General features: G+C 42.2%; 11 protein-coding genes and 2 long non-coding RNA genes across 23 annotated transcripts; 4 read left to right on the top strand and 9 right to left on the bottom strand.

Moving 5' to 3' along the window:
• Positions 1-9,162: 9,162 nt before the first annotated feature.
• ryr2b (ryanodine receptor 2b (cardiac)) lies at positions 9,163-66,463 on the bottom strand. The gene is made up of 104 exons (XM_034608814.1): positions 66,350-66,463; positions 63,760-63,879; positions 63,171-63,275; positions 62,697-62,771; positions 62,471-62,549; positions 62,241-62,353; positions 61,760-61,883; positions 61,386-61,482; positions 61,225-61,299; positions 60,643-60,799; positions 60,323-60,487; positions 60,055-60,176; positions 59,269-59,449; positions 59,048-59,183; positions 58,674-58,769; positions 58,035-58,153; positions 57,615-57,760; positions 55,288-55,529; positions 54,205-54,397; positions 53,807-54,026; positions 53,529-53,633; positions 53,302-53,405; positions 53,091-53,174; positions 52,822-52,981; positions 52,413-52,560; positions 51,950-52,158; positions 51,250-51,424; positions 50,857-51,065; positions 50,542-50,728; positions 50,103-50,235; positions 49,675-49,789; positions 49,214-49,374; positions 48,887-49,046; positions 48,677-48,763; positions 48,250-48,476; positions 47,900-48,113; positions 47,180-47,800; positions 46,866-47,066; positions 46,671-46,782; positions 45,918-46,055; positions 45,541-45,817; positions 45,280-45,394; positions 44,910-45,042; positions 44,319-44,422; positions 43,890-44,025; positions 43,136-43,322; positions 42,378-42,486; positions 41,868-41,988; positions 41,506-41,675; positions 40,908-41,128; positions 40,307-40,397; positions 40,062-40,202; positions 38,941-39,104; positions 38,661-38,739; positions 38,183-38,272; positions 37,725-37,862; positions 37,526-37,603; positions 37,166-37,241; positions 36,944-37,067; positions 36,505-36,620; positions 36,081-36,157; positions 35,094-35,215; positions 34,845-34,894; positions 34,619-34,679; positions 34,019-34,266; positions 33,499-33,580; positions 33,042-33,172; positions 32,639-32,959; positions 32,309-32,546; positions 31,840-31,927; positions 31,650-31,736; positions 31,388-31,549; positions 31,180-31,242; positions 30,140-30,268; positions 29,915-30,027; positions 28,993-29,089; positions 28,212-28,342; positions 27,265-27,316; positions 26,826-26,879; positions 26,535-26,634; positions 26,276-26,355; positions 25,690-25,766; positions 25,442-25,515; positions 25,053-25,133; positions 24,678-24,766; positions 24,085-24,213; positions 23,815-23,919; positions 23,613-23,694; positions 22,240-23,528; positions 22,002-22,063; positions 21,634-21,778; positions 21,385-21,471; positions 20,914-21,126; positions 20,612-20,742; positions 20,368-20,410; positions 18,527-18,663; positions 17,685-17,745; positions 17,057-17,203; positions 16,706-16,840; positions 15,585-15,741; positions 15,197-15,261; positions 12,127-12,227; positions 10,388-10,439; positions 9,163-9,410 (listed from the first exon to the last, which is right to left on the bottom strand). Exons 1-104 carry the CDS (start codon positions 66,461-66,463, stop codon positions 9,315-9,317), a joined length of 14,943 nt encoding a protein of 4,980 aa, XP_034464705.1. The 3' UTR covers positions 9,163-9,314.
• Positions 66,464-68,758: 2,295 nt separating this feature from the next.
• actn2b (actinin, alpha 2b) lies at positions 68,759-87,424 on the bottom strand. 2 transcript variants are annotated; one of them, XM_034608800.1, is made up of 22 exons: positions 87,118-87,424; positions 82,949-83,063; positions 82,671-82,790; positions 82,473-82,559; positions 82,196-82,283; positions 81,759-81,837; positions 79,079-79,160; positions 78,402-78,487; positions 78,086-78,178; positions 77,599-77,829; positions 77,257-77,404; positions 76,786-76,936; positions 74,033-74,141; positions 73,205-73,345; positions 72,674-72,856; positions 72,247-72,381; positions 71,759-71,938; positions 71,497-71,643; positions 70,146-70,211; positions 69,887-70,045; positions 69,528-69,694; positions 68,759-69,347 (listed from the first exon to the last, which is right to left on the bottom strand). In XM_034608800.1, exons 1-21 carry the CDS (start codon positions 87,244-87,246, stop codon positions 69,536-69,538), a joined length of 2,688 nt encoding a protein of 895 aa, XP_034464691.1. In that variant the 5' UTR covers positions 87,247-87,424; the 3' UTR covers positions 68,759-69,347; positions 69,528-69,535. The 2 variants fall into 2 exon arrangements, with proteins under 2 accessions (XP_034464691.1, XP_034464689.1); XM_034608798.1 differs by having other exon boundaries at positions 68,759-69,694.
• Positions 74,485-76,006, bottom strand: LOC117775540. The gene is made up of 3 exons (XM_034608812.1): positions 75,902-76,006; positions 75,749-75,807; positions 74,485-75,650 (listed from the first exon to the last, which is right to left on the bottom strand). Exons 1-3 carry the CDS (start codon positions 75,922-75,924, stop codon positions 74,863-74,865), a joined length of 870 nt encoding a protein of 289 aa, XP_034464703.1. The 5' UTR covers positions 75,925-76,006; the 3' UTR covers positions 74,485-74,862.
• Positions 87,425-89,105: 1,681 nt separating the features above from the next.
• Positions 89,106-99,616, bottom strand: p4ha1b (prolyl 4-hydroxylase, alpha polypeptide I b). 2 transcript variants are annotated; one of them, XM_034608807.1, is made up of 15 exons: positions 99,292-99,616; positions 95,579-95,661; positions 95,314-95,410; positions 94,999-95,150; positions 94,429-94,566; positions 94,048-94,287; positions 93,678-93,892; positions 93,420-93,596; positions 92,332-92,402; positions 90,605-90,704; positions 90,365-90,418; positions 90,204-90,269; positions 89,562-89,630; positions 89,289-89,385; positions 89,106-89,179 (listed from the first exon to the last, which is right to left on the bottom strand). In XM_034608807.1, exons 1-15 carry the CDS (start codon positions 99,303-99,305, stop codon positions 89,109-89,111), a joined length of 1,644 nt encoding a protein of 547 aa, XP_034464698.1. In that variant the 5' UTR covers positions 99,306-99,616; the 3' UTR covers positions 89,106-89,108. The 2 variants fall into 2 exon arrangements, with proteins under 2 accessions (XP_034464698.1, XP_034464697.1); XM_034608806.1 differs by lacking the exon at positions 92,332-92,402 and adding an exon at positions 93,165-93,235 and having other exon boundaries at positions 99,292-99,614.
• A 5,297-nt stretch (positions 99,617-104,913) lies between these two features.
• Positions 104,914-110,417, top strand: si:ch211-248a14.8. 3 transcript variants are annotated; one of them, XM_034608810.1, is made up of 7 exons: positions 104,914-104,993; positions 105,089-105,174; positions 105,553-105,589; positions 105,849-106,050; positions 108,064-108,364; positions 108,469-109,419; positions 109,609-110,417. In XM_034608810.1, exons 3-6 carry the CDS (start codon positions 105,576-105,578, stop codon positions 108,870-108,872), a joined length of 921 nt encoding a protein of 306 aa, XP_034464701.1. In that variant the 5' UTR covers positions 104,914-104,993; positions 105,089-105,174; positions 105,553-105,575; the 3' UTR covers positions 108,873-109,419; positions 109,609-110,417. The 3 variants fall into 3 exon arrangements, with proteins under 3 accessions (XP_034464701.1, XP_034464700.1, XP_034464702.1); XM_034608809.1 differs by lacking the exon at positions 104,914-104,993 and having other exon boundaries at positions 105,011-105,174; XM_034608811.1 differs by lacking the exons at positions 104,914-104,993; positions 105,089-105,174 and having other exon boundaries at positions 105,534-105,589.
• A 331-nt stretch (positions 110,418-110,748) lies between these two features.
• On the bottom strand, positions 110,749-115,514 carry ecd (ecdysoneless homolog (Drosophila)). 2 transcript variants are annotated; one of them, XM_034608805.1, is made up of 15 exons: positions 115,064-115,514; positions 114,675-114,892; positions 114,437-114,554; positions 114,217-114,304; positions 113,825-114,003; positions 113,322-113,514; positions 113,010-113,138; positions 112,760-112,885; positions 112,554-112,639; positions 112,344-112,447; positions 111,669-111,927; positions 111,426-111,493; positions 111,119-111,333; positions 110,950-110,974; positions 110,749-110,913 (listed from the first exon to the last, which is right to left on the bottom strand). In XM_034608805.1, exons 2-15 carry the CDS (start codon positions 114,877-114,879, stop codon positions 110,759-110,761), a joined length of 1,950 nt encoding a protein of 649 aa, XP_034464696.1. In that variant the 5' UTR covers positions 114,880-114,892; positions 115,064-115,514; the 3' UTR covers positions 110,749-110,758. The 2 variants fall into 2 exon arrangements, with proteins under 2 accessions (XP_034464696.1, XP_034464695.1); XM_034608804.1 differs by having other exon boundaries at positions 110,749-110,974.
• A 10-nt stretch (positions 115,515-115,524) lies between these two features.
• On the top strand, positions 115,525-124,795 carry fam149b1 (family with sequence similarity 149 member B1). 3 transcript variants are annotated; one of them, XM_034608802.1, is made up of 16 exons: positions 115,525-115,944; positions 116,964-117,080; positions 117,594-117,738; positions 118,480-118,628; positions 118,776-118,922; positions 119,750-119,911; positions 120,039-120,220; positions 120,328-120,467; positions 121,034-121,102; positions 121,584-121,696; positions 122,015-122,239; positions 123,160-123,283; positions 123,413-123,538; positions 123,692-123,773; positions 123,927-124,064; positions 124,222-124,795. In XM_034608802.1, exons 1-16 carry the CDS (start codon positions 115,898-115,900, stop codon positions 124,302-124,304), a joined length of 2,049 nt encoding a protein of 682 aa, XP_034464693.1. In that variant the 5' UTR covers positions 115,525-115,897; the 3' UTR covers positions 124,305-124,795. The 3 variants fall into 3 exon arrangements, with proteins under 3 accessions (XP_034464693.1, XP_034464692.1, XP_034464694.1); XM_034608801.1 differs by having other exon boundaries at positions 120,325-120,467; XM_034608803.1 differs by lacking the exon at positions 121,034-121,102 and having other exon boundaries at positions 120,325-120,467.
• Positions 124,796-125,288: 493 nt separating this feature from the next.
• On the bottom strand, positions 125,289-127,822 carry dnajc9 (DnaJ (Hsp40) homolog, subfamily C, member 9). Its single transcript, XM_034608813.1, has 5 exons — positions 127,424-127,822; positions 126,546-126,686; positions 125,975-126,229; positions 125,718-125,804; positions 125,289-125,626 (listed from the first exon to the last, which is right to left on the bottom strand). Exons 1-5 carry the CDS (start codon positions 127,595-127,597, stop codon positions 125,516-125,518), a joined length of 768 nt encoding a protein of 255 aa, XP_034464704.1. The 5' UTR covers positions 127,598-127,822; the 3' UTR covers positions 125,289-125,515.
• A 640-nt stretch (positions 127,823-128,462) lies between these two features.
• On the bottom strand, positions 128,463-138,473 carry ndnfl (neuron-derived neurotrophic factor, like). Its single transcript, XM_034609156.1, has 4 exons — positions 137,950-138,473; positions 135,171-135,428; positions 133,065-133,189; positions 128,463-130,603 (listed from the first exon to the last, which is right to left on the bottom strand). The coding sequence occupies exons 2-4, from the start codon at positions 135,347-135,349 to the stop codon at positions 129,171-129,173; spliced, it is 1,737 nt and encodes a 578-aa protein (XP_034465047.1). The 5' UTR covers positions 135,350-135,428; positions 137,950-138,473; the 3' UTR covers positions 128,463-129,170.
• Positions 138,474-144,046: 5,573 nt separating this feature from the next.
• LOC117775193 (SPARC-like protein 1) lies at positions 144,047-152,015 on the bottom strand. 4 transcript variants are annotated; one of them, XM_034608121.1, is made up of 9 exons: positions 151,914-152,015; positions 149,330-149,428; positions 148,091-148,163; positions 147,751-147,862; positions 147,413-147,531; positions 147,169-147,323; positions 145,900-146,012; positions 144,754-144,848; positions 144,047-144,301 (listed from the first exon to the last, which is right to left on the bottom strand). In XM_034608121.1, exons 2-9 carry the CDS (start codon positions 149,381-149,383, stop codon positions 144,246-144,248), a joined length of 777 nt encoding a protein of 258 aa, XP_034464012.1. In that variant the 5' UTR covers positions 149,384-149,428; positions 151,914-152,015; the 3' UTR covers positions 144,047-144,245. The 4 variants fall into 4 exon arrangements, with proteins under 4 accessions (XP_034464012.1, XP_034464009.1, XP_034464010.1 ...); XM_034608118.1 differs by lacking the exon at positions 151,914-152,015 and adding an exon at positions 149,656-150,187; XM_034608119.1 differs by lacking the exon at positions 151,914-152,015 and adding an exon at positions 149,874-150,187.
• An 88-nt stretch (positions 152,016-152,103) lies between these two features.
• On the top strand, positions 152,104-204,774 carry ccser2a (coiled-coil serine-rich protein 2a). The gene is given in 11 exon segments (XM_034608117.1): positions 152,104-152,220; positions 167,279-168,735; positions 168,825-169,036; positions 181,345-181,438; positions 184,793-184,901; positions 185,012-185,066; positions 185,068-185,193; positions 186,526-186,591; positions 186,721-186,843; positions 190,938-191,084; positions 202,788-204,774. Coding segments are annotated over 10 exon segments (3,075 nt in total). The 5' UTR covers positions 152,104-152,220; positions 167,279-167,321; the 3' UTR covers positions 203,517-204,774.
• Positions 204,775-206,821: 2,047 nt separating this feature from the next.
• LOC117775196 lies at positions 206,822-207,725 on the bottom strand. Its single transcript, XR_004616213.1, has 2 exons — positions 207,055-207,725; positions 206,822-206,988 (listed from the first exon to the last, which is right to left on the bottom strand). It is a non-coding gene; the product is annotated as an uncharacterized LOC117775196 (long non-coding RNA).
• Positions 207,583-208,679, top strand: LOC117775195. Its single transcript, XR_004616212.1, has 2 exons — positions 207,583-207,733; positions 207,787-208,679. It is a non-coding gene; the product is annotated as an uncharacterized LOC117775195 (long non-coding RNA).
• Positions 208,680-217,256: the final 8,577 nt, after the last annotated feature.

The raw sequence follows: 217,256 nt of genomic DNA, 5'->3' as shown, positions 1-217,256 counted from the left end.
ACACACACACACACACACACACACACACACACACACACACACACACACACACACACACCACATTTGCTCTCATTCAGCTGCGCTGCCATCAAAGCCAACTGACGCCATCTGCCACCCTGCACCCTGCCGTGCACAGGTAGGGCAGAATGGGTGTGAGCTTATCATTTATTCCCAGACTGAGAGGGACCCTCTGTTTTAAAATGTCCATTTCAGCAGTGTGCAAAAAATATATATACAAAATATTGATTCTATGCACAATGATTGGCAAACAGCAGCATGTTTAGTGAGGGAGCAGAGCAGGGCTAGTGTGAATGTGAGCAGAATATGTTTCCATGCAAAACTAAACCTCAGGACATAATGAACAAGACGACTCCTGCATCCATGCGTGTTATCAGGCAGGAGCCCGTTATCAAGATTAACAGATTGGACCTTGATACTTTAAGATGGGTATAATTTGCTCTGTGATTGGTATCAGTCAAAGATCCTTTCTAGGTGAGAGGAGGGATTTTGCAGAAGCCAAACTTTATTGGCCACATTATTAGTGAATGTGCTGTGAGGATCTGCAGGTAAGTACCAGACAGAAATGAGAGATTGATTTGTACATAGATCCTGGGCACTGGAGACTATTTTTAGTCTTTGCTTTAAAAGGGTGATTGATTTTTATTGTGGAGACAGAAAATGAATCAGCAACAATTTTGAGGCAGATCGTTGATTACCAAGTGCTTAATGGCTGAATGTCCTCAAATGAGAGTATTTACTGGTTTTCAACAGGTTGAATTAAAGTGAGAAGAATAACTTTGGAAGAAGAAAACATTTGGTGTGAGCTTGGCTCAACTGTAGAAAGCATTTATCACATTTCAAAGGCCGAACCATCGATTCATCTAAAATAGGATTATTTGGTTAAACAATCACGAGCAAGCTAGTTTCTGCTTTATTATACTGCTCGGACTTTCTTATTTATTTGAAACTAGAATGTGACTCAGTAGAGCACGGATCTCCAGTAAGGCCCGACAGTCCCCTTACATTTAAAGGTTCAGTGTGTAGAATAAAGTGACATCTAGTGGTGAAGTTGCATGTTGCAGCTGAATACCCCTCACCTCACCCTCCCCTTCCAAACATGAAGGAGAACCTGTGGAAACCTTCAGTTGTCATAAAAACTCAAAAGGTGTTTAGTTTGTCCAGTCTGGGCCACTGTAAAAAACATGGTGGCCTCCGCAGAGAGGAACCGTTCCTGATGTAAATATAAAGTATTTAAATGTAAAGGGACGATTCTAGGGTAAAGAAAACAACAATTTGTGCAATTTAGATGAAACACACTAGAGAAAACATCACAAGGATTATTTTATATTCAATTTCTGCCTCTAGATCCTTTTCACCTACATCTCACATACTGGACCTTTAATTAAGTTGTGACCAAATTGAATGTTCTCTTTTGGCCCAGGTCCCATCCTTCCACCAGGTTTTGCGGAAATCTGTTCAGTAGTTTTTTGCAGAAACCTGCTGACAAACAAATGATCCAACAAACAAACAAACAAACAAACAAACAAACAAACAAACAAACAGGGGTGAAAACACAACCTCCTTGGCTGAAACACCGTCACACTATATTTAAAGTAGAATCCAGAACTATCTGTTTCATCCAAAACCGTGTTACCTTTGTAAAGAGAAAAACAACACTAGGAGATTAGCTGTGGTAGAAAGTTAGGCATGGGCGATTTTTGCGCTGAGTGAATCAAATCCTGTGGAGAAGAACAAAAGGATATAGAGTAGAGGAAGAACAATAGCTGAACAAAGAGGAAAACAAAAAGAATATTATGGAGACACACACACACACGTCGCATGCAGCACAACAAAACATGCACGTCTAATCTCTCTGTCTCCTTTGTCGTTATCTGGGAAAACAAATATTTTTAAGCTGCATGTCAACCTGAAACATGAGGCACACATTTTAAATCTCTATATTGGTTGAATTAAAAGTTAACAAATGAACATTTTACAGATATATTGTAACACTTACAAAACAGTCAGTACATGTTGGTCCATGGACTATTGGTGGTTGAGCATTTTACTGCATTTTAGAGCAATAATAACATACACTAACGTTTCTTATCTGAGCTAAACCTTCTACGTATTTCTATAAAATGTCTTTATTATTTATAAAAGTTGGTTTGTTGAGTTGTTAAACTTATTAAAAGCATTTATTAACCCCTGGATTCCTTAAACAAGACAAAGGTACTGAAGGCTTTCACCCTCAAGGTTTTTTTTTCGCTCTCAGGGGGAACTTGATTTGTGGAAAATGAGTTACTACAATGGTGCTGTGTAAACTGTGCACACACCCACACACACACACACACACACACACACACACACACACACACACACACACACACACACAGAGGCAAAGGATAACAGCTGAGCAGGCAGATGTCCAGACAGCTGTGGACAGACACTGTCTTTTCCTTAAACCCAGTCAGGACTCCAGATTAAAGTCTTTGTAAATTGAATAAAATGATGATTCAGAATAATATTGATATTCATCTCACTTGGCTTCAGGTTCCTCTTCCTATTCCTGTTAAACGCTAAAAATCAAAGCCAAACAAGTCCTGCCAATAAACAAGTGCTACTCAAACTGGACCTTTTTTGTAATGCACATAATTCCACTTGGCTGAAAATGGGTCATTTCCCCGGCTGCCGGTTCTTACCTTTGAGTGAGCCAATTTGCCAGTTTCAATTATTAACGGCAGCACCTGTCTCCTTTCAAATTTCAGCGGCTCAGATCGGTGCACGTGTCGCCCCGCAGGCACCGAATCTCCTCCGTCTGCAGATTTTCAAGTAACCGCCTCTGAAATGAAACAAGATGTTGGTGCGTTACCGGATTCAAAGAGGAATGATGCAAACAGAGCTCGTCTGCCGGCGCAGCCACTCACTCTCCAGCCGTCCTCCATCCCGTTTCCTTACCCAACCCTCATTGAGAAATTGGCTTTCTCTTGGCAAGGAGGTGTCCAATCTAAATGGTAATTTGGAAGGCCCCGGCTCTCGTCACCGGTGGTGATGCTTGATTACTGAAGGACAGTTACTCTATAAGAAAATTAGAGTTGTAATGAGAAGACAGGGGCCTGTCTGACTGTCGTGAGACAATACATGTCAAAACGGAGAATCTAGTCAAGGGCACTTCATGTGATAAACTACATATTGCCTCTCAGAACGAGAAAACACAGTCGAGATGAAAATACCTACTTGTTTTTTCATTAAGTGAAAAGTGTGTGTGCTCACTCCTTGTTTACTTGAGTTTTCCCGAAGGTCCTTTGGTGTCGTCCCGCACATTCAGGGTGTATTGGAGTCTCTAAAGTGTCCGTGGGTATAAATTCCTGTTGTCTTTGTGTTAACTCTGCTGGATGTGACGTGTCCAATGTGCTTCACTGCCTTCCACTGAAATAGATGCAGGTATAGTCAAGACTAAATCTTAAAGAGAACTAACGGAGTAAAGACAGACACTAAATGTGCAGGAAAAGAGACGAAGGTGAACATAGAACAAGAGGAAGAAGATCTCTTCTCAGACTTTACAATAGTTTGGGTATTTTAGTTTAACGAAAACTGTGCATAGACATATATCTAATGTAGTTTTAATCATGTAAATATTTGATTGCCTCTTGCCTTTCTTTCTGAGTGACACTCCAACATAGTGAGTTTTACCATTCTGTGGTATTATTGGCCAAAAAGGGGTAAAAGATAAATTTGATTCATCATTCTCTTCCTCAACTATATTGTGATAAAAGTCATATTTCATTCATCCGAGATAATCATTTTATTTAATTTCAATATGCAGCCAATTTGTGCAACTTCTTCCTCCCTGCAGACACTGACGTACGTGTCAGACGTGCTTCAAATACACAGCAGGTTTGTATTTCATTTTAATAAGTCATTTTTATATCCAAGCATTGGCGTCAAAGTCTCAGGCCTTTGGTAAACAAATATTCTCGTATTCCTTGTTTTTCTGACCTTGAGAGATCTGCGCTCTTTGTCTCCCTTCCCCTTCATTTTTTATTTTTGGCTGACAGAGTATCTGGGCTGAAAGTTGTGAAATAGGGCAACAGTGTAGAAACAGTGTTTTCACGGGTTATTTTAACGGGACAATTTAAAAACCTAACTCTACGAGTAAATGGCAGATCAATTCTGTTCATTTGCATGTGTAGTGGAGGAAATCCCATGATCGTATACAAAATGGTTGTCACGGCTATTTAATCTGTACAAGCAGGATTTTATGGCGTCAATCTCATGGGATTGGTAACGCATGAATTCACTTGTGACAATAAAACGACTGAAGCTAAAAGCGTGAGTGAATTGTTTTATGAAGAGTGACACCGCGGTTAAATAAACTGACACTCTGCCCACACACACACACACACACACACACACACACACACACACACACACACACACACACACACACACACACACACACACACACACACACACACACACTTATCCAATTCACATGCCGACATCCAGTCAGTGTTGAGGATTTCTCACGTTAATTTAACCAAAACCTTACAATAGTTTACATAAACTGGCAGGATATATTTGACCATTTCACCCACAGGTTATTGTTCAGCAGACGATGGTTTAGTCACATCAGATAAACACGTGCATCACTGTGCAGCACTTTTCAATGAGTGTCCTGATGGTTTCAAATGGCTGCTGGGGTTTAATCACCCAAAAGGGACGGAGTCAGCATGTGACAGATCTGGGAATAATGAACACTGCTGACTGGCATGAGGAATAATGTTATGGAGGAAATGTTATTTTCTCAGCCAGTGCATTAAGAAGATTTGTGTTCTTCTGCAAATACCAGCAACAGCAGAAAGCTCAGGTTATTTCCTTATTTCTAAGTCCCTGTCCTGAAAACAACTGGCCGACTTTAAACTGAAGATTTTAGCCTCATTGTGAAACTGTGACCGAGACTCAACCTGTGTTTCTCCTTAAGAAGCTTTGATAGAACACACAGACACACAAGTGATTCCCTGACAGGTGATGAGACAAAGAAGAAAGATGGTAATGACTTTTGTCTGGGGCTGATGGCACGGATGAGAAATAAACCAGTGATAAAGTTAAATCATAAAGGGACAAATGCCCATAAACACACATACACTCTCAACCAGACATGAAAGAAATCCATTGTTCATATCATCAAATATATCTTTTATTGCAAACTTAGTCCTAGAGCTCCAACACAATCTTTACAAAGCAAGAAAGAACTGTTTAACAATGACAGGTATCAAAACAAAGTAAATACATGACTTTTACAGATTAATAAAGTATCATTGCATTATTATGTGTTAAACAGTCACAGCTTGAGGCGGAAACAAGCTCCCGAACTGAAATCAGAAGCCGTAACTACAGAGTCGCTGCTCATATTTAATTCAGGATTCTTGGCCTCAGGCTTATGAGTAAATTCACAGCTGCACCCTCTCCTCCACTGTCTTTCCTCTTGTCTTCACTTATTGATTTACAATTCAGATCACATTTCCACGATGGTGCAGAGGCATTGTCGTCCCAGACAACTGCCAAAGTGTGGGGCGACATTCAGGATGACGCAGCCACATGCCCTCACATCCATAATCAGTTTTACAATGCCCTCTGTGCAGACCCAGCTGCCGCGTGCCGACCTGAAGCCATCTGCCAATGCATAACTCCTGGATTCCTTGTTGTTGGCCACACATACATTAGAACGGCTCTGAATAATGCAGAGCCGGAGGCGATGCATGACGGATCCATCTCATTGATTTACTGTTGAAATACAGTTGGACTCATATATAAAGTCCCCCTCTCATCCCCACCCGGGGGGGATCTTCCTCGAGATCTCGTCCTAAATTTGACACCAATTCTCTGGACAGAGATTCTGTACCTGGAATCTACTGGAGCCGGCCCTCCCAGGAATTAGTTTGGACCTGTCAGCGGAGAATTCCACACCCATCACTTCTGTCCTCTTCTGCTGCTTGTTTGGTTGTTTGTCAGCTGCCAAAGGATCTTATAGCTCTGTTGTGGTATGTCCCATTAACATTTGGCTAATCCTAATCCACACTTGGCCCAGGTGCTCCTCCACTGTCCCAGGATCTGTGCTGGACTGTCTCAGACGTATCTTTGCACAGTCTGCACCTCCCTGGGGTCTGTTAACGTCCCTCCAGGTTTTCTTTATCCCTCATCTTACATTCTTGATAGTTTCCCCAAGTATCAGGATTACTGTTGCTGGTTCATTAGTTTCAGTGATGGTTGTAATGGGGATTGTGTGTAGTGTTGATTCCAGTGACTTGTCTGTATTTAGTCTCAGCTCAGTAGACGCATCAGTGGCGGTGGAATATTGTCTCGATCATGCAGCGTCGCATTGTGTCTGACAAAGACAAAGGGGCTCCATCGTTGTTCATGGCTGAACAACTGAGATTCTGCATATTCTGCATATTCTTTAAATCAAATGCTGAAAGCTAGTGTGGAAGATAAAAGTAGAACCAGCAGCAGCAACCACCGTCCATCCATCTATACATTATACATAACACTTATCTTCTGAGTGTCGCTGGAGAGTGGGAGCAAATCCCCACCAACATTAGGTAAAAGTGCGAGTATAAGCAGGACATTCAGAATCTCCATCTAACCCCAATGTGGACTGTGGGAGAAAGATCATGCAAACTCCACACAGACAGACCCAAGCAGAACCTGGATTTGAACCGAGAACCTTCTTCCAGTGAGGCCACAGTGCCAAATTAACATTTCAATATAATTTTAGCAGGTTGTCAGGCTTCGTACATTACACCTGCAGGTAGAATTTTTTTTAATATTCTAGTGTTAGGAATGAAAATAAAAAAAGAAACTTGCAAATGGTCTCACTTTCTGCTGCCACACTAACACAACAGTATAGTCATTGTTCGGAATACACACAAAAAAAAAAGGAATTGAGGTTACTACACACTATTTGCTGGGCCTGGATTTTGTTTGATGTTGGCACTTTAAAGTAGGCACCTACCGTTGTGGAGAGGAAATGGCTTTTTACCTTGTGCAGGTGAAAGAAATCATAGAAAAGAACAGTCATGTGTTTACTGTCAGAATTCCTGGCAGTTGGAGATCGGTGTTACTAAGGGAAGTTAATAACCACAGCGATGAGGTGGCACCATTGTTCGCCAGGAATCGTAGAAGATTGAAGACTAGAAGATTCCCAGTTCAAACTAAGTTTTATCCTCTGCTCCCCACAGAGCAAACCCAGATCCATGTGAAATGACTACTTAAACAGCACCGAGCTGATCTGTGTCATGTTCCGTTGTTCTGTTACTGTTCACATGCAGCAGACGGTGTAAGTTCCACCTCTGAGTTATGGTCCAGGGCTGAAACCATATCCAGACTTTCCAGGCCCAGAATCACTAAACCGCTCAGAGGAAAAGATCATGAAAACCAAAGGGAAGCTTGGCGGCGACAAACCAACATCCATCTTCTCCACAGCATCTTTTGATCCGGTGGATGTGTCATTTATCCCATGAACAGTCAGTTTATTTAACTTGGCTGTTTTGGTGGAGTTAGGTGACCTGCTTCAAATTCCTGGTGAATCAGCTTCCCCGTCTCTCCTGCGGACGAGAACTGTGGTTTTTAGAAGTTTGTGGGTATAACATTATGATGCTCTGATTGATTTTTAAACACTGGAAGGGGATAAATTGACAGATGGAATGGGCCTTTTTAATTAGAGGTTTCTACTAATTCCTCAACCGTTGGACTAAAGCCAACCTGGCACATGATCAGCGATGTTCTGCAGCTCCGGCGGCTCGGGAGCTGGCAGCGAGGATCCTCATTAATCTCCTGCAAAATGTGGGCTTCAAATAAAAAGTGTAGGTAAGTATGTAAGATTTATGTAAGGCAGGTTACACATTATTACTTTCAACAATAACTTAAAGTTTAACTCAAAATGAAACATACAACGATATTGTTTATGATTTTGGTGGTTTCTCTTGATTTGCACTTATAATTTTAATATTCATTTCTAAATGATCTGTTAAAAGGAACATTCCCTGAGTGTCATTGATTCATTGAGAGCGTAAGACTCAAAGACTCAGCTAATGTGCTTCGTTGGCGCAGTGTGGGAGAAGTTTCGATCAGCATTGATCCAGGAAACATGAGAAGAGGCCACGGCCACAGTACAAGGACGTGTGACATCACTATTTTCAAACTGAGCCTGTATCAGTTTGAACCGGTGAGAAGAGACACAGACAGAATCACCAGCAGAAACATTTCTCACATGGAATGAAACTGATTCAAAATGTGTTCATGTAGATTCTCTTCACCCACATGAGAAGAAAGACTTTCAGGACTTTTAAATCATATGAATTCTACATTATTAATTATAGTTACAACAATATGAATGTGTTCGACCTTTGCATAAAGAGGACGGTCATCTGTCGGTGGCCCCCCCACACTCACCATCCCGCTGCTGAGCTCCGTGCAAGTTTCTAACAGTTGAACTGAACCTGCCCCGCTCCTTTAGTAGAGTTATGTGCCGGGATTCCCCCGGAGACTGTCTCCGCTCTCAGTGACGGCACTGAGTCGTGTCACTGAGCTCAGTGATCCACTTCCATGACAACTTTGTCACCTGAGCACTGGGAGACATGCTTTTCATGTTCCATAGTAGCTTATAATGAGAAAGGAAAAGAGCGACAGATGAGGGAAGAGAGAAGTAAATAAAGAAAAGATCCAAGAACAGGAGGAGGAGGAGGAGGAGGAGGAGAAGGATCCTGAAGAGATCAGCACAACAGAAGAAGAGGGAGTCTGAAGAAGCCGAGCAGAGGAGGGTAAAAAGAACAAATGCCAGAGGGAGAGCGTTTATCTGGATGTCACACAGGGAAAAAGGGATGGGAGGCCGTGTTTAGAAAGACAAATCACTTCATTCACAAAACATGAGCTACACAGAGACACATTTCCTGCCAGCAAAGTGCCATGGAGCTGAATTTTGGATTGCCAGCTATGAGATAACGATGTGTAAAACAGTATCCTGTCCCATTACTCTGAATATTTGATTTGCAGCCTGAGGAGAAACATCTTGCCCCCAAAACCAACAGCACATTAACTCTGCATCGAATCATAAACGAGTGATCGTCATCCTTCAGTACCCAAATGCTTTATTAAGGAAACCGTGTGCATAAATATTAAGTATGTGCACTCACTCCAAAGTTCAAAATCAATGCAGTGCAAACACATAAAATTCAAGGCACTTAAATGAGTCCAAGGGCATCAATAAAGATGTCCTCTGTGTGATGACATCATCGAGGGAGGCTTGTTTCCTGTCATCCCAGTTGATCCTCGTATTGCTTCCGGAAACAGTCTCCCACAGGAAAGAATTCCCAGCATCGCTCCTGGTACATTTTCCACACATAGGATTCCTGGCAAAGTCAACAGAGCGGGAACACGTCTTTAGCTCATCTATTCTTTTGGATGAGTGAAAATAACAATCTAAACAGCGTCCACAGAGGATACCGATTTTTAGAGTTCATCTAACGTTCATCAGGCCCCCGAAGGGAGACACATTTTCTGGATTCCACCGAGCCGCGCTCTCATTAATCCACACCTCAGTTAAAAATACCGTGCAGAAAGATTAAATGCGGTACATGTGGATAAGACCTAGGACCCGACTCAATTTAGAAACTGCACCAAATTGTCTAAAATGTTTCAGGCTGGAAAAAAAAAATGGAAATACTTCCTCACTTCATTAATCCTGCAGCGGCACAGTGAGATAAATCAAAAAAATAAATCCAAATGACCCCTGAATAAGAACGGATTTATTCCTCTTAATGTGACACCGTGGAGCGTTTAGAAACACGTCCTCCTCCATTGTGATAAACTTCCATTTCACAGATTTAGGCACAATAAGTGCGAGACACAGGAGGATGAAGATGCAGCGTTTTACACAGTAAGGAGGAAAAGGTTTTCACTGATTCTTTGCTCCGTGCAACAAGTCAGGTAAAATATTTTACAGTGAAAATATAAGAGGACAAGTGAATTACAACATTCGCCCATTTGAAATCTGAAGCACCCATTTTAAATGTATCTCAGAAGTACAATGAAAGTATGAGGGGCATCCCTGGCATGTATATTATCATAAAATGTGTGTGCCAGGACTGATACGGCCTTTGAAGGACAATGTGAATGCAGACTCTGTCTCCACTGAAAAGGTTACTCCACAGCTTTGTCACTTCCATAGCAAACGCTGGAATTAATAGGTCACTGCGACATGGAGGGACCATTGTGGGGGGATATATTTAGGAAATGTGAGATTTGGCCATTACAGTAGAATTGCTGCACATCCTGTGCTCACTTTGACTGGATCATGAGAGTGAAACAGAGCAGAGGACTGTTATACCTGCCCCGTGTGTTCCGTTTCATCCTTGTTAATGAGGTACATCAGAAAGAACCTGTAAAAAACAGAGAAGACAAATTCATGTAGCAGCTTAAACTCCCACAAATACTTGGATTAAGATAAACGCTCGGGTAAGAAGTTATTTAATTAAGAACCAGTGCACAAATCCCAGGATTGTGGTGATTATGGAAGCAGTTGTTAGGTTTTTTTAAATCAAAAACAACTAGAGATAAAAAGCTGCATTTTGACTGACATTGAAATCAGGTTTAAATGTATTTTAATGATTAAAACCTTTTGATGATTGACAATAGGCGATTGATACTGTTGATCACTAATTTCATGAAATTATGAATCATATTGCAGGTGTAGATCTCTGTCAGGGAAACCTAAATGTCACATGAAGCGCCACCACACTTGCATATAAATGAGCGTGAGAGTCCATCAGTGAGTGGATGCAAATGCATCTAGTGGGATCCATACTATTGATGCTTATATAAGCTTATTGCCGATGGCAATTATTGACGTGGCAACAGCTTTTAAGTGCCAAGTATGACAACGTCTTCCAAATAAATGTCTGTCACAGTGAGAAAAGATCTGCGGCTTCTCTCTGAGCGTGAACAAAGACTCTAGAGGCTCAGCATGGATTGTGAATGAAGGTCAGAGTAAGAGCTAAAGGTTTAGAGGAATCACTGGAGATCGGTGACATCACTGTTTGTTAGTCTGCCACATGTGATCTAAGGTACACTGCTGCATGGAGCATGTTCTTCTCTGGCAGGACACCACAGAGGAAGTGTCAAAAAACATCACTGCAAAAGTGTTTTCAAGAGCAACACGAGATTGACCTTGAACAGTTTGCAAGGATCAGACTTCATGACAAACTAACAGGATATTTTAAAGTGTTGCATAGTTTACTATTCACTGTATTTGTATTAGGGTTGATACCCAACCTGAGCCTGTTGGGACAAAACGGGTCCTGATGGGTCAGGCTGGAAATTGTTAATTATATTTGGGTTCGGTCACGTTGGCTTCGCTACCTACTTGATTTATTTTTACAATGCATGTGCCAATAATTGGGCTCAAGTCAGGTTCAGACGATGGGTTCAGATAGAAGATTGCGGCCCGAGCTGCACTCTGGTGTTGTGGTGGAGCTCCTTGACATTTTAAGCAAACAGACCAATATTCTGGACGACCTGCTCAGACGACAGTTTTCGATCCTAGGTCCTGTTGTCAAAACAGTGAGATGTGCAGCTTTTTATCTGATTGTTATCACAAACCTCAGAGCGAGATTCTTTTAACTGATGCACGTATTAGTAAAAAAAAAGAAATTACACAACACTAAAAACAAGAAAGAGTGTGAATCTAAACTATAAATGCAAGTGCTGAGGTGAAGATAAGACAACAGGTCTTGAAATAAACAGAACAACACAGACTGAATCAAAGTTTGGCAGAAATGTTTCGAAGGGACATTGTGTTAAACATTCAAGTGGGTTAATTATAACTAAAAGCAGAGATAGAAGTGTTATAGGGTTTTTTAATGTTCTCCTTTTTGTTTGCAAGTTTTAGTGACGGTGCTGCATGCATGATATTTACACGTCTCTATATCTGTGAAATGTGACATAACAAATGCCTGTTTTTATTTTAGTAACAAGACATCAAGCTGCGGGGTTCAGCCTTTGCAAAAATGATTAGACTCAGACGACGGCAACACGAGGCCTCGAAGTAGTGAGCATGAGTCAACTCACAGATAGTTGGCCAAGTTGTGCTCCTGCAGAGTGTGAGTCTCAAAGCCATGAGGGACCGTATCAAAGTATTCACTTCCTATTCCACATATAAAACATTTGGTCTGCAGGAAGAGAGATATGAGACACCTAATGATTCAGTAAACAGGCTCAGACAAACATGCTCTCTGGAGTGTATGTTAAATAAACAACATCATAATAAAATCAAAACCTCGAGAGCAGAGGCCTTTTGTTTTCATGCTCATTCTGCTCGCACAACAACATGACGCCTTTAAATTAGCTTCTTCTTAAAAACCCATTCAAAAGACGGCCACAAAAGGCAAAAGACTAAATACATCCAGGATTACTGGCTGCCAGCTCTTCAGGACGTTGTCAGAGTAACAGTTCTCTCTCATGGGAGCAAAATGAAGCCGTGTCTCAGTCTCACGTTGTAATTATACAGTTTAAAGAGTCATAAAATAAATTATAACTTCACACATATAAACCCCAAACAACCATTCACACATACAGACAATTAAGAGTCTCCAGTTAAATTAATCTGTCTTTGGACGGTAGGAGGAAGCCAATGTACCCAGAGACAACCGCCCCCCCCATGTTTTTCCAAATCATATATTTGATCCGTGGTTTACATTTACAGTTTCATGTCATTGACTATTCTTCTCTTTGTGTGGAACAGAGCAAAAGCCTTTAGTACACATACTGCAGGTGTGGAGAATATCGATGGAGGAGAAATACCACAAAAAAAGAGAGGGAGTGGAAATCAACTGAATCTGACATTAAAACACAGGTCAGTAGAACATGAACATTAGAATGAATTCCTAAGTATTAAGTTTTAATATGTTTATTTCAGGAAAGTCAAGATATTGGACACAAAACAATGATGAAATAAGGTAACAGAAAATAAACAAAGAAAAACAACTGTAAATCTTGTAAAATTTAGAAGCGATGCCATGTAAAACTGTTGTTTAGGTATTTTACTGATTCAGTACGTGGTTTAGTTTTAGATCCCCAACATGAATTAGGTAATTGTGTCTTTGATTCATCAAACAGGTAAATCAACCCGGCAACATCAGATCCATTGGGTGAGCAGTTAAATGTTAACGGCTATTAATAGATTGTGGGGGCGACACGTGAACCCTTTAAATTGAGAGGGCAGCTCACCGCTCTTTTTCATATCATCAGTGCTGCCTTGTTTCCTCAGTGACTCAGCCTTTGATTACCTGTCTGCCTCTCTTTGGACACGTCTGTGTGTTCCTACCACGGCCCTGTTGTCGATCGTCAGCCTGTCTGACCACACGCGTCTCTTTTAACCTCCCGCCAGCAGAGACACATTTCACAGTGTTCTGGTCACACCTGTTGTAGCCTGTATACCACCCGGGGATACAGGCACTGTAGCTCCCTGATCAATAAACTCTGCAGGCTGCAACAAAACAAGCGTTCCATTTAACTGTGGCTCACCACCTCTGAGCAATGTAATCTGTGGAGTTGTAATTAAGAGTAAAATGCAGCTTCATTTGCATTCTACGGCGTCGAGCCTCCGCTTAATAAGTTCCAAATGAACATTTTCTAACAACACCAACACGTGCAAACACGAGGCAAAGGCTCGGGAAGTGGAGAGCAAATAACAACTGAAACTCTAATAAATAAATAATGTGTATTATAAATATAAATTGTATGTGTGCTAATTATACTGTCAAATGATTTTTAGATACCAGAGATTTGTTTTTCTCAGATTGCACTTCATGCAACTATTACCCACTAATGAAGCTTAGCGTAAGTTCAGTCAGGAAGACCTAACCTGCATACTGATCAGCTGATTGTGGGAATTCCTAAATATCCAATCAGGTCTGGCGCGGTCTCTTTCAGCCAGTCATTCAGCAGTTGTCAAACTTTTAAAATCCCTTCTCCTCTCTTCTGCAGTCAGCTGTCATTCAGTGACTCGCACAACCCCTCCTCCACCCCAATCTCCTCCAGTCTTGAGAAGAATACTCATCACCTCTTCCGGATCCCGACCTCAACTGATCGTATGTACTGTATAATGCCACATCGTGTTGGCAGCGATCATGGACCATGATGATGTATCCAAATAGTATCAGTGGATCATGACAATGGATCGTGGATTATGGCGGCACCCGGTCATGTTGGCAGCTGATCGCGGACCAAAAAATCTACAAGACTGCCTGACAATATACCTATTACTCGTGGCATCCATTGCACTTCTGTCCATCCTGGAAGAGGGATCCCTCGCATGCGGCTCTTCCTGAGGTTTCTACATTTTTCCTTGTCAAAAGGTTTTCGTAGTTTTTCCTTGCTCTTGTGAGGGTTGAGGGCAGAGGATGTCACACTTAGCGAAGTCCAATAGGACAATGCTCATAATATGGGCCATCCAAACAAACGATTGACTGATGAACCACCACCAGTGTCTAGACCCCGGGGGGGGTATTCCTGTTCGATGCTCTGCTCCACCCCCTTCTAATCCTGATGACATCTCACAGGGGTCTAAAATGCCAAAGACTGTAAACATTCACAATACTTCTGTGCGTTTGCCAAAATAAACATTGTTAAATTGGGAATCAAGTCTCTCCTGATTGAAATTATCCAGTCGAAGCAATTAAGGGTGTTCTCTGATTAAGGCCAGTGGTCTGATCCTTTCTTGTGACGAGAGCTTGCACAACAACTGCCAGGTGGACACACTTTGAGCAAAACATTACACAAAGAAGCTCAACCACCTGACCATCATTGTTTTTATTCTTGTCACATTTGATCACACGTGTTTCTGTGAGTTCCCAAGTCTCTGGGATCCCCACTAAGAAATAGTGAAGAGTGTGGTACCACGTCTCAACTGGATCGTCGAGATGCCGTTAACCTGCCGTTATGACTGTGGTTCCTGAGCTGCTGACCTCAAATGAACCTGCTGCCGAATCATCACAGTATAATTGGTCTAGAGAGGCTCATCAGATAGTAACAGGATATATAACCTTCAATAGATTTTGTATCTAGATTTTGAAACACTACAAAATCCAGGGTACCAGAGAGTTTGTGTGAGTGTGAGACGAATTTAGTTAAATCTTACCTCCATATCCTCTTTCACCTGTTCCTGCTGGTCACGAAGCTCCCCAAAGGCATCAATTATCAAGCCTGAGAAAAGGGGCACAATTGTATCTGTCTGTATCTGTTTGAGCTCAGCTATGCATGTGTGTGTGTGTGTGTGTGTGTGTGTGTGTGTGTGTGTGTGTGTGTGTGTGTGTGTGTGTGTGTGCATGGCAGCGCTAGTGTGTGAACGAGAGGAATCAGGGAAACCAGATGAAACGAACAGACACTGTATTTTTTCAACTTCTCATTAAAAATGTATCAAGTGTATTCCAGTCAAAAAATTGAGACTAAAACGTGTTGATGTGTCTCGATGAAAGTTTTTTCAGAGGAGCTGTCCTTGTAAAACAAACACAGCGTGTGGGACGCACCTTGGATGATGGCCAGGAGGATGATGATGACGAAGAAGAAAAACGTGATGTCAAAGACGATGCGCTCCACCTCAAACTCGTCTCCGGCAGGGTCCTCAATCTCGTCGCCGATGCCTCCGCCTGCACGCACCCCCACGTACATGTGAAACATGTAGCACTGGAAGAAGATGTTTTTTTTTATTGTCTCGTACATCGAAGAGGGACAAAAGTGTTGTTTCTCCAAGTGTCAAAGAAAAAGCTGCATGTGAAATACTACAGAATCGCCGTCTGGGGACAAATAAAGTTGTTTTGAAATTGAATTAAAGCTGTATAAGAAGATGAGAATAATTTTGACACCTGTCTCCTTGTTGACCACTTTTGGGTTTGGGTTTTGTATGTATGAGACTGGAAGGATTACCAGGTCGTGTAGCAGAGACTGAGCTGTGCTTTCAAGTGTCAAGGATGATGGAGCAAACTCGAACAAAGGCAGAATTAAAACCAACTGCAAACCTTTCGAAGAACATTTACAGTTTGATCGTTGTGACTTCTTTTGTGAAAGTTCAAAAGGAGACGAAACAGCAGAGAGTGAGATGTTGTCTGATGGATTCATTTTTAATCGTGTCGCAATCCACTGGTCTGAAAAGCGTTCTCGCGATGGTGCTACAGCAACTGAAAATTACTGTCGCTAAAGTGCTTCTAAAGGTGCGACTGGGGATTTGATGTAATATCCACTGCCTCGTTTGACAGAGTTTTATTCAGATGCTTTCACTGCCTGTTCGCCTGCTTACATGAGTGACAGTGAAGTCCACATTAGAATAGGGCAGGTGAAGGGGTGTTAATGTTGCGAATAGACAAACAAAGAGCTGAGCATTGAGGGGCTGCGTTCTATCCATGTGTCTATCATTTTATGGAAAAACAGCGGGAGGACTAAGACAAGAGGCTGTTCTCGCTTCAACAACGGGGGATCACTGTCAGACTCCTGCTCTACCACTCTCCATCCTTGCAGGTAGAAAATGGTGTGTGTGGCTGTGTTAGGTAAGATGAACAGAGAGAGACAGAGGAGTGGGTGGATAGATGTGGAGCGACATAAGACTACATGTATGTACGAGTGCGTGCGAGTCTCGATATGCACTTGAACTCACAGTGAGCATGTCATTGCACTTCATGTCCCGGGCGTCCTTGTCCTCGCTTTTGTCGTAAAATTTCCGGAAGAAGTTAAAGGCCACGACGGTGTAGAGATAGACCACCACCGCCAACAGGCCGACAGTCAGGACCAACTGACACACGCACACAAACACACACAAAATTATAGACAGGACAGACAGAGGCAGATGGTCTCTAATAAACGCTTCTTCATCTTAGAAAAGCCCCAATATAACCCTACGGCCAGAAAGTAAACATCACATGCATGAGACCTATGAACACACATCGAGACAGATGGAAAGAGAATTGAAGACAGACTCCCCCCCCCACACACACACACACGCACGCACCTGTTTGCCATTGTGTGTGACGGAGGAGAGGATGGTACGGAGCGTCTTAAAGCCCATGGCGATGTCCAAAAGGTGGGCGGCGAAGAAGAAGTTGTTATAATGACCCAGGACCGACATAGCCATGTACCAAGCCAAGTACAAGAAGGACTGTGAAAACACACACACACACACACACACACACACACACACACACACACACACACACACACACACACACACACACACACACACACACACACACACACACACACACACACAAGCACACACACACACACACGCACACACACACACACACAAGCACATAAGCACAGTAAAACAGGCAATTTAGATTACCAGGCCTGAAGGAGAGACAAATGTGTATTTAAGATAAGGCCGAATCACAGGATATTACCACCGTCACTCCTGCAGCATGTGTGTGATTGTATTAGACATCATGGTATTAGCTCAGAAGAACACAGGATTAAACAAATTAGAAATAAGCCATAAAACATCACATGTGCATATCACATTATCTGTTAGCATGAACGTCAGGATGTGACACCTTTCTCATTGCTTTTGTAGGAACGAGAACGCACACAAAAACAAAAACGCACAAAAGCTTGACAATATTAGACACAAGTGAACTTACGTGATCGGTGAACATAACTCCCAGCTTCCAGACCTGGTACTTCATGTCAATGGAGTTAAATCTGAAGTAAACAGAACCATCACGGACACATGATGGTAAAAAAGCATTAGGTCAAAATGTCCGAGGCTTGAATCAGTGCCCGGACGCGACAGTGTCTTTTCTAAAAGAGTACATCTGTTAGGTGGCTTCAGAATACCCTGTTCTTCCTCAAGTACAACATAATGTTCCAGGACCGTCTTTTGTCACCGCTCTTAGGTAACACACACACATCTTCCCAAAGGTAATATAAGTGCAATGGCTATTAATAGTGGCAAAGGCCATCAAAAAGCAATCGTCTGAAATTGTACTTCAAGGTGTGACTAACAAGAGCTGGTGTTAATGTTCATCATCATCATCAGGAGTCACATTCACCTCTACAGTAGAAATGCATTAGAGAGAGAGCTGGATGGATCGATTTCCTTATTCCACATTTTTCTTTTGATATCAATATCAGGTCGCTTGTATGTAAACACACTCGGAGATTTCCCTCCAGAGAAGGATGCCACATGGCTATCATCACTGCACGCTGCCTAAAGAGCAGCCAAATACTCAACTGCCATCTGCACGAGCTGTCTAAGTCGAGGATCATCTCTTATTCATAACACAATTGCTTGAACAATTATTTGAAGATCTCACGCTTTGATGCAGTATGCGTCAGTGTATGCAAAACATAAACAAGGGGGAAAAAGACTTACATGCCATCCTGTGAAACTCTATACAATGCAAAACAAATGACAGACTAGATAGCTGCTTTTTTCATGTGGATCTCGTCAAGAAGGCAGAAGTGCGAGGAGTCTACTCACACAGCCCCCCAGGCAGTATCTCTCCTGAGCCACTTCCTCTCTTTCCTCTCACAGCTGAAGTCTAAAGCGGCTTGGTCCAGGCCGAGGAGTTCGCTGATCTTCTCGTGGCCGTAAAACTCACCGTACTTGTCCATCACCTGACAGGGCGAGAAGATGGGTTTATATGGTGCCTGAAACAACAGCTTCTTATGTGTCTTTTTAACTAAATACAGAATGACAAGCTGAATCCTTCTGCAGTCTGTGCCATAGTATCTGTACAGCTTGGCTCTGCTGACAGGAGGATGGTGCTGCTTGCAAGGCGTGATTTCTAAGGGCTGTAGTGGTTGTGGCCCCAAAGCGCTTTGAGTGGTCATCAAGACTAGAAAAGCGCTATATAAATACAAACCATTCACCATAGTTGCATGCAGATATGTGTAAAGGACTGATAAGAACACATAAATAAAAATAATGCGGTAAATATATAATAAGTATTGATTCATGTGTGTGAATATGTAAATTGAACCATGGCTGGTATATGTTTATTTAACTACATCATAAGACGGATGCAGAGTTTCTCCTGATTGTGCTGTGAGACTTCAGTCATTTGATTTATTAATATAAAACAAGAGCCAACAAAAGTCTAATTTCATTGCGGAGCCCATTTTGTAATTACAAACATAAGCACTTCAGCATATGGGAAGTAATATCCACAGCCTCCAAACTCAAAATTGGATTAGCAGAAACACTTGAAGGCATTATAGCATTTATTGTAGTGCAGGCTCTTAAAATGATGCAATACGGAGTTTTAAATGCAATGTGGCAGCGCTAGACGTGCTTTATATAGGACGAGTCCCCCACTCCCCCGGTAAAGAAGAAGAAGCGGCCGTGTATTAAAATGCAAAGTCACTGCCGGCTGCTAGATGCTGGCTCTAAAAAATCTCTAACTCCATGGAGGTGAATTGAAAAATGTGCCAACTTGGCTCAATGACAATGAAAAAAGTCAATATATTTCTTTCCTAGGACAATGTGGGACTTTCTTTTAATGTGGGTGCTTGTATATATAGATGGGCGACGAGACAGCCCCCGAAAAGTGAGGCCAAAATGCATCAATCATCCCCTGGTGGCTGGTTGCAGTATTAGGTCATGAATCCCACCTCCTCCCTGTCAGTAGATGGGACATGGACCCAACTAAAGTCAGAATATGGATCAAACAAACGGTTTTCAAAGATGGTTTAATCATTTTTAGAAAGCTGAGACTGACTTGCGACTGGTAAAATCTCTGTTTCTTGGAGACTGATAAATATCATTCCACAAATTAAGAGCGTTTTTTTTCTTGTTCACTTTAAGTCAAGTCTGGAACAATATGCAACAGAATGTAATAAAAGTGCTCTTTTTTTAAACAATATAATTCAAAAGCGGTAGGATTTGGCTCTGACATCTGTATTTGGTTTGTAAGACACAACGACAATGTGTCAACTTCAGGATTTTAAATTAACTTGTTCTCCTACACTTTTAATTAAATTTATTTGAGAATCCGCCAAGTCAATTAAAATGTTCTTACAAAATAAAAGATGGAGAAGTTTCTTAAAAACAAAGACTAATTTAATCTGCCTTCATAACACCGGAGACAATCTGAACGAGGAAGCTCAAAATGCTGCTCTGTCTCTGGAGACAATAAAATCATTATGTCACCTGATGAGGGAATAATTACCCCTGCCATTAAATGCTTCATTAAATCTCAGTTAGCTTCTTAATGTAGTGTCAGCAGGTGAAATATGCACACAATTCGATACAGTATATGCATAAGCACATCTAGGATTGCATGTATATTGTTGCCGTGTGCACAGCCTTGAAGATCTTACCTTTCTTTTTACAAATTTATCCCAGTAATTACTTGGAAATGATCTGAAAAGACAGGAAATATAGTATCAAAAACATTATTAATGAAAATAAATTGATTAAAATGATATTGACAGCTGCACCATCACTGTGAGTCATTCATCCAATGTGTAACATGATGATAAAAAGGTGCTGGGAACTTTAAGATAGAAACATGTTTTCATTTGAGTGACATTTGTGCAGTGGATCATGTGACTGTGAACATACGGCGTGTTAATGACCAGTCGGTCCCATTGCCCTTTGATGTCCTCCTCGGGGGGCTGCTCTGTCACATACAGTCCATCAAACTCCAGCCTTCGCGCCACTTCCTTCTCACGTTTGAAGATCACCAATGGAACCTGTCGTTTAAAATCCCTGGATTAATCTCGGCTCTTTTATTATACACAAAAAAACTCAAGCTACCTGGGTTCAAGCCTATTAAAATAAATCAATATGATATAAATCAATATCAATTAATTTAAATAGTAGAAATTACTAATCTGAAAAAGTTTGTGCTTCAGCCGACATACCTTGAGGCAGTAATAACCGATAATGCAACAGAAGGAAATGATTGTGTGAACGACAGCAAGGAAGCAGCGAGACGGCTCCATGAATCCACTGCTCTCCTCCAGCACAAAATAATCTCTGCCCTCATTATTGTCTTCAGCAGCAGCGTCCGCGCCTTCGCTGTGGACAAATGTGACCGCTCCTTCCTCTTCTGGTGGCGCAGGCAAGGACGCTACCTGAGAAGACAGCAAGAGACGGAAAGTAGAGGGATTTCACCAAGGACAAATATTTATCTATTTTTCAAATGTTCAAAATATTGTTTCATGTCAAAAGTAAATATTCACTCATTTTTATTTGTCCAAAACATTCACAGACCCTAAAGAAGTATGAACCCCTCTGTACATTCAACTACATGTCATTGAATACGTTATATTTTTCCAAACTTGATAAGACAAAAAATATTTATCTTCGAATTTCTCTCACAAGAGCATCACCTTGTAGAAGAGGAGGATGAAGTTGATTGCAAAGGCCACAAAGAGAGCCAGTAAACGCATGTTATAGAAATTCCTTGCAAAGTAGTTCTGGGGGGGGGGAAAAAGGGAAAAACATTCAAGTGGTCATGTTACTTTATATGTTTGTTTCTGTGCATAAAGGATAAAGGGGATGTAAGAGTGCATCCGTCTCTGAGTTCGTCTCTGAGTGCAAAAGAGCACAAGCATGTATGAGTGTATTTGTATTATCACCAGCAGGCTCTTGTTACAAGTGCTCATCATCTCCCAAAAGGCTGAATGTTGCCTCTCTGGTTCCTCGCAGCTATTAGGGCATCTCTTGTCCCTCCATCCCAGCTCCACTCTCTCCTCCTCAGTTTTCTTCTCAGATTCCATCCCTCTGCAAAGAGCCCAGACAAAATACATGTTCATTGTATTTTGACAAGGGAGAGATGAAGTCAGACTTTATTTCTCAATAAAAGAATAAAAAAAAGTTATTTTTTAGTGTGACACCAACACTTAAATTGACAATATATTTTTTATTGGTTTTAAACCATTCATGTGCTATCATCAATACCAAGTGTTAATTAAAAATCCCTCTCTTTGAACAGCCAGAGACTCACTTCTCTAATTCAGGCATTTTCTCATCTTCTGCTTTTTCCTCTGTGGCAGCGTGGGCCTGAAACTGCTGTCAATAAAATCATTATGAGAAATGAAAAACTAATAGGAATCAGTTCAATATCAAAGCAATACAATTAAGAAAATGAGGCTGAACAAAACAAAACATGAGATATAAAACCCATTGAGCACCATAGATACTCATTAGGGTAATCTGATATACAAGATACAAATGATTCCTACCTTCCTCTGATGCTTCTCAGAAGAATCAGCCGCTGCTCTGGAGGTTGCGTTGAACAGGTCAGTCAGACTGGCAGTGAGATCCGGTGTCATGAGTCTGTATTGACCTCCCTCCCTCTTCACTTTGAGGCCGAATATGTCTGACATTACATCCACCTCCCTGGAAGAGGTCGCAACTGCCCCCTGCCCAATCTCCCTCAGTTCCCTCTGAGACGGGACGCAGGCAGAGTACTTCCTGTGCCGATTCACACCACTTGGTGCCTCCATGACCTCATCAAGAGTCGGCTCAAGGATGCCAGCGAACAAATCAGATACTCTCATCCGTTTGGCTCCCTCAATGATCCCACCACTGACGAAGGCTATGTACAGCATATATGTGATGCAGCGAATAACAACACAAATGCATCGGACATGAGCCATGAAAATGAATCTCAGGAAGGAAACAGCTGACACGACGATATCCTTCAGAGTCATCTTCATCAGTGTCTTCAGGGTTTTTAAAGAAAGTAGACATGTCAGCAGTAGCCACCAGCGATATATGAAAAATGCTCCTCTATTGTCCAAGTCTTCTTCTTCATTCCTGCTCTTTTCGTCTTCTTCTTTCCCAGCATGCCTCTCTCCGATGTCTGAGCCAGATATCTGGGCAGCGAGCTGCATCTCAAAGATGGTGTCCTCACAGAAATTGACAAACATCTCCATTTTCTCCTTTTCTCCCCCTCCGTTGATCACATCAAAAATGAACTGCCTCTTGGACTCTTTGACCTGTGGCTTCTCCCACTGTCTGCGGCTGGACTCACTGATCTCAAAGTAGACACGTTCAATCCGCTTTCCGCCGCCAAGGATCTCAATTCGTCCTAGATAAGGCTGAAAGTACGTCAAGACACACTTGGCCAGTTCCAAAAATGTCCTCAATCGTGAATCGTTGGGCATGTGCTCGGACAAATTGGTGAGGAGAACAGCGATGCTGAAGCCGATGTCTTTGGCCGGCTCGTGGAAGCGATCCACAAAGGCCTCGTAATCCACAATCTCACCTTTGTCTGTGTCCGTGCAGGAGAGGAGGAAATTAGTCTCAGCTTGGGAGAAACGTCTGCAATTTTCCATGGCTTTCTGAAACTCCTTCCTGGATATGCAGCCCTTACGATCGGGGTCGTACTCTCTGAAGGCATCTGAAGAGGTGAAGTCTTTGAGTTTGAGGAACATGTCAAAAAACCGGAGGATCATCTCCACATTGCCTGACGACTCCACCAACATGTCCACCATCTGCTTTCCAATAGTTCCATTGACAACATTACCTGCAGGGAGGAGAAATTAAATACCGGATAAAATAAAAAACTTTTAACACAAAGTATAAAAAGCTGGATATTTGGAAATCTTACCTTCTAACATGGACAGCAAAAACACAACCATATCCTTGTGTAAATCCATCAGTTCCTTCAGAAGCTCTATTTGCCTTGAATCCTGTAAGTAATAAAACACTTTTGACATTGGCTAATTATACTATCTATTCACTCTTACTTTATTATGGAGAATATTGATGAATTTTAGAGTGAAATATGCAGAATGCATGTGAGTCGATACCTGTGAGAGCTTCATCTGCATGTGGGCAAAGACGTGGAGGAATCCCACCACAGCGTCCCACAGACGACTGTGAGCCAGACTCTGCTGGTTCCCGGTACACGGGCCCTGGATGAACACATTGATATTTTTGAGCTGCTTCATTAAAAAAACATCTCAGCTCATAAAAAGACACGACATAAATATGTATTCAAAAGAGCCAGAAGGCAGCTGTAGTCACGCTTAAGAGCCAATATGCTGTGACACTGTAACATGTGATGAAAACCGACTGACCTGGATGTACTCTGTGAGCGTGTTGAAGACCTGCTTGGACACTTCGATGGCTTTGGAGAAGTTGTGTTGGCCGTGTGTATCAATCACAGGTTTCCCTGAGTAGTACCAGTAGAAATCACTGATCGATTCCTAGTGTGGCAAAGAAAAACGTTATCACAATATTTTGATCGTTAAAAAGACGACGACGACTATGAAGAATATGAAAAGATTACAGAAATAAATACCTCATTGGCGGAGGTAATAATTACATTATTACCTCCGCCAATGAGGTATTTATTTCTGTTGTGTAAGCAGAAAGACTACTGGACCGATTTTATTGTAACTTAGTGGAAGAGTGGGGATCGGGCCAAGGAAGAAACCATTGTGAAGTGAATTCGATTACGGGGTCAGATCAACTATTTTTGAACTTCTAGTAATGAATTTAAAATTAGAAGGTATTTTAACCCACAATCACACAGTAGCTCAGTAAAAGCTTACAGGGATGATCATTCCAATAGAAACATCTCTGGACAATAACTGGAGCAGCTGTTTAAAAGCTCTGTTCGGTTCGTTAGTCCAGCGCCACAAAGGAAAACCTGTCTCTGCAGGCTTACCTGTACTCTCAGTAAATAGTCCACGGTGGATATGATGATGTTGACCGTGGTGTTGTTGCCTGATTGTGTTCTCAAGTAATTCTGGAAATCTATCATGTGAAGAAATGAAGAAAAGTCCTGATTACAATGTGAAAACAACATTTCATCCTGTGTGGACAATGTGATCAGACAATAGAGCAAAGCCAGTGTGTTGCACAGGAATATAAAGCAGTGCTCAGCTCTTATTTCCATCTTTTAAAAGTGCAGTCGAGGTGAAAAACCAAATTCTTCCCTTCAAATATCTGTTACATCATCGTCCTTTATTCCACAGAGATTCATTTAATTCACATGCACCTTGTGACAGTGGGCAAATGGAAACCATGTGGGGCAAATCACCTGAGTTGTGTCCTTCACAGAGCAGTTGTAGAAACCGGAACAGGTCACAGGTTAGCTCTTTGTCAGGCATTACCTTCTCCCCTGGGAAAAGAGATTTGCATAAAAGGCCGAGATATAAAAGGATAACGTGCGAGGAATGGAACAATACTGTCGGAAAAGGTAAGACAAGACTGAATGAGAGATGGAGGGAAACTGGGTCACGATGGAGTGAAGGGAGACAGCTGTTGATAATATTCAACACGGTGAAAGGCCGAGGAAAGAATAGGAATTTAGAGTGGGAATTTAGAGAAGGTTCAAGGCCATGGATCTCACAGCTGGCTCTTCTCCTGTGACATGGCTTCACAGAAATGGATTTTCATTTTATTTAAATTTCCATATGAATACAGTACCTGAGCTCTCGTCCATGGCCATGCCTAATCCTTCTGCTTTGTTCTGCCTCTCAAATGCATTTAGATCCAGAACACTGGATAGGGGAAAACCAAACACACACACACACACGCACACACACACACACACAGAGAAAGGATAAGCAACGCTGGTGCATTTTTACCATTTTGATCAATCAGTATCTGTAACCTGTCAGCCTTCGATGACATGTGACAGACCTTGTCAGAGGCTTTTTCCTACATTCACTCACCTACACGACCGCATGAGTCCAGCCGTGCTCTGAAAGAAGCCGACGTCTCGCTTCTCTCGGAGATAATCCAGCATTTTCTGTCAAACAAAGGCATCAAAGACAAGGTCTGACAAATGTGGAGAGATCTCACCTGAAGGTAAGATTAGGTGGAGATTATTCTTTTTCATTACTGCAAGAAGCTTTGCTGCAGTGTCTGTGAGTCACGGCACCGTGTTTATAGTGAGATGCAGAAGTGATTAGTCCTTAATGAGGAAGAATTCAACATGCTGAGGAAAAGGAGCTTAATTTAGACAAAAACATAATTGCAGGAAAAGACAATGATAATTTAATATTCATTTAAAACAGACTTCAACAGTCAACAACAAATTTTACTAATAAACATGATTCTAACACAGAGAATTATTCTGTTTATATTTTAGACCTTTTCTCCTGCACGCAATTTACATGGCAGTCTAATCGAGCTTCTGGAATGACCATATTTTCATGTCATCTCATCTAATCTTTAATCTTATTTATGTTCATTCTAATCATCTTGGGGGATTACTCTATTACTACAGTAATAGGGATAAAAACTGCAGTATTGTACCTGTTGAACTGTGGCATTCCCTCCGTTGAGAACAGCAATACCCAGCTTCAGAGTCGGGGCAATGGTGGAGCCCATGGCCCCTGATGGGATGCGAAACAAATACTAACAATGACTCAAAAGAATAATGCCCAGATCACGTTACCTACTTGTAGGATGGGGGGTTCATTAAAGGAGACAGAAACTTCAACAAATACAGAAATTCCTCTCACCCAAACTACAGACTAGACTCAATATGAGTAATTTACACCATCCTTCCTACCTTTGCTGGCACTGATAGTTTGGAGAACCATCTCTGAAGCTCCACGAAGATGCAGCCGGGCCTGCTGGTACAGCAGCTGTTGTTTCTCCATCTCCTTCTCCTGAGCCGTAGAATGATCAGTTCATGTACATCAGTATTTTCACACTGCTACGAATATATTTTTAATAAACTGACTGAATAAATGTTCAATCGTTTTAAGTTATTATTATCACACTATAGAGAAAATAATACGATGAAAACATTGTGCCACATCAAACAGGTATTTTTCTCAGTGAGAGACCATTCACTCACTTCAAAGCTTTCCACCTCCTGGTTTCCACTGTCGTCATCCTCTCTGTGGCAGCTCTGCAGCCGACGGACAAAGCAAGGTTGAGATGAAAAAAAGACGAAAGAAAATACAGTAAATCAATATAGAAAAAGATGTAACATTTACAAATGCACTTTGGGTCATGTGGTTACTGTACTGGTATCTGACCTTTGACCCAGTACAAGCAACCTTTGTAGTAGCGACTGGAAAATTGAAGATCTTTTAAATTATGAATCTTGTGAACACTTGTACCGAGTGTTTTTCTAGCCTCGTAAACCACGAAATTAATAAATATAATATAACCACTCATTTCTCAGACAGTAAAACCAATCAAATAATAGTATCATATATATTATTTAGTGCAGGTATTTGAAAATAACAGCGTTTATAGACTCATTTAGATCATTCTCCATGTTCTTTTACCTTGGCCATAATAGCAGCGTAGGACATGTAAAGACTGTCATTTCCAAGCTTACTGTGGACAGAGAAGACAAATGAGATAATATCAGGACAGATGCAAGCAGGATTCTTGAACTGGCTCGTCAGTGACAGGGTCCAAGCAAATGTGCGGCTGATCATCTATGGATCCAATCATACGGCTTAAACATCGTCCTCTTGATTGCATAACTGAAAGGACAACCGTCTCGAAGCAGCGTGTCTTTCCTCCATGTGAACATTTTACCCGGTGGCATTGAACATTTTTATCGATCGCCACCAGTTCACCTGGAATGTGGCTGATTACATCTGAGGTGGGAGTGGGAGTGCTCACCCACCGCTACTGTCTTTAGAGTGACTTGGAGCAGTTAATTTAATGTCGCGGCCTCAGAAATATGAGCGTATCTGGTGTGAATGAGTGGAATGTGTGGGACTCTGAAGGGATCAAATTGAAATATCACAGCGACACCTCAATGGGATGGCTGGATCTAAACATGCATAAATAAAAGAACACTGCAGGGATACTAGAAAAATATTTAGTTACATGTTTGTTCGACAAGCAGCATGTGGAGAAAACAAAACGCCAATGAAGATTTCATAATCTGCAGTTTCAATTAATAACCTGAATACAAAAACAACACAATTAGAAAACTAAACTGCTAATACTCTATTTTAAAAGTAAGTAAGAGAAAAATCCACATGAATAGAACCTGTAAACATTTCTGCAGGGTGAACTTTGAAAGAAACTGAACAAAGATATCGCCGATTTCAGGCTTTTCAGAAAACAATGGCCACAGATGTTGGACACAAAAAATAAATTACCCTTCTGACCAATTTGATATGGATTTTCAGTAAGACCAGTACCAGTGATGAAAGTGGAATGGGGTTTTTACTGCATGTGATCTTTTATAATGAACACACACACACACACACACCTCCTTTCCATCAGCGCGCTTCGACTGAAGAGTGTAATGAGTTGTAGGAGGGGATCGATTGGTTTGGCACCTTCTTCTACATCCCTTTCTTCTCCTCTGTCGCCCCCACACAGCTCCATCACTCCTTCCTTCTGCAGTCCAGAGAGAGAGAGAGAGAGTGAAGCTACTAATGCGTGCTCTTAAATAATGCCACACACTGACCATCCACAACCCCCTGGTGGCTGACTGCTACACACAAACACAAAAGCACAAACGTAACAGGATCGTGGTTAAGTGCACACAGAGGACAATAACATAGGGAGATTTAAGCCTCAGTGCATCGGCGACCTGGTGAAATACCGGGCATCACAAGACGTTTTAACTTTTGTGTGGAGATACGCCTGCTTGAATACAGTTACACATTTAGTGCCAGGAAGCATGTCGATGCTTTAATGGCTCTGATATTCTGACAATCCTGTCTAAATTCTACACAACAATACTACTAGTTAATAAAAAATGTATGCAGTATTTCCACACTGAAAACACAAAGAACATAAGTATACCCAAGGATGTCAGTATACATTTTTAATTAGCTTAGTTGTTATTAGTATATATGCGGCAAAGTAGGCGAGATTTATATTCAACCTGGAGGATAAAGCTGCCTAATCAGGGCAATAAATTAGCTGCTAGTTCGTTATCACAGAAAGGCACAGTGAATAAAAGCCTATAAAGATTTTGCTCTTTTATGTAGACGTTAATGCAGACATGTAGTGATGTCAATATGGCCTCCTTTTCCACTCACGGCTAAATCCTCCACCAGCTTCTCCTCAAAGCTGTGGTCTTCAGCTGAAATCCAGGATTTATTGTAGCCTTGGAGGAACAGGTTGACAGCTCTGTGCCTGGAGAGGAGAAGAGGACGAGGAAAGAGTGAGAGACATCCAGAGATTTATATTGTCCCCCATTCGCATCTGACAAATGCAAATAAATAACATTGAAAAACAGGCGGCATAGAAGGAAACTATTAAACCACAAAAAAAAAGCTCTGATTAGACTCATTATTACTAATTCGTCAAGGACTCCTATGCCTGTCCGGGGTAATTATACATCCAGAGTGAGGGAGTTAAGAGTCCTGCGCTACCATAAGCTATAGCTATTATTCACAACATGCAAATATGCCAAAATAATATGAATCTATCACCTGTGATCCACAAACAGCCACAGGGTTTTAATATGCTAATGTGTTTGTTCCCTTTGCATCTGACACAACTGTGACTGATACCCTAAATAAGTTTCACATTACCTCTCCATCACACGCGTGTCTCCTGAACCACGTAGAGCTGCCGTTTTACGTGCCTGAATAGGTTTGTGGTTCTATTGTGCTTCTGTACAATCTAATTCAGCTTCCTCAGCGTTTATTGTTCAGAAGAGTTTTTTTCAAGGCCAAAGAAAACTAATGTTAACAAAATGTGATGACATGATGGTTTTTCCCTGACTCATATTGACTCATATATCAGTGGGTCAAAGTAAAGCTGTCACTGACAGGCTAAACAAAGTTATTGATTTAAAAACTCTGTCAAAGACTAGTGGATTACCCTTAATCAAAAATGTTCATTCACTTCTGTGACAGGCTCAGTTAGTTTTCTCTCACTCTCAGACAATCAGACAGGAAATTGGCCTGAGCCGCACGATAGTCTGAATTATGTAAATGCTTGATGTTTCTGTACCTGGGCAGGTTGTAGAGAGGAGCCATCCTCAGGCAGGCGACCACTGCTCGTTTCCTCTGCTTGGATAGGACCTGCTGCCATGCTGGTTTCTTACCTCTCTGCGGGTGTTCAACCTGAACCCAAAACCAAAGAGAGATCACAGGGCGATGTACGAAACTTCCACTATCCAAAGAGGCTTTGATTTGTCTTATATTTATCATACATCATTATATATAATAAGCTCACCTGGTCCAGGTAATAAAGGACACGAGCTATTCCCACAATCCTGTCTACATTCCTCTGGGTGCCAGTGACGGCCTCTGACTGGTTCGGGTGTTCAGTCTGAATGGTCTCCTGCTTCAAGCTGCTCGATGCCTGTAAAGATAACAGTATTTATTTCTATTTTTCTAAGGTGCTTATATTTCAACCATTCAAATAAAAACATTTTCAGAAAAGCTGTCTGGACACAAGTCATTTCTTTTGAGGCAATAAGTGGCAAAAGATTGATTAAAGACCTTTAACAGGAAGGAGTTTGTTTGGAAATGGGCAGACTAACAGTCATCATTAGGGGATATTGTCCTTGATCTTGCTTTTCTCATTTATTTTAATTTGTTTGCTTGAACAACGAATAAGACTCACTGTTGATTATTAATTCCTAACAACCAACAAATGATGACAGGAGGGGCTGTCCTAAGATACACAACTTTCTGTTTAAAAAGTTTGTTTATGCGAATGAGAAAGCAGAATTTAAGTAATTTTCATCCCTGACGTATGAATAAACAGATTTATCAGCGAGTGATGAATAAACAAACACTGCGTGCATATATTGTGCAGTGTGGTGAGTAAATCACATGGATGTCTCTGGTGAAGAATGAGTCATTGATTTAGATCATTGAAAAAAGCAGCCTTGGATGTTACCGGCTACGAGAGCATTCTTCAATCTCATTTCCCTCACACTTGTTGCCTTCCACAAATTAAAAGTCACATGCACTCAGGCATGTCAATGAATATTCAGAGTGTCTGCAGAATGTAGAAAATATATGCACTTCGTTTATTATCTGAGCATAGTGCAAACAGGAATTCATATAATCAATGTTATCAGATTGTTCTTGTTATTTACACTCTGACTTAGCATAGACTGATGCCACTAAGATCAGTCAACATATCCTTTAGGATTGTTTTTAATTTTGTGCAAAGACATAAAACCTCCCAAAATGAGTTCAAACACATACTCAGTCATATTGTACAAAAGGTCTTTGACACAAAAAGGTGTTTTTCGGTTTTACCTGATTCTGAAAGTGTACAAGTCCGTGGAAAACATGCTCTCGAATCTCATCTTCAGTGTTCTTCTATGGAAAGACAACAATTACCCAGCATTAGATATACAATAAATACCAAAAATATAAAAAAACAAACTCATTGCACTGTGATTTTAAAGTTTTTTTCATCGTGGCAACTACATTAATTCTAGAATTGTTCACATTTCCAACCGACCTGAGAGAAGCCGCTCTTAGCCAAAGTGATGAGGCTCTGGTCGTTAGGAAAACAAACCCTCAGCCCCACAGGGAGCAGTCTCTTCACAGACGCCACAATGAGAGAGGTTTGCGCTGAATACCGATCCCCCTTCCTCTTCATCCTCCTCTTCTCGTGGTCGAACTGAGTGTTTAAAGGCCATTTAGTGATTTCCTACAAGATGCATTTCTTACATATCAGTGTCTGCTTAACATTATAGCGTTAAATAATAAATATGTCTGACCTTGGACATTGTGTCGTTATTGACCAAGAAAGCCAAGTTGTTGATTTCGTTTTGGACCACGTAGTTCTGTTCCTCCCATTTGAAATTCTGTTGCAGCAAAGACAGGGGGGGGGAGTTTACATGATCTGTAGGTTTGAGTATTTATGGCATTTAATAAATAAAAAAAAACACTGTGATGTGTCATCCTCACATGAGATTTGGCCCAGAATATAAAGACCTCTGCCACCATGCTGAACAGCTGCTCAGCCTCAAGGTTTGACTCTTTCAACCAGTTGGCTCTGAGACATGACACAAACAGAACACATCATATTATCGCCACTGAATTTATTCCTGTTAAGATATTCATGCGGCTGAAACAATAATGGATATAACCACCTCAAAATCCTCCTTTGTATCTACAGAAACTGTGTGTGCTCTGTTTTCAGTACAGTTGTTTAATTCCACCTCCGAAATCTCCAAGAGACATGTGTGCTCAAAAGTTTCTAAAGGTATTTAAAGACCGGATGATAGTTCTTAGGGGGATGAGGTCAAAATAAAATACAATAAAGTAAGTCAGTAATTTTCTTTCAGTCATTGGGTCTATAAATACTTCAGATTACTCCTGGAGCTATTGGCCGAAAATAAACTTGATTCTCCACAGCTAAGCTCCGTGGCCTTACCGATTGGAGTCCACAAATGGGATGAGGAGGGGATAGAAGGCATAGAGGTCTCGCACCAGTACAGTGAACTTCTCCTGAATCTGCAACTCTGCTTCAGAGGCACAACAGCCCTCTGCTTTCATCTGCTCCTCCTCCAGCAGCACACACTCCGCCTTCTTCCTCAACTTCTCCATCAGTGGCAGGAAGTGGCTCTTTAGCAGCTCCGTGCGAGCTCTGAATATAATTGGCTGAGAAAATACTGAAGCATATGACAACTGTTAAACATGAGGGAAAAGGGGGGAATAAGAAGCATGATTGACACGGAATCCAGATAAGCCAGCAGCACAATACCTGCCAGCTGTTTCATCCAGTCACCCTGGCTCGCGCCCACATGGTTATGGATGATATGGAGGATGTGGCCAAGTAGGTCACTCGCATGATGAGGAGTGACAGAGGTGCAGAGTGGGAAGCCCAGCTCACCCTCAGGGCCCCAGTGCCACCAGCGAGACATATAGCTACACAGCATGGGCAAGGTGACCTCAGTGACATGGATGTAGTGGGCCTGGCGAGCTCCAGCACCAGCACCTGCCAACTCCTCCACCACCCCGAGAGCCTGCTCCAGAGAAGGCAGGAGGGGACACGTGTCCACCAGCTGATCCGGCAGCCCCAGGTCTAAGGGAAACGGATTTGGAAAATAAATCTGAGGGAACAGGGGGGATGTAGGATTTGGATGTGCGTGGTGTTTATTTATTACCTTCTCTCTCAGTAGCACTCAGGGTGTTGTAAATGGAGTAAGGGTTGTTTTGATTGAAGTCTGGCTCCAGGAAACAAACAGGAAAAGCAGCAGTCAGAGCCGCCAGACAAGCACCTGCGGCCGGTCTTTGCCTGAACAGATATGCATCATTAGTTTGAGACTGACTCATCTCCACATTTTATCAAGCTCTTCAGAGCAGGATTGCTAATTATTGCATTAGGCTAAATCATTTCTCTCTTTCCCCCAATTTCAGCCTGACAATAACTTGTAATAGACACAATCATGTAAAATCAATCAATTGACATAAATCTGCTTTCCATTAATTCCAAATATTTTATGTTTGGATGAAACAATGAAAAAATATCTAAGTAAGCAGGAGAAGACAACAGTATAGAAAACATTAGACATTTTCATCAGCAGCCCCAACTCTGAAATCCCATTTGAATGTAGACAGTACCCCTCCATGTAGATGCTGCTACTGATGCCCAGAGAGTAGACGCTGTTGAGGATCCTGTAACAGGACACCTGGATACCCCCCACTGGAAAGACAAGAGGACGCTTAAAGCTGACATCGTTGTGAAGTTTCGTTCAGTAGGGGACAGAGGGTGAGAAAGCTGACAGCACACGATCACAGGGAGATGGACAAGCTGAACAGCTGCTGATTCAGGAAATTGATAGTTACTGTAAGATTGGATTATTAGTGAGAGGGACAATGTGCTCCAGCTGCTCTGGGGCCACGACTGAGATATTTAATGAGAGCTGATTTCAAAGAGGTAGAAGGTAGGAAGTTGAAGGACGGGCAGCCCTGAGTGATTTCAGCAGTGTGGAAGCCAGATGTTCCTGCAGCCCATCAGCACAGTGGTTGGGTATCTACCAGTGAGATGATACAATATGTAACTGTGTGTTTTAGGATGTAACACTACTATTATTTAAGACTTTCTTCTGTCGCAAAGATCAACAACAAGGTCAGCACTTACCCAGGAGATCCACCCCACAGTTCTGGTTCCCAAGATGCTGGAAGAGAGAGGTGAGGGTGGGCAGAAGAACAGAGGTTGTGTAGCTGAGAACCTTAGCCACTCCTCTAGCTTGTTGAATCCGACTCGGAGGTAAAGAGACCAATGTCGTGGAGAGGTTTTCCACAGTCATCTCCAGATCAGCTGCAGCTGCCTCAAAGAATGAGTGCAGAGATGCTTGGATTGGCCCCGGGGATGATTTCACCAATGTACTGAAGTGAAAGGATAAGATAAGTTTAAATTTAGAGGAAAGAACAATGACACTTTAAATGTTAAAGGTTTCTTTTGAATGACTGTAAGTGGACTAATCAGCTGATAATCCATCTTCCAATTCTATCAATCTCTGCCGAGCGGAGAGTCTGCTTCTATGCTTCATGCTTCAGAGGCTTTGTCCTCGGGGAATAAAAGTGATATCCACCACAATTAGATAGCATCAGTGTATCAGTGGCTCAATTACACCAGTCATGTCATCCTCAGACACGGTGGAGTGACACTGACTTAGCTGTCAGCAGAGCAAGGACATCGATCCAGGCAGAGTGTGACTGTCGTGCCATCTATAGCTACCTGGCATCCAGAGCCTGAGCCAAAACGTGGAGGCAGCTCGCAACTGGCGAGGCTTCGTTTCCTAAGAAGAAACACACATGAATTCAAAACGGCAATATGCAATTATAAAATATGCATTTGCACAAGTTGTGGAAAAACGAAAGAGGAAAACTCAGGAAGAAACAAATAAAAGAACAATTACAATAAATTTGCATCTGCATAAGCTTCATTTCCCCATCGTCCTTACCGAAGAGTGAGATTCTGTGTCTTACGAGGGCTGCAAGCTTGCAAAAGAGGCTGGATGTGACAAGAAGAGACAAGTAAAATAATGACAGAAGAGGAGTGGAAGAGTAATGACAGGGAATTAAAATCAGAGAAAAGACCGAACAGAAAAATCCAACTTCAATAAAACTCTTATTATGCAAAACATGTCCGAGGAATTCTCGCACAAAAATATCATCTTCAAGAGCAGGATAAAAAAACAAAAAACACATACCATGCAATCATCTCCTTTTCTTTTTTTGAGGCATGGGTTCTGTTCCCACTTGAGCAGACTGACGTGGACAGGAAATACAGGTGGTGGCTTTTCACATATTCTTCCAAAAGAGGAAGGACGACCTGGTGAATGGAACAATGGCCAATGGTCACTTCATAAATCAACATTCACCTTAAATTAATCTAATGAGCTTTAATATTTACATTTAAAAAATAACTTCAAGCTGTTTGACAACAACACACGGTTTCTGTGCCTGCTTGTGCCAGTGCTTCATTTAGGCTACGTCACACTCACTGACTGAACCATTACATTGAATAGAAAACAGAAAGAAGCCTCATAATTCAGCATGAAATTTTTCAAAGGTAATAAAAAATAGTTCTCAGGAGTGGCTGCAAGGTTAACACGAGTTCATAATGATGGACCATACAAGGAGCTGAGGGGAAGAGAGGTTAAACATTTTGCACTCCATTAGTTCTTCTTATTAAGCACTGGAAATTCACAGACAGACTGATGGAACGGCTGATGGACACACAGAGACGTGCATGGTTGTGTGACTGTGTGGTTGAGTGGGGGGGGCGGCGGGGTATTGAGCTCTGAGGCATGGCTGACTGGTCTTGTCTTCTGACTGGGTCTGACTCAGGGGTCCCATCAATGAAAAATAAACCCTTTTCATTCGCTGCCCCCTCAGAGGCAGAAGTGTGTGGGAAGCTTTAATCAATGTCCCGATGGCAATTGACACGCCCACATGGATTTCCAAAATGGTTAAATAAATTACACAGCCACAAAGGGTCTTACTTAGAGGGGTTGCCCATGGCAACATCTAATTAGATTATGCAAATTAAATAAGAAAAATGGCTAAGCAGCAGAAGAAAGAAAATATCATTGGAAAAATGAGGAGGGTGGGGCACTGAGAATCAATGTAAGAGACTCCGAATCAAACAGGCGATTTCGACTGTGTTTGGATATAATGTTTGATCTGAGTCAAACCTTGGAAAAAAAATCCATTTGTTCCTGATGTGAAACTTTGTCCCCTTTGGTCGTCTGTCCTCTCGCTTGCATCACCTCTGGAAAGAAAAACAATGAAACATTAAGTCCTTTAATATCGAGACTGAACCTAAAACTATGGACAAACTATCACACAAGTCCGGGTGACACACTGTGGCCTTGTCTGAACTATTTTTGTGATGATTCAAAGCAAAACCTGAGGCACGATTTATGAATGTGGACTCAAGAGACTGATTCTCACTATTCACAAAACTAAAGTGTGAAGATTGAAGGCTTAAAACTTTACAGTGTCAGGGAGGTGGTGCACTCATATCTTTGGGATGTATAATGTAAAAGTTAATCAAAGTGTTTTATCTTCTTATATTCTTTGGTCTTTAAAATACTTTCATGATCACTATAAAGTTACCCAGCTCCAACATGTGCTCTTGGGCCTCCTCAGTGCGAGACAGGATCTGCTGAAGGAGAATGTAGCTGAGGCAGTTGGCTACAGCTGGAAAGTCCATGTCCACCGTCTTCCGATCCCTGTGGATGAGAGTGAAACACTAACCTTGAACGCTGTACAATAATGTATTTACGTATTTTATTCCCACAGTTTTATAGAAAGTATTTCAAGACACTGATGTGCAGTGGGAAGACAAAGAGGCAATACAATTATGTGATTCACTGGCTGTGGTGCACTTCAGGTCATGACCTGTACTGGTAATTATTTAAAAAAATACTGGGGTCTGATAGACATCCATGAGTAACACCACTAGGACCTGAGCATGGAACACCTCATTGCTCCCCACTTCATACATAGTGTATCACATCACCTTTCTGCTTAGTAAAGCTCATTCTGCACTCACCTCCACACAGTGTAGCCATTGAGCTTAAGGAACTTAAGGACGTCACGGGCTCTTTCTCTGAATTTGGTCTTCTCCTTGGCAGTCAGGGTATCATAGGGTACAAGCATCGAAGGTTTAACTCCTCCTGAGAACAGATATGAGTTGAATGTATTACAACTAAGGAGAGGAGAGGAGAGGAGAGGAGGGGAGAGGAAAGGAGGGGAGGGGAGAGGAGAGGAATACCTTTACTCTCAAGTTCTGATTTCTTCTTCTTAGCCCAGGTATTGTGATTGTTTTCAGCTAACTGTTCCGCCATAGCCTGAAGAAAATAGAAGAAAAGAGTCAAATCTATTTTCAAACGTTTGGCACATGAACCGGGCTGACTTCTTTTTCTTTCCTAACTTTTCTTATTAGATGAGAGCAGGCAAATATCTCCCAGCTGCCTGTTATTGTTAATAAAGTTTGGTTAGGTGATTAGTTATTTTTCTAATTCACAACCAAACCAAAGAGAGGACATTGTCGCCTCTGTGCCAAACTTAAAGTAGAACCAAAGTTCAACCGACTTGAATGATGTGTAAAGTAGTAAAAGGTGTAGGTACGTACACACTGCTCCCACGATAAGATGATGCTGCTCACATCCATTGGTTTGGGGCTGAAAGTTGACGCTCCCTCAAAAGAAAGCTACGACAGACAAACATGTAAAACTCAGTATTGGAGAAGTTTAATGACATTAGTTTTATTATGCAAAGACTTGTCAGGTCCCCAAGTGGCTGATTAAATGTGGACTGTGGAGTACACATACCTGTCCAGACTGAGAAACTCTTTGTGCACATGTATGGCTGCCTGATGCATCTCCTTCTTTAGTCCTCTCTATGGTCCATCCAAAGGCCAGCATGCTCTTTATTGTCTCTTTAATGGCCCAGCGGTATCCCTCCTTCTCCTGCAAAACTCAGAAATATAAATAAACGCTCATGTCGAACTGAAACTTGGGTCATAAAAGGAAAGGAGAGGAGCAGAACATGCTTGAAATATTTGGATATTTTCAAAAGCATGTGTTTTTCACCCCACACATCAGGATTTTGGCAACAGGGTAAAAATTCAAAGACCACGAACTGAGGCTATTTCATCTTTTATATTACGTACACCACATTTGGTATGTACGTGCCTCTGGGATTTGTCAGTTCGCTGCTTCCTTTGACAAAGTACACTCACAGACACACACACACACACACACACATAAAAACTGATTTCTCGGTGTACCTTCTCAGCCAGAGCCCTGTATGGCTTGAGGAGAGGGTGAACCTTGCTGTTCTCACACAGCTGCTCCCCATGAACCCAGCCATTTGCAAACTGACAAAAGATGACACACAGATACATACGGTGGTTCAGATGTGATCATACATACTTTTTACACATAGAGCTTATGAACATACATGTATTTGTGTATTTATATATTTGTATATGACAGTCTGCACTATCAACTCTCACATGTGCAATACTCCAACTGGAATAATTCAGTTCCTATTGTGTTTCCTACGTCTTTGTCTCATAGGTTTTTATTTATATTGTTGCACTTAAATTAGTAAAGTTTGTACTTATTTAATAATTGTCTGTTATATGTGAGTACTGATTTTGTTGTACTCTGCAATGACAATAAAACTATCTATCTATCTATCTATCCATCATCTCTACTTTGCAACTTCAGCAGCCTGAAGAATTATTATTATTATGATATTACCTTGTCAAGTGACCACTTCTCATGAGTGTGCTCTGCATACTTGTTCACTACAAACTCCAGTCTCTCTGGAACTGATATGCTAGAGCAGAAAAGGAAATAACATATCAATTTCTGTTGCTCTATCTCAGTTGAATATGCTCCTTTGCCCAAAAGTGAATTCTGTCCAACACATTAGTTTGAGTCATTATTGGAACAGAAAAGCTAATTTCCACAAAACCCAGAATCAAATTGCAATTTTTTTTTACTGTAATCAGTAAAAAATTGCTGCTCATTATCTTACTTGGAAGTATCTACAGGCCGTGGATCAAAGTGTCCATCTGTGTCCGTGGAGGATTTTTTCTCCATCTGAGACACACGGCTCGAGTCCACGTGGTCAGGAGGCAGCGCCTTGGCCACTGCAGCCAGACATTGGACGCAAAGCCTGAATAACTGAGGCTCATAGGGCTGTGGAGTTGGATAAGGAGAGAGTGTGGGAGAGAGAGCCCAGGACAGGGTGAGAGAGAGATACTGGCTAAGCCTGATTTTGGGTGCTCTGCCACAGTAACGATGCGTGTCCTTGGTTTTCATTACTTTGGACATATGTGTGAATTTTACAAATAGAACCACTCAGCTGAGGAAAAACAGCTTATTCAATTCAAATTTAATAACACATCGGATTTAATTGTTTTGGATAGAAAGACATACAAAGGGATCCCAAAGTCTGAGACTAGTAGACACTGTTCTCATGCACACCAAATAAATTCCATGTAAGAAACCTGCTTCAGAGGCCAAGTAAGTTAGGTCTAAAGTTTGTTTTTGTAGTTGTGTGATTTTTTTATAAGTCAAGTTAAAAAAGAAAAGGCAACAATATTACACTTATTTAAGAGGATGTTAAAAGTGTGTGATACTGTAGCTTCAACTTTAGTTTCAACTATACGACAATACTGTAAAACTTGGATACAGTATAAAAGATACTGAATTCTTGGCAATGAGAGCTGTGGAATCAATTTCTAAGGTTGTTTGATATGTGCCACCCATGGGCCTGAAAGGAAGCCATGAGCTCATTTCTTTGATACTTTCATTTTCGGAATCAGTCGAGTAAGTGTCAGGCAGGAATATTTTGAGAAAGAAGATTCAGTTATTGATCACGTCTCTCATTCTGTGTCTCTCTCTACCAAGGCTGGTTTAAGGATGAGTTACCTCCAGCATATGAAAAATAAACTCTTCATCTCAAGTGTGTACTAATGTGTGCTGTTTCTCCTGAAATTGACTTTTTTAGGAGAATGGGAAAAGAAATGAAGCGAGAAATCAATGGTTATCAATTATTCATTTTCTAAAACTTTGTTCTCCTTCGGCAAATATTTTTCTTTGCTCCAGGAAAGTAGGACTGTAATTTTAAATCACTTTCATTCAGTACTTTACCTTCTTGGCCAAGGCCTTAAACACTCCCCAGAACAACGTTGTAGACAAGTGCAGCTCCTCTTCGGAAGCCAAATTCTGGTCTCCCTGCCCGCCACTTAGCAAGTAGTACTTCCACCTCTGCTTATAGTGACTGGTTAAGAGCTAACAGATAAAAGTATTAATTGAAATCGATAAAACACACAATGTTTGGATGGTTTATTATTATATTCCATCATTGTAGCAATCTGCAAAATGTGTGTGTTCACCTTTAGCGGCATTTTGCTATGGTCCGTGAGATGAGGAACATCGAAGATGAGACGCCGGAGAAGAGGCTGCATCACGGATGGTTGGAGTTTGCTGAGGACGCCGATGAGTGCGGGATTAGTCACATGCACAAATGCACAGTGACTGGTTTTTATGACTGATTACTAAGTCGCAGAAGAATGACACATAATTAAGAAGATGCCACAGGAAAGACGTTGATCAGATCATTAACATTCAGACTGAATTTGGTAAATTATATCTGGATTAGGCAAAAAAAAATGGATTTACAGTGATTCATTAAATATAATGAGTGGGAATGAGAAAGCGCTAACGAGTGCGCATCAGCTAACAATTATTTGTTGTTTCTCATTTCTCGTCTCAACATTTTATTTGGACAAACAGCAAAGAGGCAGTGAGGTGAATGGGAATAAGAAGCTAATAGTGCAATTAAACAATTTAAAAATAAAAAAGAACAGACCACTGAAGTTACAGCTACTGAAAATAACACTGCATCACATATGATCTATTAGTAACGCGCTGGAAAATGAATACCCTACCTGCAGACAGCAAAAGCAACAACTCACAATAACAACCTTGTCCTACCTGCACAAGACCAACAAACAATCTTCTATAGTGTCTCTCTGTGCCTTGGTCAAACTAAGAGCTCTGGAGAGGCTGTAGACGGCTTGGATGACGGAATCAACCAGCACAGTATGGTCCTCTAATCCACAGAAAAGAGCGGAACACTTGATGAGCAGGGGGAGAACAGCTGTACACAAGTATCTGTTGAGGGCCAGAGCCATGTCCGTGGATCCTAAATCAGCCTGCAATGGTAGAAAAGGAGGTTAGGCTCGCACAGAGTCTAATTACCTGAGTGGCACTTGACAAGAAGAAGGCAGCAAGAAGAAATACCACGGTCAAGTAAATAATGATTCCTTATATAGAACATAAAGACTGAAAATATACTGCATGTATAATTGTGTAATTGGAATCAAACACAGAGACAGACGAGTCGTTTGTGAGTCAGTGCATGAAGTCATGTTTAAAAGGACTATTCAACAATCATAGAGATGTTATGAGCTGTGATGCTCAAGACAGGGGGGCAGAGAAGTAGCTATTTTTCATTGGTGACACAAAACAACTTGGATCAATATGAAGTCAGGGGGTCAGGGGTGAGGAAACTTAAGTTATCACTGCTCACGGTGTCAAGCCAGACGGCTGCCTGAAGGTCTGGCAGAAAACCAATTTCCAGGAGGTGGAGGAAAAAGCTCTGGTTCTCGATGCCATAAACTCGGTCGAGGAACAGAACCACAGCTGCTTTGTGGTCTGGGCAGAAAACCATGGACAGGTCAGGCTCAACCACCACAGCATCTGGAGGAACAAATACAAGGTGGAGATTAGATACAAAGGTCATGTTGACATAATGTGTACAGTACATTTATCTATACACATACACAATGGGGACATGGGTGACTATAAAAAAGTGTGGGTTTAATGTCTCATAATTTAGCACACCAGGTTGTACTATAGTGATGTTAACATTGACGGATAGATTCTTTAAACCTTTAGACACTGAAGGGATTTGAAAGGAGATACTGACGACTCCCTCCAGATCCTGGACGGGGATGAGCGACCTCAGAATGGCCCGGATGCGGATGGCTTCTCCTTTGCCCCCTTGAATTAACTAGACCAAGAATTCAGAAGAAAAAAAGTCAGTTACAACTGATGGGAAATTTACTGATGGGCACATCCCGTAATTTTTTTCAATTGCAGTTGCTGTTCCTGATATTCTCAAAGGTTTCACTACATTTCTATGACCTTTGATAAGTATTCTGAACACATTGCTTTCTAGTGCAGGCGGAGCACATTCAGACAGGATCTGTCAGCGTCTAGTAAATATCACCAAAGAGCTTTTTGTTTTGATGGATATCATAAAGCACCAGGTAAAACTGGGCATCATTGTGACTCAATCTTCAAAAAGCAGTTTGCAGACTTTCTCCATTAGGCTTTATTGTTGAGGCCATCACTGGATATTGATGAGAAATGGCTGCTGAAGGTTGGGAAAACACTCACATGCATCTCTGGAGCACAGCGCCCCAGTAAGTCAATAAGCGCTGAGTAGAAGCTCATGATGGCGTGCCCCATGTGAACAAGGTCATCGTCCGGGTCCTGGACAACATCTCTGTTCCGGGAAATAACCACAATGGTCAGAATGGCTTGTCGTGAAACAATATAATCAATGAGGATTGTTATAGATACAATATTTCAAAATATAGCAAACCATTAGCCATCAATATAAGAGCTTTACTAAAGACTTTACATTTTGAATCGAAATGCAGACAGACCAGAGGCTCCCAGCTCACATTCATTTAACAAAATAATCAGTGTTTTTAAACTTGAAATTTTGTTTTTAGGTTAACTTCTACACGGACACAAATGAGCAGGCTGAATACAGTGATTACATTTCGATAACCTCACATTGCCTATTTAAAATTCTAACATTTAGATTTTATACTTGATGAATGACTGTTACAGAAACCATGTAATTCCAGATCCAAAAAACTCTCGACTCTGATTAAGATTAATGATGTTGAAATTGGATCTTATTCGCCGGTGAACTCAAAACCAGTAAGATTACACATTTCTGTGAGAAAAAGTGATACGGTAGAAATGGAGATAAAGAAAAATAATTAAAGAAAGTAATTTTATGAGTATCTTTCTACATGATCTACATGATTCACTGCAGCTGCAGTCTTTTTTATGAATATGACTTTGTTTGATTTGATTGTTTGTATAATAATAAAGCTTTTATGCACACACTTAATACCTACAGTGTTCTGTTGGACTGGTATGCGGTGCAAGGTCCATCCATAGAGGGGTCCTCCGAGATCCTGATAGCTTCCTCCATGGCTGCTAGGAGACCATTTCCCCCGTCACCACGCAGGGCGGGGCCAAAACACTCGGGCCTACGAATCAGCAACCTCAAAACCACGTAAGCATTTTCCTCGACACTCTCACCTGTCGACAAATGATGAAATAACAAAGAAAATGAAGACTAACTACTGGTGAACTCTATGATTGTGTGCGAGAAATAACTGAACTGCTTAGAGCAACATTTTTGACTCAGACTCATGAGTGAATTTTTAGGACTGGAAATTGATATATCAAAATCACATAAATAATGATGCCACTTAAGTTAATTTATATACAGCTAAAAGACGGGCTGGAAAAAAGGTTAAAGCTGATATCAGTGATGGATACGTGGTGTGAAATTCAATGCCCTTTGGCTGAACTGTCAATACCCTCAAGGGCAATTTGAACTGATGCCTTCTGGGCACCGCATCAGAGTGAAGAAGATCGATAGAACACGAACCAGAAAATTAATTACCTCTATGGCAAATAGCTTACTTAAATGGCAGCATGAAATCACACAGCTTCATTTTGCTCTTACTGTTCTTGAACTGACACAAATAGTCTCACTGACTTGTCCCAGATACGATGGATGACTTGTTTAAAGACGAATGACAACAATAGGGATAAAATAAACAACCACAGACTAAACAAATTGCTAAAAAAAAACATTACCATTGCAGAAGACAGCAAAACGTAGAAAGTCCAGGTAACGCTCGCCCTCCACCGGGTTCCAGCCAACATCAGGGTAGCCTTTCTCCACCAGCAGCTGGCAGCTCTGGAGACCACAGCCAGCCAGGTACTGCACCACCTTAGATCAGATTATTAGTATTTATTAGATTAGATTGTATTTATGCAAGTGGTAACAGTTGTGTAATGTGTTGCTCATTATTACTGCTGGCATCATCAAATCAACAGCAGGAAAGTGGTGGGGGGGTGAACACAGCAGACAATCAGCAGACAATCAATAACATGAGTGAAATGACAGTGACACTGAAAAATGATAAGCAAGGGCAGCCCTTGTTCAATATAGAGCAGAGCACTTATATATGTCTACATAATGGATACGGTTGAGATCGGGATCGTAGAGGAATATGAATTCACCTTCTCTAGGTCAGGTTCCGTCAGCGCTAAGGCCAGTTCGTTATTATCCATCACGGAGGCCGCTGCCACATCCAGAGGAGTGGCTCCACGCATGGACGGAGAAGCTGAGGGACAAAAAGGCATTAGACAATTAGAGCACCAGCTCATAAACTATATGTCAGGACGTTGGAGGTTCTTATCAAAGGATAAAGATACTGTGGCCATCACAAGGGTATCGCAGCCCAACTCTACCAAGAGCAACTTAGAAAATAACTTTTTTCTTCATTTCATTGTTTGCAAGGGAGTGTCCAGCAAAAAGTACAAAAGGTTCAGACGCAATGCAACACTCCCTCAATACATTTTTACTCAGCAAACTGCCTTTGTGAAGCGCTCTAAGTTAGACACTTAAAATGTAATGACATCCTCACAACAACCCTACAAACCGAAATGGTAGCTTACACCTTAAGAGTTGAAACACTTCTGTTAAAACTGTGAGTTACAGGCGAAAACAAATAAAGTTGTGTTGCGCAATGAAGGGTTATTTGTGTTTTAATTGTATTGAGTTTCTGTTACTTAAACACTGACGCAGCCAAGTGTGAGAGGAGGATTTACCAAGTCCAACACTGCTGTTTTCCAGAAGGTAGCTGAGATGGTCAAACAGGGCTCCCTGGTTGTGACGGCTGATGCGGCAAAAGTAACAAAGGAATCGACAGCAGCTGGCCACCATCTTTGGAAACGTTATCTCCTAATAAAACAAAATGAAATCATAGACATAAAGAAAAAAGCTAAATGTGACATGACGGCAGATGTTACAAACAACAAACTCGACTGCATGGAGTATTGCCCAGTTAATCAGCCAGAGCCCATTACATTAGCTTTGGCTGTTTTCATTTTTGGAATATACCCCATGGAACAACAATGCTGCTCGGTTACACACTTTTTTCCAAATATCACCACAAATTCATTTTATTTTTTCTCTCACCTTTGATTCCCCTTCTCCTAAAACATTCACCATCACCTCCATCACAGTCTCATGCATCCCCAGTGCCCTCATTAAGTTGGGATGTTGGTAGAAAACTTTATTATTCATGATGTCTCTGTATGTAAAAACACAAAATATTCACAAAAACTGTAAAGAATATATTCCACACTTCGGAGGATATGACGTTACCAGTATGTTTAACAATGTCCACAGAAGATGAGAATAATTGAGAGGTCACAGATGATGCAACCCTCCTCCTACCCAAGTCTCCTGATCATCATCTTCTCCTCTTCTTTCCCCATGCGGACGCTGAGGAGGGAGCGGATTTGGCCGAGGGAGGAGAGGAGAGTCATCGTGTCCTCCACCGAGGCCTGGCTGATTGTGTAGGTTCTGCTGAGGGGTCCCGCCATTTGACCCCAGAGCCCCTGATACTGGCGGTGGAGCAATGAGAAGACAGCTCTGACCAGTTCAGGGTCCTCCATCTCACTCTCTTGGGTCCAGCGCACCATCGTCTCAGAAATGAGCTTTTTGAGGGACTCTGGAGAAGAACCAGCGGGAGAAAAAATGACCCTTGTGTTTGAAAGCAGGGTGAGTTGTGATTGTGATGTAGATTGAGATTGAGAAACAGATACACTTACTGCCACTCTGCGGTTTACACTCTTCTTCTACAGGCGACTTCCTCACTCCCAAGCCTCTCGCCACTAGACTGAGAAGCCAATCTTTCACAGACATCTCAGCATCCCCCTCAACCTCTGAGTCAACGTCCAGTTCAATGCCTGCAGGACAACAGCAAAACAAGCCGTGACTTCTTCAGTGGTAATTGTGGTGAGCACCCTCCTCGGAGCGTATTAATAGTTTTCTGACTAAATATAGATTCATTTCATTTTTTTAATCAATTTAAAGAGGACAGTGTGCAGTTCAAACATACATGTCCCTGTATGATTCACAGTAACAGATTATAGCTACCATCTTATTTGCACTTCTAGTCCCTTGGCAGGTAACACACAAGCTATGCAATATAACCCTACTCACAACAGCACAAATGTATGCTTGTCAGATAAAAGCAAGTCCTCAAAACCACGAGAAGAAGGAGAATATTAAATTCAGTAAGTGCAAAGCTGAGCAACTTTAAGACATCTTTTAAAGTTGGTTTCAAAAGTGCTGATTGAGCTGCAGCCCCTCACATCGTCAGACAGGCTGATTCGATCTGATTGATTTATGGCTGTTACAGAATAAAGGCAGCAAAGAGTGCTGACATGAGACAGTACGACATCGTATAGAAGATATTCTTGAAGAATTCAGAGAGTTTATTGAGCGAGTGTACACAAAGAAAAGTAGTGGAGAAGGGGCTCTTTCATAAATCAGACTCAAAGATAATACAGTGTTCCAACCACAGTGCGTGTTCAGGAGCTGATGGAAGTCCAGCAGGAGCTGTTGGGTTTCCACAGGACACGGACAAGTCTCCTGCTGCTCCTCCTCTCTGAAGCTCAGCAGCATGTTGATCTGAACACAGATAAACAGATGACACAAACATCTCCGGGGTTCTAATCCTCTGACACTTCCGATCTGATTTCAGCTTATCCGACCTGCTCCTGTGGAGGTGAGCGGAACTCCTTGGTCTTGCGGGCAGTGAGAGCGGCCGACATGTTGAGCGCCTGCATGACCTGGTTGTAGCGAAAGCGCTGGTTCTCCTGAAGCCGCCCCGCAAAGTTGTCAGAGAAGGCGACCGCAGCTTCTACCCTGTGACGCACCTGGCTGTCACACAGGTAGGACAGAAGATGGCAGAGCTGGGGAGAGAAACGCTTTATGCTTTATTTTAAACCACTTGAATGACAGTGATAACACAACTGAAGCTCAGCCAAAATTATATCCAATGTGAGAAATCTTCTAATTTGTTCACCTCAAGTTTGACAGCTTCTGGAAGCTTCATCTGAAGAAGTCCTTGTGTGGGAGTGTCGTTCTCCTTCTCGCTGCCCCCTTTCCATTCCTTTTCATTATCATCACTCACATCTTCTTCCTCTTTCCCTTCAGTGGATTCAACATCTAGGGAGAAGACTCCCGGCTCTATCAGTCTCAGAACTTTACAGAGATCCTCATCCCCAAATACACCCATTACCAGCAGGGTATAGAAGAGTCTAATTAGGGGAACCAGCAGAAGCTCAATGCTGCCTCCTACAGGATCCCTCACACCCTGACCCACAGCCCACACCCCCGCAGTCAGCATCTCCCCAGTTAGACTCTTTAATATGTCCAGGGGGATTTCTGGGCTGTCTGCGCAGACGCTTTCAACTGCATCATCTGTTTCTATCCCGTCACTCCTCACGAAACAAGGACTTGAGAAGTGCATCTGTGGTTTAAGGGATGTGCTAAGACGAGAGCATGGAATTCGTTCTGGAGGTGGACGGCCCCCCCTGTTCACACTGCTGGGATAAAGAGTGATTTGTCTGGTCTGGTCCGTCATAGGCACAATGTATTCACGGTTCATCATGAGAAATGCTGTGCTGTGGCTGCTGAGGTGGACCTAAACAACAAGCAAATGTATATTTATGTATTTATACTAAGAAGATTTCTTATCCTGTAGTCACTGATCAAATTAACATGAACTCCAATAAGCAATCACCTGAATAAGGAGCTGGTAGAATGCAGAGCGGAGTGGCCCCGGGAGTTGGGGATTCTGAATGGCATGAAGGACCTGGGACTGGTCCACGTGACTGCAGAGGACGTGGCAAACTCTGGTGTTTCCCAGGGTGCATAAAGAGCAGTAGAGGAGCAGGGTGTGGCGGTGAAAGGTCAAGAGATCATCAAGCTCGGACAACTCCAAAATGTCGACACACCTAAATGTATATATCATTAAAAAAAAAAAAATGGTATTGTCAATGTCAGTGTTGTTGCTCAATCAAGAACAAATTAAAACTCCAGTTAACAAAAGACAGATTATAGCATTAACAACGTATATATCTGCTCTTTGACCTGTTTTCATCAGGGATCTGAAGGGTCATGACTTGCTGAGGCTCAGAGCACTGGACTCTCCAGCCGTGGTGCTCATCTGGCCGATCTACCAACACCTGTAATGTGTGCTCTGGGACTCTGGTCCATGAAACCGGGCTGAGATGCTGGACCTGAAACCGTGGAGGACACTGAGGAGTGGAATTTCTTCTTTGGCTGCGAAGCAAACCTGCCGACAGGGGCATTACATTCTGGACCAAGAGAAAGACAAATAAAAGTAATGTTATATCAGACCATCAAAAGTTTTGTAAAAGAAGAAACTGTTCTGTTCACTGATTTGAGCTACAGCCTAATAAACTACGGATCCATTCTTTCCACAATGTTGCTTTTTTATGTATCACAATGTTCCTCTGACATATTTGACATGATTGATAATGAAAACTTCCTTTACCTTGACACGTCCCAATTCAAACTGAAACATGTTGCCCGTGGTTGGTTTGACAAAAACAGCAGGAAACAGCTTTGCACGGGCTTCCACCTGATTAACAGTGAAACAATCGTACCAAAGTTTAGTAATAAAATGAAAAAAATAAATACATTATTTCCTTTAGATAATGAGGTAAGTTATTCTGCCAATCAGAAAGTTTCCTGTGTGACCTACTTGGTAGAACGCTGCCATCTCCACTCCACTGGAGGTGAAGGTGAGCAGCCCAGTGGCTGTGTCAATCAAACAGCCAATTTCTAACCCTGTACTTCTTCGACTCTGAGACAAGCCCGTAGCTTCTCCAGCGCACAGCATGTAACAATTACAGCGCTTCACACTGTGGACAAGGAGAGGGACACTATCATTAGTTTGTTTATACAATATGGCGTACAAAGGATATCATGGCAACTATCATCAATATCTCTAAATGCATTTAATTTAAGTATTTAAATTCTTGGTAAAAAGCATCCATACTAAAAATGTAAATGATTGGGGCACACTGACCTTTCCTGGACTTTGCCGCTGTCGTCTCCGAGGGTGACAGTCACGGTGTGGACATAGTCGGTGTCAAATGTCATGTCATGTTGATGAAAGTCAGAGGTCACCCAGCCTACCCACACGTTGAACGGCTCCTGGCCAGGAAGAACCCTCACTGAGTAGTAATACTGAAACCCAGAGGTCAGCTGGTGTCATTGTTTGGTATTTGCATTTTGTATTCTACATTATCATAATGTGGCAGGTGATTATCTACCAGCGCTGCACAAGCCCTGCAGCACAATTTGTATAACTTCACTGGATTCTAAGGCAGCAGGGCGCCCAAATCACATTTAGTCTTTATCGTCATTATCTCTTGGTAATTATAGGTCATTTAAATATTACAGTTGAAAAACATTGGTTTTCTTTTTAGTGCTGATTTCATTTTATATGGTTATCTGGTTCAGATGGGATGAAATAATGACCCTTACTCTGGAGCTCTGGATGAGGTGATCATGGTCATCTTTGTCAACAACCACATCTTCGAGGAGCCGTGCAGACGAGTTGCTGCTGACTAGGCCTGGTTTCGTTTTCTTCAACATGAACCTTGCAAAGCAGAAACACACATTAATGAGCAGCACAATGAACTTTGCAGATTAATGATGACTGTACTGAGACAAGAGCCTGTTTGCATCTTTGCTTCTTTTCACAATTTGAATTTCTTATTTAATTTTGAGAAACTTATTTTGCAATCATAGAAAAACAAAGAATACACAATCCACTAAAAATCATACATCTCTACCAAAACTAACAATTCAAACCAAGGTTTGTGCTTCAATGCTAATTCTACTATATATTCCAAATTATACACATCTCTTTACATATAGTATGTTCCTAATTTTAGCTTTCGACAATCTACCGTTGTTTCAGTCTTGATGTTTTCTCCTGGCTGTGATCCTTATGGTTGAGCTCATCTCTCGAGCCGGCGAAATTGTGAGCTGACTTCATCAGCACTTCAAAGTCAGAGTCCACTTCCTCCTGTTCTTTCCGTCCTAAAAAAGAACAATGAACAGTAATTACAGCGAGGCCTGGGGGAGCTTAAACGGCACAGCTCAGCAAGGTCATAATGTAAGAATATCAGCAATCTGGATAAATGGAAGCAACGGCTATCTAGATCGAACACATTCATAATTTTGTTAAATTTTCATCTTGTAACAGGTCTGTAATTTGTACAAGCTGCAGCACTAATAATGTCATTTGTTTGCTGTGTGTTTTGGCAAAACCGAGCACGTCTTCTATGAAGTCTTGTGGCGCTCTCTGCGGCCACACTGTATATGATGCTGTAATACCATCTTAACCTGGAGAGAGAGAGTTGGAGGCCAAGGGAAGCACGCCCGCTGCAGGGCTGGTGAGGATATCAGCACATTCAACAGACATGCTGAGCCGGTAAAAGCCCATCTCACTGCCTCCACTGTGGTGAGCAAACAACCGCTGAGCGACCCTCAGGCTGGACAAGGACTCCGTTGAGCCACTGATTTTAGTGACCTCGAGTTAGATTTGAACAAGATTTTCAGGATCAGTGTGAGTTGACCAGTTCTATAAGCAGCCATGCAAAGGACAAAATACTTGTCAATATATAAAGGAGAGAAAATGTATAAACTGCATAAACTAACCTGGAAATTGTGATCATCAGGTAGTATGGAGGTAAACTGAGGCTGTTTCCAACTCATCCACAGAGCTGGATCTCTGGCCATGTTGACAGCAAAGGGCTCAAAGCCTTCCTGCTGACCACACACTGTAAAGTACTGCAGAGAGGCCACGTGGCGGCCCAGGTTCAACCTCCCCACCTGGTTCACCCCAACACTGACCACGGGCAACAGGCCTAGGAAATATGTGGAGAGACTAAATGAAAATCTTTAATATACTGTATGTTGAACTTAAAAAAAAAAAAGAAGGAACAGTACTGCGAAAATAAAAATCTGTGTTGTGATTTATTATCTTTCAGTCAATAGAAAGTATCAAATCTGTGCAATACACAGTATAAAAAGTCAAAAACTCCTCCAGACCGTCTCTGAAATCGAAGTCCTTGGCAGCCAGCTCTGATCCTCTGTCATTAAACAGCACCTCTCCGTTGAGCGTGACCACCATGGTGCGTTCAGCCATGTCCACCAAACAACCAACCACATCGCCCCTCTGCCACGGACGTCCCAGGGGTTCACCACCCTGGTGGTACCACTGAGCCTGAAAGCAACAGGAGGAGAATTTAGTCTGAAATAGGAATCATCACAGCTCGGAATGAGGTAAAACGAGAAGGAAGCAGGAGGATCAGAGTCAGCCCGGCAGATTAATGAGAGCTGCAGTGCTCCACTTTTTCCTATATCCCTCATACTTTATTTCATAATGGTGAATGGCTTTGATCACAACCATTGTTAAATCAGGGTTGGATTAATTACAGGTGTGATGTAAGTCCGTTCTGTCTGCTCTCCCAAAATCCTCCTCCAGCTTTACCAATGATCACATAACCAGTATGTGAACAGATTAAGACTTTTTTTTATTACATCCAGATCCAGACATAATTTATTTCTGTAGACTATGAGAGTAAATCAAGAAATGTCTTGTGGTAACATAAAGACATGTTTTTCAACATATCTGAGTTCATTATGCCAGAAAAAACAGACATTTGAAGTCTAACTGTGATCTGTGTTGTTTCAACAAGTTCCCTGGTCTTATTGCTGTGTTCAGAGCTGTAAACCTTAAGTATCTCACCTCATATCCATCAAAGACGTATGCCTGGTCATCTGAGCCGAGCTCTTTATCAGGGATACAGCCTGGTCTGGCCCAGCCCACTCTCATACTCCCTGGTGTCAGTATTTCAAATTCATAATACCACTTCCCACGAGTCACGGCGTATGATTTATCTGGTCTGAACACTGTGCACTTCTCAGCAGAGGAGAGACAAGCGTTTGATAATGTGGCTGTAGACGCAACAACAGAGAAAATATGGTGATGTGCAAAATAAGTGATTTGCATTCAAGCCCCATTAAACAGAACTTTTACTTTGCATGACAATGTTCACAGAAGTTGCAGAATTGTCAATAGCTATACAAAGTTTTACTCAATAAAAAAAGACAGCTGTGTTGCAACTTGAATTGTATTGTCTTAAGCTGGTTACAATAAATAAAGGGGGTATTGACTGAGCTATAACTAGTAACAGGACTTTGTGACATACCCCGTTCTTGGTTGAGGGGCTCCAGGCTGTAACCGTAGGCCAGCAGAGTACACACTGCCTCTCTGACACTCTCTCTGCCCATTCTCCTGCTCCTTTCATCAAGCAGGCTGCAAGGCACCAGGTACGGGCTCCGCTTGGCTTTGACATCCTGGTAACACACATACATGTCAGCAAATAGTATCAGTGTTTGTGTTGACAGAACAAACTGTTAGTACAAACAGTGGAGTTGGTTGCTGGTGATATGAGAGGATACAGATTTTAGACACTTCTGCAAGTAGCTTCAATTTCCTGACCCGGAGTCTATGTCCATTTTCATTCAGGGTCTATAGGCAACATGCAATATTATGAATGAAAAAATATTGTTCCTCTTCAGCAGTGTCTGGTCAATGCAGTAATACAGAACAGAAACCTGCTGGGCTCCGTAGGTCCATCCCTGTTTGATCCGCTCTCTGGCCCAGACATTGTGATCGTTCTCTGCCAGCAGGTTAGCCACTTCCTGGTGGGCTGGACTCAGAGAAACCTGTCTCAAGTCTACTGGGGCAGGTCGATATCCACTGGGCTGTTCATATCTGAGAAAGACAAAATAAAAGAATGACCAAATGGCTCTGATGTAGTTGTCCTTTTACAGTATTTGTGGCTACAAACAAAATGCAATTAAACATAATAATATTTACATACTTGGTGGCTAGTCTCATGTATTTGACTCTGTCTGCCGCACGGTCATCAGTCAAACCAACGTGAAATCCGAGAGCAAGCAGAGTCCTTCAGTACGGAAATATACAGAAACACTGATTACTCAACCGGTAAGTTATTTTTAATTTTGTTCAACAAATTAATTAAAGTAGACGTCAGGTTTTTTCTATTGTAGGATAAAGGTCATAGATTTCACCTGAGGGTGTCCTGAGCCACCTGAACGTTCTGGTTCCTCTCCTGCTCCGGCAGCTTGGAGAACTCCACCAAACACGGATCATGCCTCTTACTCTCATCTCTCACCTGTTTGACAAAAGCTCATAGTTTTCAAACTGCAAGAAACACTGTAAATAGGGGATTTAAATAATTATTAATTTGATGCATGCAATGATTAAATAATGCCAGCATATGCTTCTCTTTTCTCACAGGTCCATTTGTCCATCCAAGGTCAATCTTGTCGATTACCCAGAGCTCATGGATGTTCTCAGCCATTTTTTCTCGAATATCCTCAAGTTGTGAGGGCAGTGCCACCTATGAGAGTAATATCATTGGAAAGATGCATTTAAAATTGTATGTAAATATTTTAAATATTTTTATCAGAATTTTTTTTTATCTGAAATCTCGAAATAAAAAAATTAATTTGCAATTTATCTTTGCAAAATATGGGGAAATCTAATCGGTTTGATTTAATTGCTTTCTTTTACCTTGCTAATGTCTACTGGTGTGGGAGTGAAGGTAACTGGAGTGACAGGTACTAATGGGCCGATGAGCTCTTGTTTTCCTTCTCCGAGATCCAAGATGTATTTCTGACATGGCTCTACCTTCAGCTTGACTCTCGGGAGTAGAGCCTCCGAGCATGGAGCAAAACCTGGTGGCGGCAAGAAGCGAAACTCTCCATGTCTTCCCCCTAAAAGAAAACGAACCCTGGTGTCGAGAAAAAAGAACATGGCATGCATTTAAAAAGATTAAACTTCAACAAAAAATAATTCAGCCTCCTTAAAGAAATTACAAATGGTATTAAATACAGCATATGACTTAAAATTTACTTGAGATAAACCAGAAGCCAACTGTGTAGAACAGTTATCGTGTCTCCTCTACTCACTTGATTCCAGCAGAGAAGCTGACCACAGGGTGAAGGAGGCCGTCGACACTGAAGTTCTCCAACATGCCCTGCACAGGCAGCCCGTTGACCCGGAAAGAGATGCAGCGAGTGCTGAGGTCCAGACAGCAGCTGACCACATCATCGTTTCTCAGCAAGTGGGGGAAAGGTGAGCTCACTTTGCGGCCCACGCAGCCTAAAATTCAGAAGACACAACTGCTTAAGTCATCCATGTTTTATTAAATTAAATCTCCCAGTACTTTAAAAATACAAGAATGTGAATACAATGCATGAATGCACCCATAGATGTTAACATCGGAGGCTCATATTCATTCTGGCAGAATCTGACATAAATCATCCTGACAGAACACTTCTAAATTGCCAATATGGAATCAGTCTACTTTGTATTCATTGTTGTTTACCCCGACTAGACACATCTAAAAAGGCAGCAAGTCTGTTCATCGTCAATTTACACGGACACATCTTTATCGTAATCAAAAGTTTGGCAGCCGCAGCAAACTCAAGATTTACTGCGGCTGAGGATGATTTATTATAGTCTCTGTTCAGGCTCAAGGAACAAACAGTACCATGTCACTGGCTCCCTCTGAATAATGACGTGTTGCTCAACAATGGGGGTCACTGAAATGTCAAGTTGTTTCTACAAGATAATTAAGAAGCATCGATTTTATTGAATTTCTTTTTTGTTCCTTTTAATCAGACATGGTAAAATCCCATATAATCCTTTTATGGCACTAAATAAAAAGCAATGATAGGAATTTTAATTTGAATCATCTCTAAAAATGGATGTTTGGAAAAATATACAGTCTTCATATTTTCTTGACTTGGCTGTAAATCAATTTTAGATCAGAGATTACGAATTAAAAACTTTAAAATAGGTCGTGTTTCATTTTCTGTCTTTCTTTTTAATCTCCCTGTGGAGGTGATGTCACCAACCTACATTTCAATCATCATCTTTATTGTGATAAAAACTCAAGATTGAAATATGGTTATTCATGCATTCATTCAGTGAGCAGCATCCCCAGAAGTACTTCTACTGTACTACTGACTCCTGTGTCTCATCCTCACCCGACCAGAGTTGAAGCCCATCAAAGCCATACGAGCAGAGGTCATCCCCCACCCCGTTGCCCCCCCAGCCTTCTCCTCCAGTGGGCCTGGGGTGGTAGCCCTCCGAGCAAGCCCAGCCCACACGCAGATGAGTGGGCTCAGATGTGAGGAAGGGGTCGACATGGTCCACAGCCAGCTCGTAGTACCACCTTCGATGCTGCGCTGAATCATCCCCCATGGCCAGGAAGATGTTCGGTCTCATGCTGTGGCGATAGAAGTCCAGAGGAGGTAGAGAGAAATGGAAGAAAACTCAAAAGATGGTGCCTTTCATAGTTAGAAGTTATAGTATATAGTTTTAATTAGTTTGTTATTAAGTTATGTCATTGCAGACCCACTCTCTGGGATTCTCTACCACTTCCCTAAGGTTTGCTGCAAGTAATGTCAGCAGATTAAAAACACCAATTATTGCAAGCTTTTGATGAGTCTGTAATTAAAGAGTACCCATCCATTTAATGTACTGCTCTCCTCCATTTAATGTATTGCTGAATCAATCACTTTATTTTTTTAATAACTATTCTATATGTTTTACCATTCTCCACTTTTAATGTTTGTTATCCTTTCCGTTTTAATTTTAATTTAAATGTCTCACTGCTCAGACACTTAACATAGGATGATAAAAGAAAATATCCATAAATATAAGACACACATCATAATCATCACAGTCATGCATGAATATTGAATTAAATTGTACAGCAATATAATACTAGTAGCTTATTTTTACCGTACTGCTCTGTGTAGGATCACACACTGCTATTCCTTTATTCGGGGAATTTGGTGCAGCCCACAGAGACCATAACATAACACTTTCATGAGCACATCACATTTCATTGTTATAAATATATAAACCAAACACAGAGCAGGCATTTTGTTGGAGGTTGACCTTCCACTGCTGGTGCTGAAACTAAATTACCAGAGAAGATTTAGAATCAGAGCATGAGAAGCAATAACACGAAAAGGTTTGTGGACGGGAAAATCGGCAATATGTTGCTCGAATTTAATCAGGACCAAGACGACATCTGGAGAATAAATGCTAGTTCATGTAGTGACTTTAACCTTGCCCTTGACAGAGCTCTCAGGACAGTGAAGACATTAGGATGGAAGGGCGGGGGGGGGGGGGGTTGAGCGAAAGGGAAAAGGACACGGAGCGAAAAATATGACTTGGTTAAGATGATGTAAGAGATTGGATAATAATAGATAAGAAGACTGGATACAGACAAGGAAAAATATGTAAGAGGGCATCTGGAAGAACTGGCAAAATGTGGTAGGGTAAGGAGGAGAAGACGGAAAAGAGAGGGAAAACCGATGAGATGAATGAAAGCAGATGTACTAATGAGACATTTAGTTGGACAAGAAGTAAAAGTGATAGAATGAGTAATGGCTAGAGGAGGAAGAGAGAGCTGGGGATTGGACAGAGCAGGTGTTTGGAATATGAAACAAAATAAGCTATAAGGCCTGAGGAGCAAAATGGGCTGTTGATAAAGCGTGATAAAAGAAGGCAGCTGCTGTGGACGACAGGGCAGATTGAGTGCAGAAAAAACACAAGCTCAAAGGAAAAGGAAAAATGGAAACTGCTTCACACAGTGGGCCCAAATATTGAGAGACAGAGCAAGAAGATCAAATATGATAAAAAATGACAAAAGAATGTCCAAAGATGTGTCACATCACCTTAGGAAGCCCCTAACCTTTCCACAGTCTCATTGGATACGGCTGAGATAAAGACATGTGAGCTCTGACATCAACATTATTGGTTTGATCTCTTCAGACAACAATCATTTGTGCAGCTAATTAAGAGGCGACACTAAAAGGAGACAAGTAATTCTTCAATTAACTTGAGTCCAGCAGAGAAAGAGCCGAGTGCTCTACTGTGGAGAAAGATAAAGTGTATCTCGTATCAAGGATGTGTACAGCAGAGCAGAATGAAAGACTTCAAGGACACAAAGGCCTGCAGCAGTGCGATCTCTACAGTTAACTAAACAAATCGAATAGAAAGCTCAAGAGGGGACAAGAGGGAAAAAAAACACTCATTAAATGATTCTCCAAGAGTGAATACAAAATGTAAGGTGGATTATGGGAAGATATTCTCCTTGCAACACTTGATTTTTGAGCTTGGACGTTATTGTTTTTAATTTGTACACATAGTTTGTGTAACGTTTGTGTGTCTGAAATGCAAAAGAGACAAACAGCAGAGGAAAAAGACCAAAAACACTGAATAAGAAAAGAATGAGACAGAATGGAAGAGAGAAGAATAACTTAAAGACAAAAGAAAGAGAAAGCATTCTCGATCGTACCTGATGACCTGATTAACCAGACGTGTTTGGAGCAGCGAGTCTCTGTCTGGCAGCAGGCTGTCGCAGATGTGGTTCTGATTGGACCGCACCGCCACGCCGTTGCACACACACAGAGAGCGTAGCACCTCTAGAACCTGGAAAGCAACCTGTCAACACCCCATCAAGCAGCGGCTCGATAAACACATGGAAATGATTTCACATTAGGGGAAAAGTTCAACAACCACGACTGAGGCTGCAATCGGCTTTTCTGTGCTTTTGTATTTCCTCGCACAAAAAACGTATTTGGACGAGCTGCAGCTTTTCAGCCAATGAACCCAGATGTAGCATGAACATATTGACAATATTTGGTCATTTTGCTGCCAGTATGGATAAAGCTTATACTATTTTAAAATCAAATAGACAAAATACTAAATATATTACCTTATGGTTGCATCCATGCTTGTCAAGAAAAGAGATGATGGAATGAATGTGTCCTTCTTTGACGACATTGAGTGCTTCAGGACTTTCCACGAGGATACAGTGCAGAACCTCCAAGACTCCTGTACATGACAGTATGTAATTGTTCATTAATATGCGGAAGATACTTTGTAGTGCAGCCTTTAATATCACGAGTGCCTGCTATGATGCTGAGATAAGATAAATTCAGACTTAATATGCAGCAGATAACATTAAACACCGGGAATATCTCACCATTTAATCACAAATGTAAAACGGGGCCTTAACCGTTGACCACCAATATGTAATAGGTTAATCTGCGAGTCTACGTGAAAATGTGTTCTTAAAATAAGGCAAAAAAAGGGTTTTGTGAGGTCACGAGACCTATGACCTCCAAATTTTAATCAGGTCATCCTTAAGTCCAAGTAAATGTTTGTGTCAGGTGTAATAAAATTCCCAGCAGGTGTCACTAGTATGTCACATTCACATTCAAGGGACAGACAGATGGACCACAGACAAACCAGAAAACACTGGCTGTTGCATGGAGATATAACGATACCCAAGGATGTGGTAATTTTTGAATATTTTGCAAGTGAAAATAGAATAAGTACAAGTTCAACCAACCAGAGGAGGCCTCCAGTCGGTCTAGTCGGCTAATCAGCCAGTCAAGAGAACCTGAGAAATGTGCACAGTTTACACGGTTTCCCCGGATCAAAGCAGCTGGAGAGGGACAGAGAAGTGTTAGGAGGAGGCTCAGGACTCATCGATGCATGTATTTTATGCAAAATGACAGAGTGTAAACCACATTTCAACAATTTATCACTTTAAATTATTGATATTTTTAGCAAAATGCATATGATTGTGTTGTGATCAGCTCAGTAGATATTACAGAGAAAACATTTGTACCTGTTTGGTGTCTGCGTCAGTAGATAATAAATGTTGTGGGGTCAGTTTTGCAAATGAAAAGGTGTCTATACTAGATGTGTGTTCATTCTCACCCAGTAGCTCATAGAAGCGGTTGAGGATGGTTTCCCATTCTTCTCCCATCTCACCCTGAGCAGACTCAGCAAAATCAGAAGCGCTGCTGTACTGGTGTAGACGATCAATACAATCTAGGACCAGAGCTATCACACCCTTAGAAGAAATAGGGGTACACTTGTGAAACATTGTCAAACGTATAACATGTAGGACAAGTTTAAACTATCACACATGCAGTTACCTCTTCTTGAAACATGTTTTGCCGATTCTTTAGAGCTGCCATGCTGTTCTGTTTAGCTTCATGGCCAAGCCCCTCCAGAGGTTGAAAGTACTTTATTAGATCCTGCAGACTGCACATCACCATCTCTGTCGGCACGCTGACGGAGGACAGGTGTCCTTGCTGACTGAAGCCATCCACTTTCCTACAGCAGATGTGTATGAGAAATACAACAATACTATATTTCACAGACATGATTAGTTTCCAGCCTGGACTCAAACTACCAGACCTTTAAATCTTCTCGTGGTAAAGCAGGCCTGGATTTGAAAACCAACAACTATGACTATGCTCTGGGCTGCTTATCTGAATCAACGGTGGAGAGTGATGCATGTTACACAGACTGTAAAGTCCTGGGAGGCAAATGAATGATTCTGATGTATTCTAGTTTTTTACAGCGAGAAAATAGAAAGTTTGAGAAATGTTCAGAGCCTCAAGTGATTCCATATCTCAGAGTTTTCTCTCAGTTAATTATGCACCAGTCACTTTTTAAAAGCGTGGTAGGAGTCCCATGGTATTTTTTCAAAATTTCTTAGTTTATCACTGCGGTTCTGTGTACCACAAGAAAATCCTTAAGGCATTCCAAGACAGCTGAAGTCTGCAGTTGTGTGTGTGTGTTATTGTTCTTATTACACATCAGCCTATACAATATAAACCTTTACCAATGTATCTTTAATAAGCCAATATTGGTCTGGCTGATATGTCACGGTCGCTGTACCAAATATCTGAGGGTGTAAATACACGGACCATCACCTGCTAAAGCGGCTGAAGAGGAGAGTAGCACTCCGGACGAGTCTGGCCGAGTGAGATTCTTCCCTCTGAGAACGAGACAGCGTCAGCCCGTCGTCCATGTGACCCTCGCTGTGCAAAATGGCCTGGAAGCACAACATTTGCAATTATTTTCCCCATATAAAAAGTGTGATTCAGTACATTTTCACATTCAATATTCATTATAGACGGAATATAGAATGAGCCTCAGGCCTTTGTTTAATCAATAAAATTTACACATTTACATGTTTACCTTTCGCTGAGTTCCTCCCATGCGAGACGACTTTGCATCAGTGGTTTGGTAGGTGAGCCAGAGCCCAGAGTCGACATGCTGAACGTAACATATGGAATCTCCATACTTGATCTCCGGGGTCCCCATGCCGTCGACATTAGTCCTTACACCAGTGTCGAGCTTCTCCTACAGGCAAAAATCTATTATCACATGTATCCCAAACAAATGTGTCCCCTTGAAATAAATAGGAACACTGCATACTAATGACCTTCAGTAATCCAGCCATTTCACAATTGATTCAGATAATGAATTGATCTTAACAGTCTCATGTGACCCCTGACCTTTGAGGAACGGAAGCAGAAGGAGGTCGTGTTGATGTCGGCCTTGTCCCGATCAACCAGGTACAGCCCCCTTTCCTCTGTCAGACCCAGATACCTCCCGGTGGTCACATGGCACAGTCTGAAAGGCTGCCCCCAGCATGTATGCCTCCCGCTCCACCTGAGGAATATCAAGGACTTTGTGTGGCGCTGTTGTTGTTGTTGTATTCTTTTCCAGAAAATTGAACTGTCTGCTACAATTACGCTGTCTGCTGAATTGAATTGTCTGCTACATTTAGTTTTTTCCCTCTTTAGTGTTGACATGGCAGGGGAGCAAGCAGGGGACACACAACCCTAATTCTGTTCTGGGCCAGACAAACATGGTTTCTCTGCTCAGCTATTATAGGCAAAAACAGAAGAAACAAAAACTCCAGACCTTGAACTGGCAGTGACCATCAGCGGCTTGATATTAACTCCCTCTATGCTCTTAGCAATAATTTACAATTTTCTCTTCTTCTGCAATTACAAAAATCAGATCTTTTTTATACAATCAAAAGCTAAAAATTACTGCACGTGAGCAGATCATCAAATCCCATTTATACTTACACTACACGCAGAATCTCCAGCCTCCAGAGCGAGCAGGCTTGGCTGGAGACGGATCCAACCTCATAATGCATCATCCTGCATTGAGAAAACGGACATGACTAGGGAACAAAAGGATGTTTATGGTGGGCACGAGAGGTGATTAGTATTTTCAGGTAACCGACCTTTGCAGCTCCTCTCCCTGCCCTGTGGAGGGAACTGTCAGACAGGCGTCACTGTGGCTGTGGAGTAGCCGCAACGTGTCGCCCCCCTTCAGGTACCCTAGTGTTAGCAGAAGAGACATGGGAAGAGTTTTCTACAGAAACAGGCCAGATTTTGGTTGATTTTCTAATAAAAAAATAGCAGACTGAGTATTGTTCACTTTCATGGTTGGCAAAGCTCTTTCAGTGACCATCGCCAACATCAGTTTGAAAAACAGAGGGACACGCCAATCACATTTCTTGGACACAGGTATAATTTGGATTATACTGTTTTAGACATTGATCATGTTATCCAGTATGCCTAGAGAACAAAAGGAAAGATGATAAAAGTAACTTGCCTTGAGCAACTCCACCTCCAGAGCAGATGGGAGCCACACTCCAGAGAGTCTGCTGGAAGGCTGCATCAACAATCAGGCTGTCACTCAAGCTTCTGTTGTCAAAAACAGTGCCAAAGGACATGTGCTGGTAGGAAACAAAACGTTCAGGGAAAAAGAAAAATCAGCTCATCAACATTAAATAGAGCTTGATTTTTCTACAATGATAGGTGCTATCACAAACAGTTATGCTAATCTACTCATCAGAGAACACAGATGGCAAACTACGGAGTGAAGTCAGAGGAAATGATAATTTCTTGATCCTACAAAGCTCAAAAGAAAGATAGAGGGGGCAGACAAGTGGAAAATGAAACACACATTCAATTTATCAACTTCAAATGCCAAATAAGTGATCTTTTATTATTTCTTTAAGCAGATCTGAGATATTCTTATCTGATTTTCTGTCAACTCACAATGAAAGAACGTCACTCCTTTACCGACTCACCAGATACCTCTCTGAGGACACATTGACCAGTATGAGGTCATCTCCAACACGCACCTTCTCACCCTCTGACCTCTGCCTAGATGCTGGGTGGACGGTCCACCAACACGCCTCACCTGATCCACACACACAGGAAATATACATGAAGTACTTAAAAAATAAATGCATATCTGAAATCTTTACTTGCATACAGATTCATTTTTATCCTGTTACAAAGATCTGACATCAAATACCTGCTTTATCCTCCTGCAGACCCACATCAAAAGCCAGCTTGTCACTTGAAGACTGAGATGAAGACAAGCAGCTGAGATACTGGGAGTAAAAAAAACACATATATTTTTCAGCAATCATGTGAAGAAATATTTGGAAAAATCTAATAAAACTTTTGGGAGTAAGACTGAGACCATGGAAGTAAAACTGAATCCTGATTAATATGTGCATTACGTCAGGATGACTTACCATTCCACTGTAAAAGTGTAGGAACAACACTGCCTGGCCATAAAGAAGGGTGCGATGGTTTCCTCCGGCTCCCACCTGTAAAGTACAAGTAAATTATGTCCACTTGTTACTTTACGTAAATACTAGCTGTTCCAGTTTTATGTTGGCTCATTTGTCATTGTTATGTGTGTTATACGACTAACTCTGTAGCTTAAGATGAATAAATACAGGTCAAATCCTTCTCAAATATATGCTCAGTTAAAATTGTACTCTATATTGTAGTCAATAATGTACAGAATACTTCATCTACTTCACTTAAACTACTATAACTATACTATTTAAGTAGCTGATATGAGGTCAGTTTAGTACCCTGAAATCCCAGTAAATCATTCTGCACACACATTCAGCACCATGACACTGACAGAGTAGAAATCAATCCAATGTTTCAGGGAATATTAGGATCCATTAACCGAGAGAAGAGAAGGAGAGACTCACCTCTGCAGCCAAGTGCTCGCTGTGGGCCAGCGTCTCCTGCAGGGCTCGGACAGACAGACACTGGGCGAGGACAAAGCCACAGACAGACAAATCTGGGGGAACATTCTGAAAGAAAAAAGACGGTAGAGTTTGTGTCACTGAAGCAGCTTTGTATCTGGTTACTTGGGAATTGTTGTTTAGATATTATAGACACTGAAAACACAAGTAAGAAACATATTAAACATGGAACATATATAAAATGTTAATTGTGATAAGATTCATTTAGAGGTGAATTAGTAAGAAATTTTAAGAAAACTATTTTATACATTTCTGAATGATATACTAGGCACAGGCCAGACACGGTAAGCATTAAAACTTAATGTCATTTATGTTTCCAATATCGTAATCTGAATATTTGATCAGTCAGCCGTATATCTTGGTGTTAAACTTATATCTAGAAAGGGCAGTTTTTTCTGATTCTTATTGAATTATTTGCATTATCTCACAGGTCTCTCTCTTCTTATTCAAGAATAATAAAGTTTGATGACTAATGATGAATAAAACGTGGTACAAAGGAAAAGTGCACAGTCATTGAGGTGGAGCCCTTTACCTTGCAGTTAGACGTGGACTCAAGTCTGCAAAGTCTGCTGCCAAATCCCTCCGCAGCCAGACAGAGCTTCACATGTTCCTCCTGGGAGGTGAAGGTGCTCTGCAGAACCAACTCATCTCCCTGAGAAAACACACACACAAGAGTTACAGATTCCTGTGTATTAAAAAAAAAGCTAATTTCTATAGTGAGAATCGATGTAGTTGTCTTTGAAGGATAAGGCTGTGGGGATCAACTATAAGCCTCCATCTTGTAAAAAAAAAGGCAAAAAACCCTGATGCTGACTTGCTGCTCCCTCTGAAGTATACTCTAGTCAGCATTAATCTCAAGGTACACAGCAATATTAAATCTGCATTTTCCCGCATGGTGATGCAATAAATACAGGCCTTGATCCTGTATACCAACCCACAAATATCTAAAGACATAAAAGAGAGAAACGCTACATGAAATGACATGAAAAACAGTATACTGTATATAAAACAAAGTTTTTAAATCTTGTTTAAATTAAAGTATACTCAGGAAAGAGTGGCATGGTGTAGATATCAGAAAACATGCTCTATCTCTACTGTAAAAGTATGCACTGTAAATCACTCTTATCTAAACTTTATCATATCTTCATTTAAATGCCAATGGACCAAGACAACATAATTAGGCTTTTAACATCTATTTAAAGAGCTGTAGAGAGGGACAACAGACAACTTGTCTCCGACGTCCAGCCAGGACTACCGACACCTCTCTCTACCCAGGCTGCATATCTCCATATTGGGAAGATATGGCACTGTCTGACCCCTGATTCACCCTTCTTTCCACTCTTCATATCAGCAGTACTCTGCAGTCAGTCAAAAACACTGCCCGACACAGCAGAGCAATCAGATGGCTACAGGACTCAGCTCCTCTCCCAGGTACAAGTGAAAATTCTCTACACCACGAGACTTAATCCAAATGTCAAAAGCTCTGGCAACGTGGAGATGCATGTTCATTCGTCCGGAACAGTCTTTCAAAAAGCTTGTTTGGAATTTGAAACTGACGCTGGTGTGTAGTCCACTCAAGAGTTTCCCCCATTGTGTTTTAAAGTGGAGGTGGATAAACTTGCCTCGAACAAAGACCACTTTCACTTTTGTGATATTAAACACGGGCCTTCATTCACAAACACAAGTGTGGCTATAATGCTACTCCTACCTTCTACTAACTAAACTGATCAAGGGATGAGATTCGACAGGATCACTGTGGCTTCCCGCCTCCACTGAACAATTTCCTCGGGGATACCTTGCATTAGATGTAATAATGTATGACACAGATATCTGCAGTGTAATTTTATATTGTGGATCGACCTTTCAAAAATGACTTCACCCTGGGCACTGGGTCTGCAACACTGCATGTTTGTGGTATGTGTGTGTGTGTGTGTGTGTGTGTGTGTGTGTGTGTGTGTGTGTGTGTGTGTGTGTGTGTGTGTGTGTGTGTGTCTTGTATCCGCACCAGACACTTGTGACATGCCCTCGTCAGCGGACGAAGATAAGAAGCTGTGAGAGGACAACTAACAACTACAGAACAATGATATCATCCTCCAGTGAAGATGGAAAAAGCCATTTGTGGTTATCCTTTACTGTCAGTGACTAAAAAAGAACAAAGCTGTGCACTGAAAGTAAAGCAGATTTGTAAATTAAATATTACTGTATCATTCATGTTGCAAAGTAAAAATGTTTTGAGTGTGTGCCATAGGATCACATTTTATTTTGATAGATCCATGCTTACTGATATTGAACTAGCTGTGATAAGTTGAATATACTACAGTAGAAAATCTGTTGATACATAAATATAATAGAAAATACCTCATAAAAAAAGGCAGTTACACAGAAAACAAACTACTTCTATTTCTTCAGACATTACTGGTGGTGGGAAGTAACTAAGTACATTTACTCCACTGAAGTATTCATGTGCACTTTTGATGAACTCCACTACAGTTCAAAGGGAAATATTATATGTTTTACTCCACCACATTTTGCAGCTTTAGTTTTTTATATAGCAGACATTACGATGTTGTAAATTGTGTGGCTTCATAAGATATGAACAGTGGGAGCTGAAGCAATTAGTTGTCTGACATAAAATGTATTGTTAACCATTATTAAAGTCCTTAAATTAATCTATCGTGTAAAGATTAAAAAACAATAGCTTTTCATTTGTTGACAGTTTCGGGCTCTGACCAACTCTGATCGGCATTTCTCACTGTATTTTACAAATTAAACCATTAATTGATTAACAAATAAACCTCAACCAACTTAAACATTAAATTGCTGCTTACACATGAATGCATGTTAATATAATTATCTAAAGTATATAAACTACAGGGGTCATTTTCCTACAAAGTACATTTTGTATATTTTAGGTTTTGTAAATGACCTTTGCATGTAATGTGGTATTTTTAGCGAAAGTAAAAAATATGTGTAAGTCTTCCACCACTAATGTTTACTGTTGACACCTCTGCAGCTAGTTTTTAGCTTAGGTAAGTACAAAAACATGTAGTTTTCTAGTGTGACCTATTTACATATATTTCTTTCTTTATATCCAGAGCTAGTTTGAAAAGTGTGTGACTCACCGTTCGTAGAAAGTGGAATTCATCATCTCCAGAGTCGGACATTATTCGAACCAGAGCTAACAACACGAGAGCAGCTGTGGTGACGCAGGTGAAGCTGGGGGAGGCGGAGAGCATGACGGGACACGTCACTGTGTGGGCGGAGTCTGCCGATAACTTCCGATGTCGTCTCCTGGCGCCATTTTCTTCCAAGTGAAGGAGTCAAAGATGCTAGCATCCAGTGTTAGCGACAACGGCTCATGGAAATCATGCTAACGTCCCCTGTTAGCGTCAACAGCTCACGGTAACCCCCCATCTACTTGCATTACTATCCTCCATTATGTTTCCAGGGTTTTAGTGTAGCTAAAAAGTATAAAGGTCCAGGCCCGTCATTTATTAGTTAACTTTTGAGTCAATTTCTAAATTAGCATTAACTAGCAATGTTAGAAAACCAGTGAAGGTTTTGTCAGACAACCCCTAAGTGTTTTGCTATGTCACCTAGAGCTCTTCCAAAAAGGTTTTTAACAAACTTTAGTTCTCTGTACAACAAAAAGAAGTGTTTTTACCTCTTTCCCAAGTTGCCGCTCCATTTTCCCTTGTGTGTCCCTTTCCGAAAGTAAACAAACACGGCAGCTCCATGTTTTTTAGTTTCAGAAACATTTTATATCTTCAAATTTGTTTTTCATTCAGGTTGTTAAAAGAGAGGATTGTAGAGAAAAGTACCTCTGCAATTTTCATACGTTAATGTAGCTTCCGATTTGGCAGAGGAGCACTGAGTGATCGTTTCTTTCTCTGCTATTCACCTGCAATGTTGTGATTGTATGACACAGCCAAATTGCTGTATTCTAGTTGTGAAAACAGCTATTTGAATACTTTGTATTTTGTTTGGGAAAATTGGAGGGGCTGTTAAAAACATCTCCATTCCAACTTTATCATCCTTGCCGTAGTCTTAATACATACTGTGCATGTAAAGTTCCCTTTCTGCACGTTTAGCTGACCCGCTGTGACTAAAAGACGGTGGGATTACACTAGAAATCGATAGTCTAAGAATTGGATGTGGACCAATTTTTCCCATTATGACCAAATTACACAGTTACACCTGGGACACATCTTGGACATTGTTCAAAAAGTCCAGCATTCTGTAATTCACCAAAACGTTCCACTTGTAAACAAAATATATAAAACTCTGAGCTAAGTACTTTCATTTTCCTCAGAGGAGGATCCCTGTCCATTTTGATTAGATGACCTTTTCTGTGTAACACCCTCTTAACGTAATGGGCTGATAGCGCTGACATTTGCTGACCACATCCATTCCCCTCAAAGAAAGAAGTATTTTGAGTTTTACCATCCGAGAATTAGGTTTTTTAGCCCTGAGAGACAAATACAGTGCAAAAGCTAAATCATTTACACATTTCTCTTCCCGTCCTACAATTGAAAATGACAGAGTGAAGGAATAATTGTAGCTTCTGAGGAACATTGCAGAAATCACTCTACTTTCCCAAGTATCGAAAAATACATTTTTCATTAGTTTCGCTTGGCTCTCTGGCCCAGCATACTAAAGTACTTCTTAAGTTTGTAAAATTAAACACAAGCACCTCTGGCACTACCAATGCAACTCACATAACCTATTTCACTAGTATCTTCCAGTCAAAGTATGTAGGCTAGTGTTTTATTGAACTGGTACCTGTTCGAGCCCCAACCTTAACTTACTGTATATGTTACTGTATATTTGTCCAATATGATGATACATTGCAATCAAAGACGCACTTCAAGCATTGATTCAACAGATTAAAACACATTTTTCAGTGGAGTTGTTTAAAATAAGTGTGAATTGGACACAAAGTACAACTGATTGAATTGTTTTAACAGAACCAGTAAATCCCTCAAGGTGTCTGAGTATCTTTATTTTTCTGCCAAAATAGAACAAACCAATGCCTTCACCAAAAAACCTCTTGGACCCATAGAGCTCAGTGGGTTTCTGCCGCAACAGTCATAATAGTAAAAATAAACTTTTCTTCTAAAGGGGGTTGTTTGCATCCAAATGGGATATTAAATTATTAGTGTGCTCCAGTGCCTTGGGTTCAAGGTTGTGTGAAATAGCCAATGATTCTCTTTGCAGAAAATTCCCATTACTTTGACAATATTTATCTCTCTTGCATGGTGGGTGTGAAATCACAAACAAAAGGTTTGATTTATCGTTATTTTCATTAAGCACCTCACAGAAAGTATGTTTTAACAGTAGGTAATTTGTATTGTTAGTATAAAGTGTTATGAATATGAACACCGGCACATTTTGGTTAAATCATTATCAATATTTGCATTTAAATACTGTTATATACTGTATGTATGACATGGAAGTAGAAGTATGTAAATTCTAATTTAAATACAATTTATTGTTATTTTCAAATGGCAAATAACATGAGTACAGTGAAGTGGAGCCAAAAAGTTTTTAAAATGTGGATAAATCAATATACTTTTCTACTGACAAAGTCTTTCAACTGTGTCAATAAAAGAAAGTTGGGAAATCACTTGACATTTTATTTATTTATTTTTTATTATACTTATTTCTATGCATATGCAAGCCTTCACATCTTTGCTGCCTTCAAAAAAAGTTATCTTCAAAACACTCATTTTTTAGTCTCATGTTCTCTGCCAAAACATTTACTTTTGCATTCAAGTGGTTTCCCACTTTTCCCTTTGTTAGTACCATATATTTTAAGCCTTTTGGGAAATCCGTTTTCTAATATTTATTGTTGGAAATTGCTTTTGCAAACTTAAATTCACTTTAAGCATCGGCTTTCACGGGGAGATTGTATTTCCAAAACAAAGTCACTGCGAGGAAACATGAAAAGAATACATGACAGGGTGACTTTTACATCTTATTTCCTCAAGTGATAAACTACCGAAACACCATGATCATAAGTATTACCAAGTGATCTGCTTTTTTATGCCTCTGCACTGGCGACAGCATTGTTTCTCACAATATAATTTTAACATAGCAATTTCTATTGATTTGGGAGGCCGTCTTTTATCCAAGAGGATTTCAGAGTACCATGACACTTGACAGAAAATCCATCAACAAAAACTCAGTATTGTCACAAACACATTTCATTCAACATATTTGATCCAACTTTCTTCTAGATTTCTAGATTTTCGGGCCGGGGGCAGTTAGGTAAACGGTCAGCGGGGTTAAAGGTTTAGTAGTTGGGGTTAAAGATCGCTCTCTCCATAGAGCGCAGTGGAGAAGGCAGTGTAGTCCAGTGCCCCTGGTGGCACTCCATGGCCGGTGTAAGGCGGCATCCTCATGATGCAGTACTCTGCTTGCTCAGGGGGAAGCTCTCTCCTCAGCTCCTCCACTAGTATGTAGGGCTGCGTAGTGGAAGGAAAATGTGTTTCAGGCATGTTTTGCATAAAGTATAATGCTATAATGCCTTTTATCCCTTAAGGTCATGATCAAAATTGTCGCTCATAAATCAGCTTGGCACGATCAGTTCTTGGAAATAATGACTTGAATAGAATAGATTAGTGTCAGCTAAGAATATCATGCCAGCACGCGCATACCTTGTCAGTTGCCAGGATCCGGAAGGATGCCACAACCTGCTCAGCAGTGTCTGTGTCAGCGGTCTCTCTGGTCATAAAGTCAATGAAAGACTGGAAGGACACGAGTCCAGTACCACTGGGATCCACAAGTATCATTATACGGGCAAACTCAACCTCTCCCTGGCAAAGGAGGACAGAATACAAGGAGTGTTTGTACAAAACATGTGTAGAATACAGAAAACAGCCCCCCCTCCATCAAACCACATGTGAAATACCATACCAGGTCATATCCCATAGAGATGAGGCAAGCTCTGAAGTCATCGGTTTCCATCGCTCCATTCTTTTTCTACAGTTGGAGGACAAATTTCAGGTTCACAACACAGGAGATAAGAAAAATAGAGTCGGGGAAGATAGAGTCAAAACAGAGACACACGATAATAAGATCAACAGCATTAAACATCACAGCAATATTGTAAAACTAAATGCTGAATTTATGTATTATTCAGAGTCTTTACGTTTTTTTTCTCTAAATTTATCAGTAACTGTTGGATGAACCATACTGTGATAAAAATAAATATAATTTAGCAGTAAGGATTTAAACTGTAAGCACATAATCTTTAAGCTTTTCTGATAAAGCATTAAAGATGCTGGAGATTGTGAAATATGTCTGAGAACATAAAACCGGAAAGAAGAAATTTTACTATCACACAGACGCTTGCCTGCGCACAAATACAACACAAAATACACACAAACACAAAATATTCCTTATCTGAGATATCACTAAACGGTAATAGTTTGCCAATGTTGTGCCGCATGTTTGTATATGTTGGGCATGTAATCCATGCATTATTCTGTTAGTCTGGAAGGGTGAGGGAGTCTGTGGAAAGAGTACAGATATAGCTTGAATAAATGAAAACGGCATAATTGAAGTCATCAGTTGTTACACTTCAAGTCAAAACGGCAAAGGATCTTACTCCTAACGAAACGTTCCACAATAGTGGCTCTTTTTAATGGATTATTTATGGCAATTTGTGATGGCCAAGGGAGAAATGTAAAATCTTTCATCCTCAACCTCTCCTCCAGAGATCAGTTCAGGTCAGATGTAGTATCAAAGGCTGAATGCTGCTCGTGGGTCTGGCAAGAATTTTGAGTGAGATTTGGGGTCAACGTGGTCATAGTTATAAGATCATCTCTAAATACTATGTGATTTGCTTTAAGGTCGGGTTGGTAATTTGTTTTTACTATTTGTTGAAATCCTCTTCACGTCCCAATAGCCAATAATACATTCTAAAGTTATAATAAAGTCTTCTGAGATACAGAAAGGAAATAAGCCGTTGTCTGTGGCCCCCGCAGGACTGGGTAAAAACATGATTCCCTGGCGTACCTGCGTGCATCCTGCCCGTGCTCTCACTGTGCCTGACTGAAGACTTCAGCCATGCACCGCTGAAGCAGAGATGGAAAAGTTGGCCTCTAGCAGTTGTCAGGCGGCGCGCGTTCATGTGTTATCTGGCCATAGTCTTTTGACAAGAGGGCTGGGATGTATCGGTAGCCTGCTGTTGCTAACTTTAAGATGAGTCACTGAAATGGTAAAAAAAAAAAACTGCAGTGGTGTGAACTGTGAAGAGCGTTACCCGGTCAAAGTGGCTAAAAGAGGATCTGAACTCGTTCATCTGCTGCTGGCTGATGCCCTTGGCGTCGCGGGTCAGGATCTGGGTCTCTATCTCATTGATGGTTCGGGCGATGGTCGTGAGGAGCAGCTCCCACCCGACACGGATGTGCTGGTAATAAAGAGACGAGTTTATAAATAATGATTGTTAATAAAGAATACACCTACAGTACATCTATGCATCTACTGTGCATATATTTGTGAGACTGCCTGCCACGGCCCTGTACCTCCATAGTGTAGTTGGTGTGCTTGTTATCAAACACCAGGGACTCTTGGATCAGCTGGTGGTCTCCCTCCAACTTGTCGATGTTGGGCTTATAAGCGACGATGACGTGCTCGCACTGCTTCAGCTGAGTCATCTGGTCCTCCAGCGCACCTCCGATCTCCATCGCGCAGCGTGCAATTTCCTGTCAGGATAACCACATGCAGCAAGGTTAACTTCATTTTTTGGACAAATTTTGATCTGCAGGGAGTCGTTTACCTGGGGCGAAGACTAAATTATGTCGGGACATGCCGCATTTGATGAAGAAGAATTGCATGTGCATAATAATATCCAGTCATTTTACTCTTATTTCATTATTGTTATCATCATCATCAGGAAAGTCACTATCATTGTACGTACAGTGCATTTGAATATAATTATCTTCCATTCTAGGCCTATATTTGATTAGATGGAGATAACTGTCTAATTGCGTATGAAGCCTGCATGTCTAACCTCCATCCTGGTCTGTGCCCAGGGTCCAATGAGATTAGCCTGTGCAGCAAACTGTCGTCTCAGCCTCTCGTGGGCATGCTGGTGGGCCATCTCCTCCTGGAGGGCACTATCCCTCTGAGGAACCAGCTTCTTCACCTAGAGAACACGCACACGCACAGACACAGTCACAGCCTTACGTGGTATTGTGAAAAGTCACTTCCCTGTGAAAAGAGCCATTAATATCAAACAGAATAATTCTAATATATTTGGATTAAGTGCTTTAGATCCAAAACATTAGAGCTGCACTTCTTTACTTTATCAGTGGAACACAGGCTCGGCTCTCTTTGCTCCTCTTTCATAATGACTGCTTTTATTAGGCCAGACAGCCGCTATTGAAATAACGACTTCATTCATTGAGTCTGTGAGTGAGTTTTAAAGCTGCAGCTACCTTTTCCCACTTGTTAAGAAGCTCCTCTGTTGTAATGGTGCTGTAGGGGTTCACAATGTTGGCCTTGATCCCGTAGCTCTGGGAAATTTTCTGCACCTCATTGTGGATTCCCAGGATGGCTTGTCTCTCTGCATCAGCCTCAGGTAGAGTAGCTTTGAACTGCTCGTGAGCTGCGATTAGACTCTGACAGGGGAAAAGGGAAGTACCTGAAATGTTATTACCTTTTCAAATTTGTCAAAAGTGATAATAGGTGTTTTTTTTTGTGGGTGGAATAACTCTACAAACATTACACGCTATATAACATTAAATACCTCATAGATATTTAGAGTAAAAAGCAGATGTATGACCCTGTTCAGACCTGGTGTTAACATCCATACTGAGAGATCCGATCACAAATGGTCTGCTCCAGGTTTGTCTATTCACTTCTGGTATTATAATGCATCCTGAATGGGGACACATTTGGGTCTGAACAGGGTCTATATCTAAATTCTACAGTCTAATGAATCTGTATGTTTACTGCTGTAATCCTACCTGGACTTCTTCAATAGTATGCACTATGAACATGTCCTGCAGATCCTCCATGGCTCCTTCCATCCAGTTGTTGAAAGGAGCAGACCTCTTGGCAAACTCCAGGAACAACTGATCAATAGTCTCCAGGAGTTTCTCAGTGCGCTGAAAGCATCAACACATACAGCATTCAGTTATCGTCTATTTTTAAATCCTACAAATCTGACAGACACTTGCCTGAAGTAATTCATCATCTTCGTGTCTCCCATAAAAATCCCCAAACAAATATTCCGTCACGCCTTTGATGACTAATCCCTGGGTATACAACACTGGCATGGACTTGTTAACAGACCCCTGTCCCTGTCATTCAGACTTAATCCCTGGCCCTCTTCCCGCGCCCTCACACATTCACAGGTCTGGAATGGTCAGCACGGATCAGAGGAAGTGGCTGGTGAGCTTCGAGCCAGTCACTTCCCTGGACAGACTCTTACATCCATTTCACCTTCATCCACCTCCACCCTCTGACTTTTGCCCTCCTCTCTGGGTCAGGGGTTTTAGCGGGGATCCAATTATCTCTCCTCATCAATCAGTTGTGTCTTCACTGTAACTAAATATGCCTATACCTACATTTTGATTAAACTGGTCTCAGACCCAACTTCATTCTATTGTAGTCAATGTGGAACATTAGCGCACTCTTGTGGGGACTTGGTCGTCCTAACACTTGAAAAGAAATCAACCCTTCCAAGTTTAGGGACCTTAAATGACTGAGTATATGAGGAAGATTGAAATCTTTTCATGTGCTTTCAGTCAAATATTCTGATATATTGACATTGAATTGTCAGCAGCCCTCACCTCCAGTGCCTCTCTTCGTTTCTGAGTCAGGGTTCCCAGCTTGTCCCACAAGTCACAGATGCTTTGGCAGCGCAGGTTCACAGCTGCCACGTCATGGTAGTCCAGCTCACTGGAAAAACAAAGCACATACTTTGTTTCAGCTGTGGGAGAGAGCTTCACAGCATCATTTAGTTATTTAGGTGCATTTTTCAGAAAAGGCCACTGGGTAAAAAAAAAAAAAAAAAGTAAAAAAAGCAATCATGATGTAGTAAATGTTTGTGATAAGATTAACCCCAATTACAAAAAGGCACAAGTGTAGGAGTCATATTAAAAGCATGTGTAGTCTTAATGCCAATTATAGATTATATGTAGAATATGCATTAAAGTTTATATATTGACAATGTAGGTAATAATTATGTACATTGTGGAGCATTTTATAAAGTAATCTAACCCCATGTCTACATTTAAGGGACCACTCATTATAAGGATGTGTCCCACTTCACCTGTCTCCTTGCTATGGTTTATTAGAGATGGGACATTTAAGTCATCCAAGCGTTTGTATGTTCAAGTTTACTCGCTTGTTTAAAGTTGGTGCAACATGCTGACTTGTTTTAAATTATGTAGGGGCCCCACATATGTACAACATTTCAGAGGATTGTGTGTTTGGCTCGTCAGAACAAACGAGATTCCCTCTGAAACCTGTCCCGAGTAAAATAATTAATATTTAGTCAGGCAATACAGAGTGATAATTTTTCCATTTTATTAGAAAGATAAACAGAACATATTTGGATAAACTGCAGGAACCAGTAGAGTGGTCTTTCCCCCTGGTCTTGTTCGTTCTAAAGTCCTCTTTAGTATTCCGGCCAGACTTCTTCCCTGGGATCTTCTTTTGTCTCAGGGCCTGAGGTTGGACTTTGAGCGATGGGAAACTGGTATCTCTCATAGAGGACATCATTCCAGTGGTCTCCTCCATGCTCATATTCTGACTGGAAGTGGGAGAGCGCGCCAGGAGGAAGCCGACCAGTCAAGAATAGGTAAAGCTGGCTTGGTCGAAGTGGTTCCTCTTCTGGTGGAGCTGGCTGCAAGTTCTCCTCAGATGTGGAAGCAGCAGATGTGGATGACAGCTCATAGAGGGGCGGTGGCCCAAAACCTTGTTCCTCCGCTTCCCGCTCTTCATTTCCATGCTCGTAGGTGGACTCAAAGTGACTCAACTCACCAGCCTGGTATTCAGACTCAGGAAGTGGTGGAGGAGGCACATTAAAATCCTCTTCCCCCTCATAGTTTCCATCCTCAAAATTCTCTTCATAGTGCTTGAGCTCACCTGCCTGAAACGGAGGAGGAGGAAGAACATTGATGTCCATGATGGGCGGAGATGTTCTGGACACGCTGAGGTCAGTTGTAGACTCCTCCTCAGCGTCCAAAAAAGGAGCCTGACTGGGGGGGTCTGTAGCAGGTCGAGTGCTCGCTGGATAGTAACTGGAATATTCTCCCCCCTTCATAGGGTCATAGTAGTAAGAGACAGCAGGATCATTCATATTGGCAGACTGAGCAGGAGGACCTTGGGATAAGCTACGATAGCTTCCAGGACGCGTCTCCACAGTTGAGAAACTGCCTCCATAAGGATTATACTGGCGCCAGCCTAGAGTGGAAAAATGTTAGTATTAAAACATTTTAAATGGAAGTTTAATATTTAACTTTGGAGGCAGCTTATAACATTAGTCAGGTTATTGCATTTACCTTTTTTAGCAGGAAAACAATAGACATTGCAGCTGAAGAGTGAAATGAGGAGCAGCAGACTGTAAAAGAAAATAGCATGGTGAAAAACTTCAGTAAAATTATATACAAGGCATAAAACAAACACACAAACATAATCATTAAACTGTCACATACCTTGCAGAACTCCAGGCAGCCATTCTCCTTCCCAGCTGAAATGTGATCTTCTCCTCAGCTCAGAGCGCCGGTTAAATGTGAAACAGGAAGTGTTCTGTGGCCAATCCCGGACGGAGAAGGTAACGATGTACAGGTGCACATTGCTGAGTGCTGATTGGAAATGTCAGTGAAGCTCACCCTTCGCCTTTGTCCCCTGCAGTCACACTGTGCATTCACAATGACACTGTGCATTCACAATGACACTGTGCATTCACAATGACACTGTGCAGTCACAATGACACTGTGCATTCACAATGACACTGTGCAGTCACAATGACACTGTGCAGTCACAATGACACTGCATCGCGAGTTGTAAAGTGGATGTTCTGACTTTGGTGCGTTCGTGTGCTTTGAAGTCGGAATGTGGAAAAAAAACACAGATGCTGTAAACAAAATGTGTTGTTTTCATGTGTTTGGAGTGTTTAAGATCAAACTGAATAATATTCTAATATCTGCATAGTAACGAAGTGCAAGGAAAAAAGGCCAGTAATGACATATAGATCATTTTAAACGTACACATGTTATCATAAAAAAACGTCTGGATAGTGTCTGTGTAGAGCTATACCAAAATATTTGTTGACTCTGCAAGTATTTGTCCCGATTATTCCGGCACCACATGAACTCACTATTTTCATCAGTACACTTTACCAAAGTGGTTCAAAAGAGTTCAACGCCTCAAGGTGAACGAGTAGAATAGTATTTCCTTCTATGCAAGAGCAGTGCTAATGGTATTAGAATAATATTTACACAATGTTTTCCCTGGCACCCCCATCGTTGCCCACCCGCCACCCACTGCCCCGGGCCTCATGACACGACTGCAAACATCTGCTCTAGGGAGTGCGTACTTCAGCTCCTGTGCGATGGCGGCAATCTGCTCCACTCTGTCCTGGTGGGCTGCCAAGTCGCTCTCGAAGGCCTCGTGTTTCCTCAGCAGCGCTCGGATTTCTACGAGGGTGGCTGTTTCATAGTCCTTCTGGGAGAGGATCAGTTCCTTACCTGAATATTAAAAATAGGCAAAGAGAGAGGGAAGCATGAGGCAAGAGAACAGAAAAACAAGATCATTTAGATCCAAACACAGACCTAATTTGGCCTTTGCTGATGGAGAAACCGAACTGTTGCCCTCCACTAGAGGCTGATTGCTTTAAACAGACTAACACCTTCAATCAAATCTCATTAGGAACAAGTATAAACAACTGCAAGGTTAATTACGACATTGAAAACATGCAGAAAAGCAGGAATACAGATGCTTGTAGATGAGTTAGTTACACAGAAAAACATTCAGACGTGTAGTTTAAAAAGCACAGTGACAAACTGACCACTGGCCCAGTTCTCGTGATTGGTGGCTTTTTGGCGGAACTTTTCTGCCAGGTGATCCAGTCTCTCGAGCCGACGGATCTCAGTGAGGAGCCACTCCTCGTAGCCTTTCTCTGCCTGCTCCAGGCCCTGCCATGCACTGGCTATGTCCTGGAAACAAAATGAAAATAAAAAAGGATGGAAGTGTAAAACAAACCACCCACTGCTGGTACAATTCCAGTGCCTGTTTCTCTTAAATCCTTTGTGAGACTCCAGCATTAGCTATAAGGCAAATAGACATGATGTGGTATAAGACCCATTGATAGCTGTTCACTCAGTCTCGACTGAATTGAGTTGTGACTTACGGATACCATCTTCCCCTCAGAGGGCATGAAGGCAGGGCGATTGCTTATGCGCAGCTTGGTCTGCAGGGTGTTGAAGTTAATTTCCAGCTGGCACTTCTCCTGCACCTTCGGGGGCTTGTGTTGGCGTCTGTAGTCCCTGAAATCCTCCAGCTTCCTCTGCATCTCTGCCATGGTCTTCTCCGGGGTCTTGTTCTCCAGCCAGGGAGTGGTGCGGCGGATCCACTCCAGCAGCTGAGAGACACGAGGAAAATGTGGGAAAAGTCGAGACACAAAATAACTGCATGTTAACATACAACAAACATCTGGACATTTTCTAGAGTTACATATGAAGAGTGCAAAAGGAGATTTTCAGAATAAGACGCCTACACAACAACAAGAAAATGTCAGGAACATTCAGGTGAGGGTTTGGGAAAATGTCCGGACCACAGCGCACGTCTGAAAGCATCATACGAGAAGATATTCTGTGATTACATGTCGACTGTTTTACCTCACTGGCCAGTCGCTCATATTCCTCCATCATTTTCTCATTTTCCTGGTTGACACCAAGCACCTTAGAGATCCTGTTCGCAGCCGTCTCTGCCTGCAAGCACAGGACACAAGAACAATGTACCACATCGGCAAAGTAACACAGAACGGGCCATGCTCCCATTCTTCTTTCCAATACAACTACATTTATTATGGAACGTCAAAATCTAAGCTCTGCACGTGACTCTGTTCTCAAAATACAGATGAACTGTAGAGAAGAGACAAAGTCAAAATATAAAATGCAAATTGGTGAAGCGGGACAGCTTCAACCTCTGTACCTGCTCAGCTCCAGCGAAGGCGTGGTAAAAGCAGGACACGTAGGTCATGATAGCTCTTTCATCAGGCTTGGGGGTGTTGATGATATCTATGGCATTGACAGGGAGGGAAAGTCAAAGGTGTGGAAAAGAGAAGTATCAGTGGGAAAGTATTTCAGACAATGGGAGGAGACAGAGAGTTTACTTTGAATGCACTTGTAGTTACCTCCACCAAGAAGGTTTTATTCCCCTGTCGGTTTTTTGCTTGTTTGTAAGCAAGATTACACAAAAAACACCAAACGGATTTAAACAAAACTTGGTGGAAGGACAACATTTTCACCACTAACCCAAGGAGACACATTTAGAGAACAAGGAATGTGTGAAATCTGTTGCAGCTTGATGTAATTAAAAGGGACTGTTGGGCCTTGGTGGAGGAATGCGCTCTATTTAGTGTCATTCTTGTTTGTTATGGTTTATGTTCCATACAGGTATGTAATTATGGTATAGAAATGAAAACAATCACATATTCAACTTGTGATTGGATCGATGTGAAGGAGACAAGAACGAAACTAGACCTCCAATAGAGAAAACGTCTACGTACACACAGACACAATCATATTTCAAAAACAGAACATGAGAAGGTTTAAAATTTTAATATGAAGTAAAGAACATTTGGCTCCTGCTATTTCATAAAACATTACCTTCTGCGTCCAGCATTTTGGGAATGTCCAGGTGTTTCTCAGCTAAGTCGAAAGCCAGGTTCAGGTTCCCCATAGGATCATCCTAAATAAAGAAACACAATTCGGCATCACTGGGCAGCAATGTCGGACTTAAAATGCCACCACACTGACCCCTGTGCTATGATGACCACATTATTCTCCCCTGGCCACCCACTGCCCATGCACATTAATCTAATCGCACTTGTTTTTACATTTATATTCAATACAGCTTCTGTACAAAACCCAGTACAGACAAAGTACTGATCCTTTAGTCTGTAACATGAGGAAGATTCAAGAATCTTATCTTAACTGATTTAATGACTTTATTGACAAATCTATTCTGATAAGTTGTCATTAATTAATCAAATAGAAAATAAATCAATCAACCAATACATTACTCTATGGGGCGCAGATTGTTAATATTTAGATTTACACTTAGATTTAAATTTGACATTTAGATTTAAGTTTTTTAAGAATTCTTAGATTTAAATTCAACATTTAGGTTTAATACTTATATTCAACATTAACATTTAGATCTAATAGATTTAGATTTACCATTTAGGTTTGACATTTCACATTTAGGATTAAGATTTACAAAGTTCACAAATATTGCTGTAAATCTGGAAAACAAAATTACTTATTTTTAACGTTGTGGCGCTAAATATGGTGAAATGTCGCTGTTATTTTTAAGCATGCAACCCTTTGCAATCGGCACCCCACATTACTCACGTAAAAAGTTCACAACAATAAACATCATACATTTCTTGAGGTGACAAATACATTTTCTCTTTTGTGACAAACAGGAGAAGAGTTATAACAGAGTGGGGAGTGGTGCATTAAGCGAACAGCTGATGGTGAACAGTCAGTGAGAGTGCACTGGGGTAAAGGGATCATGCTATCATGCTGCTGCTATTGTCCCCATTTCTGTACCACTGTTCCATAAAGGCAGAGGGTGGGGGGGTGAGGATTGGCACAGTACATGACAGGACCAGCTGCTCACAGATCCACTGCAGGACAGACAGATAGATGGATAGGATAGTCATGGTAGTAATGGGATGGAGGGATGGATGGAAGGAAGGATGGATAGAAGGATACCCCGCAAGGCCTCTGTGTGTGTGTGTGTGTGCGCGCCCCCGACCAGAGCTGGTTCAGCGGGCTGGAACACAGCGAGCTTAACAAACACACTCACCTGGAGCCAGACTCAACAGCTGCCTGGCACAGCTGCCTGTCTCCTGGTAAAACCCAGGTGCGACTGAGTGAGTGAATATGTTTGTGAGATGGAGACAGTGAGGAAAAGCAATAGATAGAGAACATCGGGTTTGTTTGTTCCTCATCACTTACATTCACCAAGAGCATTTTAATCCTCATTATGAAACACCATCCTCACAACGATACTTAATATTTGACTGTGAAATATCATCTCATAAACATCTTCCTGACTTTTCCCAGCCTCTAACTGGGGGAGCGCTACGTGACACTGCAGACAATAGCAGAGGAAAAGCTAAGCCCGAGCTCTGCGGGGACTAGGCTCATGTTTCTGTGACTATTCTAGGTCAACTCCAAGTCAGGCCGGTGAGTTGTGGCCTGAAAATGAGCGCTTCTGTTTCCACAGCAAATGAAAACGTCACTCTCCCTAACCGGCCGTGCAATGGAAGAGCGAAGCCTCAAATATTCCAAAAGCAGAGCCATGGCGGCACAGCACCTTCCGTTCAGGAGGGAAAGCGTTGGTTACTTGTGCGCTGCTTTTTCCCGAGGGGGCTGTCAGCTGTGCAGAATGGCTCAATAAGCCCCTCGACTGTCTGCACACAAACACTGTGAGAGAGAGTCGTGGCCATCCATCAAATCCAAAACATTTAAATGAGCTGCGGATTTGTTGCCCTGAAAAAAACACTGGAGCTCAAGTGGAATGCGCTCCCTGATACACCCCACATTGTGAAGGGGGTTTTTAAATGGACAGGAAATGTCAAACTCTGCATTAATTGAAGGCAGACAAGCCTCGGCTCGCATATTTATCACTTTGTGTGATACACACGGGGCCACAAGTCACCACCATTAAACTAAACATTGTGCTGGGCACAGTGGGGAGCACAAAATGGACCGAAAAATTCAAGCAACGGGTTGTTTTTTAATGCAAATTATCCTGAAATTAAGTAAATTAATGAATATTGAAGCAATGACGCATGAGGGGACACTGAATGAATGCACTTGCAAAAGAATGCTCTGCATGTCTATTAGCCCAATAACACACAGTTTATCTACAGCATGTGTTACTGCTCAGTGGACCTCTCATAGACACCTTACCTTAAATTATCGACCCTCAAAGGATAAGCTCTATAGATAAATATTGGACAGAACCATAAACAATACCAGCAATCTCATTAAATTACTTCAAGTTTAAACTATACTATAGTTAGGATCAACAGTGCCATCAATCCAGATATCGCAATCAACACCTCCTGCTCTAGTATAGACTAGTTTTCCTTAGTGTTCCACAACATGATGTAAAAAAAAAAAATCATAAAAAGTGCCCCAAGAAATGTCATTATCCTGAGTTCAGTGTGTGTTCGTTTTCAACAGGTGGTGTTAATTTCAGTGGAAACCACTCTGTTAGTGTTTGGGGCTGAGACACAGCATCCTGGTTACAGGTGAAACCACACGACACCTTGTTGAGCTTAGAGTAGTCGAGGAGGTCAGGTCTGTGTCTATGAATCAGGGCGCAGAAGGCCAGGCCATCCTTCCAGCTGCACCGGCCGACGAGCAGAGAGAACACGTTAAGTTAGAGCTCGACTCAGACAGGAAGCTGCCGTTAGTCCAGTTCCAGGTGGAGGTGCAACGGCACAAAGCTGTTGTCATAGCTTAGTTCTGACATGATGCTATAAGATTCACTTAGTTATTGTGCAAACCAAAAATACGCAGTTCCCACTTGTATGTCCAAGTGAAATTAAAAACAATATTTTGGAAAAGGTGCCGGCATTTATCATCTCTGTCCTTAGAATATGACAACACGGAATAAGAGGACAACCTAGAGTAACTATTAATGGCATCAGCTATCAGTAAAATCAAACAGCTCAGTTAACAGAGTGTGTGTGAAACACTGACCTGACATGGAAGTTTTGGACATTGACATTCCTGTAGGGGGCAGTCTTTCTTTGACACCACAGGAGAAGACCTTCCTTGGCAGATGTTTCTGAGGAGAAAGTGAATTCACAGGTTAATATGTTCACTATGTAGCAGAGATAATAAGACTCCCATACAAGGTAGACAATATTCAGAGGACCCCCTCATGTATGTCCCTTGGAATAATTGTCTACACTCAGTTGACCTGGTGTTATAGAAAAGGATCTCGATCTTATTTCTTTGGGTTTCACCGTCTCACCTTCCACAGAAATGTCCTGGATGGCGAAGCGGAGGATGATAGTCCAGATCATTCCCAGAGTCATCTTTACATTACCGTCCACAATCTCTGAAAGGCCAACAACACGTTAAAATCAATTTGCACAACACTGATGATAAAAAAAATCTGATTATCACCCAGATCCATATATGTTCACGTATACAGGAAAGCTGCGGTAACCTTCAGCTCCGATGGAGACCAGTTTCACTCCTTTGCTCGTGATGTAGTCCAGAGCTTTGTTGACATTAGCAATCTTGTGAAACCGCATCTTCCCTCTGTCTGGCTTGGGTAACCTCTCTCCTGTGAACAGAGTATTATGTAATAGTCAGATATATATATGTAACTGAATGTGATCATTATTTTAATAGATTGTTTAATTGACTCAAAAACAAAGGAATTGAAAAGGAACTGAGAAGACAGGAAGTTGTGACAGACATGTTTTCGTTTCGTGGGCTGACCTGAGATAACTTCCAGCAGCAGCATTAGTTTCAGCCCATTCCTGAAGTCTTCCTCGATGTTTTCAATCTGAGTTCCAGCTTTCCTCAGGTGGGAGTTACACCAGGCCGTGAAGGTCTGACAGGAAAAGGGATAAAAAAAACGTGGGTGACCGTGAAAACTGCAGCTGTCTCTTCACTTCCTGTGAAGCTACTACTGATGCAACACACTACAGGCGTGAAATTCCCCTCCGCAGAGGACCCAAACAAACTGAAGCAGCTCGCAGCTTAACAAGTCCTCACTTCAAGACTGCATTTCAAATCAATCTTCACCCCTTTGACCAGTGCTACATTTGCAGATTAACCCTCAGTGACCTTTCAGTGGCTGGTTTCCTGCTTTTTCCTGCTGTGGCTCCATCGCTAACAACAATCAGGAGAAACGTGGGCTCCTGAAATACTGTGAATCACGTTAAGACGGGCTCATTGTCTTTCTCCTCCTATTTTTACAAAGTTTCCCTCAACAGCCCCAGCAGCAGAGTTTACAGGCGCTCAGCACGTTCACGAATGAAAGCTGGGAGCCGACCACAGAGCACATTCCGACCGATATAAGGTGTTAAATTTAGACGGCTCTGCTGTGGCTCACGATAAGAGGGCGGGAGGGGGGAAAAAATGTCGAAACGTCTCGCCGTGTCAACGTAAGTGAAAATGTCACGTGGATGCAGAGCTAGTTCCCCCCCCCCCCTCACGTCCCTTTCTGTCACTGTGATTGGTTACAGCTGCACGGAGATAACTTTATCACATGTATGCTGTTCTTCCTGGTCGCACTCATCACTGTGTTGACGTATGAGGACGGGCAGGAGTGGAAAAAGAATGGAAGCATAGTTGAAATTTCATGTTTAGAATCAGGTTCAGGATCAACCACAAGGACGAATATGTTGTCTTCCATAACAAAAAAATATTTAAAGAAGCTTGATTTTGTTTTATATGAGCTTGAATCAATGAGGTGATCAGTTCTTGTAAAAATAAAACAATAATAATCTGTAAAGTACGCTAAGCAAATATTTGTTTCTCTTTTATTTTAGAAATATTCCGATACCAGCATCAGAAACGCCTCCAATTCTGCCGAATATGCAGAGTCGGTTAACGGCGAGCATGTAATCTGTGTACCGATGCGATACCACATCTGTAAAGTTTGTTAGTTTAACCCTGTCTAAACTTTATTTTCCGAGGAAAATCCCTTTTCGTTCATTGCTTCTAAACAGCAGTTGTGCCTTTTTAGAGCAGTTAGGAGGATTTCTGGTTGAATAATGTTACTGTTATAATGATATTTCACAGTGGAAAGTTCCAAACATTATGGACAAACTCCCGCACACTGTCTTACTTGCAGTGATTTATTTGTGACGTTTCGGTGCTGGACCCTCATCAGGCCACTTGAAAATAAATCACTGCAAGTAAGACAGGGGGGTGGCATTAGTGCTGTCTATTAAAACAATAGCAATCTAATAAAGCATTTTCTGCATGTATATTTATGTGTCTTCAAAGGATTTAGACTGAGTAGCATACAGCTGATAAATATATTAGGCCTATATATATATATGTTGTTATTTAATGCACTGGTATCGAATCGATATCAGGAAGGGAAAAATGGTGTTGGATAATCTCTCGTTTATTTTGGGACATTTTTGTGGCTTTATTTGACAAACAGGAAACTCAGGGAAACAGAGCAGGGGAAAGACGTGCAGCAAACGGGGGAGTCCCATGTGACATGATCCCATGTGACATGATCACTAAACGTCCGTCAATCATTTCATCCATCAACTGGAGGTTTTTGATGACATGTTGTTCTTTGACTTTACAACCTTCACTCATACAAATAGACGTGATCACTTTTTAGGCCGTTTTAAAGTCAGGGGTCAAAGTGTGACCCTGACGGTAAGTAAGAGATTCATTAGCTGTTAGCAGTGAAGTAACTCATTAATTTTTACTTTTATACTTTTTTATATTTGTTTATTTTCACATATGTAGCTTTATTGTCAAAGTGACATCAACTGAGAAATATATCTGAGCACTTTTTCCAACCCTTTATTCTGAAACAGCCTTTCACCAATAGGACTGGACTGGGTGCCCTTCCAGCCGCTCAGGTTTCTCCTCTGGGTGCTGGTTCAAAAACGGAGCATTACCAGCTTCAGACTAAATCACATTCCACTCTGAGTGGGTCCCCAAGCTCGATGTGACATTGAACTGCCGCCCTCCTCCATGAATTAAAAAAAAAAAAAAAAGAGAAAAGAACGTGGCATGCTTCTCCTCCAAATTTGACTCGGCCACAATTGCAAAACCCATCTGCCCACTTTCCGAGCCCCCCCCCCCCCCCCCCCCCCCCCCCCCCTCCCTCCTCCCTCCGCAGCACAACTGACCAGTGACGATTGCAGCTAAAAATATTCATGAATCACATCCAGCGAGGACCAACCCTGTCACTGCCTGTGGGGCCTCGCTGGCTCAGAGGATGACCGCTCGTGTCCAGGAGGATGGAAAAGTAGAAAAACTGAATGTTGAAACACGTTGAAATATTCCTCTTCCCTTTTTAACTCTTTATAACTCAGATGAGCAGATTCACTTTTTACCCATAACACTTTTGCACTTTCACTTTCTTTGCTGTAACTTGGTTTAAGATTTAGATTAACACGACCGAGCACTGATGACTTTTATCGATCTCCTTAATAAACCTTCTGAGTCACATAATAGATATTTTTTAAAGTCCACATAAGCACAGTCCCATTAATACCCAGTGAAGGAAAGCTACCACAGCTGCTGGTGGGATTTGAAATAAGCCGACTGCACCACGACATGAGCTGGACAAAAGGCGACTGGACAGAAATTATTTTTGAAAAAGCAGCTAAAAGTGTCCCCTGACGAAGGAAACAAAAAAACCACCCTGCATGGCAACACTCATATACTGTGAATGTAGAGGCTGTGGTATATAACAAGCTGCTCAGGCACAGCTTCATCACCTTCCTCAGTTGTTTCATCAGCTCTGATCACTGTGAACAGCTGCTGGCAGGGCCGCACCTCTCTCCAATGAGCACTTGTCAACTCCAAATTACAATCAGTAAGAAAGATAAACACTGGAAACATGGTGCATACGGACCAGGGACCTGACTATCACACTGTGGCCCAAAATACACAGTTTGGTCATCTCTGCAGGGGCCACGCGTGGAGGTCATGGGGTCTGGAGCTGTCTGGCCTCCAGTTGTGCAGAGAAGCAGCAAATCTAAGGCCTGGGGCAACTTTGAAAAAGGCCTAAAAAAGGGTGTGTGAGGCCGGGGGCATATTTGAGAAGACCTGGTGCTGGTTCAATATTTCTGCGTGGTTTCTATAAACAAAAGAATCCCGCACCAAGGACACTGGATTAACCCGCTGTAATGCCTTTTGGTCCCGGGGTCTAAAATTAGACGCAGCGTCCATTCTTATCCCGAGAGCGTCATCATGTGTTGGGAGCATCTGTTGACAGCTCGCATTCCGCGCGTATCAGCGGGGGAGAGAGGCGGCGCTGCGCGGAGCCGCTGGAAGCTGGAGCGGCTATTGTTAGCTGGTACCCGCCGCATCCCTCCGCCAGGGCCCCACCCCCCCCCTCCCCCTCCCCGCATTTTTATTGTAGTTTTACACTTGGGTGGAGAACTTTGTAGCTTTGTTAAGAAAAGCGTCATTTAAATAAAGCTTTTAATCATTATTAGTATTACTACACTGCAAGTTGGGTTGGTTCATAATATTTGGGTTCGTTATGGTTATTTACTCCAAGTCAAGGTATTTATTGAACATCTCTCAATAACCTCCAAGCACAGACTTAGTTACACGAAAACTCAAATGGATTTACTTGATTAAAAAGACAAATTCATGACTCCTATGAAATAAGAAGTGTTATAAAAGCAGTTTAAATGCTCCTGAATTGTATTTTATTTTGAAAATCTCAACCGGTAGTCCAACCTTCTACTACGGTTAACTTCACGACAGTCTCAACAGATTCGTGTAAAACTATGTTATAAAAAACAGATTCCTACATATTATATATACGAAACACATGAAATAAACTTTTTAAACTTTGAACTTTCATTACAATGCTGAGTCACAGCAGCTTTGCACCAATCACAAAGCAGCTCCAGTAGTTTTGATGCAGGTTTCATTTATTTGATTCTTACTTTCCTCTGCTGCTGCTCCCAGGCCGGATCCAGCAGCATGTCCCGGTCCCACTCATCCTCCTGAGTCATGTACACCTCCTCGAAGCCGTTGTCGTAGTGGACCGTGGTCTCCACCTGGGTCATCATCATGGTGCCGATCACTTCTCTGTTTCCCCCACAAACAAACTCAAACCCTGGTTATTCCTGTGACTGTGATGTAGAGGACAGGATAAGTTTCCTGACTTCTTCTTCTTCTTCTTCTCTTTCTCTTCTCTGTCTCTCTCACGCTTGCCCTTGTCCTCCCGTCCTGACACACGTCTGGCCCTGGTGCCACAGAGGGACAAGTGGCCGTGTCATTAGTACTGGGTGGTCACATGACACCTTCATACCTAACATCTCCCACTCAACCCCCCCCCCACACAAAGAGCAGCAGGAGACAGGTCAATAGAACAGTCTTTAATGTAGAAAAAAATCAGACTTTCATTTCAAACAAAACCACAACAAAAAATAACATGGGACATATAAATAAAATGCTTCTTCCTTGAAAAACCATTATATTCTCACACTCACACAAAAAAAAGCGTTGGTTACCGACACTGTTACAAACCGAGATCAGAATCAGTCGCGCTATAAAGAAAAACAAGGGTTTAAACTTGTTATGGCACAATGTGGTGTGATCCAGTCCGCTCCACCGTTTCCTAATGTTCGTGTTCTGTGGTTTTCAGGCTCGTACAAAACACTGGAGCAAACGTCGCAATTTAAAATTGAAAACTAAAAACACTTGATTTTAACGCAGCATATTGGGTGAATGTAACTGTTGGTATGTTCAAGTACAACCAATCTAACAAGTGTGGACATTCAGACCAGTTAAAAACACTGAAGCTTTGAGGCAGACCAACAACAGATGTGATGTTTGGCATAGATTCTCCTTCTCTGACCACTTATGTGCTGAGTCCTTTCTTTCCTTCCACAGAGAACTTTCTTTATCTTTTATTGCCAAGTTATTGAAAAGGAGAGTTTGCTAAAAACATGTAAAATAAGAGGAAAAATCAGTAAACCTGCTACATGACAGTTTGTGTAAATTATTTAGTCATTTTACAGAGAAATAATTTACAGCAACCATGTTTCATTGTTTGCCAAGGAGGTCACGGTCCATTGGTTTGTTTGTATCTCAGCAGGACTATGCAGAAACTACTGAAGGGATTACCATGAAACTTGGTGGAAGGATGGGCCAAAAAAAGAATCCATTAAATTTTGGCACGGATCCGGACCAAGGAACAGATCCAGGAATTTTCTATTTCGTTCACATTGTGAGATCGGGCCTTTTTGAGAATAATTCATGGATCCTGATGGACAAAAACAAACTGACATATTTAGGGTACTGATATGGTATCGGATGTAGCTGTAGTTTTTCCTTACTCTTGTTGAGGGTTAAGGGCAGAGGAAGTCACACCTTGTTAAGCCCTTTGAGACAAACTGTGATTTGTTAATATGGGCTGTTCAAATACAACTTGATTTGATTGAAATGTGGGATTGTTTTTTGAAACTGTTTTCATTCTCTCACAAACCACGGCTCCATGTGCATGAGTATAATGCATCAGTCTGGCCTGTATGTAAAAAATGTGAACTGTCCCCTTTAAAGTTCAAAATGGAGGGGTAGAGGCTGGTCCTGACAGACGCCACCTCACCACAGAGCTAGAGTTCATACAGAGTGCAGAGAAAGAACTCGGGAGGGAAAAAAGGACACGTGTGTTTCTCAAAACCAGCCAACAACCTCAAGAACATGTCTGTCACAGCAATGCTAACACTGTCCAGGGGCTCCACGCTAACCCAAACAATCTGTGGGCTCGGAGCGTAACAGCTGGGAATAACAGGAGTGTTTTGAAGAGAGGGAGTGAGCCCCATGTTTCCACATGTGTCATCTGTGATCTGCGGCAGTGTCCTCTGGTCACAAGGAAGGGGAGGGGGAGGGGGGGAGGGGCAGAGAGGTGACGAGGAGATTTATTTTGTCATCATTCGGTTTCATTTAGGCCACAAGGTCGCCGCCACTCCTGGCCTCGCTCGTGGATCCATTTGTTTGATACTAAAGATGGAATACAGAAAATAATCAGAACTTGAGACACAGTACAAATGTCCACCCATCTTTTAAACGCTATGACACTCGATTGAATTGCTTTCAAATTCCAGCTCACCCCACTTGTTGCCCACCAACACTGGGCAAGCTGCATGTCGGGTGCTGTAGTCACCCTCGCCGCTAGCAAACAAATTGTACCAGAACACTGCAGTACCCTGGAACACACACAGACAACAGGCAGGAGAGGTCAGCAGCAGAGAAAAGCCTCCAGGAACAGACAGGAATCTCACAGTGTCAATATCCTAAATTGACTTCTACTAAAATTAACTATTTTGACAAACAATTGAGACAGTAATAGTTATTAAGTGGTGAAGTATGAGCACTTATTTACCTTTTGGGGCCAAACTGCTGCACCAACATCTGGGAAAACTGTGGCTCCACCTGCTGAGACGTCACTCATCTACAACAGAGGCAGAGTTCAGGGGTCAAATGACTTCAGTAGGAGGATTTAATTTAATATATAAAACTAAATGTATGTTTGTCTTGAATCTAGGTTGAATGGTTATGATCCCATGTGATATTTTGCGTCGTCTCTTTCTCACTTCCATCAAATACAGCTTCCTCCTTATTGCATAATAATGTATTAGGACCCACTTTAACTTAGATGTTACTTTGGTGACAGCAAAGACTTTGCTCACTGGAAAAGTCCATAATCAGAGATGAGGCACAGTCCTTGATGTATAATAGCAGGGTGTCACACTGAACAAAACCAATGAAAAGATTTATAGCAAACTTCACTGTTTCACCAGTGAGAATGGGACTGCTCAGTTTCTATTGATGTACTTTATTCTCCCGTCATCCTATTCATGTCCTACCTGTACATAAATGTAAATAAAGAGTGAGTGTTACCTGTATAATATTGAGACTGTCGCATGTGTCATGATGGACACACAAGAGTCTGAGAAAATTTGGCCATAATATAAATTTAATTCAACAACAATGTTCTTGGAGTGTAATTATCAGGTTCACTCACGTAGAAAAGCCATGTTGCAATGCGGTTCCCAGTGCCGAGCTCTTTAAAAGCATCAGGCTCATCTTTCTGTGGAGAAGAGTAAACATCAGATTTAACATCCTGACATGTTACCACTACTGTAAATTTAGAGAAAATAACTTGTCAATCACAAAGAGTCTTACCCTTCCAAAGTCAAAGTGAGGTTCGTATTGACCTCCGACACCATAATTCGCAACCTGCAGAGATCAGTAAAACATCATTTAAGTCTCACAACTGTACAAAACAGGTTTTCCAACATAAGGACATTTCCAAACCAAGGTTTCCCAAAGACAAGGGAGATTGTTAGAATTTATTTTACATGCAAATAAGAACCATGTAGGTTCAATAGAAACAAGGTCTGGATTTAATTAAAAGCTTTTTACCTGCAACTCTTCTGCAGTGTCCATTTCCAGCCCTGTGAGATCTTCAATTCTCTGGTTGATCTTTTCAATCAAGGGGTCTTCATAGCCAGTGAGCCATGCACTGGAATACAGGATGGAAAACAGACCAGTTGAGACATAAGGACTATTCGTCCACTAGGTGGTGGTAAAGATTTCTTTTAAAACAGGCGACAGAGATCTCATGCTGCAAACTTGCCATGACAAGCTCAAACTGTAAGTGAAGCTCTGCATTACAATCAGATGACAGGAAAAAGAAGTGAGGAGGAAAATGTGAAATTAAAAAGAAAGGCCCAAGATTCAGGTTCTCCAATCAGCTCAGGGTACAGGGTTGTTGTGATTTCAGACTGAGTCTGGTGGACATTTTGCACACGAGTCTGGTTGAGGAGTGAAAGTATTTTCATGGTTTAACCCCGACACTACCTGCCTTTCATACTCACTCCCACAACCCAGTGTGAGTGAAGGCTCCTTTGGAATGAGCTCTTGACTGAGCCCAGCAACAAACTGTTTCTGGTGAACGATTAAAACATGACTCGAGTTCTCCAAACCACAATATAGAGTTTAAATTGGCCCTTTTTATCAACTATCCACATATAAAAAAACTTCCAACCACACAGAGTATTATGAACCATAAACTTACAATAAAGTCAGCATCACAGGAGACAAATACAAAATAAATTCCAGCTTATAACACTCAAATTTGGTTGTTTAAAGCATCTGACACAATTCCCCCACAACGAGGCATTTTCTCAGAATTTCTACTTGGAGAGATGTGTGTGGGAGAAACAGTGAGATGACTCAACTTTATTTATTAAGAGTTTGAGTTGATAATAAGTTATATCTTAGATGGAAGGCTGGACAAAACGTGAGCCAACAGATTCTTTCCTTGTGTGAGACGGGTCAACCTCGTCTGAGTTCATCCATCTGTCAAAGCTATCACTAGATGTTCAGTGAGTTTGGAAATACATGCTGGCCAGCACGTACACACACAGAACATGAAAGGGACACCACACCCTTACGGCCACATATACACACTCACATTTATTACCAGGACGAGTAAAACCAAAGAAACTTGGGGGTTTTGGTTGGACGCCAAACCTGCTATTTTTAGGGTGGGGTGTACGTTTAACCAACAATCACAAATATATCTGTGAAATAAACTGTCATTTAAAGTACATTTGCAGTTTACATCTGTATATTTGTGCATCCAGACTCGAGTTTTGGAAGTTTCTTGCTGATATGGAAGTTAAAGAAGCATAGCAGAGTCACAGCAGCTGTGAGAATGTGATACAGCCTCATTCCTGGAAAGTGCAAATGGGAATAGAGATTTTCTGGACATCTCATACTGTTGAACCTGAGGTAAAGAAAACAGCCTGTCAATTGTGCAGTTCTATGAAAATACCAAACTTGTTTAGACAAAAGAATGTTCAGCCACACCAAGAAACCACAGAGGAATGTTTAACTTGGTTGAAATGATGTTTTAGCAGTCTGGTGTCCTGGTAGAGAAGTGCTAAAGTTTTCACTGAAACCAAATTAAAACCTCATCTGTCAAGTTTTCATGGTGAAACTTAACATTTTCATTGTTGTTCCGTAGAGTTTGCTTGGTGCAGGGCTGAATTAGTGTTTCAGCCCGGGCGCAGAGATAAAGATGGAGTTAAATAAGGAGGAGGAGGAGGGGAAGGTGGCCCTCCCTGTAGACCTGTGCCCCTTACCTCTTGGAGACTCTGTACTGGGCTGTAGTGAGTTTCCCAGTTTGGGGGTCATGCACCGTGGCTCGCCTTAACTACAGTAGTTCCAGCAGCACAAGGACACGGAGGTTGAGGGGAAAGAAAAGATTGAAAGAGTTCGATTCACACAGGAGGATGAGTGGAGAGCAAGGAAAGCAACAAGAGAGAAAGAAAGAGAGAGAGAGAGAGAGAAAAGACAGATGTGGTCACTAGTTGTCAATGTTTATCTTCAGAAAGACCAGAGTGTTTCTGAGGCAATGCTAGAAACCAAATCTCCATTTCAGAAAACGTATCAGGAATTGACGCCTCTGATGCACCTCCTGGCTCACAAAAATAAACTATGTTAGTATCGACTAGGAGAAGAAGTAACACACTTTCCTCCTCCTCTAACTTCTTGTGTTACCTTTCTATAGCAGACTCCTGAGCAGAAACATATCCACACAAGTTCCACAAGAACAGCAGCAGAATCCAAACTATTTTCCTCCCAAGAACAGTTGTTCCAAGGATAAATTTCTCAAATTTTTTCTTTCATTTTTGAGTAATTTGTACGCACCATAAGATAATGTATTTGAAAATTTAAAAACATGACCTATAAAACAAAGTTTCTATGCTCTGATGATTCTCATTTGGATCCTGTGCTTCAGCTCAAGAGCCTTTAAGCTTTGGAAGGGGCGGAGAAATGGCGATATGAACAGACAGGAATACACAGGAGAGATGGAATGACACGCTGAGGGGGAAAAAGGAGAAATCCTCACTTTCCCCCCTCAGCTCTCTCCTACATCCTCCTCTGTTCTTGGCGGCTCCTGGCTCTGCCTTACCTTTTGCTGATCCGGTATGGAGCAGTCTCCAGCACTCCTGTGATGGGGTTGGAGATGGTGGCCCTGCGCAGCTGTGAAGCCAGGGACACGATTTACCCACACACAGACGCACACATACAAAGATGTGTGTGTCTGTGTGCTCGTCCAACATATGAACCAGCCTCACAGCTTTGACTCCACAACAGAAATCAACAAAACAAAAATCCTAACGACCATTCTGTGTTTATGTTTGTGTAGTATGGAAGCAACACTTACTCTTGGCTTTGCCAGCTGCTTGACCGTACTCATTTCTTTGTCTGAAATAATGTCCAGGTAGCGGACAATGTAGGGGCGGTCCCACTCATCTTGCTGTTTGACAGGTGCCAGCACATATTTGGGGTTGCGTTTGTTGTCATAGTAACGACAGAACAGTCGGCTCTGCCTTCGGGGGGTCTAACAAGAGAAAGGGAAAGAGGTTATAAAAGGAGGTCGAAATTGAAAGTAGGAAATTGTGTGTCTCTTTGTCTTCCTCACCATTCTGATGCCCTCCCCACGACAAAGCATCTCATACTTCTTCCTCTCAGGAAGCAGCTGATTGGTGATGTTCTTTCTGGACTTCTTCTTTTCACCCGTTTCTCTTGTGCCTCGCTCCTTCTTTACTAGACTTTCACTCGCCGCAGCCTTCTTCTGCTTCTCCAACTGGAACTCAAAGTACTTCCGGTTGCCCTTGGCCCGCTGATGCTCTGGGTCTACACAGGAAAATTCCAAACCCAACAGTATAGTTATAGTGGTCATCACAAATAGCCATATAGGCTATCGGCTATACTTGGATGGTGTTTAGCACTGTCCAGATTCTACTTAATGAAAGAAAATGTGAATCCAAAAACAGTGAATGGAGACTCACCCAGTTCAAGCAGCCTCATGGTGAGCACCAGGGCTCGATCTATATCCCCCTGCTGGTAGATTGAATAGCTGAGGTAGTCGAGCACCGTCACCGAATCTAAAGTGGACTCTTCTCCCTCATCGAGCTGCTTCAGGGCCTGGGCCATCCACAGCTCTGTGTGGTAGTAATCGACATCGGAGTAGGCGATTTTCCCCAACTCGTAACAGTCCTCTACCGTCATACGGATCTTGTGTGTCACTCCTAGTGTGTAGAGGGTACAAGATGGAAGCATTAACATAAAAACTAAATCACATTGTTTCTAATGCAAATCACACAGAAACCAAGAAAAACTAGGTCTTTGATCACAGATAGATGTGGTGCGCACTGATTTAAGACCCTTACCAGGTAGGTCTCCTATAGAGATTGTGTTGGCGTCCAATCTGTATGTGTCTTGTAACCGGAGGAGAGCTTTAGCAGCCCCAGTTTGGTCCTCATCTGTGGGGAAGTACTTTCTCTGGATGGTGAGGTTGGAAATAAATCCTGGGAGAGATAGAGAGAAAAGGACAGAAGAGATATAGGATGATTCTGTGTGGGATAAATAAAACCCAAGCAAGTGGAAGATAAATACTCGTTCCTAATGGTCAGGGAGACTGCTTGATGCAACTTTAATCTTTAAAGATATACTTCCATTAAGCCACATGTGGGGAAAATTAATGAGTCATGTTCTATTTGACCTCAGAAACTTCTACTGAAATACTGTTTATCTGGAACAAATATGCAGCACAACATAAATAAAGATCTTCCCTGGATTTGTGTATTTAAAGTCCTTTTCTTTAGCTTTTTGCTTTAATTTAATTATTAACGGATCTGGCCCTTTTTGTAGGATCTGGAAAAACAACAAACTACGCGGTCGTATCAGCATACATGGTTATTGCCGAGTTGTAATGTGAACCAGGTTTTCTTTATGCGTACCATCAGTGGTGTCACTGAGGACAAGGCTCTCCAGGTCCCCCCACTCTGTGTTCAGTCTCTTCATCAGTTTGAAGGCGTTCACGGGATGCCCCAGGTATTCCTCGGGGTCCTGCATGGCTGCGACTGTCAACAACTCCAACTTATCAGCCCACCTATCACAATGAAAGCAATCGAGTTAGATGCATTACTCACAGTTGTATCGCTAACCAATCATACATTTTAATAATACGTATTATGGATTGTTTATTAGCACCCTTTTTCTATGCTTGTGTACATGGATGCTTATATGTGTCTCATCCTTTTCCACAAACTCACCGTTTCACCTGTTCAAGCTTGTTCTCCTCTGCTATGATGTAGTCCTTTAGAGAGGTGACGAGGTCTTTCTCTGTGTATAACAGATCTGTCATCTGGCCTGAGGAATCAGACACATAATCAGTGCTGCAATGACCAATTACACATGGCTGCAACTTATAATTTCATGTTGTGAGATGACATTTGCTATGTCTAGTAAAACATTAAGATTCAGTGGAGAGACTAACTATTTAGAACACGAGCACCATATGTTGCTTGATGGTTTTACCTATGGAGGTGAAGAAGTCGTTGTTGGCTGAGAGCAACGGCAGGCAGCTCAGCAACAGTAAGCACCAACTTAACAGCTCCATCCTAAACAAAGGGTGAGAGAATTAAATGAGTTATTTAAAAAATTTACTTGAAAAATGAAAAATGAATATTAAAAACAATTATATCAGCAATGTTAATCATGGAGTGTCATGTGAGACCAAAGTTTTTAGCCACAAATGAATATTGCACATTGAAGCAGAAATATAAAAAATAGATCAAATGAAATAGAATAATATAAAATTAAATGATTAAAGTAGTCTGTAAGATCAGGGACGGTTTTAAAATGTTGAGGGTGAATTCAGATCTCAAGTCCTGAGAATACACACATATAAACATGTGTTTTTAGAGGGATTTAAACGAGCTAGTCAGATGGATCTGGTCATGAGAAAACAGCTATAAAATAGTCAAGCAAAATGAATAGTCAAAGCCTTGAACTAAAAAGACTTGGAGAATAAACTAAATCCTTTGGTAAGAGCAGTCTCCTACCCACCACACAAAGTCAAATATAAGTCTGTGGTTGATGTAAGTGTCCGGTTGGGCTTTGGAGTTGGCACAGCTGTAACTACCACTGTGATCTTTCAGCTCATACACACAGAAATCAGAGTACGACACAGACAGACGGGACAAGGCAAGGTATGTCCAGGAATGTCTGTGTACGCACAGTATCTCAAGAGTATGTGCAAGGACTGTAACATTTTCACTGTATGAATAGAAAAGTGAACTAATAGATCTGGAGCTACGTCAACAGAGAGAGAAATGGAAAATCATAGGATACATGTGCACGTTTATTTTTCATCCAAGTGCAGTTATACCTTCAACAGGTCTAAATATTTATTCTCTCTCAGACAAATATTGTGGGGATACTGGGTTTGTCACCATGTCAGCAGAGAGGACCTTGGCTGTTTTCTTGGATTATGTAGTTTATACAACATATGATAACATGCTGAGAACAAATCGTCTCTTGCTTCTCGAAAACTCGGCCTTAAACAGTATTGTGACCCTTGGAATGTGTATTTCTAGGTCACATATAACAGAGACAAGGGGCCCATGTGATTAAGTCATTAACAGGCAAACTCTAGAGGGCACAGAGAATGTAAAAGTTGTGAAGGTCATTTAACTATAAATGGCTAAATAATGATTTTTCCAACCTCTAATTTAAGGACAAGAACCTCCAGGTTGTTTCTGATTGATGTATCATATTGGTTCTGTTGTTATACATATGGACTGGACTCCATAAAGTACTTGACGTGTAATATATGTATAATACAATATAGTGTATCAAAAAAGAGAGGAAAAAAACTAGAATAAAGTTATTGTAATACAAATATCTGTAAAGATTCCTTAAATTCACACATGCAAACACCCACATCTACTCTTATCTCCACACGAACCGTGCATCTACGTAGATACGCATGTGAAGCCTTCTACTGGAAGCAGACAACAGGCTCAGGCAGGTTCAGAATTTGCCACAACGACAAGCCTTCGGTGAAAATGAAGGAATGACCTCACACAGGATTTTAATTCAAGTCAGCAGCAGGCATCTTAGAGGAAAGAAAATATATCTGACAGAACTTATTAAAATAAAACACGATTAAAGTACAAACAAGTGCAATTTACCATTATCCTTTGCCACTGCTGCCATAGTACTTCCAGTATATGTGGTGCCACCCAGTCCAGAATACCATAAATAAGCATTTGCCACTTAGATTTCCAGCAGGATAAAAGAAAACAGTAGAATGTAATTACTGTAATGACAGGGTGACAGCCACTGTGCTGTAGAAGTGTAGTGTCAAGAGTAAAGCTGGGAGAACAGCAGTTGTAATTTAGATCCATGATTCATGCCCAACATGAGAGTGAGTTGTAGTGAAAGTGCCTGTGAGGATAAATGCTGTTCCGTGACATGTGAAAAACATTCCTGATGGAGCAAAAACCATTAAACATTTAACCTGCGGAGCCACTTGTTTAGACAGAACACCGAAAATTCTTCAGCATAATTTGCCTGCAGTTTTTTTTCCAGACCTCAAAAATTATAAGTAAACTAGGTTTGCCTGTTCATTATATGTAATGTTGACTGAGGGAAAACAGGTTATATCCCAATGCTCCTTGTGCTCACTGGCTTATGGATCATAAATGTAAGAGAATGAGAGTATGTCATACTAAATGATTTGTAATCATGTGTATAAAGAGATTATAAATTAACTTACAATATAGCTGTAAGTTATATTTTAAAACCTCTCAGCAAATTGGCAAATGCCTGAGGAAACTGTGCTCGTTGAATAAGGAATGAACAAGTTGATGCCATGTAATTAATATCAATCTTAACTATTACTGCAGGAAAACTGATCTTTTTTTTTTTCTTTTTTAAAACATCTTAGGAATCACTGTCAGTTTGTATATTTATATCATACACATGTTTTACTCTCTAATATCGGTGTCGGCATCAGCTCCAAATCAAATCCAAACCATTCTGGCTTTATGGTTTGCACCAACTTTGGGATTTTACCTCACTATAGTGTACGGATATTATTTCCTAGAAAAAATTACTCTCCTATATTAAAAAAGGAACAAGTCTATAAAACTGACTCCTTGAGGAAACTTTGCAGTTTTTCACAGATATCATCATTACATGAGAATCTCTGAATGCATCTCATCAGCTGTTGAATGAATGAATCCTTTGCACACACAAAAAAAGTCCAGTGCTACAGATTCAGGGGCTTTTAAAGTTCACAACCTGACGAGACAGATTCACTTCCACATTAGCTGAGCTTCTGATCCTAATGACAGACGTCTCCTCTCATCGTGCACTGAGCTGTGTGTGTGGGGGGGGGTCTTTCCTTCGCCTCCACCTCGACCATCTCCCCCGGGTTCCACAGGGACCGAGGCGGTGGAATCAGGTTGCACCGAGGCTTCCACAGGATGTGGATGGAGGAGGACTGCCACGTCCTCGCCCCTCCCCGCCGGAGGAAGCTCACGAGAGGGCTGCAGGACTGCTCCGTGGAGCCGGGCTGAAATACTTGAACCTGCAGTAACCTGTCGATAACCCCATCCTAACTGGCTCCCAGCGGGGGAGGCGACTAATACCTGGAAGGTTACTCGTAAACTAGTGGGGAGGGAGAAGTTGGATTTGTTTGGCTGCAGATATTTCATGAATATATTAGCTCCCAGTTGCGATGTGCGACACAGACTGTGTGAAGTCAAAACGTAGTGACTGCTATGAAATAAAATCAGTATATTGTTGGTTTAATTCCCCCAACACAGGGCTGAGTGGAGGCGGCTGCAGTGCGTCGGTATTCCTCCAACAATTAACGTGCAAAATCCTCAGTTTTCATCCCGTTTCCTCGCCTTTCTGTCACTGACTTCGCTCCTTGCACCCCCTCACACATCTGCCCGCCGGGGTGACATCGTCTCCCGCACGCGAGAAACCACCACAAAACAGCCGAAGTTCCCCCAAACTAAAGTTAAGCTAGTTCTCATGCTAGCTAGCATCAAGCTAACTTAACTTTGGGAAACAACGGGAATTTGGCGTCGTTTAACGGGCTCGAAATAAAAAAAAAACAAAGACACTGCGTATAGTCACAGCTGACACGAAAACTACCAGACGAGACTTTAAAGTTGTGCATGTGTCAAGCGTTTGTTGTTTTTTCTATCCGCCCCAGGAGAGGTTTTATTTACCTTGACGGGAGCATCCAGGGGGGGAGTTAGCAGGAATGCGTCGGGTTCCCTCAGCTGCTGCAGCCGGACTCGGTCGCACTGGGTTCGGTCGGAGAGATGAGCACGGACCCGGGCTGTTCCTATCGGTGGTGTTCCGGCGATGCACTGTTGGCCATCTGGTGGTAAAGGGCTGGATCTCGGGGAGTACGTGCAGATCCTCACATTCGCCCGGTCCTCCTCTTACTATGAAGGGGGCTGTCGTCTGTGGCAGCCGGGGGAGGTGTCTGCAGACGTCTTGACCCGCGGAGAGGCGCGGATCACTTTTTACGATTTTCACGTAAAAAAAAAAGTAAAAGGACTGTGTCGTCACTCGTTTGCCACGTGTTGAGAAAGTAGTGCAAGAAGAAGAAAGAGCAGATTTTCAACCATGTAACAAACTGTTGATTTGTGGGGTTGTGCAGTGTTTACCGTGACTTTAGCATTGCACATTTTTATTGATCTTAAGTTTTCTTTTCGCTATCCTCACTTTTCACAGTCTTTCCATTTTCTCCCCCTTTTCCAGAAAATTCCTTCCCCCTCCCAAACCCAAAGCTGTGACTGGAGGGAGGGAATTCCTGATGCATGCATCTGAGGTCAGCAGGGTGGAGCTAAGAGTGTGTGTGTGTGTGTGTGTGTGTGTGTGTGTGTGTGTGTGTGCTCGCGCATGTGTGCATTGCAGGCTGTTAAAACTGACTGCACCACTTCCAGATGCGCAAATGTGTGCGTAATGTAAACAGTATGTATGTGAATGTGCTGAACCCTGGGTATTTGCAGGCCCGTCCTGGAGCATGAGAGTACCAGAGCACCATATCTGTGGTCCCTGGTTTGAATCCCAGTTCAGCTGGGGTCTGTCTGAGTGGAGATTGCATGCTCTCCCCATGTGTGAGTGGGTTACCTCCACCTACTCTGAGGTGGAGGTTAATTGGAGACTCTAAATTGACGGTACTGTGAATGGTAGTTTGATTCTGTCTAGGGCGTATCCTACGTCTCGCCCGTCGTCAGGTGGGACTGGCTCCAGTTTCCACCGCGGACCATCCAAAGGACAAGCAGTACAGATAATGGAGGGACGATAATCATATAAATCACTTTTCAGTCTGAGAAACTGTGATGGAAAGAATAATGAAAAAATAATTTCTAATGTAAAATTTTATAAATTTGGAATGAACACCAGCATCCTCACAAACTACTGGTGTACCATCGAGAGCTCGCTGACAGGCTTCATCCCAGTCTGGTATGGGAACTGTTCTGCTCACAGCCACTGCAGAGAGCGGTAGAGTCACTGGTAACAGTCTCCCAGCCATCCAGGACATCTACCACCAGTAGTGTCTACGGAGGAAGGCACACAACATCATTAAGGACCACAGCCATTCAACTCTCTGGCAGATGATACAGGAGCAGGGCTGCAAGATTTAAAACCAGTTTCTACCAACAGGCCCATAGGTTTCTAAACTTGTAGTCAACTCATGACTAACAACCCTCTGCACATCTGTTTTCCTGCCTGTTTGATCTTTATTCTTTTCTTAAAGTCTTACTCACCTCTGGAAAAATGTGAAAAAACTGACACACGGTGCAATAACTATACATACACATGATCAATAACTTATTTACAAACACTTCATACGGTTAAAGTTGTTACCACATTTGCAACGAATGTCACACTACATCTTTGAATGTATATATCGTTTTAGTATTGTCCTGTAGTTGACTTTTATTATATTGTAAGCTCTTTCTACCTTTTCTTTATTGTAATTTAAATTGTTGCACTGCTGAGCTGACCGGTTTCATCTCGTCCAACACCTCTCATTGTACTGTTGACTTGCACATGACAGATAAAACTTTTTCTATCAACTGTCACCAAACAAAACGCCATACCAGGGGTTTTACTGAGTCATACTGAGGTCGCATAATTAAACAGCTGTATGATGACTAATGTTATTGAAGCATAGCACAAGAAACACTGTGTGGAGCTTGATGGTGAAAGTCAAACTTGTGGGGGAAGATATATTCCTATCCAGTCTTTGAGAGTCTTTCTTGCAGTATAATCCAAATCTGTTTGTTTAGTCTCAGCTTGTTTTAAACATTCTCTCAATGTGCTTTGCAGGAAGAAAACAATCCAGTGTATCCTCTTTTCATTCCCATTTTGCAGTCATCGGCGGATGTCGTCCAGGGACGTGAGTCTGCTCCCAAACAGCTGCTCCTCATAGGTCAGCAGCTGACACAGGAAGTTCACATTGGGTGCTGTGCAGGCCCTCCTCTCCTTCAACCAGCGCAGGGCATGAAGCAGGGACCAGCGCCGGTGCTCCATGAGGAAGGCCAGCGTAAGGGCCGAGCTACGGCTCCTGCCCATGCTACAGGGGACCAGGTCGTGGCCAGCAGGCTCACCCCTCAGTGCCGTGTTGATGAACCTGGACGCCAGCGGCAGGGCCTCCACCAGGTCCTGCTGGGCGTTGTCGCTCAGACGCAGCCGCAGGTAGCACAGCGTGTTGGGGAAAGCGTCGGGGCAGTTGGCGGTGGCGTTGACCACGTGCGTGATGTGTAGATTTTTGATGATGCGGTAGTCGGAGGCCTGGGAGGCAGAGCCCTGGTAGAGAGCTCCTTCCAGGATCTCTGAGGGGTAGATGGTGAGGCTGTGCCGCTCCGGTTCGAGCAGGACCATTCGTGGTGTGCACAGGAATGGGTAGAGGATGTGGAAGGCTGAGAAGGTCTGGGGAGTCTGTCCTGGCCTTCAAGCTACCCACTGAAATGTGTACAGAAACAGTGAAGAACACAGTAAATCACTATAATCAGATCTGACTGCCTGGTTCATTCAACAAGACAAGTCTACAGTCATGTTCTTGGCACTGACTATTATTAGCATTTTAACATGCTCATTATGGCAACGCCAACATGCTCATGCTAAGCAAAAGGTTTATCATGTTCACCATATTTCTTCAATGTGTTAGCAAGTTAACATTTGCCGATTGAACACAAAGTAGAGCTCAGGCTGATGGGAATGTCATTCATTTTGCAGGTATTTGCTCAAAACCAAACATTTTGACACAATGTGGTGCTGGATAAAAAGTTAAAACATCACCAGAGTCTGAATGGAAGTGCATTGCTGACCTGGGCTGGATCCTTCCTCTGCGTACAGCAGTATTATAGAATACTTCTGCAGATCTATACAGCTGATCAGACAGCCCAGCTGAGGGTGGATCACCGTCACAGCGGCCCGCGCTGTCACCACATGGCAATCCCTGTACCTAACGTACACAGTAAATCTTTGACTTCCCATGTTATTTTTACACAGTGTTATAGCAGAATTTCTAAATAATGAGTCTCTCTCTATGAAATCTCATTAGAAACCTCATCAATGTATTTGTCATAGAAACTAATTTCACTATACGTTTGGTGCTCGACATCAGGACAGGACTAACTCATATCATACAGCTTCCGAATAATGAAAGAACATAGAAACTACTACTCAAACTTATACAACTCTGTACAAAGTTCTGCAATAAACTCCATCATTATCCTCTTTGTGTGGAAACAGACGTGTTGATTGAAAGCTGGTAACTTTAAGACCATAATGTGATTTCCATGGGGGTGTTGAGTATCTGTGCAGCACCGACCCCTCTGCACTGCGGCAGTCCAGGATGAGAATATAGTGAGGATCGTATAAGGCAGGCTGGCCCTCCTCTGCGCTCAGCAGGTTGTACGCTTGCTGTGGGGTGATGTAGCCTCGCTCCACACAAGCTGGTTCCGGAAGAGCAGGAACCAGCGCCCCCTCTGGCTCACACACCGCTGAGGAAATTCAAAGTGTCAGAATGTGTGTTTAGCTGTGTGTGCATACATTTGTGTGTGCAAGTTAGAAGTCCGAAATGCAACCTTTACCTTTGTTCTGGATCGGTATGACGGAGGAATGGTCACTGCCTGTACTATTGGCTTCTCTGTCAAAGATGCAGCTCTCTGTTTGGAATGTGTTGACAGGTTCTCTGGAGGCCGCTCGACAACTGTTGTTCACTCTGACACACAAACAGAAAAAGAAACTGATTTACCTGGACAGTACTACACCCATGTTGTTAAAGTCATTTGGCAGATGCATCAGCTTTTCCCACCAGGCCTTCATCAGAAGAACATGCTACACCAAGAAACAAATAAATGTTGTAAAAACAAACTTTGAGAAATAAAAGATCTGAGAAAACCCACCATGCACAATTAGTTGCTGCTTCTTTCTTCTGCCCCGCTGCAGCCTCGACCTTAATTTAATTGGTGGTCTTGGAAACGCAGCAGTGGTTAAGTGCTCTAGAGGAACACATGGTAACTGGCTGTGACAGGTTCTCAGAGGAGAGACGTGGACTGGAGTCCTACTTTATTCAAATTAACTCCCAGTGTTTGCTGTGAACGCAAAAAGGTTTCACGTTGATCATAAAACCAGAGTTCAGGACAGTTCTTATCAAACAGGCTATATTGATTTAAATAGGAAGAGGATGCACTTAATAGAACAGATATGTTGGCAGACATCTTTTAATGGATGGTTTTGTGCAGAAATTGTTGTCATTTCATGCTTCTTTAATGTACGGTGATGTATTTTTTATTGAACTCTGGAGTCTTTATTTGAGTGTGGATTTGAAACATGGTCCATGGTCCAAAGTTGTTAATTAATCATTAACTTCTTGTTAAAGGGTTGAAAGATGGAAGTTTATCTAAAATCTTCTCGCGTTGGCTACAGTCATGAAAACATAATTTTAATGATTCATCCAGTGCACATGTGTTTTTTTTTCTTGATAACTGCTATTCGACTGCCATAGTGAGTTTAATGAAACAAGTTGGCAGACTGTGAAGGCTCAGTGAAGAATATAAACACACATAACAGTGTATACATTCTGTATATCACTCATATCAGTGTCCACATGTTTCCGCACACATGACTGGTCACCATACTACATTATATTGTTTGTGTTTTGTGATGTTCAACCAGCCGCAATGACACACAGAGGTAGAACTAAAAGCCTTTTGAGGCCTACAACAGGCTTTTTGCTATTGTGTCCTGGATCAGTCAGGGTGCTCACGCTGCTACTGTGTTTGTCTGAGCTGCAGAGAGCACAGGCCCCCATCCTCTTGGTCTGCTGGGTTTGTTTACTTAAGAAGACCCTCACTCATGCAGCTATGTGCCTGCTGGACTCCATGATGGCCTGTGTAGCTACAGAGGGATCCAGACAGGAGGTGGGGGTGTGGGGTGTGGGGGAGCAGGGAAAAGCTGGAGACGGACTGTCAGGAATGTCACAAACAGGTGGTAAAGCTGAGAGGAAGCAGAGCCAGGATTTACTCACTCCTCAGGAAGAGGTAAGCTTCATCAATAGGGTTAGAAATCTATAATCAATATAAGATAGATAGATAGATAGATAGATAGATAGATAGATAGATAGATAGATAGATAGATAGATAGATGGATAGATGGATAGATAGATAGATAGATAGATGGATAGAATTCCTCTCATTAGGCTGAAAGAGTCTCAGATTCACTCGTCTGGTGTAATAAAATGTGTCAGAAAACCTTGATAGATTCCACAGATGTCTGCTCTATCTCTGTGTGTGTTCAGAGGAGATGACTTTCACGAGTCTTCTGATTGTCTAATTGTCTGATTGTGGGAAAACAAACAGACCGGGACCAAAGTCCATGGGAGCGAAGTATGGAAACACATGAGGTGAATGCCCGCGACGCAGAGAGCAGGAGCCAGTTCAGCAGAGTGAGAGGGAGAAGGTGCACAAATTCATATAGCAACTGTGCTGTTATTTGTAGGTGGTGACAGGACGGCAGCCACAGCCACTCAGAAGTGATGACTGGAATATGAAGATGAAATATGACTTTTTGAGGAAATCCTGATGGTGAGTTTAAATTCTTGTGATTTCTCAATGTTAACAAAAATACTAAATTAACCATTTTTAACCGTTAAACCTTTTAAGCATGCAGTTATATCAGCTGTACCTCCAATGATATATGTACCGTAATATGACTTTTCTGCTGATATTATCTCAAGAATGTAGATTCGACTCGTTCACTTAGTTTGATTCAGCACAAGAAATTTGGCTCGAAGCTTTGCAGCCTCAATCATAAATAAAACAGAATGAAATAAAGCAAAGGTTAGGGTTAATATTTAACTGGTACATGACACAGGCCAAAGCAACAGTGGGTGAGGATGTTGTCTCAGCTGCTGGTTGAATTTCAGTTGTTCTTGACATGTTGATTTCCACATTGATCAACAGGAAGATCTGCACAGAATGACAGCATGTCTTATATAAGGTAAACTTACTGGCTTTTATATTTTATATATAATCTTTGTTGCTCTGTGAACCACTGAAATGAGAAAAAACAAATATTTATAAAACCAAATAGATTCATCACAGCAAATAATTTACTTTTCAAGAGGTTGTCAACCAAACAATTCAGCAACCAATGAGCTTTAAGTTCAGCAAAAATGGGCCTTTTCTGTTATTCTGGTGGAAAGACTTACAAACTTGAATTTCATGTATTGTACGATTCGTCTCGGTTCCCTGTGCAGTTCAAGGAGTTGGAGGCGAGGACGTTGTGCCTCAGCAGCGAGGAGTCTCTCATCTAATCATGCACTGAGGCCCCTGGTTCCCGCCCTCTGCCTGGTGGTCCTGGTGATATATGGACTGGCTGACAGACTCCGAAACTTTGTGGCCGGCATCTTCATCCCTCAGTACCATTACCCCTACGCCGTGGCTCTGTGCTTTGGCCAGGTTGGTAACCGGCTGCTCCCTGATGACTCTCTATTGACAATAAATCTAAATCTTTTATCAAAATAAAGCAATCACAAATGAAATGCTTTGCTTTCTACTAAGTGTGACAACATTGCACACTGTGGTTTACCTGCTGTTTTGTTGACATCTGACTGAAGGACTGAATTTATTATCTCTGACAACAGGCAAAATGGGAAATTATTATTATTATATTTATATAATATATTTAAAAAGGTCACCCACACAGTCGGCACATTTTTGTAAAGATACTGATAAAAAACAGTGGTGATAACAGTTAATATTAGTAATAATGTGTGAGTCTAGAACAGTGGTCACCAACCTTTTCGAGCCCAAGATCACTTTTTAATTCCAAACGTAAGCCGAGAGCTACCACCCTGATATCTTCCAAAAAACCCACTTAGGAGGGTCATATTTATTATCTTTTGCAATTTCTGTTAAAGGCTGAATGTACAAGAAATAAATATACACAAAGAGAGGCAGTTGTGCAACTTTTTCTATTCAATGACAATATTCAAATTAATATCAATTCATATTTACAATGCAAAATATGTAGCTTCTCAGTTCCACATCATGTTCTGCAGAGGAGCTGCTACTGCAGCACAATGTTTTTACATATAGGCTTTGATTTGAATATGGCCACAAATATGATTATTGCCTTGTATGAAAGAAGTCCCTTGTACTCAAATAAATACCAGTACTACACAGTATGAAGCCGTGCATCTTTCCGCTCCTGCAAATATTTCACAATAAAAAACCCTTTATATATATAATTTGTTTTCTTTAGTTTGGGGGGTAAAAACCACATCTAGCTCGCCATCGTTGCTGCTCCCGCTAGCTTGTCTCAGCATAGAGTGAGATGGCGGTTTGACTTTTTTTTTAATTTCAAATTTCATTTTTTCATTTTTTTCTTCATTTTTAATTTTTTTTTCTTTTTTAAATTTAGAGCATGCCTTGCGGGCGACTCGCGGGGTCCCTGCGGGCGACCAGGAGCCCACAGGCACCGTGTTGGCTACCTCTGGTCTAGAACAACGACGATTCATTAAGAAATCTTTGTTTTTAATTTTTATTTAGAACCGTTGTTAATCATTACTGCAGGTAACTTGAAATGCCTGCACAATGAAAAGTCACCTATGTATGTGTGTGTGTGTGTGTGTGTGTGTGTGTGTGTGTGTGTGTGTGTGTGTGTGTGTGTGTGTGTGTGTGTCGAAGGCTGTAAACATGTTGATTTATGGACATTTGGAATATTCTTGAAGTAATATCAGGGAATAACCCTGTGACTGGTCTAAAGTCTACCTCATATCCGTCCTTTAACAACACTGATAATCCTTTAGGGGTCATGGAGGCTGGAGCCAAACCCAGTTGACTTTGAATGAGAGGCAGTGTTGACCCCCCCCCCCCCCCCCCCCCCCCCCCCCCCCGACCAGCCTTCATATCCAGTTCAGACCACAATTGATGTATTTTCAGTCATGACGTGTGCATTATGCTTCAGAACAGCTCGACATTAATGAGTGTTTTAAAGCTTTAAAGAGCATTTTAAACATGAAAACACCTGAACAAAGAGGGTTGTCTCATTGATTATAATAGAGAAGATGTTTATTTGTATTTAGCTTCGTCTAAAAATGATAATTGAGGGTTTTACATACAGTAAAACTGTGTAATGACAAAGATGAAAGCTGCAGCCAACCATTATTTCCATTAGGAATCAATCGGGTTTTTCAGTTTCTCAGATTGAAAATAAATATTTTTCAAATTGCTTTTTATGTCCAACAAAAGCAAAAGGTGAGAAGGAGAAGCTATAGAATATTTTGCATATTTGCAGTTTAGATTTAGAGGCACAGAATCAGGGCAATTATTGGTTTGTATCATCTACAAGTATGTCATGAATTTAAAATCTGTGACTCTGCACACCGTCAGAACTTTCTATTTGAGCATCTGTATACAGTGGTGTGTGCACTGTAATGCTTTATAATGACATTATGAAATCCTCTCCAGGTTCTGATCTCCTTGTCAGTCTTAAATCTCCTCCACGTCCTGGGTCTGGTGCCTCTGAAGCGTTACTCCAGGTCTCTGGGTGAGAGGGTGTTGGTGCCAGCTATCTGTAGCAGCATCCACGCCGTGCTGGCTACGTGGGCCCAAGCCAACAGTGCGTATTCCGGCCTCTTCCCCACCACTCTGCCCCTGATGCCCCTGATAACTGTCGGCTTTAGTTTTGCTCTGAAGCTGACATCTCTGCCCTCTCTCCACATCTCTGTTCTGATCTCCATCCTGACTGGGACTTCTCTCGTCGCCACAGGTAAATATTCACAGGATGTTTCGAGGTGAAATCGATGAATCTTAACCTCAGAACCTCTAATCAATCTCCTCTCTCTCTCTCTCTCTCTCTCTCTCTCTCTGCAGTGTCCAAAGGTCTCTCGGTTGTTGATCCTCTGGAATACATGTATGCACCTCTGGCTTTAATCCTCCACAGTCTCTCTCTGACCTGGCTGGCCAAAGTGTCTGAAGCTGAGCACCCCCACTCCCCTGATGCCCAAGCGTCCATTTTTGACATCTACTACGCCCAGCTGGTGAACCAGAGCTGGGTGCTGGGCCTCCTGTGGCTACTGCACCCAGACAGGCCCTGGCAGGTTCTGAGTCGGGGCAGCTGGCACAGTTTGCTCTTCCATGGATACCTGCTCGCCATCCTCCTGCTGGGGATGGTACTGAACTTCCTCGTCAGTATCTCGGCTCTATGTGTCTCGCCGCTTTCTGCTGCACTGCTCCACTCAGCACGGCAGGTGGTGCAGCCGTTCCTTCTTCTGTAGTTTCACTTTAAAGGACTGTACCAGTGAAACACATTCACATCACTGCCAACAGTGTTTTTTTTATTTTTTTAATCTATGGAGTAAAAAAGTTGCTTTTTTAACTTTATACATTTATACATCCATGTAGTGGCCCTGGGGACATTCCACTAAACCCAGAAGGACAATTCAGATAACACAAGGGGAGGGGCAACTTGTCTCGTTTGTTATTGGACAGAACCCAAGTCTGAATGACAGTTCAATGTCAGTACTGCTGCTGTGTTTGGACCCTCAGGGCCACCACACTCATGACCTGTGCTACTCAGGCATGTGCATATTTTCAGCTAAGATAAAATGCAGAATGAGTAATTGTAACCAGCATGAGAAAACACATAATAAGCTAGTGATTTATCCTTGGGTCTAAAAGTGTTGAGACCAGTTAGCCTTCTTCTTAATTCTGGAAAAGTAATTTCTGTACAGGACAGGACACCGTGTACCGAATCATCCCACGACTAAACCACATGAACGATTAACAGACTGTGAATGTAATGTGACAAAGAATTTAGAGAAGGTGACAACAAAATATCACAAAAAAAACACTTGGTTTCTAATGTATATTTATGAAAAACTGACCATAATTGTGGATGATACATAATGAAAAAGGAGTTCTTTATCACAGACGGATGCTGTTGTCAGAATACTGAACAGTAACTGAGAGATTGAAGTTCCTTTGTTTCACCAAATTAATTTTCAACCGCAGCTTTGTGGAAGTTGTCCTTGGAAGACAGGTGAGAAGGGAAAACAGTGAGTTCCAGTTTATTTGTACTGGACACGGACAGTTGAACCCAGTTCATAAGATTTACTGGATGGTTTTATTTAAGCTGAAATCCTTGACTGGATGAATATTTAACCAGAGGAGGTTGACCTTAAATGAATGTGACAGCTGAGATCTGTCAGATGATAAGTGGCCACGATGAGGAGGGAGTTAAATGTCTGTTTGTAGGTTATCAGAAACTACATTTAACAATTAGCTATTAATATTCAGCTTTTCCCAAATGTGTAGTGTATATGTATTATATTTAAAAACAAAAGTAAATATTGTATCATATTAAATGTTGAGGGATGGTGAAACAGAATCTGTTTACATAAAAGAACTGAAATAAAACTAAAATAAATTTACTTGCAAAAATATTTATTCCGTTTCTAACTTAAGTTTGTAAGTGCAGTTAAAAACACCATCAGTACATGTATTTCAACATTAGCAGCATGAATATCCACTGTAGAAAATTGTACATTATCATTTCACCTTTAGTTACCATACAGAAAACATGGATTTACTGAGCTTTTAGATCACAAGACTGTCTCACTGAAAAAAAAGAACAATAACAACTTGTTCTACAGATTCATGGCAACACATCTGTTTGTTCAGTGCAACCAAAAATGAAGATAAATGCATTTCTTTACACACTGCCACAAATAGGACCCCATCACAGAAAACTGATGGGGTCATCAATCTGAAATGTGCATTAATGAAATGTTTTGATGTGTGACAATGTATTTTTTTCCCATTAAATTAAATGTATCTTCTGCACATTTTCTGAGCTTCTTGCCTTTTTGTACTTGTGCAATTTATTATTACCTGTAAATGGCAAACGATGCAAGTTTCAAAACATTTAGAAGAGATGAATGTATAAATGTCTTCTTTGTCTCCGCTCGTCTTAAAGAACACGATGAATGAATGTAAACAAAACCACATTTGGACACAGTGAAAACTCTACATGGCAACTTTTACATGGATGAATGCTACAGAAGTTACAAAAGTCACTCTGTTGACAGTTTGAGACGCTGCCCCTGGCTGGTGGTGGATACTTTTTAATCTTATACTTCCTCAACCATAAGATTCTTCTTTGTTATGAGGAATCAGAGTTGGGTGGTAGGTGCAGGCCCAGGCTCTGCAGCAGGTTGGCGGCTGGTCCAGCCAGACCCTCCTGGCAGCTGAGGGACTCCAGCAGGTTTGATATCAGGTTTAAGTCCACGTCAAGAGGCTGGATCTCCTCCTCTGTCTCTTCCACTCCTGTGGCAGAGAGATGAGGCGAGCCACTGTCCACGTCTGCATTGGCGTAATCCTGCAGGACAGTTAAACATAAAGTTTTTTAAGTACATTCAATACAATACTTTATTTAACGTATTTTTAGTGCATGTTTTTTGAAAACGAATATGTTGAGGCTGAGCCGAGGGAGGAACGTGATATTCAAAGTTTGAAATCTTACTTTTGGATTGAAGCTTTTTCCAATATTAGTGCTCATCAGCTCCGTATCCATTTGGTCCATGTATCCTCTCAGACTGTCCAACGTTTCTGTTCCATTTCTCTCATTGTGACCAGATGACCCCTCCTCTTTTTCTTCTTCTTCCTCTTCCTCTTCGTCATCGTCATCATCATCGTCATCATCTAGATCGTCTGAATCTAGCTCTTCTTCTTTACTCCCTATAAAGTTGAAATGACAGATTTGGTTAAAGAGGTGAAGATGTGTTAAGTGTCCGCGAGTTATTTTTTTACTGTTCATAACATTCACGTACCGAGCAGTCTGTCCAGAGCGTTGGCCATCGAGTCAGGCTCAAAACTGAAAGGATGAGCTGAGCCGCTCCTGGAATATATAAAGAAAACTAATATGACAACTGAACTGAGAGAGGCAATGCAAATCTAAATGAATGAGCTGGATCTATTACTGGAACTATTTTAATCAATGAGCCTTTGATGATCTTAATTAGATATTATCAAAATCAATTAGGTCTAATGGACAGAGAGTCAGTCTGTCTCACCAGGGAAGTTCAGCTCCCTCATGCGATGACATGGCGCTGAGGAAGTTCTTCATCCCCTGACTGACAGCTACCAGGCTGTAATTGGCCTCCTCTTCCTCCTTGTCGTCCTCTGTCTCTTTTCTCTTCTCCTTTGCACCCGTGACGGGCTGTGTCTGTTCGGTGGAGCTTGAGTTCTGGCTGCCAACATCAGCCCTCCCCCCGCTCCTCTCCTGCAACAAACGCTCCAAATCCTGAGCTGTGATATCAAGCCAGCTGTCACCTGGAGATAGACACAAAGAAAAAATTATTATGGGAAACGGTTGAAAGAGATAAGGCTCGAGAAGGACAGAAACTGAAGGAATTGGCAGGAAGCAGAAACTCCCAGGTGGCAGCGACAGAGAAAAGGTAATGTTTACTATTTAAGCAAAGTCAAATAAACCTTGAAATACATACTTTATAGAATGTAAAATTCACATTTCCACAGAGACGCTCTAGATATAAATAAAACTGTCTCCAAAATCATTACAAGGGCAAACTGCAATTTCCAGATATCAAACCGATGTATGTACAATATCTAAAATACAAAAACAATATCAGTTATAATGTATGATACAGGAATAATTACATCATATATAACTTCAGACATGTTGATGCTTTATTTCTGCAGTTTCATAGTAAAGGTACATTTTCACTTACTGTCCTCTTGGGGGAGCTGTGACTCTTGTTTCCTCAGCTCCTCCAAGTCGAAGGAATTGCAGCTTTGCAGAAGACGGAGAACCTCCTCACCTGGGGACAAAGCACTGGCAACACACACAATATCGGCATTCAGTCACACACACAATTGGATGTTACAGGCATAAACAATCACACAGTGCTCACAGCTGCATCCACACATGCTGTCCTCACCTCGATGTTGAGGCGACTGACTGTTTGAAGAAGTTTTCTGCAGATCGTGTCAGTTCTCTGCTATGGCTCGAGCCTTCCAGTTCTCCCTGTGTTTGACAACAATGACATTAAAAACTTCTACAACTTTCTACAGTAGAACATTTCTGAGAGTAAAGCATCTTCAACAATTTGTTTTATGTTAAACCTTATATTCAAAACAGACCAACCTGGAAGTAGCCGTTCCTCTTCAGACTATCCATGAAGCTTTTCCACTGAGGGTTACAGCTGACGGGGGCATCAGGCTCTGAGGACGGCAGCCTGCACTTTGAGCACAGGATCTCAAAGCCATGTGCCTGGGGACAGGGTCACACACAGATAGAGACGGAGATTAAATATCAATAACGAGACTTAAAACTCCCAATTTCATTTGCCTAAAAGACAGATCAGAATAAACAGTATACACTAGTGGTGGCTCACCAGTTTCATGCCAAGCACATGCGCTTTGTACTGGGGATGAGAGCGAAGAGGCAGCGTGAAGCCGCTCCTCCGGTCTGGGGTGAACTCTTGCTGCTGCAGCTGAGCATAAAGGCAACGGGTGAATGTCACCTGAGGATAAAGACAGAAGAACAAGGTTTTGATTTGCATCAAGGTTTTTAAGACATTTCACAAAAGCTGAAACATACAGATCACAGAAACAATATTTTTGAAATAAAAATAGTCTCTTTAAAGGAGTCGAGCCTCTTGTCTTTGCCTACACCCCAGTAGTCATGAATCTTTAGTCGTGTTTACCGATGCCAAGACTCTTGTACCAGGAGGAAAGGTCTTGAAGCTCCGACACGCCTGCAGATCTACTGGATCCCGCAGGTAGAACGCTGACACTGCCGGGGCGACTAGGTCTGGTCGCTGTGCCAGCACGTCGGCAATACCTGCGGGTATGAAGCAGTGGGCGCGGTGGAGACTTGTCTTAACCTTCTCTGGGTACCTAAGTGGAAAGTAAAGATAGATATGCATTTTTATCTTTCCTACATTCACGTTATTTCCTGATACCAGTCAGATACAAATGTTCCTCTTACATATAATACTCACAAGACAAAGAAAATCTGACATTTTGCTTTTAAAATACAGAGCTAATGTGATCACAGGAAGCTGTGTCAAGGACTGTAACTTTTATTCTTTTCAATATTCTATTCCATATGAACTGTTCAATAGCGTCACTAGCAGAAAGCATATAAACGTGTCACTGACATTGACTTGATCTCTTAGATTTTGATCATGAAAAGACGTCCTCTTACCCCTCTAGTCGTTTCCTCAGGGCTGAACAAATCTTCGGACTAGCTCGACAGGCGCCTGTGTGCGTGGAGAGCAACGTCAGAGCTTGTTCCACACTGGGCACCACATCCCTCGAGATGCCCACTGGACTGGATTTGGTCGGGCAGGGAAGGATGTGCAATTCTCCCTTATAGAAGAAGACCTGCAAAAAAAGTTTTACACTTACTAAAGGACATTCTAGCCTAATTTATTTTATACTTTGAGAGACAGTCTGAAGTAAATATGATGTAAACAGTAATATGTGATTTGAGCCTAAAGGGCTAACACAACGCAATTTCTCTTGTGTGGTCATATTAACCGATAAATCTATCTTTAAATAAAATATGTTTAAGACCATCTCATCTGATCATCTCACCCGGAGTTCACTGGTGTCAGGATTCAGCCACTTGGGAAGATAATCTGCAGCTTCAATCAGAAGAAACTCCCCATCGTTGTCCTCGACTCTGCACAAACACACAATCACGAGATGAGAGAGAAGCACATGACAGTCAAACCTCTGAACACGATCTATGTTTAAACACTGAAATGCAGCATTTTTTCACAAATATACAAACCCATGGCACTTTCTATCCCACCTGGCTGCAAGCTGTGGGAAGTTCTCCGTGATGTGCTGCAGGAGGTAAACGATAAACCACTCGTCCTCCACATTGTCCCCAAACTGAGTGCTGCCTCCGATGTGAGCAGGTTCATCACCTGTCAATGAAAACAATACATTCATCACTCTTATCTGAGGGAAACTTTACCAAGAACTGCACTACTAACATTGAAATCACTGGGATCTCTGGGATCTCTGTGGTGTTGACAGGACGTTACCTTTCTCGGGGTGACACTTGAGGTTGAAGGGCTGATGCTGCCAGATGTGCTGGATCACGAGAGGGGCGACCTTTGCCAGGATCTCGTCCAGGAGATGTGGGAGACGTTCCGCTGTTTGCTGAGACGATGACGCGTCTGTTGGGATCAGGAACAGTTTGTACTGAACCGTGTCCTCGTGAATCCGTCTCCTCTGCATGACGTCCATTGCACAGAGAAACCTGCAGAAGGACAACACAGCGGGGGGGTGATACATCTTCATGCGTACAGTCGGCATCGTGCTATATGTTTGTATATCTCCAGACTTAGTTAAGTATCAGTGAAGTCGATATTTAGCCATTTATATTAAGTATATTATCAACATCATATATTATATAGTTACCCCCGCTTACCTTATCTTGTTTTAAAATGTGATGTGAAATGTCAAAGCGAGAAAAAGAGCGAAACTTTTGTATTAGCTCCGTACGTTTCTATCACGCCTGTTATCACTGTTTCGGTCCGTCTGCGAATTCTGCTCGACCTCCCTCCATCAACCAGGAAAACAATAGTTCCTAGACTATTTTAACCAAATGTAAAATAACCTCCATTATAGAAGATTTATGGCAAAAACATAAATACTTAGAATTTAATTACAAATAAACAATTTATCAAATAACAGGCTTTTTATATGTAGTCCATCGACGAGGAGCGGACACTTTTCAGGGACGTAATCACGTTGTCGCAGTGGTTTCTGGGAGTTGTAGTGACAGTGCCTGTGACTCAATATCAGTCTAACGGCAGCCCGCGGTCGCCCCAAAAACTCTATTTCCCATGAGTCCGTGCGAGGGTGAAGCTGCGTATCCATGACAGCCGGGTTATTGTTGTTGGTGGTGCTAACCGTTAGCAAAGGAAAGGGGACGGAAGCTAATAATTTTATGAATGTAAAGCGACATGACATTTACGGAGCACAGGAGATGCTAATGCAGAGTAGCGACATTTACCAGGAGTCGCGTTCGTGCCTTGTTGGACGTTTTATCTGTTAAGCGTTAGCTCGCGTCTTTGTAAAACGTAACTTCCTGCTCACATTAGCTGCAGCAGCGTTAGCATTAGCATCAGTAGCCCGAGCCCCCGTCCAGCTTTTCCCCTGCAGCGAGATGTCAACCCGCCCTGCGAAGTGTTCCCTGGAAGCGGAGGCGACGCGGAGAGACGAGGGCGTGAGAGTTTGAACCAGAGACGACGGAGGGAGGATGATTTCCCGATACAACAGAAGACCCGTGTCGCACAAACTCGAGATGTGAGTAGTGAATATGAACGAGTTGCGTTTGCTAACGAGCGGCGGGTGAAGCAAAGATCAGCGGCTGACATGTTCATCACCAAAACAATATCTATGATCATCACAACGAAAATATCATCGATAACAACATGACAAGGAGTGTAAACACATAGCTGATCTGCCTCAGATTTGTAAAGTGTTTTTGTTATTGTCTGTTCTCAATGCAGAGTTAAAACCAACAACCTTCACTCAGGAGCCAAAATCTGTCCTTACACTCAGAAGAAACAGAAATAATGAGACATTTTGGCTCTAAGGCCTTGAATTTTCATTTATTTTCAAAGGTCAAAAGATAGTTTTTTAGCAGCCATAGACAGTAATGATGATCATTACATAGTTTTGTTCTTGACTCTACTAAAACAAGAAAAAAAAAAAAACTGACCTTTGAAGCACAATTTGCACATTATGTCGTTTATTGTGGCCTTATTAGTTATTTTATAATTGGTCAATGAATATGTCCACTTTCTACTGCCTGTTGAGGTAATGTTTAATGTCTTATGATATATCAGAATTATTGTTATGTACTGCTGGCAAGCACTGGCGAAAATGTGATATAAATGTTCATAAATTCATGCACATAATTCTAGACCTTTACTGGTTTTCATTAATGTCTCTCATCCTGTTAACAGTATGGCTGTGAAAAGCTATAAAATTGTGAATTATCCAGTTTTGAACATGTATTAAACCGTCTTAAATTTAACTGGGTGAACCCTGCAGAAACCCACTCAGTTGAAAGACAGTACAAAGATAATATTTAGTTCATGAGAGTTTTACACAGACCTTCTATGGCATAGAGTGCATGATGATGTCAGGAACATTTCCTTGTTTTCATACATTATTTGTATTTAAATGATGTAATGTGCAAAAAAAGATAAATACAAAATTATGATAAGCAAGGACCTGACATTAAATACATAACTGGTGTCCCCTTTTATCACCCTTTTACTTTTCTGATTAACTTTTCTGATCCCTCTCTTGTGTAGTCGTGGGTTGTCTCGAAGCAGCCTGGACCACCACCCTCTCCCAGAGGAAGCAGACGACAACCAAACCCCTCCACGATACCTCCATGACCTCCAGGAAGCAGTTTCCACTCACAACAGGTAACCGAGTCCTGGTTGTCCTCCGGGCTGTCGTGCAGGGACACAAATCAAACTGTCTATCTGCTACGCACACATTCTCTCGTGCCTGTATGTTTTGTCATGTTACACCATGTTGTGTGGACAACTGATTCTCAAGGAACTCAATATGTGAAATAAGACACTCAGAAGCAGTGGATTAATTGATATCACATTTCCTTCTTCAGATGTGCAATTAAAAGAATAAATAATGAGATGGGCTCAGTTACTTTGACATTTGACCTTTTTTTCCACAATGAAACCTTGCACGTGATGATGTCAGCAGCCACCGACAGTGAGATTTCCTCAACCACACAACAAGAGGAAACCTTGTTTATTTCATGACATAGAGATTCAAGATGTTTGAATATAATTGTTAAAGTGGTTGTGGGAGTGATGGAAACAAGTTGTGATCTATGTCCCCTTCATGAAAAGTGGTAAAACATTAAATCTCAAACTGTGCATGAACCTCACAGCTTTCTTGGTCTGTCTGTGTAGCTCAGGGACGTCTGCTGCCTCAGGCCACTCTGACTGTCCCACCGTCCTCTCCGTAGACTCAAACCAGTCCTGGTCGGGTTTCCACAGCTCCACAGGCACTGGTGTTTCCACAGAAAGGAGCTCTGTCTTCTCCTGGGGCTACGATGTAAGTCTGCTCCCGAGAAAACGATCTTCATGTGAAGTAATGATGTCAGTCTGGGTCTGTCTGTCACACAAGAAACATGAAGAGAAAAGATAAAGAGATTCTAGAAATGTACTTACATGCATAGTGAAATGTCAGATTTGATTTACTTTACCTACCTTTTGGCAAACCAGTGGAAAACCATTCAACTGCATACAACCAGTCACTTAATCACATGTCTCGCCATCATCTGCCACTTCTTTGTACATGTGAGATCTGATTCCACTGGGTAATGGTTTGTTATCGTGCTGTGCTTTCTCACCTCAGCTGGTCCTAAAAAAACTTTTCCAGGACGCGATGATTTATTCAATTTGTTGTCCTCCAGCTTCTAACTCACTCCGAACACACTTCTGTCTCTCTGTCTCTCTGTCTCTCTTCTGTTGCACATGAACAATCCAGGTTGACCACACACACACACACACACACACACACACACACACACACACACACACACACACACACACACACACACACACACACACACACACACACACACACACACACACACACACACATCTCACAGGGCTGCAGGAACTAATTGTTATGCACATCAAGGCTTCCTATGGGATTGTAAAAAAAGAATGGCGACGTGTTGCCAGTAACTGATGAACAGACTGCAAAGCAGCTCTCAGTCGTAGAGCTGCTACACGAGAACAGAGGAATGACTGGCTTCTCTTCCTGTCTTTCTGTTCTTCTGTCCCACAGGAGTTCGACAAGGCGGCGTCACGACAAGTGCTGCAAATGTTTGAGGAGATCGACAAAGAGCTGTATGAGGGGAGAGGCAGTGGCGGCGGGATACTCCAGGGGCTGCAGGATGAATGCCAGCAGTGGGCCACACGTTTCCCACATCTCCGGTATATTATCCACCGCTTCCTACCAACCCTAAAGGGCAATAGAGCGATCAACGCTGAATGTGGAGACAAACCTGAAAATTAACATTCCTTTCTTGCATGAAAGTATAATTATTTAACTTATTTATTCATTGTATTTGTGTCACTAAGGATCCTCGGGACTCAGGTGGTGTATCCCAGTGATGAGGGCTTCCAGTGGTACGCTACTTCAGGGAAAGACATCTCCTCCAGCAGCAGCCCATCAGTGGGCAAAGAGAGCAGTGTGAAGTCACAGGAGAAAGATAAGGGTGGTACAGAGTAAGTTGTGTCTGCACTGTCATAAAGTCAAGCTACAGAACATTACCCTTCATTTTAGTATCCTATAGTTATGTTTATGTTTAAAAATCTAATTTGGTTGTGAGTGCAAACCTCGATTTAAGGAGATACATTATCACAATTATTATTTTAAATTTATATTCATGATACTGATGTGAAACAGGTACATCTATCAGTCATAGGAATTTCATTGCCTGAGAACAGCTTTAATACATTTAATTTCCTGTCACCTATTGATACTGGAAAACTCTGCCAACATAAAAAAACAAACATCTACAGAGTTTGTGTTAGAAACAGTTTCAGCAAGTGTTTGCTGCTTTAATTTTTTAAAAAGACATTAGTAAGAAATATTCTGCTTCTCTATCTTGAGTGGCTGTTGGCTGGCTGTCCAGATGACTGGTGTTGGTGCATCAATTATGAAGGAGTCCTGGCTGACTCTGTGGTTTTGTGACCTAAATTCTGTGACTTGTTCGTCCAGTTTGTGAGACCAAGTCAATGTTAGTCAGCTGTGATATGTAGATGCCAGGGCTGCCACTTTTAATGGTTGTAAAAAGGCAGCACCACTTTGTAATGACTCAAAACGGAGATTTGTAAGATATCTTGGGGCATCAAGCCTTCATTGATTGGACAGAATTTAGGTGTGAAAGCTGGAGAGAGAGCAGGGAAGATTTGCAGCAGCAGGCCGAACCTGCGGCTCCTGCAGAGAACTCAAGTTGGATTCTCGCTTCTTCATTATGTATTGATTACAGCATGTGGGGGCTTGTGTCTTTATTAAAGTGCTTAATGTGTTCTCTTGTCTTGGTGGAAAGGTTGAACGTGCAGGGCAGGAGAGCGGCGCTGACCGCGTCCTCCTCAGCCGAGTTGGATGTGGCTCCCGGCACCCCCAGTGGCTCCAGCAGTCAGTACAAGCCGAGGGTGATTGAAGTGGAGGGTCTGATGGAGGAATATCTGGCTTTTGATAGCAGGGACTTGTGAGTTTCTCACTTTCATCGCGCTGCACAGCATTGGTCTTTTTCCAGAATCTGACTCTAAACCTCAGCTGCGGTCCATGTGTTGCCCAGTTAAGTTGTAATGATTTATTATATCTGTCTTTTACAGGGAAGACGAGTGGGAGCAGGAGAGTTCAGAGTCGGGGGGGAGGCATCACTCTCTGCCCCCCGTCTCGCCGTACCGGTGTCGCCACCAAGCTGTTCTCGACCTGCTGTTTGATGACATGTGGCGGCAGCTGGTTGGCTGGATGAAAGAGCTCGTTCAACGCCACTGGGAATGCTGCACCTCAAGTAGAACAGAACTTTTCTTTACCCTTTTACTTGCATTTGACTTAAATACATGTTCATCCTTGTGCACAGTGTTTCATACGTGACTGTACGTGTGTGATTGGCAGGCGATGAGAAGATTTGCGGCAACTTGAGCCCTGTGCAGCAAGACTCCCTGAACCCCTTCCTGCTGCTCTCCACGCTGCCCACGATGCTGCCCAAGCTTGGTCAGAGCAGGGTGCCCCCGCTCACAGCTGGACTGCAGTTCCAGGTTAGTGGTCTGAGAGAGGCTGACAGGTACTGGGGTAAAGGGCTAACTCTAAAAATGTATCTTCACTGTATATATTACAAGAATATATTGTAATATATTACATGAAAAGAAAATAACTCAGGTACAACGTAAAACTAAGTTGGTACAAAGTTTTAAATGCAGCATCAGTCCAGATGAGTACAAAAGTGACTTTAGGTCTAATCCAGATTATAAACCTGTTTTGTGCACTCTGCACTTCGTCAGCTTCCCCAACTGTGAGTGAGAACTTTGCAGACTTTGGAGTCGCACATTTATATTTCACAGTTCACACCTGATATTCGCCTGTTTTTCTCTCCTGCCTGTTGCTCTTTCCGTCTGCTCAATGCATCCAGCTCATTAACTTGTCACTGTTTTCTTTCCTTCCATATTTACTCTCTTCACCTTGCCGGTGTGTTCTGTGTCTATTTACCTTTCTGTTCACTCATTTTTGTTATTTCTCTTTGTTTTTATTTCTCCATCTTTCCCTTCTTTCTTTCCCTTCTTCTTTATCCATTTTCTCTGGTCATGCCTTTTTTCCCCCCTCAAAGAACACAAAGTCAAGGGGCACAAAGCACAAGTCCAGACGGAAAACCAAAAAGCAGAAAAGACCTTCCGCTGTATGTAACCACCTCACTTGGAGCCAAAATGGTGGCGTGTTGTGTGCATGCCGTCCATGGCGGCTCATTGTTTTTACCTCGAGAGTAAATGTGCTTGTGCTTGTTGATTAACACAAAAGCATCCCCACCGTTTATCCTTTGAATTAACTGCAACTTATTTTCAACATGAACTACTTTGATTTTCTTCAGATCGTCCTTTTCTGTCACAATGGGAATGTTTTGTTTTTATTAGTTGTTGCATTTTAAGTGTTGTGAATGTATTTTGGTTGCATGATAAATAACTATTTCTTGGAAACTACTATATTGCACATATGGAAAAAACTAACCACACGGCCACTGGCCTTCATAAGATAAACTATATGTATACAACCTGTCTTTCCTCCTTTATTATGTCCCACATCTCCTGTAATTTCCATCTTTTTGCATTCCCCCTTCCCTCTGTCTCATTGTGTTCTCCCCCTCATCTCACACCACTCCCCAGGCTGGACGGGTTCCAGTTGGAGCAGTGGCGACCCAGCACAACCTGAACGACCTCATCGTGATCCACAGCATCCCCCTGCAGCAGAGGAACCTGGGTGCGCTGGATAGAAACCAGTACGGACACATTTTACTCTTCGAGCACCGGTGCCAAAACCAAACAAGAAAAGCAAAAACAATGACACAGCCACCACATAATTGTATATTCCTAAAATGTGACTTCAATCTTTGAATGGGAAGGAAAACATGCATAGCTGTCTTGCAGTTACTGGTTTCCATGTGCAGGTGAACACATTGCATTTTGGACAAAGGCTCCATCGTGCCATGTTTTCATCCCTGATCTGAGCACCTTGTTAGGCAGAGCAAGCGGCCAGTTGGCAGCTGGAGGAAATGCACCATTCATTAGTTGTGTTCCACTGTCTCCTTCTTGCACAGGGAGGCAGAGGATCAGGCCTCCCACAGACCGGGCTCCAGCGTGATCCCCTCCAGCAAACCTCGCCCTCGCCGAAACCTGGAGCAGAGCTCTTCCTCGCTGTCCCGCCCGGCACAGTCAGCTCGGCGCCGAAACCCTCACCCCCGAACTCTCCTGCCACTGGTCCCCAGCCTGAGTCAGTCCTGCACAGCGGGATCCATGGATGAGGTCATCCGTGGGACACGTCTGTGAGTCTGAGCACCACAGGAACCCGGCCAACCCCACCCAAACTCCTGCCTCGCTTTTTACTCTCTGAAGAGGTGCAGAGGCAGACAGATCACTTTGAAAATAGACTCCCTTTCAACTAGTGCCTCGTGGCTCTGTGTGGTATATTAGTGGGGGTGGGAGGTGACAGAAGTTTCCTGTGTGATACCAACCCAACAGATGAACTTGTCATGAACTGCAGGTGAAAAAATAATCACGTAAAATCTGTAAAAATCCAGCAGCCACTGTATCTTAACTTCTAATGGTAAGATACAGTTAGACAGTTAGGAAATGTGTTTTTTATGTGTTAAAAGAGAAAATCAAAGACTTGGCTGTCAAAACATTTGCGGTTTTATTTTTTATTGAGGTTTCCGGGCAATTATAGGAAAACTCTCGACTTCACAAGGGAATAGTCAAGCACAAAATTCCACATAAAACTACATCTTCTTATTTTTACTCAGCAGTTTGAAAAAACAAGATATATAATGATAAATACAAGCTTTAAAGATGCTGGTGGATGGATTTTTTACCCTCGGCCTCTCGCTGTTTCCACTTGTAGCTTCTTTTTGCTGCAAAGCTGAGATAAACATGTCCTGAATCTTTCTTCTTATTTCACTGACTGATATGAGACTGGTGATAATCATGACATCTGACTCTTACCAGCAAAATGAATGAGCACATGATAAACAAATCCTTAAAAATAATTAGTTTTCTTTTACAACTAAGTAATTAACATGAGCTTGTCAGTCACATCTGTTCTTTATTGAAAAGTATCTCACAAGAAGTAAAATTCTAACTTTGGTTTTCATGCGCATTTTCCGAAATAATTATAAATGTTAGCGCCATAGATTAGGAATAGGAAAATCAATTTATGATATTGAATTTAGTTTCTCTTCTTCCACAGAACCACAGCCAGTGACCGGCTGACGTCTCCACTGTTGCCTCTGAGCAGAAACACTCTCCTCCCCCCCATCAGCACCGGAGACCCAGATTCATCTCACTCAGGGCTGCAGTCCAAACCTGCACAGGTATTATACCACTTAAACATGAGTGTACTGACACTAAATTACCCATTACTTTCTAAATGAATGCAGTAAAACGCCTGTGACCAACTTTATAAAATCTGTGTATTTTTCCAAATGTTTCCATTGGCCCAGCATCAGAAAGGCGCCTCCAGCCGCGCACACAGTGCTATAAATGATGAAGCTGGCAGTTCAATGCCGAGGGATCGTCACCACCTATTGGACGTCTTCTCTCGCCCCAACACAACTCACACATACAGGGTAAGATCCTCCAATACATGAACAAACTATAAACATTACATACAACATCCCAAGGAAGGCAGTAATGAGTAAAAACTGTGTTATATAAAGAATCTGCATGAATCTGTTATGAATTGTAAAATCAGTATGTTTGACCCTTGGTATTCTTTACAGTCGGACACTCCGTACCGTCGCTCCTTCACGGTGTTGGACAACATCGGGCAGGGCCGGCCAGGCAGAGCCTCAGTGGCCACAGGTATAAATTCCACTTAAATATTTTCATAAAAAATTCTGCTGGAACAGGGAGGTGATTCACTGCAGCAGGTTCACAGCCTTGTCAATATGTATGACCTGGTAAGAGTTTGTGGTACGTCCCGTATGAATTTATTTAATTTTTTCATTCCAACAGATTCTCTTGGAATTGGCGTGACCGGCGTCAGTCTTGGCATCAGCAGCTCATCTTTCCTGGACTCGTTTTCCCACCATCACATGGGGCACTCGCCCATCAAAGACGAAGAGGAGCCAGACCCACAAGCCCCTGTCCCAGGTCAGTAGATAAAAAGCTGCTGATGGGCCTTGGATAAACTATGGATGTGAGAGGTTGCAGCTGCTGCTTTTCATGTCAGATTTACCTACTGGAAAATATTTTAAGCTCAGGATGTTAATTAACTCGAGATTTCTTTCTTTTATCCTTTTCTCCACAGCGCCACTGGTGCCTTTGTCAGTCCCACCTCGGTCTTACACCCGGGGAGGCATCTCATCCAGAGCCAGCAGACCCGGCTTGTAGTTTGCCTCTAACCTCCAGAACCTTCAGCCATTCATCTTTATACAGCACAACACAGAGACACACTTTACAGCATCTGTGCCCACTAAACAAGTTTTTGTCTCACTAAAGTAGCATATTTTTTTTTCATAGTATGCTGCTTTGGTGAGGTTTTTGTCAGAGGCCTATTTTTGTATTTCACAAATCAGCTTATGTGGCTGCCAAACACAAATGACTCCACAGTAACTCCATCTTCACCTACAGCACACGAGCTGTACGTGCAGACATTCGTACAATGTGACTGTGTATATACATCTAATTATATGTGAATGTACTGTATATTATCCTCTGCAGTGTGTTGTTGTACTGGTACGTGACTATGCAGGGAATAACACATCCATCAGAACAGGGACAGAGGGGATTAAAAAAAAAAAAGCACTTTTTCCCTCTCTGATGCAACATCAGAGAGTTTGGTACCGTGTCTTTTATAAGGACATAATTTTCATTCAACTTGTATTACAAAAAAAAAATATATGGACCCAGAGCCTCTTATTGCATATGGTTGCACACAGGAAAGAACAAAAGAACAAAAGAAGAAGCCACCTTGAAAGTTTTCGGTTTGCCTTTCTCTCCATTACAGCTTAACTCCAATCATAGAGCAGAAGGAATGTGGTGGAGTGAAAGGCACAGAGAGAAACGTCCCAGCTTCACCTCAAGATAATGTAGGAATACAAGTTACAGCAAACGGTTTGTAAATAACTAAGAGAATGTAATCATGTCTGTCCAAAACACTGTGTGTGATGTAAATGTGTCTTTATCTCCTGATTAAAGCCAAGTGGGGATGTTTTGTCAGACAACATCAGGGCTACTGCACAAATGGTAGTTTTCATCATTATTAGGATTATAATATATTCGACAGCCATGCTACAAAGGTGACAAATGTTTTTCTTCAGTATGTTTATCTCCATTTTGTACAAAAGAATAAAAGCTCTGTACAAGTTATTTATATAAATATGAACTTTATTTGTGTTTATGAAGATTGACAACAAAATACACACATGACGAGAAATAAAAAAAGGATTTACATTTGAATAAACGCTGCACAGGAAATTTTTATGAGGTGTAGAGGAGGGAGCAGTGAGGAAGCAGATTGGCAACATGCTCAAATTGATCCACAAAAGGTGTTTCTGAACTCTATGAGAATTAATCTGCTAAAACCGGCGCTTGTGTGCTTTTCACTTTTTCCCTCTCCCTCCTCTTGGAGATTTCCCACTTTTTTTCGAGTACTTTGTCTCCAGGTCAGACAGGAAACTGTTGAAATTCTGTTCTCTGGACTTCTGTTTTTGCTGCAAACATAAGACACAAGGAGAAGGTTACTGAGAGGAAAAGCCTCCAAAAAGATTTACAGTTACATAAATGCGCGTGTGCAGTTGTTACCTTGAGCATCATCACAAGACTGTCTTCCTCATCACCGAGCCCCAACTCTTTCTGCGCTTCCTCTGCTTCTTCTCGCTCTCTGTCAGCCTGGAAGGACAAATGCAGTCACATCACTGAGCAAGATACTAGATGCGTATATTCTGAATACATCATACTATCATACAAATGAAAAAGGGTAAAAACAGTCACATTAAAAGATCTAATAAATATCCGAGCTGTGTGGATATTGTGGCTTTCACACACAACATATTTCTCACCCTCTTCCTACGCGCCCTCTTCTTCTTGACACTCTCCTGAGTAAACGCTGGGAACGCTGTGACCTCTTCCTTCTCGATGGCCGCCTGGATGATGCTGCAGAGCCTGGGCTCGTCTTCCTGGGAGCAGCACAGAGCCGAGGCCATGATGGCGTTCATCTCTCCCTCGTGCTGCACGTACAGCTTGATCAAATCCTGCCGCTCCTCGTCCGAGCCCTTATATTTCTTCTCGAATTCAAGGATGTCATTCACTGTGATCTGGGGGAACGGGCGCAGAGGAAGAGCTGGTCGTCAAGGGAAATTAAAAACACTATAAAATGATGTCAATGTGCTGTTTCATGACTCTGCAACACAAGGTTTACATTAATCCACAATTATCCCCGAGTACAATTCACATGGCAGCGACACATTAACCTTGAACCCCCATTTAATCTATATCATGCAACATAAAATTCCTGGAATACGAGTGACTCGCTCCAGGCGTCATCACATCATCACGTACGAGACAAAGGGATGTGCGTGACTCACTGTTGAGTCATGTTAATTAATGAAACCCCCTGCTGGGCTGCAGTACCTTAGGGAAGAGCACTCTCCAGTAGTCCTCCCAGCAGCGGTCTTGACTCAGGACGTCAGACTCTTCGTCCACCAGCCCCTGCTCGTCGTAGACAGCCCTCTGCTCCTTATCGCTCAGCACAGCGTACAGCTTCCCCAGCACCTGAGGGAGGAGACAATCAGGTGAGGCTCAGTTCCACACACATCTGCAGCCAACACTGATAAACTGAGGGCACGTGTCACTGTCGTCTGTTAAAGAGCCACAGAGTACAGGTTAGGTTAATGGGACAATAAACACTGAAGTAATTATCTGCTGCAACAGCGATGACACATTTAGGGTCGATGTAATTCCACAAATGAAGACTATGTGTGGTGGAGAGTAAGTAAAAGTACATTTACTCAAGTACTGGGCTCAGGGACAAGTTTAAGGAACCTGCACCTGAGTATTTCTTACTTTATATCACTATATTTCAAATGGTAAGTACTGCACTTTTCAATGACACATCCATCCCTAGGAATAGTTACTTAGTCCTTATACTACGTATACTTAAACTTGTAATAAACGTTTAGTTGAAATTACTATCAAAGGCCAGAAATGTCATTATCACGAATACAGACAGTGAAAAGGAAAGAAGAATAAAAGATGGCTGCTTGTTGTATTATCCCATCACCACACAGATTTACCCAGTGACCCTGAGGATATGTGTAATACTAGTGAGTACCATAAGCAGTATTAATACTAGTTGCAGCTATTAGCTTTGGTACAGAGAATACTTAGATATTCAAGGTTTGTGTTGCAGGACCTGTACTTGTAATGTAGTACTTTAAAACCTGGTTACACTGGGTACACACTCCATACTACCCAGTACGCGTGTACCTGGCGTGGCGGCGGCGGCTCACCTGGAACTTCTCGGTGGCCTGCGGGTCTTCGGGGGCTCGGTCCGGGTGAACCTGCAGCGACACCTTGTAGTAGCTCCTCCGGATCTCGGCCTCGCTCGCCTGCTTGTCGGAGCCCAGCACCTCGTACAGGCTGGAGGTGTTGAACAGCTCCAGGCACCGCTCGAGTAAACCCATCCTGGAACCGCACGGAGCACGTTAACCGGAAGATTCTCCCGGTGGGTGGACGGTTTGTTCTCGAGCTGCCACACGAGGGTTCACCGCTAGATTCAGTCAACTTCTTCTTCTGCTTCTATTTCTTCTTCTTCTGCTTCTATTTCTTCTTCTTCTTGGGCGATGAGCTGCTCTTGTTTTGTTTCTGTCTTTGTTAATTTGGCGCGTCGGCCTGTCACACACTTCCGTACGTGCGCAGACGTGCTTACGTCACAAAGAAAACCGTCTCCCTATTGGTTCCCGTCAAATTCGTCGGACTAATAAGGCGTTATTGCTGCGGACTTATATCACATATTTAATGATCATTGATCGCTCTGTCCACTAACCGCAACAGGCTTCAAAATGCCTGTGCTCGGGCCCGTTAGTGCTACAACGTAGCCCTAGTTTAACGTTGTTTTTCATTCATCCTTTGATAATAATTATAATAATTATTAATAAGTTGCAGTGTTGAATATTTGTTTTACAGACTTCTGATATATAATATATATCTTATAGTGTATTTATCATTATTCATAATTATTTAATGTAGTTTTTATTGTGATTATAATATAAGTTATATACATTTCCTTCACTGTTCTCTTGAAAAGTTCTATATTTTTCATTTATTTACTAAACAGTGTTAAATATTATTTAATAAAAGCCACAGACTTCTAATAATACAACCATGATTCTCCTATACTGCAATTCAAGTTAATCTTTCCAATACAGCTCCGGCCAACTTACCAAAAATGTTGAGTCCACCTCCAAGTAAACTGTCGCTAACTAGAACTGCATAAGAAATCTGGAAACAGTTTTGTTGCAAGAAAATCCAAAGTGACAGTCCAGACAGTTTAAATACGTGCATCAGAGTCAGGAACGTACAGATACCGTAGTATTTATTGGTGCGTTTGAAGCAGCACAAGAATACATCAAAGACAATGAGGCAAGTCACTAAGTATTTTTTCACTGCTTCATGCGAAAGCAGAACACAACGATACACACTGACTTTGAACTAAGCATCTGTAGATTGCACCCATCTGTGTTTATAAGCCTGTACATTATGCAGCACTGGAGATATACACTGCAACCCACCCACCCCCCACCACCACCACCCCCCGTCTCAGATGTTATCCAATTATTGCCCCATCTGTTTCTGTTGCATATTTGGCACGGCCGCTGTTGTTGTTTTTGTATCGACTTCCTGTCATCACAAACCTCATCTGTCCTTTGTACTCCCGACACAGAATAAGCACTTGGACGACTGGCACATCATCATCGTCATCAACAATGAAAAACAAATTGACAAAATGCACGAGAGTCGTATTGTAAATGTTATGAACTTTTTGCTGGTGTGCAGATCCTCCTCGTATGCGTTCCGTCCACTCACATGGAGAGTGGCGTTTCAATACGACCATTGCTCCTCCAGGGAAGATTTCCTTGTTATGGTAACAGTCTCTCCACAACAGTCAAATGGCTTCGGTATCATGGTCAACATGTCCATGGCATTTCCCCCCCCAACACTGGGACAGTCTAAAAACCTCCTGCAGGGGGCGGCAGCTCAGCACTCCTTCCTGGTCTTCACCATCTTGCTGGCGTACTTGATAGGGATCCCCCAGCGTCTCATTAGATAGACATCAAACACATAGGCCATCCCTGGCTCCAGGCCCCCGATCACAGCCGTAGTCACGGCCCGCCGAGGATTCAGCTCCTGGAAATACTTGCAGAGAACCCTCTCGGTGTCAGAGCGGGACTCTGGCCCCAGACAGGGAGCAGTTAAAGCTGATGCTCCCCCCCCGGCCTCAGCCTCACTGCTTCCCAGCTTACGGCGGTACACACAGTACAGGCTTCTTTCCTCAGTGCCCATCCAGGCCAGCGTGACACTGTTGCAACTACGCAACCGGTTGAAGGATTTGATCTGCAGGGTGGACGGTAGAGATGGGACCCCTTTGCGGTGGTACGCTGAGGAGGTCTGCATTTTCACCGAAGCCATCAGACCTCCTGGTAGAGCTAGATCTGTAGAAGAAGAACTGCTCGTGGTTCCTTCTCTCTTTAAGTGGATGAGGTACGAGGGACTTCCCTGCAGCCAAATGTGCACTAACTCTCCCCCCACACCCTGGGAGGTCAAAACCTGACCTTTACTGGACACGGTGACCTTGACCTTCTCACCAACACCGCAGCTCTGCAACGTCAGGAGACCGCTCTGCTGCCAACCCCGAGGACGGAAGCTGAAGAACTGCTCTGAGTTAGAGCCCCGGTTGGGGAAGGTCACCCACCTCAGCTCCCCCTCTCTCAGCGCGGTGATGGTTGGCCGAGCCTCCTCGTGTGTCCGAGCCAAAGTCCCCTTGTACGCCATGCTAGTGCCGTTCAGCCTGTCCATCACAAAGACGTCAAAGAAGTACTGGGTTTCAGGCAGGAGCTCTGAGACGGTGCACACACTCTCTGTGCCCTGACACACACACTGGAGATCAGTGGACTCGTCAGAAGTTGGACTCTGGGGTTCGGGATCCCACTGCTGCCACCACCACTCTTTCAGAATCGGCCACGCTGTCACTGTCCTCCTCTTCTCCTTCTTGTCCTGTTTCTGGTCTTTCTCCTTCCTCCTGCTCTCCCGGGCCGCACACAGGCTGGGGTAGTTCTGCTCAGAGTTGACGAGGACACAGTAATCATAACTCTTCTGTGTTTGGGGGAGGCCGGTTATGGAGGCACTGGGCGCCCAGCTGAGGGTGACGCTGGTCATGCCGACACCCAACGTGAGGACTTGAGGGTCGGCTGGGAGCAGAGGGAAGGTCCCTGAGGGCCCCAGGCCTTCGTGGAGGGAAACTGTGGCTCTGGTGTTGTGCTGTTTGGAGCGCAGCCTCAGGATGTAGATGGAAGCGTGGGCATTGGAAGGTCCTCTGTAGGTGTCCACCGCATTGCCAGTGAAGCTGTGGAGCTTCTCCTCAGTGCCAGGACCTCGCCACCACACCTCGGGCGTGCTCTTTTTGCTGCTCCCTGTGAGTGCAGAACAATGTTTTGATCAAAATCCCACAACTTAAAAACATGTTGATCTCAGAGTTACGAAACTTGGATGTTTAACCTTCCCAGTGTTGAATGATGTAAGTTCAAAGATAAAATTCTAGAAGGATGATTTTATTCAGAAGGAATGATTGCACGTTGATTTGAAAGATTTGTAACGAGTTAATTAATATTTTACTTTTGTGGAAATTTCTCAAAACCGGACACAAATTACTATTCATAACAGAATACTTTCATATTTCTTAAAATATATCTAAAGAGGATCTTTAATAATATAACAAAGGAACACCAGACTCTTAATTGCTGGTCTTGGAGGATCAGTTTGACATAAAACCTTTCTTGCTGAGAGTTACAGTAGAGAAGTTTGACAACACACTTCTGTCTCTGTGCTAAATGTGAAGATGCAGCCAGGAAGCGATTTGTTTGTCTTTGCATCAACATTATAATGTAGTGGCGCCTTTACCATGAGGGTAAACACTGGACGCCCCTGGTAGACCCTGTGCTCATTACAAGTGTTCTTATTCTGTATATTTGCCACCTGTTATATACCTGCACTAAAAGCTATCCTCATTATGTTAACGGGAAATAACGTTTTTTTCACTTTGGCCTGAGCCATGCGCGTGGTTCCCCCCCCCAGCTTTCGGTCTATATATGTTGGTCAACAACACTGATTGCCCACTGACCCAAGCTTTGCATTTATTCACACACGAGAGGGTTTGGTAACTTTGTCACTTTTGCAAAAGAACAAAATAAACATTCTTCCCTTGTGTCTGAATAGACTTTGGGAATCCTGACGTGCACAAGAGATCATATGTTTTGAATGGTGGGATGAACAAGTTATAATCCTCGAGTATAACTACGATGATTTAAGCTTCATCAAAATTCAAAAATATTTGAACAACATGATCATCACAGCAATGATGGACGAATGTAAAGAAGCATCATGCATGCACACACCGGTTGCACGACACACACGGAACAAATTGCAAGTACTTAAACAAAGTACAACCTACCAAGCACACCAAACCTTAAATACATAAAATGTCAACAGCCACTTGTTTCCAGTATTTTCATTCAAACCCAAAGTGTTTTCATTTTGAAGTGCACACTCTTCACCTGAATGACGCAATGGCAAACAAACAAACACGCGCTGACCCGTGGCCCCTCGTCTCCACCGCTCCTCTCTCCTCCAGATGAGGAATCGCTCCTCAAATGAGACCAAACGTTACAGAATCAAAGTGAATAATTCAGGCTGCTGATGGGGACTCACGAGCTCAGGGTCTGAATGATTCATGTCTCATTTTATAACTTCATCATGTTATTTCACTATGTAGAGGAGCTTGTTTAGTTAACCTGGAAAAGACCTAGTTAAAAACTCTGAGATCTATTTTTTCTTACCCTGAAATCTGCACCTTTTACTTTAGAGATCTGATTTACTGTATTCCCCCGGAGAGTCGACGGACATCTTGGTTTTATGTGTGTGTGTGTGTGTGTGTGTGTTTTAAGAGATTTTAAAATCCAAATCCTCATGGAACATTTATGACAATATGACAACCAGATATGATAAGAATCACCGTCTGTGTCCTTGTCAAAGATAGTGGGTGGTATTTAAAAAATATATAACTTCTCTCCCTGCATTGAATTTAAATAAATGGGTACAACGTGAAGATGATAAGAAAGACACAGCTAAATAATAAATGTGATAAAGAAATTTAGAAACAGTTTCTTCTGAAAATACACAGGCCTGAGTTTGATCATTAGGGTGAGTTACTCAGTGTATACATGTGATAAAGCAGCAGTGGTGTCCATCAAAAACCAATTAAAGACAAACAAATAGTTTTAAAACTATCAGAACTGTTTTTTGTCTGCTAATAGTTTGACCCTCATCATTTATTTACTGCCGGAGTCTGCTCAGTAGCAATTGGGGGTGGAGTTGCGGTATCAAGGTCCTGCCAGTACACACACTCGACCAACCACGAGTCTCAGCTGTCAATCATAACCTTTCTAGCATCAAACAACTGATTAAAATCAAACTTCCTCTTCCTGGAAACAATCAAACATCTAAGATCTACCTAAAAGGACAGAAACCAACTTCGTGAACTTTTACCGTTTAGTTTGGCTCATGTCCAATCTGCTAACACGGAGGAGGCAGGATTTATGGCCTATACTGCAGCCAGCCACCAGGAGGCAATTGAGTCGTGTTAGCTTCACTTTATATACAGTCTATGGTCTGACATGACCTTTGTGACAGAATTGTGCTACAATAAAGTTTTTCCATAAAACTTTAGTGTTTCACAGTTAAGTCAGATTAGCGTTTTTTCCCTCCTTTCAATCCCTGTCTGTGATTTAGTGATGATAATGTCTAATTGATTGTCTCAGCTCAGTCAGGTGATGATCTTCAGGGTGAAGTGTGCGTCCGAAGCTGTCGTCCACTCACACTGCAGGCTCTTGAGCGGCTTGTCCTTCAGGGTGCGGGCGGCCAGGCTCCACTCGATGGGGCGGTCGCAGGGGCTGACGGTCACCGCCATCGCCGGGGCCTTCTTCTTCAGCGTGAAGTACAGCCTGCGGAGAAACACCACGAGATAACGGCGAGAAGTCATTCGATTCAGCACGGGGGAATGTCAAAGAGATAACATCCTGTCTCCATTCAGCTGCGAGCTGATGGATGAGAAGATATCTTCCAGTGCACACTGTGCAACATCCTTTCTTTTTGTGGGGACGATTCTGCAGATACGGTGGGACGGTGGTAATTTTCCTCCCTCGCGCTTGGCAATTTCAACGTTTGCAGCTGTTTCAAACATTTGGCAAATGCCGTCTTTCCATTTGCCTGCATGCTGATTAGTCGTGTGATAGCAGATCATGGGAGTTAGAGGATAAGGCTGCATTGACTGTTTCAGATGGATATCTGCCTGTTTGTCTGCCTATCTGGGATCGTGCTTGGCATATTAACTATTGATTGGATTCAACTAATCACTGTTCTTTTAAATCAATATGAAGACGTTTGCAACCGCAGAGATGTCAGAATAGAAGATAGAAGTCTTTTTACTCACAGTTAATTACCCTTCATGAAAATGAACACGGTCCATGGTTATTTGTTAATAAATATTTGTTCTCCTTCCACACAAACACCATTATTCATGATCGTGTGCAGATGGCGTTTGTTTCCAAACAGATGTGCGACACTGTCATTCTCAAGGGCGCCTTTGTGGTTTATTTAATAGAGTGATTAATTTCTGATTCAGTGTCTTCCCTCCATTATTTGCCGTGTGGTTCTGCATGACTGCACTGGTGGACAGCCTGCAGCACACAGGGAGATGCATTTCGCAATTTTCAGCCCCCAGTTTCGGAGAGCAGGCGCTGGCACTGGTGTGGAGGGCTCAGGCCAAATGGGCTCCACTTCCTGTCACTCGCCCTACAGTGGTGCTGGAGTCAGCCAGTGTCTCTGAAAAGCTGGTTGTTGGGGGGGGTGATGGATGGTGACTTGTTATCGAAGTGGGAGCACGAGCAGATCTCAGGATTTATTCAGAGGTCTTTAATGAACAAATGTGGAAACATCTTTGCTTTTTTTTCTGCGCTTCATTGTAGAGTTAAAAAACTTCTTTGGCACAAGAATTCAGTTTGTTTCAAAAGCAAAACAAACCGGTTCATGAATCATCTGCTTTCTGGGATGATTTTCAGATTTTCCCTGGTTTTACATCACTGCTGGTTACACACAGTTGAATTTGGGGCCAGTGATTATACAGAGCAATTGATTTAAAGATCCTGTTATGGGGCCAGTTGTGACAGTCTTTCTCCCACATGTCTGAAATATGAGCTCAAGTCCCATGTCATTCCTAATGTGTGTATTTAGATGGAATTTAATCTGGATGGTATTATAAACCGGTAATTAGATACAAGTGCATACTGTTATGATATTGTTCTCATGCCAGATACAGTTTGACTCTGTCTTTTCTTGGTTTTAGTATTTTTATTTAACTACCACCGGAAATTGTTAGAAGTTGGACATTTTAACCATTTATCTATTACTTCTTATTAATTATTTTGCCATCTCTGCAAGTTTGTCAAATTATTTTTTAATCAATCACAGCTAGTGGCATAACGTATCTAAGTACATTTACTCAGGGGCTGTACTAAAATATAATGTCATGGGAATATTTACATTTTCAGATTTTTACATTTTCATTCTACTCAAGTACATTTAAGAAGCAAATATCTTAGTTACTTTGAATATTCAGATCATTAACTCAGATTATAACCAACAACAATTCAGGTATTATTATAGGTTAATATAAGAAAAATATAAACTATTACCATTCAAATTAATATATCAAGTATATAAAGTAATTTGTAATGATCCACCTTAACCAGCAGCAACATTAAAGTGATTAACACATGAATGCATCAAAATGATATGTTATTGTGAAGTGGATCAACTTGCAAAATGAACTTTACTCTCTGTACATGTATTGTTTTGTATTTGTTGATGCTATTTGTTCTTTAAGTGCAAATGTCTGTGTAACTGCTTCATCGCGTCTGTAAATACCTGCGAGTTCGTCCCTTGGGGAGAGTTATGGAGGTGAGCTTTCCCTCTGGTAACCATGTGGTGGGGCGAAGTGGTACCTCGTTCTCAGGGGCCAGAGCTGCGTGCACCTGGGGCCACGACGAGCCACAGAGCAGTGCCAACGCTGCACCGAGACACCAGGACACGGACATTAGTCCCATCACGGCTTCTTCTTGATTTCTGTCTCTTTCACGCTTTGACTTTCCCTTTAATCGCCAGGTGTTGGACGTCTCCAAGGCTCTGTGAACGAAAAGGTCAAGAATATCAATCAGAGCGCACACACACACACACACACACACACACACACACACACACACACACACACGCACACATGCAGGCAGACACAGTAGTGAACTCAAACACTTAAATTCCTACATCCACACAGACACTGAGGAGCTGCAGCGGCTGATGATTCACTGATATGAGGAAACATCCTTTCCTATTCAGACAGAATTATTCATGCCAAGCTATATTACTCTGAGAAGTGGTGCGATGGGTGATTTTTTTTCCACAGTGAGTGTCAAGCTGTGCTGCACACACACACACACACGTCCCAAAGTGTGAAGCGGATTGCTAATATCACTCTGAAGTCGACGTCTTTACATCTACATGCCTATTTTTAGCCGGCGAGTTCAAATGGGCCTGTTCTCCGAAATGATCCATCATGGCGGGTATTAGCTTTACTTTATGAGGAGAGAGGGACGCCACGCTGATGTGGAGAGAGGTTCACACACAACACCTGGAGCTGCTCGGATGCAGTCACATCCAATCAGCATGTGCATAAATGCAAACGCCTTGACAAGAGGAACCTGGATCAGATTTCTGTGCATCTCTCTTCCCTTCCTGTCCTCTGTTTTATTTCTTTCACACTTTATCAGAGTTTCCTGTCTTTTTTCCCAAGAGCATATTCATGTATGGGTGTGACATCCTCTGTGTGTGGTTGTGTTTTAATAATAGTCGATAGAATGATTACAGGCCTCAGTGTTCCTCTTTCTCCCCAGAGAAAACGCATTTGTTCAAAGTCACACCGTGTTCACAAACACACGCCCCGCTTTTCCCTCTAACAAGGTGTATTATGTCAGTGCTGTGCCCTGTAGATCAGATGACAATCACAGTAAACCGTGGAGGCGGCTACAGAAGGCACATCAGAGCCTTTCTGGGCCCCGGGACGCTCCGAGATCCAAACTCACAAACAGTCGCGCAGCTACAAAGTCGCACAGAGGTGCCTGCTCGTTATCCCTGCACAGAAAAGAGAGGGGAGTGAACGACCCATAAAGCTTTAACTGAGACACATGCAGTGGGAGAGAGGCAGATTGAAATGGGAGGGAGGGAGGGAGGGAGGGAGGAAAGGGAGGCTGAGCGAGGGAGGGAGAGAGGGAGGGAGGGAGGGAGGGCTGTGGAAATGGAGAGCAGGAAGAGGAGGATGCCGGATCCTGGAGTAATTAGAGGGGAAAGAGACAGAGCGCGGAAAAAGAGGAGAAAGTGCAACTGGGAAAGAGACGGAGAGAAAAGAAAATATTGCTGTGCGAGGAGGTGGTTTCTGAGCTCCAGCCAGACGCACGGATCTGATTGGTGTTTACTTTAGCCTCCATGGCGAATGGGTTAATGTGTCACATATTACCAGACGGCAGCCTCCCCCTCCTCCCTCATTCAAACTTGATAAAGATGAAGATTGAAAAAAAAAAAAAAACAGCTTGGCGGGCTTGTTTCTTCAAAACGCGCCTGCTGATGAAATATGCATACGGCTCTTCAGCAAATTATGGCCAATCGAATTTTCATAAGGGCGAAAAAGGCAGGGTCTTACAGAGAGGGAGCTTAGTGAAGCTAACTACCGCCCTCAATAAATAAATACAACTCCCCCCCCCCCCCCATTCAAACTGAGGAGCTCATGACTTTCATGGTCCCGCTCACTTCAATACTCAGCTCTTTTTTTTTTTTTGCTTTTCGATGAGTGTCTCATGTCTGTGGTGTTTCCCAGACGCTCGACTGTCTGCATTCATACTGGATGCTGCTCTGAGTCTTAATTACAGATACAACCCTCTCTCTCTGTCCCCCCCCCCCTTATTTAGAAGTTGTAGCAGGCTCAGGTTCAGAGGGACAGGTTGAATGTGATCTTCGCTATCGTCCATCTCTGTGCACTGGCAGGACCATCTGCCTTCTGTTATCTGTGGGCAGGGACAGATTAAATGGCCTGGGGTGGTCCCTGCAGGATCCGTTGCCCCCCTCACCAAAAAAAACTACCAAAAGAACTGGTCTGTGGTTCATGGTGGGGGTTGATGAGATGATGGAGGGGTAATATGCAATGACCATGGAACTTGATAGGATTTAACGGCTGAGTGTAAATTCCAATATATTAACCCTTCTCCTGTCCATACGTTTGTTGTCCCTTTGTGGCTGAATCTCATACATACCCTTCCCTGTCTAAACCTTTTCTCTGTGATCAACGCACGACTCCTCAGTTCTACTTTTCCTTTCAAATGACAAGACAATTAAAGGCCGTTAGAGAGAAGTTCAGTGCAGACGCAGATAGACACGGGCTTGAAACATGCAAAAGTGTGACACTGTCAAGATGAAAACCTTCCTGCAACAAATGAAAAGTGCCCTGCATCAGTCTCAGCTTTTAACACCCCCCCCAGGGGACACACACACACACACACACACACTCACACACACACACACACAATCTCACTCGAAAACAACTGATCCACAGAAACACATGCTGTGCAAGGACAACAACAGGCATGCATGCATCCCCCCTTACCTTCTCTTAGTGCACGCTCTCCCTCTCCGGCGCTGGGAGTGAGGGACGGGATCAAATGAGAGAGGGAGTGAGGATGGAGGAGGAGGAAGAGGGGAGGAGAGGGGGATGAGAGCCGGTTGCGAAGAGAGGAGGGGCGACAGCAGGTTGCTGTCGGGTGTTCCACTGACTCCGTCTCCCGTGGGGTGCTGCTGCTTCCACGAGGTGTCTCTTCAGGGTTCAGGTGTCCCTTCGGGGCTGTCCCAGCTCCTGTGTGTGCCCCTGCTGTGGTTCAAAGCTGCCTCAGGCTCTCTCCTCTTCCTCCTTACTCTCTCCGTCTCTCAGTCCTTCACACCTGGAGGCTTGTCCTGTTAAACACTCTTCGAATGTCATCCAGGTCAAGTGAAGACTCGTATCCCCTCCTCTCTTCCTGTGCGGCCTCTTCTCTCCTCCTGCTCCCCCTGTTTAACTGATCCGGCTTCACAGCACAGAGCTCACTTGCAATTCAAATGGGCTCATGTGTGATTGTATGTGCAATCTGAGAGTGAGGGAGCAAGTGGGTGAGAGTGAGGGGGCTGATGGTGAAGGGGGGTGGTGATGAGACAGAGTGAGTGAGAGAGAGAGAGAGAGAGAGAGAGAGAGAGAGAGAGAGAGAGAGAGAGAGAGAGAGAATGTGTCGTTGAGGACAGCGTTAAGAGGAGGGTGATGTAAAAGTTAAACACATTAACCATTCTCCAGCTGCTGCTCTGATAACATCTGTATCAGGAGGAGGAGGAGGAGGTTCGGCCGTCTTTGTTTCCTTATCACTTGTTCAATCACCTCCCTCTAAATGAACGTGTTTAAATGGAAGGATGACCTCTCGGCCACATAATGGATTTATGCAAATGTTTAGTGTGCTTTCAAACAAATTAACAACTGCGCCATGTTAAACAGGACTGTTTTAAGTGATTCAGATAGTGCAAAGGAAATATTTGTGCATTATTTATGTGTAGTAAACCATTAGATTAGATTTGACCTTCATTTCACATTACATTATTTTGACCGTTTGTTTTATATAATAAAGATATACAATTCAAAACAAGGAAAAAAGAGGATGCACATTATACCACTTGTTTATTCATCTTTCAGAAATGTTACCAAATATCCTTTATTATCTCCTTTATACATCGCATCAAGATCAGAGCTTTAAAATCACAATTTGTCAAATGTATAGAATATAACAGATTTTATTTAATTCAAAAAGTTGGAATTAAATCCATAATGTGAGGTTCACTCCGTCTTTGGGGCTCAGGTCTTCGCAGAAAAAAATAAATGAAGAACATAATAAATGCAATAAAAAGTGGATAAATGTCTTTTAAATGGTGATTAACTTCTCAGTTACTGGACACATCACACCCCAGTGAAAGAGCATTTAATTTGTTCGGTATTTCATCATATACTTACAAATACATAATTTAAACCAGCAAACATATTTCCTTTCTGAAATACTTACAGGGTTACTTTCATCCCACCTAAGGCAGTAGTTCAACTCCATTCCTTCAGCTTGCAAATATCTAAATATGTGATTTGTAAATTCATCGAAAATATGTTTACATTTGAAAAATGAATAATTTGCCATTTTTGAAAATATGCTTATTCACTCTCTTCCCTAGGTTTACATAAGAGATCTGTGGAAGATCTTTTCCCCCCTTTTTACTTGAACATCAAATCTCCACGGCCTCTGCATCTGAGTATTTGAATACATGAGTTCAGATTTGTCTCAAGTTAGAGGAACTTGTTGTATTTACGGCTGATTTTCTCAGTAGCTAATAAAAAGTTAAAAGTTTATTTTATTCCCAGGGCTGGCAGAATGAATCTGAGTACAGATGGAATGGCTCTAATGATACAACAACACATAAGAACAAAATGCAGAGCACAGCACTCATTGTACAGTTTTTCGGACTCGTGTGTGTGTGTGTGTGTGTGTGTGTGTGTGTGTGTGTGTGTGTGTGTGTGTGTGTAAGTTTAAGAACTTTATCCAGAGCGAATCCTCCACCTCATGGTGCTGAAATGAAAAACCTGCATGTTACAGTGCATCAGGGCACAATGCAACGGACCTGGAAATGTATCAGACAGAGACTTTTCATATACAGTCTGTGAACAGGAGAGCCACAGTGAAACCTTTACGTCCTCCACCTATGGGTCAAGTGTAGGTCTTTGAGGACTGGTGGCGGGGGGGTGCATTCACATCAGTGGCTCTCCAACCCCACCCAGCACTCCCATCTCCACACAATGGCGGGGGCCTCATGTTCCGTGCTCCCCTCTCGTCTCTTTAATCAATATCATCAGGAGAAGAGACGGAGGCCCGCCACATTGTGCGCCCACAGCTCCCTCCCTGTTCCACTCAGTGATTGGGGCCTTTACCCACTCATTCACCAGGTACTTCAGCGTATGGGGCTATTGAGGTCGCTGTGAATGGGACCCACTCCACCCAGAGGGAATATTGTCTGACCACAGGGTAAAATCCGAGACACCCCCCCCCCCCCCCCCCCCCTGCCTTTCTCTCCCTTCCTCTGTGGCTGCGACATCACTTCAAAGAAGAATAAAAAAATGTGCTGCATGAGGGCTATTAATAAATGCATCACTTTTGTGGCCACAACTGGTCTTTTTTTTTTTTTTTCTTTTAAGTGAGGACCCTGTGCTGCGGCTGGACTCTGTTTCAAAGCCACCGTTCCTCCTCCCTGTATCTACCCCTCTCTCCATCCGCTGGCCCACTTTGCAGTCCCTAAGAAGTTCTGAAAGTCGCCAATCTGGCAGAGCACGATACGGCGGCTCCTTTTGAAGATTGGATGGTGATTAACCTTCGAGAGATTACTGCGCACATACAACTTAGTGTATGAGCCGCATCCTGGCAACTTTTATGCAGTGTGCTTTTTAGGTGGCTGGGGTTGGGGGGAGAAATTGATTTGAAAATCGTGTCGTAGTCTGTTGTTTTAATACCGTGGACATCTGTCGGACATCTGTCAGGCCTGGATTTGGGTGACACACGCTCACATGTGCTCTGTCTCTCTGTCACACACACACACACACACACACACACACACACACACACACACACACACACACACACACATGCAAGTCTCTCTATAGTTGTAAGGACCCTCATTGACATATTGCATTCCCTAGCCCCTTACCCTAACCTTAACCATCACAACTAAATCCCTAATTCTAACCTAAACCTAACCCTAACCCTAACCCTAAAACCAAGTCTTAACTTTCAAGCAGCCATTCAATTTGTGAGGACCGGTCAAAATGTCCTCACAACGTCAAAATGTCCTCACAACGATGGTATTGAACCAAAATTGGCCCTTATAACTATAGATAGACATGTGTGCACACAACCACACACACACACACACACACACACATATCTCTCTCTACCACCATGCCTGGCCTGAATATGTCTTTTGATCCCTGCACTCCACCCACCCACCCTCCCTCCGTTTAATAATTTATCGGCATACAGTCACCGGACAAACTCCATCCGCGGAGAAAGCGACAGAAAGTGAGAGTAAAAATTTCATTTGGCGTAACTGCATGAAAAGAAGCTGCAAAACTGGCCTTTTCATCTATTATTGATGTGTGCTTACAAGCCATGCATTATGCAAGCGGCCCGTCTTTATGACAACCATGTATTAAATATCATGTACTGGGGTCGGGGGGTCTTTGTCTGCGCACTATAAGTGCCACAGTTTGTCGGATTTTCTTTATCAGAAATAACCTGCGAGGAGCAAAGAGAGAGAACGAGGGCTCGGTCGCTCTAAGAGAAAGCGACAGAGAGAGATTGACAGAGAGAGATGAGATGAAATGGGGGGGGGGGAAATGATGGAGGGTGTGCTATAGCTGACAACGGGTTAACAGGAATCTTTATTTTTAACAGCATGTCATCACCAGCCGCCCATCTGCTCCGGAGCTGTCAGCGTCTCTCGGGAGTGTGTGTAAATGTGTGAGCGAGGGAGAAAGAGGGAGAGATGCGAGCGAGCCATCACAGATCAGATCACTGATCAGAACCCCGAGGAAGAGGAGGAGGAGGAGGACAAGGTTAGAGAGGTGGGTGGCACAGAGATACCTCCCTCCTCTAATATCCAAATGGGGTGTGACAGCAGGGGTGAGGACAGTAGGCGGGGAGGTGAACGAGAGTGTGTGTGTGAGAGTGTGTGTGTGAGAGTGTGTGTGTGACAGGAAGGTAAAGCGGTATTAGGTGGATCAGTCGACAGCGGCCCTCTCTGTATTTGGATGGGGGGATGGAAGGCGGTGGAGAGACAGTTGTCCAGAGGTTGTGAGAGGGAATCTATTAACTCAGAGGAGGGGGGGGGAAATGAGGAAATGAAGAAACACAATCACAGAACAACGGTGAGGAAGAGGAGGAGGAGGAGGAGGAGGAGGAGGAGGTGTGTAGGCAATACTAGACCTCCATGAGTGGCTTCAACACCCCCCAAGATTAAGGGCAGAAGGGGGCGATTCAGGGGAGATGTATTTTGGGGGGGTGGTATGTTTTTTCCCCGAGAGCGGGACTTGTTCATTTCACGTTCAGTTTTTGTAACGTTTTCACTCAAAACCTGCACTCGGACTCAAATAGCCCCTGCCTGCTATGCTATGCTTGTGCTCAATCTGTGCGCTTGCACTCGAGATATTTTGCTGGCACAGCTTTCGCCCTTCTTCTCGCACTCGAACATCACACTGGAACACCAAAGTTTGAGAACAAGCAGAGCAAACCTAAGCACAAGCGGGGGTTATTTGAGTGTGAGCGCAGGGTTTCGAGTGAAAGCGTTACAAGATCTCAACGTGAAATCAGTGAGTCCTGCCCTGAAACTGAAAGAAAACACTCTTGAATAAAGATAGGAAAAATAAAACCCATAGGTTGGGAGAGCCAGGACCAACAGTCAGCCTCAGGTCACTCATCATTTCAGTCCAGCACAGTTAATCTGTCAGCTTTCGTTCTTTGTTCATATCTGTTCCCCCCCGTCTCCAGTTTAGACTGTGCTGCAGCTCTGGTCCACTCCTCTTGATAAGTTTTAAGTTTTTGAGTGAAAATCAGATGGAATGAAAACATCTTGTTTTGATATTTGTGATGATGCGCTTTCTCCTCGCACAACATGTTGAGGAAGCGAGTCCCCGGTCCTCGTTTGCCTTTGCATCTGCACCGAATCTGCATCTCACGTTGAGTCCTGAAAATCTGCCCCCCCCCCCCCACACTTCTTCCATCTTCTGGTTTCTTCCTCCTCATCCTTCAGGCGTGGTAGATTTGAAGGCTAATTAGTTCAGAGAAACCAGTCACATACCAAAGAATCCACCCCAGGACACACACACCCACCATCCTATTGATCTATGAACACAAACACGCACAATTTCACACGCATAAAACAGAGGGAAACAAATAACAGGAGTTAGAGCATCATACATTACACATCGTGCACACATACAAAAAGTCAGCCAGCTTATATTATACATGTTTCTCTGACCTTGACGGGGGTCAAGCGTCTCACATATTCTGCATCATGCTCCGAGATGCTATTTACAGAGACCCGGCTGTAGAGGAGATGTTTTGCAGCATCAAAACTTGTCTCTCTTTTTCCCTTCTTGCGTTTCCTCCTCTCCTCAGTTACTCCTGCTTTCTCCGCCGTCCCTTCCCCCCCTCACTCTCTCCCTTCTCAGTCTTTCCCTCATTTCTGATCCATTTTTTATGCATTACTCCATTACTCTCTACTCCCATTTACAGTGCATTACCTCCTCCCATCTCTCACAAACACACTTTGTACTTCTCCCTCCTTCCCTCCCTCCTTCAGTCCCTTACGATCCCTCGCTCTCTCCGCCACTTTCCTCTACTTCTCCCCTTCACCCCCTTTATTATCTCCTTGTCTCCTCTCCGGTCACGTCATCTCACACTAAGCGATTCTTTCCCATCTTATCTTTATCTCCCTCTCATTTGTCATCCTCCGCGCATCACGCTGTCCGTCTGCACCGCTGTCACTCTCCTCCTTTAATTGGTTATTCAAAGCATGCCCTTCAAATTGGGACTTGCCTATTGCTTGCTGCTACTTTACAACACAAATGTCAGCTGATGTAATTGACAATACTGGAGGTCAGTGTGTCCAGACATTTATTTGAGCTCACACATGAATGTGCACACAAGCAGCAGACTGTGAGACGTGATAAATGGTTGTATTACAAATGCAGAGTGACACAGATGAGTGACCCTCGTGTGCAGACACGTCCTTTTTAATCAGGTAAGGGTGATGATGTTCAGGCACGATAGAGATGCAGGGATTGATTTTCTCAGGTCAGAAGTTGTGCTCTTTCATCGTTGGACACAGTTTGCGGGAACCCATTCTCACTGCTGTGGGTAAAACAGACAAAAACGAGTCAAGTTCAGTTTGCAAGACTTGTAATATAAGTGAGACACATAAAGAAAAAGCCTCTTAAATACTTTTGTCTTATGGGTTTGGATTGCAAAGAAATCTCAATAACATTAAGAGGACGCCATATAGAGGGAATTAATAGCCTCAAAGACTCGGATGTAATAAATAAACCAAATCACTACTTAATAGTTAATGCTGAAATTTTAATTTACTGAAATATTTTACATTGAAAACTATCTATCTAAAATGATGTAGTCTGGTTTCTCCACTTTCTTTCTTTGGAATTTAAAGATTTAATTAAATTATTTTTTTTCTATTGCCCCACAATTTACAAGTATCTCCTTGTATATAAATTAATAATTTAATAAGTATATAATGTTTTATCATTTATCTGCGAGTTCCCACATTTTGTTCAAAAGTTGTAACTAACCCATGAAATTGAAGAACCAGGCCTCGGAGCGATCCACCAGACAGTCCGTCCACTCCCGCAGGGTCACCTTCCTGTTCTTGTTCTGGTCACATGACCTGTGAACACGGCACAGAACAACATACGGTGACCTCACAACATGACACTGGCAGACGACAGAGCGACGGCACAAACAGATGCATTCACACGTTCTCTCATGAACCCATGCAGGCGTTGCATGAGCCGGCAACCTTGCGAGCACGAAATGACAGAGACAGGATATATTCACGTGCAGAGACAACTGCCATCGGGGTTCTTCTTCAACAGCCATCGTCTTTCACTTTGCCCTGCGGCATTATCTCTGAAGGGTACTCCTTCAATTTGTGTTAATCCATGGGCAGCGGGACACACAGTGGGTAATAAACATTATCATTGCTGGGAATGCTTTGACATTGACACCACCAGCCCCGACTCCCACAAAACCTGTCATTGCAGACTGACTGAGAAACGGGAGGCTGGATGGGAGTATAGGGATGGTCGAGAAAGGGGGGGGGAGAGATGGAGGGATGAAAGAATGAGAGAAGAGCGGAAACGAAAGAAGGATTGACAGAGAACGAGGCGGAGGATATAGTCTATTTGCGGGAAAGATGAAAGTAAAGTAGGAAGCGCAAGAGGGGTTAAGGAAAGTGGTAGAAGTGTGGAGGAGGAGTATGAAGATGGAGGGATGGTGTGGGTCATGAGAGGGGAGGGGAGGAGGACACGGGGAGCGGGGACTGGCGTGGCGGATGGATGGATGGATGATGGCATGCAGAGAGAACAGCATGGTGGGAGGTGCAACTTGGTCACAGATCGGAGGCGAAAGGCATTTGTGTGACATTTTTTAACCCTGAGTGTTTCGGTAATTAGACTGTTCTTACCTTAGGCTACTGACCTACAGGTAAGGATCTTTCCTCTTGTCAAATCATAAAGTTAATATGTGCTACAGGCTTATACGTGCAACACCAAAAATTAATCAGGAGTCATTTGTTCATGTACGAGAACGCTATGATTGTATGTGCATCCTGACAATATCTGAGTAAATCATTGTATAATTTCCTCCTGGTTTCAAACAGGTAACATCTTGGTGGCTGTCCTAGCTGTAGCATTATAGCTGCTGGTGATGGGACTGACTGAAAGAATGGCGTGGCACAGTGCTCCAGCGGCATCCTCTTGTAACGCAGCTTCCTCAGGTCCCTGCGGCTCAACTTGCCGTCTTTGTTCTTGTCCAGAAGAGCAAATCTTTTCTACAGAGAAAAAGAAAGTATCTGTGTTAATGCCAGTTAAACTTATCAATGTTTGCACTTTTCTATTATTGCAATGAATGAAATGAACATCCAGACGAAATATATTAGTCCCTTCGACCCACACTCTCAATAATTAGACAACTGGATGGATTTCTACCACAGACTGAACACAAACTTCAACACTGCGTCTCGAGAAACCAAAATACTCTGTAGACATCATTAGGAGCCAGAGTTTGCACAGTAGCTGTCGGGGGATGGAGTCGAGGCAGCAAAATCTGTTCTGACATTTCAACCCATTTTACAACATCAAATATTTATTCAAAACCAAACCAATCCGAAACATGAACACTAGAACAAACATATTTCAGTGTGATAAGGAAGGAAATGGCACGAGGAAACATTTATATGATGTGTATTTTGACTTTTTAGTTTCACCCATGTCCCATCTGCTAACATGGAGGCGGATCTTTACAGTTTAGGTCTGATTCATGGTCTGAGGACCATAGCGTTGGTGGAGTTTTCTTTTAGCGCCACCATGAGGTTAAAATATTCCAAGGTGAACAAAGTAAACATAACTTCAAACATCAACATGCGAGTATCACCATTGAGAATATGTTGCAAATATCTTAGTGTTGTGTTTTCAAAATAATCTGGATCTGCAGATTATTTTTCACAACATCCAAAATAAAGCCAAACTTTGAATTTTGTTTTATTTCAGGTCAGGTGGTGAAGGTGGCCGGAGGGAAGATAATAAGTTAGACCTCCATTGAATAATTTAGTGATTATTGACCAAATCCTATTTATACATGATGTTGTTGAGAACTGCTGCGTGTCTCATTATGTGAATGACTCCACCACAAGAAACACAAGAACCTGCCACTTACAGTAAGTTGTTAACATCGATTTCTCTCCAGACACAGGCCCGGTTTATATGTAACAAGGTGTCTGGTGTCAAAAACAACTTTATGTTCAGTCCCAAGTTACATGAGGAATAAAAAAGTGATCCCTCGGTATGTTTTTCCTCTGGAGCGTCACACTTTGTTATGGGTATTGATTTTATTGGCATCATCTGTAGCTGAGGTCATCACAGACAATAAATCCTGTTTACTGCTGTACAAGCATCCTCTCCACTTGGATGGAGGCTCACTCCAGCTACCTGTGCCAGTTGCGTCCTCTGGGCGTGGCTGAGGCAGGTCTGAGGGGGGGCAGCAGGTGTGTAGGACTCTCCCATTCGACTCAGGAGCAGAAACCAGTCCAGCAGACGATATGGAAACTGGCCCAACTCGTCGTCAGTGCATTTATCCTTTGGGACTGATGAAGAGAGATAACAGAACAACAGTTTGGACGCCTGCAGTGCACATGTGGACACTTGTGTGTAACATCTGATGCTGTGCTTTTACCCAGACAGGAGCCTGTGTGAGCCAGTCCAGTGCGCCGTCTCTTCCTGCAGGCGGCTTTATGCAGCACACACTCATTCTTGTAGGTTTTTCCCAGAACACTGCACACTGGTGCCCTCTGCCTGGTGTCAGGAGGCAGTGCCCAACATGCAAAAGCATATGAGAATGAATCATGGTGTGTGCACAGCTGGATTTAGTAAACTGCTGTAGTTTATGATTTGCTCACAGAATCTGCATCTTTTACACATGTTACAAATCCAGTCAAGTTTATCTGCTGGTCAAAAACAATCAGTGTCACAAATAAACGTGTGGTCGGTTTAAATTCCATGAGGTGTTTTTACCGGGGACAGGACTGAGGACAAACACACTTGGGGACCAGGACTCCGTCCTCCTCAACCACTTGGCACCAAGATCCAACTGGACTGTGGCATTTCAGCAACTCACACAGCTTTTCTGTAACACAAAGAAACCTTGATGCTAAATTTTACATCTTACATCTGTGTTTGCAGTCCACTTGTTCAGCTGTAAGAACTGATCAACGGTGCACTGGATGAATCAATTTGGTCCAAAATGCCAGGTTGTGCACATATTGACTCAAAATAGAAAGAATGCATACAGAGAGATTAATAACAGCCACACAGTCAGATAAATGCTCCACTGTCTCGTACATTCAAGTCTTACCTGGCTCCACTCTGCCGATATATGGTCTCAGGCTCTCCTCAGCTTGTCTCTGTCGGCGCTGGGCTCTGCCTCCCTGATACACACAAACACACACAAATACTTTTAGTGCATCGTTGGACAACACCAACCAAATGTGGGCAAGAAATATAACATTCTTGTAGAAGCTCTGGTATCATAATATAACTGCTTTTGGGACTTCCGTTGTGTGTCAGCTGGGGACTTACAGCCCCGGCTGGTGACTATCTGTCAAACACTGGATCTCCTCCTCATGTAATTAGACTCTTTGAGTGTTGGACTTCAAAATTCTCAAAGGCTCATAAAAAAATTAATGTCATAACTTCCAGTCCTCCAACATGTTGAGTTGTTTAGTGAAGGACTGTTTGATATTTTCTTCGAGATTTTGACTCCTTTCTTTTCAGTGCTGTTTAAAGGAAAAGTTGGGGGCACTTTAGCTTCTCTCTGCGTCACTGTGTCCAACTAAATAAAGTTTAAAAAATGACAAAAACTATACTTTAAAAAAGTTCCTTATCGTGCTCCAGGAAGACGATAAAATGTTCATACATTGATTTGTTATGTTTCCACGTCATTCCACTGGCATGCACTAAACTCAAATAAAACTATTTTATTGTGAACTTAACTTCTTAAACCCTGGATCATGAACCAAACAGACGTATCCCACACGTAACAATAATTTGATGCATCACAAGTGAAGAGACTTACCTCTTCTCTAAATCATTAAAACATGCCGATGTGCTGTAAATGAATTATTCCACAGTGAAAATGGTTTGGGTTGAAAATCCCATCCATCTACACTCATTCACCCCAAACTTCTATATTCAGAAACTTTGTAGTCTGCGCCAGGACCACATCTGCCCCTGGACCACATCTGCCCCTGAGCCCTCCCACATCAGATGGGAAACAGGTGCACAGCTGACTCAAAATACTGCAGCCACACTTTTCAAATCCCCCTTTAACCCTCCGATCACAAAGCACGCCTCATCACTGCAGCAGAAAACAAAGGAGCAGAGATTGTGTTCACAAAATACCCACATTATACATTTGCTGAAAGTTGTAAATCTGTTATCAAACATCCTCAGGTCATGAAACAATCGTACGACGATGCTTTATTAAAAAAAAAATTGTAGTTTTAATGCATATTCATCATTAGTGTTCAGACATTTACATCTAAATATAAGAGCATATATGTCAAATTTAGCCTGAAGCCACAAAGTTACTCACCATGGCTGCAAAAGCTTGAAGACTGAGGAGCAGTAATATCAAACTCAGGGTCATGGTGGACACATCCAGCGGGCGACGACAGGAATTTGACAGATTTTCCTGCAGGAAGAAAATACTGGACTATATCATTCTTATTTTTGAATCAGATCTGTGGTTGCTTTCTCTGTATAAAGCATTTTCTTGTTTATTTTCAGCATTATCATTTTTTCTCAATGTCAATAACACTTGAAAATAAACAACCCTAAAGGATTCAATCCATTTGAGTCAATAGATGCACATTTCTTTCTCCTCATTTTCTTTCCTCTTTCTTCCGCTGTGTCATTTACCGTCTGTAACTCTATTTCCAGGCGTTTCCCATAATGTGGCAGGAAACAATGCACCTCATTGAGCCTCAGGAAAACAATCATTTTCCATTAGAGAGGAAACAGAGGGTTGAATTACATGGAGAGAGCATTCAGCTTTCAGTTGAGGAAGTTATTACAGTCAAACAAGTCATTTTCCATCCCCCTGACTGCTCAGGGAAAAAAATAAAAAAACATCTTACCAGGGCCTGTGTCAGTCCTTTCTGCTTTTGTTAATCCCTTGTTCTGCAGAATCCCACTTTTCTCTCTGGCTCCTCTGTGAGTGTTTTATTTTAACAGCCCTCCTCACCAGTCTGTGCGTTTTCTTTTTGTTTGATCCATCTAGTTTTGCATTCTTGCCTTATCTAACCCCTCCTCTCTGCTTTTCCACCGTCTGTCTGACGTTCATTACCTTCACATCAGCTCCCTGAGAGCACAGGTATCTGAGCTCGGTGCAGGTTCAAGACATTGTGCCGCTGAAAGTTGGCGAGATGGAAGATGAGGCGGGGGCACAGAGCTGTGCCTACTGAGAGGGAGAGAGAGAGAGAGAGACAGAGAGAGAGAGAGTAAAAGAGGGAGAGAGAGGCTGATTTTGTTATAGGTCATTTTGAAGTTGGCATAGGTCCACAGAGCCAGAGAGAACATGTGGTCACTCATATGACCACTGAAACCACTGAATGCATTCTAAGTCATACATGTAATCTGCCGGTTGTATGTTTGTTAATGATCCGTTTGGTAACGTGTAGGAGTTTGGGGTGAGCAGCTGCCTCAGGGCTCTAAACCCTCAGGGCTACATCACGTGGCCTTTAGAAATTTGATTGAATGTAAATTTACAAAAGAGAGCATCGTATCAGCCTGAAACGAAAGCAGCCTTGAGGCAACTCCTGCTTTACAACGTGCCTCGACTACCTTGCTCATAAGCTGTGTAAAGCATTTAGGTTGTAGCATGAAAACAAACAGGGGCTCAGTAGAATGAGACGTGGCTTTAAAAGAGGCAGTTTTATAAAGGGAGTTTGGTCCAAGGAAGATTTTTCAAACCCTGCAAGCTCCTATTAATTACGTAGATTGAACGTGTATTTTGAAAAAAGAAAACATCAGGTATCAGACTTCATCAACAACATGTACTGTTCCACTGTTCTACTGTTCCAAATGTTGGTGATTTAATACCCCCCCCCCCCATTTTCCTTTTTCTAACGTGCCGACTACAGCCCCCCCCCAAAAAGGAAATATACCCCCCCCCAAAAAACGAGGTATGAACCAAACCTTATCTCAAAAACTGAGGTCTTAAAGGTTCAGTGTGTAGGATATAGGGACATCTAGTGGTGACGTTGCATATTGCAGCTGAATACCCCTCATCTCACCCTCCATTTCCAAACATGAAAGAGAACCTGTGGTAAAAACTCAAAAAGTGTTTAGTTTGTCCAGTCTGGGCTACTGTAAAAAACATGGTGGCCTCCGTAGAGAGGAGTCGCTCCTGATGTAAAAAATATTTAAATATAAAGGTCCATTTTAGGGTAAAGAAAACAACAATTTGTACAATTTAGATGAAACACACTAGTTAAAACATCACTAGGATTATTTATTATTCAATTTCTGCCATTAGATCCATTTCACCTAAATCTTACACACTGGACCTTTAACTGAATTGGATTTGGAGTGGGGTTGCTACACCCCTAATTTGATAAAACTAAGAAATTGTTACACCCCTAATATATATATATATATATGTATGTATGTGTGTATATAGCCAATATAGGCTACTTATTTTATATATGTTGTAAATCTTATAAGCTTATATTTCTAATCTTGCATGGAGCTATTGGAAGAAACACAATTTCCCTCTGGGATCAATAAAGTATTTCTGATTCTGATTCTGATTCTGACTATATGTTTGTATATATTCAGGCCTGCGTATACGAGATAAGTTCCGTATAAAAAAAATCTAATGAAATGAAACCAATCACTCAGACAAACCAATAAACCAACAACAGGAGTTTGAACTTTATGATGATCCAGACTCGCCCTTTGAGACCCAGCTGACGTGTGCGCGCTCCGCCCCCTGGAGGCGAGAGGAGCTGTGTGTGTGTGTGTCTGATGAGGAGCTGCAGAGGAGGAAACAGTGTGTGTCCACGGTGTGTGTGTCCACGGTGTGTGTTCACGGTGTGTGTTCACGGTGTGTTCACCGACCACACGTCGTTGTTCCACGGGAGGACCTCACGTCTGTCTCTCGCTCGTGAACTCACCGAGACTTGACGAGTCGAACTACTCGCGTGTTTCCGGACAGACTCGGGACCGTCGCTGTGGACATGGGAGGTAAAAAGCTCGGCGGGGACACGGTAGCTCCGGTTAGCGACATTTAGTTCTAACGTCAAACTGGAAAAAGCACGTCACGAAAAAGACGTAAAACTCTCCCACGTTTATCGCTGGTTTCCCGTTAGCTTCACTGTGCTGTTGGCTCCGTGGACTGTTGAGTAAAGTGAATGACAACATGCTGCCATCGTTAAACCACTGGAGTCATCACAGGGACTTTCTCCTGACAGCCTGATACAGGTGAGTGGGATCAGACTGAACATGAAGCAGCTCACACGTTGTTATCACTGTCAGATCCTGTCTTTACTGTTTAAATGACGGGTTAGCACATGTATACATCTCCTAATGACAGGCTACATGTGGCTGAAGCCATGCATGGGGATAATTCTGGCTTGTATATATCATTTTCATCAATTGCAATACACCAAAAGTTCAGTATATATGTATTTATTGCTTCTGCATTGTGTTCAACATAGTGAGGAGATACAATAACACACAGTTCTAGTATTTGTCTCTATTTGTCTCTATAACTACAACAAAACCACTTGATATACAATATGCCAACTCATATATTCTACCATTCCTCCATTGTAATAGTCATTGCTGCTCCCTTCACCTCTATCAGCCATTTTCTTTTGTATAAATACTTTAAACACACCTTTGCATTAAGTTACAAACTAATCGATGTTGTAAATATTGTAATTTTTGTTAATGTGTTCAGTTTACACACAGTATCTATTGCACCCCTCACTCTCTGAGGTTTCTACGTTTTTTACCCCGTTAATAGTTTTTTGGGGTAGTTATTCCTTAGTTGAGGGTTAAAGGACAGAGGATGTTGCACCTTGTTAAGATCTATGAGACAAATTGTGATTTGTGAATATGGGCTGTACAAATAAAATTTGATTGATTGAAATAAACTTGAGTTTAAAATCCCAACCTTCACTCAGAAAGCAAAAATGAAGCCTTAAACTTTAAAGAAATACTAATGGGACATTTATCATGATCATATATATATAATTTTGGGCCGTATCACGTCCTCCAACCTTACATATATGTGTTTGCTGTGTATACTGGGAGTGTAATCCAGTATATTGAAGATAATCAGCACAAAAAGAGCTTTAGATGATGTTGTGAGTGGTTTTCCTCTATGCCGCCCATTCAGGCGGAAGGGGCCACAACATCAACACTGTCACGATAATAAAACCCTCCCTGAAACAGCCAGTGTACCATGAATGATGACGGCCAGGCCTTTTATGTAACAACACATATGCAAGGTTACTAATTATATAACAGGAATGGTGCAAGCTGATCTCATGATGTAGATGAATTGGAACGTTCCAGTTTAGTGTTGCAGTTTGTGTCTCTGGATGGTTTTTTGAAGGGAATCGACCTCGTTTGAGATGCACCACTGACATGTGTGTTCCTCACTGGATTAAAGTGAAGCTCAAGATGACTCAAGGCGCCTTCACTGGTGTCATAAAGTTGTCTGCAGCAGACGGGGTGTTCAAATTTAACCTGGGTTTTTATATACCATGCAGTGCCGCCTCACATATTCATATTCTTATACCACCACTGAAGCTGCTGTCAGTCAATGCTCATAAGCGTGTGTGTGTGTGTGTGTGTGTGTGTGTGTGTGAGTGTGAGTGTGAGAGAGAGTGAGAGAGTGAGTGAGTGAGTGAGTGTGTACCGTTTTAGGCTATGATCCATTACAGCCCAGACAGTGCAAAGCGCCACTGCATCAACACGCCAGCACACATTAGGATAAGGCATGACTGATTGCCCTCAGTGTAAGTGAGACGGACACTCTTATGGTGTCCCAGTGTTTGGGTGGGGTCGCGTTTACACACACACACACACACACACACACACACACACACACACACACACACACACACACACACACACACACACACACACACACACACATGCAAATCTCTGTGTGTGTTCCTCCGGCACCTGTTGGCAAGGGTCCTGGAGCGCCACCTTGGCTGAGGGTGTGTTTACAATCTGACCCCCCCCTCCCAACAACAGCTGAGTGTCTCCACTGTGCACTTGCCTGCTAAAGACCCCCCAAACTGCAGTCGTATGCAGTGGGAAGTTTTTTTTTCCTTAACAGACTGTGTGTGACCCTCACCCTCAGCCTCGCAGTAATCTAGCAATGCGTGAAGATGAAGGGCTGCCTCAAGGCCATCTGATAAGTGTCCTTGTGTTTGCAGCACAAGCACAAAGAAGTGTTGAGTCATTTGTGAGACTGTGCCAGAAAGAGGGAGTCACTGTCGAGCAATGCAGGGGATGTGTGGCTCTCCAGATGCTGCTTTCACACAGGCACCGAAGTCCGGACATCTTCCTGAAATTTTAGGGGGGCGTATAGCGGCTAGTATGCAAATGTCCGAGTCAGTTGCTCAGGCCATTTTTCCGCAGCTTTTCCTGGATGTAAAAGAGGCGTCATACACGTGGAAGACGCTGAGAAATGTGTCGACTTGGAAGCTTTAGGCAATCAGGACTGACTTCGGTGTTGATGTCCTGTAAATTAAGACATGTGATTACTGCAGCAGAATTTATATGACCCGTCCTGCCGTCTGCATGCTCTCACCCAGGCGCCAGAAGAGAATCTCCTGCCAGTTCATATCTTAAAAGGGTTCTACTGCAGTCATCCTTTCCTCTGTGGGCAGTGTTGTCATTCTTTCAGGTCTTTGTGACTAAAGGGTTAAATCCCTTTTGTTCTTTCCTGTATAATTTCTGAACCTTTTTCGTGAGGGATCTATTACCGCAGAGATGAGGTCATTCAGGATAATGCACTGTGGTTATCCTTTTTTTCCTGCATGGCTCCACGTGTGTTGTGGTCTTGTGCTCAGAGCCTGGTGACTTGATTCGACTTTGACTTTGCTGTGATCCTCTGTGCTCTCCTCTCTCTGTATGAGGTCTATCATTAGAGCTATACTTAGCCCCGCTTATCAGTTCTGTCGTTTCCATGGGTGAGACCACAGATGTTTAAAAGGCTTTTAATAACTCAGTGTGTAGTAGAGTGTGGACACGGGATCTCAGACGGGGTCAGATATTGACAGGTATTGGGGCAACAATGTCCTTCACATATCAGGAAAATGCCCTTGGGATAAAATAGAACACCGATGATACTGTGGCCTGTGGGGATGATTGCACCGTTTTTGATGTTGATTGATAATGGTGCATTTGAGTGAGGGAAAATAGGTCAGCAAACTAGAGTGGGAGTGAGTAGAGCGCAAACCATCGCTTCCCATTACCTCCCATCGCATTCCATCCTTCTACCAATCTGTTCTGCACTTTTTGCGTAATCCTGCTGAAAAATTAACAAACCAAGAAACGAAAGGACAGAGGAGAAAACACAACTTCAGTGGGGGAGGGAAAGATGAAGACTGAAGACATTTTAAAGCAGCATGGACATATGTTGACCTGTGCATATTTCACAACTAACAAGATAAAAACTGAAAGTGGACAGTTGATGGGGAAAAAATGCTAATTTCTGCTCTGACACGTGGACGGCGATGTGGCACAGAAAGTGCTCTGACTTTAAACATTAAAATTTGTGTTTTAAAATATTTATCAGCGGTGACGCACATGCGATCCCCCTGTTTGTGGTGCAATGGTGACTCCTCTATTATATCAGCTTGTACTTTCAGAAAGCTATAAATGATGAGTTACTTGTGTGCCTGGGAGAGGTTTCGTCATCGTAACCACTTTATATTGTGTTTACACAGGTGCCATTATGAAGGCAATGCAGGGTGCTAGCGGCAGATGTGCTGCATTATTGGCTCGATGATGGTGTTTACTGTCAGGAGAGAACGAGCAGTTGCTGTCTCACCACAGACCCTGGGCCTTTCCTTACTGGGAAAAGCACAGATGGCTCGGTTCCAGCAGAAACAGGGAGAAAGGTCTACCGTTGATTTATCTTTAAATAGCTTTGATAAACGGGAAGTTTGTGTTGTATAATGTACAACCCACAAAGTACATCACGGTGTATGACATTCATCTGCTTAGTTGAAGAATAACAATGTTCCTATTTAAAAGTTTCTACACCCACATACTGTGGGTGCTGTCTCCTTCCCTGATTAGCCCTCTCTCCTGAGCTGTGTGTACACAGACTGTGTTTGAGTGACATCTTCCATCTCGCAGCGCCGCCACACATCTACCCAAGGAGAATCCTAATTAACCAAACACCTGAGAGTGTGAAAGATCTGCAAGTACAAACTAGGAGAGAAACGATTTGTATTCATTTGCAAAAGCAGGTGAAGACTCTTACATCTGTTTGTCCACATTTCCTATCATTTCTGTTATTTTTCCATTGGCGGTATACAGTATATATGATGTTTGAAAAACGCGTTTTTGCTATATTAAGAGCAGAAGTACAGCACATACAATGTAAGGGTGTAACAATTCTCCAAATTCTCAGTCACGATACATGATTCCACAGAGATCATACCTTGTATTTGTTTTATGTAACCAAAACATCCCTGTACTGCTGAGAGTGTAGTACTGTACCTGAAGTGTAGTACTCTACAAATACTGTATACAAAAAAATATTTATTTACATAATATTCGGCCTGCCCCATCTTCAACTAAAATAAACATTTGTGATTGACATGTGTTATAGGGTTGATTGCCCAGGAGGTTATGTTTTCACCCCTGTCCATTTGTTTGATTGTTTAGAAGATTACACAGAAACTACAGGACAGATTAACACAGAACATGGAGAAAGGATATGGTATGAGTCAGGGGAAGAACCCATTACATTCTGGTGTGGATCCAGATCAGGGCGCACATCCAGAAATGTTTTTTCAGTTTGTTTTACATTGCAATATAGGGTGTTTTCCCAGGGAATAGTTCATGGATCTTGATGGAAAAAATCAGGCATACAGAAGACGGCTGTCTGTGAAGTTTGGTGCAGCTTGTTAGACTTGAACCGTTGGGCCTTGGTGGAGCTTTGGGCTCCAGTGCCATTCTAGCTTTAAGTAAAGTAATGAGAGCTCAACAGACTGCACCTGCAGCAGTGGCAGTGGGGTGGGGTTGGGTTATCGCAGAGGATTGTGGGGGTTTGCATCATGGTCTCAGTGTCATTGCTCCCGTGCCCAGTATTTGCCTCATCAGGTGTCTCTACTTGCCAGCATGTCAGCTGTCATTGTGGCTCATATCTATTTAAGTGACAGATATATACAGTGCACAGGATACGCCTCAGTTTTATCTCTGTGTGTCTTAAGCTGCAGGTAATGTTACTGCGTCGACCTTGCACTCACACCAGGTCGCAGGGTCACTCTCCTTAAAACCTTTAAGTCTCATTCAATAATCCTTCAGGGCTTTGAGTCATGTGATATTACAGCCTTTATGCAGACACTGGACGACTCATGTGCTGGAGACTCATGGTGGACCACAAGTGTCACGGAAATAGTAATAAATCCTTTATTTAATTTAAATATTTAATATCTATTTTTACATTTAAAATAAATCTTAATAAATTGGTTAACAAATTAATTTATTTCTAAATAAGTTAATTAAATTGCAAAGTTATTCATTATTTAAGTTTTTAATGGGCATTAAAAAGTATGAAAAATAAGATAATTCACAAATAGTTCAAATTTATCAAAATAAGTCAGAAACTCAAGTAAAGTAATTAAGAAAATAAAAGTCTCTTTTTTTGATTTGAACTTTAAAAAAATGGATTAATGATTTACATTTATTTTGTAATAGTTTTGTACTTCCTCTACTCTTTGTCCATTTATTTATTTATTTCGCCTGTTTATTCATAGTAAAGAAGTGTAATGCCTTTTCATACCGAACGACAATTTCAAATCAAAGCTCTGGAGCTGATGGTTCAGCTGCTGTGAGACCAGAAACATTTGAATTGTTACACACATTTAATAAACAAATGACCGTCCTCAGTGTCAGTCCATGAGGTCGCCTGCACAGACATGAGGGTGATATTCAAATCCTGTGTTTGCATGGCAGGCTGGACGGCAGCATCGTCTTAACATCCCCACATAATGGCTTTCATTGTGTTGTGATGGCTCTCTGTGCTCAAAGCAATTTGGACAGTAAGTGTATCTCCAGCAACCGCCACTGCTCGGTTAGTCTCAGAAGTTCTGCTGAGGTCAGTACAGAGGCTATGGAATCGTGCCAGCTTTTTCTTCAACTGACCTAACGGCTCTAGACTGTGGGAAACAAAGGCCTGATGTGATGTAAGGAAGCCTCGTTCATCTTGGCCTGATGTGAGACAGTTTTCTCTTTTTCTGACAGACGATACAAATGCTTACAATAATGTTGATTCTCAAAATAATGCATCCACACACAAATACCAAGCAATTTGAACCCAAATATTGATGTTTTACGTTCAATCGTTTTCAGTTTTGAAAATCTGTTTACGGATGTCATTCTGTTGTATTTATTTACAGATTGAGAAATGTGTGTGTGCATGGATCAAGTTTAATTTGAGCTTTGAGAATCCTTTCACTGTCTCACACATCCACAAATGCATGCAGTTTTAAAGTGGTGGTGGAAAAACTGGGGCATCTGGTATTTTGGTGAATTCAAGTGTAGATTTAAAGTGGGGAAAGATGAAAGCAGGCGTCGGCTGAACCTCATCACCGACGGGGGGGGGGGATTTGGGATTTTGACGGGGGAACAGACTTTGACACAACACCAGTGTCTGCTTTGTATGGAGCTGGAGACAAGAGTCTGAAAACTCCACACGCATTCGTAAACCAATCAGACGATTTTCTGTGCACTCACATTTAACAATCTGTAAATAAATGTCACAGATACTTTAAAACATTTGGACAAAAAGCAGGAAGCTTTTCAACAGTGAAAATTATCAGATATGTCAAGTTGAAGTTAAAAATATGTAGAACATATATTATTACTCTAAAATAAGAAAGTTGTTGGACTGACTTAAATTCAATTAACTTTAGGGGAAAAAACTTTATTCATTTGTGTTTCCAACTGAGGTATTTTTAAATTGTTTTTTTTTGTACTACTCAGGTTGTGATGTATCCATTTGTAAAATTGTTTTACATGTTTTCAAATTGCTTGGTATTTGTGTTTGGAATTGGAACACACATTTGCGAATACCCAAAGTGTCACGCAAATTGTTGTACACATTTGTACGTCTAAATTTCCTTTTTCAGATAATGTACTAATGTAGTAATACACATTTGTGACCATTTTGAATCCAATGCCTCCAGAGTTTGAAAGCTATTGGGAAAAAATGTGCTGCCTAAGGAAATAGTAGAGATCGGGGGAAGTGTTTGTTGTGAGAGACAGAACGATAGAGTCAGTGGAAAGGAAGGAGCCACAGGAAAAGAGGGGAGTTGGGCAGATAGGATGTTGACCTAATAGCAGTGTATTGTCCATTCACACAGGATAAATCCATCTGGCACGTGATAAAAATCTTTCTATAACTGGGTCATTTCATATCAAGGTCATGAACTGTAATCCACATATATCACCTCTGTTGACAGGCCGGTCATTGAAGCGAGGTGATAAGGAATGAGTCAGAGTTAGCGGGTTACACCAAAACAAACAGCACGGCGGATAAGCTCGAGATGTTTCTAATGTCATCTGAGAGATAGAAAGTGAAACAGACAGCAGAGAAGGTGATGTCATTGTTTAGGCGCCATGGAAAAAGCCGGCTGGAAGCAGACATTAGCCAACATGTGACCCTGAGTCCGAGTTTCTGTGTAAATGTTTATGTGGTTGTGTTTGAGTCACGTGAGAAAACCTGCTCATGTAAGATTTATCTTTCACTGACATGGTCATTATAATATCAGTGTGTTAAATGTAATATTATGCTTCATAAGAAAAACATGCTTGGTTCATTTAGCGTTCATGTTCTCATGAAGCAAATATTTCAGCTATTTCAATATCTTGTCAAACATCATACAGAAACTATGCGATCTTAATAACAGCTACTAAAATATGCTTTTACAACGGCTTCCTGTGAGCTGCATGTTTACCTGTCTATGAATTCTGTGCTGCAGATAAAGATTTGAGTCTTTATGAAATGCTTTGACCTTTGAACGTCTGTGGTTCTGTTATATCTTTAAGCCTTGTTCATATGGAACAGGATGTCAATAGGAAGTCCATAGTTTAATTCATCTTTTGTGTTTTTGTCCACATAGAAAACTCATGTAGATAAAAGCAGAGAACACAAATAAACCACAGCTCTTATATTGTAATAATAATGCTATTCACATTTCTATACGACTTTAAAAGTTGAACATAGTAAGATTTAACAGGGGATGTCAGATGTTCTGCAGTTTTCACGTGGTGTGGTTCAAGTGAAGGTCATACTGTATATGAGGGAGCAGACAGTGACACATCTGTCTAAGCATGTCGCACACATACACACACATATACACTAAACCCTGTAGATGCAGCATGGTGTTAGGTGAAATGTGATTGTGGCGACGGGGGGTGCAGACATCTGGGCTGCTACAGAAATGAAGATAAGTAGATTTATATAAGTTCCACCAAGACGACTGCAGCTCAGCATGACTCCTCGGAAAAAGCAGCAGGATTATTCTAATGGATGAGTCAGGGTAGTTTATGAAAACTTTTTAAAGCGGTATTTCTGTGTCGTGACTCGTCGGTAGTGTGACTCATTTTTGGCCAGATCTTTTTTGGTCATTGTCTTGGTCCTGTTATTACCGTGACTTCAAAAAAAATGTATTTTCTTCTTTTCACCATCTGAGTTCATGTGTTTTCAGTCTGAAATCCTCTCTTCAAATCATCTCCTTTTGAAGAACATTAATGTCACGTAGCTGATTTTGATTGAGGCACTATATAGAAGCATGACGTGAAAAGACAGAAAAGCTTAATTCCTCTTCAGAAACACTGCGTTCTCGCTTTTAATTCCGTTGCTAATGTGATGTGGGTCGGCCCAGGCCCCATGCTGTGACTTATCAAGGCCTGTGACATCACAGACTCGTAAAACAGGAGGAACTGAGGAACTGGCAGCGCTCGTATGGTTTTTTACTGCTGGCACTTAGCAGGGAATGGTTGACTGACTGGAACCAGTATGCTGTTAAGCATGAAATGAGAAGGGGAAATTGAATTCCCACGGATTCTTTTACGAGAGCCACAACATATTCCTGCTGGAGTCAGGTTTCACATACGGTGACTTTCTTATCCCCTCTGGTTGATCACATGATATTATAGGGCCGTACTGTAAACTGCTACCTAAACTTGTAGATTAATTTTCTTGTGTGGGGAGGATTATGTGGCTTTAGTCTTTAGACTTTGTACCATTGTTGTAAATGATCAGGGTTTTTTTATGGTACTAGAAATGCATCTTTCTAATATTTCTGTCTTTTTTTGTGTGTGTATTTTCCCAAAAGCCTAAATTCTCCTCTCCTCTTGCAGTAGGCTGGGTGGGGCTCCTGAAAGATGCCCTATCAAATATTAAACACACCCATAAAGCTTCTGTTCTCCTCACCCGCACGCCCATCGCCACGCACACCACACACAGCGCGTTTCACTTACACACAGGCACACGTGCAAGGAGAGAGAGGGAGAGAGAGAGCCGGGCGGAGGACAGATCGACCTCTGAAGAGTGTGTCTTCCTGTTTTGTTTTGATTTTTGCTGCTACCTTACTTTTCAGTTTAGAGGATGGAGGAAGCAAAGGGCAGGGTGACGTGATGACGATGATCGGAAAAAAAGTCAACTTTAGATCTTAAGAGTTAAGGTAACGTTTCCATGATGCACTTTTAAAAGGATGGAATTATGTGGTGCTGTGTGTGCTTGTTGTGGTTCCAGTCCAATACAACATGTGGTGAATACGCAGCTCTTGGGTTGCCACACCTTGTTTCTTTTCCTCCTCTCCTCTGTTGGCGTCTGTCATTTGATCTGCCACAGTTAGTATACAGCATTACCAAAGTCTCCATGCTGTCTCATTGGATTAGCCCCATAGCATCGGTGTAGCTCGGCCCAGTATTGCTTTCACTCGATACACATTAGCCCAGCGTCAGTGTTGCTTTCATCCCCGTCTCATTCTATTAGCCTGCTCTAATGGCTCTCAGTTAATCTCTTCAGGGAGAGAGCTATGGGCCACCACCTCCCTGTCCAGATGACTGGCCTAGTTATTACTCCACTGAGACACTGGACTCCGTCGATATATGTAAATGAGGCTGCACTTTTGGTTTGGGATTCAGTGGCAGGTCAGAAAAGTCATTTTCCGCGTTTAATTCGTCATTCATCCCCAGATCAGATACTCACAAAGAAAAAGCCTCAGGCCCACATCTGTTGTTTTCAAGAATGGATCTTGGTTGAAACAAGAGTCTTCAGTCACCGGCACCAGAGTGAAACTGCTCTCAGATAGTGGTTATGTGTGTGTTTTGAGTGGTCCATTGCTTTTACAACACATGTCCTGGAGCATAGCCCTTTGGATGACTTACTAGGCTCTTCATACAGGGGTTATATTACTATTGATCCATGTAATTGATTCTTTCTGCCCTATGAAAGAAATATATACCAAGATAGACAGAGAGATTTAGAAGAAAGAAGGCGTCACTGAGGAGTTCCTTCGAAATCATGCCAAGAATGAACAACTGCCAGAAGAGCGATTCCATATTTTCCCGCTCAGTCCATCAAACTCTTCTCTCCCTCCCGCCGTGTTTTCCCCTTTTTAAACTTCCCCTTTTCAGTTATCAGTTATGCACCATAACTACAATCATCATAGACTTGAAGTGATCAGACATAAAGATTTCCAAACATTCTCATTAGAAATGAATTGATCCTTATTTGTTGGATCAAGCTCGAGCTAGTTTTTCTTTGCATTTCTAGTCTTCTCTCCCCCCTTTCCACCAGCCTCTCCTCTGTCCCCCCATAACTCCCCCATATCCTCTCACCATGACCAGTCGCGGCAGATGGCAGCCCACAGTCCTTTTATTTTGGCGGTTGCTCTTCCCAGTGAGTCAAGTGTTTGCTCATTGTGGGAACTGTTGGGTTTCTCTTTGATATTGTTAGCTCTCGACCTTACATTTGGTTTGAGATAATCTATGTTGGTATCTACAAATACAATTGAGTTGAGATTTGATTATTTTACGATTTTCAAATCTTTTCCCATTTTCATAGATTCGTTCATTTGTAAAGATTTGGGCCAATCTTTGCCTTTTCTGAAATAAAATGTCAGACATTTGGGATCTAACCATTACTTTGAATTAAATTAGTCCTATAACAGTAGATAACACACAATAACTTTGTATGATTATTCTCTCAGAGTTGATTTTCACACTGAACTGAGATTAATGTGAATTAATAACTTTGGACACGGAACAAAAGGTTTTGGGGAAATATTTGCTAAAATATATACTAATAATATAATTAATAATAATATTAAGAAATGAACAGCTGGTATGGAATACTATGAATGATGGACTCATGATGCTTACTTATTTAGATTTTTATATTTGGTGACATTATGCGTATTCTATAGAAAAACATTAAAATCTGCTTTTAAGGCCACTGTATGATATGAATCCCAGGAGAGTAATTTTCTCCTTGGGCGTCCCTTGTGCCATATCCTTCTCTGGGGTGTCCACAGCCTGAATAAAGTCAAATAAAAAACCGCCCCTCCTTAATCTTTCAGAAGTGAAGGAAAGGTAAGAGAGGAAAGATGAATGTAGCCTGACATGCTGCTGTGCTGAGACATAGTGCTGCAGCTTTGTAATGATGGGGAACTATGAGCGCGGGGAGATGGGGACAGACCTCCTTTCATGCGTAGCCCCGGTGACCCAATAGATCATCGCCCCAAGGCTGTCACATCCTATCTGCATCCATCCTGTTGCTCCTGAAGAATGTGTCTCTGTCGTGTGTGTGTCCAAAAAGTGAAAGCTTTGCCAGTAGAGTAATGAACGACCTTACTCTTGCAGTTCTGATTCTTCAGCCCTCCTGCCTCCCTGTAAGGTGCTCTCTGTCTGGAGCTCCTCTGGGCTGGAAATCAAATAAGGCCAAATAGCCTCACTGGCAGGGAGACAGAAAGCTCCCATTCCCTGTTCGACAGACAGTAAGAGAAGATCTCTGGGGGGGAAAAGTCTGTGGAGTGATACCTCTTGAGTCTCTCACTTTCTATCTCTATTTAACAACAGCCGTCTGTATCTGTGTCCACTGCTCTTTGGATCCTTTCCACTTCGTCTCCCTCTCACTGTTTTCTCTGTCATTGTGACCATACATGCACTGGATGATAAAACATGTAAATCTGGGTTGTTTCATATCACAGGAAAAATCTTAACAATAGAGGTTTTGAGCATTAAGATACAACTTTTTTTTCTTTCGACCAATTCTCAGTGCAGTGAAGAATTCAGACCAGAAAAGGGATAACAAATTATTTAAACTCTCTCCTTAGATCCCTCTGTGGAACCATGTAAAATCTGCTGGATCCGCTCCTAAATTAATAGATTCTTTCTTGGGTCATGTCCCACCTCTCCACAGAATTTCATGGAAATAGGTTCAGTAGTTTTTTGAGTAATCTACACTATCAAGGCTTCATAGGGTTTTGCCCTGTGCTGTGTGTCTTGGTTAACGTGGGGTTTATTCCAGGCCTTGATGTTAGTGAAGCTGTTTATTTACACTGCTTTACTCTGAGGGGGAGGGGCAGGCCTTCAGATATGAGCGTTTGACAGATGGGCTGCACGGTTTCCTGCCCTACCTCTGAATATGTGTCAGTCAGCCAGGCTCTTGTTTATGTGTGATCCTCTTCAACTGACCTTCTGTCTTTCAACTAGTATTGGGAATAAGGCTGAATACCAACCGTATTGTGTCTGTAGTTGTGTCTGTAGATATTCATAGAGATTTACTGAAGATTAGTTTGTCATTTTCTAATTCGTTGACATATTATTTACTGATTTTTAAAATCATTTTGTCCCAAAAAATGCATTTATTCATTTATTTGTTTATTTATCTAAAGTGCATATGGTTGTTGTGTTAGGATGAATTATACATTGATGGACATGGCACATTTTGCGTATTTTGTTATAATTTAAAGTTCATTTTCGTTGGAGAATTTGTTTGTACTTAGCAATGCAATGTCATTTAAACAGCATTGTTTCTGGCATTGGTACAAAATCTGTGGACCTAACTTGTGTTGATGTGACATCAGTGGGCTATTGATTTTTCCATGGGCAAAATGCCCTGTTGGTGGTGGAATACGATAGTTCTCAGTTTACCTTAAGGCAATAAGGTGAGCTGCTTTTAGAAAGTCATTGTAAGATATCAATTGAACAGTTTATGATCCTTTGGCGTTTCTCTTGTACAGCGTTTATTCATTATTAAATCCTAATCCTCATGATCGTATTAACTGTATTACTTTATGAGTATAGAGCATGAGGGATTTCTCAAAGATAACTTACATAAAATACAAAATGAACCAAATACCAACATCTGCTGTGTGGACAGAAATCTTCCAGTGTCTGGGTGATGAGTGAGATGACCCAGATGAACAAACATTTGCCACAGCAGTGTGTGGCTTTAAAGCTTTGTAGCAGCGATGTGTCTCTCTGGATATGAATGAAAGTTGAGAGGTCTGGGGCCACCGACAGTGAAAGCCTCTAATCTTATTGCTACCCATTGAACAGACAGATACACACAGTTACCTCCCCCTCCCCGGGGCAAAGAGGCTTTGGTTGCCCTGCATGCACATGCTGACCTGATTTTGTGTGCGTAATTGTGTGTTTTTGTGTGTGCGCCCATGCGTGTTTATGAAGCAGATTAGGATGGTGGCATGGCCAGACACTTCTGTGGAGAGGGGTAAGTGTGTCTTTATGATTGTAGACACGTGTGTCTTCGCATGGGAATGTGGGGCAGTGCAGTACGGGTATTTTGTTTTCCAAAATAGGAGACTCACATTGTAACACAACATAACCCCTCCCCCAACCCTGTAAAAGTTGAGTGGATTACTTCTCCAGTATCTGCCTTTGTGTCTTTGTGCCAGTTTGTCAAGGGATCCACTCACATGGTTGTAACTTCTTAATCTACTGTGTGGCTTTTTCCTTTAAGCTAATTGGTAGCAATGAACGTTAACAGTATTTGATGCAACAGTAGGTTTGTGTCTAGTGACTGCTTTTGTTCATCATGGAAATGGGTTTACTTTGAGTTAACGGCATCAGCATTCTGGCTCTTAGCAACTTCTCAATTCATAATCATCCAGCACTAACCAGATGGATGCAACATGCAGGTGGCACCATCAACACATGAACACTTGTCACATGGCTGACTGGAAATGAATGAATCAACAATGAGTGAAAGGAAACGGCCCTGTGTTCCCCCCCTCTGTTGGCTTTACATGCTGTACACCCTGCATTCAGTGCTCACTGTATGCTGGCTACCTTCCCAGCACTGGTGCCTTGCCCCCCAGGCGTTGTCTATCTGTTTGCCCATTCTTTTGTTGGCCGGGCATGTTGGCGCCACAACCTCCAAAGTCAGTGCCAGCTACAGGTCATGTCATGTGAGAAACCCTTTGAAAATGGAATAGCTCATCACTCTATTAACGTCTCATTACGAATGTTCCTTTAATGTACAATTCAATATTGGGAGCTTATATGTATATTATGTGCACGCAAGCATGTACAGCTCTAATTGTTTTGGTGCCCTAGACAAGAGTACCACCCCTACATTACCCAACCACTGCTGCCTCATCAAAATAATGGTCAGTGTTATATCATCACAATGACTGAAGATGCAGTTATCTATATAGCGAGCTACTGGCCATTCAGATTCAGAGTCCAGCATCACTAACTACTGCTTTATTGCTACTTTGAGGTGTGTCCCTAATGCATAGAGAAAGAGTAAGTCGACCTTTATGTCTCTCATGTGATCACGTGAATGCTTCAAGACAGACTTGTCGTGACAAAGTCTCAAATCACCCTCTAAGCTTGCCAGATTAATCCCTAATGCTCCTCACAGTCAGCAATCGTTGTAAAGGAGACAGACATGCAACAACTGCAGCAGGTGGAGAGGACTACTGTTAGTCTAGATGGAAATGATGGACACAGTACATTCATATTTTATAGAGTGAGTTTGTAGTGTACTATTTTTTTATTCAAACGTGAAGTGACAGAGTTTGATGATGGTAAGTCACAATATTGGTTTGAGTAATTTTATTTGACATCTCCAGCTTTAGGGAGATGTAGAAAAGATACGCAATGTGGTAGCTGGTGGAATAATGTGGAGTTTTAATTAAATCAATGAATGGTTATTATTGTTCTAAGTTAAATCATTTACATTATAAATCTAATCATCAATCTAATCTTCATCTGTCTCTGTTTATTCTTTCTCCAGTTGTATGTGATTCCATGCTCCTTAATGCCTTTGTTGGCATCTAATGGAAGAAAAAGCATCGATCAGGTCCACCATGGTATCTAGACTGCCCAAGTTTGGTGGACGCTCATCGACTAACGGTGCTAATCCCTTGTCCAATGGTTCTACCCAGCCAACAACCCCTACCCAGTATGGAAAGAGCACTCCCCCAGCAACACAGCCAAACAGTCTGATCCGTGCCTCTCCTTTTTCCTTGAAATGGAAGAGAGACGATGCGCTGTCCATCCACAGCTCCACCAGCTCTGGGGACGGAGATGAAGACAAGACTCCGATGCAGCGTCCCTCGTTAGGAAAAGATGTAAAGAGTGGGACTCCGGGGACACCCAAGATTCGAAGGTCAGGTACTTTGGTGGTTGCTGTGTCTAGCCCCAAGGCAATTCCCCAGCAATCCTCTAAGATGAGTCCGAAAGTAGGAACCAAGCTAGGCCAAAGCCCAATAAACGGAGGTCTTAAAAATGGTCACACTGGCTCCAGCATTCCAGGGTCAGATTCTCGCCTTGTGCGGCCTAGGTTAGGCTCTAGCACTCCCAGAAGCAGCTCTCAAGACAGCCTGTCCCAGTCCAGTGAAAGCCTTAAGACCTTGGCACTGGACAACATGGTGCGTTCAAATAGCTTCACTCACTTCAAGCAGATTCCCTCTCCTACAACCCAATCAATGACACGGTCCTTCTCCTTTAACCGAGCTGTGGAGCTAGCCAAGCCTCTGGCCAACACTCAGCTCCGGCCTCCTCGCAGTACTTTCCTCAAACCCCCTCAGCTGAGCAATGGAAGAGTTGGTTTAGGACTTGGAGGCCTGAATGGTAGCCTGGGAGTTTCAGGGAGTCTAGATGGAGGACTTCAGTACAGCAGAACTCCTCCTGCTGCCTCCTCTCTGCCTACCTTGTCTATCCCATCAGCACCCAATACTCCCAGTGCTCTGAAGAAGCCTCTGTTCCCCAGTTGTGTGCTGACCAAGTCACTGGGCAGCAGCATGGGGGCTCTGGGCTACAAGCTGGCTCGATCTGGGCAGGCCAAGCAGCAGAAGCCTCTTTTTCAAGGTAAAGTCAGAACTTCAGCTGCCCCTGAGTGTGAAGAGTCATTGGGCATACAGCCCCATGGTGAGGCTGAAAGAGCAGACTCTCACAGTGACAGTGATGGAAGCTCTGGAGATGGAGGGGCCAACGGAGCAGGAAATGGTGTGGTCATGCAAAGCTTGTGCCTGGCTGCAGGGGAGACTCTGGAGGACATGTCCTTATCTTCCGCCTCATCTCTAGACAGAGGGGACACCAGTGAAGACTTTCTAGATGACTTTGAGAGTATGGGAGATTTGCTCAGTGATGGGGACATGCCTGACAACAGGACAGCTGACACCACTACCCAAACCCGTCTACACAGCTTTCTCAATGAGACCATCGACTGGGACAGCATAGATCTGGAAGGTAAATAAAGGAAAATAAAATGAGGTTCAACTAAATGGATATGTAACATTTGTGTCAGTTTTTCAGCCCTGAGTTTTTATTTTCTACAGGACATAAAGAAGAAAGCCCTATGGAGGACTCCCAGGGACCACTAGTGTTGTCTCCAGAGCAAGGTGATGTCCCACAGGCTTCATCTGTTGAGCTGTCACCGTCCAACAGCTCTGGTGGAACTTACATGTGGGACGAGGAGGGTCTTGAGCCTCTTGGGGGACCCGGGACTCATCCATTAGACAGCTTTGATAATTCAGAGCTCAACAGCATGGTGAGTCCAAGTTTTCAGCATGTGACATAAATGTGTTCAATGCAAAACAAAGCCTTTGTTAGTTTGTCAGTCCCAACATTTTGTCTTTTTCAAAACAATTTAGCAACTGGTACCATTTTCACCATGTTTGCGATTTCAGAATAAGGGAAACATTAAGGGAAATATTAAACGTAATACACTAAATTGTTTCAACTCTAATATAATTTCACAAAAGTTTCTGATAAACTGATAATGAACTCAGAACTCTTGCTATAGCCTCTGCCAACAAGCCCTCGTCCCTCCACTCCTCCTACCTTCACACCAGTGGCGGATTGATCTGTAGCATATTTCAGAAGAAGGAAAGAAATGGAGAGATGCCAAAACCCTTTTGCCCTTTTCAGCCACTTAGGCTTAAAAACTTGAGAGAATATTTGAAGCTGTTGCAGTTTCAACTGATTGAAAGTTGGCAAAGAATGGACTTGTGTGACTGAGTAGCGGGTTCATCCAAGAACACTGGAGAGAGAAGGTTAGGGAGAGAGGTTAGGACGAAATCTAAAAGTTGTGAGGCCTTAAAGGGGGACCTGATGTAGATTATTCAAATGGAAGTATTTTAAGAGAGAAAAAGAATCAAACACCCGTTCAAAATACTTTACTACCAGGTCTAGAATATACACTTTAAAAACATTATATACAGTACACCATCCTAATATTTGCAGGGATAACATTAAATGTAGGCATACATGCATTGTATAGATGTCATGGATGTTTCTTTGCCCCATAGTATTATTACCACATTGTGATTTATGGTATTTTTTATTTGAGTAAGATTAAAAAGTGTTGAAATATCAGTAATTAGTTTTTCAGTTCATTCCAGATAAGTGACAATGATAAGTTATTTAGAAAATCTAAACTTTTATCCAGAGTTGGACACGCTGTGCACAGTAACACTGACAGTGTGTCAAAGAATTGTTACGTTTTGAAAGTAAATGCATTAGAATGACATAGAACACGTCAAGCTTTGTGTAGCACAGGTCTTAGCATCACTTTTTGTGTTGTGAAGATGATTTTTCCTTAATATGGAGTTGACCCTACTCTTCTAATGTACCGTGAATTCATTGTCAAGCACAAATGCTCCACAAGGCTTAAGTCTGGTCTCCTGGTTACAGCCTGGGGCCTTTTTTGGGGGGTTTGACACACAAGAGTCTTTGGTCTTTAATCAGTGTCACTTTTATATGATTCCTTCATCCTCTCTTTATAATTTGGGATTAAATGAGCGGAACAAAGGCTGAGAAGGAAAACAAAATTGAGTAGCACTTACTGCCAGCTCTCACCAGCCATTTCATGCCAGCGTCTCTCTGGCTTTCTCAGAGGAATTTTGATCTGGCCACCAACTGTGAGTTAATAGCATCGCTGGCCTCGCTGCGGGTCCTGTGTGTTCCCGTACCAAGGCACCTGATCTCAGGAATGCTATAAAGAGCTTAAAATGAGCTGGATTATAAATTATATAAAACACTTTTTGTCTCTACTACTTTCACCATGTGATGTTGAAACATTAATCACCACAAATTGTAAACAATGTGCTTACAAATGTGTCTGGATGTTCTATCTGTACTTCACTGCTGCTGTCAGTTTGAGCACACGTGCTTTAGCCATGTCTATGTGATTAAGAGTCATTCACCATGTCTTAAGATATGTGTGTGTGTGTGTGTGTGTCTGTCTGTATAGTAGATTAGTTAAACTGTCATCCTGTGCTAGACTTGTTTGACTTTTGAAAGTTTTATCGACATTCCACAATGGCTCAAACCACAGCTTGTGGATTTCGCCATCTTGTGGCCCCCCCTTAAGTTTACATACTGTGCTGTTCTTTTCACATGTAACATTTTCCACATAACAATGCTGGATGGATTATAAGAGATCTGAACACTTCACTTCAGTTCTACGTGAATAAAAAAAGCCACAGGGCTTCTAGGGTGTGTTTCCCCTGTGAGTGTGACTGAAGACTGTTATTTCATTACTCCCACCCTTGGCTAATGCAACGACACCCAACACCACTGTGGAGAAATGACTGAATGCATGTTTGCAGCATGTGTAACCTGAAAGAAAATCTACTCATGACTTTATTTTGAATGGCAACCAAAGTAATCTTGAATGTTGCCTTGACACTCCTCTCAGTATAGCTCTACTCTTTCTGAACATATGCCGTGTGTACAATGATAGAGTTTTCCTTTCACATATGAAGAGCGGATTCGTTAGGTAAATGTCAGGAACATTCAGGTGATGGGTGGTGCTTGGGAAGAGCACGCAGGAGGCGGGGCATAAGGTAGCAATGTTTTTGTTTACAGCACATCGACACGGGTGTCAACCGTCATCACTCAAAGCTCTGGAATCGAGTTTTCTTACCAAGCTGACATCTTCATCTGCGTCTTCTATGTGTATGACTCCTGTTTTTTCATCCTGAGATGATTGTATTCTTCCAGTTTCACGTTCGTCACATGTGAGAAATGTCTTTGACACGCCCACTCGCTGTGAGTTTTCCAGAAATGTTCCTGTTCTCACATGGGCTCACTTGGATATTTTACAGACATTTTAAAGCAACCAGAGCAACTGACTCAGACATTTTCATTCTTACAGCCTCTCCGGAACGTTTCAGAAAAAATGTTCAGACTTCAGTGCATGTCTGAAAGACGCTTTATTGGGGTACAGACATCCGGTCAGAGAAGAAGGGGATGGTACTAGTGTGTGCTAAGATCTGATGGTGGCTGTTGACTGAGTAGGAGCTAGAAGGAAAAAAAGGGCACAAAGAGGTAAAGGATAGAACCAGAGAGAGCGATAGAGAGAGAGAGACTTAGTGACTGATTGCTGATGTGTGAAGATCAGCTCTATGGGGAATCTGCCTTTGAGATACTTTACATAGCTGTATGATTAGCGAAAATGGGCCCACTTACAGTAATTGGATGCACCGAGCTCTCTCTGTTCCACCCCTTTCTCCTTTTTAATTTCCATCTGTTTGTCTCATTCATTCCTTGTTCGCTCAGTAAATACTTCTTCGCACTGAGGAGAAGAGAACCATGAATATAATCCTGCCACAAAGCAGTGTCTGTGTCCATGATGATTAACAAATCTTGCGGATTTATCCTGCTTAATCTATGTTGTGTATAACACTGTGTATCTTTGTTTTTGTTAGTTGTTGAATGAAGTGCCCTTTTTTTTCTGCAGAGGTTTGTTCCCTTCTTGGTTCTGCTTTCAATTAAATTCTAGAGGAAAATAAATGCCAGCCTAATCTAATTATATAAAAAGTCAAAGCATTTAATCATAGCTTTGAATAAAGGGGGGAAAAAAACACTCTGCAATTGGTGTTCATTGCATATATGTAACTGAAACTTGCTATTTTTTATTTATTTTTTGCTGCATGAGAGAATGAATAAGACTATATGTGGCATGTGGCAAGTCACACTGACACACTGCAGTGGCATGCTCAGTCCACTTGGAGGCACTGTGCATCCTTAAAACAACAGTGCTCCGTGTGCTTGCTGGTGTTCCTTGTTTGTGAGTGCCAGCATTTTCTGGCTATACATGGCTCCATCTGCATTCATATGCCAAAATCAAGGAGTGGGTTACCTGAGCTTATAATAACATTCCCATGATGCACCATGCAGTGTGGTACAGTACCGGCTTTACAGAATTGGCATTGTGAGATGGAGGGCCACGTCTCGGCAGCTTTAGTGTGTAACAGCACAATTAATTTTTTTAAAGGTTTAAGTATTTCTTATGTACAAGTGTGTGAGCTTGCTTCTTTTATTTTGTCAGTCAAATGCATAGGAACAGGAAGGGATGCGAATGAGAGTAGGAGTTCAACACACTGATGCTTCTGCTGCTGATATGTGGGGGTGGAGACAATAATAGCTGCACCTGTTCAATATAGTTCCTCTGCACTGTCTTTCACCTTTCGGTTGAACTGTGCCAGACGGATGAAAATCATGGCGTCGAGTATTTTATTGCGTGATCGGATTATATTATACTGTTAAGTGTGTAGACGGTATATGAGGATAGATGGTGTGTTTTCACTTCCTCTGAATGTGCAAAAATGAAGCTAGAATATTCCAGATATATACGGTTGCTGCTATCTTGCACTTTTGACATCATTTGGAGCCCCAGTGTGCCCAGGGGGTGATCATGGTGTGGAGCTGTGGTATTGATGTCCGGCTGATTTACAAGCTAGAGTAATAACGAGTCAATCTCAGCTGTCAGTCATGACGACTTACCCCGTTTTCATCGCATCAAATAACAAATTCAAACTTCCTCAAGCAGCACGAACACTTCAACATCCATCTGTGTTATAAGAGCTAACTAAAAAGACAAACAATCTTTGAGAATATATTTTATATGGACTTTGACTTTTTTAGTTTGCTCCACGTCCCACCCACCAACATGGAGGAGGATGGGTTTATGACCTATACTACAGCCAGCCACCAGGGGGAAAACTAGATGATGTGCCCTTTTATGCAGTAGGTAATCGGAAGTAATAAAATGAATTACAATATCACATGCATGTATATGTTACATCACAGCTTATTGTCTCCCAACTTTCATCTTCACATGAACTTTTTGTTCACATTTAAAAGAATAAGAAACTTTGAGAATCAGTCCTTTTCCCTTAACAGAGATTCTGACAATTTCATTAACCTTGTGTTTGTTTAGGAGTTTTAACTGGAAGAAATCGATTTCCCTCGACATCACAGCCCAGTGTCCCACCTCACAGCATGAAACCTTTTCCCTTTTTCCCTCGTATAATTCTGTTAACAGTTATTATGCCCCCTTTTCTCTCCTGGTTCTGTGTTCCAAACAAACTACTGGGAGCTCCATAATCCTTTGGTTTGTCACCGGGCTTCCGTTTGCACCTCTTATCCCTGATTTATTTATTTTGCCTCTAATTTTAGGCTTTTGTGGAGCCGGGCTGAGACAGGTCAATTCATTAGTGTTTGAATGAGTGGGGCGCTTAAGCCCTTTGTCTTCAGAGTGCTCAGCCATTTATGGAACATAGTGCCAGTGAACCGGCTCTACTGCTGCATTAATGAGGCTTGTAGCTTACCTGCTTTTGTTTGTCTTGATTTTTAAATTGACAGCAGCAGCCCTTCGAGGAAAACAATGGTTTTGTGCGTATTTGTGCTTGCACTGCTTTCTTTAAAGACCAACACACACATACACACACACTAACACGTTAATTTACACTTACCGACACTAATATTTTTCTTGTAACAACAGCCTTCTGAATCATTCCCGAAATTACAGCCTATGCTCGAGAGTTTTCAAATCACAGTCACGACCTGTTATATTATTATTGCTCATTACCAGGCGGCTTTTTATAACCACTTTGTCTCTCAACTGGCTCTCACATATTGAACATTTTAAACTGGCTGCTCTTGAGATCGAACAAGGCAATAACATACCAGGAGAGTGGCAGAATGAAAGCAAAACAACTTACCCTGACAAGATTGGTTTGCTCCTGAATGAGCGTAGAGATTTGACCATAGACTGTATGTTAAGATGGACGATATGAGAAGTTTCCCACAAGCGAAGCCAAAGCGTCTATAGATCGCTGCCTGGTAGTTTCTGGTAAGTTTGTTTTTTTATTACCTATTTAATGCTATAAAATCATCATGATTGACAGCTGAGTCTGACTCACGATTGGTTGTGCCTGTGCGAGACCCTGCTGCCGTGGCTCCATCCCCTGATTGTCACTGCGCTCTCTGGCTCCAAATGTGCAAGATGGCAGTGTTTGTATTTGGGATATTTTGGCTTCATTTTGGGAAAGACGCTCGGTCCATCTTTACATACATCTGACTATGGATTTTACTGGCAGCACCATGATTGGACATAATACTCACTTTCCGCACAGTGCGTCAGTTAGAACAGAATTAAGTTAGAAAATTATAGCTTGATTTCTATGGTTTGTTTCAGACTATAGTTTCCTTTTGAAATTAGTCTTATGGAGTGGTCTACTATCTGAGTAAAAGAGAAAGAAGAATCAAGGTTTATCTACTTGTCATATCTCATTTTGAACTATGTCAAAAAACCTTTCAATGCAGCTTTCTAATGCATAATATGAGCTCTTTTATAAATGCTGTATAGCTCTGCCTCCGAGTCATTGTTTTGCTTCAGATGTGTCGAGGTGCACTGCAGATCCAACAGAGGAGATAATGTGCCACTGTGTAAATACTGATAGCACGGAAATTAAATTTCTAAGCAAAGGTTTGCTTTTCATTAAATTGTATTTCTAGTAAGTAAGTTTACAGAAGATACTATTAAATGCTGCAGATACATGCATTGCTCATCTAGTCAGATATTTGAAGCACTTTCAGATGTCTCATTTGTGAACCTTCATCTCTAATTCAACTTTCTATAGTCTCATTTACATTTCATGTCCTTTATTATCCCTGTGTAATGCACAGGGGGATAGTGATCATTATGTCCTTCCATCTTCTGATGACTCTTTGTCTTTTTTACAATTTCTATCACCTCCTTCCTCTTTTATCTTACATAAAGGAACAAAAAAGTAAATGAGTGGTAAATATTAATAAAAGCATATAGCACAAAAATCCCTCTACCTCACTCTCTAAAAATATAATCATGCTTTTATTAAAGTAATTATCACCTTTTAGCTAGTTGACACTAGTGGTATATTAACAGTGTAATTACTAAATTAAACTTGGGGAAACAACCCCTTCTCAAACAATGATGGTCTTAGTAAACAGCTCGTTGTTTAAACACACAGACCTGAATTATCTTACAGTTTGTTTACTGTTGAGTGCCACAAGACACCTTTATTGGCACAGTCTGTTTCTATTACCAAGGTCAGTTTCTATGACTAAGGCAATCATGTCAGTATATATATATATATATATATATAGCACACTACTGCACAGACGTACACATTGTGGTTATTTCGATAACGACACAAACATCTCGAGCACTGAGTGAAATGAGAAAGATAAACCTGGGAGAAACGTACTGCTGATTTGAGGCTCCTCTCTTTGCTCTCTCCTGCAGCTGCCATCACTCCTTAAACAATTAATTAAACTATCGCTCAGCCAGCCTCCTCCACACCGCCTGTTTCTGTCTCTGCATCTCAGAAACAAAGCATATGTCGTGTAGAAAAATAATATTTCCATTGGTGGATTTCAGTGCCAAATGTGGGGGAGAAAGCAATCGATGGTTTGAATTTGAGCGTAACAATATTATAATTTAGAATAAGTTGAGCAATTATGACCCCTTTTCTACTGTGAATTCCACAGCTGGGACTGGGAAGAGATGGGGTGTATTCGACACGGGGTTATAATTAGAGAATATTTCCCCCGCTCAACAATCCCCAATTAGTTTCACAGTAAAAGCCTTCCAGCAGTTCAGGGGGCATAAAACACTCCTTTTCCTGGAAGGCTTTCACTGTGAAACGTCTGCGGGAGTTGAATTTCATTATCCATAACCGAACATTGAGAACGAACAGCAAAGTAGAATTGAAAGGGAGTTAATCAGTTATTCTTTTTTTAGTTAGAAAATAGCATTAAATGTTTTTTAACACTCTGTGTAGTGTTGTGATGTGTTTGCCCACAACGAGAAGTCTAGAGTCAAACACAGCTCTAATTATATAAAATATAGTATGAAATATAACCTGCTTATAAATGCTTGAAAGAGCGCTTTCAATGAAGTGTTACCGCCATGTGAGCTGTTACACAGAAGGGCAGTTAAACATTTGTCTGTGTTCGCTTCAGTTTATGAGACCTTGCTAGTATTTAAAAAACGGTTTTATTCGACAGTTTGCAAAACACCGTTTCGCCGTTATCTCAGCCCTGCCTTAAGCTACCTGACTGGAAACTGACAGAGTGCCAGTTAAAGCCACAGCTGAAAGAATGAAAAGAAGAGAATAAATGATGAATCAATATAAAAAAGGAGTTTTATTTAGACCTTATGATAGTTGTTAGCTACGTATGCTACATAAGACCAATAAGGCTTTTATAGTGGATGTACATGTCACAAATATTATACTCAGTAAAACAAGCTCTGAAAAAAGACAAACTGCTTTAGTTCAAGAGCTGAAAAACACAACCTCCATCAAAATCACTGGAAAATCCCAAGATACCGAGTATAAAGAACTAATCTGTTTAGTAATGTCACACAGAAATGTCATAATCTATGATATATACACACACACACACACACACACACACACACACACACACATTACCGTGGAACCAGAGCCATTTCAACATATAGGCAGCGCTTCAGTGATTATGTCATATATGAGTAATTCTTAGAGCATTATTTTTGGAAAGTGTTTGACCTTCAGAAAACTAATGATCTTTGTCAAATGTATGTTCCATGTGGATTTCTCCGCCCCTCCTCTGATAGAGCAGCTCCACTGAGGTTTTATTAGAAACTAACACAGAGGTGTAGGGGGTTGAGAGGAGCGGCGTATACTTCCTGTGAAATGGAGAAGAGAACAACGCAGATGTCGGAGAGGAACGAGTACAGTCGGTCTAAAAACATCTCCCTGGCACTTATTGATTTTTTTACACTCTTATCTAAAGTTGAAGTTTGTGGATGTTTGAAGTTGTTTGATTGAACCGAAAAACGAGCCGCCTGCTCTGCCTGTTTTTTTGCCTGATTGAGTGCCGTGGTGCTACTTTGCAGTCACACCACGGAAAAAACCCAAACTCTTGCAGAGATCCCCAAAAAAGATTCTGTGGGAGAAAGCAGAATGGGTAGAATTAAGGTAACTGTAATGAGCTTTTCTTTAGCTGTGCGTGTGTGTCGTGCAGACGCCCCCGCAGGTCATTCCAGGGTAAACTGTCAAAGTGAGAGAAGTTCTGCCTCAGACCTCTCCCGACGTTTTTTGAAGTTTTAATCAGTGTTTGATCCGGCCGTGTTTGTTGGTGGGAACAGAGTGCACCATGAAACACTCGCATTCCGAACGGTGCTCATGCCACAGGGTGTGGATTGATGGAGCGCCTCTGGGTGTCTGCATCAAAAATATGCATGTCCTCATCCGTCAGATTCATATACTTCTACAAGTAAAATCTTTATTCCCTCAGTGAGTACAAGTACAACGGCTACAACTTAATTGGATCAAAGCTGCTTTTCAGATGCATTTCGATAATAGTTGCTAAACAGCTGCCGATCCCAAAGTCTAATCTGAGGGTCCACAACTCGACTCCTCGTGATACATATACATGTTCAGTTAACTCTTATACTCAACTTAATATTAATAATAACATTATGATACAGTAGTTGGATTAGTCTTTGTGCCTCAGTGGGATCACAGATCATTGTAGCAGGTCCTGGTTCAACACTTTGCTCAGCAACACAAAAGCTGCTTTTAGACGTGCGTTGACATCTTCCAGAAATTTTGTAGCAGGGCTGTATTTCAGAACACACATGTCTGACGCTGGTACCCATGTGCTGTAATTAAAAACACTGGGCTTTCTGCAGTGGAATATATACTTCATGTTCTGCCTCCTGCATTTTCTGCTGCTATAAACATGTTTGACCCGCTGCTGTGTTCCTTACATGTGAAAAGCAAACGACTGGAAAATGTCTGGACCCAATTTTCCGGATATTTTTGAGCTGATGTATGAAAACAGCAAAGTATTGTGTAAATAAACGGAACACATATAATACTTCTACAGAACATTGTTGTTATGTCATTTCAGTAATTAACCTATAAACCCATGTCTTCTCCTGAGTGTGATTTTCTTCTTTCGCTCGCTCACACACACACACGCACACGCGCACACACACGCACTTCTTCTTCGTTGAGAGATGATTCCGATTTTTCTGCGCTCTAAGCTGTTGTGTCCTGCCAGTGTGAAATGCAATTTCCTCTGAAGCCACATGCTGTAACAAAGACAGTCAATGAAACTGGAGGAGACAGAGAGCAAGTTGTGAATTTTTGCTGAAATAAAGAAAAGACAACAAAAAACAATCTAACACTCGAATGGTCCGGTGCTAATTTCATAGTATTGATACACTGTCGGGGTAGAATATATTACTGTACCGATATAGGTCAGCTGTAGTTCAGGTGATGGAGCAGGGCGGCTGTTTATAGGATTTTTTTGGTTCAATCCCTGGAATTCACCCTATTCTGAAGTGTACCACATTTATTTAATACCTTTATTTTAGGTTCTGCACAACTTCAGACAGCTGTAATGAGATAATTACTATAGACCCTGACAATATGGAGTTTTGAGGGCTGTGGCCCATACCCACAGTAGGGAGTAAAACATTTTTGGCAATGATTCCCACGGCAAAGAAATGTAAAGGAGGCTTAAAATTTTATAATTGAACCATAAACTTCATTATAAGTAACTATGAATAAGAAGAGAACACAAATACGACCAAATAAATACAACTTGACTGATTATCTTAATTGTTAAAAGGTAAACATAAATGCTCCTCTCCTCTGCACTGTGTATTGTGTAGAATAAAAGTTTTCTGACCTGTGCATATCGGGAAACGTAAATGCTATTACAGATATCTCTGAAAGGCTCATCTAATTGTTATCGGCCATCCAATAAATTTAGTAATAACACAATGCACATATATTGTAACAAGAGGTCTGCTGTGTCAGTGCTGTTTTACTGACAGAAATGATGGCACTTTATTTTAACACAGGCAGCGTAACTGCTTCTGACTCTGAGATTGATCCACAGATTCATCTAGATTCTTCTTTTAGAGACGTTGTCACCTACACACCTCAGTGTGGGATTTTGTACCGAGCTGCGAGTTATGTCACTGATGGTGGACTTGCAGCGGCTCATGTTTATAATTCACATGAAAAGTTGTTCAATTTAAATGTGTGGAAGCGTGGAAGGATGCACTTACACCCCTGTTTTTGATGCGAGCATATTTCAAACACTCCAGCAGAGAAAGTGTGCGTGTAGAACAGGCTGTTCCTGAATAAGAGGGCTTCACTTCCAGTAGAGAAAAGTATCTAATCTTTGTTTCACCCCGAACATTCATCTGTTGTATTCAGAGAGTGGGAGGTTACAGACAAGAGACGAGAGAGCACCAGGGTGGATGGAAGAGAACATGGAGACAGGAATCTGAGACGAGAAGTGAGAGACAATAAAACAGATGAGTGTGGTTGATTTGTTCGTGGACTCTTCAAGCGACAGAGATTCCACCCACGTCTCGGTTGATAGTATTCGGAAATACTGCAGAAGAGTGTTTTTGTTTATTCTATTTCCTTCATTATTCCTTCTTCATTAAGCCTGAAACACTGAGCGCCAGTCAGCTATCACGCAACACATGAGATTTTCAGTAATGAGTAATTTTATGCTTGTGTCTTGTAGTCAAAGCCCTGTCAATTTGGTTTCGTGAAGCACAAAATTGCCTTGGAAAAAATAAAGCTTTGAACTATTGATTCATTCTTTTGCTTTTGGGTATGCTTTGAATTATTCCGCAGACGGCAGCGCAGCAGTCAGACTAGCTGCATATTCCGAGGCTTTTATGAGAAGTGTTTTTGTTGGGGCTTTTTCAAAGCGCCCTGTATTATCATTCACAACCAAATGATATTCTTTCCAGAAGCCTGATTTGTTATCTGTGGCGTGGTGTCCGGAATAAGTGTCGTCTTCCTGCTGTTATGCTGTTGGTGTGGGAGAAAAGTGTGGAAGAGTGTCGTTGGAAAAAGTCATTAACAGTGGTTCTGAAATTGTTTTTTAATGATGAAAAATTGTAAAGAGCAGAGAGTGAAAATAACTATCACGTAACAGAAAAATGAGCGTACAAATATCACATTTCAATTAAAATCCCCATCTATAATGACTGCAGGAATATTACATGTCCCTCATTTATCATGGAAGGATTCCATTCCATTACAATGTGGAGTCCTTCCTGGTGTGGTGTCCTTTTCCTCTTCATATATGTGGCCAAACGAAGAAATATTATTACTATATACTGTGTATATTTGTCCCAGCTTGAAATTAAACCTTGGTGTGCTACAATTTATAGGTTTTCATATCATATTATGCTAAAAGACGGACTGAAGGATCCTGATGTTCCAGGAGCACTTGAACATCCATTTCTGACAAATTGGACGTATTAGAATTTCAAAATCATATTTCACATGAAAATTGCCATCAAGGCTTTGTTTCTAGCAGGAAAACACCACATTTGTTTATTTGTACATTGTCTATTTTTGTACATGGCCCCTGATGTCTAGATATTTCTCAATTTTCCCAGTCACAAAATCATATAATGGCTCTAATGCACTGGTAATGTGCCTCTGATGTTATCTAATGCAACGTGCATGCTACCTCTCATTTTCTGGTTTTTAGGATGTCCTGAACAACCTGGACCCTCGGGGAACTGGAGAGCTGGATGATGACGACCTCATGCTTGATGTGGACCTGCCAGAGGATGGCTTACATGGTGAGCACACAACACACACCCACAGACACACACACACATGGACATTTTATGTACCTGCAGTTATCCTCCACAGGATTTATTCTACTACAACCATGACAAATGTTTCAGTTCCATTGGCTGGAGGGGTTTCCATTATTTCCGAGATGAGCGGACACCTCCAGCAAAAAAAGCACTGTGGCCGTAATTGTAAATTAATGTGTTACCAAAGTTTGAGCTTTCTATTTCCAGCAGTATTCTTCTGTGGCATATAAAGGCCTGAATAAAATTAATCATGCCTTGCCTCAGGTGGAGCCCTACCTCTGCAATATCCATTTAAATCTTTTAATGGACACCTTGTTGTCTATTATGTCGGGGGTTTGCTAGAATATGATCGCTGGAGAGTTATTAAATTACGACTCAACTACTGCCACTCAACTGGCTCTGAATGACAGCTCTGCAGCAGCTGACTGGGAGAAAGCACGGACTGTCTGCCTCTGTTTATAACAACGACACGGCACACACAGGCTTCGCAGGAGCAGAGTTTTGATTGTCATGTCGTTACCATGATTACTTTATTAGCCTTAATACCTCAATTACCATTCACACATTACACCACCACTCCCGTTCTGATATCACACAGAATCTATTGAAGTCGCCCGCTATCACTTCTAATCTAATCAAGTACCGAGTATCTCATTAAAATGGAATAAAATAGTGTCTTTGTAGATCAGGTCACATCATTACCACATGAAAGTGGTTGATAACGTTATTATGGATTCATCAGGTATCGTGTGTATCACATACAGTAGATAGGAGGAAAAGAGGGGCTGAGGAAGAATGACCTCACGTGTTATGGAATATAATGAATTCTGGGAAGTGAGTCTTCACTTGTAAGTTCATAATGTGTTTAATGCACTATAGTTTTAGGAGGAGGGACGGGCTCAGGATGTCTAAACAAGGCCTCCCACTGCACCTCAAGGAAGGGAGTTGACCATACATGCATGTGCACATAATCTAGGGATTAGAGCCTATTTGTTGGATGGTAAAAATTCAAAGACTTTTCCATTTTGTGCATTTATGTTTGCTGACATAAAAACCTATTGCATAATAAACAATGCAGAAATGAGGTGTATTTTATGAAAACAGCCTGCTTCAAGTTCTGTATAATTGGTTATATTTGTGTTTTCTCTATATTAACAGTATTTTATTTATTTATTGTAAAGTTTATGGTTCGAGAGTAAAACCTTCAAGCCTCTATTACATTTGTTTGTCATAAGGGTTTGATAATGACATCTTAGGAATCATTGCCATTAAAAAAAAAGAAGATACATATCAGCTAATCTATCAGTATCACACATTTTTAACACCATCGGTATCTGCACCACCCCTCAAAAGTCCATATTGGTTGGGCTCTAGTCGAACACACACATGATTTGGTTTACACACAGTTCCCAGTTTATTAGCTGCATATTAGTAGAAGTCCTGTTGACCTGCAACAGTCCTGCAGTAAATTCTACTTCTATAAAGGCCGTAATGTTGAGCTTTTGTTGAAACTGTGTTAGAGGGCTGTTAGTTCAACTTTATGGTCATTCTGGAGGCTTTAGTTTATAACAGTGAAGGTAGACTTAATATTAGAAACACCTCTCAGAGTGTAAGAGAGTACAGTTCGTCCACATCACAACCTTCTGCCTCCAAAATGGCCGTAAAGTTGAATCAACACATCTCTAAAGGCAATGCAATGTCCATGGAGACGCTTTATTTTAGGCCCGTATTAGTTACTTGATGAGCTTTATTCCCGTGATATCATTCTTCAAGTTTGTAAACAGTAGAGTTTGAGAGGGGGAAACAGAGAGCGAGAGAGAGGGACAGGAATGTTCCCTCCAGGGGAATGTGAACGTGTCATCTCTGCCTCCTCCTTTTTGGGAACTCAACATATTTATAGCTCCCTCTGTCATGGCTGTGGAGCTAGTGTCACCAGAGGTAGCTGGAAAGAGAGAGAGGCGGACGAGTCCAGTCAGACCCGGCCCACGGGGCAGGCCTTGAGACGTGGAGCTATGGAAGGGTGTTTCCGTCCTCCTAGAGAGACCCTGACTCTGCCACAAAGCAGGAAGACGTGAAGGGGAGAAGAAGAGAAGAGGGTAGAAGGGGCCTTGTGTAGTGTTTTCATTCAGCTGTCACGTCCCTCGACAGGAGAGGGGCCCCCGGCTTTTTTCTCCTCTTCTCTGCCTCAGCTGGTGACTTCCTAGCTTTGGACATAAACCAGTCAACTCAGCCGCTTTCCCACCACCACAGTTTTCTCTCCCCAGCTCCAGTTCCTAGGGAGTTCCCAGAAAAACAAGGCTGTCAACAAACACAGAGCCAGACAGTGGTGGGAGCTGGGTTGACTTTCCCCCTCTCTGGCCCTTTAACTGCTCACCAGCTGACCGGACAAGGACTCATTTCTCTTCCCTCTCCGTCCGAGTTTCTCTGTCGTTATGGATTTTTCTCTCCCAGTTGGAATATATTCCCAGTGAATTACTTTTGAGTGGATTGTCTTTTTTTTTTTTTACTGAGCTGAATGGGAGCTGTTTTTTGTGGAATGTAACAGTTCAGTATGAAGCTGGCTGTCTGCTCCTGTGCTATGTGCTGACACTCAGGGTAAAGAATTTTAACCACTGCTGCTGAATTCCTTGAGTTGGACCTTTCAATCCAATAATATTTCTTTATATCTCTTTTTCTTCCTTTCAGTTCTCTCCATCCAAAGACTCTTGGCATATAGAAAGTCAAGTCAAGGGTCCTTATGATTTCCTGGGGGGTCGCGCTCTGTTAGTTGTCAATTTTGTTGCTGCCGTGGTTCATTTCATAGCTATGTGCTACTGAGTGTTGCCAAAGACTGTGTCCTCTCGCCTCCTTGAAAATGAAATAGCCTGTCACCGTGTGGGTGCGAGCTTGTTTGCATTTGATGGTTGAGATAGCTCAGAGAAATAGAGAATGAGGTGGATCAGATTGTGATTTATATGCAGATATTCTCGAATAGACCGTTTTAGACATACACAGCAGTATTCATTACCACAAGGTATAAAAAAAATTGGCTCAAAGTCGTGCATTTTGTTTGGGTGTTTGCACAGAAACAGGCAGAGAGAGAAAGAGGAAAATGATTTCTCATCTCTGCAAAATGCTGCTCACCTTAAACCATACAAAATGTGGTAGTTTCACTTCAACAAAGGTGCTTTACTGCATCTAAAGTAATCACAAACACTGGATTTATACATTTCATGTCAGGTAGCACAAGTTTGATGCTTATTTTCATCTCTCACTTCTATTCCCCTCTGTTTGACACATGCACCTACGTGTCTTTAATCTGGCTCTTTTCTGCTCTGAACTTTTCCAACCCAGACGTCGGCAGGATGTCTCACATGGAGCGCTCAGACAGGGCCGGTCGGCAGGGGCAGCGGCGTAAACACCACCGCTGGAGTGGACCAGATCACTTCCACAGTGACAGCAGGTTTGTTGGGCTTGAAAGAATAAAAAAAAAAAGGAAAAATAATCACGCTATAAATCCAGCATCATTCTGTACTCACATTTTCTCCCTTTGATTATTTGTGGTTTCCTCAGGGCCCACGTGTTCCAGCACTATGATGGACTCAAGTCCCCCAGGATCTGTTCACGGCCCCCCCCACTCCGAAGGCAGGCAGCATGGCTACATGGCGATGCTGGATGAAGTCACAGTCGATCACATGACTCAAGATTGCAGCTCGCTGAAGAACCAGCTGCTCAGGCTCAAAACGATGTTACAGGTTGGACCATTATTTGGTGTTTAGCTGCTGTTTGTGTCTCTGACAGCTTTGTATATGTTTTCCAGAGGGTTAGTTTGAATTAATCTTGTTGATGTCATTTTCTGTTATTATAAGCTTTGAATGTTGAACCCTTGGTTTCAATCAGCACTGCTGCACTCTCCATAGATACGTAAACAAAGAAGCACATCAAGACAGATGTTCATTAAATCTCAGTATTCCTTCTAGTGGTTTTAATGGACAGTGAGGTTGGGCTAGTCGTACAATGTGAAGTTATATAAAAGATGAACACACACAACCCACACAGCCCCATCTGGGCAATCACACAAATGCACAAAAGTACACGCACAAGAAGAGATTATCTTTATGCCTTGACGCAATCTACCCTGGACAACTTAAGTGATATTATGTTTTTAATTTGAATCAGTCTCCTTCAAATTTGTTCATTGTTCTCACCGCAATTACTGTAACTGCAACACTTTCAGTGTGTACCCTCAAGAGTTAAAATATTTCTGTTGGCACATTAGCAACTCTTTAATTGTTTCTTTTTTATTATTATGATCTGGAACTCAGACTCAGAAACTATAAAATTGGCCTGTTTTAACCAAACGAGTTTCAGATAGCTGACCGAGACAAATATTTATCAACAACAATTAAATCTTTTTCGAGAACAGGTGAATTTAATGAATTAATAAAACTAAATAAATATAACCCTAGAAAAAGCTGCTCGGAAGTGAGGAATACACTTTACGATATCAAGACATTACCTGGTAAAATCATATTGTTGTATAATTTTTGACATTTTATTCAATAACTAATTTATGAGACTGTTATTGTGAAGATAAATAATGCATATTTATGAACTATTGCTCTGAATATTCTCCATGCACAGGACGACCTGCTTTTTGGGGAGTAAGTGCAGCACTTACTTAAGAAGCCTTTAAAGTGAGGCCATTCCAGCACTAGATTAAATGAAGGTATTGAATGTTCAAGAACATACTCGCAGCTCTGCCTCAGGTGTCGAACATTCGCGGTCGACAGTTCAGTGTTGGAAAAGTATACGTGCTAAAGAGTGAAATTATTCTACCGCAGTGAAATATTGCAGGTGAGGCATGCCTGAGGTAATTGTCATTGATCCAGCTCACGGTGTACTCACTGTGCATCTGTGTTTTTACCCTGTGTGTGTGTGTGTGTGTGTGTGTGTGTGTGTGTGTGTGTGTGTGTGTGTGTGTGTGTGTGTGTGTGTGTGTGTGTGTGTGTGTGTGTGTGTGTGTGTGTGTGTGTGTGTGTGTGTGTGTGTGTGTGTGTGTGTGTGTGTGTGTTGTTTATTTCCAGCTTGAGGATACAGATTCTCCAGCAGATGCACCTGAGGAGATTGAAGACAATACCACTCCATCACAGGTAAATAACTATGCCTTTGCTTTACAGCAGTGATTGATTGGATGTGCTGTATATATATATATATTATTTGCCTCCTGTTTCCCACTGAGTTCGCCTGCTACTGCAGACTGTATATGTGTGTGTTTTCAGTTGGTGGAGCTGATAAAGGAAGTGCAGGTGCTCAGAGAGGAGCTGAGGAGTCGAGACAAGACCATTGCTCAGCTCACGTTGCAGTGTCAACAGCTGCAACAGCAACAACTGCGGGAACAAATGGTGAGTAGGTGTGAACAGGACTAATACGAGTCAAATATCTGAAAAAAGTGGTGATTGTATACCACACCGGGGGAAATGTACATTTCTCGCAGTGTAAGCATTCATTTGGAGAAATGCATCGCACCCCAGCCTTATGTGACAGTTAATCTTTTTTAGGTTTTCATTGCAGCACTTTATTTATTTATGTTTATCGCATTTTTGCTCTTATATTTTATTACCAATAAGTGTAGAGCAAAAAGCGACATCCTCCGTATTATATTGTGCACATATTGGACTTTTAGCTACGCACTTATCCACATTGGCCCCTGTGGGACATATGGCTGCAGTAAGCTTCTTCCACACATCACGGTCTTATGCCTTGTTTGATGCTTGATAGACCCATCTCCTCTAGTTCAGCCATCACCGTGCTTCTCCAGATTGTCTTTGGCCTGCCCCTCTTTCTCCAGCTTTAGGGATGCTATCACCAGACATCCTCAAGACGTGACCGAGCCATCTGATCCTTCTCATCTTGATCTCCAGGGACATGTTCTTGTAGCTTGTCTTCTCGTACAGGTTTTTGCAGATCTTCCTTTAGCAGCTTTTCTGGAAGCCATTTCCTTTGTTCGTGTCTTACTGCACCAACCTTCCAGCACTCAGCCATAGAGGTTTACTGACTTAACATCGCTGTTCTATGGCCCAATCTTTGTTTTTGCACAGGGTGGAAATCGCAGAATAAACTTTGAGAAACTTTGCACAGGATGCAGCCTATCTCTAAAAATAGCTGTACCAATGGCGATGCTCGTCGTTGACAGAAAGTAAAGGATCGAGGCTCAAACACTGTGAATGTCAGTGCAACATGTAGAATATCAATACAGGCTGATCTTTAGTCGAGTATGACAGGATCTAGGTTTTCTTTAAGCATTCACAAACAGGGACATAAAAGCCTCAGTGCTCATGTTTGCTGATTGCTTTCATGTAGCTTTTCAGGCGTTGCGAGCAAAAGACCCCCCCCCCCCCCCTCCCTCATCTGGTCACTCACCTCCTTGGCACCAATTGTCCTCACAGATCTCACAGAGATAGTTGAACGTGCCTGGGCACAACTTGTGCCTTCCATTATCTTTTGTTTACACCAATTCCCGGTTTATCAGATCTTACGGAGAGAACGGGTGAAAAGAAAGGAAGGACGGGAGAAATGAAACGTAATCACCCTGTGGTCTTTAGCACCCAGGAGAAAGAGAGTGACTGATAAAAGGCCCACGGTGTGGTAGGGGGGAGTTGCCGGGCTTCTACATGTAATCCAGTGCGTTTACTGTCATAGTCCTGACTGCCTACCAAAAACCGTTCTGTTCACTTTCAGCTGGCTTGAACATTCATTAGTGTCTTGACCAAGCTCCCTTGTTAGCCAAACAACCGTATGCCTGGCTGACATTATTCAAATCCCTCGCCGTATGGAGAAATACCAAAATGTCAATAGGAGGCCTGTCCACCATGTTTTTCCCGCTGCAAACACTCCGTCCAATTAGAATTAGCACCCACCCACAGCGTGTTCTTCAGCCCGGTGCTACACTGTGGCACCCTTACCCTCATCAAGCGGAGAGAGTGTGAAGAAGCGAGGACTTATTTTCAGATCTGTGCCTGACATTAATGAGAGAAAAGACGCCGGAGGAAGTAGAGAGAAGATAAGAGGGAAACAAGAGACATTTGCTCTGCTGAAGCCCTATGTGGGCACCTAGAGTTAGATCATGAGTAAAGCTCAAAATGGGATTCTGCCTGTGCTCTCAGTTGTCCCTGCAGTGCAGGCTTGAGCAACGATGAAGCTAAAAAAAACAAACACACAAGGTTTGGATAGGTTAATGTTTTGGCAAATACTGAATTTCTGGTTTTTGAGAAATTAACACGAGTCTCGTAATGATAAAAAGAAGTGGGAAAAAAATCTAATGTGTCTGTTCTTGGGTCATGGAAACAGATCAGTAGTTTGTGAGTAATCCAGTCAATGGAGAGACAAACAAACACTGAGTAGAGCACATACCTCCTTTTAAATCACAACAGTCTCTTTAAATTCAATCAAGCTGCACCAAATCGCACACAGTCACACACAGTCCCCTAAATATGCCTGATTTTCACCTCCATCCAGTAGGTTATGTTTTCACCCCTGTCCGTCTGTTTGCTTGGAAGCAAGGTAACGGAAATAAAACTGGATAGATTGCCACTAAAATTGGTGGAAGAATGAAGGGAAGAACCCATTTAAATTACTTTCTTCTATATTGCAAGATATCGTGTGTCTTTTCGCCTGTTTCCCTCGGAATAATCCATGGATTGTGATGACACTTTCAGGGAACTGATATCTGTGGGTGTGTGCAGTTTTGATGCAGCTTGATTAAATTTAAGGAGTCTGTTGGGCCTTGGCGGAGGTATCAGCTCTGCTGAATGCCATTCTAGTTTCTTTATGATCTATGAATTATTCTGGGGGAATTCAGGTTAAATGTTTGCCATATTTCGCAATGTTTCTTTGGCCACGTCCCATGCTTCCACCAAGTTTCGTGGAAATCCATGTAAAGAATTAACAAAAAACAAACACAAATAAGCAAACAGACGGGTGAATTCGAGGTAAAAACAGGTTCAGAGTCTGTGAAGACTCCAGTTATCTGGGTCGTGTGATTTATATTATAAGGCAAAGACTTCTAGAGCTGCTGTTTGTGCCTGACAATGATTTAAATATATTTTTACTTTTGGGTTCCGGTAAACAAGGAAATCCAAAGTAATGCAGAGAAACGGCTGAGAGACAGAAAGAGGGAACTGCCTGAATTGAACATAATGGAGTAATGAAAAAACAATAGAAGAGCTGGGAGTGGACGCATTATAGTGTGTGGGGGTGTGTGGGTGTGTGTGTGAGGAGAGAATGGGAGAGAAAAGGAAATAATGGGAGAGAGAGAAAGTGGAGCTATCTGAGATAGAAAGCTGATTTGTCCGTCCCCCTTGACAGAAAGAAGTGTTGGATGCTGCGGAGGCCGACTGCTCACGTTTATACTCTCTTCTTGTTTAAACAGCTTTTTACCAAGACCGGAAAGAACTATCAGTTTCTGTTTGATTCTTTGTAGCAGTGAGAAGTCGAGCTGCTGTTTATTCGAGTATATAAGAGACACGATCTGACAACTTAAAATGTTTTGATGCAAATAATTAGTTGCTCCGATATTCTATGTGTCTTTTATATTTGATTGAGTTTGAGTTTTTTAAAAAGACTAATAAGGTATTACATCAGGTAATGGCTTGTCAGGAAACATTTTAAGTGCTAAAAAAAAAAGAGGTAATATTGAGCTTTGAAGTAAATGTCAGTTGGATAAATCTAATTCTGGATCTAAATTACCATGTAAAAGAATTTACTTCTATCCATTTGCTACCCGGGCTTGAGTTTCCCTAATTTGGTCATCATGCCTGTCACTTCCAATCAAAACTGTGATAATTAAACATTTTTTTGCTGCCTCCTCGGTTTTATTCCACATTTGAGTCGTATCTAAAAAAAAAGTGGAGAGAAAGAAAAGCAGATATTCTGCTGTGTGGATATATTAATTACTGTTTGAAATATCACCAGATAAGGTTCTGAATTCAAAACCAGCCAATTGCAGAAGATATTGTTCCTTTTTTTTTGTTCTAGTAATTATAGGTGATATTTGCTTTTATTAGCTGGGACAATTACGTGAGTGGTTTCCCTGCTTTGTTTCCTTTTGTGCACTCAGACAACTGCAAGATATTAAAACCAAGAAAGAATCCTCACAGATCGTAGTTGGAAAAACAAACACAATGTTTTCTTTTTTTCATTTATGCTGTAAAGAAAAGAAAAGCTCCTATTGTTTTGTAAGTGCTTCTTTCAAGTGATTTATAATTCAAAAGTTAAATTGAGTTTGGTCTAATTGCACCGTGGGTGGTTTGTTATTGTAAGAGGCATGAATTCACCACCTTTTGGTTTTGCCTTTTTATGTTTCCCTTTTCCGTGTTTGGCTGGATTTGAATGTGCTTCACAGGGACAATCTTTTTACCATCAGCAGAGTGGAAGTAGGGGAAAATAAGGGTCTTGAGGCTGTTTTCTTTCATTGGCTCATTCCCTCTTGCCTCTGCAGGCTGCTCAAGGACATCAGGCCAGGTGTCAGTGCCACCACCAGAGGGCTCCCGCTTCAGTACGACAAAGCGACCGGCAGACGGACAAACGGACACAGCATCACTACGACAAGGCCACCCAGACCTACTGGAGACCCCCCAGCCACACTGTGAGTCTGAACCTGATAATTGCAAAGTAGCGCAAAATGTGTGTGTTTCATGTGATTTCAGCATTTACTAAGATCTTATACATACGAACTTGCCTGGTGCAATAGTGCACATCACAGTCAGGGGCGTCTCTAGGGATTTTTCGGAGCCACGGGCAAAAGGGACCTGGGGGGGCCCTGCAGTGAACCAAAACAAACACCCTCTTCAAAATGATAAACAAAGTGCTTAGTGTGCGTATACATGCAGTGAATAAAATGAAAGTTGTAAAATCTAAGTGCAAACTCTCAGCGCCATTCCAGGCACATCATACATAGGCATTTAGACGTTTTAGGTCTTGATTAAACTTCTAAAATTATGAAGCGGTTGGCAGAAAGAGAGCGACATCAGGCCTTATTATGGGTTTTCTGACCGTAGCCGATCATAACATTTAAGAGGTTCTCACAAAATTGTCATTGCTCAGGGCCCCAGTTTCAGCTCACGGCTCCAGTCAATGACCTGCTTTGTCTTCCCTGTTGCCACTGACCTGATCACAGTTCAACATTCACACCAGGACAAACTGGTGGGCATGCGCAGCATTCTGCAGAGTCACTCCACTTACTGTAATCCAGTCAGTCGGTATACCATTTATTATCTGCCTCTCTGTCTGGCAAGCATGTGTGAAGTGTCAGACGACTGCACGCCGGCCTCTCTGTAGCGCAGTTTAATAGGTTGTTAGTGGGCTTGTCACTCCGCCTCACTCTCTCCAAACCCAGATCTCACATGAGTGGAGAGATGTGAGGTTCCGTCTCCTCACGTTTGAGTGATGGAGAGAGAGAGGATGTAGGGGAGGACAAGAGAGGAAGATTCACTGGGGGTAAGAAAGCAGACAGAGAAAGGTGAACAAATGATAGGTGTTCAGTGGGTTCAGTATCGTGCCACAAGAGCGTGCTGTGTGGCAGCCAAGTATTGATTCGATAGCTGTAGTGCCACAGGTAAGGTGCCTAGTAAACACTCACCTAATTGACCCGCTTTCAGCTCCAAAGAGCGACACACACACAGAGAGAGGCAGACATAAGCAGCATAAGAAGATTATAAAGACAATAATAAGAACATTATACCAAAGGGCTTTCCTGTTTTATTGCTTATCTATTTATTTGGGATAATAAATAAAAGAAATGAGGTGCAGCTCTAGGGTGGCGAACACAAAAGTATTGTGGGGGGGGGATATAAAGGACAAAACAAGCGAACTCGGTAACAAGTGGGCCTGCTTACCACAGGAGCATGTGGCTTAACAGTTGCCATGGAAACTATGAAAGCAGCGCTGGCAGTACTCGGTGGGAATCATCTCCATGGTGGGAACGTCTATCTGTGACCTGGAGTAGCTGGTGTATAATAACACACTAAAACACTAAAACACAGCAAGTGAGAGTTTGTGTTTTCCCCTCAGTTCTTCCGAAAACGGCTTTTAGATGTCACTGATTTCCCCCCCCCGTCTCTCTCCCTTTAATCTACATTACAATGTCATCACCACCGCCGAACACCATTTGTTGCTCTGTGTTTTGCAGCGTGGTGGTGGTGGTGGTGGGGAATCGCATTATGTTAGTGACATTTAACTTTTCAGAGCGCGCTGCTCCTCTGAAAGGTTAGCTGTGAGATTTGTGTCGTGTTTTTTGACAAGGCAACACGAAAAAAGAGCGCTCAGAGTAAACAAATAGCCGAGAGAAAGGGATTGTTTCTCTCTGTGTCTCTCTTACTTTTTTAGATGGTATCAAAGCTCGTTCCCTCTCGCTGACAGGTTTTGCACCTTGAGCAAGCCTCAGTTCACAGTGCTCCTCACACAAGGCTTTGCTTTTACCTGTCGTATTTTCCCACACAATCTTCCAATGTCCTTTTTTTAGTTTGCCTCAGTGGCTTCAGTATTCTTTGTCTAACCCTTTTCATTTCATTTCTTTTTCTCCACTCAGAAATGCATTGTCTGTCAGTTCTCTCCCTCCAACACACACACACACACACACACACACACACACACACACACACACACACACACACACACACACACACACACACACACACACACACACACACACACACACACACACACACACACACACACACACACACACACACACATACATACACACACAATATTTTTTTCACCATTGCTCTCTGAAAATCGCCTTTTCTTTTGATTTAATTGTCAGATTGTCCCCTGACAATTAGAGCTCTGCTGTATCAGAGTCCCGGAGCAGCTCGCTCTCTGATAGCACTTCTGAGCACTAAGCTGCGATCATCGGCAAAGAATAATTTTCATGTCACAGGTCAGAAGTTCTAATCCTTTCATAGCTTTTTAGAGCCGATATCAAGTTGGCTTATCAGCAGCCTGCAGGGTAAAGCGTTCACCACAGTCTTGGGAGATCGAGAGCTGAGTCCGACCAACGTCTGAACACAGACATCAGAAAAATCTCATTGGGCTTTGAACTCAGATTAAGAGTATAACAAAACTGACCTTCGGATATGGGTATTTGAAGACATTTACTTTTCCAGCGTGCAGTCAATTTTACATGCAAACATCTTTAACCAGTTGATGTTTTCATCTATTCCTATATTTTTTCTCATAGGAACCAAACGTGGGCTTTTGCTTTGTAGGCTGCTTTCTTATCCAACTTGACTATTTGTGGAGACGTGCTCATCTCCAAACTTCTCTCAGTTTGTAGAAAGGCTTTGGCAACATTTCCTATAACCAACTGCTTTGGGCACCGGTTCCTCCCACTCCCCTTTTTATTCTGCGCACGATCCAACTTTGAGTCCAAATTAGTGCTAAAATGAAAGGTCTACGACTGTCGAGGTGCAGATAAGTATCATGTAGCGTTTCCCACAAAATGAATCTACAATCTACGGCGGCCCACTTGTGGGTACATGCACAGCTGCAGCTGAAGCCATGAGGTCTGACTGTCTGCGTGGACAGTAACAACTTTATGGATGTGAGCGAGCATGCGGCAAATAGTGCCGTAAATAGCACGGCACATAACTATACAATGCAGAAACGGGTCAAAACCCCAAGTTAGATAAATGGTATGTTATTGTGAGAAGTGTGAAATTGTTTTGGTTCAATATGACACTGTGACGGGCCAAAATAGGATATGCAGGAGATAAATAATGGGAAGCACTGCACTTGTTGCAGCAAGCAGCAAGATGAGATGTGTGACAAAAGAAACGACCTAGATGTCGCTTGTAGAAAAGTAAAAGTTACCCTGAAAATTTCCCATCAGAGCAGACACAGCAGTGGAAATGTTTTCTGTGCCTCCTCTTCATTTTGCAAACGAATAAAACATGAGCGTGAGGACGATTTGGGTAATTTCCCTAAGATGTAGCAATAGAAAACTGTGCAAACGTGTGTTCGAGGAGGAGTGATTATCTGCATGTGTTTGCATGCGCGCGTGTGTGTTTGTGTGTGTGTCACATGTATCCGTGCGGGGCCCACACAGTGAGAATGATCATTGAGTGCAGCAGACTGAGGACTGAGGAGGCGACCTTGTTAATAACCCAGATAAACAAACACGCAGATGAGCAGCAGCGGTGAAACAATGGCAACACAATAGGCAGTGTTTCATCAGTGGCAGACAGAGAGGGTAATTACAGCTACACTCCCACTCCCTCCATGCCTTTTAAACATCCTCTTTTTAATCTCTTCTTCTCCTCTCACACCTCCCTTTATGTCTTTTTATCGCTCCTGCTCTCTCACTCTACTTTCTTTTCAGTCTTGCTCCAGCGATACCTTTGTTTCCCAGTCATTTTTTCCCCCTGTTATTCTTTCTTTGACATTACCTCGCTCCTTCATACCTAAGTTGCAATTAGACCCATTTTCTGTCGCAGTGAGAGAGAGAGACAGGGAGGATCGAGTGCGGTTAGTGATCAGTGTTAAGCTGCAGGTTTTCTTTCTCTCAGATCCTGACATTACCTCTCCACCCACATCTCAACCTCGCGTCTGCCCTCTGTTGCATCACAGATACAACATCCCTCCCGCACACACATGTGCACATGCGCGCTCATTAATGCTCCGTCACACTGCAGAGTCATCGTGGACAGGTGAGGATTTAATTTGCCAAACTCAGTGAAGTAAGACGTCCAGGCCAGACCTGAGGTATTAGCTGCTGGCAACCCGGAGAAGCTCCTCGTAGTGGATTAGGGGGGATTCAAGCGGAGCGAGGCCGTTTTAGCAGCACAGCATCGTGCCTTCCTCTAAACACTGCTGAAAACGTTGTGGGATCACAAAGAATAACTTTTACATGACTTTTTAAAGCGTTGTCCTGCTTCGCCAAGTTTTGACATCTGCTTTTGGGACCGAGTCTGCACAGACGCGATAGTTTAACTCATCCTGAGAGTGCATTTGACTATAATTAGGGCCTCGAGTGAGCATGCCGCTTTTGATATGGTAGATAATTCCTTTAAGGAGAATTATATCTGAAACACAACTGCATTATTCTGTTTATTATGTGTGAGGTTCATTTCTTTTTAGATTTGGAGCTAAATTTAAGTTTCTTTTAAGCTCTTAAAAGTGAAGCGTCTTTTAATTGAACCCTTTTTGTGACATACAGACATTAAACGAAGATGGATGACATGACAGTCCCCCAAAGGTGACACCAAATACTCTTGATTGCCTCATGGTGGCTAGATGGAGTACAGGTCATAAACCCCGCCTCCTCCATGTTATATATACAATATATAAATAATATATTGTATTTATTCACAAGGATTTTTGCACCTGTTTCCTTCAAATATGGACTGTCAGTTTCCACTGCAGTTTTTCTCACCGCTAACTGACAGTACAGACGACTGCACCTCCAGTAAGTCTTGGGTTTTACCAGGAGGATGTGCTGTGTGGGTGTGTTTGGCCCAACTGCAGGCCCGACTCACCAGGAGCTGTGAGTGCATCTACGAGGCAGAGAACCGTCGCTGCACTCACAACTTCAAGCAGGAAGAACTGATAACAGCCTTTGAACCCAGGGTCTCCGTGCGGTGGTTGAGAAATGAAAGAAGTTCTGATGAAATTTATAGAATCCGGAAAAAAAAGAAGCCTTGTATATTTTCCCAATTTGGGTCTCCCCTGCCCTTGTGAAGCTCTGGGGGCCACTCATTGGAGAGTCTTTACAGCGATGGAAAACTGTGAAACATTGACAGGCCAAGCTGCTGTGGAGGTCTAATAAAGCTGCCAAACTCTGTCAGGATCATTTGAGAGCCTTCCAACATCCCCTCTTGTTCTCATCGCTGAAAGTTTTCCTCGCCGCAAATGAAGCCTCGGCGGGAGGTCTCGGCAGAGGCCTCCCGCCGAAACAGTTGTTGATGTTGAAGGAAGGACACGGAAGAGAGCAGATCAGGGGAACTCATTCCTCTTCCCTCCAGCAGTCTCACTAGGAGGGATTTAAAATAGTCTGGGCTGGACCAACTGGGAAGTAGCTCCCTTCCTCTGCCCTCTGACAGATTCAGTGGTGCTTTCTTATATAATACAGTTGAGTTTGAGAGGCAGCTCTCTCCACAGATAAGGGAGTAGAGTAGAATTTCACAAGGTATCTGTCTGTTTAATGTGATGACCCTGCCGACCCTAAACTCTGACTCTCCAACTGGGGGCCAGGGACCTTTACATGGCTTAACCTCAACAAAGATGCTCTTCCAAGACTTGTGTTCTCTCCATGGACTGTATATAAAGATGGATGAGTTGACAAGTGAAGCCAAAGTGTCTTGATCTCCCCCTGGTGGCGTTCGAGTTCGGTTTTATCCGTACAAAAACTTTCCATAGACTAATGATAGACAACCTGACAGCTCCCCCGGCTGCAGTATAGGTCATACATCCTGCCTCTTAGTGGTTGAGAAAAATGTAATTGACGTGTACCCTTAATTTTTGTATCTGTGTTTGTGTGCAGAATCATAGATGCTGGTCGAACAAAAATATGCACACAACAGAAAGTAGAGCATGTAGAAAGCAGAAAGTGTGGCTGAAATACAATGTACCCGTCACAGTGAGCCACACCAGCAAGTGATCCCAGCTGTCACGTTGTGTGCAGAGCGAATAAACGCCTATGGATTTATCACATTCTGTAATTAATTATACTGTAAGTGCCAAGCTATCATCTTGTCTCTTTGTGTAACCTAAGACAAATGTAAAGTTTATCTAAAATTACTCAGAGAAACACAATATTCAGTCTGTATGCATTAGATTCACAGCGGTGTCACAGCTTAATGAAAAATCCTTCCACTTCCCTCTCACAGCTTATAGAACTGGTCCTGTCAGCTTCCAAGTTGATGGGTGTAAAAGTTCTGTGGCAGTGGTGTTAACTTGGTTCGCTCACCTGCGAAATACTTTTATTTTATTTTTTTTTGCCGTGTCTAAGGTGAAGTGGTCTAAAATGGATTCAGGTATTATAAGAGATGGAGGGAGTGGATGCTAGTGGTTTCCACTGTGACCCAGGGAGAAAGCCCGTGACGATAATTGGAAGCAGACGTTTCGTAGGGTAATGACTATATCGTCATATTGTTTTAAACAAAGTGAGAAAATAATCTCCTGGATTTTAGAAGCTTAATTAACATTTTTTAACAGAAGGTGTGAAAATCAATGTCTAACTTCATGCTTGTCCTTGGATACTTAACAGTTTCCTGTCAGCAACAGACACATATAGTGGTGTGTTGGACAACTTGTGTAGACGTAGGTGTGTGCGTGTGTGTTTCTCACTTTCATCCTATTTTAACGTCTTCTGTCTATTTGTAGTCGGAGAACTTTGCAACAAACCTAAAGGAATGATGATGATGGTGTGTGTGTGTGTGTGTGTGTGTGTGTGTGTGTGTGTGTGTGTGTGTGTGTGTGTGTGTGTGTGTGTGTGTGTGTGTGTGTGTGTGTGTCAGGCAGTATACACATCTGTCTGCCTGTGTTGGTATTTGTGTGCTGTAACTGGGTTTTCCATACTCACTAACAATGTACAGTACTTATGAGTATGTGTTTTCCTATGTGAGCTTGTGTCTGTCTGTGTGTGTGTCTGTGTGTGTGTGTGTGTGTGTGTGTTCTGGTGCGTCATGCCTTTTGTCCTCTGTGTTTTTCTCTCTGCGTAGGGTGTGCTGCCCACCCCCTTGCTGTCCACGTGGCACGCACAGCACCAGGGTTTGACCCGTACCAGCATGCCCCAGCGCAGACAGAGTGAGTCACTAACATCTTTCGCAGCCTCTTCGCCATCTTTTCATAACATGAACTATCTGGGGGTCTGTAAATAGCCTGAGAAAACTTTAACAACCAAAAATCTCTCTTTTCTCCAATTAAAACCCTCGAAACCACTGAGGTATCTTTGTCCCGGTTACTGTTCTTTTTTTTTTTTCTTCCCACTGTGCAATTACAGGACCATTTGTGCTGAATGTACTGTAAACTTTTAGATTAATTTGGAAAAAGATAAGTTTACTCCTTTGTTCTATTAAAAAACTTCAGTCTTACTTATTTTCCTATGCTGCAGACAGAAAACTCAGTTCAGTTGCAAGATAACTTTGCAGATGTTGTCAAACCTGCAGATTATTTATAACTGTCACTTTTACGGCATATATTGAAAGTAAGAAATATAATATTCTGTCCATCAGAGGCTGTATCTTCTTCTCTTGAACTAATAGAACACGAGACCACAGCACGATCTTTGCTCTGGATACAAAAACACATTTTTAAGTCGACTAAAACTAGTTTGACTTGGACTGTTGGACTGCAGGAACAGCGGCAGCGCAGTCACAATAACGTCACCTAATCTCAGCCAATCCCACAACAAACCCTGTGTGTTTTGCCGCGCTGATCAGGGAGCAAGTAGGGGGGGCACGTAAAGGGAACGACACTCAGTAAACAGACCTCACAAAGTGTATATGTGTCTGAGAGAGTGAAGAGCAAAAATAAAAGGGAAAGAAACAAACAAAAAGTGGAACCCCATGCTGTGCTTCTTTGATCATCCCCGGTGGGGGTGCGGCTTTGTATCAAGGAGGAAGGTGGAAAAGCAAAAGTATCCGATTATTTCAATATCAAGTGGAAAGTGTTTAAAGACAAATATATGTGAAAACAATCCCAGCATTCAGTCCTGCCAGTAGATAGCATTATCCAATTAAACAAAACACAGAGCAAGAAACAAAGGTCTTTACAGTGGGAGGTAAAAAAAAGTACGAGCAAAGAGGTAATGACACTAAAACATAGTTGCAGTCATATTTAGATACAAGGCGAGAAACAACACATGGGAGGGAAACAAGTGTATTTTAGTTTCACTGGATAAACCACTAATGCTCTGACCTCCCACTGGGAGCTCCGTCTGTAAACAAACCAGCAGCAAGTTCTTGCCAGTAATAAGGCTCTTTAGAATAGAATAGGAATTGCCAGTTCTGGAATTGGACTTTAAATTGGACTCTTCACACAGATCTCACTGAATGGAGGTAGCGGAAATTATATTTTGCATTAAACTGTGTGTGTTTGTTTGCCGAGGGGATATGTCGTCTTTTCCTGCAAGCGCGGGCTGCGTGTTAATTCAGGATTTCAAGTTTCTTAACCCAGACAAGTGTCTGTCTTACATGTCTGCAGCCCCCCCCTCCTTGACACTTTCTCTCTCTCTCTCTCTCTCTCTCTCTCTCTCTCTCTCTCTCTCTCTCTCTCTCTCTCTCTCTCTCTCTCTCTCCACCCCTCTCCACCCTCTCTCTGTCCTCTAACCCTTCTCTTCTCTTCATCTCGTCTCAATGCACACTGGAAAAAAAAAAAATCAATCTCCCATGTTCTCCTTCTTCCACCTTTGCCTCCCCACACAAAATGCCTGTGGCAAGGAGTGGAGCGCCTAGTGCAGTACTTCACTGACACAGCGTGGTACAGTAATCCTTTCTTTAACATGAAGTCAACATGCGTGTGGCACGAGAGAAGCATGCACATCTGGACAACATCTGCATGCTCTGCATTGGGTTTTCAGTTTTTCACGTTTGTGTTTTCCTTCTTGGTTCTTTGGTTCGATTGTGATGAATTAGAGTTTGCTGAATTTCATTTTTTTCGTGTTGTGTTTGTGCATTTTTTTACTGTTTTTCATTCACTCCATTCTCTCACATTATGTACAAAAGAGTCATTATGCATGCTTTGGCAAATCTCTCTCATGTGGATTTGTTTTCTATGCATTGAACAGGTGCTTTATATCTTTCAGTCTTCACCTTGAAAGATATAGTTTAAGTATATCCAAAGGAATAATGTTTAAGAATAACCTTGTGATGTGGGATGTGGATGCATATCGCTGCTGCCTTCGACAATTGCCTTCATTTCAACTCGACTATTGAAGGCAGTTAAAAACAAAGCACAAGACAAATCGAAGTAATCTCACTTCCTCAGCTGAGACGCGCACTGAATTACCACTTCCACAACCACCATATTAAATGATTGAAGTCAAATCCATAGCTTCCAAATGGAGTGCAACCACATTGCCTCTCTCGTTGTGCATCACATGTGCAACAGTCCTTTTATCGTCTGGCAGACATTAAGGGGATCATGTACATGTTATCAGCATAAACGTATTCATATGGCGCATGTTGCTTTTCTAATCGCACACCATTTCTTTTACACGGCTCCTGACGTCTCCCAGGTGTCTGGGAGACGAGGGTGTTTGGCACGTCCCTCGGTGAAAGTGATAGCTTTCATCAGAGCGTTGAGATATTTACTTCTTGGCAGCACATTGAAGGGGCTGAAAATGATTGTTGCTAGTTATTAGTGTCTGCAGAAGACAGTTGTAGATGGAAATAATTACCGAGTGTGGCCGTACAGATATTGCACGACTCTGTCTCTGTCAGAGCTGAGCCTCCTACGAGTTTGCACTCATTGCAAACGTGGCAATTAATTGAAAATTTCACATATTTTAGTTTAGTTTTCATAGTTACTATTTTACATTTCACTCCATATTTCTACCATGTTTGGCAAAGTCTGAAAAAGACGGGAAGAAAACAGGAAATAATATCGTATTCTTAATAATTCTGATGATTTACTTCAGTGACATGAAGTGTAATTTTTGTGTTTTTGTTCCCAAGCGGTGGGAATCAGTCGGGAGTGTTCTCTCTCTCTCAGACTGAATCACGAATCAATTGAGAGATGCTGTATTTTAAAGCTGAAAGAAAAAAATACTTAATAACACACTCGTGGTTGGATTGACGGACTAATCAGAGCTTTTGTAAGAAGCAACAAAAGCATTCTTTATTCAGGAGTTTTGTCAAATTATAAACTTTGAAATGTGAAAACATTATATTCCTGCCTGAAAAACAGTCAACAGCAACAACAAGCAGTGAGAGGTGGACGAGGTTATTTTTTAACAGGACGGTGGACGCACTGTGGCAGGGGACCAGGAGATGGAGCTGTGGCCTCGGACATTTACTCCCACCCGCAATACAAATGACTGATGGAGGAAACGGGCTGAACCGCCTGACCTGCACAGCTTATTTATCTCACATCCTCTGAGATCCTTCTACGCTCACAGTGGGCCTGTTTCTGATGAAACTAAGTTCATGCTTTTCAGTAGCTTCAGATGGTTCCGGGAGGATTTAGATCCTTTAGGTTCTGCTCAAAGGACATTGAGAGAAAACGGCCCTTCCTGTGATTTGTGATGAGTGAAAACAGACAGGGATACAATCGTTGTGCTGCAGTCTGAGTATCTGTTGGCTCACATAGAAAGTAGCAGCATTTTTAGTAGTACTAAAAGTATTTTTATATAGTCAAGAGCTCATAAAGTTTTCAGAAAATTGAAGCTCATTATTAACTCTTTCCTGATCTGAGTGGCTCTACTGGTGGTTGGGTGAACTAATAATAATACGTGCTTTTTGCTTAATATTTGCAGTTTTTCTGGAAATACGGTTGAAAATGGTTATTGTGAAAAGTTATATTCTGGCACTATACTATATTCTATACTATACTATACTATATATAGAGCCAGACCGATATTGATTTTTGGAGCCCGATGCCAATACCAATATTAGGGAGTAAGAAAAATCTAATACCAATATTGAAACAAAAGCTGATAAGGACATATCTATACCATACTGAACTATACTATTAATGTAGTAGTATTGAAACAAATGTTAGCTCTTATAAGTCTTAATAATTGTTGAGTCTTTGTCACAGAGGTTTGGGTGCAAAGTTACTAAAGGATTTGTACTCTGCAGGTGTCCATGAGTTTGTGTGTACAGTGTGAGTCCCAGAGGGGGGGGGGGACAACACCACGGTTAACTGCTCAGCGTGTTCTCAGGATGTTTTTCTTAGCTCCTCTGCAGCAGTGATCACAAAATGACTCAAAGACTTCACAGTTTCCAGCCATTCACATCACAAGGTTATTCTCCTCTGCTTGTTTTTGTTTTCTTCGTACAGTTAGTGAATCTTCTGTGAATTTCCGTCTCCCAGTCTAGGACTAGTTACGTGCCTGGCTGTGGAAACGGGCTGTGATATTACAGAGTAAATAAACAAGCCAAAGAAAGGCCGAATTTTTAGTTTGCCTTTTTGATTTAGAATTTCCTTCAGAGCTGTGAAATATTCAAACGCGTGGCTTCCATTGGGATCAAAGAGCCAAAGGGGGGGGAATTTTTAAAACCATCCATTTCTTGAACAAGATAAAAACAACTGAATCCTCACTCATTATCCACCGACTGCTCCATGACTCTTTTATACCAGTTTTTTTCAAAAATTCCTATTGATATTTCTTTCTTCTCTTCTGCAGCCTCAAATACTACAGCCTTTCAACCGCTGCCTCAACGAGCACCTCCACCAGGGAAGAATAGTAAAAACTCCCCCCACCGAGGGCCACAGTGATCTCACAAGGAGTAGATCAGTGGAAGGAACCCGTATGGATGCTGATCGTCGCCTTGAAGGCCTTATGGCAGATGTGACTGGCCCTGCATTCCCCGACGAGCTCCTCAGCAACCACCTACACTTTCCGGGCACTTTCCGGGCTCTGGGGGGGGGAACTGCTAGAGACAGTCCAACATCAGCAGCTCCGTCTTCTGGGCAGCATGAAGGAAGAGCCCCCGCTGTGATGCTGCAGAACTCCGTCGCTCCTAGATCCGCTGGTCCTGCTTACCCTCGCCTGCTGCAGCCTCCTCGTCTTCACAAGCGCGTGTCTCTCCCTGCACTCAAGCCAGGGGGCGCCGGTGGCTTTGCCTCTCCGAAGCCAGGGTCATCCTTAGGGCCCCTGGCTAACCGAACCAAGCAGCTGCCCCCTCCGTCTAGAGGCCTTCCCTGCTTTAGCGCTGGACCCCAGGTGCCGGCTCCAAGTCTCCGTCGCACTTCACTGCTTCAGCCTCGCAGAGTCTCGGACCCTTGCAGGGATCCGCGGATCAGCGACTCCCCCCTGGAGGAGCCTGACCAGGGGACGCTCAAAGACCCAGGGTCAGAAAAGATCCTGATCTCTTTGAGCCGATCATGCCTACCCAAGCCAAAGATTCCCTGAGGAGCTAAATCCACCCATCAAAAGCTAAAACTGGAATCAATCTGACATCGGTATTCATGCCCTTCTTCCCCTCGCCCTGGTAACAGTGAGATTGTTTTACCTTTTGAGTGTCAAAGGAACATACACTGACCGAGCCGATGAACCCATATGGGCCGTTCGTGGACTGCGTGTGCCGGTGACATTGGTACCATGACTGCTGCACAGTACCATTTCTAAATGAGCTTTCACATCTCCAGCCTGATCGATAGAAATGCAGTTTGTAGGCAGGATTGTATCTCCACGACAATCCTCAGTCCTAAATGGCAGTTTTCAGGAAGAAGAAATGTCCAGTTTACTAGTTTTGCACATGCTCATGAATGCTGCTTATGCAAAAAAGAAAAAAGAGTATTATCATTCAGAGGGAGTCAGCCTTTTTTTTTGTTTTGTTTTGTTTTGTAAAACCCTGCTGGCTATTACCACATTTTAAAGTCTAAGTTCACTTGTCCACACACAGCTGTGGCCTCTGACACACAGGAGCGTTCGGTTTCCAAGCACCGAGGTGACATGGACGTGACCTTTGCCGTGTAATGGAAGGCCCAGGGGAAGATGGAGGCGAAAAAAACAAGAAGCGAGAAAGAAAGAAAGAAGAGAAAGGACAAAAGTACAATAACAGTGGAAGTGAAATAAGGTGCCAGAGACTGAAAAGAAAATTTGTCAAAGCTCCCTCAAGCCGGCACTACAAAAATGGAAATGTGTTTGTGCGAATATGTGTGTGAGAGATGAGAAAGAGAGGAGGGGGCACAAAGTGGAGAGAGGATCCACACTGCAGGTGCATGTATTTTTCTATTCAGCTGAACTTCACCTCCACATATGAGCAAAGGGGTTGAAGGACCTTCTGTGTAAATGCAACTCAGAGGGAAACATGGTCCTGTAAAAAACTAAAAATCTATATCACACTGGTGGCCGAGATATATTTAGGACCGACAGTACACAAGTGAGGAGCTGGCTTTCATAATGCAGAAAAGAGCAGGTAATGAAACACTCACACACTTACAGTGAGCTCAGGTACAAATAGGCTCACTCACTCACACACGATGTGCTCACACTCCAAAGCGCGTGTTATTTTACTTTGTGCATTTTTAGATGGAACACAGTGAGGAGTAGCAGGAAGCTTGATGAAAGAGCAGGCAGCGTGCAAACAAGCTCGTATATCTTCCCGGGTGTTTAAGTGCTTTAGTGGACAATCGCAACAGGAAAACAAATCTGCCTGCGATGTGAGGAAACTTCCACTTGTTTCCAGTCAAAATAAATTTCTTCTGAAAGTGCAGAGAACTTTTAAAGTTGGTTACATCCGCTTCCTCGTTTTAGGACGTCACGATTTGATGGAACAAAATTTAGAAAAGTCGACCTAATTGATGTTTTACGAGAAAAGTCATTTTTGAGTCAATTAAATAACTGATCTTTGAACTATCTCCTTTAATGACTCACACACGGAAACATCGGCTAACGGGAATTCATTAGATGTGTGAAGCTGCTGCCTGGTGTGTGCATATATGTGTGTGTGTGTGTGTGTGTGTGTGTGAGCTGATGTCGTTTCCCCCCCCTCCCCCTGTCTCTCTCCTCCTCTCGCTCTCCTGCACATCTCTTTGGGAACATCAAACGTATTAGTGGGTTATTTTTAGGTAGGGAGCCTTCGGGGCTTTACAGGTGTTTCTCTGGGAGTTTTGTAGAATCGAGTTTATCTCTCCTTCGCGGAGCCCTTTTCGCAGTCAAACGCTCCCGAGATGTCCCCTATCGGAGAGCAGCAGTGTGTTAAAAAGGCCTTCTGACAGCAACTCTGCTCTCTTCTCTGTCACGCCGCGTGACCGCTTGGTGTACGCCTCTGGCACTGTCCGGTCTACTGCGTCCGATAATGCACCCTACATAGACAGAGAGAGACAGAGAGAGAGGGAGAGAGAGAGGGACACACACGCATCCGGACACGCACACGTACAGGAAGTCTGGCAAAACTCAAAGAGACACAAACTCGGTGCGAGCACACACATCAGGTCACACTTCACACACACACACACACACACACACACACACACACACACACACACACACACACACACACACACACACTTTGAATGCTGCACCAAAGGGCATGAAAGTGTGTAAGTGTTGTTTTGGTAGCTCTCACAAAATGAGCTTTTTGCGAGTCCACATTGATCCATTTCTCTGCTGTGCCCCCCCCCCCCCCCCCAAAAAAAAAGTCTGTCTCTAGATTACCCTGGAAATAGGTAGAGGCTTTTGTGTGAGAGTGTTTGTTGAATGTGCCTGTTTGTTTCCGACTGTGGATCCATGCGGCTGATAAAAAACATGTTTACCTGTTTGTGTGGCTCAACATTGTGCCAAAGCATTCAGGCAGTCTGCACGGCTCCGGGAAGCCAATAGAAAGAATTTAAAAAAAACACAACCCCCTTAATTTATTTTAATGAAACGGATACGGAGACAGAAAGATACGTTCAGAGGATGAGGAAGAAGATGCACAGCGAGAGACAATAAGACAGAGCGGCAGGAGAGAGACGAGATTAAGAGATGCCGTGATAAAGTGGTGAGGGCGGCTATGATCAAGATAAACAGGTTCTGGCAATAGTTGTGACTGTTTGTCTATAAAATCTTGTGAATGTGTGTATAAGAGAGGAGGGGGGGGGGGGGGGGGGGGGGGGTCGGTGGAATACATAGCATAGTTTGTTTGTGTGCACTGTTGTCCAGAGAGCAGCCCAATCGCCTCAGCTGTGTCACTCACTGCTTAGTAATGCCAAACAGGAAATCAATGTTGCCTGCTGTGTGTGTTTATCTGGCTGTGTGTGTGTGCATGTGTGTGTCTGTATGTGCGTCTCCAGACACCTCTGGCTGCCAGTGTTTAATTCTTGGATGTGTGTGTGTGAGAGAGCGAGAGAGAGAGAGAGATGTGGATGCCCACAGGCCAAAGGCAGGCCCATGCCAGGGAAAGCGGTGCAGTGCCATCTTTCTACCCCAGCGCTGTATCCCCCCCCCCGCCCCGTCTCCAAATCAATGTCCCTGCTCAGTTTAGCAGTCGAGACAATCAGTCGTGCTGACGCTGTAACAAAACAACCGCAACTGAGCTGAAAACTCTCCCAACCAACTCGGATCAATTCGAACACTGGTCTCTGATTCCCATTGAGACTCACTGATTATTCAGCTGCATCACACATCAGGAAAAACATGCAACCAAAGGGGCCCATGTTGTTCCATGTTACTTCTGAATGGCGCAGAGCTGCGTTCCGACACTTCCGAAACATTTTCTATACAAGAAGACGTTTTTCTTGCAATGCAACGATACAGTACTTGAATTGAGAGAAGGAAATGCAGCGATAAGTAGAACAAATATAAGAGTTACTGCAGAATAAAGGTAAAACACAGTTGCATGTTTGCAGTTTTGAGCCTTTGGTTTAAAAATGTTCAGCTGCTATTTGCAATTTTCAGGCTAACACTGAATCAAAAGACTGTTTGTGGCTTGAAATGAAAAACCCACTGATAGAACTAGAACAACATTGGGAGAGCACATACCTTCCGCCAAGGCTGATTGGCCACTTCATCATCATGTTGCATGTACATGTATTGAGACCAGATACATGTGCATCATCATCCAAATCCACACAGAACTGCACCTGTTCACTGATATGAGCACTCGACTCATTTCCCTAATTTCTCCCTGAGCCTCCTTTTGGATTCAGGACCAGATGAGTGGGAGCGGAGGATGCTTCTGTATTTTCTTTGGTTGAATAAGTAAATGTAAAATAGTTTGATCAGAGAATGAGAAACACTTCTAGAGCTTAAAGCTACATGTTATCTTACTGTTTACATTCAAGTGATTTGGTTTAAGGCTCAAGACAGAAGTGCTATGAAGGGATTTCTCACTTTTGCCAAGACCCAACAGTTCATTGAAATTCAATCAAGCTGCACCAAATTGTGCATACTCATAGATATCAGTTCTCTAGATATACCTGATTCTGGATTATAAGTTTACAAAATGTGGAAAAAACGGTTAGAAAAATGTTAAAGAAAGTGAAAATATATAAATATCTGTCCTCACCCTTTAACCAAGTTTACAGACAGTAGTTTTTGCGTAAAGTAGTTGAAACAGAGACGTACAAACAATGAATCAGCATTTTTTTCTGCCCTTTAACTGATGTTAGCTCCTGTTTCTAACATGACTGAATATCAACTTCGTAAGCTGATCTTTAAAAGCATCAGCATCAGCATCAGCATCAGCGGCAGCAAGTTGTTTCTGAGCTGCCTCCTCCTGCTCCTGATGATGGTTACATTTCAAAGTAAACGCTTGAAACTGCAGATTTGCCTCTGTTCATTTCTGGACTAACTCTTCTCTTGTACTTGTTGTTCTGCCTATTTATCGTCCAGCTGCATCACTTCACATTGTCATCGCGGCTGAAATTCCACCGTGACGTTTAAAGTGTTTGCAGATGAAGCTCATATTTAAGTGAAGCTGTTCATATCTTCATCTATTTATCACTACATCATCTCCAGTATCAGCTGTTTCCAGATGTTATCCACTGTCTCCACAATAATGTGCAATATTGTTTGAAGCAAAAAGACGAGGGAGCACTACTCTATATTTTAGTGACCTAATATGCAAATGAAAAAAAGCAAATAAAGCTTTTTTCAAAATCTTCACATCTGAAGCACTTTAAATGATATTAGTTATGAAGGCAAAATATATTTGATTCTCGATTTAGAAACTACTTATACTTTATTTGGTTTTACAGTCACCTGCTTTGATTTATCTTACTGGTTCTCGTGTCTCTGCAGTGGAAATCACAGCTCTGCAGGAAGAGGGAACCTTTCACTGTCTTTCTTTAACAGGTTGTTTCCATCATGTTTGTACGTTTGACCAATGACCTCCAGGCTTGTGTCGCCCCACATGTTTCACTGTGGGTCAGAGTGGACACGTCAAACGTCAGAGATTAGGACGCTGCTGCAGTGACAGGTACAACTTTCACAGTTCTCAGTGCTGCTCACGGGTCACAGACACTTAAACACAAACATAAAGCTGCTGATCTCAGTCTAACACGAGACAGGGACATCGTTCTCTGTTTGTTTTCCTGGTTTTCACTGTGGCCGTATTTCTGTTGAAATAAAGTATGATTGTGAAACTAACACAAATTTGTCTGATGTTTATTTTTTTATTTTCAGGATGAATTTGTATCTTTTTTTATGTAGAATTTTTCACGAGTGTGTTTCATCTAAATTGTACAAATTGTTGTTTTGTTTACTGTAGAATGGGCCCTTTATATTTAAATAGTTTATATTTACATCAGGGGGGGTCCTCTCTACAGAGGCCACCATGTTTTTTACAGTAGCCCAGACTGGACAAACTAAACTCCTTTTGAGTTGTTATGTCAACTGTAGGTTCTCTTTCCTGTTTGGATAGGGGAGGGTGAGATGAGGGGTATTCAGCTGCAACATGCAACTTCACCACTAGGTGTCACTAAATTCTACACACTGAACCTTTAACGGGTGTTGTAGGCACTGATCCTCATCATGGCCGCAACATTCATAGAATCACTTCCTCTTTAGCAGTTTGTCTACAAATTAAAAGCCCAGTGTTCACTTTGTTACTGCAACGCTTTATATTGGACTGAATAACAGTGTCTTTAATGAAAAGTTGTGACTTTGGGTCTGAAGATTGTGGCGATGCTTAAGATTCCTCTGAAAAAGCTGACATACGATGCGTTAAGAAAATAAGACCAGTTAAATAAATAATACAAACATATATCGGCTATAACACACGTGTGGACACAAGTGAAATCCCTCTTCAAGCCCATCAGAAGCTAATTTGACGTAATAGTAATCTGGAGGTTGGATGTGTCTACGATGAACATGGAAACTTTGATTTTGAGGAACGACAGACTCTGAAGTTTGAAAAATATGAGTGGTGGACAGACTCAGACTCACATATGACTTTATTGTATCATCGTTGACAGGAAGCAGAGGCATTTCACTTCTTGTCAAATAAATTAAACTGAGTGGCATCACTTATCTCTTTTCATTACAAAGCATACAGCCTCTGTACGCCTTGTATATAGTCCGCTATCTAATGAGGTTACACGTTCTGAGATGATGGGTGGGTAACAGCCTGCCAAGCGCCAGGATTAGCATGACACCGTCATTAATTTGGTAACGGGGGAGATGGAGTGCGAAAGGTTTTCTCTTGAAAGGAAGCCAAGCTCTTTTATCATAAAGCGTCAAATATGTGTTGAAAATTTCCACTGTTGTAATTTTAAAGTGATGCTCCTCAGAGGAAACGGGTTCAGGAGAGTCATTTTATGGATGATACTGAGGATTGGGCCCATGCTTGTGTGAAATGACACATTTGTTTTAATATAATTGTACAACTGGTGCTCCTTTTTTAAAGATTTTACAATCATCCATCCAACCGCACATCTATTAGCTACACAGTTTATCCTTCAAGGGTCCTGGGGGACCGGAGATCAGAGAGAAAATAAAATAACTCAATATCAACAATTTCTAGATTAAAAATATAAATGAGATCTGGGGAAAAAAGTTAATTATTGTGCGTTCGAATGGTATCAGAATATTCGCAAAATTGATTTCCTGACTTCTCGGGACAAAGTTTGGTACAGGAGTTGCTGAGCTGCTGATGTCATCACTTATAAACCAATTCAAATCATTTTACAATCGTTAAAAATACATTACTGTTCTGTATGTCACTGCTCCATGTTACACTTACTATGTTTTACATGTGCTGTCAACGTTATACCTGATTTCTCTGTATATGTTTATTTTAAATACAGTCAGCTCTAATTATTAACTTATACACAATAAAACTGCATGTCCATCTCTCACACGTGTCTAATGTCAGACTTTTAAGCCAATACAGATGTTTATATGATTAAACAAGTATATTTTAAATGATTTATGTGCTTGTCACTCTTGACACATTTTCTTTGCTCCTCCTTATTCTGTAAATATTGCAAAGAAGTGTCAAAGTATGGTTTAAACATATACATGCAACAAAAGTGCAGTCAAATTAAACTTTTCCTTAATCCTGGGCAGTTTGTCACTGTACGATCTGTACGTATCTTCTTATTCGCAACTAGGGAAATGGGACATTCCCAGCAGCACATGAACGCACCATTAAAGTGATTAATCAATTAACCAATAAGGTGGGAGGATGTTTTTCTAACATTAAACTTCTCTTCTCACCTTGTTTACTTGCTCCTGGTTTGATAAGTTACTCTTCTTTACCTTTACGTGGATTTTTACGTGGATGGAAAGGAGCTCGACCACCAGCCTGTTTCAGAAAAGTGCTGAAATTGAGAAGTTAGCTGATCAGAGTCGGATCATGGCAGCGTGGGCCGGCAGCAGAGCTCCGTGTGTGTGTGTGTGCGTGTGCGTGCGTGCGTGCGTGTGTGTGTGTGTGCGCGTGTGTGTGTGTGTGCGCACGCTGCTCAGCTCGTTGATGATCTCTTGCTGCCTCTCTCCTGCTGGATTCACTTCATATGCAGTGCTTGTGCTGCTCTGACTTGTGAATTAACTTCTTCTGCCCGCTGCGTTTTTCTTCAGGCTTGTTCCAGCAAGTGTGTGTGTTTTTAATGCTTTCATGTTGTTAATTCACTAAGTGGGGAAATGCTTACTTGTGATTTGAGTATTAAGTGTGTTACGCGGGCTGAAATGGTTTGAAGGCATATTTGCCCCCTCGCTTGGATTTCTCTTGTTTGTGTTTCGGGGGGGAAATCTCCCACTGGCTCGCTGCAAACGTTGGTGGAAGATAATTATGTAAATTGGCTGCGGAGATATAGTAAATATTGTTGTTTTTCCTGCACAAAGCTCACTGACAGGATTATTTCCCTGTTTTATTGGCCTCGTGGCAAACTTAACTAAACATGGCTTTTGTCATGCGTAAGATGAGTGGGCACATAAATATTTTATCCACACAACATATTTCTACTGAAATGACTGAGCTTCCTTTTCTCTGCTGTTCTTTATGTCATAATAACACTTCTTCTGTTGGAGGGACCATTCAAAAAGGCACAAGGACAAGGTGTTCAAAAATTGTTATCAAGTTACAAAAGTAAATAAAACTAGAAAAGAGCTAAAAAATGACGGGCACTAACTCAACCCAACATAACCGAACTGACCTGCTCACAAAGGCCACAGGGAGCTTTTAAAGACATGGACTAGTCATTTTCTCCCATATTCAACACATTTTATGTGAACAGTTCTTTTTGAGTGGAAAAACAAATCGTCCCCTATTTTCCTACTGAAATCAAACGCTCTTGAGTAGAAATACTTTTAAACAAATATCTCTTGATCATCCAGTGTGTAAATCTCTAGTTACTACATGTTTTTTAATTTGTGTTTAAATATTTAAGAGTAGTTGCTAAACTTGAGGAATCTTGTCAAAACACTAACATTCTTCATCTTAAAGCCTCTTAGATCCTGAAGCACCTTTTCTCACGTTCAGTTTAGTTTGATGATAAAATAAAGAAGCAGGATTACACATAAACCACACAACCTGCTGGAAGGATGAGGAATGGGTGAAGGAAGAAACATTGTAAAATAGGGTGTTTTTTTTAGCTTTTAACTGATTTCCATGGGAATAATTCATGGCTCTTGATTTTTTTTTTTAGTTTTGTGCAGCTTGATATATTTTTACCGGGCTGTTGGGCCTTGGTTCCAAATTATGTAATTTTAAATGCACTTAACTTTACATGTAAATACGTAGTTTGAATTTAAGTTATTGAAAGTTGCTGCTAACTTGTGGAATCCAGTCAAATCATTCAAATGATATCTTAAATATTCAGATTGGGTCTGCCCGATGCAAATTGTCACACGATCAGCCACATTCATTACGCAGATAGCATTTGGATGAGTGAAATTTGCACCTGTTGATAAACTGACTTTGACTCTGCAGGAGAAACTTGACTGTCGACTGTATTTTGAAGTGGTTGCATCAAAAGCTTTCGGGCCTTTGTTCGTGTGACCGTGCAGAGTTTGCCAAGGGGGGCGAGTGGAGCATAAAAGGTAAACAGGACACTGTGCATGGTAATTGTACAGTATCTGACTTTAATCCCTGGTGTGTTGTAGCAGGGTTAATGCAGGGGCTCGTTTCATTGTGTTTGCAGAGCGTCTGTGCTGAGGCCAGAGCTGACAGCTGGTGCTTTGCATCTCAGTCAGTTTTTACAGGGGTACTGCAGTAATATAACACATTGTCTGTATATGTCAAGGGCTCCTGTGCTCCTCATTAACTCTCCTTGTTGGATCGCTGTGATCATTGGTGTGTGGGACGCACTGCAGCTTTTAGTATGCTCTGCACTATATTCCATATATTCACATTAACTCTTTATTTTCAGACCTGCCTCTATCTTCTCTGAACACGTAGTAGTAAAAAAACCCATGACATTTGAGACTGGAGTTTTTGAAATCGACTTCACCGAGTCGTCACTGTTGATTAATGTGCTTTGTCCTAAAGAGACGGATCAAATTCACCAGATGTGCGTCCCAGCTGATCTTTTAATTAAGAACTTGTTTGTAGTTTCACTTCACCCACCTCTCTGTCACTGTCACTTAAACCCGGGACCTGCTGCGAGGAGGTGCAGGGGGGGGGTGGTTAACAGTTTGGAAGTGACAGAGCCGCAGACGGGACTTCTCTGTACTCGACTTTTGTTATGTTTCCACGCAGGCTCTCGAGGTACATCTCTTGAAAGGAGAAACGCCGGGCCTGGTTCCCCTCCTACGGCGATACTTTTAAATATTAACAAATGCTGCAGGCAAGACGCCTCAGCGTGAATGTAGATGTAGGTTTTATATTTATTTTTTCATGGGGGGTGGGGGGGTGGGCTTACAGCATGTGAGTGTGCACTGTGGGATGGAAGAAAAACTCGTCCCCTGGCAGCTGTTTGACTTCTCGAGGACAGGACCCTCTCACTCTCGTGCCTTTATTCACACACAGATGCTCATTATATCCGTCCTGATCAGTTGGAGCTGTACAGTAGTGATTACCTTTAATGACCCCACACACCATCCATCTACCGGGGCAGAGCGCCTGCTGTCAGGGGCGACGGTCGGCTGTGCACGATGGCAGATAAATAAAAAACGTGGGAAAGAATAGTGTCCATGTGTGCATAGAATATTTAGCTGAGTCATTTCACCTTAAATCTGTCCCTGTTTCTGAAGTAAGACCTGAAACTACAATGCATTTACTGACCAGTGGAGATGGACATGCAGTATATGCATCAACATATTATCTAATGTAGGAATGAAAATCACCAACAAATACAAAGATCGATAATTCTAACAGACATTTTAGCAGAGGTGGGATCTAACGAAGAACATCAACTTTACTTGCGTGGTTTTCATTTTCGATGACTCAGAGCAGGCACTGCAGTACAGTACAATAAATGAGCATATCTCAGCTACGCTAACAAGAAGTCGTGAGCTGTAAATTCACCACTTCCAAGCAGAGGGAGCCGATCATAATGTGACGTTGTGAGCTGCAGCTCGTCACTCACTCTGGGTTCGGGGTCTGCAGCTGCCTGAGCACGTCACCAGACATCCTCACCAAGCTGACGGGACAGCCCCAGTTAGTGGACTGAGGAAATGTCTCCTGAGATAAACAGTAAGTGACGAAAATGAATATACATAATAAAAAAATGTGTGTGTGGAAGGATTGTAGTCGACGGAGGGCTGATTCAAATGGTTGATTTTTCAGGAGGGAAGCTGTTAATGTACCTTGAGTCTGCTCTCCTCTTATCGGTGCAGGTTGTTTTTTGTGTGTCTGTGTGTGAGTGTGTGATTTTTTTTAAATAATTATTTTGTTAATTGCTCTCGTCTGATGCTTCTGTAAGAGGCCTCAGATGATTCAGCCTCTTCTGAGCTCTGTTAATTGTCTCCTGCCATCTTGAGAACTTGCTCTTTTATTGAGTAGGTGACAAACGCTGCTAATTGACCTTCAAACTCACGTAAGTGAACAAGTTTGAATGTGTGATTGGTGAACTCACAGTAAACCTGTGATAACAACGGATTGTGGGCCATTGGCAAGACAATGACATCACAACCTTCAATTTTATTTCACCTGCTTGTTAGCAAATAGTTTCCGAAGCCATTCGACATTCGACAGAAATAGAAGAAAATATAAATTTAATAAAAATGGATGAATACAGAAAAGAAAGAAAGTGATACAAATTATAAAAGCACAGGAGAGCGGGCAAGTGCAACATCTAGTCGAAGGCTGAAGTAACGAGAGGAAATAAGTCCAATATTCACTCTCCTCTCTGTTCTCTACCATCCTGTGTGTGTGTGTGTGTGTGTGTTGCTCAAGTTTCTTAATGCTCCTCTATATGTTCACCAGGAAGTCGTTACCTTTCTTCCTCTTTCCTGCTGGACAGCTTGTGTCTTCCTGCAGGACGGGAGAACCGAAACAATGAGCTGAAAGACACTGTGATGCTCCATAGACCTGAGAGAAGTTGGGTGATAACTCCCCATTGACTCGGCACAACCATGTGACCTTAAAGCGAGAACAGAATTAATCACCGTGTGTGGCTGCAGAGGGCGCTGTTGCCCCAAGTTACATAGTGCTGCTTTAACACAAGAGTTTTCCTGAGATCTGCTCTCTTGAAAATGACGATTGTGGCTGCTTTAACATTGAAAGTACTTTTCTTTGATGTGACCGTGGAAAATGGATCTCACACACAGCTCATGCGTATCAGCACTGCTCCTAATATTATTCAAATTTCTATTTTACATACGTCATGAGAGAGAACTGGGCTGAACGTGGCTCAGGCTGCAGAGCAGACCTCTTGTGGTCAGAGGTTCGATTCACTTTCTCCGGAGAGCGAGTGCGTGTCCTTGAGCGAAACAATGAACCCCGAGCTGCTCCAGATGTTGTGCCATCAGTGTGTGTGTTTGTGTGAAGCACTTTATGGACCATTTAGACAAATGAATAGATCGTCCATGAAACTACTGAGCTCACCTGTTTTTAACCTGGAGCTCCAGACGCTGTGGCTACAAAGAGCTTATCAGAGGCTTTATCTCTGCTCGGGTTTAAGGAGAGTGCTACAGTCTTCAGGGAAATTCGACATTACAAAACAAATTGACCTCCATGACCTGTCAACACCGTGAGATGACGTCCTCAAAGACAGTTGGTTGCATTGCTTTATGCAGACACTTGATCATCTGTGCATAAATAAAGTGCTTTTTTAAAAGTCAATTAAACACAATTACAGCATTAGACTGAAAAAAACCAGCAGGTAAAGAAAAAGAACAGAAAGAGAGAGAGAGGATACGAGTAAGAAAACACAGAGAGCTGCTGAATCATAACCCAGACGCTGCTGCTTTAAGTTGTAAAGAAGGTGAAGCAGCAATAAACAAACACATAGTGAGTGTGAGTGGATCTGAGATGAATGTTGACGTCGGAGGTTAAAACACCACAACACCTTCCCGAAGACGCCACTTTGTTCTTGCATTTCTCCAGAGCAGAGTGAGGGAGCCTCCACGTCACAACACAGATCTCCTCCTCTGCAGGTGCACTGGTTTCAATCACATCAGACGGATCGTCTCCGTGGACGTGTTTATTGCTCATCTATCATCGACCTCTGACAGACATTCATCTCTTTCCTCGGCAGCTTCCACCGCATGTACACACAAGACCGGTTAAATATACAGTTACCGCAATAAATGATTTTCATTACAAGGGATTCATTATTATTAATTATCGCTGATTAGTGACAATTGGAAGTGTGACGGCTCCTCTTCAGGTTACCTTGAGCTTTAGATTTACTGGACGTTAAATGAAAGTGATTAATGAATAGGCCTATGGTTGGTTAGATGATTGCAAACAAATGAGGGCATTTAATCAGCAATCACATTTATTTAATTCTTGATTAACTGGTTGATGGCGACAAAATCCCAAATAATCAATTCCCATTGTTGGGAAACAGAGAAAATCTTCCTCAATCAACAAAGAGCAACATGGAAATGTTTGACGTTTTCTGGCACATTAAGATTATCTTAATTATCAAATCTATAGCTGCTTGATTTTCTTTGCTTGTGTTGTGTGACAGCCTCTAATCCCAAAATATCCAGTTTAATGTTACAAAGGATTAAGTAAAGCTTATTTTTTGAGAAACTGAAACCAGGGAATATTTGGCGATATTGCTTGATTGAAATGATTAAAACTATTTATCAATTTAAAGTAATTATTGGTTGAAATGATCTCCTCTATTTGTTTCCTGTATGGAAAGTGACCATGTCTTCAATTTGTTGTTTCAATTCTTGCCTCTAATTGTGTTGCATACTAATTTTAAGCTTGCTTTAATGAACCTAAATCTCATCTTCTTTATTATGAGGATAATATAAACTCTCCCACACAGGCTCAGATTACAGACATGCAGAGAAAACACACACAGTATACGTGTATATGTAAAGTACATCTGAAAAAGCCTCTAGCTAAAGGCTTGGTGAGCAGAAATACTCCAAAGAACCAGCTGACGTGAACACACCACTGTACCAGACTTGAGCTTATTAATGCACTGAGGGGAAAAAAGTAATTAAATGAGTCATTGGTCCATTGCATACATTAATGCAGCATAACATTGTTTGTCTGAATGACATAAATTCATTTTGGATATTCAGAGCAACACAGATCTTCAGTCTAGTTTCAATGCAGCGTGCCGTCGAGCCGCTTTCTCATCGTAAATGCCTGGAGCTGTG

The sequence above is a fragment of the Hippoglossus hippoglossus genome, chromosome 15, assembly GCF_009819705.1.
Source record: "Hippoglossus hippoglossus isolate fHipHip1 chromosome 15, fHipHip1.pri, whole genome shotgun sequence".
Taxonomy (NCBI): Eukaryota; Metazoa; Chordata; class Actinopteri; order Pleuronectiformes; family Pleuronectidae; genus Hippoglossus; species Hippoglossus hippoglossus.
This window is presented reverse-complemented; position numbering and strand designations above follow the sequence as displayed.

Excerpts from the sequence above, each read along its gene's own strand:
- ryr2b (XM_034608814.1), bottom strand. The coding sequence starts at position 66,463 with ATGCTCTCCGCCTCCCCCAGCTTCACCTGCGTCACCACAGCTGCTCTC. Across the intron at positions 42,487-43,135 it reads TACCAGTCCAACAGAACACT|AGATGTTGTCCAGGACCCGG; the intron begins GTAGGTATTAAG and ends TTCCCGGAACAG. Across the intron at positions 23,695-23,814 it reads TGCAGATGAAGCTCTCACAG|GATTCAAGGCAAATAGAGCT; the intron begins GTATCGACTCAC and ends TATTACTTACAG.
- LOC117775540 (XM_034608812.1), bottom strand. The coding sequence starts at position 75,924 with ATGGCTGCCTGGAGTTCTGCAAG. Across the intron at positions 75,808-75,901 it reads GCTGCCTGGAGTTCTGCAAG|TCTGCTGCTCCTCATTTCAC; the intron begins GTATGTGACAGT and ends TTTCTTTTACAG. Across the intron at positions 75,651-75,748 it reads TTGTTTTCCTGCTAAAAAAG|GCTGGCGCCAGTATAATCCT; the intron begins GTAAATGCAATA and ends TTTCCACTCTAG.
- actn2b (XM_034608798.1), bottom strand. The coding sequence starts at position 87,246 with ATGATGATGACCCAGGTGGAGACCACGGTCCACTACGACAACGGCTTC. Across the intron at positions 81,838-82,195 it reads GTCCAAAACTTCCATGTCAG|CTGGAAGGATGGCCTGGCCT; the intron begins GTCAGTGTTTCA and ends CGGCCGGTGCAG. Across the intron at positions 70,046-70,145 it reads TCTCTATGGGATATGACCTG|GGAGAGGTTGAGTTTGCCCG; the intron begins GTATGGTATTTC and ends CTCCTTTGCCAG.
- p4ha1b (XM_034608807.1), bottom strand. Across the intron at positions 92,403-93,419 it reads AGCAGCTGGCAAAGCCAAGA|TTAAGGCGAGCCACGGTGCA; the intron begins GTAAGTGTTGCT and ends GAACTACTGTAG. Across the intron at positions 89,631-90,203 it reads TTGCAACATGGCTTTTCTAC|ATGAGTGACGTCTCAGCAGG; the intron begins GTGAGTGAACCT and ends CCTCTGTTGTAG.
- si:ch211-248a14.8 (XM_034608810.1), top strand. Across the intron at positions 106,051-108,063 it reads TGGCTCTGTGCTTTGGCCAG|GTTCTGATCTCCTTGTCAGT; the intron begins GTTGGTAACCGG and ends AATCCTCTCCAG. Across the intron at positions 108,365-108,468 it reads GACTTCTCTCGTCGCCACAG|TGTCCAAAGGTCTCTCGGTT; the intron begins GTAAATATTCAC and ends CTCTCTCTGCAG.
- ecd (XM_034608804.1), bottom strand. The coding sequence starts at position 114,879 with ATGGACGTCATGCAGAGGAGACGGATTCACGAGGACACGGTTCAGTAC. Across the intron at positions 112,640-112,759 it reads AGAGGAACGGCTACTTCCAG|GGAGAACTGGAAGGCTCGAG; the intron begins GTTGGTCTGTTT and ends TGTCAAACACAG. Across the intron at positions 110,975-111,118 it reads GAAAAAGCTTCAATCCAAAA|GATTACGCCAATGCAGACGT; the intron begins GTAAGATTTCAA and ends ACTGTCCTGCAG.
- fam149b1 (XM_034608801.1), top strand. The coding sequence starts at position 115,898 with ATGATTTCCCGATACAACAGAAGACCCGTGTCGCACAAACTCGAGAT. Across the intron at positions 121,697-122,014 it reads GGTGCGCTGGATAGAAACCA|GGAGGCAGAGGATCAGGCCT; the intron begins GTACGGACACAT and ends CTTCTTGCACAG. Across the intron at positions 122,240-123,159 it reads GTCATCCGTGGGACACGTCT|AACCACAGCCAGTGACCGGC; the intron begins GTGAGTCTGAGC and ends CTTCTTCCACAG.
- dnajc9 (XM_034608813.1), bottom strand. The coding sequence starts at position 127,597 with ATGGGTTTACTCGAGCGGTGCCTGGAGCTGTTCAACACCTCCAGCCTG. Across the intron at positions 126,687-127,423 it reads AGGCCACCGAGAAGTTCCAG|GTGCTGGGGAAGCTGTACGC; the intron begins GTGAGCCGCCGC and ends CTCCTCCCTCAG. Across the intron at positions 126,230-126,545 it reads GGAGAGTGCTCTTCCCTAAG|ATCACAGTGAATGACATCCT; the intron begins GTACTGCAGCCC and ends CCGTTCCCCCAG.
- ndnfl (XM_034609156.1), bottom strand. The coding sequence starts at position 135,349 with ATGGGACTAATGTCCGTGTCCTGGTGTCTCGGTGCAGCGTTGGCACTG. Across the intron at positions 133,190-135,170 it reads CCCAAGGGACGAACTCGCAG|GCTGTACTTCACGCTGAAGA; the intron begins GTATTTACAGAC and ends GTTTCTCCGCAG. Across the intron at positions 130,604-133,064 it reads GCCGCTCAAGAGCCTGCAGT|GGAGCAGCAAAAAGAGCACG; the intron begins GTGAGTGGACGA and ends CTGCACTCACAG.
- LOC117775193 (XM_034608118.1), bottom strand. The coding sequence starts at position 149,736 with ATGATTGTTTTCCTGAGGCTCAATGAGGTGCATTGTTTCCTGCCACAT. Across the intron at positions 149,429-149,655 it reads TGGAAATAGAGTTACAGACG|GAAAATCTGTCAAATTCCTG; the intron begins GTAAATGACACA and ends TTCTTCCTGCAG. Across the intron at positions 148,164-149,329 it reads TTCAAGCTTTTGCAGCCATG|GGAGGCAGAGCCCAGCGCCG; the intron begins GTGAGTAACTTT and ends TGTGTGTATCAG.